At 42.6% G+C, this 251,482-nt stretch overlaps 1 protein-coding gene across 6 annotated transcripts; it reads left to right on the top strand.

The window, feature by feature from the left end:
- Positions 1-13,338: 13,338 nt before the first annotated feature.
- EVA1A (eva-1 homolog A, regulator of programmed cell death) lies at positions 13,339-217,241 on the top strand. 6 transcript variants are annotated; one of them, XM_061372313.1, is made up of 8 exons: positions 13,339-13,631; positions 66,741-66,955; positions 79,721-79,844; positions 95,136-95,288; positions 114,607-114,750; positions 204,380-204,544; positions 208,469-208,642; positions 215,787-217,241. In XM_061372313.1, exons 1-8 carry the CDS (start codon positions 13,532-13,534, stop codon positions 216,155-216,157), a joined length of 1,446 nt encoding a protein of 481 aa, XP_061228297.1. In that variant the 5' UTR covers positions 13,339-13,531; the 3' UTR covers positions 216,158-217,241. The 6 variants fall into 6 exon arrangements, with proteins under 6 accessions (XP_061228297.1, XP_061228299.1, XP_061228300.1 ...); XM_061372315.1 differs by having other exon boundaries at positions 13,340-13,631; positions 208,472-208,642; XM_061372319.1 differs by lacking the exons at positions 13,339-13,631; positions 66,741-66,955; positions 79,721-79,844; positions 95,136-95,288; positions 114,607-114,750 and adding exons at positions 153,387-153,433; positions 176,948-177,086 and having other exon boundaries at positions 208,472-208,642.
- The last annotated feature ends 34,241 nt before the right edge of the window (positions 217,242-251,482 follow it).

Below are 251,482 nucleotides of genomic sequence, written 5' to 3'. Positions count from 1 at the left end.
GCCATGAGAGGTGAGAGGAGATCATGAGGGAACAGGAGCGGCAGCCATGAGGGATGAGGGGAGATTGTGAGGGAAGAGCAGGTGTGGCCATGAGGCAAGATCATGAAGGGAGAGGTGTCGCAGTCATGAGGGTAAGGGGAGATGGTGAGAGGACAGGAGAGGCAGCTGGGAAGGATGAGGAGAGATTGTGAGGGGACAGGAGGGACAGCCATGAAGGGTGAGGGGAAAGCATGAGGGGAGGGCAGGGGCAGCCATGGGAGAAGATAATGAGGGGAGAGGTGGGGCAGTCGTGAGGGGTGAGGGGAGATCATGAGGGATGAAGGGAGATTGTGAGGAGAGAGCAGGGGCAGCCATGAGGGAAGATCATGAGGGGAGAGGTGGGGCAGTCATGAGGGGGGATTGTGAGGGGAAGGGGGACGGGATGGGACAGGGGCAGCCATAAGAGGGGATGGGGGGGGAAGGGGGGTGGCAGCCATAAAAGGAAATTATGAGGGAACTTGAGGGTTGGCTGTGGGAGGAGAGGGGAGATTGTGGGGTAAGAGCAGGGGCAGCCATGGACAGTGAGATAACAGGGTATCATTTGGGCTTGATGATCTTAAAGGTCTTTTCCAACCTAGTTGATTCTATGATTCTATATGTGTTTCTGCCAGATTTCCTTAGATATCAGTAGCAGTCTGGATTCAGTTAGCGGCTACACAGGCAGGAGAAAAGTGAAGCTTAAATACGGAGTGTGGAGCTATAAATAACACCTCACTGTTTAAACTTTGCAGCGATTCACTTCAAAATGTGCCTGACCTCATCAACTAATCAGATCAATCATGTTGACTGTGATGTTCACCGAGCCCCTTGCATTGGTGGCAGCTGATTCTGTAGCCTGCCTGAGTCCCTGCATTAACAGGAGTTATTTTGCAGTTTGTGATCAGCTCTTTGGTTATTTAACCGTGCTTTAGAAGACGGGGTGCACAGAAGACAAACCGCAGGATTTCTTGGTAATAACCAGGGCATGAATAGGACACAAGAGGGCACTCTGACCCTTAAAATAACAAAAAATCGCCAACGCTGGGCGCACCCCTTGAAGCGCAGGCTCCTTCTCAAGGTTGTTTTTTTTTTGTTTTTTTTTTTTTTTTAAATTCTTGTCACTACCTAAACACTATTAAAAAGGCAGAAGAATGTATCCTACAGGGATGAGAAATAGAGCATATGGGCTAATTCCAATAGCTTCATGGTGATCAAGAAGGTCCCAAAACTGCTGTAAGGAAATGTTTCGGTTACAACTTGGAAAACTGTGAGTTTCTGGCTCACAACTGTCTTTAAAGAAGAGAGATAGGCACTTCAGTGTAAGGGAGCCATTTACAGCTCCTTGGCTGACCACTGTTGATTTCAGCTTAGCAAGATCATACTGACAGGCTGAAACTGCGCTGAGCTCAGGGCTTCCCAAGTTACCAGTAGGAAACCTCACTTCTCTTGAGGTGCCCTGCAGGGCTCAGAATCTTGCCCCTGCACTGTGTGTCTAGTTCCTGTTGAAACACCTTGGTATCAAGGCACTGCAAATTTGCTTGGGACTGGTCAGGTATGCCCCAGCTTTACATTTTTGAGAAGCACAAGTGGAGGTTGTTGAGGTAGACTAACAAACAGCAATGCACTGAGAGATTGGGCTCACTCAATTAGCCAGCTGGATGTGCTCCCGTCTCCAACGTATTTGAAAACCAAATCTCTTTTAGTATGGGCAACATGTTCTCTCTCAGGTCGTCAGTATAACTGGTGCCTCTTGGACGTAGTAGAGACACAATTCCTAAGTAAAGATTTCATTGAATGATGGTTCTCCTCATTAAAGGAAAAAAAGCTGATGTTTAGGGACTAAGTGGGATGAAGGACATCTGCCCTGTGTTTTGCTCCACCCTTTCTTTGTGACTCTGAGTCACTGGTTTTTGTTTTCTATGCTTAATCTCAACTTCATTGTAAGCAAAGCATGAAGAACAGACCTTCTCAGACCATATGCTGCTTTTGGCCAGATGGAGAAATGGTATGTATTTCTCATGTGGAGATACCCAACAGGCTGTTGGCTCAGAATAGGTTAAAAGACAGCTGCTTCAGGTCTAGGACACACCTGGGTTCACAGGACACTGGATGTGAAGTAAGAAATACCAAAAATTGTTACCAGTATTTGGGCAGGACTCTCGCTCTGAGTTGTGTGAAAGTTGGCAGGCTGCTTCCTGGCTTGAGCTGACTTGCCTATCTGCATCTAATACATGGGATTCTTGTGTCCCCATGAAGCCATGCAGTGCTTCAGTCCAAGCATAGATGTGTGCATCAGCCTCTGCAGCACCAGGATAAGGGCTGAAACAGTCTGTACTGCAGTCTGAAATCCCACAGATTTTTTCCTAAATACCTAAGGCCACTTTGCAGCAACCCCAACACAGCTGTCTGTGGTGTGGCAGAAGGTGTGAGGAAGGGAGTGAATTTTTATGCTGCTCAAGGAAACTTGGATGTCTTTTTAGAGGAAACACAGCAGAAGATGGTAACACATGCTCTTATTGTTATTATATCTCTAAACAGAAAGAGAGTCTGAGTTGCTCTGGAGATGTAGTCTGTTGTGCATTCAGGGTTAAGAAGAGGCAGTTGGATTTCTCCAGATTCCAAAAGAAATGGGGCTGGCTCATGGAGGGCCTTCCCCACCTCATCCTCTCTGAGTGTGCAGAAAACCCTTGTGGTCATCTCCTTCAGGAATGGGAAGAAGCATTGGCTCGATACAGACCTCAGATCTTGCCATAGTTTGGTCTCAGTTGGATTTGGAAATGGAAACACTGCTTTTGATAATTCTTTTTTTTTTTTTTTTAAATCTTGCTTTGGCATTTGTTACCTCAGGAGTGAAGCTCCTGACATTTATGCAACAGTGTGGCACAAATGCATCTCTCATACTCTTGCTTCTGTTTTTGTGGTTTGTACAGTTGTAACACCAGGTACAACTCACACCTCTGCTCACAGAGGCATCACTCAAATCTCAGAGGAAGAAGGTCTATGGGGTGAATTCCCTCAGGCATTCAATATACCCTAATTGCTAGGAGATGCTGGGCTTCTGAGGGTCTCCTGAGATGCTTTTCCAGCGGAGGAATGGAGGCCTAAGTAAGCTAACTGGAAGGACAAGGACAAGCTCTGGTGTGGAGTAGCTCCACTGCTCCCTGGCTTGCATGGTGACATCTTCCTGAGGAAAGCATCCCAGAATATGCCTTTGTCCTAGCCAAGTTGTGCCCTTTACAGAACAACCATCGAGTCATTCATAGTTGCTGTAGCCTTACCAGTGGCTGATGGAACAGACATAGCTCCCCTTGGACTGAGTGGCCATGTATATCACACAGTCCAGGAGTATCTGAATCCTTCTGGGTCTCTTGCAAAACCAGGTCAGCACAGGCACAAGGCAGTGCCTGGATTCCTCTGAGCCCTACTTATCTTATATACTTATCTATAAACTATGCTGTAAAGTTTTGATTATAGTGGATTTTATTAGAATATTTAAACAATCTGGTGGTGGCTCTAGTCTTTCTGGAAGCTTCTGTTTAATGAGACATGAGTTGTTAGTTTAATGTGTGTTTACCTTGCTGAAACTTAGTAATTGGAGATATCCCAAACTGTTGCTTAAAATAACCAAAGGCGTCCGACCCTTCTGGCTTCAACAGCTGTTCATTAAGGTGGCCACCAAGCATCCACAATTACAGTTTCTCCCTTACTGTAGAGCAAGCAAAGAGGAGAAGGAGATCTGTTCTTCAGACACATTGTCCTAGCACTGTACTTGGAAAACTGATGGACTGGAAAATCTTCAGCTCACTCTGTCAAAACACCCCCAGGCCTCCACTGTTTTGGAGCATACATCCTGTTGGAGCCACGTGCATGTAGTTAACTCTGCCAGACCAACTGCATGTTCTCTCATTTGAGTGCAATTGCTGGAGGAGTGATCCACATCTACTCCCCTGAGCCTGAGGCTCCTGGAGGGCCTCTGGCAATGGCCATAGCTTCCATGCACATCACCAGTGTGTTCACGCATACCTATTTTCTTCTGTTTCCTTCTCCTTTTGTTGCATTCCAGGATTGAAGCATAAATTGTTATTGTATAACCTTTATGGGAGAAGAAAAAAAAAAGGTGTCAATGATTTCTCTCAGGGTGCAGGAGATATATGAAATATGAACTGGTCTGTTGGCAGCTTTGCCAGTGCCTTGGTAGATACTGGCCCTACATTCAAAGTCGGAAGTGTCTTTAAATTCCTCTTGGAATCTGTGTGGTTTTCAGATCATGGAGAATTTAAGATGTGACTATCTTTGCAGCTTCTCTTGGGTTTTTGCCCTGTAGGGTGCCTGGCACCCTTAGAGACTACAGAAGGGACAGCAACACTGTCTTACTTTGGCATTCATGAAACACTCCATTCTCCTAATTTTCTGATTGACTCAGACATTAAAAGGAATTGACTCTAATGTGGAAGCCAGTGTTGAAATGAATCTGAAGTCCGTGTGGAAGACAGGTATGATGTTGCTTCAGAGGTTAAATGAGTCAGACATCATGAGTTTGGAGGGAGATGAAGTTTGTGACAAGGTAAGATTAAGTTCAGTAAAGGATGTCAGAGGAACCTTTTTATTATTTATTTATTTATTTAAGAGCCATTCTTACTATTTTTCCTTTATGCAGTGAATTCTTGGGTCCTCTTGAGTCCAGTGTGGGTTCAGATGTCAACAGGTGTCTTTGTCCCTGAGTCTCTATAGTTTAAGTGATGGAGGGTGACTTTCTGGAGCCATCTTACAGAAAGGTCCACCAGAAACATCATCAAACACAGAACTCATTGACCAGTCCAGGCAGCATCTTCAGTACTTAGATCAAACTGAACGACAACTCTTAGGTTGGGAGCATTTACCTTATTCCAGAAATTGGAGGTACTGTCCTTCAGAAACAGTTTGGAACATCTTGAAAACCTAAAGAGACCACTGAGTTGAATGTCCCCATCTTTTTCCTGAGATGCTAAATAAATAAATAAATGAGGGGAAAAAAAAAAAAAGATTATGAAAGAAATCCCATTGATCTTGAAAGGCAAATGTAATCTAAAGACTGATGGGTGAACTCCCAGGTACCTTTACATTTCAGAGTCAATATTTGTTCTTTTTCCTTTTATAACCCCATTATTCTCTCTAGGTGAGCAGGAGATTTCAGAAGGGGACCATTTGTTCTTGATTAATGCATTAATGCTAGTAGTTTATCATAGTAAATTATACCTATTATCACAACCTCCTCATGCAGGAGAAAAGGCAAGACAAAAAATTATGATCAAATTGCTCAAAGTCACAGATTCTCGTTGTTTTAAATGAGTCAATCCAACTTCTATTCTTCATTACTATATGAACAGTGACTAAACTGTGGAGAAAATGAGATCCAATATACTTTGCTTTGGAAAAATGTTTTAGAAATCATAACCTTGTTTTCCACTACACTGCTTCAACTGCATGCAGTATTATCACATGAAGATAGGTGGGAAATTGCTGCTTTGTTTTTACCTGATATATCTAATCCAGCTTCCCCTGGATTCACAGCAAAGCTTTCACCTGAGAACTGGGCTTTGAGTCTTTGCCTCCCTCAACAGAAGCAGCAGCATCTATGGACACTGGCTTTCTAAGCCAGCTGAAGAAGCCCTCAGCTCTTCTAGGTATTCATAACAGCATTTGTGGCAGTCTTCTTTTGGTGAAAACCAAACTGTCTCATATCAGCAGTTAGGACTGGGACTCCTTTCAATGAGCTCAGCTGATCTTCCTTTAATGTCAGAAGGTACATTTTGCAGAGTGAGGCTCATGTGGAGGCTAACTAGTGTGCTCTGTCGGGGTAGATTCAGTGAGCTGAAAAGAAATTATTTTACCTGTCACTGCAGGGAAGAAGGTGGTTTGGCTAGTTACGTACATACAAGATGGGGCTTGCAAGAGAAGCAAGAAATTACCAGCAATGTTGTAATAAATAGAAAATATTCTCCATGGGCAACAGCATCTCGAGTTCAGAGTGATTAAGGAAGGGCTGTGCATGTAATAGCACCCAGGGGATAACTGATGGAGAGAGCAAAGAACAAGCACCAGGGTATTGGACAGGGGAAGGCTGGGGAAGCTGTAGCTGTCTTATCAATCTATTGCAAATTACCCATCCAGCAAAAATGGAAAAGGTGTTGGAAGCTGAGTGGGCTTTAGTCCCTTTTTATCTCAGCTGAGGTGTTTCTGAGGCTAGTTATTTGTGTATAGAAATGCCACATTTCATATCAGTCTTATGCCGTTCCCTGTTGATTGCAGCCACTAAGCTTATGATTAACATACACAGCTCTGCATGTAATGCTGCTGCCAGTCCAGACAGTGTCTAGCAGTGTGAACTCAGACATCTGCAAATCTCTTGTAAGCCACTGTGCAGTCTCTTTCCTTCCCCTGCATTCCTTGTAACTAGTCCAGTAAGGAATGTTACTGCATTAGGTGCCAGGGATGCATCTCCAAGCCAGGTGCCCAGAGACAGTAAATGCAGTAGAGTATAAGCTTTCTGCAGTGGGAAGTGTCTCTTGCCCTAGAAGCAAGTTAGCTGGATTTCCTAATACTAGTGTTGTGGCTATAGGTGCAAAGGTTTGAATGGCTTGAACTTCAATGCCATTGTAAGTTCCTTAAGCTGCTTTAAATTACATAGTCCAGCATGGTCTGCAATGCCCAGCACACCTGGACTTCGTCACTGGACAGTCTCTTGAGACTGTTGTAAAACAAATAACAGGTGATATTATTGTCCTGAATACTTAAATGCATGTGGAAGCATACAGTTACTCTTGAAACAGTCCTGTCAAATAGAAAAAATTTAAAAAAAGGAAAAGGAATTGTATTTTTAAGCACATGTGAAAGAAGAATGTAAACCTGTTCTTTCTATAAATGGCAGACCTAGTCTACTGTTGAATTTGCACTGCTGCAAATTTTACCCATTCAGCAGAAAGGCATTTCCTCCGATTCCCTTTGATTTCTTACCAGTTTGTGATCTGTGAGCCAGAGGTTTTTGTGTGATTTGCTGTCTGTACAAAGCTGAGGAAACACCCTGTTTCCCTAGGCAATGATATGCCTGAGGTGAAAGCTGATCTGTCCAAATTATGCTGGAAAGAGATTTGCTGACTGTATGTTCCTCACGGTCTTCAGCTTTGCCATCCATTAGACCAGTCCTTTGATAAAGAGAATATTAAAAAGGGTTAAGCTTTGGTGAAATCACTTTCCTGCAATCTAGAATTGTTCAAATGCATCCCAGAGGCGAGGGTGGGAGGGATTTAGGGAAATGCATTGTTGGTTCACTCTCACGGGAGAAGGCAGCTCTGGCCCTGAGCTATGGAAGCCAGTAAGATTTTTTCATTGACTTCACCAGCTTGAACTTAAGTGCATTCTGTGCTAAACACCCCTGTAGGAACTGTCTGTTCTGCTAACCTCTGTAGCATGGCAGGTTGAAGCCTGGGCTGTATGTAGCTGTCCTGAAGTCTGCAGGTGGTCTGCAGGATGCACTGTCATTCATGGGCAGCTGTAATCAGGCTTGCCTGGGGAGCAAGATGGAGAAGACAGTAACAGTCTGACCTTGGTCCTGGGTTATTTATTCAGTTCTTAGCCCATGCCACTGTGTCTTCACCATGGCTATTAAGAACTTCTGAAACACTGGTGGGTCTTTCAGCACACATCATCTGGCTGTGTTCATGCTGTCAAACTCCAAAGCCGGATTCCTTCCTGCCTGTTGGGAACAGTCAAAGTTCCTGCTGGCTCCCAAGCCATGCTCAGGAACTGTCTGGATGGACAGTTGGTAGGGAAACATGAAATTAAAAGGGAAAAATATAGTGGAGATCAAGATTAAAAGGGGTCTATAACCTGAAGTGACTCTCGCCTGTGTAGCAGCAGGATGGAGACAATTCCCCCTTGGTTACCATAGGTGAGATAATAGAAAACACATACTACTTCTCACACTGAACCAGCTGGGATGTCTGCTCTTCAAAGCAGAGACCATCTAGGTCAGGTGTAAAATTCATCCTCTTATAACAAGCATTTCCAGAGAGTTATAGAATATAAAAAAGGAAATATATCAGTGGCAAAAAAAAATAATGCCAGTACATACCATCATCCAATTGACAGAGAAATCTTTCCAGGAAGACTGTTAGGAGAGAACAAATGAGTCATGTCAAGTGGGAGAATAGTTTCACATTACAAATATAAAAAGACAGTAAGCCTGCATAGCAAAAAAAGTCTCAGGGAGCAACGTCCAAACAAGCAGGACAGATAAAGCACATGGGAAAGGAAGGATCTAATTCACAGCTGAGGAACTCCGATCCTTGAAATCCTTGTCTCTTGAAATTCTTATGTTATTCACAGTGGAGTATAAAGATGAAGTATAAAGGTGAATCCAAATCCCTGTAGTTTTAGTACTGTAATTAACCCAAGAGCATTGTGTGCACAAGGCACCAACTAAATCCAATCAGATATACTGGTTCAAGATAAAGCACCAGACTGTAAAGTATCCTCTAACACAGAGCATGCCATCACTATACTAAGGAGAATGCCAGCTGAGAGAGGTTTCAACACCAATTACTTAGTGCAGACATGAGGAGAAATTTTTCAGCTTTGTTATGGATCACTCTGTAATTTCCAAATATTTTAGTTTTGGGTTTTTTGCTCATTGGAGGATTTTACATCACTCTGTACAACATCTCCCAGTCTTCTAGTGAGACAAGTGCATCACTTGGGGCCTTCGCTCTACACAGAATTATGTTAAAGCAACACCCCCACTTCAAACCTGTCCCAGTATGAAGCAGAGTCCCCCTGGTTTTATGTTTGTTGTGTAAACTGGGGTGATTGAGTGACACAAAATGTGAACACTTCAAAGGCATATCAGTCTGAATATTCTGCACAGCTGTTGTGTAACATTGAATATGGAGACGGGGGAAGATCTTACTTGTGAGATACTTGGTGTTGTATTGCAAAAATGCATTATGAGAAGTTCTGTGCCTTCAAATTGATGAAAGCAAACAGGGTTTATTTCCATGGGTAAACCCATCTGTTTCCATAAGGCACTCCAAGGGGAAAGATTAAAAAAACCAAAACAGAACAAAAAGCTGTACTATGCTGGGAAGCTTTGCTATTTTATGTTTGCAGGTCTGTCCACCCAGTTTAGATGGATTTATATAGGTCTAAATGCATCTATACTTTGTCATTAATTTACATTCATTTACAAGGAAGCAATGTGGCCAAATGAAAGAGCTCTAACTGAACTTAAAAATTAAAAGTATTTAATCTTTTTACATCTCTGACAGTTTCCCCTGGCTGATCTTGAAAAAGTAGTGACCTCAGACATACGACTGAGCTTTGTCCATATGTGAAATGGCAGAATGCAATGGAGGTCTTTTGGAGAATGCTTTGAGATCTTACAGAAAACACAATAAGAAGTAAGTAATGTTACTAAGATTTAGAAAACAAGACTAGTTCTAGCACACTCATACAAATAAACCTGCTTGTGACTGTATAAACAAGCATGGCTTCAAACCTACATAAAGTTCTCTAGCTGAAACCTAATCCTGGTATGGCTCTTCTGCTGACCAGCTCTTCGTCAAGCTGTTGATGGTTTAGTCAGCAAAGTAGACACTAGTGATGCAGGGTCAGAGACAAGTAAGAAAGCATTACCGCAAATCAGCTCTAAAAGGAAGCAAGATAAGCACATATGGCATTAAACTGGGGGTCATCCTAACTGGGTCCATTCGTGATTACCATTTATAAACTAGGTGATGTTGGGGTGACAAAATTGAATGACAGATTGCTTCACTGCTCATTCAGTGCCTCAGCTTCCCCAGCTGCAGTTGTACTTAACTGCTTTTAAAGCACTTTAGTAATTTGCATGCATGTTTCAGATATTACAGGTTTATGTGTAGCAGGAGAAGGAAAGGAGAAGTAAAAGAGAGGAGTATGAAGGAGAAAGAGCATGCAATTAAGTATCATAGTGAAAAAGGAGGACTGAGGTACAGTTTTTAAGCATCCTGGACTAAAGCTACACTGTGATACAGGTGCCTAACTCATAGGTTAGCTTTGGCTGGAGAAGTACCCCAGGAGGTGGGACTGATTTGTGTGCCTGTTACTAGTTACTGCAGGGGAAGCTGAGAGGTGCTGATCTCAAGCCTAGGCTCTGTGTACATGACTAGATGCTGTGGATATATTTGCTGCTTAAGGTGGACATGTAGACCCCATGTGCTTTTTGCCATGACCAGGAAGGTATTAAGACCCAGCTCAGACACAAGGCTCCGGGTGTTCCAGAGGGAAGAAGTGTTTTTAAGTACACACAAATGCTGTGTCTAAAAAAAAAAAAAAAAAATAAAAATAAATAAAAGAATCAGTCATTGTGTATAGTTACTCTGTGGAGAGAAAGAGACAAAATAATCATTCCTCCAAGCTAAGATGTAGGGCTGAACATCATCCGTACTTGCTTATAGCTCCTTGTGGGTGGCTTTGGGGACAAGGGATCCAAGAAATTGTATATAGTCATATGCATTATTACCTATCCCCCAGGAGATATATTTGAAGGCATGGCTGGTTTTCAAGGGCTGTTACTCCTGAAAATAAAGATCCATATCCGTGTCCCCTTGATTCATATTTACCCCATGAGACTGCCCATGGCAGAAAAACCATCCTTTGTCTGTTGTGCAGTTGGGACAGGTGGCCTCTTTCTGTTTGAAAAACACAGCTGATGTTCCCACAGGCTGTAAGGAATAAGGGCATTATGGAGATGGGCTTTAACTGATTTGTCTGCTTCTCAAAGGCAGATGCATATGTATTTATTTATTTATCAAGAGCTGCTTTCTGCTTTTTTTTTTGGAAGGCATCTTTACAAATTTGCTTAAAAACAAAGCCCTCACGTGACACTGATGTAAACTTCCTCCCCACTGGTTTGACTTTGTTAACAATAACCTAAAGGACTGCTCGAGCACACTTCCCATGTTTAGCCTTAAACTCTTTGCCACCAGAGTTTTTTTTCTTCCTGGTATACTGAAACAGCCAAACCTAATTACTCAGTAAAATCAACACCTGCTAACAGGGTGGGCTCTTTTCAGCAAATAGTGCTTCCCTTTTCCAGAGGACTGATAAACTTCTGAGACCCTATTGTTTCTTTTTCCTGCTGATAAGCAGTTTTGGCTGATAATCTGGTAATGGGTATGATTATCTCATGCCTATAAGGCAAGAGTGGTGAATCTTCCCTTTGGCAAGGGCAGCAGAACTAAGTGAGACAAGAATTGTATGTAGATGCTAGAAAGCAATTGTCTTGTTCTTTTCTCTAAAACTTTGGTCAACTCTGGAAAGCATGGGTCAAAGAAGTCTGTCATGTGGGATTAAAGTCTCAGGTGAAATAAAGAGTAAGGCAGTCCGTAAAAGTTCCTGGTCTTTGGTCTTGCTTAAGCAGCCTCTGTGAAAAGGTAAAGTGGCAGGATTGTCTGCAGATAGGAGGGACTGGGTCTATACAGGACCTTGGGGTATGTCTGTGTTGTCAGGTCACCCCAGAGCCAACACTGTCCTTGAGAGGTGACTTAATTGCACCTGCGCTGTGAATCCTAAGTGTGTGAAGAGCTGTTTGTGAGAAGGAGGGTTGCTTAGATGCAATTCAGGCCAGATCAGCCTCTGCTTCATGTGGTCTGGGCAGAGAGATCATAGAAGGGATTCAAGCCCAAACTCAAGATTTCCCACACTACACTTACCCTCACTGTGGCTAACTGGAGCTTGAGCAAGTGGCAATATGGCCAGAAAGCAAATGGGGCTGTAAGACTTACATGTCCCTTTGAGGGGGAGCACACAGATCACCCCAGGACAGATTTCTGGTGGAAACAGTGGCTGTACTATTCATGGCAGCACTCTTGAAAATGTCTTTCATGTGTAACCTGACATCCAGCCTGGTTTTTTGCCTGAGAAAAGCTGAAACGTTATTAGAAATTTCAGCACAAGAAACTCTTTACAAGTGCACTCTGGTCTGAAAAAGAAACAACCCAACCCTTTGGGTTAAGGCCTTTTACACTTGTTTTCAGCAGTAAGGTGAATGTTCTTTGCAAGTACACTTAATTCTGTGTGAATGAACAGGATAGAGGAGTAAAAACCAGTTGTGGCATTCGTGGGATGTTCCCACTTGGATTATTTTTGCTGGATAGAAGATGCAGCTGTGTTCAGCAGCTGTGCATGTGCCTGGTTCCATCTCCACTTCTCTGACAGCCCCGCACAGTGTTGCTCCATAGGTTTGTGTATCTGTATACACAGGCTGCTAAGTGGCTGGTGTTGGCTTTGATGGAAACTTAGATGAAAGCTATCTCCCGCTCTCTGCACTGGCACTCAACCTTTATTGTAGCCTAGATATGTTAGTTATGTACATTATTTATATCCAAACCTATGCCTGGGCTGTGGTTCATGCTGATGACCAAAGCTCAGGATCTCCTTCCTGGGACAACGTATCCAGGGAGAACGGGATCCACTAGTCCAGTCCACCTGTGTGTTCCCAGAGCTCAGCTCAGTCCTTCCAAGTTAGCATGGCTGACGCTGCCGGGATATGGATGAAGATCAGGCAGCATCAAGTAACAGGTAAGCTGGAGCTTTCCTTTAACTCTGCAGAGTGAGCAGTGCTTGTGTTAACAGCTAAAACCATGCTAGTTGCAGGTTAAAGTAAATGCTACGGAAGGAGACCAAGATCTGAACACCACAGATTAAGATCTGCATGAAAATCCTCATGCAGTCTGATGGAGGGGAGAGGGGTGCAGTGGGATAGAGGGAGGCTGGCATGGCTAGCTGCTGCCAAAAGGAAGGAGGATTTTGGATATGTGGGCTGACACCAGTCCCATCCTGCAATAAGGAGGGTTTGATCATTGGCCTGTGCAAAGTCTCCTCCACTGTAGGATCACTTTCAACAGTGGGCACAGCTGAAGAGTTGTCCTGTCACCAGCCTATCAGGACACCACTGCTCACACTAATTTCAGCAGCAGCCACAAATACCCATCACTCCAAAAATCCTTGTGAATCCAGGCACTTTGTTTTGGGCTGCCTCCTTTGAAAATACTGCCCATCCCTCTGTCTGTCTGTCTGTCTGTCTGCACCAGGCAGACAAGATCCCTAGGTATCTAAACCCACAGCAGCCTGGCTCCTCCAAACAATCTCCCCCCCCCCCCCCCCCCCCATTCTTCCCCCTAACAGCTTGCAGTGCTGCTGCAGCGAGTCTGCAGCAAATTTGGGTGAAGCGATGGCTTTTAGGACCCTGGGACCTCCGCCAAGCCTCAGGTAGGTCTGTCTCATTCGTCAGCCTCCCTCAGCCGGGATTCATTCACTCCCAGGGATGTGTGTGTGTGAACGTGTGTGCGAATGTGTGTGCGTGCTGAGTGCCTTTCCTTCCCCGCTGCTTCCAAGCGATGGGACTAACGCTGTTCTCCGGGCAATGAGGAGTACTGGAGTGGGACAGAAAGCACTTTCTTTTTCTCCGGAAGAAAACAAGCCTTGAGGATACTTAAGGATGTGCTGCTCAGATGTGTCTCCCACCTCCACCTTCCTCATAGGACTCATGTGCTTGACAGCTTTCAGCAACTTTGCAAAGACTTCTGCAGACTTCTCAGGTAGGGGAGAAGCGCTGATCCTTTCGTACACTGGACGGCTGCTTATGGGTGAGAGCTCTTATTACAGTGTTCAGGAGCAGCTCAGGGGAAGTAAATGTGGGCAGATCTGGGGTAGTTAAGTGGGGAGTCATTTCAGTCTTTTAAAAATTAGCTGATGAAAAGCATCTTCTGTAAGAGGATGTTGAGTTTGTTAAAAGCCTTTCTCAATAACCCTTCACAAAACTGTTTCAGCAGAGTTAGTCCGAGCAACTTTGGGAACAAGGAAGTGTTACCTTGTGTAAGTTTGTTGCAGGTTTTGTGCAGTTTCTTTGTGGAGTGAAAAGAGCTAGGCAGGAGACTGCAGAACTCTAGAATATAAATTATAGCTAATGTAGCAAGACCCAATTATTTTATAGGGGGTCCCTCTTCTTAACATAGGCTCCTGATTGTTGCAAAAGCCTCCTGAGCTAAAGATGTTACATGCACAGAATTACTTAAGCCAGGAGAAGTGTCTCATTTCTAAATAATTTCTGAATCTCCAAATGTTTACAGCAGTTGTTTTGAGTTGTGTGAAGCAAGTAAATACACAGCACTTTGAAAGGATGAAGTCCCATAGAAGTTTTGTAAGTACATACAGCTGTGTCGCTTTAAAATTAGGTTTCTTTTTTCTTTTTTCTCCCTCCCCCCCCCCCCCCCCCCCCCCCCGGCGCATATGCATGTGAATCAGAGAATGTAACATCTCATTTTACTGTTAATCAGGGTTGATTAGTTTGCTGGGAAATGCCTAGTGAGGGTCACTTTGCTTTTGGGATATCAGTTCTAATTTGGGGTCTAAGATTAGTGTGAAGAAAGAGCCTGGCATGTTTTTTTAGGGGTGTGTTTCAAAACTCTTGTAGTGGATAAGAGCTTCCAATTATAGTTTGCTGATGAAAAAGTGCCATTTGCAAGAGCTGAATCTCACCCGTCTTGGGATTCAACACATTACAGCCCTGCTGCTCTGTGCCTGGGAGTGCCTGCGTTCCTCACAAGAGATTCGTGTTAGAAAGGAGGAGCTTGTGGTGAAGGTGTGGGAGAGTATACACAGTAGCCTAAAGTCTTAATGTAAATTGAAGGGGTCTGGCTTGCTTGTGATTCAGTCTCCTTTGGAGGCAGATCAGTCCCAGGTACTGCCATTCAAGGCAGATATGCCTCTGGATGGAAAGAACTGAGGAATCTCCCTGTTTGTTTCTAGTGAGTTTTTTTAATCTCTTTTTGGCAATGAGCTTTCTCTGTTCTCCTCCTTACAAACAAGTCAATACAGAAGGGGTGAATGGAGTGGATATGACAGGAGCTAAAGCTTCAATAGGGAAACTACTGGTCCTTCTGAAATATAGATAAAATTTATCTATAATGTGGCTATCAGCCAGACCAGATTGCTACGCATTAAAATGTGCAAGTGTCCCAGAGTAAGGGTACTTTGTATTGTGTGTATACAACATAGCCAGAGAAGTGGAAACAAATTGATAAACTTTGTGATGCTGGAGTTGGGGTGGGCAGATGCTGTCCTATTAAAAAATTGGTGAGAAGGTTGCTGATAACACAATCATGTTTTCTGCAACATCTGACTATACTGTCACACTCTGGGAGAAGGGGGGTGGCTTAAAACCCTTGTGTATGTGCATGGCGAGGCTGAAATCTGAAGCAGGGTCTGTAATCCCAACAGCACAATCTCCCTTGAGTTTTCACAACTGTTGAAATCTTCTGCCAGATCCAAGCTATGTTTCCTGAAAGCAGGCTTGAAAAATGTCTCTGGTCTGGTTGAACTGACTGTACCTTGCAAGACAGGAAACATGGTTTGTTACAGGAAAAAGCTGCACCCAGTGTGTAGCCAGTTGTGTAGCAACTCAAATATGGTTTTGTTAAATTCAGGAGCTGGGTAGCCACAAGATGAAGCTGGCAGGAAAAGGTACAGCATCTCCCAGATCACACACTATGCTTCCCCAATACATTTTGCAAAGATTCCGTTTGTCTCCCCCAATCCTCAAGGGCATGTACCACGTGCCTCTGAAAGAGCAGTGGTCCAGATAACACTTCCTACCTGAAGGAGCACCTTGTTTGTTACTGCTATGAATGTCAGCTGGCATGATGAATAGAAGGAGAGTAAGCTTTTTATTTGTTGTACAGCCTTTGACTGTAATATTTTCTGGCCACATATACTTTTTCTGCACTTCAGGGTGTTCTGGGTTCTTCTCTGGTGTGACTGGAACTGAGCAGGTGAACATCTCTGGGGAAGCCTTATAGCTTTACCATATACCATCCCACCTAGAGGTGATTCATCCAACACAAAAATTGTCTGCATTCCAGTGAGATGAAAGGATTTGTATTGGTTATTGCTGCTGAGGAATGCAAGGCTTGCTGTGATCCCCTAGAGGTTTCTGTAGCAGTTTCACTGCTGCCTACATGCTGTGCGGAGATGAGACAGCTCATTGGGATGTAAGGGCTTTTCCAGCTGCAAATAGCAGTACTGTCTAGAAGGAACAGCTGATACTTTTTGGAGAAGAATGTTTGGGTTTTTTTAAACTCAATCCTGTAGACCTTTGTTTAGCAACAAAGCTTCTCTGGCTTCTGAGCTTGCTTCATCTTGGCCCTACCAGGGTAGTGCCTGACTACCAGGGTAGTGCCTTGACTACTGCTGTCAGTAACAGGTCATGGCCTTTTCATGATAGGCCAGGCAGAGTGCATTGATCCAGCCCTGGAAAGAGACAGCTTAGGAATGGTCGGTGAGCTCTAATCAGATCACAAAAAGCACTGATCTGACTCCCACACTGCAGCTATGCAGTAGGACTGGCTGAGAGACTTATCCAGAATTGCACACCTAGCCAGGTCCCACTGCTCCCAGTACTTTCCCACTGGCTGGCTTTCCAGAGTATGTGTCTCCTGGCTGCAGGAAGATTGCTTTTTCACATAGGCCATAACAAGGCACCCTGAGAAGGTTCCCAGAAGTGTGGTGAACTGAGTTGGTCATGGGGAAACCCAGGTAGAGCTAGTTCTTACTGTTGTCTCTCCCTGTTGTCTCTGCTCCCAGGCTTCTGAGCACATGGTCTCACACAGTCTCCATCCCTCCTGTCTGAACAGCTCAAATGCCACAACGTTACCATGATGAGTGCGTGTCCTGCTAGGGACTGGTGCAATCTGAGATGTAAGAATTAAAATTCCTTTTAAGTGAAGTATTTGAACTATGTGAAGAGTTTTGAAGTTGTTTTCTTTAATAGTTCTTTAAACACTGATGTTTGCAGGAGGATGAGAGAGTAGGAAGGGGGTCCTTGGGGAGAGAGAGTGGAGTTATCAGGCACTTTGCAGCCACTTCTTAAGAAGGCCTGGACTCTTTCTCTGTGGCTGCTTATAGTATGGGCTCTTGATCTAATCTCATTCTGTGATCAGTTCTTATGCTCAGGACTGTTTGAAGGCTTAGGGCCTAGTGTCTTGATGTGTCACATACCTCTTACGTTCAAGGTGACGCTTGAAGACTCTGATGAGGTGTGGGGAAAGAAGTTGGTCTTTTGAATCTTTGTGATTTAAGTATAGACCCTTAATCCTAATCTGAGTCCCAGCAATGATCTCTCCAAAATTCTTGCTGGTTGATAAAAAACCACCTTTGTTTTAGCTCTTGTCTATTTGTGGTGGGAACCCAAGACAAAGCAATGTCCTTGCCCTGCCAGAGAAGCTATGCCATAGCTCCTCTGTGTAGGGTTTGAGAGGCAGTGTTCCATGGCAGTGTGCAGAGCTTGCTCTAGAAGGACTAGGTTAATGAAAATGGGGCCAAAATTAGTCTTTGGTACTATTTAAAATGCCTAGTCAAAAGCTTAGTCACCAGCTATTGCTCATATTCTGTGTGCTGTCTCTAGCTCAAGCCATGGGGTTCCTGCCCCTGAAGCTAAATCATGAAAACACGTTGAATTCTGCTCTGCCAGCCAAGGTGACCATTTAATTTCCAGCTGCATAGCTGCAGGTAATTAGGCTTATGTGATTATGATGCCATGCTCCAGTTCTCTTCAATAATTTTCTCATTCTTTAGCTGATTTCAAACATGTTGGACAGAAAGGTAGTGGCATCAGACTTACGTGATTGCTGTGAGTTTCATGTTAATGGAGACACACCCCTTCACTACTGCTATGGGGCAGGAAAGTTTGTGCTAAGAACTCAAATGTTTGTAAACATCAGAGAATCCACTGCAGGGACCTAAGCCAAAAACTTAGGGTTTTAGGCATGGAAAGAGCTTTGATGGGATCTCCCACCTTTTCTGACACAGAAGAACCCAGCTGCAGGACGTAAAGCTGTATGAATAGCAGCTCCAGTTGTGCTCATCCCTCTGGGCCTGCTTTAATATTTATGGTCTTTGCACTGTATTTGGCACAAGGTGGATGTGAGCAGCACTTTGCTTAAGGGAGCTGATCTGGCATGGAGCCAGATGAATACTGATAATTCCCATTCACACCCTGCAGGTGAGCTCTGGGTAGCTTTTGGGACCTCTCCCTGGAGGCTCTACCTGGCATGAAAGCACAAGTAGTTTTTTGTTTTGTTTTCCTGCTTTTTTCTATCTTTTCTCAAAAAATGGCAGGTTTCAAGTGAAAGCTGTTTTTGCCACCTCCTTGCTAATTGGCTCAGTGTGTTTGTTTGAGTTGATGAGGACTGGAATTGGGAGGGGAAAGGCACTTCTCCCTGATTGCATTTAATCAGTCCATAATAAAGGCAATTTGTTTGACAAGTCCATTCACCAAATTATCACCAAAATCTACATGCTAACAGCTTCTGAATGGTTAACAGCCCTGAATGGGTGGATGGTGTCAAGGGGGTTTGGGGATTTCCCTGTATTGAAAGCTTCAGCCTCTGAAAGGGGGATTTTCAAGAGAAAGGCAGATACAATTTCTTTTCCAGTGACATGGTGTAACTCAGTAATGAGGTTTGAGCTTTTGACCCCAGGAGCACAAAGACATTCTGTAGACTTCCTTTAAAGACTTCACCAAACCCAGGCTACCTCCATACCTTCTCTTTGTGGAGGAGCCTGAGTGATGAGGTTGGATGGGGCTCAGGTTGCTGCTTGAAGAGGTCCTTGCCCCAGGCAATGTTTTACTCCTCAGGTGGAGGTCATATCTGCCAACCCATCCATCACAGCTGTGTGGTCAGCTGAAATCTGGCTTACTGAGGGAGGTCTGTGCTGGGATGGAGTTTTGCTTTGCAGAGGTGACAAAATCCAAAGCCAGTTAAAAAGCACTGTTGGTCCCTTCTGGTAATGTTGTGGAGATGTGGCTGCCTGGTGAGCTGTAGAGGATGGGTCTGGGGAGCTGAAGGGGATGGCTGAATCTAGCCACCATGTCCAAGTGGGTCTAACAAAGGGGAGGTGCATCAGCTTTGAGTCAGGTATGTCTGTCTGTCTGCTTGCCTCCCCGTGGGAAGCAGGCTAAAGACCTGAGAGAGCTGAGAGGTGTTGGAGGAGGAAATAAATAGGCGGGTTGTGTATGTGTCTATCAAGTAACCATTCTGCTGTTCGGAGAGGAGGAGAGGAAGTAGTAGTGCAGAAGCTGGGACTATTTTGGTGTTGATTTGCCAGCAGGGATGAAGCTTTGTGAGCATCAATATATCATATTAAGTAAAAGTATAATCATAGAATCACAGAATCCTAGGTTGGAAGGGACCTCTGAGGATCATCTGTTTGTTGTCCTGGGCTGTGACCAAGGTGCTGCAGGCCTGTAGAGACATTGTCAGGGATAGATGGATGGGGCTGATCTGTATGCTAGGATGTCTTCTGAGAGGTCTGTGTGAAACCTCATGTAGGCAACTTCAGCCTCAAGAGCCATATGTCTGTATCTGGCTCGAACCATGGGGAAAGCTACTGTTGTAGCCATCAGAGCTGTCAGCAAGAGCAGAGACCTCAGGGATCCCAGCATCTGTGTGATGATTGGTGATGTTGATATAGTATCTACCAATTGCCATGGCCCAGAAACTGATCCACTGATGCATAGATTTAACTTTCTACTTTCTATTCCAAGACAGCAATCCCAGTCCCTGTGGGGGACCATTTGCAGCAACCACACAGTGGTTTTTTCTTTGGTTGGTTTTTGTTGTTGGGATTTTCTTTTTGTGTTCTTGTCATTCCTTTTTATCCAGATACCCAAGACCTTCCTAGATTCAGTCTGTTTCTGTCTCTTGAAAGGTATGTGGCTGCCTGCATAAATCAACCCAATGTGCTGCTCAAAGCAGTTCAAGACGGGTTTTGCTCAGGTTGGTTTGGTGCAATACTGTAAGATTCCTGTGTCCTTATCAGTGCTATGCCTCACTGATCCAGTATTGCTGTTGTCTGGGATTTTTTTGTGCTCTTTCCAAGAGAGAGGCAAGGGCCAGATTCCGCTCAGTTGCGAGGTAACTTTGCTGGCTTGCCAAGAGCTTTGCAGGATGCGCAGCAGCACATAAATTAATCCTAACTCATATTCTTGCTGATTAAATCTAATATTAAAGTAATAATTGTGAACATGTTTGAGAGAACTACTTGGATTACCTATTATTATTGTTTATTTACTTAGCTGCTCCTTTTGCCTGAGGGAAGATGGTGAGTTGTGTTTCAGTCTGGGTTTGGACTGATCCAAATATGCCTGGCTTAGCTCATTAACTAAGGATATGAGCACATTTGTAGTAAACAAAGTATGTATATTTTCTCTTTTGGGGATGCTTAATGCTTGGCTGCCTGGAACCCACTGTGTGTCCTGTTGTGTCAGAGAAATGATGGTTTGGCAGTTCTGAGTTGCACAGTAAAATATGTCTTGGCTGAGACTCTTTGAATACACTGTGTGCTCTTGAAACGTGTTAGCAGATGCTGTGGTATCAGTGTTGATGAGTATCCTTCTGGTGCTAAAGCTTGCTGTACAATAATCATTGTTGAATCCATCTGGATCCTTGCATGAAGGTGGAGCAGTGTGCGGGAACTGCAGTTTGATCAGACCCTCTGAGTGGTCAGGTTTCAGATGTGTATTTGAATTAACAGATGGATGTAGCATTTTGCTGAAGAATTTGCAGTAGATGTTGTCCAAGCACTTTAGTTGTGATGGGCAGGGGAGGCCACATCCACCTGCTGGCAAAGTATTCCACATCCTTAACAACAGACAAAGAAAGAAGTAAAAAAGATATTTCCATTTCCTTTTTTAAATGTTACATTAAGAGAAGAAGGCCTACAGCCCTAGAGTATGATAAGTTTCATTAGCCATTTACAAAGAACTTCACTATGTGCTTCTGTGCCCCATCTTTTGACGTAGTATAAGCACACTAGTTGCCAGCAGGGTTGTTTTCACTCCTCCAGCAGCCCGTAACAGCATCAGAATTGTCAGAGTGTGAGAGAGGGCTGCTTTCAGGTAAGTTATCCTAAATCCTCATTAGACTAGGTACCTGATGGTGCTGCTTGTCAAAAAAGGGGCCATTCAGACCACCTACTCTGAGACCCCCTCTGTGATTGTATTATTTTATTTTCATCTGCTGTCAGATGCCTGTGGTTCTGGTGCTATGATATTATCAATGTGTTGTATTAGCTTTGAGGGTTTAAAAGGGGCTTTCACTCCAACAAGTAAATATAAAAACAAACATAGCAGTGGGGGGATTTTCTGCTATGTTTTTCCTTTGTGATTTTTGTATCACACTGTGGCCTAGGGTGACTTGCATCCTGTGTCTAGGACCTGTGGGCTCTGCTGTGATCTTTTCTTGCTTGCTTGTCTGCATGGTTATGAAGGTTTCTTTATGGCTGGTGCTATCCCTGGCATTCATTTCCCATGTTTGCTGTATTTTGCAAAAGCTTTTGGGTCACACATTTTCCCTTGAACCTGTGTTAGGCCAAGAGTGTAAACACTTAATGCAATTAGACTAGTAGGTGGTAGATTTGAGCTGCTGTAGCTGAATTATGTTCAGTTTTGGGCCTCAGTCATTGGGGAATCCCTTACCTCTGTTATTTGTGTGGAGCCTCTAAGCGCAGTGCTGCTGTGACCATGGCAATGCCCATAAGATGCAATGGGACGAAATCATGCGCTTTAAAGAACATCATTAAGGTTGCAAACTGAACATTTGGAAGTTAAGAAATGTTAAAATTAAGGTAGTTTTAACTTATTGAATGCAGCAATTTGGGGTTTCACATTGTGAGTTACTTTTTAATGAGAACATTCTATTTTCCACCTCCTTAGGACTCCTGTGTTGTCCAGTGCACAGGAAAGTTGCCTCAGAGTGTTTTTTGTTTTAATTCTTCTAGTTCGTTATGGCACTACATGCTTATTTACCCTGTGTTATTTAAACTCAATTCTGATTGTTGTGAGTGTCCTACAATCAGACTTAAACTTCCGGAAGGAGAGTCTGGAGTGTTACCTGCATTGCATAGGTGAGATTCAAGGCAGGGAGGTTAGCATCAGGAGCTCTAACTGCCCGGTATTTCAGAGATTGTTCAGTATCTACCTTGTTGTCCAGAAGCAGCCCCTTACTCATTCTCTCAAGATGTGATGGGCAAGAAGAAATGTGTCGTACTTAATACACAGTTCCTTCTCCAGTGCTGAACTGCATTTGAATTAACAGATGGATGTCACATTCTGCACACGAACTGCACAGATTAAAATGAACATTGCATTTGCAAAGTCACATGCATTTAAATAAGTGTGGTGGGTTAACCCTTGCAGGCAGTTAAGCACCACACAGCCTTCCCGTGCTTGCCTTCCCTTCCCTACCCTGAGTAGGAATAAAAGCAACAACAACAACAAAAAAAAAAAAAACAGCAAAAAACCAAACTCTATCACAGCCAGACCCAATAGGCTAGGAAACAGCAACTTTGCACCTCTTTTTTTATATGTAATACGAGCTAGGGATGGATGTGATAGTAAGCTCAGGTATGATCTAAGCCCGTAAAGTGCAGTTGGGAGCAGGGTCTGATTTTGCATATTTTTTTGTCTCAGAGCATCATGCTTTGAGGGTTACTTTACTTGGGATACCAGTACTTAAAATTAGGTTACATATTTGGGGCCAGTCCTTGGAATGTATTCCAAGAGAGCTTTAAAAATGATTTTTGAAGGTATTCCCTCTCCAAATTTTTGTTTGTTTCTTTCCCCTCATAGGAGAAAAAAAGTAAGAAGAAAAATAAGTATGTTTATTCAGAGGCACGAATAAAGATTCTCTGATGCAAGCGATATCACTAAAAATAGAACCCCTGGGATCTGTCCAGTTTAGATTCTCTGTAGAATTTTATTGTGTGGTAACCCCTCGGAAACTGAGGGTGTAGATCTGGCAGTTTCCAAAGCACGTCCTTCTCTTCATGTATTTTTTTGTACAGAGGCTGCTTCTGTTGTGTTAACAATGTTTGCTTCCTGGTTTATGTGCTCTGAATTCCAGCTCAAAGAGGTTAAAGCTTTATAAAAGTGAGTGGAGCAGGGAAGTGGCTCCACAGTTGATGATGAAGCCCCCACATCTGTGACCCACGCTGTGCTCACATGTTAGTTTATTGTTAGCCTCACAATAAAGGATAGCACTGCTTTTTGTTCAGCTAAACAACTTTGATGGAATGAATTGTATAGAAAAAAGAATAGATGAAGCCTGGCTGTTATTTGCCAAAATGTTCTTTGTTTTAGCTGCATTGTGTGGGATGCAAAACTCCCAGAAGAGTTCTGTATAGCAGCCAAGGGGAGCTGATGGATTGGATAGGGAGGGAAGAGACAGAGTTTCAGCAAGAAGGGGTGAAAAATGTTTCCGATTCTTCCTACCTTTTAGGTTTGCTTGTCTTTAGGTGATAGCCCAGGCTTTCAGTTTGGCTATACTATAAGAGTAGAGGCTCTGCTATGCCAGTAAGTTGCACTGTGAATGCAGTTGGTGCCATTTGGTTCAGAGTTAGCATGCACAAACAGTAATTAGAGCAATTTGGGAATGGTATAGCCAGAGGCTGGTGTGTAAAGATCTATCAGCAGCTGCAGGAAGCTGACTACTTGGTGTTAGACAATCCATTTTTCTTGCTGGGTAGATGAAGATTACTTTTCTTTATCTCTCTTTTCTTTAATATTGTCCATATAATTGGAGGGCAGGGTTCAAGTTCAAACTGATAAGATTATTTTCCTTCCCTAAGCTACATGACAATGGTCCCCTTGGCAAATTAAGTCATGGATCTCCTTTTGCTGTAATGGGAACCAGTCTCATTAGAAACAGAGCTGGATTAGTGAAGAGTCCAAGCTACCATATAGATATGCATTCTGACCCCAGCAGGGTGAAGCGCCTTTTGTTCACTTCAGCCTTCTCTGCATTTTCCCATTGCTTAGACATCTGTGTAGTGGTGATTATTTCTGCTTAAGAAAAGCCTGCTGGGGGATGAAAAGGAAGTTGGTTGGCCAGTGTGATATCACAATGTGAATGCAAAAGTGTTATTTAAAGGTTTCCCTTAATTTAAGTCGTTGAAGTATAAGATTGATCAAGATGCCATTTGTAGGGTATTAAGGGTGAATCTTCACTGGTTTGACCTGTGAGACAGAAGACAATCCTTTTCTGCCTCTCAGTATTACTCCCTCCTACAAGATCTGAAAATTTGGACCTATTCATGCCAATCTCTCCAACATCTGGACACAGGAAGCTCCTCTTTGGGGCTTTTCAGCTGAAAAAGTTCTTCACTATGAAGGTGGTGAGACACTGGCACAGGTTGCTGAGAGGAACTGTGGCTGCCGCATTTCTGGCCATGTTCAAGGCCAGGTTGGACGGGGCTTGGAGTAACCTGGTCTAGTGGAAGGTGTCCCTGGCCATGGCAGAGGGTTTGGAACTAGATAATCTTTAAAAGTCCCTTCCAACCCAAACCATTCTATGATTCTATGAGCCGTGTTTGTTCTGTCTGTCCTTGGTGATGGGAGATTTGGATCTGGGAGATTAAAGGTACAGCCCTGATTCCAGGTGCTGCCATGAAACAGAGCCACACTAAGGATACTAAGAGTGGTAAATCCCACCACTTCCTGCATTAAGAGCCATTTTCTGATCTTTAAGGAACTCCTTGTGCCCTTGCATCTCCCCTGTGTCTGATTGTCTTTTCTGACTGATCTTGGAGGTGTTGCCTGGAGCTTGACTTCTAACTGGAAGTTAGTGCTTGAAGCAATCTGGCAGGGAAGGCAGACTGTGGACAGTGTTTGAGACTGGCACCAATGAAAGAATGAGTCTGGCCAGTTATTGTAGTAATTTGTTGCTATCGATTAAGCTAGAGGCTATTGTTTAAGCTATGAGGAGTCCTGACTTGTGAGTAACTCAGCAAGCAGTGGGGCTATTCATATGAGGAAGAGTTGGCTTCTGTATCCTCACCCCAATGTGTATGAAATGTTTTGGTTTCTTAATAAATGGTATTAGCAAGAAGAAGGGTTAACCAGGGTAGTTGACACTGCTAAGCTATAGTCTCTCTGTCACCAGCCAGGGTACAAATAGCCAAAGAAACAGATCTGTTTTCTGTTCTTGTTACATTTTTGGATATATTTTAAGGTTTCTCAGAAAGACCAGAACAATGAAACACCCTTTGACAATAGCAATCTCTTTTCTTCATGGCACAGCCTGAGCAAACATTCAGACCCTTTCCTTCTGGGATTGCTCATTTCCCTTTTTTCTTTTTTTTTTTTTTTCTCCTGAAAGAAAAACAATACTCTCCCAAAAGCACAACCACTCCAGTGCCAACCTCTGTTGCTCTATCAGGCAGGCATCGGATGGGATATTGTCTTCTGTTTTCACCCTCTCAGCTGCAACTCAGGGAAAACAAATAATAGCAACAAAGAAACTATTTTCATATGTTTCTCTAGTGGTGTCAAAAATAGGAACTATTGCCCACCCTGAATTTCCCTGTGCTTTTTCAAACGCTTCCATCCTTTATGTGCATGGAGGAGAACAATGCACATGGGCAATAAATAGCATTTGATGAAATGGAATACTGTCAGGTGAATTGGAGCCATAATCCTTGGGTCTCCTGAAGTCTGAAGCTGTAGCCCCAGGCCTTGTTCAAGTGTGAGGGGAGACTGTCACAGACCTCCTGTGTTTCCCTGTCTACATAGCCTGAACCCATTGCAAGAATCTGGGCTCTGTGGGATTCAATCTCTGTTTCCCTGCCTGTACCTTTTGATTACATGTTTCCTGATTATGGCTGTGTGTATTTTACTGATTCCTTGTTGGTTTATTCGTGGAGTCCAGGTCCCATAGTTACTTGGATTGTGGTGATTTCTAAAGAGTTTTGGCACTGGGAAGTTGAAGGGTATGTGAACTGCCCCATTAATAGTGCCAACTCTCTGAAGACTTTCTGATACAGAAAGGTCTCCCAAAGCAGATAAATAATTCTGAGCAGATAGTTAGGTAGATAGTCCCATCTATCTGCTGCTTTCAAATATATGTTTTTACTTGAGCCTCTCTGTGACTAGTTAGACGTTACTTCTGGAAACAATACCTTATTTGCACTTCTGCAGTCTACATCTGCATTTTGAGTAGGCTCAAACGTAGGAAGCAGAGGATTTATCAGTATCTGTAAGACCTACGATGTCTGCCTGCCTATACAACACAGCAGACCTCAAGTAAAGAAAGGATACAGCTCTGGCTGGTGGGTGCATTTCCTATACCAGCTCAGACTGACAACAGCAGGCTTTGTTACCACCTTCCCCATGCCCCATCCCTAGAAGTCTTCAAGGCCAGGTTGGATGGGGCTTGGAGCAACCTGGTCTAGTGGAAGGTGTTTAAAAGTCCCTTCCAGTCCATAGAATCTTATTTCCATGATAAGAATTTCAGAATTTAAACTTAGACCTGTCCCTTTGTGCAAAAATCTTCTGCTGGTTGAAAACTACTTTTTCTGCTGTGGGGTTAGTGAGGGCTGCAGGATGCTGTTAGTACCCCGAGTGAGATATTACCCTAGTATCCATGCTTGCTGCATGTGGAATTGCCTTTAAAGACCCATTCAGCCTCATCAGTGCTGGTGGATCAGTACAAAGCTGCATTTCATTTTCTGGTATCCAAAGCAGCCCAAGCCAGAAAATGCTGGGTGGGGATGGAGGCTGGCTAGATACTTGATCCCTTGTTTCAGGGCCTTTCTAGTCCATTTTGTAGCATAGCTGTCTGGAGGAGATCAGAGCTGCCTCCATCCCAGCTGTATGTCATTGGCTTAGCGGGCGCACTAATGGATGTGGAGGGAGATCAGGCATTTCCCTGAACACTTATCCTGGTGGTGGTAGGGCAGAAATGAGGTCAACACCCTTTTCTGCTCTCAGAGGCTATCAAGGGGCAATAACTTTTCATTTAGGGTTTTTTCCACTGGTGACAATGACCCTGATTTGCATTGTAGAGGAGCTGTCATCTAAATGATGTCTGGCTCAGGTACTAATAGAGCTCAGCTGTGCTCCAGCCCTTGTGAGATGTGCAAGGAGGGGTAAGAAATTTTCTTAGGCATTAGGCATGTGGAAGGCACACTTATCATAGAAATATGGTGAAGTAAGGAAATGTCCATCTGATGGTGTACCTAAACAGAAATCGAGCATGCAGGAAATTGGTGAACAAAGGTGGAAATTACACTCCCAAGGTGTTCTCTGCCTTAATCTTGCCATGCTGTGTGAAGGGAGCATCCAGTCCTCCTGATGGCCAGGCACAAACAAAGCTTGTTGTAGAGTGCTCTGATGAAGGGCTGTTTTATTCCCAGTCTGATGCTTGTTCATGCTAGTTCTTCAGTGATAAGTCATTATTGGTGTTTCTAATGAAGCTTTTAGGACTGCTCTGGAAACTTTAAAACCTGTAGTAGTAAGGTAAGGCTGCAGGTTGAAAACCTTGGAGGCTTTGTGTGTGCCTGCAAGGCAAGACAACCTAGGTGCTTCTTGTTCATGATTTAACTCTACATTTTCCAAATTTACTTGAAAGTTGTAACGTTTCCTCCCTCCTCTTCCTCTAGTCCTGAATTTCCAGCAGATCTCCAACTAACATATTCAAGCATAGTCAATAAATCTATCAAGGGTAATTTGCAGTTATATAGCATTCATTCGTAGCTGTAGAAGCATTTTGCTGTAGAGGGTAAGAGTATCTTGAAGATGATGAAACTATAATCATAGATTGTACATTCAGCAGTGGGATTCAGTTTTCATTATGTGTTCCATAGACACTTTCCTCTGACCTAAGCTGTTTCTTTGAACTTGTAGGGGATGCATCATCTAACTTGTATTACAACTACATCTAGAGATCACGGGCATCCCATGATTGCTGGTTCCTCTCCATTGACCCAAAGAAGGTCCAGACAGCTAGCTTAGACTAGATGAATCCTGCTCAAAACCACTGAAGTGGAGAGCTATAAAGCTGACAATCTGATTTCTAGTCCGTCTCCTGTGCCTTTTTCAGTTCTTGGCACTTTGCTGATATGCAATGGATATAAGGTGATTCTGTAACTCCTGTATGACTTTTCAGGACATTTTTGCAGGAAACTCCCTATTAGGGTGATGAGATATGAAATGGGAATGTCACCCTCTGTTAGTGTCTTTACAAGTAATGTCTATGTAATGGGTTGCTAGCCTTGAGGTTGCTCCCTTACCATGAGGGAGCTCCATGTAGTATTACCATGAGGTAATGCTCCTTGTAGTGCTCTGATAGAGGTAAAGAAGCCTAAGGAGTGTGGAGACTGGCCTCAGTGGTTTGACCACTGATGCCAGTGTGTTTGTTTTTATTTTCTATTTATCATTTTCCACCCTGAGAATATTCATTAATTGTTTTGTTGTATGCACCATCTCCTAACCTTAGAAATACTGTGCCTGTTCTAAGAGCAGAATGGCATTCATTCAATCTGAAACAACTTGGGGATTTGTTTTCTTAGGCTTGTAAAACAGACTAGGTATAAGTGTTGCAATTAAGAGGTGATGGGCTCATCTCATTAGTCAATGAGAGGAAACACGGGTCAGTGGGTTGGATAATGGAATCTGAAGATGAATTTTGATGTGCCAGATGGCCTTGTATAGTGGTTCTACTAATTTGGATGGAAAGAGAACCAATAGTAACTTTGAAGAACAAAAGCCGTAGCAAAAGGCAGCATGTGATTTCTCTGACCTAAGAACCTGGTTTTGTGATGTCTCAGTTGAGTGCAGGCCTGTGGGATTCATTCAGGTCAGGATGTTTTTGCCTTTTGGCCTGTTTTGGGCAGTAAGAGACAGGCCTCTAGCAAAAGTTAATAAGGCACTGGCAGTATATTGCTGTGCTTGTATCATCAGTGGCTCAGCAAGAAGAAATAATCCTGATATCTCATTCTTTTGGAAGGGGCTGGTAATTTAAGTATCTGAGTTCTGTAGGGAAGGTTGTTTTTATGGTGTCCCCTTATCCACAAATATGTAAGGTTTAAGGTTCAGAAATTCTGATATTTGTTTTTGGGAAGAGATTGGAGGCTTTTTCAGCATAATGCTTTGTTTGTGTTCAATACTTCATTTTCTGTGATCAGTGCTTTCATCCCTCTGAAGTAGGCTAGAAATAGACGTTTAGGGGCTGAAAAATAGAGGAGAAAAAAAATCCGGTTTTCAAGAGTGAACCCTGAGATCAGTTCACTCTGTTTTGGCTTGGCCCAGCCTGAGATAAATGTCATCAGATTTTGTTTCCACAGAGAACCCACTGTCTCATTCCATTCAGTTTTAGTGTGCTCAGCATCGGCATACACTGCATCAGCACACACTGAGGTGCTTCTCATCCTGCAGGGTTGTGGCCTAAGAAACACCCCAAAGGTAAGTGAGGAGAAGTTGGATATGGTCCTTCTTTCCCACTTTGCTCCATGCTCAACACAAATACTAATTCCTTATCTCTCTCACCTACTCACATCAACATTTTCCCAGGAAAAAAATAAACAGGGTTTGCCAAGCTTTGCTGCATTGCCTAAAACAAGAACTGAGTAAATCAAATTGCACACTGGCCACCTTACTTTTCAGCACCCTGATGCTATTTTCTTTTAGAGAGTAGGCAAAAACTTGTCCTGGGCTCTGGGCCATTGCAACAGCTCTTCTGATGAAAGCCCAAGCTTGGAGCAGTCTGATAAAAGCTCTTAGTCTTCAAAGCAGTGTCCAGAAGAGTAGCCAGGCTTCATCTGGCTGTGAAATAATGAAAAGTGTATTTATGATAAGAAGTCTTATTGAAAAATGTACTTGCTGACTGGCTGTATCCCAGTTACATGTGGATCTCCTGACAGAAGGGAAAGGAGGAACTTTTTCAGAGTAGTTTAGTGTGTTTGGTATTATGAAAACTTAATAGGATGGATCTCCAGTGAGCATACAGTAACACAGGTCTGACATCAGTGATGCTGGAGTGATAGTGATCTGTATACAACCTGAGAGTAGCTCAGATTAAGCATAGCTGGACCAGTCTCCTAGGATCCTTTACCATCCCCACAAAGTAATACAGGCTCTAGTTTCTTAGCCCCCATCTTAAGTCAAATTTACATTACCATGGGTTAAACCCAACACTTTTTAACCATAAACCCAACACTTTTTAACCATGAACCCAACACTTCTAACTCATAAATGCCTTGCACACTGCAGCACTTAAAACAATAAAAACCAGTATGGCTGAGCCACTTCCAACCTTCTGTCTTCGAGCACACCATGTACTGAAAGCAGATTTTAGTGTGGAAAATGTTAATCTGGCAATTGACCACCTCCTGCTCCTGCAAAAGGTCATGGTTCTGCTGCTGTAAGGGGACCCAACTGCCAGGCAGTCTGGTGAGTGCAGATGCTTTGCAGTGGCAGGGAAAGTCCCAGAGGACATGCAGCTGCAGGGGGGGGCTGTTATAAATCACAGTGGCCTCAATTGTCAGGCAGGGCAGAGCGGAGATTGATGGGGTGGGAGGGGAAGCTAAGAGAAGGAGAGTTCAAGCATCACCCAGACCAACAAGAAGGGAAAATAGCCCCAACCATCAAGAAGGTTTGATTGAAGCCTGCTGTTTCCCCAAAGGGGAAAGGTCAGGCTCTGCTTTGTCAGGCACTCTCAAATGAAAAAACCCATGTTTACACAGGACCCACCCCTGTACCTTATGAGGTGGAGGGTAAATGGGCTTGGAGACATTCACTGCCCCTCTCCCTGGTAGCATTTGTGTCATTGAACAGTGGAAATTCAAACTGGGCTGGTAGTAAAAGCCTGTAAGCAAGTGGGCAAGTTAAAGCCTCACATAAACATTAACTACAGTTGGCCTCCATAAGCGGTCCAGTGGTGGTCCAGGGATGATGCTGTTTAGCACCTTTATTCCCTTGCAGAAGGCACAGATTATGTTGAAGGGTGTTGGTTGTTGCCAGACTGTCTGAAGCACTGCACTGCTGTATGTATGTATCCCTGGTCATTGGCAGCCTCAGCAGGGTGCTGTCAGCACCTGCCCAGAGGAGGGTTTCTATACTTAATTACCAGATCTGTGCCACAGGTACCCCAATGACCTGGCCATAAGGTTGTACCAGCCCTGATGGTTTAGCTGGAAGTGATATATATCTGTATCGTGTGTCTGAGGACCTGAAGTCAGGAGGACAGTCACTTAGAGGTGTCTTGAATTGCCAGTGGTGGAGGTCTCTGCCAGAAAAATTGGCCTTCTCTGCTTCCAGGCATCCCCTTTCCTGAGTCTTCCCAACATGTAGACAAGGAATTTCTTCTGGCCACTTGAACTATTATTGTCACCTGCTCCGTGTCTCAGTTTTTCAGAGGGAATCTTGGTCCCCTGTAATGTGACGTGTAGTTGTCCAAGTGTCATATGATACAAACACAAACCCCTCTGTCATTCGTATATACATGCCAGAAACATGGATATTGGGAATAAGATATGACTTCCACATCCTGTCCTGCACCTGGTTTGTGCTCATATTGTAAATGAAGCTGTTGAAATGAGGGTCCTTTTTGACGTGCCCCAGGCAAAGGCACCTCTTCAACTAACGGAAGTAAGAACTGGCAGTTCAGGAGTTAATTTGTGTGTGGATTGCATATTTCCATCAAAGGAAAGGAGGCATGGAAACAGGTTCAACCATCTGATTTTAATGTACTACCATACGTCTGTTGGTGTTCTCCCAGCTGCTTTCCAACCTCTCCCCTCCCTTTCTGCCCTTACACAGAGGAGAAGCTGAACCAAGTACAGCTCAGCCATGCATGGGCAATCTGGCATCTCTGCTCTGGTCCTGCATGGCTTTTATCTGTTTGAAAGTTACTGGTATAGAATACATTGATTAATGGCCCAGTAAATTAATTGGCAACCTCTGTAGATTGTTGTGTAGTGGATGGCTGCAGAGAGCTGTTGGAGTGGAAAAGCATAACAAAGTGCCAACTTACAGGGCTGTGACGGTGCCCGCTGTATGGCGGGCATTTTCCAAACAGGAAGGGAAACAAAGGCATTTCACTGAGGAATGTTGCAGGCAGAGAGTGACTCACAGGCAGGGTGAGGGAAAGGAATTTAAAAAGCCCCAAACCAGGGGGGAAAAAACCCAAATGCATAGTTAAAACATAAAGTTGGTGCTCTTCAGGTAATGGAGTCATTGTCACAGGACTGTAGCACAAAAGTGACTTTGATTTGATTTTACAGAGTTTACCTGTATGGTGTTTTGTGTGTTGAAGATTAAATTCTGCCCAAATCTGAGGCTGTGAAGTTCTCCTTCACAACCAAGGCAGCCAAGGCAGCATAGACTTAAGAGGGAAGTACAACTATCTCTCTGTCAGGTGCTGCTCTCCAGTGCTCTCTCACTTTCTCATCAGTAAGCAGAGCAGCAACTGGGAAATATGACCCTAAATTACCCCTTCTGTGTGCCAACCAAACTGCTGATACTAAATATCAAAAGCAAAGTTTCTGTTGACCTGTAGCAAATTGAGTTTCTGATCTGCGTGGGGAGAAAGAAAACTGAGACAAGTTGATACATACGAAATAAGAGCTATTACAACATTTTAAAATGTCATTAAGAGCATACTCTCATCTGCTTGATGGATTCATTTAGCTCTTTTGTGCGAGTCCCAGTATTTTGTTTCTTAATTTTGGTAAAAGAAGCTATCAAGGCTTTTTTGTGTTGTCTAGATATTATAGGAAGTAAAGCAAAATGCCTTCTTGTGCCCTGGTTCCTTGTGTGAAAAGCCTACTTTGCGATGATCTGTCCTAATCTCGAGTACTGGAATTTAAGTCCTTCCACATTCAGTATGGTTCCCTTAATGGACAACTAGGAGGGAGATGCAGCTGCAGAATTCAGTTCCTTCAAATGGTCTTTGACACACTTGACTTAAGAAGGGCCTTAACAGAGTAAGATCTTAGCTCCTGCTCGTAGTACTGGCTTCTTGGTTGATTTTTGGTGGGAAGTAAGGATTTCAAGCAGAACTCGAGCTAAATATTGTATTTAATCTAGGTCAAAGCCCATGTTGCTTAAAGTCAATGGATGGTTTGCCTTTGGAATAACTAATGGTGCAAAACTTTGCTGCAGGAGTCTAATCTCACAAAAAAGGAGATCTGGCTTTAGGGCTTCTGCAATAAAAAATGCTGCAGCATCACAGTATAAGAACTTCCTCTGCTGGTTAAACACAGAAAGCTGAATTTGATGGGTTTAATTTTATATTCATTCAGAACAGCAGAAAATGTGTACAGGATTTGTCGAAGGGACAGTAGTAGAGAGCAGATTTCTACCTGTTGCCAGGCACTGTGGCTTTTTCCCCACTACTTGGCTTGCTGTCTCTCTACCTTCCATGGGAGAAGGCCTATATGTGGGGATGTAAGAATAATCTGACCAAAATAAAATAGAGCAGTTGGTTTGGAGGTGAGAGCTAGAGATAGTGGGGTCTGCTGGCTTGATGGGTGCTACAGATTCACCAAAGAGTAATGAAAGACCAGGAATATTTCACCTGAAAAAAACTCACTGTGCAGTCCAGAGGGACCTTGACAGGCTGGAGATGTGGGCCTTTGTGATCCTCATGGAGTTCAACAAAGCCAGGTGGAAGGTCCTGTATCTGGGCTGAGACAATACCAAGCACAAATACAGACTGGGTGGAGACTAGGTTGACAGTAGCCCTGAGGAGAAGGACTTGGGGGTGTTGGTTGACAGAAAGCAAAACATGAGTAGGTAATGGATGCTCACAGCACAGAAAGCCAACTGTATGCTGGGTTGCATCAAAAGCAGCGTGACCAGCAACTCGAGGGAGGTGATTCTCTCCCTCTACTTAGCTCTCATGAGACCCCCCCCCTCTGAAATACTGCATCTAGCTCTGGGGCTCCCAGCACAGGAGGACCATGGAGCTGTCAGAGTGAGTCCAGAGGAGGCCACAAAGATGCTGTGAGGGCTGGAGCACGTCTGCTATGGAGACAGGCTGTGGGGGGCTGGGCTTGCTCAGCCTGAAGAAGAGAAGGCTCCAGGGAGACTTTAGAACAGCTTCCATTGCCTAAAGGGGCTGACAAAAAATCTGGAGAGGGACTTTTTTACAAGGGTATGGAGGGATAAGACAAGGCACAGCTGGTTTAAACTGAAAGAGGGTAGATTTAGACTAGACATGAGGAAGTACTTTCCTATGAAGGTGGTAAGACACTGGCACAGGTTGCTGAGAGAAATTGTGGCTGCCCCATTTCTGGCAGTGTTCAAGGCCATGTTTGATGAGGCTTGGAGCAACCTGGTCTAGCAGGTGTCCCTGCCTGTTGCAGGGGGTTGGAACTAGATGAGCTTTAAGGTCCCTTCCAAATCTTCCTTCTGTATACATCATACACCCAAGGTGGTTGATCAATGGGATTCATTATAGAAAAATAATGTTAACATTGCTATTTTGTTCTGTCTTGTTCATTAGAGGCCACTGACCAGCTGCCAGAATATTTGTTTGTCCATCTGACCCAAAGTGGCTTTTACTGGAAGAGTGGGATTGTATCTGCTCAAAGATGATGTGCATTGTCAGTACTGGTTGTGTGCTCAGTATTGGCAGGTCTGATAAAACCTACCTTCTCTACCTGTAGGGAAGAAGAGGAGCGCCTTAGTGCCTATCCCAGCCAATCTTTACTTACAGAGTCATGCCTCACATCAGTTTATATGAAGACAGACTTGCAACCCTTATGTTTTGCCTTGTCTCTGTATAAGACACCAAAGTATTGCTTCCCTTGGCCAAACAACAGAAATTGGCTGTGATGAATTGCACTTTTGCCTGTTTCTGATCAGTTTAAGGTGCCTATTTCAAGAGACCAGGAAGAAAGATGAGTGTTTACATTGTCTTTAAATGGCTGGTGCAGGCTCTTTGCCCCTAAGTAGTCCAGATTAGCGCATAGCCAAGAGTTCTGGCATAGGGCCACAAGGACAGGTTATTCACTGTGTTTTCAAAGGGTGTTGGGTTTCTAGATCTGACCTTTTGGGTGGATAAATGGGAGGATTAGCTGCTAAGGAAGCAATTATCCACTCTATAATTAATATCTCCTTCTTATTTTCTGGTGTTACTTCACCTGGAACCACAACCTGTTGGTGTTGCCAGTTTTGTGTAATTACCACCTTTTACAATGAGAGCTAGAGTCCCAGACCTTTCAAAGTCAGCACAGTGGAAGTGGGAAGTAAGAACACACTGGCTCAGTTATTGAATCAAGCTCCAGTGTCCAAAACAATGAAGACTGGGATGATTAAAGACTGTAGTTTTGTCCCAGAGGTAACTCTTTACCCTTTAATGCCACTGTGTCTTTTGACACGAAGATTAAATATACTTGCTATTCTTCTTAAACAAAGCCTGCCCTGTCAATAAAGCAAACAGGTGCCTAATGCTTCTGCACATGCCTTCTTAAAGGTTGCCTTTTCCATCAATTCTGCTGTGTTTTCAGCTGTCGCAGTTTAAAATGCCATGTTGATCACGTGCAGCTAGAGACTGACATTCTACACCATCATTTCCCATTTACAAGCCCATGCAGATGTAGCCAGATGTTGATAGCATCTGACAGTTTTAGGTGGAGGATATATTCTTCTTGCTGTAATTTTAAGAGTCATCCTGTATTTCTTATTTATCTCTCTGTCTATTTTAAGGTATGTATAGTATCCACTGCTGTTGTAAAGGAGACTGAGATGCAAAAAATATTTAATGATTCCCTGAAATATCCAATTTTGGTGTATCTGGATTTTTTTTTTTATTTTTTATTTTTTTAGGGACTATAATTTTAAGAAGAATAGAGCAGTAGCTCAGGCAAATCAAATTGGATTCCCCTTTTTGAAAGCATTCCTTGTTAAACTTTCACACGCAAATATCACTTTTGGAGCAAAAAGCCAAAGACGCATAAACTTTTAAGATATGTAGATAAAAAGTTAAATATTAACTTCTTTTCAAACTTCTAACAGGATTAAGTGGAGCTTTTAAAATGTACTTTTAAGTTAGAGATTTATTGCAGACTCTCATTAAATGCCATTGTTGAAATAGCACCATAGGTGGAAGTTAGTTATTTTTCCCCTGTGCTGTATTTTGAGATAAAGGGAAACCAGAGTTAATAAATTAAGGACAATTAAACCTTTTCTAGGATACATACCTTAGAATATGCTATCTGAATACTAAGGGTGTTCAAGAGGATTGCCAGCCTAGTGAAGAGTCACTGGGCAAATGCTGCTGGGTTTCAGGGAATGATGAGATCTGAGCCGGTAAAGTGGGATTTTGTACAGCATATAGGTAAATGGGGGACTCACATAACTATGTAGTGAGATTATGCACCACAACCCAGCTGTGGGATTATCTTCCTGCCTACCGCACACTGAAAGCAAAAACAAACAAAAAGGTTTAAGCATTTATAATGCTGAACAGCAGCGCTTTACTAAAAGGAGACCTCCTAAGTTGTCTCCTGGGGACCACATCTAAGGCAGAGCTAATCTATCAAGTGGTCTTCTGCTGAGTGCTAACTCCAGTAAAAGAGCACCAAATAATCTGTTTACCAGGCACTGAGTGAACAGAATTTTTCACCAAATAGTCAAAGCAGAAATTTGGTATTTGTGAACTAAGATCTTTCTCCAGCTGAGCATGAGAGGCTGAATTCCTGGAGAATATACCTTCCATGTTTACTGCAGATACTACAAAATGTTGTTTTCGTGATAGCAGAGGGTCTAAACTGCTATTAATACTGTGGAGTCATTCTCAGAGTAGTGGGCTTCCCCTGCCTCAGGAAGGATACATGGGCTTGTTTGTCTGAGCTCAGTGGGAGACTGATGGAATTAGCCTGACTTAACCCTGTGCAGTGCAAGAACCTGGGGACTGTTATATTACCCTTAAGGCAAATTGAACTTGGAGATAAACATTGACAGTGCAGATTCAGAAGAAGAAAAACATGTGGGGAATGTGAAAGCTGAACATCCTGTATGCTCTTGCAGATTAGTGTGGTCCTGCCTCTTATTAAATCAAGGAGGTCACTCTATGCTATTGTAAAAGTTGTTTGTCTTGGTTTTCAGAATACACAAGGACCAGCCTGCAGGGAAGCTTCAATTAATTCCCTGTTCTCTTCAGTTAAACATACTAGTTCAATTCAAATAATAAACTCAAATAATAGAATAACACAAGTCACCTTCAGTTAATGGATCACCACCAAGTGATAGTAGCACTAATTTAAAGTAGTCATCATTTCTCAGTTGCTGTGTAGAACTTGCATGTCCTGGGCCAACGCTCTTTTTTTTTTTGTATCAGGACAACTGCAGGAGCTGCATCTACCTTGACATGTTCAGATTGAGAGCATGATGATTTTTCTGTCTCAGCTGACTTTGTGTATAAGTATCTTTGTAGGTCTTCTTGGCCAGAGAACTTTTCCTTTGGGAAAGGAAACTTTGGACATTTTGGTGATAAGAGTTGATACTTATCTCTCAAAGTTACTCTCAAAGTTACCAGTAAAGCAAACTGAGCTCCCTTGGTACCTGCATCATTTCTGCTGGTGGTGTCTGCTCAAACCTCAAGACTCTTGTGCTCATCTTTTTTCCTCTCAGCCCCAGAAGAAGGACATTTTGGTTTCTTTTGATGTTCTCAGCCTTTACTTGTCTCAGAGATAACTCTGCAGTCTGTCTCCCTCTGAACATTAAACACATGGAAATCATGACATCTGCCCTAACGTTAATCGTTATTTGTCATGAGAAATAAGTAAAGTTAGAGTTAATTCAGTCTGTCTTTAGTTGTACCCATACATATGTAAGGGAACTCAAGTCATTTCTAGATTTTTCCACAATGTCTAAAATGTACTTTTATAGTAAGTAAAGTAGTGATTCTTCCATAATCGCCTGTCTCCAGGAGATGGAGCTCCAAGAAAAACACTAATTACTGTTGGGTTTGTAATTTAAATTATGAAGTTTAGCAGCACTAATTCTGTGTCCCTGGCTGGGAAGGCTTGTCAGCGGCTCAATTACGATTAGTGAATCTCATTTGGTATTCCAGAAGTGTAGTGAAAGGAACAGAGAAGAGAAAAATACAGTCATTTACCTCAACTAGAAAGAGCCTGGGCCTGCATCCAGTTGTGAGTGTTGCTTGCTGGAAATAAGACATGACCATTTAACAAGGAGAGTAATTAACTGTTAGTGTAGCTTATGAAGATATGCCACAGATTTTTGCTTGCTCAGAGCTTTTCAATCCAAAATGCAGGGGTTTACTCAGTGAATACTTCTCTTTGAAGCTTTTAAGCTTTAGTGAAAGCTCTGCCGTGTGAACACCTAAGACCTGTGTTATGGTGGAGGTCTGGTTAAACAGGCTTAATACAGCTGCGTGGCTTTGAAATCTCAGTAATTGGGTTGCACATGGGGATATGGGGCTAGGATTTGGTCTCTACTGATTAAGAAAACTTACACCAAAGAAACCCCATGCATTTGAAACTTGAATAGACCACTTTCTTTTGGCTATAACAGCTTTCTAAAAGTTCTGAAAGAGGTGAAACCCCCAATCCATCAGCAGCAGAACCCTTGTGCCCTGCTGTTTCCCCTGCCCTGGCTGACACTCCTCCCTTCCTGGTTGGCCTGGATGTGCTTTCCTGTGGTCTTTGGGAAAGCAGAGGTTTCCCTGGAAAGTAATCACTTTCCTGAGGGAGAGCTGGCTGTGCATGTATGCCAATCCTGGGCTGAGATCTGATGCGGAGAAATTCAGCCTGTTCAGTATTGGACTTCTTTGCAAATGGATTAATGAAAACTTCTGCTCCATGGCAGGGACCATGACTTCACCTCAGCCTGAATAGGCTACCAAATAGTTCACATCTATTTAGCAAATGGTTAGTCAAAAGTGTCTATTACTATTGTGGTGGTGGAAAACACCTCATTTTAAAACACCACCAAGTAATAGTCACAGTTTTTATTAAAAATGAAAGCAACTTCTACAAGTTCTTTTTTCCTGTGAGGGTTTTTCCCACTTTTTGAACCTGAAAATTCCAAATAAGATGAGAATTTTTATACTTATACTGTAACTGTGTCCCTGGATTTTGTTATTTGCCATAGATATTTGGGAATGATATGCTCTGCATGAAGTAATGACTGAAGAATTTGCCTGAGAGGTTGCTGTTGTGCTAGCATTTTAGTATGGGTTATATCCTCTCCATGGCTTCTTTTTCCTTGTGATTTATAGGGAAAATCATGGATCATGACCATAGTGCCAGGTTGTTTCATAGTTTGTTGTACTGTCAGACCAGTTTCCTAGCACTTTCTTACCCAGGTTGTGGCCGTTTCTGGGGTTATGGATGGGCATGTAGGGTCCAGCAGTACTAATCTGGAGGCTAAAAGATATTAACCATATAGCCAAAGCCAGGGGAACAAATGTTCCCTGAGAGTGTCACTTATTTATTGTTTAGGAAATAATTGCCACACAAAAGCATGGAGCAGGTATCTCCAGAGAATCAGAAGTCCTAATGATTGCTATCCCTGGTCCCATGGTGCAACTACTTGTGAGTACCAGCTTTAACTTCTGCTGTTTCAATGGTTGGCAAGAGGATGCTTTACTTTCTGATTTAGGGTGGTTGGCTCCTTGTGAACTTCTGGCCCACATTGTTTATTATTGGGGAGAAATACCAAAGGCTTGGGGGTCTGGAAAAAGCAGTTGAAGGGTATTGCCTTTCTCCCTAATTTACCATGGTAAATTCTAGATGAGCATGCAGGTCCTTCTCTGCTTGTCAGTGTGAAGATCTGGGCTTTCTATGCAGCTAGTGTTTCTTGGCAGCCCCTGTAGGTGGGCTGACTATGTTTGCAAGAAATTGGTGTTTCTGCATGAAGATTTACCCTGGGTTTTCAGGGGTGGTTCAATGAATCCTGCAGGGTTTCATTCCTTTCTCCACTGGGCTTTCTCCCCTACTTCTCCCACCAAACCATCAGAGCTGCTGCTAATTGGCCTGACAAGTGGAACAGCTCCTTTCTGAGGGAATCCCATAGTCTGTTGCAGAGAGGAATTTGCTTTGAAGTTGTCTTCCTGCCTGGTATTGTCTACACACCTTGCTTTGTGTGAGTATGATAAATGGAAATCAAACAGTCCCATACCAAAGAAATGACTGCTAAGTCTTGCCTGTCATTCCAAAACTTTTGTCATGTTTATAATGAAGCTGTCAGGGTTGCACTGAGCAGCCACATTCAAAGCAGCCAAAATGCTGAGTAGCCAAAGTAGCCAAATGCCTCTCCCCTTGATTCTTTTTTTCCTGGGTAAGAATGCACCAAAGCTGACAGAAGTGGGTTGAAATGAGCTTGTTATTACTAATGTCCATGTGTAACACAGTGTCAGAAACACTGCACAGTGATTCTGTTGCTGTAAGAAGCTTAAGACAAAGTTTGTAATAGAGATACTCAAATGGATTATTCCCCCAGTGATGTTATTGCTTAGAGCCCTCAAACATTTTTCAGCCATGTAATGAGGATGATTTCATGGTGTAATAGATGAGTAGGGCAGTATCATTAGGGCTGGGCTTCTGTTCCCTGGTACTTTCACTGAATTGCAATGTGACTTGGTAAGGAGTTTCATGTCTGTGTCTCTTTTCTTCCTCTCTTCATTTACCTTTATTGTCTGCTTTGAGCCAGATGGTAAGACTGAATTAGACTCTGTACTTACAGGGGTGATGAATTCCTCAATTTTGCTCATTTAATGCATCTGTATGGAGGGAATTTCCTTAAGAAAATAAAAAGGTAAAGGTGCAAGTTTTCAGTTGCTACTGAAAACAGCTAAAGTGACTCTGTGGCTTGAGAGGGAACCTGGAGCAGAAGGGGAAAGACACCATTTTTTTCAGAGAAACAGGCCAGTTCTAAGTTCCTCAGATTCTGGGGCTGAAGTGCCCATTGATAGCTGCATGGTGGGATCAGTGAGTGAGCAGGCTAAGGGACCTTTTCTTCTTGGGTGCTCTCAGGTGGGAGTTAGGGGGAGGAGGGAGGGAGAAAAGCATGGGTTCAGATGGATTCAGCAATGCTCTGGTTTTCTAGCTTCATGTACAAACTGCTTGCAAAAGAAGGACATGTGCTTAGAATAGCAAAGATCTAGAAGGGACAGAAGTTTATTAGTCTTTTAAAAGTTGCTTAGAGCAGCTCAAATCCCTTGTTGACCAACTAGCACAAAGGGTTTGATTACCACATCACTTCCTAAAGTAATGTGATGTGTGGTGAGATGAAACTCCAGAATTACAGTGAAGCCCTTGGATGATGATGTATCAGAGACGATGTATTCAGCAGGCCCCTGCTCCCTATGGAAGCACCCTAGGCCTGACTGTGATGCAAGGCTACTCTGCACTTCCACATTGTGCCTGGCTGCTGTGAGATTCAGTGGGACAGCAGGGATGTACCAATGGAGAAGGGTTATATTGGCTTGGCAGAATTTTAGCTTCTTGCCTAGGAGATTTCTCTTTCCCACCACAGACGGAAAAGTTGTAAACTGGGCAGGGAGGGAAAGCATGTAGCTGTTCAGCCTGTCCCACCACTCTGGAAGTGGCACTGGCTGGAGCATCTCTCCCTGTCAAAGAGCTGAGCTGTGTGTGGAGGGGTGCAGTAGCTTTGAATGCCACCAGGAATAGCTGTGTAATCCAAACTTTCTTGTTTCCTGAATAACCCAGCCTCTGGGCACAACTGGGCTTTAGTGATGTGGGGGGAATCTTATTAGGAGATTGCAATGAGGGAAGAAGACTGGCTTTTGTAAGTGGTAAATGAAGTAGCTATTAAAAAAGGATGACACTACAAAAAGCCTCATTCATGTTACAGGTTCAGGGATGGGACAGAAGAGAAATCCACAAAAATCTCTCTTTCAGCTTTTTCTGTTGCCTGTGTTTGAATGGGAAATTGGATATCCCCAGGATCCTGGGAGACAGCACACATGAAAACAGCACCAAATTCCTCCAGAGGTATGCAAGGAGGAAGTGTCATTTGTTTTGCATCCAAACATTACTTGAAATCTAGTTAAAACTGTTGTTGTGACAAGGGAGTGAAAAAACACAGGGAAAATCCTCCTTCCCTTTTGGGAATCAGTGCAGTCAGGCAGGGAAATACTAATGAGGTCTCTGATCTTTCCTCCACTTACAAATCAATGCCATCCCCATTTCGAACAAGTCACTTAGTCACCTATGGCTGAGTCTTCAGTAAATGTGAAACAACTTAGTAATAGACAGGGTCATTCACACTGGGCCATCTTGTATGAGAAAAAGAACAGTATTAATCTAAGGTATTCACTGTTCTTTAGTTAATCATTTTGACTTAATTTGATGGTTGGAGAACAGTGGCTTATGTAAGTTAAGGCTGGTATTTCAAAGGAAACATGGGGGATTTAGCGTATTGAAAACTCTTGGTTAGGGATGGATAGAATATGTATGTCATTAAAAGTTTTGGGATTTTGGGCTTTGAAGATCCCTAGACATTTTTCATAATCAGAGACACGAACTCTTTCCCCTTACTCCTTTTTCTGGAATACACTTTCTTTTTGTACATGCACCAGGAAGCTGGGATAGCCACATTTTAGTGCCTAAAGGCCCAATCTATATAGTCCATTCTCTTTGAATCACCCCAGCTGAAGCTTCTGTGTCTGGTGGCATATTCCTTTGGTGAATGAGGTGTTAGCTGATCTTTACCATGAGAGTGCAGTAGTTATGGCAGCATGAGATAAGAGAATTCACAGACAAGAACCTGTTCCATATAGGACAGCCCAGAAACCTCTGTATCAGCTTATTTGTCTATTGTAAGGTTGTAACTGCTCTAGCATTTTGCTCTGGGAGTCAGGAAACATCCCCATCAAAATGAAATCAGAACGGAAACAAGTTTGGAAGTGTGGAAATACTGCATTTGCTTTTGGATCCTTACACACAGAAATAGCTTTGTTCTTTTAAAACGTGTTCTAGGTCTTTCAGCCCATACCTAGGCAGGTAGGCAGGCCTACCGTGTAAAATATCCCCACATTTTGTATATGCCCTGTGCTGTGGTTGCTGTTGAGCTTACGTAGAAGCTCAAGTTTTGTGCCAGCAAGTTCAGCACACATCGTTCACCCTGCTTGCAGGGAACTCGAGCTGCTGCTGTCTGAACAGAGATGCTTCTAAGCACTCATGTAAACAAGGCTGAAAGCTGAATTGTTTCTTTTTGTTAGGTAGAAGGATCAAGCAGGCAAGTTTGGGCTGAAGTTTGCTCTGCCTTAGGAGACCACCCAGCTGATCTCACCTGCTCTCTGCTAGACAAAACACAGAGCCTGGAGGTGGGAATAAATGCTGGAGGAGGCCAGTATGGGGAGGGACTGTTGGGATTCAGCTGGGGAGATTTTACCTGTGTAGTATGATAAGCAAGACAGCTATGCTGGCTTTCCTCATCTTCATACATCGAAATGAATAATCAGAGTATTAGCTGTCTGGCATTTATCCTATTTCATATCCCACTGTTGAATACACTTCTAATTAGAGAAGTCCATAAGCCTAATTGCAGGAGCAGGTGCACATTCTCCATTGGTCTGTGCCTAGGACAGTTTGTGTGTTTGTCTGATAAAATCATACTGTCTTTTTCCCTTCTTGGTCCAGTTCTGCAGCCTCCCCATGTAGCCTTGAACTCCTCACTGTGGAAAGCAGAGAGGGAAGATGGAACACCAGAAGTATCCTGGTATATGTGGGACTGTGAGTACCACCAGTCAGTTGATAGTGTGAAACATGCATGGAAGAAGATGCTGCAGTGCAGTTATATTTGGCTATGGAAAACTTTGGCAGTCTTGTAATAAAACTGTGGTATGTTTTGCCAAAGAGCAGGTTTTGGACCTGAGCTCCTAAACTTTTTTGTGATAAAATTATGTGTAGTGTTAATACTAAAGAGGTGGTTAAAAGGCTAGACCTTTGTGTGGTGGTTAGTTTCACTCTTTGGTGAATGCTGGTATCATGCATGGCCATTCTGTCATTGACACAGGTAGCAGATGCATTTTGCATGGACACCTTTCTGGGTAGTAGAAGCAGCAGAGTTCACCTTGCTTAGCATGGCAGAGATGGTAAATTAATGCCCCAGATCTGCATAGAAAAGGCCCTAGTCTACTGAGACTACTGAGTGAATACATGCTCAGTTTTAGTAAGTAGGTTAATATTTCCATGCGTCTTGTTTGAGTTTCAGGTTAAATGCATAAAATGTTGGCCTGGATTGAGACCTGAACGACATTATAGCATCAGGTCCTGACTGAGCTAATGTCTAATATCAGGAATGACAGCAGGTCTTGAACTTAACATTTGATCAGTCTTTGAATGTCCCTTTAGTCCAGCAATTCGTATTTATAAGGCTCTGGAACTGAATAGATCTTTTAAGTTTTAGATCCTCAAACTGCTCTGCTGTTGTTTTGTTCTCCCAGGTTAACTCAGGGGCACGATGTATGCCAGTGGCTGTTGTTGCAAAGAGCTGGATTATAAAAGTCTCTTGGTTCTTCCCTTGTTAGAAGCTTGCGGTTTATGAAGTTAGAAGCCTTTCTGAGTTAACCTTTCACTTTGTGATGATAAGCTGTTTTACAAGAGTGCAATGAATCTCTCTGAGGTTATTTTTGACTAAATAGGCCCTTTTCACTATACTACAGCAAAGGAGAGATCATCTTTGTGGTTTTTAAAGAAAGTCTTGCAAGTGAGCAACTTAGAGACAAACAGTGGGTAGCTATATCAACACATAAAAGGAGAAAGAGCTTATTGAAACTAAGAGACTTTTTTTGTTGGACTTGGGAATTCAACTAGGAATTTATTTTTTCCCTGGCCATAAGGGCTTTACTAAGAAAACAGTGCCTGGCACAGCTTTCCTGCAAAGAGTTGGGGGGATAGGGAAAGACTGGATGTCTCTGGGTGACACCCCTGGCTCATGTATTCTTCAAAACCTGCTTAACAGTTTTTAGTATCTAAGTGTTGGTCTTTGTGTCATTGTGTATTCTTTGTTGTACAGACTGTAAATGCAACTGCAGCAGAGTGGATTACAAAATCATTAATATTGATGTTGAGGTATTGGTACTCCCATACTGTGGGCAAAATAGGAACTGTAGGAGAACATACTGACTGATTTTAAGGGACAAATGGTGCAAAGGGAGAGGGAAGTAATGTGTAAAACAGGAAATGAAGAAAGCTTCCAGGACACCGAAATGTAGTTCAGTGACATGGCTGGAGCCTTAGAAACCCAGTCTAGTGCTTTATCCATTAGAAAGTGGCCCATTCTTGGCACATTAATGTTTGAATTTTTTTCTTTATTTTTTTTTAAGGTTGCAGTCATCACATTTCACTTCACACCATCTCATGCATACAGCTTTTATGTTGTGCGAGCTTGTTTCTCAGGCGAAACTGGGATGATCTCTCTCGTGCTCTGGTGATCTCTTTGGTGACTGTGCTCTAGGGATCCTGTGCAGACCTCTGAACACAAGTGGTGTGGGTCAGTTTACATTTCTCCCTCATCCTCAAAATGTTCTTGCCTGGGAATGACCCAGGACTATTTCCTACCCCTTGGATTCCTGCCTAGATGGCTGCATGGGGACATGCCTGGATGTTCGGGTATTTTTTCCCCGCTTATGTTGCACTCATTCAGGCAGTGTGTGGCCCTGTTGGCTGCAGGAAGTCTGTCTTCTTACTTCTGTCTCTGTAGCATGCTCTGGAGTTTGTTAGCAAGAGATATGAGCAAAAAAAAGCCAAATAATTAGCTATCCCAGCCCTAATTCCCTGAGCAGAAGTTCACTTTTCAGTAACTGAAACTGGCTTAATCCTAATCCCCTGCAAATCCCCTTTCCTAAAAGTCTTTGTGAGGCTCCCTTATTGGTGAGAACTTCCAAAAAGATCAGTGCTGCTGTTAGGGTGAATTTTCCTGAAGCCTGTGGATGTTGTATCTGCAATGTGATGTAATGCAAGGAGCGTGAATCTCTGAAGCCACAAAACCCCTTAACGTGTAGGTGGGGTATTAATGTGCAAAATGAACTGGCAGAAGAGCTCTAGTGTTGCAGGCACAAGTCTTCTCCCCTCTGTTATTGATATAAGCCTCATTTTGTGCCTCTCACATAATCTGTTTGTTTTCTGCTACAAGCCTTTCTCTAAAACAGCTCCCATTGCCTTTCTGCTTTGTTGACTGACAGTGGTGGGGATGAAGGGGTGCACTGGGATCACCTGTCGTTACTGCCTCATTTAGCCAGTGGACCAGCAACTTGCGCTCCCCCCGCAGCCTGCCCAAGCACCAACCGATACCTCCTCCAGCCCTGCAGTCCTAGCCCTTCCAGGTAACTCCCAGTTACGTCCTGGGCATGATGTGCTGTGGTATGGAATACCTCTTTGGTCAGTTTGGGTCAGGTGTCCTGTCTCTGCTTCCTCCCGGCTTCCCTTCCTCCCTGGCAGAGCATGAGGTTCACAAAGTCCTTGGTCAGACCAAAACATCAGTGTTAGCAGCTCTGTTCCCAGGCTGAAAGTCAAAACACAACGCTGCACCAGCTACCAAGAAGGAGAAAAATGACTGCCACTGCTAAACCCAGGACAAGCACTTACCACTTCTCTGGGCAACCTGTATTGGTGCCTCACCACCCTCACAGTAAAGAACTTCTTCCATATATCTAATCTAAATCTCCCTTCTTTCAATTTGAACACATTACCTATTGTCCTATCACTACAAGTCCTCTGCTGTACTTGTAGTTCCGCCTTCAGTTACGGGAAGGATGCTTCTCTGTCATCACTTCCATCTGACGATCTGAGTGATGGGCTGCTCTTTTCTGTGTTGTCTGTGAAAGGAACCATAGCTTTACTGCAGAGAGCAGCGCCTTGTGCCCTTAACTATAAGATGACCTACTAGTTAGGGCACTGAATTAGTCTATCTGAATTGTCATTCATGGGCTGCATGTCTCAAGCATATATAAGAATTAAAAAAGGTATAAATCTCAGTCATGAATCTTCCTTCGTCTTCACAGGGAGAGATATTAGAGAAAAAATGAGATGTTCCTATCCTTTGCTTACAGTGGATAGTCAGTCTGTTCATTGCTGATGAAGCTTACAGCTTTTTGTTTGTTTGGTTGATTTTTATTTTTTTTCCAGACAAATAGGTCAGTTTCCCCTGTCTTCTTGCATCCTTCCTTTATCTCTTAGATCTGATCTCTTTGCTGTTCCAGTTTTCATCATGAGAAAGACCTGGGTGAAAGACTCTGCGCTGAGTAGTACAGGTATTGCCTACTCTTCCTCTGTTGTTGCCTTGTCTTCTCAGCCGCTGGGATCAGGTGGGGCACAGATAGCCCATGGCAAAAAGGATAATTATTTATCATGACAACTTGGGAGGTGAGCACCTTTCTTTCTTGAAATAGGTATGCTAACTCAAGGCACTAATGGACTAATTACTTTGTTCCCACTGTAACCAAGAACTCCTGGGAACTTGGAGGTCTCAACAATAAAAAGAAGAGAGGATGGTTTGGGGACATTTATGGTCTAATGCTAAGTGAAGTTGCCCTTTTTACCCCTATGGATTTAAAGAATAGTCTCTTTTACTTGCTTCCTTCATAAACCTTTGGATTGATTAGCTTGGATTACTTACCTTCTGAAAAAGGAATAAAGACAGAGTTAGCAGATAAATGAACCTTGAATGTATATTTTGACAGTGTTGCTGTTATTCTTTTCTTCTTTTTTAATATTGCAAACTGGATCCATCTCCTTTTCACTATGCTTTGATAATGAAGTGTCAAGGGTCTGAGATCATCTTGCTGAATCTTCACAGAATCATAGAATAGTTAGGGTTGGAAAGGACCTTAAGGTTATCTAGTTCCAATCCCCCTGCCACGGGCACGGACACCTCTCACCAAAACACGTCACCTGAGACTGTCCAACATGGCCTTGAGCTCTGCCAGGGATGAAGCATTCATGACATCCTTGGGCAACCTATTCCAATGCCTCACCACCCTCACAGTAAAGAACTTCTTCTTTGTATCTAATCTAAACTTCCCCTGTTTTATTTTGAACCTGTTACCTATCATTTCATCCTTGCTTTGGGATTCCCCATTCCTTGTGACCATGGTGTTTGGTAATTGCTTTTTCTCCTTCATAAGCTACCCCTCACTCCAACACATACAACTCAAAGGAGCAGGGACATAGTGACTTGTCTGGAGTTAGGTCCTAGATCAGTGGTAGCATTTTAGGAATACTTTGGTGAGATTTAAAACAATCACAGCTCAGATCTGTAAAGCTGTTTTTTGAACACTAAGAAGATGTTATTTCGTATCTTTAGAGGGATTTACATCTGTCAAAGGTTTAAACAGCACTAAGGGAAGTAATCTGCTGTATTCCTATAAGTAAAAGAGATGTCTGTGTTAGGCATATATGTGGCCTGGGCCCACGCTGTGATCTGTGGAGGGAGCCAGGTACCTCAAGGCCAATTTGTATCTCAGGCTGTCTGAATTGCCCTGCTGGAGAACCCCTCTGTCTCCATTGGTGGCAGGAGGATCATGGGGTATTGGTAGTCCTACGTAGCACAGTAAATTGGTGACATTAGGTAGGTGACCTTGAATGCTTTTGCTATAGCCTAGCAAGGACTGCAGTGCTGTTTTTGGAGATGCTACATAATTCCCTTGAAAGTGCCTCTCCTTAATCTGAAGTGAGCATTAAATCCCAGACTGCAAACTGTCCGGGGCACTGCCTGGTGCATTCCCCTGTCTTGCTTGCGCAAGAGAAGGCAGTAGTCTCTAGGCGTGGCATTGCTACTTCCTCCCTTTGTTGCCGAGCTGCTTCACACAGGGGGACCAAATGTGGGCATCAGGATGTGTTCAGAGCCTGAACTAATCCAAATAACTCAGCTGAGTGAAAAGGGAGGGACCCAGGTAATACTGGCTTTGGTATCCTTGAGGACTTTCTAGATTACCGGTTTTTGATACTCCAGCCTTTACTCTTCTGCAAAGTGTGCTTTGGTAAGGGTCAGACTGCCCTAAAGTGAGGGAGTTCTGATGTTAGCTTTAATGAGGGAATTTACTTCAGTGTACTGATGTGGAAACAAAGGCTTCTTGAGAGGACCCGTGTTTCTGAATATAATCCTCTGTGCTTCACTGCTCCAGAGACCCGCTTGTCTCAGGGACTGGGAGGACTGCAAAAAGTCATGCTTAATTTTAGGAGCTGTCTAAGAAATGCCCTTCGCTAGCCTCCAGGCTGAATGGAACTTACACCAGCCTCTCCTTGTGTCTGTGGGCCATTTACATTTTATGGTTAAGGGACAGCATAGGTCAGTTCACAGTGCTTTTCAGAGAAAGGTGATAATTCCACTATCAGCTGAGATTTAATACTTCCACAGCAGGCAAAGCCTGTCATATCAATTTGTTGGTCTGGCCCATTCCCAGGCAACATGCCATTCCCCAGTACAAAAGCACCTATTGTTGCCACTGAGCCAGTTCCAATGTAACATGCTATATGCCTCCTCCATCAAAGAAGTGCAAGGTGCAATATGAAATACAATTTTAAGGATTACAGGTTAAAACTAATTCTTACCAGTTCAAGAGAGCAGACTATGATAACTATGAAAGTCTTATGAGTTGGCTGAAGATGAGAAGTAGATAGATATTACAAGTTTAATCCTCCAAATTATTGAAAATACATTTAATGAAACATTCTGTCTTTTGGCAAAAGAAACTTTGATTAAAATTATTTGAGGGAAGAGAAGGAAAAGGAACAGGTCCCTGATTCACGAAATCATACCTGTCCTGTAGATAACAGCTGTACTATGTGTCTATGCACTAGAAAATGAAACACTTTCAAGGGACACCAAGGGGCTGGAATTCAGTCACAGAATCATAAATGGATTTAGGGTAGAAGGGACTATTGGAGGTCTTCCAGTTCAAACCCCTGCTTAAATAAGGTGGACCTCAGTTGTGTTAGGATGCTTTTGATGTGCCCAATTGAGTCTGATAATATCCTGAGTATAGGGCTTCTACACGCTCTCTGGGCAACCTGTTCTAGAATTTAACCTCTCTGGTGGTGAAAATGGTGTCAAAATACACATTCAAGGTTCATTTATCTCATAACTCTTTCTCTTTGTTCCTTTTTCAGGAGATAAGTTTTATCCAAGCTAATTTGGCTTTGGTTGTCGGAATAGACACTCCTCAGGGAGCCAGCTCTCTTTTGGTGTCATTTTAATCATGTGGGTAACTATTATTACTTGTTCAACATCTGTTGTCTTCAAGTAAATTTTTTGCTGTCTTTGTAAGATTGTGTGTGGTAGTTATTGTGAGGAAGACCACTATTATATCATGTTGATGCTTTTGTCCCTCTGAAGCAGGTGCTTGAATGAGCTATCCCCCCATCAGAAGCTCAGGGATCTGAAATATCAATACAGTTAAGACCACTCTGTGTTAAGAGGGGGCTTTTGTTAATGCCATTCATCTCTCTTTCCCTTGATTTCCATTGCTTCTGGTGGAAAAAGGGCTCACTATTACTCTTTCCAATGATGGGTGTATTAGTTAAGCACTTCAAGACTTTGGAAGGCTTGCTGTGTATCACCTACCTCCAGCATTCTTTGAGAAGAATGTGCTCTTTGATCTTTCCTTGTGTTTTTGGTTGAGAACAAGGTGAGGGGATGAGAGACTGAGGGATTGGCATGACCATGAGAACCTCATGACAGCCACGTGTCCTGCCTGCACATGAGCTATGCTGAGACTGCCGAGAACTACTTGTACCTAAATATTAGTGATCCTGTCCTCTTCCATCTCATTTGAAAAACATCTTGATACCCAGGCTAGGTCAAGCATGAACAAAGTATAATTCTAAGGCAATGTTGTTAGGTCTGGTGTCTTGACACGAAGAAACAGATACAAAAATCTTTCTAACCAGCCCTTCTGCCTGGGTTGGGACAGGATGTGGAAAAACTTTTCAAATTACTGTTGATTTTGGAAATCCTGGATCAATGAGCTCAGTGTATATGAGGGTGTGAGTAGCAGATCAGACTCTTTTAGCCATTGGTCCCAAATGGATCTACTGAGCCTCCCATTTTTACCTTTTCTTGTGGGGAACAAGAAGTGCTAGGAGGAATTATTTTAGTATTATGAGATCTTACAGTCACTAAGCTCTGGAAGCTGCTCTTTGGGATTGTTAGTTTGTTTTTTTGCAGTTATTCTTTGCTGCCCTACTCTTTCCAGTCCTGAGGAAGGTTTCCATTGCACTTAAATGCTCTATTTTTCTTTGGAGAATGATTCTACTTGACCCCTATAACTTTAAAAACAATATGTAGGAGGGTTTTGGTGCTATTTCGCACTCCTTAGCCAAGATGTAACAATTCTGTTGTTTCTCAGTGCAGGGAAAATAATGTCTACGCTGAAACCATATCCAAGAAGTTTCTCTCCTTGGTAGGTTGCAGGCTGAGGAAACCCAAGCTTTGTGCCCTTGGTTTGTCCTGTGGGAGGGACAGTTCTGCTCCACAGAACCCGAGGCATTCTGCCAACTCCCCACTGTTGCTTTTATCCCCTGACCTTTCTCCTGGCTTACTCCTCTCCCACCCGAAGGATGAGAGACAGTGAAGGGAAGATGGAGTTACAACTTACTAGACATTTGGCTGCTTCGTCTTTTGTACATCACTTTGGCTGACAGGACTTCTTTTTGTTTTGTTTTTTTGAGAACATACCTTACATACTAATCTCTGTGCATTAGCTGGTCACAGCATAAATGCTTGTCCATTAATCCAATGCCTTCCTGTGTGTCTTTCATCTCCATGCTCTCTAACATTCTCCTGTTTCACTTTTCTCCCTCCTTTGTCTTTAACTCTGCTTAATACAATCCCTCTCAGTACACTGCTCCAGGCTATGGAAACAGGGATAGATACTGTAAGCAGATTGATAGACGCTATTAATAAACATGCCACCCAATGTTGAAGGGTATGCTCTTCTGCAAAGGGCAATCTCCATGTAACTTTGACAGACATGTTCCCTTGCACTATATCTGCTAAGAGTATGCTACTGACTTTTCTGTTGTGCCAACATGTTACCCAATACAGTACAGCTTATTTCCAGAGAATTCAACTATTATTTGTGCTTTTTTAGCTTCTGATAGATAGGGTAGGCTTGAGAGCAAAACTCAGTACAAAGTAGGACTGGAATTATTCTATCCTAACTTCTTCTGAATCTACCATGCAGACTTCTATATTTGAGACACTCCTCCTTCATTCTCTCTATAGGCACTGCAGAGATATAGGCACTTTAAACATCATCCAGGAGCAGCTAAACTAGCTTGAACCAAAAGGCCACCCATAACCACTCGGGTCAACCTGTTCTAGTGTTTGATCACTCTCACTGCTCACTAACTTCTTAAATCAAGATTTGTGTGTCAGCACTTGATGGGGTTTTCTTCCATTCATTGATGCTATGGTGTTTTTAATCTATGTAAACATTTGAGACCTGCAGAAGGGCAGTGGCAGTAAGTGCCACAACTCGGTTTCACAGAAGATAAGGAAATGCCTCCTTTTGTTTTCCTCATTTGATGCCCCTACACCAACATTTTTATTTTTATTTTTTTAATTGAAAGAAACAACACTTTCCATGAGTGTTGAATTCCTTTTCCTCCCTCTCAGTTTCTGTGTGGTCTGCTCCACGTCTCATATGTGCTCTTACAGGTAGAGGAGGACCAGTTACAACTTACCTTTCTCTTAGCTGTCTCTAAGTCCGTTGCATGTGTGGAGGAAGATGGGAGGAGGACTCAGGAATGCAGACAGTGTTCTGGATGAGTCTTTGAATAGTTATACAGTGATAGCATAGTGATTTCTGAATTGCTTTCTATTCCTTCTGAACAAGTCCTGTTTTTTTTTTTTTCTTTTTTTTTCCTGGTTATTAGTAAATATTTTTTTTTAAATATATTTTCACAGAACTGTTACTACTCCAGAACCTCTGTCATGTGTTACTTTACATTTATTTACATTGACTTTTGTCTGTGACTTATCACCAACTCTCAGTATCAGGTAATCTTTCTGTTCACTCTGCAGTACTTCCAGTGTGTGACACTTCAGTCCTGGGTTGGACATATGCTTTAGAATGGGACATGACAGAAATGCCTGCTTCTGTTCACTAACTCTAAGGGGAGGCTGAACATGTCATTCACATATGAAGCCCTTTTGCTTGAGAGCATGTGAAGATAGACTGGAAGGTTGGAGACTCCACAACCTCTCTGGTCAACCCATTTGAGTGTTTGACCACCCTCGCAGTTAAAAGTATATGTTTAAATGGAATTTCCTGTATTTGTGCTCATTGCCTTTTGTTCATCCACTGGATACCACTGAGAAGAGTCTGGCTCTGCCTTCTTTACCCTCAACTGCTCCCCCCCAGTTATTTTTACACATTGAAAAGATCCCCCTCAGCCTTCTCCAGTCTGAACAGACCTTTCAGCCTCTCCTTATGTGACAGATACTCCAGTCCTTTGATCTTTGTAGCCCTTCGCTGGACTTGCACCAGTATATCCATCTCTTGTACTGGGGAATCCAGAACTTGACATAACACTCCGGATAGTCTCACCAGTGCTGAGATGCAGGCTTACCTCTCCTCACCTGCTGGTGGTACTCCTACCTGCCTTTATTGTGAGGGTACATAACTGGCTTTTGGTCAACTTAGTGTCCACCAGGACACCCTAGTCCTTTTCTACAAAGCTGCTTTACAGCCTGTTGGTCCACAGCATGGTGCATGGGGATACTCCTCTCTGTGAGCAGGACTTGGCATTTTCACTTAGTTAAGATTAATGAGATTCCTGTTTGACCATTTCCACAGATTACCAAGGTCCCTTTGAATGATGGACCTATCTTGTCTACCAACTGCTCCTTCTATTTCTGTATCACCTGCAAAATATACAGATGGCATACACATGCTCAGAAGTGTTCCTTAGTGTAACAGAAAAGCATAACATTAAACACAACAACAGGATAACTTGAGTGCAGTTCCATGTCCTGTTCCAAACTAGGGTAACGTAGGACATGGTATTAATCAATCTAAGTTGTCTGAAGATTTAAAAAATTAATAATAAAAATAGAATCACCTTTTCTGTGGAGGAATGATGTTGTCTGGTTCCAATATGGCATTGAGATACAGCTGGGATATGCACTCAGATCCAGTGCTTCCAGGTCTTGCAGTTTAATCACAGCCTTTAGTGGTAATGCTCTCCATATATAAGCACAATTCTCACCGAGTTTGGCAGCAGCCAACCTTGAAACTGTTTTGACCTGTGATGTGTTTTGGTACATAATACAATAGGTAGGAGGAAAGCATGTCCTGTGGATGTAGTTGGTGTTACAGCTGTGAGGCAAAGAGCCTTGCAAAGTGTTACTCTGCAAAAGAAATCCCCTTCTCTAGCCTATTATTCAAAGCAACTGCTCGGTGCCAAAGCAGCACAGCTTTTAGCCAAAAACCTTTTCTAACTGCTGATATGCTGGGGCCATTCTGCTCTGCCTGATTGCTGTTCCTATACAAGCAGTTAGTGTAGTATGCGGCTTAATAAATTCCACTGTCAGATTTCTATTGTCCCTTTGTTCTTTGTTGCCAAGGAAGCCAAATATTATTTCTGTCCTTGAAAGAAGCTGCAAATATGAGGAATGGCCTCAGCAAGAGGTGGGGGGAGAAAAGCAACCCTGTGTAAAAATACCTTTTGTGTTTTCTCTTATTACCTTTATAGAGATGATTGGGGTGATGTGATAGAATGGGGCTGTCCTGCCTTTCCTCTGTTAGTCAGATGTCTTTATTGTTATTATTATTAACTTATATTCCAGGCTAAGCACTTCACTCTCTTTGTGTATCCTTTCATCCTCTGTCATGTCCTGAAGTGCTACTAGGGTAAACTAATTTAGCCACTAATTTTTAAAGTCCCAACAAGAATATTACACATTCTGTGATTGTATGATGTGATTCTTTGGGAAAAATAAAAGTATGTTAAATTGGTGAGATATTTTGAGACAGGCAAGGCTTTTCACTTCAGAACCAGGAAGGTATAGCTTATTAAATAAGCATAAAGGAAGCTCTTGCATTAATGCTCTATCTTCAGCTGAAGGTCCAGAGACTATCTTGGTTTTACTCCCAAACTCTAATTTCCTGTCCATACCTGCAACATCTTTTGCAGGAGTAGCATGTGGGAATTCGAGGTTACTTAACTTTAGGCTAGTTTGGCAGCCTGACAGCTGAAACTGATGATGCCCAGGATGCCTGTCTTATGTTAGGATTGCTTATATCAAACAATAAAAACACAATTTACCTCCAAAATCATTATTCCTGCTACCCTTACATTTATCATTGCTTTACGTGGTTACTAGCGAGTTACTGGTGAGTAATAAATTCCCTCTTGGCTGAAGTCAATGGCTTAAACAGAAGATGCTGATCTGTCAGTTTTGCCTGGTTCTTGCATACCCAACACACTGCATGTTCTGTTAAGGTGATATTTGAAATTTTTAGCCAAGTAGACAGAGATAAGGCATATCAGAAATAGGGGAGACTCAGGCAAACCTACTTTTTCATCTTTTATTTTTTCCTCTTTTTACATCCAGTCAGAGCTCACTTTTCTCCTGCATAATTTTTATCTTTAACAGTACTTTTTGCAAGCAGGTATGATTTTGAGCTCAACCAAGTGGGAACATAAAGAGAGATCATTTACAAATAGATATTCTTGCTCAAAATCTTTCTTCTTTTTAGTATTTCAAGTCTGCTTTCTGTTTCTCCAGTTTCAAGTGACCCAGCCTCCATGATGCTTCTAGTTGATTCTTGCAGGCAGGATGAGCTCCTGGGACCACACTTCTAATTGACAAACAAGAAAGAAATTTATAAATATATATATATATATATATATGAAAATATAGATATATGAAAATATATATAAGACTATATAAAAATATATATAAAAGTATATTTTATATTTATATATAAAATATATACAGACATATATATTTTAATGTCTCTACCTGTTGTCTCCTTTTGTTTTCTCTTTTTAATTTCTTCCTTTTTCCTCTATTTCTTCCTTTCACTGTTTAGCTTTATCTGTCTTGTCTCAGTTTCTCCACATTTCCTTTCCTCTCTTGGGTTTCATAAAGCTGCCAAGGTCTGGCCAAAGCAGAGAAATATGCATTTCACAGGTGAAGGTCATGCAGAGGGCAGCATCATAGTTCTTGTTGCAGGTCTTGGGGAAAAGGATTCAGGTTCGTTCTGGAGCTGTTGCTTTCACTGAATTTGTCAAATCTACCGTAAATAAGTAAATAAAAAATGGAATTGAAAGCAGAAGGAAGAAATATGTGTTAAAATTCCCTTGTTGGAAACAAGGCCTAATTTTTTAATTTTCTTGGGAAGTGAGTTGTGACAGAATTGTGTACAAGGTCTCTAGGTTGGAGTGGAATGACAAGTGTGGATTGTCCACAGTGCCTCAGCAGAGCTCACACTGTATGTCTGTGAGCAGTATGCACCCCTCCCACCACAGACAACAATTTGTCATTGTCCTAAAAAGTTTCCTGCTTCTTCAGTGGAAAAAATTCTAAGATGCAAAGCCAATCCGGAGTGATTTGACCTACTTGAGCAGGAAAATTGCCCATCCCCTGCCCTTATGACACAATGTCAAATGAGGAGGCCTTGAATTTCACAGTTTGCAATAAAAAAAATATTTCTAATAGAAACGACCATTGCAGAGTTGAAATCAGTGAGATGACTACAGCCTGATTGGAAGTTTTTCCGGTAGGAGAACTCTTCACTGTCAAGATAGTATTTATAAATTTAAGTCACACTGTATCATTTCATGCAAGGTAACAGGATTTTGGATTTGCTCTCTGGAGTAACAGGAATTGTTCAACAATGTGACCTGCCAGTTGAAATCTACTTTTTTCAGACATGTAGGTCACCCTAAGAGCCCCAGAGCTGGCTCCTGGCACTGTGTGCAAAGCACTCGCATCTACTTGTGATGGCTTTAGCAGCAGCTCCCGTAGGGTTATGCACTTTTGCCTTCACTCCTGCCATTTGCCCTGGTCTAAACAAAGCTGCCATCTCTCTGTACTCATAGTCTTGTCAGAAGAAGTTATCCCAAATGGGCAGAAACCTGTTTATTTAGTGTTGGTGTTTTTTAGTCCTTGTCAGATTGTCATGGCTTAGTTCTTGATTTACTTAAAGAATTGGTCAGTGTGGATGAAGTCTTGTCTGTCACTTGTGTGGTCATTTTCTTTGTTCCATGTCATAGCATGATATGCTGTACAAAAGCTTTCTTTTAGTTTGGGTGGTAATAGGATACTTGCCTGTTGCTCCTAGTAAAGCTGTATGCAAAGGCCAGGTTGCCTTTAGGCACTTCTGCTATAGCTCTGTAAACATACAGTTATAGCAAGACTGATATATATTTCCCTTGCTCCCTTTTTCTAATACAGAAACAAATCCTTCCCCCTGTGTTTGCAATGATGAAAGTCTGTGTTTTGCTCAAATTGGACAGTACCCAACCTTCTGTGTTAGTTGATGCTCTGTTTCTTACTGTCACACTGCACGGGGACATAAAGGAGCTGTCACAGACCTTACCAGAGACCTGAAGCACAGCAGCTGCTTTCATGACAGATGCTGAGTATCTCCTAATTTTAAACAAGATTTGGGACTGAATCTTCTTAGGTATGTGGTGAGGTTGTAAACCCTGTACTTTCACAATGCTAGAGATGAAAACAAAAGGTACATTGTCTGGGAATGAGGGTACACCGGAAGACTGCTGTCAGGCACTGTGCTTGCCAGCATTGACTTCTCTGGGGGTGATATGGCTAAGGAGGGCCCAAGAAGAGATTTGATGGAGATAAAGGGGTGCCTTGCAGAGACTTATAGGCTGCTGCTTCTCTGGGTGTGGATAGAGTGGGACAGTGATTGCAGATTGACTGCACAAGTCATGGAGGTGCAAATTCTATGCTGTGTTGTGCTGTGTTGTGCTATTCTGTTCTATATTTTGGAATAGGTGGTCTAAGATGTTGATCACTGTAAAATGTTCTTGGCCTCTTGAATAAGTAGTAAGGCATTCAGTGAGCTCAGAGCTTGTGCTGAGGGAAGTGGACGGATCCAGCTCCTGACTCCTTTTGCTGTTACAGAAGAATATTATGTTGTTAAATCACTTTAGCAACACATGAGTAAGTTGGTCCCTGGCCCTTAAGAAATGGCACAGATTTGATTTCAGCAATTTTAGTGACTGGCGCGGAAAAGCTGTCAGTCTCTTGCCACAAGACCCACTAATGCTTGTAGGAAAGGTTGAGCATCAACATCCCATGGGAGCAAGCCGTGGGGACAGATCCTGCCTGAGCTTCTGAACTTCTCTGCAGGCAGAACTGACTAGGGCTGCACGAAGGCACCAAGCTTTGGGATTGTTTTTTTCTTAGCTAGGATGTTTCCATTTGCATATAGATTTGTAATGATGTTGATTTCCAAGGGAAAATTTGTTTTCCATAAGAATTGTTACAGAAAAGGGTGGGATCAAAAGGACTTTATTGTGGAACTGAATGTCGGAATAAACACCAGTGATGTTTGTCTCTATGAGGAAGTTTACCAGCAAAGGTGGATTGGTAGTTCTGCAAGTGTGTCCCCATGTGACTATGTTTACTATGGAAAACTATATGGGTATCATTATGGCAGCCTAATTATAATCACTGCAGTTTTTCTGTAAAAATCTCTTGTACATAAGCCACCTAGAGAAAACTGTCTTTTCAGTATAATAAGCCTGTTATAACTTAATTTAGAAGAGCTACATGACCCCTGGTGGTGTGAGCTCTTTATCACTACCTAGAATGCAATAGCAAGGCCACAGTGATTTGTGTGATGACTGTGTTTGGAAAGTATTTGGTTGACAGCCAAGGAAGGAAAACCAATTGAAGCTGCTCAGGAAGTATCACCCATGTAGTTCCTTCAGCTATAAAGTGATGACCTTAACCCTTACTGCAGCTGTATCACTAGAATAAAATACTGCCTATCTTGTCTATAGTGCATGGAATTCATCTTTTTGGGCTGTAAGTAGTACACACTAAATCACTCCTAACATTATACCTCTCATTTTCTGAGTACTGAACCCCATAAAGCTTCTCAAGGTGACCTGGTAATTATCTTTAGGTTATGCTAGACGATATACATTATAAATATGATTGTGCTGTGTGCAATGTGCTTTTATATAATTGACACATAATGCGTACTAATGCATGCAAAGTTATACTTTTTGCAATTAGACTTTAATATTTATAATGCTGTAACACCAACATATTAATTATATGATGTATTAATATTTATAATGCTATAATACTATTTTAACAGTGTTCTAAAAATTTTAGTGCTGCAAAAAATTAACTCTACAGTTACAGTGGGGTTCAGGCTTCTCCTGTAGCTTAAACTAGGAAAAATATTCTGCAAAGTTAGGTGCTTGTTGTTTCTGTTTTTTTAACACGTGTGCATGTTTGTCTGCATATAATATATTCAGACATGTACACACATAATTGGAATTTTTAGTGGGAAGTGTTAGGAATTGCTAGATCTGGTAGCCTGATAAAGGCAAGGCAGTGACCACTCTGTGTTCCCAGGTGTAGACAACAGTGATGCTCAGCAGCTATTACCAGTAGAGATTTGTGTGTCACAGGCCACTCAGATCAACACAGGCAGAAACAGCATTCATGCAAACACAACAGCACCAGCAACCTCATCCTAGTCCTCTTTCTGATTGATCAGGATGAAAACATGCTAGGAGAAAATATGCATCCATAGATATGATGTGGATCCCTCCCAGTAACTGGCCTTAGACGGTCCGTGTAATAGCTGGCTCATGGGTCCGGTCCACTCCAGTCACCTCACACAGACGTGTGCATGTGGGCATGTCTCTCAGTCAACTCCCTGAACCCTGGTCTGCCCGTAACTGGCCTGGGCCTTCTGGTCTCTCCTCTAGCCAACTTGCAGGTTGTCTGGTCTCTCCAGTATTTGACCTAGACCTGTGGCCACTTTCACACCTGGCAACCACAGCTCTTATTCTACATGCCAGCTAGTCCAGCTTGACAGTCACTAGTGATCAGAGACAAATGCACAATATGTATGTCTCACCTCACTTGCTCTGGTTGCTAGCCAGACACGTGCATGGACCTGTGGTCTGACTCTGGTTGCTGTCACTAAGACCCCATACATCCTGATACAAACAGATCCCTGGAAGAGGCTTTGATCTGAAATAAAGGAGCAGGAATAAGCAGCTGGAGTGAGGGTTGCAAATTGGTGAAATCCTGGGGCAGCTCCTTCCAGCCAAATTCTCTGTACTGTCAGATTTCTTTAGGCATCGTGGCTGCCTACAACCATACAGCTAGTAAAGCAAGAGCTTTTTTAAAAAAATCCTTAAATCCAGAGGAACTGGGTGATCAGCCCCTAGAATTGCAGATCATGATACTGGAACAAGATTATAGGAGAAACTCTGACAATCTGGAGGGAGTCCAGTGGAGGGCTAGTAGGATAGTCTGACGGCTAGAGCACATGCCATAGGAGGGGAAGCTGGAGAAGAGGAGATTAAGGGGTATCCAGATGCTTCCTAAAAATGGTCATACATAAACCAAAGCAAGTTTCCTCTCAGGTGCAAAATAAAAAGTCAAGAGACAACAGGCATGAGTTATGAGTTGTAACAGGGGAAATTCTGAGCACTTACTTGGAAAAAAAGTGCTTTAATCAGAAGGGTAGTGAAGCACTGGCATGGGTGCTTCAGAGAATTCCTGTCCTTGCAGAACTTGCTCAAAGCTGAGCAAGGTGCTCAGCAGATTGATCTCACTTTTATATTGGCCTTACTCTGAGCAGCAGTTTGTGCTAGATCACCTGAAGGAGGCTCTTCCAGGCTAAATTTACTCTCATCTAGAAAGACAATTTTTTAAAAACTCTGTTCATTTGCCTTTTCAAATTGTAAAAGATCAGAAAAAAACCTGAACAATCTTCATAGCCATAAAGGTTTTAAAAACTTGTTTTAGAAAAAAGTAAGTTCTCAAGAAATTATAGACTTATGAGTCATTCAAAGAACATAATCTAAGATGATGTTGAAATAGCAAACAATATTTGTTGTATTGGATTAGAATTGGATTTTTAGAGTGATTCTTTAAAGTTCTAGGGCCAAAATGCTTGCAGTTGGACTTGCCTATTAAATTCTCCAGAGTTATAGCAGCAGTCTGTGGAAGGCCTGTAGTGGTTTATTAAATTCTATAGGAGTTTACAGTTAGTAAATTTAAGGGAATGATTAACAATAGTTCTCACTAGTATCTGACCTACATTCAAGTCTGCAGAGTTTAAAACCATCACATTTTTATCCCTGTCAACTCTAGCCTTCACCAATTTAATTTCCACTCCCTTCTCATCCTTACACTAGCCCATTATGAAATACTACCGTTCAGGTTTTACAAAATGTTACCTTGCTTAGCCTTGAAATGCTGGCATTCAGCTGCAGTTCTAAATTCACTCTTGTTTTAAAGCTATTTTGCTAAGGTAACACTGGATACTGTTTGGAGCTGCAACTGCAGTACAGAAGATCAGACAGTGGGCAAGGAACTGTTGAATTAAAATAAAAATATTTTCTTAAGTATGCTTACAAGATGTTCAAGTTTATTCAGTGTTGTATGGTATCTGAAAGGTGAAAGGGCTGGGGAGTAGCTGAAGTGAAAGCAAATCTCTCTGTGGAAGGTTTGTAACAGCAAGTTTAACCTCCGGTATTAGTAACAATGCAAAACAAACCCTAATTGTCCGTACTAGGCTGCTCTGTGATTTGAGAGAGCTGCTTTTACTACTGCAGCCACAGGATTATCACTAATTCCTGGTATGAAATGCATTCATTGAGTTACTTGCTCTGGCTTCAAGCCTTGCCTGGGATCACATTTCAGCCCTGTTGGCCTGTCCTCGTGGCCTGTTATTCTATTCCACTGGCTTAGCACTGTTTCTGTGAGATGTTATGAGTATCAGTGTTCTGCATATAAAGAATAAGCTGAAATTCTCCACTCCACAACCTATCTGAAAACCAGTGTGCTATAGGGGTAGTCTGAGCTCCAGAAAAAGTATCTGATTAAGGTGTCTCCTGGAGGAAAGTTCTGTTTCACGTTTAGAGTCTCAAAACATCTGTAAGGAAGATGAGGAAACTAGGAGAATAGAGCAGTAAATACTGGCACCAACAAGAAAAAAAACAACCCAGGATTAAAAATAAAAGAATCTGTGTCAGCCAGGAAAAAGACAATGTTTTATTCACTAACACAGTTAATTGCACTGACTGCATGTGTTTCAGATAATGGAAATCACTTGTTTTATAAGTATAATGTTAATTATTCAATAGGTTGGTTGTTTTTTTTTCTATATGTATATACTACTATATGTGTAACTGCAAAAGCTCAGAATTGGATATTTTAAGAAGACAGTACTATAGCTTAGATATAGCTTGATGCAGATATCAGTAAAGCTCTGGCTTGAATTATGTGTAGTAGTTTATTAACTGTTAAAATCATTTGAATTTCCTTGTAATTTATTAGAAGTTTCAGATCATACCAGACTGTACAAAGAGTTAGTTTTGTTGTGATTGTCTGTTCCTTCAGCACACATCCACAGAGATGTTTCCTGGTGAAAGATGAAATTAAAATTCCTCTGATAACTGATGAGTTGGTGTGTTGCTATGGCCCTTGTGAATCAAAACTAGAACTATATTTAGTGGAAGCAGAAGAGGACTTAGTGCTTTTAGATAACCATGGTTTAAAAGGATGTATGAAGGAGTGTTTGCATACTCTACTACCCTACATTTGGATGTGATGGAAGCTCTTATGTCATCTGTGCTTTTGTGAAGCAACTGTCTTAGTTGCTTTGATTTGAAAAAGGCAGGGCTGTTGCTCTATGACAGTAAGTAAAAAATTATGATTAGATTTACAGTACCTGTAAAATGATGATATTCTGTATAAAACTCTTATTTTTCTTTAATCTGCATATGTGTTAAGGGTTAGAGCTGGCTGTTGGATGAAAATTGAGCAATAGTTTCCCGGAGAGGCAATGGTGAAAATGATTCTTGGGAACTGACACTGCTGGGTGGGATGGAGTTACAGTCATCGTTAAGTGTTTTTTATGGCAAATAGTGAAGTTAATTGCTGATGACTGACAGGAGTCGAAATCTGGACTTTGGAAAAATAAATTGCAAGTGGTGTGTGAAAGGCAAATTTCCCTCTTGTTAGAGGGAAACTGACCTGTTGTTTTTGTGATCTACTTCTTTTGGTTATTCTGTCTTCGGAGTGTAAATCCCTGCTTTGGTAGTGACATTGGTCTCTTGAATCAGGGAATTGTTTAGCACTTGACTCCTATACATTGATTTAACTTAGGAGTGTGGATGTCCACGAGCAAAGATTCCATGTCCTCAACACAATCCTTGAAAAAAGAGAAGTGCTAAACTCAAAAGATTTTGAGATTATTTTTGTTATCCCAGATTTTCAGAATGTATAGCATTTGGAAAAGTTGGGGTGGTTTAATGCTTTAAATTTATTTTATGCTTTTACCAGACTTTCAAACGAAATATACATTTTTGAAGAAATGCTCAAATTACTACCTGCTCTAGCATTTTCTTTGCTACACAGGCTAATAAATGAACACTAAAAAATTTCCTGATAAAATCATGAGAATTTATGTCACTTCCACTCTAGATGAACCATGACAAAATAGGGTAAATTTGACTGCAGCAGTACAGCTGGAATGTTTTCCTCAAATAATTGGTTCCTTTCAGGTCCTGGATATGACAATGGTATCACATCCCAGAATTTGAGGGTGAAAAAAAGGAGAGGCAAATGTCTTCGGCCGTCTTTAAAACCAACCTGCCTTATGTTTGTTTTGAGTGGGTACTTGTAAGACTGTAGCTTATATCCCATAATGCAGAGACATACACTTGATGGGGAATGGTAACATATTTGATAATATGTTTATTGTCTCAGTTTCTTGACTTATATTCTGTGGTTTATGAATAGCTGATTGGTGATCTGCTGTATCATTTTCCTAAACTAAAATAGTTTCTTGCAGCTGTCCAAAAAATTGTGCTTGCCAGGAAGAAGTCTAAGAGTTCTGTAGTCCTTGTGTCCTTATGGAGGGCTTCTTACCTTGGTATACAAGTGCCATTGAAGTCCTCAAACACCTGGTGTTTGCAACATGTTTATGCATTTAATTCAGTAAAGAGCATCCCAGTAATATCCTCCCTGGTACCACATGTAGTGGTACAAAATGTCACTGGAGACTTGTTATCAAAAATTCAGCAAGGATGCTGAAAACAGTTCAGGTTTTGAGTTAAGAACCATGAATCAATGGGTAACAAAATGCCAATGCTTGCAAAAGAACTAGCAATGAATGTAATGCAAATTCGGAACACTTAAAGAGGAAAAAAGTTCAGTAATTCTCTACTCTTTGAAGATCATCATGTCATCCCTGATTATGTCCATGCCTAATCCAGTATCTTCTCTCTGACAGTGGTCAGTGCCAGATGTTTCAGATACTGTGCTTAGTTTATTTTTAGCCAGAAACCATCAGTGTTCAATCCCTTCAATATCTTGAGCTTGAATGAACTTAAGTTATTTTAAGATTGCTGATGGAAGATGAGAGGAAGGAGTTGTTTCAACAAGTGATCTGCACTAATTGCAAGGGTTGAAGTCTTCCCTGATCCTGAATTGGTAATATGAAAGGCATGTCCCAGGATTGCGGTTCTGACAGAATAATTGAATATCCAGAGAATCAAGTAGAGTCTTGACTTCATCTTGGTTGTATTTCTCTGGCTCCTTAATAGGTCAGCCTTGGGGAAAAGTCCTAATGCACTGGGGTAACAGCATGGAAATTAGGGTTTAATGTTTTGTATTATATTTTGGTTTTGCTTGCAGTTTGCTTGTCCTGGTACGCATCTTGTATGATTACCCTACTTTTCATGGAAAAGAGCTGATCTGACTACAGGACTAGGTGGACAGCATCACACAGAGCATGTATTTTACCAACTGGGAAAGGAGATGCACTCCAGTAGTTCGTTTTATTCCCACAGTGCTTTCTTGAACAAGTGACATGAAGGAACTAAATTAAATAGTGCTATTCCATGATCTGATGCAGCCCTGTCACTTACTCTAATTACTGGGGCTGTGTCTCAGCCTTTTTCTTATGAGCAAATGCAGCCCTGGGGACTTGGAAATTACTATGTTGATTTGAGTAAATATCTATTTGGCACACACCTTGAGGCACTGCGGCATATAAGAACTGCTAAATAAGAACTAAAATTTAGAGAAATCAGAGGATCCAGCCCTCATAGTGTAGCTTGATTCCGAAGCTAAATTAGTGTGTGTTGGTTATCTCTGAGAACAACAATTATAGGTGTTTTGGGCATCTTGACATTTGTTCTTTCACACAACTCTAGAGCTACGTTTCAGTGTTGATACGGAAGCAGAGCTATTCCCATTCAAAGTTCTGCATGTAAGCCATTCTATTTTGGAGAGTAAAAGGAAGTTGCTGGATATGGCCTTAGAGACAAAGAAAAGGCCAGGGAGTGTTTAACTTAGTGAAGTAAGCATACCCTACACATATGTCTACAAGGATAGCTAGAGATGATTCTGAGAAAGCCATGTGAATTCTTTCAAACCACATGAATTGTGCTTCCCTGTGTCCGTTATCATGTCTTGGAAGATAGGATGATGAATGTGAAGAAGCAGTGCACCTTGCAGTAATGAAGGGTAATTGTATACCAAGCTGGCACCTCAATATAGCAAAGATGTTGAGATCCAGAAAGAATCCCTTTGGCTGCCAAGAAGGCAAGAGTACTGGAACGTACAATAAATAAGAGTCTGAGGGAGCTGCTCTGTTCATATAGGAGAAGTAAAGAATAAGGAGGGTGGGATCTAATTACTGTTTTACATTACCTAAAGGTATGGAGGAAATGGAACCAGCCTTTTATCTGAAATGTACAATGGAAGAACCAGGGGGAACAAAAAAAAGTCATAACGTGGTAAATTCCAATTGCATGTGATGAAAAAATTTTAATTGTGAAAATTGTTAAGCATTGGCACAGGTTACTCAGACAGGTTGTGGAGACCCTGTCCTTGGAGATATTCAGAACTGGGCAAGGCCTTGGGACACCTGGTCTAAGTAGGCCCAGCTTTGAGCAGAAGGTCAGGCCAGGTTGCTCAAAGCTTTACCTGGTGAGGTCTTGAAAACCTTTTCATCAATCAAGAAGGTTGCACAACTTCTCTGGGCAACCTGCTCCATTGCTTGACTACACTCACAATGAAAAAGTTGCTCCATATATCTGATCTCAAACTCTCTTGTTTCATCTTGTGCCTGTTATCTCTCTTTCTCCCACCATGCACCACTGTGAAGAGTGTGGCTCCATCTCCCTACAGATCCTGGCAGGCTGCTATTAGTTTCCCAAAAGCTGTCTCTTCCACAGGCTGAACAAGCCATTTCTTATAGGGCAAGTGCTCCAGCTCCCAACCATCTCGGTGGCCCTCTGTTGAATTAACTCCAGATTATGGAAGTCTATCTTGTACTGGGGGTCCAAAAAATTGCATGCAGTATCTAAATGTGGTCTAAATGATGAGTCTGGCTCAGCTGCATTTCCTGTAAAGTTGATAGATATGCTGATGGAAATAAATGGTATGATTGGACTAAATGTTCGGAGCATCTAACTGTTGCCTCCACCAAGTATGGCTGAAGATCAAACCACCAAGCCTCCACCCCTGCCTTGTCTTTCTCCTTTCTGCTTGTGTGAGATGAATAATAAAATCTGTGTCCGTTACTGCTTGTAAGTTGTGTGTTTCTTAGACTGCAGTGGTGTAAATCATGTAAGTATTAACTTCCTTTCACTAATGATGGTTTTTGTTGTAATTTTTGCAGGTTACATATCACAAGTACTAAAGAATTACACTGACCATGCCTGCGATGGAGAATATGTCTCTCTGAGATGTCCTCACAGAACTACCATCAGCATCCAGTCTTCTTTTTATGGCCGAATTGTACCAAGTCATCAGATGTGTCCTTCTCGCTATCCCCACTCCTATGCAACTTTAATTAAAGAAGATGTTGCCTGTTCAGTTGGCACTTCCCTTCAGGTACTGCATTAAACTGAATTTGTTCATTTGCTACTTCAACTTTTGTTGGCCTGGCAGTGGCTGTCCGTGCTGATGCTGCATAGAGCTCTATTAAGGAGCACTACCCAGCATGGCAGCACTGACACCTCACACAGCTTAGTGAATAATTCATCTTGGTAGTTTAGGCAGGTCTGAATTAGATTTTGCTGCTGAGCCTCTCAACTTTGCTGTTACTCTGGTCAGTAACAGTTCAGGAATGTGGTTGAAATAGAATTACTCTGCAAGACCACAGTGTGTTTGATTGGATTTGAAGGTAGTTTTTAGTTTTCCTTCCCAATGGTTAGCTTTTTCAACACATTCAGAAGTTGCTGTCATGTTTTTTTTACTTCAGAACTGATCCTATTTCAAGAGACTTTTGGTAACTTGAAACCTAGAGAGAATCCTGGGCTTTACTTCTGACTCATTTGGCTCTTAGGCCACTGTAAGTCATCATACATCACTAAAGCTTGTAATGTCCCAAGCATTGGTAGTTAATCAGCTCTGTCCATTTATGTAGGGGATGTTGACTACATGTACCCTCCCAAAAGAATATGTGATGTCAGCAAATCAAAGGATTATTTGTAAGGTGCCAGTGTTACTCAACTGCCAGCAGGAAAACTAGAATCAGAAACATGTTGTTCAGATGAATGGGTTCTGCTCCTGGATGTTGAAGTAAGCCCAAGACTTTCCAAGTGCAGGATTTGGGACTGAAAACTTTTGGGCAAAGATCTCACGCATCTAGTCTGTTTATGGCTATGAATCAATAATAACTCATAATAAAAATTTATAACAGAACTAGATTAATGCACCTACAGGGTGCATCATAATTTATTTCATAATTTGGCTAAAGGCCAGAGTTTCCTACATCACTTCTCACTCTTGCATCAAAGGTTTTTAAGAGGCATTTACAACATATTTTAAAGTTGATATGAGTGCATTGCCTTCCTAATGTCAGTGGTAAGTTCTCAAGAAATTGCACAGGGTTGGTGTTTGCTGTAGTGTAACCCTTAAGATGACAGGTTTGCAGTTGCCCTCATAACACTTCACTGCACAGCAAATGACTGTGTTGTAGTGTGGGAAGATGTGGTCCTTAACAGTGGAAGGTTTTCCCAGATATGATAATGAAAGTTCATAATACAGCAGACAGGAGACAGCGGTTTTGTTTAAGGTGGGGGAACATGGACTGAAAACTTTGGCAGAGGCTAACCTTCCCTACTTTCTTCTGTTGATTTACTGCAAAATTTACTTGAAGTACTTTGTTTCCCAGCATGATTGATAGCTATGTGTATACCTTTAACCCTTGTGGGTGAGTGGCCCACTTAAGACATCTGGAAGAACTTGAGAGCAGGGGGGATGTAACCTTTGGCTTTCCATGCCATGGTTTTATGTGCAGGAGAGATTTCAAAGAAATCCTTATTTGCTTGGCTTAACTCCTTGTGTTGTCAGAGCTGTTCCCATTAGCTTTGCCTCCAACACTTACAGTACTTGTAACTACAGTTCCCCTATCTATCAGAGTAAGAACTGTGTACTCTGTAGGTAGTCTTGTATGTTTGTTACATGACTAAGACTGTAATACTCCTATTCACCCATTTTGGGGATGCACATGTGCTAAGGAAGTAGCTGACATTTTCTGTTCTGCCACAGATTTCTTGGGGGACCTTGGGCAAGTTCCCGAGTCTCTTTGGAGGAGATTCACAGTCCCTCTTTGGTCCTCCCAAATGTGGCTTTGATACCTCAATGTGCTGTCCTTGTCCAGGGTGGGGTGAGTCCAAATGCCAGAGATGAATCTTGTCTTCTTTCTCAATCCTGGAGGGGGTGAGGCCTCTCTGAAGGGTAATCCAGAAACTCCACAAGCTGAAAGGCAAGCTGCCTGCAGCTTGCTGACAGGAAATACATGTATGTAGGAAAATTGAAAAGTTATACACAATGTGTAGTTTTGTGGTTTTTAAACTCTACTATATGGCTGCTATAGGCAGGACCAATTGTGTGTATATTCTGACTGCAATTTAAGAGTCAGCCAAACCAAACCCTTCAAAATTAAATTTATAAAATTGCTGTGTCTAATCAAACCCATGACTGTATAAATTTGCTCGCTTCTCTGGAGAGTGGCCTGGAGGGAGTGTAAGGGGCAGTTTATTAATACTATTCCCTGCAAACTCTACCTGTGAGTAAAAGTTCATTCCCATTTAGAAGCTCTGTCCCCTGCAAATTGACAGTTTAGACATTGTTTCTATGTTAAAAATGGAAAAGAAAGGGTTGATTACACTGAGACAACTACTATAAACCACCCTTGTGTGGTTGGCTGCCAGCATCCCTTGCTTTAGTCACTTGTTTTTGTTTGAAATGAAATGCAGACCACTTGTGAGAGCATGTCTAAGACATTAAGGCAGTGACCCCAGACTACACATTTCTGTTAGTCTAACACTGCAGTGTCAGATTCAGTGGGAGATTTCCAAATATACAAAGAATTTGGACATTCATACAGGGATTTTAGTTTCAATGTGGCTGGTCTCTTGTTAACTTTTTGATCAAGTCACATGAATGTGACCCGGAGAATTACAGACCAGTCAGTCTCACCTCTGTGCCTGGCAAAATCTTGGAGCAGATTCCCCTGGAAGGCATGCTAAGGCACATGAAAAACAACAAGGTGCTTGGTGACAGCCAGCATGGCTTCACTAAGGGGAAATCCTGTCTGACAAATTGGTGGCCTTCTATGATGGGGCTACAGAACTGATGGACAGCGGTAGAGCAGTTGATGTCATCTACTTGGACTTGTGCAAAGTGTTCAACACTGTCCCACACAACATCCTTGTCTCTAAATTGGAGAGACATCAATTTGATGAATGGACCACTCAGTGGATAAAGAACTGGCTGGATGGCCGCACACAAAAACTTGTGGTCAATGGCTCAATGTCCAGCTGGAGACCAGTAACAAGTGGTGTCCCTCGGGTTTCGGTGTTGGGACCGGTCTTGTTTAACACCTTTGTCGCTGACATGGACAGTGGGATTGAGTGCGCCCTCAGCAAGTTTGCCGATGACACCAAGCTGTGTGGTTCGGTTGATACGCTGGAGGGAAGGAATGCCATCCAGAGGGACCTTGACATGCTTGTGAGGTGGGCTGATGCCAACCTTATGAATTTTAACCATGCCAAGTGCAAGGTCCTAGAGCTGGGTCGGAGCAATCCCAGGCACAACTACAGGTTCAGAGCAGCCCTGCAGAGAAGGACTTGGGGGTGCTGGTTGATGAGAAATGAACATGAGCCGGCTTCAGTGTGAGCTCGCAGCCCAGAAAGCCAACTGTATCCTGGGCTGCATCAAAAGGAGTGTGACCAGCAGGTCAAAGGAGGTGATCCTGCCCCTCTACTCTGCTCTTGCGAGACCTCACTTGGAATATTGTGTGCAGTTCTGGTGTTCTCAACATAAAAAGTGCATGGAACTGAAGGGGCACGAGGATGATGAGGAGACTGGAGCACCTCCTGTATGAAGACAGGCTGAGAAAGTTGGGGCTGTTCAGGCTGGAGAAGAGAAGGCTGTGTGGAGACCTCGTAGCAGCCTTCCAGTATCTGAAGGGGGCCTATAGGGATGCTGGGGAGGGACTCTTCATTAGGGACTGTAGTGATAGGAGAAGGGGTAACGGGTTAAAACTTAAACAGGAGAAGTTTAGGTTGGATATAAGGAGGAAACTCTTTCCTGTTAGGGTGGTGAGGCACTGGAATGGGTTGCCCAGGTAGGTTGTGAATGCTCCATCCCTGGCAGTGTTCAAGACCAGGTTGGATGAAGCCTTGGGTGAGATGGTTTAATGTGAGGTGTCCCTGCCCATGGCAGGGGGGTTGGAACTAGGTGATCTAAAGGTCCTTTCCAACCCTAACTATTCTATGATTCTATGAATATGGAGAGATGAGAACAACAAAATAAAGTTGTCTTGAAAGCCAGACATTATTTTCTTTTTAAACAGGTCCCCTTGCTCCCCTCACTCCACTCAGTTTAACAAAGGAGCCCAGAGTTAGCCCAAGTCATATAAGATAAATGTCAGGAAGGAATGAGAATTGAAGCATCTTTGAGATATTTTGAAAATGGAAGCGTAGAAAATTCCTACTCATCCTTTTATAGCAGAAGCTAATTTGGGGCACTAGTGTTGTTAATTAGTGCTCTGGTCTAGTATTGGCTCGTTTTTACTTTCTTTGTGGAGTTCTGTAGAGATTATTTCTGGCTGTGAAGTAATGGAGAGCAATGTCCTTGTCCCAGCCAGGAGGTATGGCTGGGGAGAGAGAAGAGGAACATCTGGAGCTTTGGTTGCTGTGGTAAAAGGGACCCATAGAGTGCACTGTCCTGCTTGGCAGAAGTCTGTGAGGAGGAGCCTCATGGTGGAACTATCTCTTATCTTGTTTTCAGGTCAGGAAGAGCAAATGCCAGGACCAAAATCTATTAATTTTTTACCCCAAAAAGTAAATCCTTGAGTATTAAGGGTCATTTAGGTGTATTGAAGTCATGCCACTGAAAATGGTTGGCAGTACGTAAGAGGGTGTTTATCCACACTGAATAATTTCTACAGAGAAATGAGTTGTATTCCCACTAGAAAGTCTCTGTCTGCTCTTGGTACTGAAGAGCAGAACCATATCAGCATGGTCCTGTGTGTGTTGGTGTCTTTGTGATGACCTGTAACTCCCACATACCTTTGTCTCTTTGGAGAAATAGTGCAGGTGCAGTTGGTCTGAGCTTGAAACATAACAGTTTCAAGAACTTGGAGATTTTTGTTAGGTGTGTGCATTTTGTTTTGCAGTGGAACTTTGCTCTATCTCACGTGTCACCCAAATAGGGTTGGTCAAGCTTGGTCAAGTCTATTTTTAATCCACCCAATGTCTGATTTTTACTGTAAGAGTGTGGAGAATAAGCTAACTTACATTGCTGCGCAGCAGAGGGTAACACAGGAACACCTGAAGACACCTTTTACTTCAAGGGTATCTGCTGGGGACCATTGTCATCTGCTTTACTCTTTCCTTTGTGCCATGGTTCTCTCACCTGCCACACTACTGAATACTTTTGCACTTCCATGAAAAATATAAGGAAAGAGGGAATAAGGAAGCATCTGGGGAAATAAGGAAACTGATAAACTGATACATCAGCAGTGTATGTTTATTCAGATGAACACATAAATGCCGGCACAGAGGACAAAAGAGAACAAGGAGTGTCAAGAATACTGCATTGCCTAATGATAAGTGCCTCCTGATAAGTGAATCCGTTTATTAAGAAACCTAGCCACTTCTAGCTGAGCTTAGAATGCCCAGCCTGTGCGTGTGAAAATACATGGAGGCATGTTTATCTGAGGGAAGCTGATCAGCTGAAGAGGACTTTGGGAGTAGCTTTCTTACAAAACTTTCCACAGCTGTTCATTCCTGGATCAGTATTCCTGATGTCACCTGTTTTCAGCAACAAACTACTCAAGGTCTATGTGGAATAAAGTTTAATGGTCGGTCTAAAATTATAGCTTATTACAAGAAAACTAGATTACAGTGGAATACCTGCAATATTCTCATTTTGGTAAATCGACAGAAAAGTAAAATCACAGCTTGTTTGGAAGAAAAACAGAAAGTTCTGGAGCAAAGCTTAGTTAGAAAGAGAATAAAAAGCCCTGGAAAGGCAGTTATCCATTGGTTTCTGCTCCCAGATATTTATCAAAAACATTGTCGGATAATTTCTGTCTTCATGTGTACATGCACAAAAATGAGCAGGAAGCTGCACTTCAGGGTGCAATGTTTTACTATGTGACTTGTGTCCCCAAAAGGAGTGGTGCTTAGGAAGGTGCTGTGGAGCTAGTCATGCCTGTCCTTAAAAAGGTTAGTTTGGAGAGGGAGCATAGGCATTGCCTGTGGCCTGGGTTTCTTTCAACACTCTCCAGGACAACCAGTCCTTGGTGACAAGAATCACTAGCACTGATGATGTAGTATTTCCTTTTGTTCTTTAAGTGAGATACAGGACACCTTTGCTGCCACCATCTCCCACTGTCACTCTAGCAGCGTGTAAGGCATCAGTACAAAAGGGAGCAGATTCCTTGCATGCTAACCACAGGATTCTCTGAGCCCCTCTTCTCCCATTTTTGTTTGCACCTACCAGGAAGGTTTCTGAGACAGAAAGCAAAGCAAAGGAGAGCTGACCTCTTTGGTGATGGAAGTATGAGGTAAACTGTCCATTAGCTGTGTGACTCTCAAAGCATGGGCCAGTTGTTTATCACAAAATGAGGGAGCTGCAAGGTGTGTGTGTGTTTGTTACCATTTCTGAAAAGGGTTTTGTTTTCCCCAGGGATTCTGGATTAGCAGTATGGCAGAATAAAATAAAAAGTAGAAGAAAATAATCCAACTGCTCTAGCTTTCTTTGTGGGGCAAGGACAGTGGCTTCTGCCATGCCTAGTCAGAGGATGTTTCACGGTCCCACTGACAGAACAACCCTAAGTGACCTCAACAGGAATTAGAAAGGGTCCTTTCTTTTGCCTCTGAATGTCTATAAGATGGTAATGGTCAAGAGGAAAGAGGGAGGAAGTTGGTAGAAAGGAAGAGTAATTGTCATCAGTACCACTGGGAGAACACAGTCATATTTCATATTAGATCTCCACAGCTTAGAGACACTTTGAACAAGTAGTTTCAGTCTCAGAAACGTCAGTGAATTAAAGAGAATTTTGGACAACTCTTTGTCAGATTATATTAATTACTTTGCAGAGGATGGCGCACTGTGAGCTTGAGGTCCAGAAGAGAAGTTACTGCGGTGCTGAAGTTGCTCTTAAAAATCACAGAACCCGTGCAGCTTCATTCATGAATTTTGCCGAGGCTGAAATATTACTCTCTGTCAAGCGGCTCCCTCAGCTAATTATTGCAAGTAGAAGAACTGCTTGATGCAGAGGTCATGATAATCTCTAAATTGCCATGTCTGAAGTCTTTGGCTTGACTGAAATAGATCATCAGAGCAGTGTGATCGTGTACTGCAGAAGAGACACTGGAGGCAGAGGTGGCCTGTCTCCCTGATTAGACAGGACTGCTCCCTGGAGTGTAAGCCTCCTAATGCTTTGTTTACTCTAAATTTAAACTTTGCATGTCATGGGGCTTCCATCATTGCCACTAAGACCATGCTTGACAGTATAATGATTTGCTCTCAATGATTTTTTTCCACTTTGTCTTTAAGCTTTCCCTTTCCTTAATCTGATGACTTTTGGTTATGCATCCTTTTGTATTTCTTCAGTTTAGACTTCCTCTTCCTTTGAAGCCTACCCTGCATACAGATTAAATTTCCCACTGTTAGCAAATGTAGGTAATGTTAATTATTGATATTTGTAATGCAGCTTTTATCGGGTCCTTCTACTTGCTAAGCATGTTCCTGCTCTTTGTGAATCACTGTCTATGAGCTCTTTCAAGGCTCTGCCAGAGGAGCTCTGGTGAATCTTGCTGTTGTGTTTTAACATTCCATGCTACTGCTGCCTGCCCTACTGTTCTGCTGGTGTTTACTATTCCCATAGCAGAACTGGTGAAAGGGAACCTGTGCCCAGTTTTCAGCTCTTTATTTCACAGTGTAGTGTGTTAATGTGAGTCACCAAATGTGTGAGCATAGTTCCCTCCTGCTAAGTCTGCTATGCGTGTTGCAAGGTCCATGGGAGTGTGATAAGAGATAGCGAGTAGAGTGCTAAAACCTGCCATAGATCAGCTGTCAGGATTCGGATCCTTTGATCACTTCTTGCAATGCACAGATTGAATGTGGTAATTTGGACAAAGATGGATTACCTTCTAGTGAAGCAGGCTGGGAAGGTTACTTGATGAAGCCATAGGTGGGCAACCTGTATCTCATCAACATGGATGTTACTTCCTCATGTAGTCTGTTCTTCCATGTTGCTGATTCGTGGGAGATCTTGCTCCATGGACTTCTGTAATTTGTGTGAATGAATAGAGAGGAACATGCAACTTTCAGATAATCAGAAAAAACAGCTGTAAATAAATTTCCAACTTGAAATTACTAAGTTTGCTGTATGTTTTAAAGTAATACCAACATTTGGGGTATGTAAAAGAATATCAAAACTCATATGAAATGCAACATGAGGGGAGATGAAACTAGGTGATCTTAAGGTCCTTTCCAACCCAAACCATTCTACAATTCTATGAAGCCATTAGGAATGGTCTGTGCTGCATGGCTTTGTAGGGAGAATTCATGCTGCCTTGTTTTATTGTAATTACTTCTTCCCATTGCAAAACTCATGGAATTGCACAAAATATAAGTGTTGATGTAGCTCCACCATAATGGCTATACCTGAACTGAATTTGACTTAAAAACGCTTAATCATATTTTAAAAAATTACTGGTATCTTCTTGTGTCAAATTCTTGGTACAAATCTCTGCCCATCTTAATTCTCTGAGTTATTCTCCTCAGCAACATACAATTTCGGCAATTATTTAGTGGGGTTCCTTTGTGTAATTTCATGCCTGACTGACATGCCCTGCAGTTATCTTTATATTCCTTTGATGATGGAGGCTGTACAGAGAGCAGCCCTGTGGCGAAATCCCAGTTCCCATTGAGTTCCCCTTTGCTTCTCTAGGTCCAAAGTTTCACCCTAAGTGTGTTGAACCTATAAAGTACTACAAGGGACTAAGAACTGAGATAAATTTAATCGCCTTGGGCGTTAAGCTTAGTTGTGGTTTATTTTAAGAGTGCAGTGGAAGTGCTTCTCAAAGAGTGATTTGAAGAGATGGAATAAAAATGAGTGCACCCTTGGGAATGGCTGAGGACAACCTTCTTGCAAAGATCACATCCAGTTCCAGATTTAAAAGGTTGTTATCTAATGAGCACAAGCAATTGCTTAGCTAATGATCACAACAAAATAAGCACGAAAAATGTGTTTCATCTGCAATGACCACTAGAAAGACATGGTTTTGAGCTTGAGGTTGCCCTTGCTTTAAGAGCTGGGTTACCGCAGTGAGATTAATCCAGGGCATAAATCACAGGGTTAGATTAGTGTTTGTTTTACTTGAATTCACATTTCTTCTCTTATCTCCGCTAAATCTTGCAGCTTCTTGGCTCAGTCATGAACCAGAGAACGGAATGGGTTTGAACAGTCACAGCTTCCCTCCTGAGCACTGGCAGTCAGCCCTGAGGCTTGATTTACCACTGGAACACAATTATAAAACATTGCAATGCAATTAATGCGTTTTCCCTCTCTGTTCATGCCAGACAGGAATTCTTCCTCCACCTTCTTCAGTTGGAGTGATTGTTGTAATACAATCTAATCCAATGCAACTCTATTTTGCTTTAGTCAGGAGTCTACCAGGTGGCAATGACATAAACAGCTAACTATATAGCCCAGTGAGGGATGATTCTGTGTGTCTACTATTATTTCTGTGCAAGTTCAGATTGCCTGTGGGCCTCTTTTTGTTTGGTTTTGTGGTTGTGTTTTCCCACCTTTACAGCTGACAGTGACAGCCAGAAAAACAAGGCAAATGCAGAAAAAATTGCCTAATTTTTTCCAGCTACTAAGCAAAAGCTGCATGAGCTCAGGACATTCCCTCACTACCGAGTAAACTCACAGCCTTCCTTGTGTCATTCCAGCTGATCATCTGCAAATACTTCAGAAATGACATGTAACAACTGCCAGAGCTCTAATACTGTCTAGAAGTATGTTTTTTGAGAATAAGACCAGAAAGCAAAGATCTTGGTTTGTAAGGGCCCCTGTAACACCAGATGCACTGGACCTGCAGAAGAAGTGTATCTGTAGTGGGTCATTTTGTCATGCCTGTGCTGTAGAGTTGCTGTGTTGCACAGTATTTAAGAAGATGCTGGTACGTAGCACATACTGATGAAATCAGTGCAGAGGAAGATCTCTGTGTATGTAAGGATAGGTAAAAATTGTATGTGCAAGTTTTTAAGTTATTAAAGGTAGTATAACATCTTTATTTTTTATTTTTAAACAAGAAAATGGCACAATCAATCATTGTTAATTTTCTTTGCATTTTTTTTCCTGGTGTATTTCACCAATGAGCATTGAACTTTTTTATTTTTCATTTATTTTATTTTATTCTTTGTGGATCTATTTCATTATGTCTAAGACTTTGCTCAACAGTCTGCAGGATATCTCAGACCTTAATGATTTCCCCTTTCAGGGGGAGACACGTTAGAATTATGGGAATAAAAAGGAAATACTGATTTCTTTCTGTCGTGAAGTGACTTCTTAGAGTTAGGCTGTTATCAAATTAAGTTGAAACCGCAGCTAAACACTAAAACCAATTGGTAAATGGCATATTCAGTCTCAAGAATGCTTACCTTTTTCTATGGTCTAACAGTGGCATAGAGGACTTTTGCTCCTTAATTTAAGTACAAGCTTTTCCCTAGGGTTCTGTGTTACTTTTCATATGCAGGAAGTAAACTCAGGAGGTTTTACTTATGTGAATACATGAAGTGAGCAAGAGCTGCCAAAAGTTAGAGGAGAAATAGCAAGATGAAATAGCAATATGTGGAGGCTGTCCATGATTATTATTCTCTGAGGCTGGAAAATAATTGCCTTTGCTCCTGGTGCTGAGCCTAAAGACAGATGAACAAGTGCTGTTTCAGGGATCGAAGCTGAGGTTTTCAAAGAGGTTTCTTGTTGGCCTAATCAGTCTCTGCTGAAACCCAGGGTGGTTTTCCCACTGATTTTAATAGCACCTATTACACAATGGTGAAGGCTTTTGAAAATCCCTATCTGCTATGAACAGATTTCTTGACCAGAAACCTGAGTCTTCTGCCTTTGAGGGCAAAAAGCTTCCTTTGCAGGAAAGAAAACATTCGGGGTGCTGTTTCTTTCCCTTTGCTCCATATTCTTAGCACTGCTTGTGTGTAAACACAACCATGGCTTTCCAGTACCTGCAAATCCTTTCAGTTCTGCAGTGATTTGGAGAGGATTTCTCTCCATATGTGGAGCACTCAAGACTTGTTCTAGTTGCCCTTTGCCTTTTGAGATCAAAAGAGGTATCTGCGTAGAGGCCTCACATTCCTTTTCAACTCATTGGATTTTGCGTTAAATTAAATTTCACATGCTGAGTGAGCAGTCAACCCTTATGAGCCTAAAGGAAAGAATATGTTGTTTCTATGCATTTTAAAGTGACGGTCAAGTTGCGGCTAACACTCCCATGCACCTCCTTCAGTGTTCACCTTTCAGCCTTTCCACCCTGAGCCCTGTATTTTGAAATGAGATGCCTGCATTTTATTACCTTTGTAAGTGGAAAAGGACAGCATATGTTCTCTACTTGCTAGAAAAGGCCTGAATTGTCTTGGTTTGAACTTTAAAATAAAGGTCAGAGTTGAGGCAGGCACAAAAGGTGAAAGCTTTAGGAAGTTATGTGCAACCACAAATGAGGCAGTTTCAAATTGCACTTGAAACTGGAACAGCTGTTGTTCCTGTTTGGGGAGTGACAGTCAGAGTTATAATGCTAAAGATTACATGCATTATATTCAGGGAGAACTCAAAAAGAGAGAATAGTCACTGAGGCAGAGCAAAAATTAGTCTGGTGGTGCGTGGCAGAGAAGGAACAGCATTTATGTTAATGGCACAGGGATAAGATTGTGGGAAAGCCCAGATATCTAGGTGGGTGTAGGAAAGGAGAAGACAAAAGAGATCAGGGGAGTCTAGGGGAATTTCTGAGAAAGGATTTTCCAGTGCCTCCTTGGATGTGAAAATTAATTGTTTTGGGACTGGAATTCGCAGCTCTGTATTGCAGGGATTTAACGAGGCTGGTGGATTACCTCGCTCTGTGGTCTCAAAGTGCTCTGACAGGTTCATGTGTGTCAGGCAAACATTATTGTAATTTTAGGGCTTTAGGGGCTCTACAGGAGTATGTAAATACTGCCTAAGCCATCCAGCTGAATTTAGAACTTAATTACTGCCCCACTTAATAATATTTTCTCCCCCCACTACTGCTTTAGAGGATTATGGGGTTAAAAGAAATCATTAATCTTCCTTACTGAAGCTATTTTCTAGCATGAGACAGAATGCCTTGCCCCTGTGGATTCTGAGATGGAGTTTTTATGAGTATTGTGAATGGAGAAATGGAGACCGAACGCTAGAGGAAAAGCAGTACAGAAAAGGTAATAGGACCTAAAACAGTGGTGGTGGGAGAACCCTCCAACTCAGAGGCCCCTGCTGAGTTTAGCTAAAAGGAGCATGATAGTCATGAGGGAAGAGGAGTGAGCCCTATTAAAAACTGAGTTGGCTGTATAACAGTGTTCTCACCAGAACTACTAATTATTGGAATACCAGCAATTGCCAAAGATTTTATGCAACTGAGGCAAGACATCTCTTGAAAGCTGTGCTTGAAATTGTGCATCTTCAGAGAAATCTAAATCAGAACTGTGGTGGTGGAATTCAGGTCTTTGCTTTTAACTGTCAGTGCTGATCCATGTCCTTAAAGCTGCTTTTCCTGGGACTGTACTGGCTTGTACTGCAATTAAATTGCATGCAAACGTTTCAAGATCCCTGAGACCCTCCCAGTGCAAATCCCTCCTTTTGTTTGCATGAAAGGGAAAGAAATCCTGCTACTTTAAACAGTTCAAAGTTTAGTCCTTTGCTAGTCCACAGCTCCTGTGGTACCCACTGCACTGAGCACCATCACCTGCCTTGTGCTGGGGCCAGTTGGAAAGCAAGGATGATCTTGCTGTTCTCCTGCTTCTCTCTGTTTGATGATCCCTTTGGTGGAGATACTGAAATGCTGTTGTTTCTCTGTTTCTTGTGTGCATCCCTGGCTGCAGAAGATGCTGGATGAGTGTCAGGACAGGCGGAGCTGCCAGTTTCTCGTCAATAGCCGGCTGTTTGGTGCAGACCCATGCCCTGGAACTGGCAAGTACCTCATCGTGTGGTACAAGTGCAGGCCAAGTAAGTATCTTGCTATCAAATCTGTTTGCTCTGGTGAGACCAAAACATTTTTGTACTTTTGTCAGAGAGGCCTCCTAGGACCTTTTGTTCCCTCCCTCCTTTATTTTAGGTGCAACGTAATCCCCTGGGTGCGCAGTGTTTCCCCTCTCCCCCTTGCTTGCAGCCTTGCTGGGATGCTGCTGCTCCAGCTCCTTCCTCCTTGCCAGCCACCCAAGTTGCAGATTGTTTTTGCAGGTGCCAGCAAAAGCTTTTGCCAGCACTGAGCTCAGACTACTGGCAGTGGGTGGGCTGCTCCCACTCCCATCTGCAGCCACTCTCCTGTCCTAGCAGGCTAGTGGGAGCTGTCTGCTCTCCACCTGCCCCTCCAGAGGGACAGGGAGCTCAGACCTTGGTGCCTAAGGCAGGCACTGAAGATGGTGATGCAACGGAAGCTCACCTGCCCATGCCATGCCATAATCCACCTTTTAATTGCTCCCAAATCAGGCTGGGAAACATTAACTGGTGTTTTGTGTGATCTCATTAGCTGTGTTTAAATTAAATGGAGCTGGTGCCTGGATACTGGAAATGTAATCATGCAGAGAAGTGAGCCTGGTGTGGCTTTGACCCTGGAGGCCCAACACCCTCTTAGCCAATTCCTGGCCCCACAGGGGAGTTAGCACAGCCTGGGCATCATTCTCCACCAGTGTTCTGGAAGCAGACCCATTAGTTTTCATGATGGACAAACTGTGCTGACTGATTTCAGACACAGAGCAGGACCCAACTCTGAATTAAGTAGTCTGAACACAGCATTTCAGATTGGCCTAATCTCAAGCCTTGTAGACAGCATAAGGAACAAGGTTCCAGCACCACATCAGCAAACTTTTTGGGGAAGAAGTAAAAAAAAAGTTTGCACGGGGAAGAAAAACATATCTGATTTCAGAAAAGGCTTGAAACAAAGGCAGAAATATTCAGACTGTCAACAGCACAGAAGAAGACTTTTTGCCCCAGCACGCAGAGGCCTGTGCTAATGAAGTGAAGGGATCTGGCAAGATCTGTGAGGAATTCAAATGAAAAGTAGGTAATGAAGCACCTGCATTTGTTGTGGGGTTTTTGTGAGCGATTGTAACATCCCCTGTTGGGTGAGAAATGCATCTCTCAGAGAGGGGTGATTAGCAGGGTGTTCTGACAAGTCCTCCTGAACCTCCAGGTATTGTATCAAAGCTTGCTCAAAAAATCTGGCTGTTGAGGCCTCTGCTGAACCTCTGAAGGTACAGAGATCCCATCTGTGCATAAATATTTATGGTTTGGCATTCTTTGCTAATTACAGATATGCTAGAAAAGGATTTAGTGTGTGTGCTGGGTAGGTGATTTTCCTGCAAGAGAGCAGGGGAAGCTGTTTGAAAGCATTTCCCCAAGACAGTTTTTCAGGCAGCCCCAATTTTGGAGAGTGAAACAGGGTAACCAGACACAAATTACTGTTTCTTAGTTGCAGGGCAAACTTCTAATCAGAACCCACTGGATTAATAACAAGCTTTGAAATATACAAGGATTAGCTTTGCACAGAGTTACCAGGACATGCTCAACCTTTCCTTGATTTAAAATGTGAATTTTAAGTCTCACAAACAGAATCTAGTACTTGTGTGAGTTCGGTAAGCCTTTCAATCTTTGTTTTAATGAAGGGACTGAAGAAGGATGGATCCATAGAATGCAAAATACAGGACCATGAGAACTTTTTGTGGGCTTTTGTGGTTATTGAGTATTTGAGTATTGTTTGTGACCTGTAAACGACTGTAAGTTTAAGAGCTCATCCCAAACGATGTGGTCCTATGAAGTGGTGACCTGCTCCAGGAAGTCTGAGCATGCGCAATTGTAACTTGAAGAGCACCAGAGAGTCCTTTCAAGAGCTCACTGCCTGATAGATGGTTCAATCCATACCTTAATGAAAAGACAAATGCAGTTTTTTGGGTTCTGTTCTGGAATTTGTCCTTCTTAACAGTAGTCATAAGTACTTTAATAAGAAGCTATTTAAGATCTGAATTATGCTCTACACACATCTGTTTATTTCCTTTGCTTATTGAGGAAGCCTGAGGTGCCCATGTTACTGAGTTAGATACCTTTGGTTAGGTACCTACCTAGGTATGAATATGAGTTTCCCAGTATACAAGTATGGGAGGCATTTTGGGAACTGGCCTCCAGAGTTTGGACAAGACATCTTTAACATAAAATAAAGCCCAAGTCCTCCCACTCCACTTTGAGTTGTGCTGGAGCCTCAGACGTCCCCTGAATAGAGGTAGATATGTAAAAAGGAAGACTTACTTGAAAGAAAGCAAAACTAAAGTTAGTGGCATTTACTTGTACCTTTGCTGAAGAATAACTAGATGGTGCAGTCATCCCCTCCAGCCACTGTCACTGCAGTTATGCCTCTCTAACATTACGTTGTGTTTGAAATCTAGTGGTTCCGATGCTTGCTGCCTGTATTGGGTTCACTCAAAAGGCAAGGTGCTATTTTGGTTTCTCATGGGCAGAATTTTAAGGAGATGGAGAACAGCAAATCATGCTGAAACTGAAAGCTCTAGATTTTTCAAATGGTGGGTGTGCAGGGAGCAGAGCAATTGGAGGGATCTCTACTGCACTAATTGCGCTGAGAGTGCTTTTGCTGGAAGCAGGGAATACTTGTGCAGAGGTGTGGCTCACCTCATCTAGAAATTCAGAGACATAGTCAGAGGAGTACATGCTTAACTAGAAGCAGTGAGAAATTCAATAGCCTGTGTGCTTTTTTTGGGAAGTCTTGTGCTAATCATGGTCCTGTCTGATCTGATGGATGGATCTGGGGTCTAATGGACACTCATCTTGCATGTACAGGATTCAGATATGTCCATGGGACTGCTTTTAAGTGTCAGGTATTTGGCAGTCCTGAGTATTCTCTGTGTCTGTAAAAAAATAAATACATTATATGTGTGTGTGTGCTTTAAATTTTATGGTATAGGATGTTTAAAGAGATCAGAAATAATCAATAAAATGCTCTATTCTGTCTCAGTTTGGGGCAAGTGAGATTTATTGCTGCTATGTGATTTGAGGGCTAAGACTCATCAAAGTATATAGAGGCTTAGATTTTATTTGATTTTCCCATAGCATGTGGGCCTTATTTTCTATTATGTACCAACCTTTCGGAAGATGTTAAAAAGCGCAGTTCATGTCTCAGTAAAGCACAACCATGACATGTGGTTCTAAACTTGGAGGTGCCCCTCCCAGTCATCCTGCTATCAATAGCCTTAATGGAGAGCCCCCAGAATGTCACAGTGTGTCAAGGTTGGAATGTGTTGCTGTAGTGGTGAAACCTGAAGTTCTCTGGTAGTGTAGATGTAGCCTGGCATTTGGAACTGGTCTAGGTGGTTGCCAGTGAGAAGTCTGGATACAGCCACCTCGTTCAGAGGCTAAAACAGTTAATGAGAATGGCTGTGCGCTGTCCTACGCCAGCCAGTGCCAGCACCAGAGAATTAGCATATTTAACTTATGTGGGCCAGTGTAGCTGGAGATCCACACCCAAAGCACACTGAAGCCTAGGACCAAACCCTGAACACCCAGAGGACTTCAATCTCCAGGGTACCTTTCAGGATCATTAAAAAATTGCACACAGATTCAGTTATTTCTCAGGTAACATGCTGATTTGATTTAGACCCATTAAGTATAATTACTGGGTAGGCTGCAGGAACAAATAATTAGAGGAAATTGACATAGTATTTAAATGGCCTAATATGAATTCCCTTTAACTGAAACCTGGATTCACCAATATTTTTCAAACAATTCAGTGTTTGTTCATCCCCCTCTCTTCAGAGACGGAGAACTATGTATGATTGTGTGTTACTGTAAAGTAGGAAATATTTGCTTTGTGTGCCAGACTTTCTGGAGGGGCTGTATAGTCTAATCCTAGCTGGGGCTGCCCAAATCATGCTGAAGAAATAACTTAACCTCTTTGGAGCCCTGCAATATGATTGCAGCTGATTTTACTTAGGCTGGCCACTGCTCCAGGCTATTGAAAAAGCAGTGATTGATCTGCCTCTGCACAACAGCTGTTTGCCCATGGTGGCTTTTTGGTCATTTGGTTATTTTTTTGGCTTTACTATTTCAAAAGTGCTAGCACTCCTGAACAAAATAGAGACATAGGTGCTTTTCTTTCTTTGCAAACAAATTACTTAGGATGAGGTGTGTTGTCTGAGTGGCCATTTGCTGGCACTTGCTTTTGTAGTTTCCCCCAGCAGTCCCCCGCATAATGCCTTTCTCTTGTCTCCTCCTCTGCCATCGCCACTCTGTCCTGGATGCACTGTCCCCTTCGCAGCTCTGAACAGCCTAAGCTGCAGCCTCCTGTAATGCTACAGTGATATTCTTCCCTCTTTCCTACTGGGCAGTTGCTACTTTAGCTTATGATTAGCAGGACTCTGGGAGAGATAATCTCCATCCAGTGTTTTTTATTAATGATTATTAATTTTATTTCATTTTAAAATGATGTGTGGGGCAACTGGATGTGATAATTGGAGGCTGGTGGGTAAGAAGCCTCCCTGTATTAATCATCCCAGTGATGTAGCAAAGTGTAAATCCAAACTTTGCTGCTCTCCCTTCTATTCACAAATGTAAGCCTAAAGCCTTTGAAGTTTCAGAAAGCCTGGATTGTGACCTAGGCTCCAGTTGCAGCTCAAATTCCCCTGTAACAATACAAAAACATTTTTGTGAAAGGCACATCAAGGCTCTGTGAAATGCATCTGGGAAGGAAACTTGCGTTTGTTGGCAAAGGGTGAAGTGCCAAAAGTTTGTGTGTGGGTAGCAGGAGGAAAGGGGGTGGGGGAGGTCACTTTGTTCTAGTTCAGAGACTACAGCTTTGATTCATGGGAAAACTTTTGTGCTAAGAATTGACCTGGACACATGTTCTGAAGAGAGCAAGCAGTCATTCTCTTTGCCATAGATTTAATTCTAATCTAAGAGGCCCAGTTAATTTTTGTGAAATGTCAATGATTTTTTTTTTTTTTTTTTCCAAACATGGGGAATGCCCATTCTGATGTCCTTGACAAAATCTTACTCTGGTAACTTCATTTTCCTTAACAGCCCTAGGCAATTTTAATTAGAAAGAAACTGAATTTTAAAGTCAAGTAGGAATTAATGCCGATTAGATCATCTGATAAAAATGTCATCTTCAAATTTGCACTATCAGATAGTGATGGAGCTGCCATGCTGTGTCTTGAGAGTGTCTGCCTTTTGGTGAGGACAAGATTTCTTTTTCTAGTGATACTGCAAAACCTGTACAAAGAGCAGAATACCATTACTGATGGCAGAGGTTTTCCAACTATCAAAAACCTGCAGAGTCATCCTTCGTGTTGGCAGTTCCTAGTTGCTGGTGAATATAAAGCTGTCTTATGTATTTTGGGGAATTGGTGAGGTCTGCTCATCACATTTCAGTTGGGCTGGCTGAAAAGTATAGAAAGGACATTTGGAAGGACCACCTAGACTTGCAGTGAATGCATCTTGTTCAACTTCTGATTTCCCTATAATCCATTCCTTCAACCTGGAGTCTAGAGCAGGGTTTGCCATTGACTTTGCTTGGCTGAGGGTTACACATTTTCTGTTAAATTTGGTAACCATGGCTTGAGAAGCCCATTCTCATCACACATCCTCAAGGCTGTCACTCCCTAGGCAGAATTTGCAAAACGCTATGAGGAAGAGCAGAGGGCTATTGAAAGAACAGAGGTTTTGTGGAAATTTCAGCTGAGGCAAAGAGGTACCTAAATGTATTTTCGGTCCCTTTAACACTGGTGATTGATTTTAGTGCTGGGATAGACTGGTAATTCAGTAGTTATCAACCTTTTCAGAAAAGCATTAATCTCCTTTGTAAGACAGGTTTATTGGTGGCAGGAGAAGTTCACTGTATTGTTCGCTGCATTGCTTTTTGGTGAGCCAGGCTTTCCAAAGCTGCACGATGGAGTGAGGGGTGTTTAATGGGCACATCCTTCTGGCCTAGCCACCGAGGCAACAGAATAAGCCTTTTGCCTCCTGCATTAATCAGCTTGCTCTTACTTATCTGTATTATTTCAAAACTGTTAAGATGGTGCAGGGAGTGGAAATTTATAAGGGCAATAAAACCTCAGGCAGCAAACACTGTGGTGATGAAAAGGTGTAAATAAAAGAATGTTATAAATAACAGAGGACAGATCCATCAGCCTACAATTGGGGTCAGAGAAACTTTAACGCTAACGATTAATATTCTTTTAAGGCATTGATGCACAAAGATTTTCAGGTGCTGTCAAATAGCCCTGTCTTTGTAGTACACTAATCACTTGACTGTCAGGCATGGGACTAAGAGGAATGTGTAATTTCATTGTCAGTAAATGCAGAGATTATTGTCAGTCCCTGCTCCCATGAAGAAGGAAACTGCTGCTGACCCAGGACAGTTAAAAAGAAAAAATCAATAACACACACACACACACAGAGTTTTATTTCAAACCTCATCAATCAGCCCTGATTGACATAATAAAGAGCTAGTGAAGACCAGGGTGCTTCTCACTGTCGGAGACGGGAAGATTCCTTTTCCAGTGGGGTCAGGTCTCCAGTATCCAAATGTGAGCCACTAAAAAGACAAATTCTGAAATCTGCCTCAATTGCATGAATAATAAGCTGTGACTTTTATAGACCCCCTTTGTCCGATGGTATTTAAGTCTTCTGAGGAAAAATCCAAGGGTTAAAAACCTCCTTTTAAACCACGAATTTTTAGTGAAGGACAAGGGAGAGATACACCACAGCTATTCTGTGCTGGGACAGGTGAGTCAATAGCATTAACAGAAGTAACTATGAGCTTTTGCCCTCACAAACTCCAGGAGCTCCAGCCCATCCTTAGGCATTGTGGCTGCCCGTGATACCTTTCTGTGTTGATGATGGAGCCTGTGTTGTGGATGATGCTTCAGGTGTCATGGGTGGCTTTGGCTGCTGCCAGAAACACAGTGATCTGAAACCCTTCTCCCCAGAAGAACAAGGGGGTGTCCTTGGGGCAATTGGCTGGAATAAACACAGGGAAACCAAGTTTTTAAATATGAAACCCATAAATCTAAATCTCAACACAGTCCTATTGTGGTAGAAGTTTGCGAGCTCTGAACGATAGGTTTCAAGATTTTCTGACATACTGATGAAGAACTAAGAAAATCATGTCCAAGAAACAATATGCTTATAAACCAAACTGAGATGCTGCAAAGGCTTACTTCTGTGGAACTTTGGATCTACAGTTTAAACAATGCGTATAGGCCTCACAGAACAGGGAAGTAAATTTATACCATGCTTATGCAAGAGGTCCTGTATATGGACTTATGCAAGACAGAAAACATAGATCAATTGCTCTCCTCAAATAAAAAAGGAATAATAGATATTCTTTGAAGCAGATGCATGGTAATAAATTCTTCCCAATACTGTGGATTTCTGCAATATTTTTTCAGTATCAGTCCTGTATTTGGTTTTCAAATTAATTATACATTTTTAACATATCTGCTGATATTTTCAGCTTTTTATCATACTAATGGTCTATCAAGCTCTTCTCAGTCACACACTTATTTTTCTGACTACTTAGAGAGCGCTGGAGGTTGTCACCTAATCATGTCTCTGGGAACTGGGACTTCAAAAGCATCTGTGATGAATTTAGGAGATTTGCTAACTATTTCTCCCAGATACATTTTTAATTCTCAGGCATAGCCACTGAGAGAATGCTGTGCATTTATTTAGGACAGTAGTGAACTAGCTTTTAATCTAGTAGACCTAATTTTCCCATATTTTATGCTCTAGGCAGTCACATGGATTCTATGTAAAAATATTAATCAGGTATCCTTTTAATGTTCCTGTGTCAGAGTTATTATTGCCATTATTTTAACATTTGAAGAAGACTGTTTTAATGATATAAGACTAAATCCTTCCTTTCAGCTATTATTAAAATAGCTGGAAGAGAAGAATAAAAGTGCCATGAACAGTGGTACTAATGAAGTCTTTTTCCTTACATCTCCAAGAATTTTTTTTCTTAGTGCATCCCTCCCACTTTTTCACTGCAGTAACAAAAGTTTACACCATGGTTCTTATGTGCCACCTGTGGTGTAGCTAGTCCAGATTTGTATTCATGCTAATTAGCCAGGCATTAATTACATCCACACAGGTTGACTGGTGGGACAGTGCAACAATTCTAACCAGCTGTGGCACTGATTTGGCTGTCTTCTGTAATTACGTATCAGTTCTTAAAAAATATATTGGGACTTAACTGTGTTTGTCATCTCAACGTTTCTGACAAACTTCACTGAAGTCTAGCCAGCAGGTTCTCAGGTCCTTGGAAGGAGGACTAATAAATAGTGAAGCAGAGGCTCAGGCAGCAGAACACCAGCAAGTCACAGATGCTTCAGAAAATCAGCCAAAATTCATTAATGGAAGAAGATGAGAAATTTGTACCAGGCTCCCAAGTGTTTTGCTTAACTTTTGTCTCACAGTTTAGCGTATATATTTTGATATCATTCCCTTTTTCCTCCTTAGATAACCATATACCTCTGTTTCCCCAACAAGAAAGTACAGCTAGGTGCTTCTGAACTCTATTTTGGAAATTAAACGTAGCAGCTAATTTGCAGCACTGCCAGCCTTTGCACAGCAGAATATAAAAAGACAACTACTTCAGACTAATGAAAGTGACAGTGAGGAAAGGCGCCTTTTAAACATTGCAAATTGGATGGGTGCATGATGAATGTAATTTTAAAGGAATCTGACAAGGTCGTTTGCAAAGAACAGTCTTTTTTGCTTGTTGAAATTGTTTCAGACCTTTAAAATTTGGCACACTTGAGTTTTCAGGGTACTCCTGAACTTGGCAAACTGCTTATTGGATATAACTATGGACTGTCACCCAAGGTGTATCTTTCAGAGTTTCAGATTAGCTTCTGCAGAAGTAAGCCATGCAGTCCATGCCATCGGGGGTAGAAAAATTCTATTTTGAAAAGTTAAATTATGGCATCTTCACAGAAAGTTTCCCAAGGAAAAACTGAACAGAAATAATGTTAAAAAATATTTCTGTAAAGGCGTATGAATCTGTGACATTCTGACTTTTGTATGGTCCAAATAAAAGGGAATGATGATTCTTTTTAGATCCTGGCTGTTGAAATGAGGGAATGATCAGGTAGCCCATAGTTTAAGTGTCTGTGGGGGAATCAGAGGAAAGGCTGTAATTGAGGACTCTGGAGACCTTTGCTATCCTGAAAAGGTTTCCTCCACTCAGTCCTGCCTAAGGGACTGGTGACTTGGTTGATATGGATTTATTCAAATCCTGAGATTAATGGTAGGTGAATAGCATTCATATTAGTAGCAGGTTTGTGAGGATGAGGAGGAAGCTCTGGAATTCAGGATATGAGGTACATGTTGTAAGTGAAAGGAAATTGGAAGAAAACAAAAAGCAAAGAGTCGGAGCAATGTGCACTGATCTAAAGAGTGGGCATTTCCACTGTGAGGAATTTCTAATCTATGTTGATCTATTTGCATTCAGGGACTTGGAGGCCAGAATTTGCTTATATCTTCTAAAGTGTAAAAGAGGATGCAAAACTCGATTTAACAAATGCTTGCTTGACCTGACAAGTAAATATACAAACACAAAAATACAAGTGTGGGAAAAGGTTTGAAGGGGAGCACAGACTGGAGAGTATCCTTTTAGTACAATTACCTTCTCCACAGAAGAGTGTAAGAGTGAAGGAATCAGTGAAAGCTGTCCAAGGCAATTTTGCTCCAAGATATGTTGTTCATGGGCAGTCCTGTTGCACAAGCACTCTTGTAAAAGGATGCTACTTAAAGGTGTCTGTCCTAGCGTTTTATAGGTTTCCTGTCTTGGAGACTCATCTTCTTAGTTACCCCGGAAGGGATAGTAGCAGGTACTCCCCATATTCATTTCTCATATGATTAACAGGATCACTGGAACAGGCTGCCCAAGCAAGTTGTGGAGTTTTGGTCCCTGGGAGTGTTAAAAACTTAAATGGACATGATTCTCAGCATCCTGCTGCTCTACTTGACTCAGGTGTGAACATGGGAGTTGGCCTAGACAATCTCCAGAGGTGTCTTCTGTCCTCTGGGACTCTGAATCATGGTCTGGAGTGACTACATCCATGGCAAAGAGTCCATGTTTCCATGAGTAACCCTTATTTTGGCTTTTCTCTTTAGGATGACTCAAAAAATTTCCATGCGGTGACTTTTACAATGTAAGTATTCTGCCCAGCCATATGATGAAATGAGTAACACCTCACCATATCTGAGATCGTCATCTTTATTATTTATTGATGACTTCCAGTGTCTGTAAAAGTTTGTGGAATTTTAGTTTGTGACTAAAAAGGTTGTGTATTCCACTTGCACCATCTGGCCCACTGTGCATCTCAGCTGTTCAACATTGCAGCTAGTCTGTATGTAATAGGTGCAGTAAGAAGTATAGTTAGGAAGAGTGACATGGAGCATTGGAGATGTATTTGCCATTAACACAGTTCATCTGGAGAGAGTGGCCGAGTGAGAAAGGGAATTGTCCCTATGCCCTTTTTCACAGGCCGACACTAACCACTACCCATTAGTTAAACACATTCATTTATCAGTTAAAGGAAAACAGGTGTTGGTGGAGTGGATGGATAGAACAAATTTCAAGGCAAGAAATGCTCTTGGTTTTGGTCGTATGCAGTGGAACAGCTAACAAAGTTGGGATGAATGTGAGCAAGGCAAAAGTTGGGCTAAACAGAAGTTACTGGCCAACATGGAGTACGGTTTGGTTTTGAAGTGGCATCTTGGGTGCAATCTCATTAATTTAATTATGAACTAGGTAAGATAGTCTTCTATGGGGAAAAAAACCCTGACCTGATAAGGAATTGGGAAAAGCCATCTCTGTTTCCTACAAAATCTCTTTCTTTGATTAGATTCCCAATTCTAGGATTTAAATCCTTTAGGATTTTTTGAGGAAGACAGATTTCTCTTTGCATGCATTTCCAGCCCTTTGATCTGAGAAATAGGGTCAACTATTATGCACTATGTGAAGCATGAATATTTTAATTAGCAAAATTTAATGCATTTTTCCTCAGGTTCTGTTGAAAAATACAATTTTAGGCAAGGTAGACCTTTGGCTTTAATGCATTCTGTCACTGTATTAGACACAAAATCTTTTTAGGAGCTTTTATATCTAAGTTGTTACAGAGATTGAGCCAATTGGCATTTAGTGTTGAGCTTCCCAGTCATGATCATTCAGAAATTTATCATGGACCATAGGTGAAAATATTCTTAAGACATTGGGTAAATTTATTTACTACAGGTCAATACTTGAACATTACTGTACGCATCCTGTAAGTACAAAGGGTCTTCTTGTTCACTTTACTATTTGAAAGCCAGTTCTTCCATTAGAAACATTTATAATTGTTTTCCCTTAATTATTCTGGCTATGTTATATCCATGTCATATAATGACCTTTAAAAATGTGTATAGAAAAGCCTACAGCTGTTCCCTCCTTTGTTTCTGTCTACTGAGTTATATTTAAGCTGGTGTCTCTGAAAACAGGCAGCAATAAAAGGCATATTATCCTTAGCAAATATCTTAATCATGGTAAATCTCTGTTGCCCTACAAATGACTGCACGGGGGATTAGAGTTGAGTAAGCCATTTGCTGAATATCACTGCCACCTTTCCTAGGCCATTTAAGCATGTTTAATTTTTCAGGGTGAAACATGAAACCCACTAATACAAATGTTTGCATTTGGACTGAATTATATCCAGACTGTAACAGTTATAGCAGGCTTAGGACCAGATTGTGATTGATCTGTAGGAGGCCAGTTCTTCCTGGGAGGGTGAGAGAGAAAAATGCAAGTTTGTTCCCAGTCCCAGCTCTCTTATGTCACTTACACTGCCTTGGTTCTTTTCAATATTTATATAAGGCTATTATGGGTTGAAGTACCAGTAAATACATGGATGATGCTTAGCTCTGTATTATTATTTATTTTTTTTTTACATCAGTCACAGTCCTTACCATTGCCCAATGCCTGGGAGACATCAGTGTCTGGCTTTGATTCATCCTGGCTAAAATGGAAGTGGCAAAGTTATGAAGCAGACAATACTTTCAGGGCCCTATGTTCTCTGTAGCGTCACTTTCTGTCTGTTTATCCAGATCTCTATCAGGTTGTCCAGAAACACTGAGAGTATCTGCTCTCCAGTGATCAAGCTTTAGGGCACCTACTGGGACTCTGAAATACTTCTGGGTATTTGGCCTTTCTTTTTTCTTCCTTTTAAGAAAGCAGTGTCTTTTACCTGTACTAGCCCAGGGAGCTGCAGCTCTAACCAGTTTGGACTCAGTCAGGGCCTTGGGAACTGTCAGCTCTGACAGGTGTTTCCTAGGGCAGAATTTAGTGATCAAGGGGCAGCATCTGTCTCGGATGGCACAGTCCTCTTACTCCACACTGCAATGTGCCAGCAGCACGTCACCCCATAAAGTGCACTGATTCCCAAGGAGTGTGCATTCAGATTCACCTCCCAGGTCTAGTATCTTGAGCCATTCATCAGGCAGCTTCCCCCATGAGCCCTGAACACAACCTCCCAGAGTGGCTTCAAGGGTGAGAACTGCAAATGTGAGAGGCAGAGTTTTGTTGCTGTCTCAAGACTGCTGGACTGACTTGCAATAGAAATGTGAATATCTGTGCATCCCAGTGTTAAACACTCTGTGTTTAAAACCCAGTCAAGTTTCCAGATAACAAACCCTGACTTTGAATGGTCAAAAGAATTTACTAAATACTCTAAGGATCTTAAATGGGTCCAGAGGACATATGGTTAAGCAATCAGTTACACTTGTTAATTGGAAGATGTAGCTAATAATAAACAAATCAGCAGAGGAAATTAAGTTAGTGCCTTGTAAGAAATAAGACCTTCACAGAGGACCATGGCATTTGCTCATTAGAGACTTCAAAATTGATCTTTTCCTAAAGTTAATAAACTATTTCATATTTCAAACAGTTCAGCCAGTCACAGGTACTCTCCCTTTCTATGATATTAGTTTAACATAAGATATGTGTAACTTGTTCTATTTCAGAGTTTTGTCCTTTTTGTGTTTTGGCTTTGGATTTGTTGGTTGTGTGGTGGGTTGTGTTTGGTTGGTTGGTTTTTTTTTTAACCCATGAACTAAAATAATCTATTAAGTCTATAAGGTTTTAATGTACTCTGTTAAGTTTTACACTGTGTAGTCAGATTAAAGCTTTGATCCTATTTCCCTCACAGAAGAAACAGAAAACCTATGGGAGACAATTATAGGTGAAGATGATAACTTTCAGTATGTTCGGTGTATTATTCAGATGTTTTCATGGTGATTGTGGATGGAATACCTAGATACATAGATTGATGATTGATTCTTCACAGCTGTGTGAGGTTCATCTCGCCCTCTCTTTCAACATGAACTCTGAAGTTGAAAAGAGCTTCTATTCCTGATTACTGTTACTATTTTACAAGCTCAGCTGGTCATGGGTTTACCCTGTAGGTATTACTGAAGGATGTGTGTTCTTCATACAGATTCTCCCATGACTGAGTTAGGTTTCATCCACAGGGATAGATGAAAGAGTATTTTCCCATTCAATAAATATTTTAAAGGTTTGAAAGTTTCCCTGCACTGGCATAAAAACAAGGATATTCCAGAGATTTTTGTAAAAAGGCAGCAGAGTGAGAAGGAGGGTTATGAGCTGGAATAGTGTCTAGGGTTAAGATTCTCACCTGGACTGTGAGAATTAGTCCTGCATTGAGCATGGGTTAAACCAGAAGACCTCCTGAGGAGTCTTCCAACCTAAATTATTCTATGATTAAACTTTGGTGGAAAATTCCTCAACATCTTCAATAAGGTAAAACGATTCTTGAGCCTATAGTTATAATGAGTCAAAAATGTCACGTTAAGTGATAGCTGCCATGGTGTAAAGAGTTAAGTATTAAACTGTAAAGTAATAATTAGTTAGTATTCTCAGTTGCTGAGTAGCTGAATGCATGTGGACTTACACATAAGTTCTCATATATATGTGTGTGTGTGATATTAAGCGTAGAGAACCAGTGACAGGGAGAGACAAAAATTGTGTATCCCAGCAAATGGTACAGGGCCAGGGGCAGCCCAGGCTTTGGCTGATTATTACCTACATTGTTTGGTTGTTAGTGTACTCTGTGGCACAATTTTGACCTGCTACAGCTGGAAGCATTTCAGATGAAACATTTCAGGTCATGCTTAGGAGGTTACCATGGGTCAGGGGCCCTTTCCATTAAGCAATTTGGATGCCATTGTGGCTATGTTTCTAACGGCAAGTAACACAGTCAAGTGGAAGGTCATTCTACATAGGCTGAGGAGGCTGAAGTTGTGCTCCTGACTGTGCCCTGGGTTGGCTGGGGTGACCATGGACATGCCACTTCAGTTTTCTCAGTCTTTTTCTTTCGTAGTTATAGAGGTTCAACTGACAAGACTCGGCTCTTCAGAACAGTGTTTGTCTCCTGTGGTGTGTTGGTGGACATAGATGGAGAGGGCCTGTTCTAGGTTGGGACCTCTAGAGGTTCCCATAATACAAATAATAGTAAAAGAAGGGAATGACATGTGATTTCTTAAGAAATAATTGCCCAGTCTCCTTGACAGTTCTGAGTTACTGTTCAGTGTGCACCAACCTTACAAAAGCAGGAGAGTATTTTGCATTCTTGGTCTGACCATCTCAAGAAGGATTTGGGGAGCAGCTTTGCATATCTGTATTTGCAACAGACAAAAGCAGCTTCCAGCATTAACATATTTAGTATATCTCCTATTGAATCTGCCAAGGGAGAGCTGCTGTGAAAAAAAGCTATCAAGCATAATTATGAGCTGCTGTGATGTAGAATAAATGCTTGGCACATAAAAGGCTGATCTGTGGATGAGAAAGGTGTCTAAGTATGGGCTTTCACCTTCCCCTGCCACAGGCTTCTAATATCACAGTGTGGAAATCACTCAATTGCTATGCCTCACTTATTTATCTGCAAAATTAATTTATTGGCTATTTCCTGGAGCTCACACATGCTAAGTTAAAATACGTTCATTAAATATGATGATAATGCCAGAGAGAGAATGCATAATGCAAAGGATCAGTGCTACTCCAGCAAATGCAGTTGTAAGGCTGGGATTGTGCTGGCAGTAGATGTGCACCCCTGGGGCTTATGCCCAAAATCACTGCTGCCTCTGGCAAGCTCACACCGTGGGGGGTGAGAGGGCTCTGTTCATGCTGAGTGCCCACCTCAGATCTGCTGTGTGTAATTGTTTGTTTCATTCCAGATGAATACAAGAGTAAAGTAGCCTGTGAAGATGACAAGCTGAGGCTAAGCTGTAAGAAGAGCATGGTGATTGCCATTTACTCTGCTATCTTTGGAAGAACACAAGGAGGCAGCCTGGAGTGCCCATACCAAAACCTAGGGATGCCTATGATTGGTAAGCAGTGGAATGGCTTGACAGATCACACTGATCTGCGCAGTGTGATTTCATTTACTATCTTCATGGTAGAGCGGGCACAACTCCTGATAAGGAAAAGAAGGACTGGGGCATGCAGCCTGCTACGGTGGTGCTCCTGATGTGTTTTACTCTGTTAACCAGTGGCGAGTTTCATCAGACACCAAACTGAGGTTCAGCTAGACACCCTAGCCAAGCTACCAAGCCACAGGCTTTTAGCAGATTCATTGGATTTTATGTTTGGAGGTACTACTTCTGCTTCTTTCATTTTCTGTCATCCTGCTGGTTCATAGGCTGTGTCCCTATCTATAATATGGAGGAGCACATTATTGGCGGGTGTCATGGAATGTCTATGGCAAAGTCAAGCGTTGACATTGCATTTAAACTTTGAAGCAAGGGGTGAAAATTCAAAGATCAAATTGTTCAGATTCATCATGTTATGGTTAACTTACAGTACCTTCAAGTTTCTTCTCTACTCTCAGACTATCATAGTTTCCTATATTCCTGTGTGTTAAGGATCAATAAATTTAAAAACATTCACTAAAACTGTCTGTTCTTGAGCCAGTGTAAAATGACTTTGAATATTTTAGGCTGTGGCAGAGAGAGAAGCTGTCTGCAGTGCAAAATCCTGTGGTCAGCATTCCTCATAATCCTCCTCTGCAGAGGTGAGAGGGAATCCACTGATTTCCCAAAGGAATTGCTTCCAGACAAGGCTATACAAGGAAGCTTGGCTTGCTGCTTTTGCCTGTGCTGATATCTGTTCAGTTGTATCTGTGGATCTTTGGATTCACAGCTGCTGATCCAGTGCCCTTAGGAGTTAAATGCTATTCAAATGGAAGCATGTGAAGTAACTGCTCAGAAATATGATACTCAGACGATGGGTGTCAGTAGGAAACCAGAGGTGGAATCAGGCCAGTCAGGTTATTTGTGCAGCATGATGAGTGCCTTAGCTGTGCAGCTGAAAAAGCCAGAGCACTTGCAGCGCAGCTCAGCAGCATAGGGTTCCTATGCAGTCCCACGGTTCAAATGCATGGGGGAGGAGAGTCATTGTTTTTTAACAAGTTACCTCCAGTCTCCTGAGGTGACAAATGCCCCTGGAGGTGCTCCTGTTGCTACGCATTTGCCAGGGTGCAGAAGCTGAAAGATACGTGTAACATGTTAGCCTAGACCTCCTTCATGTGGTGTTTGGGATGGGCTAAGAGTGTGTGCACAGGTTGTTGGGGTGGGGCTGGTTTGGCTGCTGGGTGATAACTTGCCGAGTCAGCGAAACTTGATGGGTTTCTAGCATATAGCATATACCTGAGCACACCTTTGTCCTTGCTGAGAGGGCAGAAACAGGCATGTACTGGTGACAATGTACTAGTACTGGGAAGTGGTCTTGAATGTCAGTGTGAAGCAAACTCTGTGTGAAGCCACAAAAGGTAAAGTTTTACTCTTCTTTGCCCAGAAGCAAAGTCCTGAAATTTGTACTGGCTGAGAACAGGGAATGTGGCACTAGAAAGCAGCATGGGAGGAGTGGAGCTGGGAGAGCAAAGCTGTAGCTAAGAGAACAAGCAGTGAGGTGTGATGGCAAGGCTGCACATGCCATACCATCTATAGTGCTTGTATGCCCTGTTGTTCTTAAATTGGCCTTGTGATCTCTACAAATTGGGATGTTTGCCCAAGATATCTGATCCTAGAGTGTAGCATGCCCATGTGCTGGGATGAAGCAGGGCCTCCCTCCAGCGTCAGCTCTTCAGTGAAACTGGTTACAAGAGCAGGCTCAATACAAAGTAATGCCAAGCTAGCGATGGGGATGCTGAGGTAGCTTTACAATAAAATCTGGTGAAAGGTTTTAAGCTGTAAAATGATACTTAAAAAGACTGAATTATTGAACAGAAGTGAATATCAGCATGCTTGGTGCTACTGGGGTCTGGAGTATCTGTTAAGATAGCCTGGATTTCGGAGAGTAAGTATGTCCTGCCTGCATAACACCAAAGGGAAGATAGGAGGTGTGTCTGGGGCAGTGGCTAGCTGCATGACCTGCAGGGCTGGGGATGAGAGGTGAGTCACCCACCACAGATCAATGCCTCCCACAGGTTTTCCCAGAGCTTTGGGCACTGTGTGTGCAGGGTGAAAGACAGTATAGCTATTTATGCTCATGTTCTCTGCATGCTGAAATCCTGAGTGGAGGGGGTGCGTGTGTGAGTTTAACTTAAAAAAAAACACCCCAAAAGTGAGTGAGCAGGTGGTCTTTCATCCATCTCTCACTTACCAGCCTTATGTGACTGTTCATCAAGGTCTGCTGGTATGTTCAGCAATACTTCACTGTCTCAATATGATGCTGCCAGTACTACAGGCAGTCTCTGCTTATTGTGACCTTCCTTTCATGGGTAATGGGTTCAAACTTAGCAGAGATTTAGTTTAGATACAATGAAGAAGTTCTTCAGTGTAAGGGTGGTGAGGCATTGGGTCCAAAGAAGCTGTGGCTACCCCATCCCTGGCAGTGTTCAAGGCCAGGCTGAATGGGGCTTTGAGCACCTGGTCTAGTAGAACCTTGACTAGTGTGTCCCTGCTTGCGGCATGAGTGTGGGAACTAGATGATCTTAAGTTTCTTTCCAGCCTGAACCATTCTATGATTCTATTTGTGTGAGCTGACTAAATGGGACAGAGCTCTAGGGATGCAGGAAAGAAAGGTGAGTTGTGGCTCTGGTTATCGCAGTCTCTTGGCCTCACAGGAGAAACTGTGTAGGATCCATCTGCAACCCAAATCAGCAAAAAGCATATTCACACCATGCTTCCTCACACCACGCTGCGAGAAATAATAGTCCTTCCTACATCTCCAACCCTGAGGTGAAGGGGTTGTGCTAGCAGCTGCCACTAGCAGTTGTGGGAACGGCACGTGATGTCCCTCAACCTGCTCCAGAAGTTGTACTCCTGCCATGGGCCTGCCTAGCCCAGCAGGCAATGCTGTTCCTTCAGGAGCAGGTGAAAACATCACAGCTTATAAATCAGAGCTCTCTCTAGATAGAGAACATTTCCCTGCATGCCTCCACAGCCCTGTGATACAGGGAGGGCTGCTCTATGACAGCCTTTGATCCCAGGCATTCGCAACAAGCTGATCTTACAAATACGATTGTAGGACTCAGACTCTGTGGCAGCATCCAGTTCCCGTAAGGCAGAACCCAGCTATGTTCTGCATATGGAAAATTTATTCTGTTTGAATTTCAGTGGACTTGATGATTTGTGTCAAGTCTGAGCCTTGGCAAAGGGCCTCTTCCCGGGAAGTAGGTCCTGGACAAGTTTGCAGTGACTATTTTTATCCAGGCAGCCTGAGTTACTTGATGAGTGAAGAACCCGTACTTACCCACCAAAGGTGGGGAAGGGTATCTTTTATTCCCCTCCTAATGAAAAACAGTTCAGATAATTTTAATTTACTTTTATTCTGTGAACAAAATGCACATTTGGGATGAATTTAGATATCTACAGCTTAAACAGATGCAGCTTTTAAATAACTGAGGTCTAAGATGGGGAGGAAGGGTGGCCTAACAGAGCGTTGCATATATTTCTGTCTCAGCCATAAGGTAGGGGAAGAAATAATTTAATTTGTGTTGTTTCTGCCTTGAAAAAAAAGACCTTGTACTGCTGTAGGAGTGTTGAGGAGATAAAGTTCACCTGAGTTGGACATGAGTTTCTTGAATTCTGCAGACATGAGGTATGGTAGGTGCTCTGGTAGAGGGATCTAAGGTATTATGATGGTGTAGCCCTTTAACACCTGCATATCCAAGCCTCTGTTGTTCTGCTTTTGGGTTATATAAGATCCCCAAGTCAGACTTCACACACCACACAACTCCACATGCATGTTTTCTCTCTGTCTATTGTATGTACAAATGTGCTTAGCATCTGTGAAGGGGAAGTATTGTGAAGAACTCTATCCTATCCCTGTCATGTTAAAGAGAAAATCTGCCAGGATCCTCTTTTAACTGGAAACATGCCGTAACTTGTGTCTCTGACCATAATGAGAAATCCCTGCAAACAGCTGGACCCCTCCTTGAATGCCTTGGGAACTCTGAAAAGCTCCTAAAGGAATTTGACCTTATTTGTAGCTCTCTTTATAAAACTTCCACTTTGCTGCCAGCATGTACAGAGCGAATACACAGAGCATAGGGAAGTCTATGGGGAAAGGGCTATTTGCAAGCAACAAACCATTAACATCCCTCAGCCCAGTGAACCCTTTGCCCCTTTATCGAGCTGTTTACAGCTGTCTCTTGCCTGTGTCTCCGAGTGGCTTGTTTATACCAAGGGAAGCCAATTTAAAAAAATGGCCTTTTTCCTACTTGTATCTGAATGTGAGGTAATGGCCTATTAGGAGACTGAAAGAGGAAGAACTTAGACGTAAAACCATTACCCGTTTTCCATTTACTGGAGTGATATCATGGTCATATTCAGAGCACCTGACAGGTTCACATAGACATTTATACTGTAGCTACGTCCCTGAACGACAGAGACTGAGCTAGACATGTTCAGATGACCTCTAACATCAGGATCTAGGTCTCCTTCTCAAGGACCCTGTCTCTCTCTGTCATGTATACAAAGACCCCACAGCAATATAACTCCTCATCCTAGGTAGAAGGAATCTGGGCTTGGTTTTGGAGTCAGCACAAGATCGTGGGAACTGTGACTCCAAACCCTAGCTTGGGTTGTGGTGGATGTATTAAGCTGAGTAGCCTGCTGAGAAGTGAAACGTCCTGTCACTTAACATACAAGTTCTTTCCTGTGCTTCTGTACGGGGAAAATGGATGGTCAGTGGTGCTCTCTAACTCACTGGATCTGATAACAAAAGAGCAGAGGAATGAGTTCAGCAAAGGAGCCTGTGCTTTAGATGCTCATTCCCTTGCATTTTTCATTTTAGTGCAGTGACAGAAGGTGATCTAACCCAACTTGTTTTGATTTCCTCCTCTTGATGCAGATGTATATATGACTCGAACCAGAGCCTTCACAGTCCCTCATATAAATATTTATTACACCATAAAAATAATGGTTTCTTCTAGTTTATCTGTGATCAGATCTAACATGTGAATAAGTATGAAATACCTGCAGTAAAAAAATCTATTTTATTCCATGATGGATGTTACTGCTCCTGCCAACCCAAGAGCTGGTTTAAGAGACTGCTTGCTGCCCCTCCAGTTGTGCATTTCTGGCTCTCTTCCACTTCACTACCCATGACCATCATGTGTTTCCATCAGTACAAATTTGGGGTTCTGCTCTAATCTTAGTCTGAGGTGAAACACTTAAAGTCCTCCAAACTGTGGAGCTGAAGCAATGAGGGCAGTAACCTTTGGCACTGATGGGGGAAACAGAGGGGAACCATGGTGGCAGGAGGAGATGGGGTATCCACTGAAATCTGTGCTGATCAGGTAATGCCATGTAGCACAGCTGTCACTCAGCAGATCTGAGTGCTTGTGGTTGAAATGCTCCTGTGCTATGTCCCCATTTCACCATATGGGAAATGATAGCCTTTAAAACAGCTGTAAGGCTGGGTTTGTGGGATGAGCAGCAGATGTGGGAGGCAGTCAGGCCACATCTTTCCTCTGTAATGTGCACACCAGGCTTTCAGAGTGCCCCTGCCCATAGGAGTGACTGTATGCACATTTCAGTTGCATTCAGTGCAGAAACTACTTTGTTATGTGTATAGCTCATGATTAAGAACATGTTCTTGGAGGCAAATCTGTTTGTATATAATAAAACCCACAAGTATGCAAGTGTGAAAACTAAATAAATATCAGTTGCTGTTTAATTCACATATCACATCTTATTAAATTGAAATTGAAATGAAATTGCCATATAGAACGCTAAGTTAAAGTGGGACAAAGCCTGCTTTCAGAAAGCTGTTTCTCAAATTTAGATACTTTGTGTTTCACTTTTTGTCTCCAAACACCAGGAGGTAATTAAAATCATTTTACAGCTGTTTCTAGAAAACTAAAAACTATTGTTGAATTCCACAGAGTCATTAAAAAATATTTATATGAAGTTGCTCTTATATGCACACAATTGCTATTTTTTTTTTTAATTAAAAATACATTCAAATTTGTTTCTGGGCAAGATCTGTCTCAAAAGCAAAGTTCAACTTGGTTTTAAAAACCTGGTTACAGTGAAGTATGACCCCATGCAGTGGTTGTAAATAAAAATTCTGAAAGTAGTAATTTGAATAGCACTAACAGGCTCTGTGATGGTATTGGTATGTTATTTGAAGAAGTTAAGTGGGTATTTGCATCACTAATATCAACTTATTTTATCAGAATAATTAAAGTGCAGAATTTAAGAGATTTAAATCTCCACTTATTTCTATGGCGTTACTCTGAATAAAAACCAGTGTAACTTGTTCAGAGCTTATACAGTTCCTTGCAAACTAATTCAGATGTCACTCAAGTATATTACAAAATTAACACAATGGTGAATGCTGTGCCTGAGAAACAAAGGTAATGTGAAACTTGTCAGTTTGCAAGCATGCCACGCTTTGTTTTAGGAACCAAAGGCAAGAAGTGACTGGAGGATTGTGTCAGGTGGGTAGTATCTTAAAAAATGTGGGCCAGTCACACAGCTTCTGGAGTTCAGACCTTGCTTCGGCCTAGGTCTGGGCACTTGGTGAACTGTACCCATGTTCAGGAAAATACTTTTGTGGGGCTGTGATGAATAAGAAAGACAAATGAAGACAGGGATTTCTCAGAGCCGTAGATGCACTGAATGCACCATTCCTATCTTCTACTTGAGTGAAGCAAAAGCTGTTAGCTTCTTTGCTTTTTATCTTCAGTGCCTCACAGCCCACAGTCAGCTTTTCACTGCTGCAGATTAAATAATGAAATTTTACTGTCACTGCTAGATCAAAACTGCTTTGTTCTCTGAGACTTCTTGGAGCCGAGTTTGAAGCTGCCCTCAGATTCACACTTTAGCCCCCAAGCTTGCAAAATGTTATTAATTTGCTCAACTTTATATACTCTTGAGTCAGCCTTTACAAAACTGGACCCTTGTGTTTTGTGTGAGTTCTGGTTCCAGATACAAAGGTGATAAACTGATTTGAATTCACATTAATAAACCAAAGTGAAGAGGCAGCCTGGTAGGAATAAAGGGACATTGCCCAAGAATCTAAGCATCAAGTCAGGAAAGCTAAGGCCCAGTCAGAATTTATTCTGACCAGAGACGTTAAGGATAACAGGAAGGGCTTCTCTAGGTATGCTGCAAACAGAAGACCAGGAATAATGTGGGCTCTCTGTGGAATGAAACAGGAGACCTGGCAACCCTGGTTTTGGAGAAGGCTGAAGTTCTCAAGTGCTCTAGCCAAGCTGCTCAAGTCTTTCAATACAAATGCAGAGACTGTAATGAAGACTTTAGGCCCACTGTAGGAGAGGAACTGGTACAAGACCATCTTAAGAACCTGAACATGCACAAGTTCAAGAAACCTGATGAAATCCATTTGCGGGTCCTGAAGCAACTGGTGAATGAAGTTGCTAAGCCACTGTTCATCATATTTGAAAAATCATGGCAGTCAGGTGAAGTTCCCAACAACTGGAAAAAGGGAAATATAACCCCCATTTTCAAGAAGGGGAAAATGGATGACCCAGGGAATTACAGACCTGTCAGTCTCATCTCTGTGCCTGGCAAAATCTTGGAGCAGATTCCCCTGGAAGGCATGCTAAGGCACATGAAATCAACAAGGTGCTTGGTGAAAGCCAGCATGGCTTCACTAAGGGGAAGTCCTGCCTGACCAGTCTGGTGGCATTCTATGATGGGGCTACAGAATTGATGGACAGGGGTAGAAAAGAGATTCAGAGCAGCCCTGGGGAGGACTTGGGTGTGCTGGTCGATGAGAAAATGAACATGAGCTGGCTTCAGTGCGCGCTCGCAGCCCAGAAAGCCAACTGTATCCTGGGCTGCATCAAAAGGAGCATGACCAGCAGGTCGAGGGAGGTGATCCTGCCCCTCTACTCTGCTCTCGTGAGACCTCACTTGGAGTATTGTGTGCAGTTCTGGTGTCCTCAGCATAAAAAGGACATGGAACTGTTGGAACAAGTCCAGAGGAGGACCAGGAGGTTGGTACAGGGGCTGGAGCATCTCCTGTATGAAGACAGGCTGAGAAAGCTGGGGCTGCTCAGCCTGGGGAAGAGAAGGCTGCGTGGAGACCTCATAGAAGCCTTCCAGTATCTGAAGGGGGCCTATAACGATGCTGAAGAGGAACTACTTCATCAGGGACTGCAGCACTTGGACAAGGGGAAAGGGATTTAAACTTAAACAGGGGAATTTCAAATTAGATATAGGGAAGAACTTGTTACCTGTGAGAGTGGTGAGGAACTGGAGCAGGTTGCCCAAAAACACAGTAAATGCTCCATCCCTGGCAGTGTTCATGCCCAGGCTGGACAGAGCCTTGGGCAACATGGTCTGGTGTGAGGTGTCCCTGCCCATGGCAGGGATCTGGAACTACATGATCTTAAGGTCCTTTCCAATCCTAACTATTCTATGATTCTATGAAGTGTTTCTAAAGGTGGCTATTGCATTTGTAATTGATCCTTCTGTTGCAGTCTCTAGATGTGATTAGTTTCTTTTAAGATTTTTTTTTTTCTTTTCTGGCCTACTGCTGAAGTTTCCAAAGTTTTATGAAGTGTGTGGTGAATAATTTTTCTTGCTCTTTCATTAAAATGTACTTTTAAATGTAAAGCTGGTCTTCTCTCCACATCCTTCTGACATGTGGATGTGGATTTCTTTTATAGCCAGCTGTTTTCAGTCACATTGTGTAAAACATAGATGTTATATCCAGCTGCACCAATGCAAAGTTCCTTGCTGCTATTTTTAATAATGGTGATAGCAATTTATATCAGAAATGCAGCTCAACAGGACACTGAAGTACCTGGCACTGCCAAAGCAAAAAACAAATAGAAAATTCCTCAAACATAGAAGCTCACAGAAAAAGAAACAGCTTGCTGGGACTGATGCTGATGTGGAGGAGGTAGACTTTTCTTGGCTTCCATGTTGACCAGGAGATGTTGGAGGTTCTCTCTGACTCTGTTCTGCACAGCATGAGGTAGCTGCTTATACCACAGCTGGGGAACAGGGACCTGGGAAACTAGAGCTAACTGTGTGGACTAAAGCCCCAGTGGTACTTCCCCACCAGTCCCGAGTGCAAACCCTTTTCCACAGCCTAGTGGCTTACAGTGCAGAAGTATTTTTAACAATCTCTTTTAACAAATTAATTTATTTTAGTTCCGTACTTGAAGAGTGTTTTCTTGTGCTTGGAACAGATTCTCTGTGCAGGGTTTCTGAAGCCTGTTCTGACTTCCAAACCAACAGCCTTTCTATTGTCCTGAGCTTTCCTCTTTATACATCTGCTTCTTCAAAATGTCCTATTTAAGGGTAGTCTTTTGTTTTCATTGGGTGGTCTTCACATTGGCTGGTGCTAAGTGATAAGTATCTGTAGTTTGGTTTTCTGCCTCTTGTCTTCCATGTTCCCTGTGGTTCTAAACGCAGCTCACTTCTTGTGGCCTTTATAGAGCCTTGTGTGCCATGGCAACAAAGAGGAATCCAGCATGTTTTTGCTGCCTCCATCTGAAACCATGTGGCAGCACTATGCTGATAAAGAAATTGCCTTGCCAGCCTGCTTACTGGTAAATTGGACAAAGTGCATCTTTATTGTCTGTTTTCTGCACAGGCTTTTAAAGAGAACATCAAACTTAATGGGCATGGGCTAAGCTGGAATTTGGTATACTGCACGTGGTGCAGACAGGCTCATCAATGCTTTATAATAATGTCCTTCACAGGCTTCTAGAATGGCTAATTTTGGCTAATTTGCAGCTGAAGCAGAGGCTTAGACTCCTACAGCAGCCGTCGCTTTATGAGGGAACTGAACTTTGTATCAATCACAGCTTTTGAAACATCTTTAAAATAACTGAGGAAGTGTCCAAGAGCAGAGCAACTTCTATCCCTCGTGTTTATGAAAGAGATTGTCTTGCAGAGTGTGGCAGTTTTGAGACACTCTTAGGTAAAATGTGAAAGAATTTAGGCAGCTGCTTCACCTGCAAGGTTGGAATTACTTTCTTCCTGCTTGCATTCTTTCTGCTATTCAATCAAAGTTTGCTTTCTCTTTTGGCAAGTAAGTAGACACAGTCCTGATTCAGGCATCTTTCTTTACAGGAGCTCCTGACTTAGTTGACTCCTCCATCTTCCCTCTTTCATTTTGTTCTCTCTGCTTCACAACTCTCAGCAAGTAACTTTTCTTGTTCTATTATTTAGCAAGAAATCATGCTGCATGTTTGGGGGAAAAATCCTGTCCTCTGCTTGGGAGAGTTTCCTCCTAGAGCTGTCAATTGTTTGTAAATGACTTCCCTCAAGGAAATATTTATCCCAGCTTGTTCCTTTCACCTGCTCCTGAAAAGATAGCCAAGGAAAGCTAGGATTCTGCTGACTATTTTAATTAGAGATGTAGCTCTTCTGATGCTTTTACACTGGACCAAATTACACCACAGAATTCATCTCTTGATCAGGTACCACCAGTCCTGTTCCAGTTCCTAATCACTTACCTCATGTGCACTGCTGGAAACAGTATTTTAGGCAGTGAGTTTCCTTCTGAAGCCTTTAGTTGCAGCCAATCATTTGGACCTGTTGATACTTCAAGGTCTTCTGTGTTGGCTGAAAAAGTAAACTGAACGCCCCACTGATTTTTCTAAATGTATGGACTCAGTGCATCCTCTGATGAGTGTGTGGAGTTTTCTTCTCTGGCTGTATTTTAGTTTTTCCCAAGCGCACACATGTTGATATTGGGGTGTGCTCCATGACCTACTGCCTTTCCAGATCCATGGACAGCCTGTAGAAAACCACCACCTGGCAGCCTTACAGCACACTAATATATTCACACATTCAGGTGTGCACGGTCCAGCTTGCTCTAGACAGCTTGCCTCATCTGTGCAGAAATCCTCCTTTGCAGGCTCCACCGGGATGTGGCAGGAGAGTCTGATGATGAGGTTAACAGATGCGCAGATGTTCTTGATCATCTGGCACATGTCCAACTTCACTGTGGGAGTAGTCACCCATCTCAAAACTAGGTGTCTAAATCTGTTTGTGGATGCATCTGTGCTGACTGCTGCCTTGGAAGAGGCTCCGATCTCCACCAGAGCTTCTAAGAATTATAGTAATGCAAAAATTAAAGTCTCTGGAAACATTCTTTCAAACCCAGCTAAGTTTTGCAATAAAAAGCAGCAATGTATGGCTTGGATTTCAGATTTGGATGTGTCACCCTTCTTAGAGAAAAACAAGTAATAGTGAGTAACCAAAGTAACGGATGTGATTAACAGTCATTGGCTCCAAATTTTTTTTATTTTTTTTTTTTTTTCACCAGGAAGAGGTAATAAAGAAATAATCATGCTGGGAAGCAGCCTTAAACTGACTAAAATCTATTCATAGTGGTGAGGTTGATGATATGGACATTACATCACTCGAGACTCATTCCAGTTTTAAGGCCAATGCTGTCTGCAAGCTGCAGCTGGTAAAATCTTCCAGTGTGGCTTTGTTGCCATCTGATTTGTGTTTTGACCCTGTCAGAGGTTGGGCTGGTAAAGACAGAAGACCAGGAAGTATTCTTATACTAAATGCAACTGGTAAGATCAATTACCTACTGAGGGCTTAGACTAAGTTGTGAAGTGAAACTGGCTAGCAGTCTGCATTTGTGGAGTGATCCTGCGAAACAGATTTCACCTTGTACCAGGAGCAAGGCTGGAGAGACATGCAACTTCTAGAAAGTGGGGCCAGGAATAAAGAGGATAAAGCAAGCTGATCCCACTCTCCCCTAAAACCAAACTTTATTTTAAAATACCATATTCCAAAAGCACAGCTGATATCTTTAAACACATTCACATATGGAAGTTTCACTGTAGCCAGATTTGTATTTGCTTTTTGGCAGTGTACTGAAGCAATCCAAGACTAATAAAAGCCAAGGGTAACTCTGGCCCAACCTGTGTAAGTGGGCTCTCTGTCATGTATGAGGTCTTAAAGTGGTTTTTATTGCTCTGCTGTGAGATTTGAGCTATTTGGGCTTTAAAAGGTTCTTAGCAGGGGGCTGGCTCTGCTTAGCAATACTTACCTCAGACTTGATGAAAAGGTGTTGGCATTTGTGAGTGTCCTTCCCATATCTCTGACACGGGATCATTTGTTTGTTACTGATGTCAGGTTGGTATTTTATATAACATCTGCAGTTTGAACTTAGTAAGCAAACAAGCAGCAAAAAAAAAGGGGACTTTGCCCTGAATGAGCATGTCATCTGGTGCAATAGGAGTGCCGCAGATAGTCTCCCACTTCTGAAGATCGGTAAAATGTGAATTTTGCCAGCTGAAAGGGACCAGAGCCCAACCCTGCTTTACCACATTGCTGGGTTTGGCTTCCCTGCATGTTTTTGAGAGTCAAACTGCATGACTGACGGAAAAGAAAGGCTCTGTTTTCTTGCCTGTCTGAGCTCTGGGAAGGGGGACCTGGATGTGAAGATTTCTGACCTAGAATCACCTCCTGAAGAGGTACTAATATACTTGGAGATCTCAATTCAACCCAGCTTCCTAGGGACTTGTTTGTATTTGGAAGTTAAATTACCTCCATGTACTTCATAACAGCCAACAGGAGTGGTGTTGAGTGTTTTTATATTCCTGAGACATGGGAGTAAAACAAAATACCACATTGTCACTTCTAGAGCTCTGAATGACATTGTGGTGACTGTGATTTATGAGGGTGTTGTAGTCTCATCTATCACTCAGCTATCTCTCAGATGTGTTATTGACATCTGCAGTGCTAGTTAGTGAGGGAATAAAGATGCTTGGACATGACGTTTTGGCATCCAGCTAAATGACCTCCTTATCACAAATCATTGGAAATGTATAAGGGAGATGGTCCCATTTGAAGGTTTTGATTGCACAAAACTGCACATAATACAGTTCAATGTGTTAGGTGGAGAATGAACACTTTGACAGATCAAAAATAACCAAGAAGGGAGACAAAGATAATTTCAGTATCGGTGCAGTTCTCCCTCAAAGTATGGCTGGCTGCTTGCTCTGGGGGTTATGGGAATGCACAAGGCGTTTGTGCTCAGAAATTGGGGGTGGGTGGGGAGAAAAAGAGAAAACTCCCTGTTGTAATGAAAGGGAAGTCTTTGAAGTGAACACTTTGTCAAATTTTGTCCATACAGTCCATTTTTTTTCTTTTTTTTTCTTTTTTTATTAGGGCTGGAAGGATATGACTGATGCAAAGAGACTGGCTCAGGCCTTACCATGGGGAAAATGAGAAGAGTACTTGGATTTACAATGTGGGATTCTAATGTAGTCAGTAGAGTTTAGCTGGATCTTGTAACGTGGATACCTTAGATAACTTTCTGACACTTATGGATTCACCAGGTTTTGATGTTTGTTATGGTTTAGAGGTCAGTGGCAGCAGCAGAGACTTGCCTAATTCATGGCTTTTTGCTACAGGAGCCAAGGAAATGGACTACTATGAGAAACCTTCACAATGCTCTGTTGAAGGCAAATTGGCAGGCATTTAAAAGCAGTCTGAGATCAATATTGCTTAACATCTTCAATGATGACCTGAATAATGGGACAGAGTTTGTACGAAATTGGAAAGGAGAGTTGTTACAGCAGGGGTTGGGACCCCAACGAGCCTCAGTGAGCTGGCAAAACCTTATGAAATGTTGTGAAGTTCAACAACGGCAAGTGCAAAGTTCTTCATCTGAATAACCTTCTGCAACAGCATAGGCTCTAGGGACCAGCTGGCTAGAAAGCAGCTCTGCAGAAGAAGGACCAATGTGTTTTAGGGGACAAGAAGTTGAACATGAGTCAGGGGTGTGGTCTTATAGCAATGGTGGCTAAGTGGGTACTGGGCTTTACTAGTAAGAATATTGTAAGCACATCAAGGAGAGGTTTTATTAACTCTATCTGACATTCTGGTACTCCGCTTAACTGGAATGTCCAGTTTGAGGCTTCCTTGATCAAGAGATATGTTGAAAAACTGGAGCAAGTCCAGTGAAGAGCCACCAAGCTGGTCAAGGTGCTGGAGCACACAGCGTATGGGGAGATACTGAGAGACCCAGGTTGGTTCAGTCATAAGAAGAGAAAGCTCTTTCTGTTTTCTACTATTGAATATGTGGCTCTATGGAAAAATGTTCTTGGAAACACACAGGAAAACCAATCAAACACTAAAAGCAATAAACACAAGTTGCAGCAGTGGAAATCTGATTAGATACAAGGAAAAAATTATTCACCTGGAGAGTGGTTTAGCCCTGGAACAGGTGCCCAAGGAGTTGGGGAATATTTATCTGTGGAGTAAAACTTGCCTGAGCAAATTCCTGCATAACCTGACATAACATCAAAGCTGGATGTGCTTTGAGGAGGAGGTTGGACTGGGTAGAACCCAGATATTGCTTCCAACTAAATTATTGTATGCTTTATGTCTTGCAGTCCCAGCAGGTGATTTTTTTCCTGGTTATATTTTCAATGTTAAGTTTTACAAAATGTCCACATAAAAGAGGCTTTTAAAATCTTGGTGCCTTAATATTTATGCTAGGGTATTTCATCCCCATCTGTAATTGAACTATAGAAAGTCTTTTCTGCTTTTCTGCTCATTTTGGCTAGTGCAGGTTGAGCTGGAGAATTGAGGATTTCACTGCTGATATTTGTGAACATGGAGGCCTGGTCTATGCCTGAAAAATCTGGGTGTCTAGGGCTGCATTTATGCTGGTAAGCTAGCAGTACCATGGCCTGGGCACAGATACTGGAAACGGATCTTTTGTACTGTTAAACTGCGGCGTGGTCCATGGCATGGTTCGTTGCCTTGGTCCAGCTAACACTCTCCTAGGCAGTCCAGAAGACAGTTTGAGGTTAGTTAGAAGAGAGGGACTGGGTGACACCACTCTGTTTTGGAGGGTAATAGTGTTTAAATAGCATGGCTGTGGATTGTTCCAGCACAGCTGGCCTCAGGACCAGGGTAAATTTTCATTTACCAGCGTACACGTAGCCAAACAGTGTTGACTAGACATGGGCACTGTTAAAATTCAAGTAGGGATTCTAGTGTTAGGACCTTCTGTGGCAGAGCTACAGAAGAAGCTATAGAGCTACACAGAAGATGCTAGGTATCAAGGACTACGTGGAAGAAGCTTTTATATCTCAAGTTACATCTGTATTGGTAGTGGGGCCGGTGAATGGGCTAGAGCAGGGTCTCACAGCTGCCTGCAGGCAGTATGGCATGATTTTTCAATCAGTATCATGGGCAAGGCTATCCTCTGCTAGAGAAAATAACTACCTGATAAAGGTAGCATCAGGATTGTGCTCACCTATTACAAACACATCATCTACTCTGTACTGAATACAGTGAGAAAGAGCCTACTGCCTGGCCCTGTGGCTGGCTGACCTCATGTCCATGCATCTAAACCTTCTACCGTGTACCCCTGCTCCTATACTTTCTACCCAAAACATCTGGCAGGAAGTGGGACTTCTACATACTAATGATTGGGTCTAGCTCTGCTATGTCTCAGACTGTATTACCTATTTGGGATAATCACGTAATCCTGCTAAGGAATAGGGTAGCACTTAAACAAGGGGGATAATGGTGTATCTGGATAAGAGCCCTGTTTGTTTTCCTAGTGCAGATGATGAAGACTGCAGCCTGCTCAGATCTGCATGGAAGGAGGGATGTCATCAATACCAAAACATGACTAATGATGGTTAACAAAGCTGGTGATGTTAGTGTGAGAGTATAGGACAGATAAAACCCCTAGACACATTTTAAATGTGCTGAATCTACAGATCTGGCACCTGAAGAGTGAGTCCGGTACCACCAGTTAAAGTGGAGGGCAGGCAGAGTCTGTAGTTTGTTACCACTCATTCCTACATAGGGAAGGCTGACTATCTCTGGTAATGACATATGCAGAAGACTTGCTGTGCCTGTCACACGACCAGTAATGGGCAATTCCCCACTCTCAGACAGAGGCAGTGTGCTCCTGTGCTGGGGGGCAAGGAAATTTGTTATTGTGGCATGCAAACAATAGCAAACAAAAGAACAGGTGCCCTCTATGAAATCTTGTGCAGTGCTTAGAATTGATGAGTTTCTTTAACTGGACATTTGACAAAAAGACAATAAATCAGGATTGCTGTGTGCCAGATGTTTCCACTGGAACCTCTGACACTTGGATCAAAAATACCCTAAGGAAGTTTTGGTGGTTCACTGTGAAAATGCTCACATGGGGCCCTGTTTTGTCATTTGCAGCATATGAAATAAAATGCTGCCTTTGATTTGAGAAAAAAACCCTCTAGGCTTAATTTTCTGTGGCTTTCCTGTGTCTCTCATGGCTTTTGCTGTTCTGCTGGTTCTACCATGCAATACTATTCGGGGTTCATTTTCTCTTTCCCTGCCTTCTGATCAGTGACCAAAAGGGGTTTATATTTCCTTATCTATATCTTTCTCATTCCTTTTAGTAACAGCTTAATACTGAAGGAATGTTTTGTCATTCTAGCTTTCCCTTCTGCTTGGCCCTGGCTAGACAGTGAAAGCAAGCTATCAGTTTAGCACCTAAAAGCTTGAGAGCTTGTCTGTACAAATCATTTTCACATTAGTTGAGAAAACAGGCACAAGCCATCTGATAGAAAACAGTACTTGGCAAAACATTTACTTTTAGAGCTTTCCATATTCTAAAGTCCTGATGTGAGAAACATTCCTATTTTCATGAAATAAACACACTTCACAGAATATTTCTACTTAGATGGTAGACAGTAACATAGTTATTCAACCTCATAGTAATCCTCATTGTCCTTCTTAGACAGGTACGTAGCAAATAAACAGACTAGGGAGAACGTAGGCCCCTCAGGAAGCTCTCAGGAGAACTAGCTACACAGGATTTGGAGAAGGCTGAGGTTCTGAATGACTTCTTTGCCTTGGTCTTCACTGGCAAAGGCTCTGACCGCATCACCCAAGTCTTGGAAGGCGGACGCAGGGACTGTGAGAATGAAGACCTTGGGCCCACTGTAGGAGAGGATTTGGTTCGAGACCATCTTAAAAATCTGAACGTGCACAAGTCCATGGGTCCTGATGAAATCCATCCGTGGGTCCTGAAGGAGCTGGTGAATGAAGTTGCTAAGCCACTGTTCATCATATTTGAAAAAATCATGGCAGTCAGGTGAAGTCCCCAACAACTGGAAAAAGGGAAATATAAACCCCATTTTCAAGAACGGAAATTGGATGACCCAGGGAATTACAGACCAGTCAGTCTCACCTCTGTGCCTGGCAAAACCTTGGAGCAGATTCTCCTGGAAGGCATGCTAAGGCACATGAAAACAACAAGGTGCTTGGTGACAGCCAGCATGGCTTCACTAGGGGGAAGTCCTGTCTGATCAAATTGGTGGCCTTCTATGATGGGGCTACAGAATTGGTGGACAGGGGTAGAGCAGTTGATGTCATCTACCTGGATTTGTGTAAAGCGTTCAACACTGTCCCACATAACATCCTTGTCTCTAAATTGGAGAGACATCAATTTGATAGGTGGACCACTCGGTGGATAAAGAACTGGCTGGATGGCCGCACACAAAGAGTTGTGGTCAATGGCTCAATGTCCGGCTGGAGACCAGTAACGAGTGGTGTCCCTCAGGTTTCGGGGTTGGGACCAGTCTTGTTCAACATCTTCGTCGCTGACATGGACAGTGGGATTGAGTGTGCCCTCAGCAAGTTTGCTGATGACACCAAGCTGTGTGGTTCGGTTGATATGCTGGACGGAAGGAATGCCATCCAGAGGGACCTTGACACGCTTGTGAGGTGGGCTGATGCCAACCTCATGAAGTTTAACCATGACAAGTGCAAGATCCTACAGCTGGGGCAGAGCAATCCCAGGCAGAGCTACAGGCTGGGCAGAGAAGAGATTCAGAGCAGCCCTGTGGAGAAGGACTTGGGGGTGCTGGTCGATGAGAAAATGAACATGAGCCGGCTTCAGTGTGTGCTCACAGCCCAGAAAGCCAACCGTATCCTGGGCTGCATCAAAAGGAGTGTGACCAGCAGGTGGAAGGAGGTGATCCTGCCCCTTTATTCTGCTCTCGTGAGACCTCACTTGGAGTACTGTGTGCAGTTCTGGTGTTCTCAACATAAAAAGGACATGGAACTGTTGGAATAAGTCCAGAGAAGAGCCACGAGGATGATCGGGGGACTGCAGCACCTCCCATATGAAAATAGGCTGAGAAGGTTGGGGCTGTTCAGCCTGGAGAAGGCTGTGTGGAGACCTCATAGCAGCCTTTCAGTATCTGAAGGGGGCCTATAGGGATGCTGGGGAGGGACTCTTCGTTAGGGACTGTAGTGATAGGACAAGGGGTAATGGGTTAAAACTTAAACAGGGGAAGTTTAGATTGGATATAAGAAAGAAGTTCTTTCCTGTTAGGGTGGTGAGGCACTGGAATGGGTTGCCCAGGAAGGTTGTGAACGCTCCATCCCTGGCAGTGTTCAAGACCAGGCTGGACGGAGCCTTGGGTGATATGATTTAGTGTGAGGTGTCCCTGCCCATGGCAGGGGGGTTGGAACTAGATGATCTAAAGTTCCTTTCCAACCCTAACTAACTCTATGATTCTGTGATTCTATGAGCAGACTGTAACACGGTCATGTCTGTCTGCAGATGGGGGCAAGAGATGATGATTTCAGACAATTCTCTCGCCTGTAACAAAGACTAAACAAGCCTATTCAAACTCTCCCTCTCTCTTCCCCTTAAAATGAAACAAGCTGCATTGGGTTTGTGTGGCAAGGCTTTGGTAGTGGGAGGGCTATATGGGTGGTTTCTGTGAGAAGCTGCTGGAAGCTTTCCCCATGTCTGAGTCTTTTCTTTTTTGATCCTTTGAAGTGATCTGCTGTTGTTAGTCTTCTTACTTCTCTATGACTTTTTTTTTCCATCTGTTAAAATGAAGATCCTGATAGCTGTCTTAGAGTCCTTTCAGATTTTTATAGACTAAATGCTAGGTGAGAAGGAAATAGTTTTATTACAAGTAGCCCTTTCCCTTTGAAAACAAGGTATCTTTTATTTACTGCCTTCTTTATGCCGTTGTATGGGGGGTTGTGATTCTTCGCTGTGCTTTTTGCTAATTTTCTTTCATCAATTTACAGTTTATTAGAGGAGTTTCAGAATCAGATATACCTTCCCATGTACACACAAAGATTTTTAAATACCCGTGGAAAGCTCGTATGTTTGTGCTCTCACAGTCTGAGTCTGGTAAATGTTTTTAGGCAATTTCTGATGTGAGTGGAAAAATATTCACAGATAGGTATCCCTTTTCCCTTTTAGAGTGTCAGTCGGCTACTGCTCTCCAGCTCATGATCAAGCGCTGTCATGGGAAAAGAAGATGCAGCATATATGCCAGCACCTATGAATTTGGAGATCCTTGTTACCCAGGCATCCAAAAGCATCTTAATGTCATCTACACCTGTGGTGAGCCATGAAATTCTCTTACTTTAACTCTCACTGGAGTATGTGTTTTATGAACAGTGGTGTGTGAAGAACAACAGGACTTGTAATCATACATAAATAACTGAACTTCCGGTTGGCTCCTGGTGATTCTTTGGTCAACAAGGGAAAACTCTGTGGATCACCTGAGTGGTTTAAATCTATCTCTTTTTCTACTTATTGGCTTGATAGAAGAAGCAGAAAACATAGAAATGATATTTTGTTAACCCATTCAACACTGCCTCTGCAAGGCAGGAAAACGTGGTGGTGAAATCAATCCATGCAGTGGATGCTTATATCCTGAATGTTAGCATCCTGCTGTTTCATTGGACTGCAGTGAAGTCATGGTTATCAATAGGATCCTTATTATTTTATTCTGTATTTCATTTTGAATGGTAGAATACGACAATCGCCAATCCATACTTATCCACGGCAGTAGTAGAAAATCACTCTGAAAATCTTCAGGTGAACGTTGCAACATTTTCCTAACAAAATACTATTATTTGGAAAAAATGAACAGTTGGAACTCTCAGTCAGGAGCTTTAGTCACAGTGTTGACCGGACTCCTACCTGACTAATCATCTTATTTTGCAACAGAGAAAAAATTGTTCCTGTGTGAGCTCTGTGGCATGAAAACAACATCAGGTCTGTTTTTTCTTCCAATGATGACATTTTGGTCATTTGCAGCTGATACATTTGAAAATGTTTGCTTCAGGGTTTTGCTTATATAGTGGTTGCTAGGATCAGCTCAGTCTCTCTGTCCCTTTCTACATCACTCTGGAAATGGAAATTCTGGTGCTATTTTGAATCTGCTGATCAGATGGAGGGGCATGTAGTAGAGGAGGTGCTGGCTGTGTCCTCAGACAGCAACAGGTCTGTGGGTCAGTGACTGTGTGTAACTGCAGGATGCTGAATCTGGTAGACAGTATTTGAGATGGAGTTACTGTAGCATTTTGTATAGTTGCTATAGCATGGCAAATACACAGCACCTTGAGGAGCAGAGGATTGATGCAGGAGCATCAGGCTCCGAGCTTCTGTCTAGCTGTTGTTTCATTTGGCAGGAGTGGCAGGAAGGTTGATGTTTGGTTATTATTTTTTCTTGGTTTCTTTGGCTTTTGGTTGAAATGCTGTAGCAAAAAGTAGCAAGGCTACCCATGCAAAGCCCTGTGAATTTTCTAGCCAGGGAGGTGATACCTTTATATAAAAAAATAGAAGAAAATCTCATAAAGAGACTGGAGAGAAGCTGATCTTCATTTGACAGAAATGAAGGCAACGCAGCAAAACAGGAGCTCCATAACTCAGAAACCCAGGGACAAAACAGAGCCCCAGGATGTGTTTCCAACAGAATATCTCCTTCAAAGGCCTCTGCAGCTTTATTCTGGCATCGTGGTCCAGTCTCAAAGTCCACTACAAAAGGCAGTAGTGATCTCTTAATCTAACCCTGACTTTCCTAGTCACAGCTTAACTGCATCAGGAAATGAATCATGGTTGAAAGCACAAAATGGCATGATTTGCTTTTTACTGGGTGAAATCTGCCTCATCCCTTGAAAGTAGCCGTGGGCCCTTTTCAAAACCATGATCTCAGGCATGCCTCTGAGCTGGATTCTGTGATCACTAGACATCTATTTCTCCTCTTAAAGAGCAAAATCCTTCAAAATGTGAAAACCAAATAAACAAGAAACCAAATTCCAGTCCTGTGTGCTTGTGCTGGACAGAAGTAAATCCTGTCGTTCTTTAAAAACAAATGGCAATTTGATATTCTTATGGTTTAGAGAACAATTGCAGTGTAGAAAGCCTCCTGTTGGATGTCTCTGTTTTGGGTTTCCACAAAGCTGCATGCATTATTACTCCTGGTATGGTATTCTCCTACTTTCACAAAACATATCGGACCGAAAGGGAACAGGCTTTGACTGACAAACATGACCACACTTTCCTGTGACCTGTACCTAGATACATATCCCTGTTCTCCACATCTTCCAATTGGAAATACTTGATTACTGGAGCGTAGGATGCAGCTTTGCTGCTATTCATTGGAGAGCAGTAAAAGACAAAGGGTGATCCTTGCATAAGCTTGGGAAATGTGTACAGAATAGGTTTCTCTGAGCATCACTTCAAGCATTTCTTGTTGCTGCTTGACATAGGTAACTTTATCACTCTCTGAGATCAAGCAATGCAGTTATTCTGCTCTTCTCTGTCACTCCCGCTGCCAGGCTGTGGCAGAAGTGTCCTGCCATGGTTCAGCAGTTTGGACCATTGTCACTGGTCTGACCTGGGAGAAAAATTGCAATATGTTCTTGGCCAGTGTTACCAACACACTGTGCTGCTTCAGAAGAGGTGGTGAGAGCAAGCATATTAATGGATTTGGAAGCATAGGTAGGAGGATTTTCAGGCAGACCTTTCCCATGTGACAAACTTCAGTAATTATGGGGATTGTGGGGACTCTGCTCTTGATGCTAAAGCATGGGGAGGGCTGGAAAGAGAAAAATATGTCATCTTCTGTTAGCAATTCATGAAAGACTCTGTTGAGGGAGTAATTTATGAGGTGACAAAAGGTAGTACTAATTGAAAACTCATGTGTTGTTAGCAGAAATTATGGCCCTTTTGTTGACATGGCCTTTGTGACAGGCATTAATGCTGGTGCTAGCTGTGTAGACCAATGACTAGTGAAGAACTAGTGAGGCAACTTATCTCCCAGTCCTGGCACGTGAACATCTGCAAGTGTTTCTCAGGTCAGCACATACAGTCTGTTCTTCTCTGGCTTGACAACAGGAGCTAAGCTGTATTCTGGATCTCCAAGAGGTAAATGGATGAAGCAACAGCTTTTCTTTAAGCCATGTCCAAATTTTTTGGAGGTTCATTCCTCCAGCCTCCATGTTTTATTGGACATAAGAATTCCTGCCAGACATACCCAATGTTTTTGGTGAATCTGGTTTTAACTAAAGGTGTCATCTAACCTTTTGCCCAGCTGTATTTTTTGTAATAATTTGTCGTAATTATTCCAGCCAGTGGGAGTGTCTCAAGTCAGCAGTTCTCCCTATCATGTTATATTCCCCTGCATCTTACTTTAAATGCCTGTTGGCATCAGTTAGCTGAGAGGGAAATGCTACAAGTTAGCAAGTATGTACAAGATGATTGAATCAAGCAAGTAACCAGCAGCCCGATGTGATAGCAATCTCTTGTGTGCATTAGGGTCCCATTAGCCCAGCCAAAGAAACAGATGAAAAATCCTCCAATGTGAAAACATTCCAAACCTGAATGTTGGCAGGAGCAGAAATACTAAATTTTGGCCCAGAGCCAGGTGTAGCTAATGGGATGGTGTGGAAGGAGGGGTTTTCCAGTATGTGGGTCCCATTACTGCATTAATAGATACTTTTTTTTTAAGGAAAAGGCAAATTAAGTCTGGGAAAGCACATAACACATGAGTTTGCTTTCTGAGTGTGGCAGCTGTAACTAGAGGGGGATTAGAAAAACAAAATAGCTCTACCTTTTCTTCAAAATACCCTGAAACTCTTAGAGGGTAACAGCAAATAGAAGAGTGTTAAGGCAACTGAGAACAGTAGTGCAATAAAGACTTAATAGAAGTCTTTCTTTCTGTCTCTCTGTCTTTCTTTGTTATAAAGCATTGTATTTGTAGTATCTGTGGGTACCTTGCTAGTGGTTTTGTACTTGCTGGCAAAAGTTACTGTGGAGTCAACCTTTTCTTTTTGCTTAATTGTCCACTTAATTACCTTCAAAGACTCTCCTTAATTCTCTAGATCTCTTTCCTCTCTAGTACACTAGGCTTGTTTTTTTGGCCTCTGCTGAAGTCCTAACCCAGCAATATATTAAAGCCTGATGAATTTTTTCACGTGCACAAATGCCACTTGGATTCAAGGAAGTCTTTAAGTGTGTGCTTTATTTTAAGACCCATGCATAAATACCATGAAAGTCAAATATTTTCTCAAATGCTTCCTTAAGTGGGGATGAGGGGCTTGTCTGTGTGTAAAGAGAAACCTTATTCTTAGCACCAAAAGTTGAGGGAGCAATTCAGAGTGCTTACTGTCCTGAACACTAGACCTGCCTCCCTTGTGCAGTCAGTGGTGGCTGTAAATGTAAACCCTCTGCTAAGTACTTGCTATTCTTTAAATACAGCATCACTTGAAAATGGCCTGATGAGAAAAGAAAGAAAGAAAGAAAAAAAAAATGGAGATTGTGAATTTCTTTGTGTCTAGGTGTGTTTCAGAGGGTTGGCTAGGTCCTGTTAACTGGCGGCTTTGTAATGCCTTTGTTAGACATATGTTGGACAAAATGGAGGAAATGTGGCCTTGGATGTATTTTTGATGGGAATATCCATTGTGCTTTTAGATTTGTGTGGGCCTCTTGCTTGATTCATGCTCAGTAGAAAGGGGTCATTGGGCTGAGAGCTAATGAACTGCCATGGCAACTCATAAATTTCTTGGCAAAATTCTGCAGTTTTGCCACATTAATAATCCTGCCATCCTGCTTTATGAGGTGATAAGCTGGGTCCCAGAGGCCAAGTGCTTCACATCCTGATGAGAGAACTGGGCAGGTAAAGGGTAAAGTATGAGTGCAGGGACAGTAACCACTGTTGTTTTGTAGTATCTGGTGCTGCTGCTGGGAGACCAAACTGGGTCAGTGAAAGATGGTAGAGATGCTCTGGAGTGATGTGGGTGTACTGACCTTTGAGTGCTTGAGAAAGCAGTCTAGCTTTTGCTAAAATGTCGTGTTTAAATACATATTCTATCAAGTTGGACTTGTTTGTGCTAGACAAGAGAGCTCTGAGGTTGGTTACCCTCATAATGGTGATGAGGAAGGAGGATAAAGAGCTGCACAATTTCTCTCCCATCATTTCAAAGGGACTGTGCTCTAGTCCATTAGCTCCTGTGCAGTAAATCTATCAATGCCTCAGGCTGGAAGAATGTAATGGTCCCTTTTGCTTTTAAAATTTATGATTTCATGAATATAGAAAATGTATTTTTATCACTGAAAACAAATGCTTTTTGTTGCTATAAAAAGCAATGTCCAGGATCTGCAAAAAAATAGAAAAGGAGAAATCCCATATCTCCAAGGAAAATACAAAAGCCTTTTGAATCAGGGCAATGCAGGCAGGGTCTTGCTGGAGAAAGATAGAACATATAATGCAGATCTCCTTTCTCCAAAAGTTGAAGTAAAATTGATGTTTATACACAAATAAACATTTTAGGCAGCCTGGCTCTAGGGATACTAAATATATATTGTTTGATAATATCTATTTAACTGGGATTCTTGTGTTGTACTGTAAAGTAGAACTCAGAGATATGTAGATTTTAAAATCACAGCCATGTAGTTTGACCTACCAAATAAATGAAGAGTAAGGATACAATAGAATTCCATTATGTGACCACGTTTAATGTCAAGACACTGAGTTCAGAGATGGTTTAGGACATGTGTTCAAATTCTCTGTTATTTCCCAAGATAACAGAAGTTTTGTCCAGTAATTTTTGTATCAAGCCTATGCTTTTTCTCAAGCTATAGTGTATGTTTTAAAAAGCTATCCAGTCCTCACATAATGACTGCAAATAATGGAACATTCATGAAGTGAGATTCATCTGACCAAGTTTAGACAAAAGCCATAGAGATTTATAGTGTCGACATTCCCATCTGAGAAAAAAATCCTCTTACAGGTAATGGAGAAAAACAGCTGCTTTAGAGGCACAAATCATCTCATCCTAAAGTAGGTGCCTGAAAGAGATGAACAGTGTGATAATACCATTGTTTTCTCCATACATCTATTGGTTTCCACTCCTACTATTTGACTGGATTTCCACTTATCATAGCTTTACCTAGGTAAGAGCTGAACATGATGCTTATTTAAGTTCTTAGGGGGATTTTCAGCCTTATAAATTCCCTTGATGTTTCTAGGAGCTAGTACGGGGTTGATAGCTTTGCTGTCTTCTTCGACTGGCTTTCAGGTTTCTATTCCTTTGGCCTGTTGTTCTCAAAGTCAGATTCATTGTAGACTGTCAGGGACTGGCTGGTGGTATGGTAGAGGGGGCAGAGCAGATTTTCATTGGTGATGTAAGATCTGTTTCCTGTTCCTGCAAGCAAATGGACTTGTTGAACCACCTTTTACACATTTCCATCCAGAAGGAATAGAAAGGAGCTTGTTTCTCCTTTTAGAAGAGAGGAGACCTCACTTTCAAAAATACTCATGCATCACAGAAGTTGTTTATAAAAGCACATGGCAGTGTAACTGAAGACTGCACCACGATTGGTGAGCACAAAGCTCAAGGCTTACATTTTCCAGCTTCTGAGGCTGTGACTTTGTCATCTTTGGTGAGGTTGTCTTAACAATTTTTGTGGATGAAGTTTCCTGGATCTTAGAAAGAAGCGAAGAAGAAAACCCCTCAGTCAGCAAGGCTCAGATAATTTGGATTCATGGAACAGATCTGTTGGAGATCATGGATTATCTGAGGACAAAGGCAAGATGCCATCTCTTTTGCTGAGCAGTACTAAAGTGAGTGGGGCACACACTTTATGAATGAGCTTGGGAGTACCTGCTAGTAACAGAGACAATAGTAACTCTGTCATCCCACATTAATGAGTAATATGCTATACAGGCAAAGAACTGTTCAGGTTTAACATTAGTTATTGTACAAGAATGTGAAACGTGACTGACACAGCACAAATGGCCCTATTAGGCTTAAGATGAAGCTTGGTGAATTATGTAATTGGAAGCTGTCATTGTGCTGCTCCTGTTTGTCTTTGCTTACCGCACAACTGTAGCTTGATTTGAATCACACATCCAGAAGAGTCCAAACATGTCTGGCCTGCCTGGCCCAGGCACAGCAGCTCTTCAATACCAGGGCAGAATGAGCCTGTGTCTGACATTGATTAGGGTAAATAAATATTGTGAGGAAGCAGAGCTCTGCCTCTCAGGTGGAGGAGGAGCAGCTAATGCTGTCACCTCAAGGGAAAGGCTTGAAAACCCTTTGATTCTTGCGGAGAAGAAGTGGAGACCTGGAGATAAAAATCATTGCCTTGGGGATGGAGAGAAAGGAAGATGGGGCTGGAGGAAGCAGAGAGGCAGTTCAAAGGACAGCTTTTATGATGATCCTAAGCAGAATGTGCTGTAAGACAAGCACCGCCTTACAATTAGACGTTTTGCAAGCCTGCTGCTGTGGTCCTCCATCGCTGCCATTCCTGGGTTACATATAGAGCTTCTGCTATGGAAAAAGAGTCCCACAGAGAGTTAGCAAAAGTACTTTACAACACCTGACCCCCACTGTTCACAAGGTGTGTTCACCTGAGACCTTTATTCCTTTTATTTGTACTTTTTTTGTTTGTTTCGCTTTAGTGGATAGGGACCATGATCTAAAAATCTCAGGAAAGAGCATGAGGGGCTAGCTGCATGGTTCCTGTGGAGTGTAAGGGGATGCTGCAGGTCATTTTGCTCAGTATCCATGCTACTTCAGTCTACGGGATGCTGGAGTATTGGTTGGCCTCAGGGAAGGGAGGTTAGACTGTTGTGTGGAGTGGGTGATGTCAAGGATTGGAAGGAGACAGGTGAGACTTTTTTAAACCCTGGTATTATCCATATATTTCAGAAATCTAGAATTTTAAGAAGTGTTTTAGAATGGACTTGAAGTTACTATGGTAATAACTGTAATGCTAAACTGCAACATAACCCAGATTTTAAGATGTCTGGACATATCTTTGAGGTTTCTAAACAGATTTGCTCATTGAATGATTTCCTCTAGCATAAATTTGCGCATGTCCTTGGGGCTGAATATAAATCTTCCAGCTAGAGAACTGGGGTGGGTCTGCAGGGGTCTGTCTGGCTGTCTGGCGACCTCTGTGCTTGAATAGGGAGGGTACAGCCTTGAAAGCATTTGTGATCTATCCATGATTTCACACCAGAAAAGCAGAGCTACCTGAGAATGATTGTGCAAGATGAATGTAATATATCTAAAAGAAATCTTTTGGAAAATCTGGAGAGAGATAAGTGAAGCAAAATTAAAATGAAATAGATTATCTATGTGGTGATTTTTTTTCTGCATTCACAACCCTACTCTACAGACTTTCTGTTCTTTGACATACTGATTCATAGAATCATAGAATAGTTAGGGTTGGAAAGGACCTTAAGATCATCTAGTTCCAACCCCCCTGCCATGGGCAGGGACACCTCACTCTAAACCATATCACCCAAGGCTCCGTCCAACCTGGTCTTGAACACTGCCAGGGATGGAGCATTCACAACCTCCCAGAGCAACCCATTCCAGTGCCTCACCACCCTAACAGGAAAGAATTTCCTCCTTATATCCAATCTAAACTTCCCCTGTTTAAGTTTTAACCCATTACCCCTTGTCCTATCACTACAGTCCCTAATGAAGAGTCCCTCCCCAGCATCCCTACAGGCCCCCTTCAGATACTGGAAGGCTGCTATGAGGTCTCCATGCAGCCTTCTCTTCTCCAGGCTGAACAGCCCCAACTTTCTCAGCCTATCTTCATATGGGAGGTGCTGCAGTCCCCTGATCATCCTCGTGGCCCTTCTCTGGACTTGTTCAAGAGTTCCATGTCCTTTTTATGTTGAGAACATATGCTGATTCCCTTAGCAGTGTTCTTTTAGAAATTCTGGCATGAATAAGTGGTAGATATTTATAATTTTATTACTTTTTTACCTGGGAACCTCATGGAATAGCCTCATTAAGTAGGGTTACTGATGATTCTCCATGCCTGTCAAGACCTGCACAGGTTTCAAATATAGTAATTAACAGTAATGTTTCCAAGTATGAATCTTCTTTACTGAAAAGGCGGTAGGCAGCCAGTTTGCCAGCCCTTTTCATGCAGGACACTGCAGGCTATAGCCAGAGGAATGTCTGAGCAATGAATGGCTGACCCTTCATTCAGCGATCACCCTAACTCCTCCTAATTGAGGTTAATGCCAAAAGCATTGACACCTTGATGCTAATTCATTAGTGCCTTGAGGCTACTGGAGATTGCTGACAGCTCAGTGAAAAACTCACTAGATTAAATTTAAAGGGGGCATTTGACACCATGGGCAGTTAAGATCTGTTTGCATGGACCACATATATATTTGCCTTCACTTTTTGAAAATGTATCAAGATAATGCCATTTCCTTGCACCATTTATAGAAGAATTCACAGCTGGTGTCTTTCTGCGAGCACGTGCACATTTCTCTGCTGTGCACGTACCACTGCCCTGCTGTTTTCTAGCTGCCCTCTCTTCTCTTTCTCCACTTTAATGTGAAGCAAACAGGAAATTCTATGCGATTTGGAAAGTCCTTGTTCCTGACCATGAAAAGAGAACTGGAAGAGCAGGATGGAGAGGAGAAATAAATAGCAATTTTGTGAAAGCCACTAAAGTTACAAATGTGTGTGACCTCTGTGATGGGGTCCTGTGGTACAATTGGGGTTTGTGAGATGCTGCTGAAATAGAATAACAGTAAGAACCACTCAGGGGTGTCTGTAGCCCATTAATGAAAGGTACATGGGCATCAAATGTGTATTTAATTGCTGGGAAGTGCACTAATGGTTTACATGATGTTACCATGCCTGCAGGTCTCGGTAAGGACTGGCCTGTTGTGCAATGCACTCGCTTACTACAAAACAGTCCCTACCATGAGTAATTTAGTGGTTGCAAAAGCAGGGCCAGACAGATTTTGGGAGAAAGTATTAATCTCACCTTATGCATGGAGACAACATTCACACAAAAGTTTGTGTCAGGGGTTTGTGCTGAACCTAAAATCTATCAACATAATGCCTTACCTGTACATGCTTCCTCCCTATCTAGTAGCTTATTGCTGTATATTCTGTAGTGAGTTTGTTTGATCCGTAGATCCATGCTTTATTCTCCACGTGGACTTTTCACCACGCAGTATTGCCTGCCTAATCCTTTCTTATATGAGATGAAAAGAAAGCAGCAGGATGTGGCAATATAATTTCTCTTTTTTTCCCGTTTTGAACCTGAGCTATGGCTCCCTATGGTCAGACCAACTAGGGAGGGAGTTCCATAGCAGGCAGCTGTTAACAACTCTGCCCTTCCTGGACTAGGCAGGGAGGAGGATGTTAGCGACTTATATGACTATGTAATGTATAACATCAAATGATGGCCAACCTGGGCCCCTGTAACCTTTTGTAGCTATAGAGCATTATTCATTTTCCACTTCAAGTTCTTGGCTGGGAGAGGCAAAGTGATGGCTGACATTTCTGTGTCTTCCCACCACCTTGGGACATGCTCAGGTCCATTTTATCATTGAATGGTATAAAAGAACTCCAGAGAACCACTCTTTTGAGCCTCATTTGGGCATTTTCTTGCATTCTACCTTGACTTTGGAGGCCTAAGGCACAGGTATTTTATCTTCTGGTTGTATGGAGGTCTTGGAATAGCCTTTAGAGTCTTTGCATCTGGCCATTGCTGCAGTAGTGATTAGAGGCATTTAGGAGCATTTTGATTAGTAGAGATCTCCCTTAAGTTCCTTAGGTAACGTCTGCTCAACACAGATGACCTCTTGGGGGTGGCTCTCACCTTAAAGTGGGGAGGAGATTGACATGGGAGTTACACCCCAGCACTCTTGTTCTTCATGAAACTTTCACAAACATTCACCTGGCATTTACTTTTCCTACCTCCATTTCATGAACTCCTTTTATTCAAAGTGTATGAACCCAAATGGTTAATGCCCCTTCAGACAGACACTTCAAATACTGTTGACAGTGGCTACTTTTCATGTCCTGTTTCAGTCATTGTTTAGTTAAGCCATTCATGTTCAGCTCCTTTAATCTTGCCTCATAAATCAACCTGTCCAATCACCCAGTCGTCTTTTTGTTGCTCTTTTCCACAATTACCTATATCTTTTAACAATCACTGAGCAGGCTTATGGTTATTTTTCCCCTGGGGGCCAGCAGAGACTTACAGTTTCTTTGCTGTATGTTAACAATGGCAGTTGTTTCAGCATCATGCAGTACCAGCACCACTACCTGGGGAGAAAAGCTGACTCTCTCTGCAACTTCAGTCCCAAGTATCCTGCCGCTCAGTATTTCACTTTTTTTCCTCATTTAGGTGAACTGAGCCAAAGAAAGTAGCAATTTCTGAATGTCAGAGTAGGGAAGCTTTTCTGCATGTGGAAAACAGGATCATGGGGGACATCATCAGCATCCCTTGCTGGCTGGTTGTGTTCCCAACCTTTCTGATACAAAGGCTTGGGGCCCTAAAGATGACTGATACTACATCATATAAACAATGAAGCAAATCCTACTGAATCCCTTTAGAAGATATTTAACTAAATTCCAAACCCATGAGGGTACCCTGGGCCATCTCTTATCTTTGAAAGCCATCTCACAGCTGTCTGCAGAGACTCTGGAGGCTGGTTAATCCAAAGCAGATGGACCCTTGGTGTCGGTGCCTTCAGGGGAAGGAGGGAAGGAGGGAAGGCAGAGACTTGGAGGTCTCTTTTTTGAATGGGTGTCACTCCATTTGGGTCCAAGACAAAGCCTCAGGGAGAGGAAGATACCTGGCAATGCAGCTCCATCTGCAGACCAACAGACCTGTCCTCTAGCTGGTAAAAAAGTGCCTTAGCCTGGATGCTCATAGCTCACACTGATTCAAAGAGTGTGTATCAAGGACCAGTCTGTAGATGGGACTTGCACTATCTAGTCCATAGATCATGTTTATTTGCTTCAAGCTTTGAAGAAATTGTAATATTTTCTTCAGAAGAAAAAACACCTCTGGGAACAGATAAAAAATTACTTTTTTTTCCAAGTGTACCTGAAAATTAAAAAGAAAATAGATCATCTCATAAAAGGGCAAAACCCTACCATGTTTCTTCTCCCTCTTTCTTACCGACAAGTGTTGTGTTACAATAGGAACTGTAGTGATAGGACAAAGGGTAATGGGTTTAAACTTAAGACAGGGAACTTCAGGTTGGATATAAGGAAGAAGTTCTTTACTGTGAGGGTGCTGAGGCACTGGAACAAGTTGCCCAAAGAAATGGTAAATTCTCCATCCCTGGCAGTGTTCAAGGCCAGGTTGGACAGAGCCTTGGGTGACATGTTCTATTGTGAGGTGTCCCTGCCCATGGCAGGGGGATTGGAACTTGATGATCTTAAGATCCTTTCCAACCCTAACTATTCTATGATTCTGTGATACTAAGTGTTACCTCTTTTGGACAAGCATGGTAGTCAGCATGGCTCAGTGGATAGGCACTGGCCTAAGACCAAAAGGCTTTCTTCTTGACCTTGATTTATCACCATCTCTTTGATACTGGGCAGTCACTTGGCTTCCTCATGCCTTGTGTGGCTAGGCTGCATATCCTAAGGCTGTTTGCTCAGCATCTGTTATGAGAGAACACCAGCTTCACCACCTCCGTTGAGGTTTCATTTTATGTATTTAGTGCAAACATGACCACACAGATGTGATGAATCTCTGTTTTCAGAGCTTACAGCCACTGTTGAACTTTATTGACATGGAGCTTTGGAAAGACTATGTGTTAAGCTCCTGCCTGACATATCCATTGTTGTCACGATAATGCACTCAGTCAAGAATTCAATGACTGTCTCCCATTTCTCTTTCATTTATTTGTTCCCTCTGGAGTATTTTTATAATTCTTATTACTATGAAGAATAACTAATGTTACATTCTCTTATCTCCTATGGTTTTTCACTGAAAAAATCAAACCATCCAGATCTACCCCATGATCACATACTAACACACATTTTTTAATGTTCTGTATTTTGATCAAAGGGTCTAAATTCTGCTATGTGAAAGCTGTACCTGATTCCCACAAGTGAGAAAGGCAGATTTTCTCCTCTGTGCTGTCAGAGATTACAAAAAACTTCTGCAGATGCCTTGGGTTCTGGTGAAGAATGGAGTATGGAATGTCAGTGCTGTGTTTTGAGAAGACCAAGCTATGTAGTAAATTGGTGTAATGTAAATTTTCTGTCAGATATTTCTTAGCCTATTACAGTATTAACAAACAAATGGATTTTCTTTCCTTCCTCACCTCATTATTCTTTGTCCTCTAGGTTGTGCTTAATTAAATATGAGGGTGCCCTGACAGTAGAGAAAACTTAAATGGGGGAGGCACAGACACTGGTTTGTATTTTCTGTTTTTCTTTCCTTCCTGTTCTCGTTCAGCATTGTCAGGGTAGTGATTTTCTCTTAAGCAATGCTTAAGCATATGTGTATGTTTGCATTTAATTTCCAGATGGGGAGGCATAACTTCTAATAACAGTGCAAGTTGCACTGTTATAGATCTGGATGGATGACTGACTTACCTTCCTTTTGTAGCTGGCCAAGAAACTGCACCCCATTCCCTGGGATGCTGACACACTCATGGCTGAGCCAGGCTTTTTGACTTTCAAGCTAGACTGGTGCAAAAAGTTATTTACCTGTCCCAGGCAGCAAAAAAAGTTCACCAGCTCTTTATATATGCGAGGCTTTTGAATTCAGCTGCATGGGAACTACTTCACTTTTTTGGCATGATAGCTCTTGGTAAATGGGTTTCCTGAAGTCTTGAGCAGATTTTGTGTAAGGAAATGTATTTAATCATTAGCACTGAGATTTTGGTTAGGGAAAAAATATTTTCCTAAGTGAAGTCACTTGTAATGATTCCCGTTTCTCTGTAAGCACTCTTCTGCAGACTTCTTGGAGGGAATGTCGCATCTCTAACTGCATCTCAGGTGTTTTGGCCTGGCTTGGTGAGCCTTGTGTTTTCCTGAGGGGCCTTACCGAGCGAGTTGTAGATCTCAGTGTAGCTGGATCCAATCTACAGATGCTTTTGGAGTTTAAGACTAAAGGTTTGGACTAGCAATGGATGCAATCTGGAGTGTAAATAGAGGGATGGAGTACTGAGTGTGTAGACATATTGATCTCAATAGGAATGCAGTTGCAGATAGGTATGTTATTAAACATGCTCTAATGCTGACCAGATGTAGCCATCTACAATCTAATCAGCTACATATGGACTAGATACGCTAGCCTCCCTTTGTAGTCAGTATATGAAAAGAAATAGTCTTTCCTAGGTTGCAGTTAATTTCATTTTAAAGTCAATATCTCAGGTACCTTGTGAGTGCTTATTTCTCTGTTTTTCTTTTAGAGGAACCTATGGTGACCAGACCAAGTGTGAGTATCTGCATTGTTGACATCTAAAGTTAGGTTAGATAATTCTTCCCTTGGATATGTTTTCTACAAAATTTCATATTTTAATTACTATTTGCCATTACTTTCCTGAGTCTACAGACCTTCTGATGTTTAATTGAAGTTCTCTAGCACCTCATTGATTGTAAGTTTACTAAATAACTTCAAATATTTTTTAAACTTGCTAGTCTTTGAAAGTTTTATGTCTTATGATTAGAAAAGACAAAAAAATATGTATATAGTTCAATAATACTTGCTTTTGGCAAATAATGTCTCTTCTAAAGAGGTCTAGAGTTCAGTGGCTTTGAATCCAGTTTTACAGGATGGCATTCAGGTTTTGATTCTGATACCGAATGTAGCAGTCTAAAGGTATCAAAGATATTGCTGTAGCCAAGGAAACTTGGTTTTGTACTGATTAAATATCTAAAGGTCAGTAGCCCATATATATGCATATACTATTATTTTAGACAATTTGTTTTATTTATAGGTCCTGCTTAATATTTGCACACTTTCTTTGATGTTTCAGCATAGGGCCTTTCAAATGCCCTGGACAATCATGTTTAACTGGATCCGGGGTATTTGACCAGCTGAATTATTCTCAGATGGCAAAGACCAGATCAGTGCTGACAACAATGGAAACTCACATACCCAATACCCATGTTGACACATATATTGCAGACACCTATATTTCAGACACCTAAACGTGAGTGTCTGAATCCAGTACTGACTCCTCCACATTGCACTGTGCAAAAATGAAGCCCTGGGAAAGGTTAATCTTTTCTCAAGGGATGCAGTGGTCCTGATATAGTTTCATTGCTCTGGCAGCAGTCCCTGTGGAGGACAGCAAGAATGCAAGAGAGAGAAGGCTGGTGTTGCTATTTAGTTCTTGTTTTTACCCATCTTTGAAAACAACAGATCCCAAAAATGGACTGGCAATGTTATCCTTCTTATGGCACAGAAGAGCAAAGAGCCTCTTCTCTGTTTTGAGACATTAAAAGAAACCAGTTGCTTCCAGAGGGCATTTCCTTTTCCCAGTTAGTGATAAAAGAAAAAAATTTCCCATTCTTTTTATTTCAGTGGAAACTTACCCAGCTCAGAAGCAATGGTTTGGGGTTAGGGCTAAAGCCTATAACACTGAAAAAAACTATAATTTCCAACAAGAGATACTTTGAACCAAGCCAAGAATAACAGCTTGTTCCACAGTCATAACTCCTTAGTGATATCTGTACTCTGTAGTGATGCAGGATGCTCTGGCAGGTCTGGTTTCACACACCAGCTCTGTGGAGTGTTTCTCCATATGGAAGTAGCTGCGGTGACACCAGCAGAACCTTGAGCACCCCCATGATGCTCCTGCTTTCTGGCTGCCTGGCACTCCTGTGTGCACCCTGTGTTGCCAGGGTGCAGCTGACCACAGCATAGCCTCACATGCCTGGACGTGTGTCACCCCAACAGCCTGTTTCAAGCATGGGGGGCTCTTGCCTGATTTGGAGGATGTGCTCCAGCCAAGAAGCTGCTTGCTTGGACAACCTGTGTCACCTGGACCCTGCCAATGGAGGGAACACCCCCAGCAACACAAGGGAAACTTTCTTCTCTCTGGTGAAGCAAAGCACTTAGCACTTGCAGATTTCATCTAGACCCCACAGCCTGGGAGGCGTTCCAGGGTCTACCCAGCCCTTATCTTGGCAAAAGCCAACACAGCCTAGTTAGAACCCTTTCCAGCTGGCTCTGAGCCCCTTGGCACCATCTGCCAGACCTGTTGCAGTGTGCCATGGCTTGCCCACTCCACTCTCCCTGCCTCATAGTGATGTCTTGATTGGTGGTGTTTGTTCAGTGCCCACTGATGGGAAATTCCCATGCCAGAGGGAATCCCCCCAGCTTGCAGCATCTTCTGCTCCCTTTATGTCTCCCAGGCAGCAGAGACAGCAGAGAACAAGTCTGAGTACATCAAGGAGGCAGCTATGACCTGTGAGGCATCCCTTATGCACCACAGCAGACACAGCTCTGCGCCACTTTGGACATTTAACTGTGTGTTTAGGAGAGAGTTCCTGTAGGCTACACTTATGCAGTAGAAATGTTCTCTGGCCCAAAGGGCAAATTGCAAGGTATGGCTCACACGTGAAAAGAGAAACTCTCTATACCCAAACTATCTGCAGTGAAAAGTCCCTCAGCTGTGTTGTCCCCTGGGCCTTGCCAGGGTGTTGTTTGGTTGTTGTTTTGGGTGTTGTGTGCACAGGCCAAAATGTCTCTGGAAATTTTATTAGTTAGAATGTGTATTATTGCAAGTCAGTGCTTGAGCCCTTTATTTTATTAATATAGGTATGCCTTGGATTTGACCTCCAGATCAAGGAGGTTTAGAAATCATTATTCTTCCAGTCTCTTTTTTGTTTATCCTTCAGTCTTGCTGGAATAACAGGCTACTGCATTCAGGAACACTGCATACTTAGAAACATCCCTGCTCCAGATCAGAACAGCCTTCCCACCAGAAACGGCTATGGGGCTGCAAAACAACTTCTTACCAGGGAAGTGCTGAGATAGTCTAGCCCTTGTGTGATGGAAAGTGGGTTTTGCTTCAGTCAGGGAATGGCCAGCGAGCCCTGATCTTGTTTCCTGTAGTGATGGTGGGAGAGCAAGAGAGGGACAGAGGAGAGGGCTGTGCCCTGCTGCTGCAGGGGAAGCAGCCCCATTTTTGTGCTCTTAGGCTGCTCTCAAATATTTTTTTGTCCAGTTCTTTCTCTTGTTTTTGTTGCCATAAGGTTGGCAAAGCAAAAGCAGATAATGCTAGTTGTTCCTTCTGCATGTGTGACATGGCCACTCAGCTGCCCAACAAGTCTCCTCTTCCCCTTTTCCTGTGCTTCCCTTCTCAGAGAGCAGCAGTCGTACCACCATCTGGTACGTTCAGGGCTGGAGGATGTCTCCTCTCTGATACTCATGACTTTCCCTGTGATTTCTTAACCTCTTGAAAAAGAAGTGGTTGGACAACGTTCACCATTACTTAGACTGGTGGTGGAAATGAAGCTGGGCTAATTTGATAACTGAGAATACATACTCCTAAGACCAGTGTTTCTTTTGGACATGTATGTTCAAGTAGCAGTTATTTCTTTAATACCCCCCCCTCAAACTCTTTGTTAAATTTTCATGGTTCAGTCTGAGCTCCGATTTGCTTTGAAGGCACTCAGGATCATATCCTGTAGCCAGGAGAAGCTGGAGCATTTCTAGTCATTAAGCAAGAATGAGTCTGAAAGGGGCTTCGGGGTTCAGAAATGTAGAGGTGCTGGAGTAACCTTTCTGGTTAAAATTTGAATCCCTTCTTAGACAACATCTATTGCAGGGAGAAAATCCAAACTCCTCAAACATGCTGGGCAAAGTAGGTCACTAAGAAATGGTGTCTTGTCTGAGCGGGTCCTAGGACTTGCTGCAAAATCAACAGGTTTTGAGTCAGGTCTCAGATGATTCTGTTCTGCAATAAACATAGAGGAACATTAGTTGTAGCCCATGGTGTTAATTTTGGTCACTATAATGTTATTATAACTGATTCCCAGCCACAAGCACACCCCTTTTCCTTTGCTAGTCCAGCAGCTCTTATGAACCAAACATGCTGTTGAAAGGGAGTTGCAGGTAATGTGGTTTCCCTGAGCCTTTCAAGCATGTTTTAAAACCAAGGGAGCCAAAGTAGTCATCATGATTATTAAGGAGGCTTGGAGCCTGAGTCTGAATTCACTGTTAGCATAAACAACCTGCGTTTATGTGCATCCTCCCTGCCCTTGGTGAGCAGTGTTTCATTGTGAGATTAGGGGTTGAAGGCTCTGAGATAGTAATTTCAGCTGTGTGCCTCTTAGTGCTATAAAGCCCATAGAATATCAGAAAATTTATTGCTGTGACTGAGTTGCAAACTCCCTGAAGTGAACAAAGGTTGCAGACCTCATGATAAACAGCACATGCTAATATTTAGCAAATGATAATGTAGACCGCAGAAAAGTACGGAGAGAGGAAAATATATTCCCAAGGGCTGATAACTAATGTAAAAAACCAAGAAATAGTTTAGAGTGGGAGGGAATTTCCCCAGCTTCCCTCCTCCATGCATAAGTCACTACCTTACTGATGCGCTGCACAGGGCCCAGCATTGATCCCCCCAGCACCAAAGTTACTCCTGGCAATAGTTCAGAATATACAAATTCGCAAAGCCCCACAGGCAGAGCAGACCTGATGTTTTCCAGCCCTAGCTGGAAGATAGTAGAGCCTATATCTGAAGTAGATGAAATGGCTTGTTGCTAAAGCTCAACTGGTTGTTTCCAGGGCTTCTCTGATGCCCCTGTGCCATCTGCTCCATTCACAGGACAGGTATTTTACAAGACTATTTCCCTGTCACCTCTTCCCAGCTAACCCCTTCCCATACAGCTAAAAAATCCTCCATCTTCTTGCATCCAACCAGTGGGGGCATATCCCCACTAGAAATGTCCCTGTGCCTGGGATATGTGCTCCTGGAAGAGTCATGTCCCTTGAAGTTTACACAGAAATGTGCCATTGGAGGGGATGAAGGATGTACAACATGATGTCAGCGTTGGGTGAGCCCTACTTGAATCAGCGTCACTTGGTGTGTACAGACAGCACTGTTCTGGTGAGTGCTGTGCCAAATTATGTCATTCTCTGAGGCAGGAGGGTTTGTATGGCTGGTTGCAGTAAGCCAGGGGCTGAGGTGACCCACAACCTCTTTTTTGTGGCCTTAAACAGAGGCAGCTGGAAGGTGGATGATGCTGTCCAGCTGTGTCTGCCACTTGCAGTCTAGGATGGAGAAGAGGCCAGGCGTGGTGAATTCCTGGTGAATGAGTAAAGGGGATGAGAGGGAGGAATGAGAGGGGCAAATCACAGCCTTGACACAAGGTGAGTCCTAAGTGAATGGGGCTGCTTCCCTTTGATGCCTGCAGGAAATCCGTACCTACTTGAGTGTATTCTGACCTGTGTTAGAGATTACTCTTTGCACCTAAAATATTATATGCAGTGAATACATTTATTCATTCCCCACCCTCGCCCAGTGCAATACAAACTTGCAATGTGTGGTAGGTCATCAGAGGGCGATGCATGCCTTTGGAGAGCTCTCTGTGCTACAGTGATGGAAAATGCTCACCTCATGCACCACTAGTGTGCTTAATCCATAGCTGAAAAGAAGAGAGCTCAGAGGCAGAGGGCAGCAGCTGCCTAATGACTTTGGATGTTACTTTGGGGTAGGTGGTGAAAACTGATGTGGGTAAACAACTGACCGTGAAGAGTGACGCTTTGCTTGGAACTTGACTCAGTAATGTTTCCTTAAGTTGTGAGAAATACAGCCTGTTGGTGATCAGAGATATAGTCATGACACTTCTGAAACACAAGGGTTAGAACTGCAGACTGTGTCCACTGTTATGTGTCTGTGCTTGGCCTCATAAGGTGAGAATTAAAGCTTCCTGTGTGATTATGTGGAAACTGCAGTAAAACATACATAAAACCAAATTGTGGGTCATGTGTTTCAGATGCTGGAAAGGGAGAAAAGATAGATAGCCTGTGGCAAAACCCGATGTATGTATGTGTGACTGCAAAAGATCAGAAGGCGGCATAAGCATCTGATTTAGAATGCTTGTACTGCAGAGGCATATTCCTAGCATATGTTGAGAGCTTATAGGGAACAGACCATGCAGCATGTGATACCACACGCAGAGAGAGCTAGCACACTGGAAACTTCATTCTCCTGAGAAAAAGATCACAAAGCAACGTTTATTTTTAAGAGGCACCCTCATGTTTTATATTTGTGCTTTCTGTCATGATATTTGATAGCATTGCATTTCATCACTTGGAGACACACTGCTTGGGAAGGCAGACTGGGAGAGTACCTGAGCTCTGTTCAAACCCATTTCCCTGTGGTTGCATACCATACTTGCCCCGTTATTTGACCACTGTGCATCCCAAGAGCAAATCCTGGGTAGTTATGTTTAGCTAATGAAGCATATCTTGAGAGAGATTCGCTGAAGTAGGATGTCAGATTAATAGCACCAAGGAGCAGGTCAATGATATGCTCACAGGTAGTGAATTCAGTACTTCCTTCTGAGTTTAAAAATAAACATAAAAACTGTACACTTTCAAACCCCTGTGTACTCAAATCAGAGCAGCAATGCCATAAATAAACCTGTTCTTTTTCCTCGTTCCTTCCACATAACACAAGGAAGCTGGCTGTCCTGCCTTTGCCCTCTCTCTGCTCTACATGACAGCCCTTTTTATGAGCAGACTGAAGTGCTATGCGTTCAGCCTCTTGCTGTGGATAATCAGGAGCCTCAGGTGTCCTCTTGCCAGAGTGGAGGTGACTAGTGGAGGCACATCCCTACCAGCCAAGAACCTCTCATGTGTGGTGACACATGGACCCTTCTGTCAACATCTCTTTCATGCTGCATAAAATATCATTTGGGGGAGGCCAGGGGGAGCAACTTTTCTCCTTCAGATCCCTTTTCCAGTGACTAGGGGCTGCTTCCAGGATATTGAACAGGCAGCCAAGGACTCTTACTTACAAGGACATGGTCACTCAGCATCCTACTCCAGCCCAGCTAGGGTGAGCAGGGAGACTGCTGGCCTCTTTCCCGTCACCAACAGCTCCATGTTCCACTCCTGAGAAGCAGCTCTGGTCTTAGGGAGATGGGGTGATGCAATGAAATTTAGGGAAAAACCTGAGGCAAAGCTGCAGAACTGGGAGGAAAGGATTGTTGCTGGGAGAGGGACAGTGGAAAAGACAATAGGAAGGGAAATGACAATAACAGAGAAATGATTGGCAATTGGGGGAAGATGGGGCTGATGGAGAGGGAATGGAAGAGGAAACTGAGAGGAGTGGTTTGATAACTCTGTAGATAATACAGCGTACTTGAGACAGGGGTTCTTTTTATATATATATTTTAATTCCAGCTCTGATCTGTGAGTTGCTGCAGAAGAATTGTTTTATTGTTGTGTGCTTGACTTTCCTCGTTTATGAAACAGGGATAATGGCCATTAGCAACCCAACAGCAGGTGAGGGCATCTTAAGATCCTAACCTGGAAGTGTTGACACTTGAGCACTACTGATAGACATGTGGAGACAGGCTGTATCTGTGAATACTTCTGCAAAAATCTGCTGGAGTGCCTTTAAATTTGGCAGCCCCTAGAGATCATGCACCAAACCTCAAGCACCTTCACAAGGTCTGATGCTGGTACTTATGTTTGTAACTGTCCTGTCTCCTTGTGACAGCTTTTGCAATAGCTGGTGACGCAGATGTTGTCACAAGGGTAGGGAGCAGTAGTGCTCAGAGCACATCCTTAAGGACAAACCAGCCATAAGATTTATCTCCAAGTCCAAAAGAGCAAGTGATGGAGGTCTCTGTGTGCACCAGTGCTGGAGACCCAGGAAGACCTGGGTGACCTTAGAGAAGTTATTTATTCCCTCTCTGCTTCAGCTCTGTCTTAAAAATAAATTAAATGAGAATAATTCCCAGGAGAGTGATGAAGGTAAAGAGTAGGATATGATGAGGTGTATTGAGAGTCCTTGGAAGTGCACAGATATAAGTTAATCAGAAAAGTGTATGTTTGTCATCTGCCATTCATCATGCCATTCACCTTGCTGCTCTCCACCCTCAGTCAGTGATCATTAACATCACTCAGAGACTTGAAGTGATTTTAACAAATTGCCAGAGATGTGCTGTTTCTCATTTTAATAGGTCTTAGTCAAGACAAAGAGGCAAATAATTCAGTGTCACAATGCTGACAGCAAAAGAGTCACAGATGCTGATATCAAGAGACTTATCTAGTCCATTTTGATCTTTTTTATCTTGCTTTCCTCATCTCATCAACCACTGCTGGACTCAACAACTGGGTTTCTTTGAGATCCTCTCGGGATTCACAGCCTGAAGTCCATAAAGATTGGTCAGTTTTAAAGATCGTCATACCTTCAGGTGTGTTCAGTTCTCTTCTCAGTACCCTAGTAAGTGATGAGGTTTTTAGACGTACGTATTTCAGATACAGTTATGACCAGTAGGCTGCTACTCATCTGCCATCATCTCTGTGCTTGTGCTTCACCTGCATCTGTGTACAGTAGTTACACTCACTGTGTGAGACAGTAGGGAGTCAGAGATGTTCAACAGCTTGGTGTCCAGTTACTTGAATGTTTCACATCTTCTGAACCAAGGCAGTATCTGCCTTTTATTTTCTCCCCACTTTTCTGTCCCAGAACTGTCCTGGCCAGTTATTACATTTATGCCAGTCTGAGTCACAGGGCAGCTGGAACAAGCTGTTCTCTTCATCACTTTTTGGAGAAGTCAGTCTACTTTCACGGCAAGGGTAGGGCCCCTTTTAGAGGACACTTAAGTTTCTTCAGTTGACGTAATTTTCCTGCTCATATGTTTGGCTTTTTCTGTGTGTGTGTGTGTGCCTCTAAACTTCAGGAACTCTGTTGAAACAGCTATTTCATTTCTGCTGATGGAAATTCATATTTATTGTTTATCAGAATGATACAAAGAAATAAAGAGCTTTTTCTTTGTGACCCCGATCCCCCCTTTAATCAGAAAAAGTTCAGACCTCAAACTGACCCAGAATCCTGTTCTTATTACTGGGGTGACCCCATTATATGCGATTGAAAAAAAGAGTTCTGATCTCTGCAAAGAGTGGCTCTAGGCCCTAACTTTTTCATGTGCAATATACCTTACTGCTGTTCCTGGGGGTTAGCTGACTTTCACCAAGTTGGGAAACATCCATAAGCAGAGCTATGAGTGGAAGTGACATATTTACCTCGCCTTGTCTCCTTTCATTCCATTTTAGACCTCAAACTGTCTAACAGCATTAGGAAGCCCCACAGAATGAGAACTTGAAGTCAGTACTGCTGGATTTACTGAATCTCTGTGCTATGTCCTGACACTAACATTAACTGAAGCCATTGGGAACAGGGCAGAATACGACCTCTGTGAGATGAGTTTCAGGGATACGAGAAACATCTTAGAAATAAACTTGGGAAACCACATCTGCCTGCTATGTTTTTCTACAATTAGTCAAGAAGCTGGTGCACATACAGTTATCTCTGAAAAACAGAAGAAACAAACAAGAACCAGAGGACAGAGGAAGATATCTTGTATTGATCTTGATGAATAAATGGCAGTCATTAAAATAGCTAGTCACTATGCAATATACTTTGGCTTCCATCTGTGGTACAACAGTCTAAATAAGGAAACAAGAATTTGCTGTGCCATGCATTCACATGGAGCCATGTGTATGTTAGCTAACCCTCAAGATAATTACCAAAACAGAGTGTATATGACGGAAAAAGAAGGGTGAATTTTGTCCTAACAGAATAATGGAGAAAATACCAAACAAATTAAATCTGCAAGCAGTTAAAGCAAACCTCAGCCCTCGTAAAGAAGAGTTACTGAGTTTTCTGTGTGACTCAGAGCACAATTTAATTATTAATTCAGTTCCTTTAGTGGCATGTAGGAAATATGCAGACCCTCTACATGAGTTAACTTTGCCATTGTAAAGGAATATGAATGGCACATGCACAGATTTGTAAGACGGAAATCCAGATGTAACTTAATCACTTAGTTTGATCCAAAGTGCAAACCAACTAGATGAAAAGAATGTGGTCATTTAATCTCTGTAAATATGATGTCTATTCATATACTGAGGCAATTAATGTATTGTTCCATGAAGACTGAGCTGAAAAATTAATTTAGACTGACTGGAGATGAAGATTACAAAACAGACTGAAAACAGACTGGAGGGACCAGAAACACATAGTGATGAATAAATGCCAACACTTGGTGGGGGATACCTCAGGGGAGCAGCAGGGAACAATGTTAAACTGTTTTTGCTTAAAATTCTTATTAATGGTTTGGAGGGAGGCTTGGCTATGATGTAAGCTCAGTGCTGGAATGGTGCTCATCTTGGGAGAGATCATGCTTTCCAAACCACTAACACTAACAAATTTTGGATAAATCAGTATTACAAAAAATGGTGCCAAAATGTTCAGTCTGGAGGCCTACCTAAAGTCGTAGTGGATGCACCTGTCTGTAGATGCTTCACTTTGAAATCTAGGTCCATGAGGTCCACCCTTTAGAACAAACGTAAATTCTCTTGGTTTCCAGTATGATTCAGCGTCTCCCTCTTATTTATCTAATGTTTGTACAACTTTGTTCACACTGGAGTCTCCGTACAAGAGCCTTCTGGCTGACCCCTTAAACACTCTGTTTCATTGTACTGGTATTTGAACATGTACTGTGATTCTAGCAAATGTCTTGATCCAGTGCAGTATTTCAGACAGAGCAGGTAAAGCAATAGGGAGTTGTAGGTTCTTTGTTTCTTTACTAAGTCTACTGTTCCCCAGCACATTTCCAGAGGCCTGGGATTTATTCAGTGAGAGCTGCACTTCAAGACTGTCCTTTAGGTACTATCATCATTGCTTTGAGTATGGAGGTTCAGTTCCCATAGTCATCTGTCACCTCTTGACTTTGATAGTGGGTTTTCAGTAGTCCTGCTAAGGGGAGAACGGGATGGTGCTAGCTGGGAGAAGGGACGTAGCTTCGCTTGCTGCACACATCCAGGCAACAGGAGCTGGACAGATAACCTCATTCCATATTTGGAAAGAGGGGCAGGGAGAGAGTTACAGGAAATGCAGAGCAACTTTTCTATTGCTTTGCAATGCATTCACTGGCCCTGTCCATCAGTAGTTGTAAGGCCCAGGAGAAGTTACTCATCCGTTAGGCATTGCTGTGCTGCCCCAGGAGTGCTACATCACTGTGCGCATCTCCTGCAAGTCTTGGGAAGAAACATGATGGGATTGTTTGTGCTGGATTCAGTTTGCAGGCCACCAGTTCGACAAGGCTGGTTTATATTCTGTTGTGAACTCCCTGGGGCAGGAAATGTTTTAAAGGGTTTCGTTTACACAATGGGGTTGTTTCTTTGTGGTTTTAAGGAAACATGCACAGGGTTTAGACACTGAATAGCAGGATTGAGATTAGGAGACAAATTAAAGCATGAGTGACAAAAGGGACTAGCCATATTCAAAAATCAGGTGAGGATGGATCAACAGAGTGTTAAGCACAGGAACACTTTTGTTTCAGCCCCTGCAAGAATCTCAGTTCTCTCTTTGGAGTCTTGTTTAAGTAGAGATACCATAAAATACAGCACTCTGAGGGTCACAAGTACCAAATTTCTTTTTTCTCTTGTGCTTGGCTGAAGGAAACATTCATCACATATTCTTGTGTTTAAAGTGAATATTGGTTTGAGACTTGAGTAGGAGGAATGACTAAGAACTAAGAATGAATTGCTTGATTCATTATCTGATCATTTTTTGCGAGTATTAGGAAAGGTGTTATTACCTATCACTTCTGAAAGATTGTTTTTTTAATTATACTTTGATGAGAATAGGAAACAAGGGAATCGGTTATTTAGTGTGGTCCAGTAGTAACGTGTTAAAGTAAAAAGCAGAATCCCATTAAGCTGTTCCCCAAAATGACATTTATTAGGTTGCAAAACAGCCTTCCACAGAAGCAGTTGCAGCCCTGTCACTTAGCTGTCAGGTTACGGAGACCAAGAGGCTATAAGACCTCCTTCACTCCAATTGCCATTTGGACTGGAATGAAACTTCATGAAGGTTGGTTTGAAGACTCCTAGTGACTCATAAGTATCCCACAACCCATGCAAAATTGCCAAGGAATTGGATTTATTTATGTTCTGAATGCTTACATTTAGCATCTAGCTATTGGCTATTTCTAGATCTTTTACTCTTACAGCTGAAGAAACCTTGTTACCTACTTCTTATCGTTGCTTTGAATACTTATAGTCTGTGATTAAGAAACCTGTCAGCCTTTTCTTTGTAAAAGTAAAGAGGTTAATCTTCTCATGTCTTTCTCCAGAATTAAGTTTCCTGATTCTTCATTTGTTCTTGTGTCTTTTCCTAGAATTCTTCCCCATTCCTCAGAATCTGCTGCCTCTGAAATAGGCTCTGAATACCAGCACTGACGATCTCCACTGTTTAATCTTATGTTCAGGACTTTCCATATGTCTGTACTGAAATTTGTACTGTTGGCTTACGTGTGATTTACTGGATTGCCCTCTAGATTGTTTTGCTTTATTGTCCTCTTTACTCCATATCACTTCTCCAAATTTCTCAAACTTACTAAGTAATATTGCTGTGTCAGCAAGAAAAATATTAAATAGCAACCGCTAAGCCAGGATCTGTATGGGACCAGAAATTTACTTGCTGAGCAAACATTTGCTATTTACTATTTAATTTGGAAAGCTATCAGTTAGCTGGTCTCCGATTGATCTATACTGTACTATGTTGATTTTAAACCAGTCAAGTTTATTACTCAATAATTCAAGTCTGGAGCTTTTCAGAGTCCATTACATCAACCCTATTACTTTTATCAACCTCATTTGTAGGCCTATCAAAATGTGAGACTGGATTAATTTCACAAAATTCCTTTCCCATTACACATTGTTGATGGAAAATAATTATTTACTTGTTGTGTCCCATCACAGCTGTGTTTTTGCCTGGGACTGATGTGCAGCAGACAAACCTATGCTGATAGGCCTATTTATACCTTTTTAATTTATGTGGTGTATAGAGAGCACCAACTTTTTAATCACATTCTAAACTCTTCCAGAATTTACAGCAAAGCATTGTGTTGCAATGAGGTGTGGGCATACACACGAGCAGCTACTTGATTTCACTAAGGGCTTTTAATTTTTAATATTATTCTGAATGTGTCTTTATGTTTTTATTATGTTATTGTACTCCCTTCTGAGCAGCAATTTGCATACAGAATCTCTTGTGTATGTGCTTCTTCAGAAAATAGACAGGCGGAATCACAGAATCATAGAATAGTTAGGGTTGGAAAGGACCTTAAGATCATCCAGTTCCAACCCCTCTGCCATGGGCAGGGACACCTCATACTAAACCATCTCACCCAAGGCTTCATCCAACCTGGCCTTGAACACTGCCAGGGATGGAGCATTCACAACCTCCCTGGGCAACCCATTCCAGTGCCTCACCACCCTAACAGGAAATAATTTCCTCCTTATATGCAATCTAAACTTCCCCTGTTTAAGTCTGAACCCGTTGCCCCTTGTCCTGTCACCATAGTCCCTAATGAAGAGTCCCTCCCCAGCATCCCTATAGGCCCCCTTCAGATACTGGAAGGCTGCTATGAGGTCTCGATGCAGCCTTATCTTTGCCAGGCTGAACAGCCCCAACTTTCTCAGCCTATCTTTTGGAAGATCACCTGACCTGGCCTGAACTGAACTATTTTATTTTCTATTCTATTCCTGCATCCATCAGATGAGCATTTGAACATCTTCCAGTAGTACATTAAGCAAAATTATTATGCCTCTTCAGCTATTGTTTTCACAACCTCCCCTCTGGGGAGGAGTGTTGAAATGCAGTGAATTATTTTGATAGAATTTTAAGGCAGCTTGATTTTTATGAAACGTGTATCCTCTTACATATTTTAGAATCATAGGATCATTTAGGTTGGGAAAGACCTTTAAGATCATCAAGTTCAACCATTAACCCCGCACTGTCAAGCCCACCACTAAATCATGTCTCTAAGTGCCACATCTACTTGCCTTTCAAATAATTCCAGGGGTGATGACTCTACCACTTCCTTGGCAACCTATTCGGTGCTTGACAACGCTTTCAGTGAAGAGTACACCTCTCCAAGCCGTGACAGTTTTTTCCAGGAGAATACTGTGGGAAATGGTGTCAAAAGCTTTACTAAAGTCTAGGTATACAACACCCACGATCTTTCTGTCAGCCACTAAGTGGGTCTCCTTATCATAGAAGGAGATCAGGTTAGTCAAACAGGACCTGCCTTTCATAAACCTCTGCATGGGTCAGATCACTTGGTTGTCCTGTATGTTGGCACTCAGTATGATCTGCTCCATAACCTCTCCTGGGACTGAGGTTAGGCTGGCAGGCCTGCAGTTCCCTGAATCCTCCTTCTGGCCCTTTTTGTGGATGGGCATCCCATTTCCTAACCTCCAGTCAACTGGGACCTCCCTGGTTAGCCAGGACTGCTGATAAATGATGGGAAGTGGCTCTGAGCAGCTCCACCAGCTCCCTCAGTACCTTTCATGGGATCCCATCTGGTCCCATAGCCCTGTGTGTGTCTAAGTGGTGTAGCAGGTTGCTGACAATTTTTCTTTGAATTATGGGGCTTTCATTCTGCCTTCTGTCCTGTCCTCTAGCTCAGGGGGCTGGGTATCCTGAGAACAACTGGTCTTATTATTAAAGGCTGAGGTAAAGAAGGCAGTAAGTACCTCAGCCTTTTTCTCATCCTTTGTCACTATATTTCTCCCCACATTCAGTAAAGGATGGAGATTCTCCTTAGCCCTTCTTTTGTTGTGCATGTATTTATAGAAACATTGTCTATTGTCCTTTATGACAGTAGCCACACTTCTATTTCACATAGATGCTAAAGAATTGCACTATGTACTTTTAGTGAAAGGGGATGAGAATTGAAACAGTCTGAACTTCCTAAAGGAATTTGTTCTATTTTGATGAGACCTTTTTTTCTCTTTCCATTGAGCCAGAGGATTATAGTTGCTTACCATTGTCTTCTGGACATTTAGTATGTCTTGGAGATGTCCTGGTTCCAGACAACAAAGATGAGCATCAGGGCACAGAAATGATTTCAGAGCTCTTCAGGAAGCTGGACTAGACAGTGGAGAAGACATTTGACAGACAGTGATGTTCTCAGCTGGCTGAGTTTCTTGTATCACCTTCCAAAGGGTAAAAATGCAACTCTAAGATACTGAATATAATTAACCCCTAATAAGACATGTCAAGAAGCATCTTACTAAAACCCTTAAGAACAGCAGTTTCCTATTTGTGAAGCCCTTTTTGGTGTCACGGTGCAGTTTTCCTGTGCACTTCCAGGGTAGTGAGCTTTTCCAGTTCTGGGCTTGGGATGCAGCTCATTTTGGGAATCCCTGCTCCTGCCCTGTGGGCTCCTGACAGAGGAAATGCCCTCCTTGCTGAGCCACTTGAATCACAAAGTCTGAGGACTCTCATTTCTTTCTCCTCTGTAATCTCTGTTAGAAATCAAAAAGCATCAGCAGTGCTATGCAAGTGGGGTGAAGGCTTTCATTGCTTCTCAGGGTGCTACATTTCATGTTTTCTTCTCTAGCACATGGGACATGCTCACAGATGAATAGTGCTGAGTGGACTTGGTTTTGGGAACATATCTTTGGCCTCAAGAACATGGAGGTTTCTGCAGAAGATCTCTCAGTGATCTGTGTGCCTTAATTTAGATAACTGTTCATTGAAAATTCATGTCACTTTTACCAACTTAGTGCAGAAAAGATGATGTCAGTGGTGCAAACCGACTGCAAAGCCATCCTGCTATTCATAAATGGTGTCTTCAACCACACAGGTGTTATACTGTGTTTTAAAAATTGCCTGCATTTGACTGTACTATGGAAAAATAATGCCTACTGGAGTGTTTCTGCCTCTGATCATCTTCTCATCGTGACCTGACATGAACTCTTTTATGTAATGCTTCCTAGCAGCAGTGCTGCTGCTGGAGGTGTGGCTGTTCTGTGAGCAGCCTTCACCTCCAATTTTAAAGGTCTTTCTAGCTGTTCAGTTCAATGAATGCCATGGCAAGAGGGAGGGGGTTTCTTCACAACCATCATAACACTGGCATTGGAAGCCAGCAGCGCTTTATCCATACCTGCCGTGCCACGTGAGCTTTCTGAGAAGGGCTGTGTTTGTTCTTTTGTAGTGTGTTGCCAAAGACTTTTCCTTTTCTTGTGTTGCAATCCTTCCTGCAGGTAAGGAATACTGATTGAGTGTTGCAGTGAGGTGACTCCTGGCTGGTATGTGTAACTGTGCCTAATGCAGGCCATCCATATGGTTTGCAAAGATTTTGATGTCTTAGCTCAGGGGTGGATTTTCAAACAGTCGACTTTGCAGGAACATTGCTATGGCCAAGGCTCTGCAGCTGACACTTTACAGGTTTGGTATCAGCAGCTTTTAAGGGGTCAGTCCCAATGTAACATAATAAACAATAATCTTTAGTTTCAGGCCAGGAATTTTCTTAATCTTCTGTAATATTTGTGGAAGTCATGAATTCTTTACTGTAGCAGAAATCTAATGTATGCAAGGATAGACACTTCCAGATGTACTTCCAGGCTTGAATCCAGAGATAGAAATCTATACCATACTTCATTCAAGAGCAACGGAAAGAGGGCCTGGATACCCTTTTTTTTCTTTGAGCTGCCTCCATATTTCAAGAGCTTTTTAACATGAAGGTGTAATTTAAGTTTATTCATATGCTGATTGCAAGCACTCAATTATTTGCATTTTAAGACTTAAGTGCTCTTGCAGTGGAATTGGTGTGTCTCAGCTGAAGACTATCTTTGGATAGACTGCTAGTGATCAGTTATCTATAGCCAGACATCTGGCAAGAATCATATGGCAAGAATCAAATCTGTAGGTTTTACATATACCCCTGAGATGAGTTAGACTGCTCCAGTGGAGTGTGTTCCCTGACACAGTAATTCTGACTCATTTCCATGCCACAGATTCATGTATTCATTCACAGCAGACCTCAGATTGCAACACCGGACAGCAGGTATTCTGCTTTCTTATTCTCAGATGCTAGAGCTCATTTATAGAATCACAGAATAGGTAGAGTTTAGGATTGGAAAGAATCTTAAGATCGTCTAGTTCCAACCCCCCTGCCATGGGCAGGGACACCTCACATTTATAGGGCTTTCTTTCTTTTTCATCACCCCTCTCCCCCCTTTTTTTTTCTTGTCTTTTGTTCTTAGTATTTCTTCTTCTCCACTCTTTCACTTTCTATATGGGCAAAATCACACTCACATCTTAGAATTTATGTTAACGTGTACTTGTCTCCTGTTCTTGCTCATGATGGCTTAGAAAGCCTGGAGGAAAAATTCTGTAATTTAATGTCCATTCATGTGTGTTTTCAGTGCTTCCCTTTAAACATAGCTAAATACAGAAACCTTGGGAAGAACAGAGATAAGAGAAATGCCAAACCCAATATTCCACAGAGTACAAAGCTGTCATTACAGGGATAAATTGTCCTTACTTTCTACAGGAATATCTCATCACTTCAAAGACTGTCCCTTTGACTGCCCAGCTGATCTATCTCCCTCTTAGCTGATGCAATCTAGAATTAGAAATGTTTGAGTAGATGGTGCCAGAGACACCTCAGCTACAGTCCCAGCAAGGGAAGCTCTGAGGACTATAGTGAAGCTCACCTATAATCCCCAATTTGTATCACTGGAGAATACTGTACCATATGGAGATGTTTGGCCTGGCTCCACATGGAGTAAGACAATACCCACAGAACATCCAAGCTAATGTGCTCTGCTGCAATGTCCCTTGCATAGTTCACTGCATCTGGAGCATGCTGATGCATTTACCTACCGAGCATGAGGTAGCATTGACAGATTGGTAGGGCATCAGCTTAGATACCTCTGTGTTCTGGCAAATCTGATTAAAGCCTACATGGGAAGCACCTAAATTTGTATTTCAGTTGAAAACATCCTCAAAGGCATTCAAGACACTTTTTTCTCTCCTAGGTGTCTGGTATACCTCTGGCTTTCATTGCTTAAGGCAAATTTTTGCCTTATTGGCAAACTGCCTCATTTTAATAACATTCCATTTTGAATTTGTAGCACTTAAGCATGAATTTGGCTTGCTTCAGGTGACCAGGGTGTATTCTGCAGCCTAAAAAACACTACTAGAAGGCAGAAAATGGAACTGATTTGTCATTAATAGTATCTCAAATGCATTTATTTACTTCTGAAGTGCTCTGGGAAATGCTTTTCTTGAAAACCACGAACTGTGATACTTGTAGATCGATAGATGGGTGGTTTTGCTGAATATAGAAACCAAGAACTCTGTATATGGACTAATTGGAGGTGTAGAGACCTTGCTGACACCTCTGTGACACAGGATCACTCAGGCAGGATAATGTTGTACTCAGTCTCAAAGCAGAATCTGACAAACCTTGGAAGGTCAAAAATATCTGTGTTTTACCTGGATTCTTCATTTCTGCCACTGGAACCCACTTCCTCCAAAAGAAGTTGAAAGAAGAAAGGTACTTTTAAGTTCCTCTTTGTAAATTAAATCATAATTGATGGAAAAATAAAGCAGCTGATGCAATGTAAAACTCCTGGAGTAGTAACTGGAGAAGGTGCTACAGAGGCTTCCCAGCAGTTATACATTGAGAAACATTCTTAATCTCCAAGATAAGGTAGAAAAGGAATGACATTTATTATCTACAAGTCCTCACAAGCTGAGGATGCAGTTTATAAAACTGTATTTGTCTCCCCCTCCTTTTTCTCCTTTATTGTAACCCTTTACCATGGATCATTTTACATCCAAACTCACCTTCATCTGTTATCATACTTCAGTGATTTATTGACATCACAAACTTCTGATTAATAAGGCTAGAAGAACATCCATCAGAAGAGCTGAGAATGTGTGATCGTTTGCTCTCAGGCTCTCATTAGCTGTAGCTGTCCTTCTGGGAGCTTTATCTTTATCTTTCTATTTCCAGACTAAAGCCTATGATGTTAAAAAATAATTTCCTACAATTAACTTTCTGTTTCTCTGGGGTTTTAAAAGTTTGGTCAAGATGGAGTATGATCACTGTATGGTTAACCCAAGTAAGTAGAAAACAACCCAAAGTGTCCATGTAGACTCCTAACGAATGAACAAGTCAGGATAATAGTTGGCTTGATTCAGCTTCCTTCATTCAAGATGGACAATACAAGCTCTACAAATAATCCTATATAAAATATTTTTGGGATAAATAGGAATTACACTCATGATGAAATTCTAAAAGAATTTCCTTTCTATTTTTTTTTTTTCTCATTACTTTGATTTTAAATCACATGAGTTTTGGTGAAATACACTTCTGGTATTTTCAGATTGCTACACCAAGTAAAGTGGGAAAGGTTTTGTTTTAGAGCTTCCATAGTAAGTTCTCCTTTTAATCAGACACTCCTAGGTTAAAAATACCTTTCAAAAGTGACTTCCCATGTCTTTTCTGCATTAGTGACAGATTAGAGAAGAAAATGTGGAGTATGCCTGAAAGTGATAAGTTGAGGTTAGAGGTCTAGCCAAAGTCAAGTGTTAGGGAGTTTCAGCTGTAGAAAGCTGATGCTTTGAATTATAATCAAGTGATTAATGTTTCTAACATAAGTGGGTTTGGGAGTTACAAGGACTTGCAGCAACAGCTTGGATAAGTATGGGGAAACCTGCTTTTAGAGGTATTTTATTTATAGCACATTCATTAGGTTGGACAGAATGGACAACATGTGCTTATGTGGTTAATGATAAATCCATCTGAGGACTAAACTAGTCTGCTGAGTTATGAGAAAGCCATTTGTAGGTCAGTTGGAGAGGGATGGACCTGAGAGAAACAATTCTTATTTGTATGGGGGGAGCAGGGAGAGGGAAGAAGCTGGAAACAGGTTTTTTCCTGCTGTAAAATATGTAGGATGGAAATGTTACAGATCTTCATTCATTTTTAAAGGTCATTTGCCTGTGAAGTCTGTGTTGCTGGCTTCATAAATACCAAAAATAATATAGGAAGGAGTAGGCATGCCTGGAAAGGTAGAGGAATATTTTTTGTAAAATAGCAGGTAATCAAATGTTAATGTATGAAAACTGCAGTGATCTCTATGAAACTGCAAAAGTCAGGAAAGGCCTAATCTCTGTGGCATTATAATTTTGCTTGTGGGATTCAGGCATTCTAGCATGAAATAAAAGGTACTGAGCAAAAAAAATTGTGGAAGACTGTTCCTTCTGTTTGAATTCAGCAGACTTTAATCCTGCTGCTGTAAGTGGTTCAAGACAGCCTTTCAAATAGAAGTTGTTTCCCCTGAATGATAAACCAAGATGAAAGTATAGCTAATAAAAACTATGTTTTGGCACACAGTTAATGTTGTGCTTTTAGTTATAGATATACCAATAGGATAAAAAAGATTGGTTCCCCTCTTTTAGGCCTATCCAGGGTACTGTAGGTCATTCATCCACAAATTCCACTGGTTTCCACTGTGGATCATGATGCCATTGGATTTCAAGTTGACCTCTGGACAGTTCTTATATAGAAAATTTCAAATAAATAAATAAATAAATGAATAAAGAAAAAGGAAAAAAAGTGTATTATTCCTTTCTAGAATCAAATCAATCACTCCTCTAGATAGGAAAGCTAAACCTTGTAAACACCTCACGGGTGAATGGCTATCAGATGACGTTGCTTGTTGCACATCCTCACAAATCAACAGGCAAACCCTGTCCTTTCAAGACATGCCTTTTTCCTGCTGCTACTTCTGCTTTTAGGTAAAAATGGAAATGTGATGTTCATTGTCAAGCTAGCTATTTGCAAAGTGACTACTTTCAAATGCGTTAACCGTATCTTTTCAGGGTAGCACTGCAGGTGCTATTTATGAGTGAGCTGAGTTTATCAGAACAAACTTTCAAAAAAGCTGATTGAATATATTGAGTTAGTACTTTTAGAGGGAGAAAATGGCACCTAGCAAAGAGATATTATATACACAGATGCACGACAAAGCCAAATTCAGGAAGCTATCTCATATTAATTCACATTTAAAACTAATTTATTACTCTCAGGATAATGAGCTAATGAAGGACACGGTGGCTCTTGACACCTTGGAATCTAGAGTGGATGCCCTGCTGAGAAGATACACTTAAGTGCCACAGAACTTATTGGGCTCCAGCAGTAACTGCATGAAACCTAATGGCCTGATCAGAGTCTACCTCATTCAGAGGATACACACGATTACTTGCTTCTTACATCAAAAGGCATGATGACACTATTATCATATTTATAGATATTTTATAGATATGAAGTAATCTGTATTGCCTTATTCCAGTCAAGTGCACATATCTTGCTTTTGGCCCATGTTAGACACTGAAAAATTAGGTGCAGAGATTGAAAGAATTAGCTAGGCTCTCTGTAGTCCCTGGAGCAGGAGGGTAGTTCTGAAGGTTATTCATCATTCATCTCACCTGTTTTAAACCATGTTTGGATAAGACAAATTATCTGCCACAAGTGCCAGTCTCTCTTTATTAACCACAGGAAGACAGCACAGCTGTTTAATTCAGATCTACCTTTGAGATGGCTAAACTGAATGGAGATACATCTCACCCCATGGATTTAAGGAACTGCACTTATGCTTTGAACTGTAAGGACAAAACTCTAGCAGTAGATGTGCTCCTTGCCCTGGGCAGTTCACAGATAAAATTCAATGTCTGAAGTGCAAGAAATAAGGATGTTAAAGCTGTGTGGAAAAGTCTGAGATTCATAGGGGCAAGCATGCATTTATCCAAGGCTTCAGGATAAAGACAGTCTTGCAGAGCTTTCGGGTAACTTGTCATTCTGACACTAGCTATATGTTAGTTAACTGCTTAAGTTAATTAAATAGCACCAGGGCCGTGCCACTGTAAAACGTATATCCATAGTGTTAAATTTTACCATGCTTGGTGGCATGCTCTCTGGCATGGCTTGAACTTTAGCACAGGTCAGAGCTTGTTGCCAACAAGCAGTCTGGATAGAGCTGTCCTCTGTTGGAGGTTAAGGGCATTTAGCCTCCAACATGCATGTGGCTGGACTGTGCCTGCTGGCACCAGGGCCAAAGACCAACCCCTCACCCTGTTTAGTTCATTATAAGGTGCACCAACTCTTTCTTAGTCTCTTCATCTTCTGTTTTTATTACTTTACCTTGCAGGATCAGTACCATGGGCAATTAGGGTATTGATGGGTTTGATACAGGGCTGTCCTTACTTTGAAATAGTATGGTGCTATCTAATTCCCTTCTGCCATTCTCTCTAATCTATAAAGAGCTTGTAAATCCGATTTTGGCCTGGATACCCTAATCTGCATCCCGGGCTGCCCTGTCCACTGACTTCAATGGGCCACACTGGAGTATGTCAGAGTTTGGAGCTGATAATAGTTTTTTGAGCTGGTTGAACAAACAGATCTGCAAGACCTCTTCTTGACAGTATACTAGCTCTGATCTGAAAAGAGACACAGCCTCAGATATCTGTTTTAAGGGCATAACTATTCTGAGCCTACTTGAACTCAGACAAGAATCTGTTTATATTTCTTTGATTAATTGAAAATAACCTCTTGTTAAGGGAGTGACAACCCATACCTTAAGATCGTGCTGAAGTGATTCACGAGAGTGAAAAAAAATACACCAAAGGTTAGACAGGTCAAAGCCCTTGTTTGGATCAAAGCATATGTTGAACACTGTAGAAATGCCAAATCTTGACGTGTTTTGTATTTAAGGTTGAAGTTTGGAGTAAAAAGATACTATGACAATAAATCCCTAATTCAGCTTGTTAACACACTACCACATTCACAAAGGCACAGCAAAGCGAGTGATGCTTCTGATGGAGCAACTGGATACCAGTCTAGTGTGTTAAAAATTTACAGCACAGCTGAGATCATTACTGTAATACCACATCCAGTTCTGATAGGCACATTTCAGAAAGGACTTTAATGCAATGGAAATGGATCTTGAAAGAGTGACAGGCACGATTTGTGGTCCATAAAGTCTGCCTTACTGTGAGACACTAAAAAAGCTCCGCTGATTTTATTTACTGAGGACAAGGTTATGAGATAACTTGTCTGTGGTTTTGTAAGGTTGAGCCTATATGGTGAGGGAACAGCAGGCTCCAATTTCCACTTGGAGCTGCATGGTGTGGGTGCTGTCAACCAGAATGCTGGAGAAATGCCAGCTATGCCTGGGCTTGAAATACTCCTTCTGTGCTGAGGGTAAATCAAGGTGGGGCTGTATTTTAGTGGGGTGCTTCCCTTCTCTGTCCATGCCTGATCTGCAGCTTCTCAGAGTGGATTAAGGGTTGAGGATTAAGATGGCCAGGGTTGAGGGTCGTGTGGTCAGACAAATGCAAAGTAAAAAGGCAGCCTTTCTTCTTGACAGGTGATGGCCACTGAAATAAGTTATATGGGGTAGACTGTCCTTCACTGAAAGTCTCTGATTCAGGGTGAGATGTCTCCTTGAAAGATGTGCCACAATTCGTAGCGGTTCTAGTGTTGGTTTGGGACACCACTCTGTGGCTTCAGCTATGGAGGCTATCAGACCAGGGGATTGAAATGATCAAACAAGTGAACTCACCTGGCCTTGAGATGTCCCTATTAAATAGTAATATTTTTAAAGTCTTAATAATAAAGCCTTTAATAATAATATTACAATCCTATTAAACTGACTGGGGAATGGAGAGGTCTCAGTGAGGACCTCTTTAGCCTGTGAAAGCTCAATTTTAAGAAGAAATATCTCCCACCACTTTCACATTTGTGGCCAGAATGACTATATTTATATTTTCTTCCCAGGATCTGAGCTTAGAGCTGGGTTGCAACACTCCCTAGAGTTTACTCTATCTGGTAGGACATCTTTGAGCAGGATGAGGGGTGTTTTGCTTACTTCCAAATTAAGTTTCCGTTTGACCTGCTCGGTCTATAATGACCTGTTGTGTAGACATCTTATCCAACTGGATGATCTTTAAAGTCTCTTCCAATGCAGACTGTTCTATGATTCTATGAGTTGTCTTGCTGGAAGAGATCCATCCAGCTTTGTTCAATTTAGGCAGTATCTTGCCTTTGTCAAGGCAAAGGCTTGACTACACACCCAATGGCATTTTATACTTCTATGGGCCATACCATCATCATGCCTTGCTGGTGCTTGGGTGCTGCTTGCCCTCTCCCTGAGGCGTGTGGAGCCCTGTGCTTCTCACCAGGCTGGGCACAGGACCCCGGCAGCACTGGCCCATCTCCTTGCCGGCCCCACACACCACAAGCTGTGCTCAGCGCTGCTTTCCAGAGCGACTGCTGCAACCCCAGGCAGAGTTAGTTAGGGTTTAAAGGGACGTTGCTTCCTCCCTCCTGCCCTCAGGCACAAGCTGGGGCGTTCAAGGAGTTTAGAAAAGCAAGAAAGCTGCTGAAAACAACATTTTACTCTCAGTGTCTAACATCATCACACCACTCCTGCTCAAATAAATAAACTCTGACGGGAATCCCCCCTCTCCCCTCCCTTCATTCCTTGCTTTAATAAAACTTGTCATAGAGCTGTTTTTTTTCTTTTTTTTTTCTTTCCTTTTTTTTTTTTTTCTTTCTTTCCAGTCAGCAGATTTTTAGGCTGGTTAATGACGGGGAAAAATTTCTCTTCTCCCCCCAATTGCCTCCCCTTTCTTTCATGTCGGGGGCCAAGTTTGGATTGGAGCCTGGTGAAGTTTCTGTGTCATTTCCTGTTGCTGCCCTCCTCGACACTCGCTCCCGCGCTCTGCTCCGCTCCCCTCTCCTCTCCTCCCGCAGACGCACAGGGCGCCCGCCCTCCCGGCTGGCGGCTTTTGGGGAGGATGTGAGCGGGCAGGGGCATACCTCACGCTCTCGCCTGTCACACCGCATTCCTACTCTTGCACTCCCCACGGGCTCAGCTCCCAGCCTGCTGCTGACAACGCCGGAGAAACCGAATGGTAAAACAACTTTCTTCTCTCCAAGCAGCTTGGCTGTACTTCCCAGGCTGCTGTGAACCCACAGTGGTGAGAGCGAAAACGTCCTTCTCTCTTGCAAACTTCGCCACCGATGGCTGTGGTCCCGTCCACGCAGGTGGTGGGGAGCGAGGCGGCTGCAAGGTGCTGGTGCTGTGGGTTTGGGTGGTGGATGGTTGAGGGGCTGCGGTGCGGTCCAGCGGTGTGAAGGGACCGTGGCTGGGCAGTGCCGGTTGTGCGGTCTCACTCCGTAGGAGAGGTCAGCATCAGCGAGGGCTGGCACAGATGCTGTGTTGCAGACGCTGTTGGCTTGTTGTGACTGATGGTAAAAAAGAGCTGTTTAAGGGAGGGAGAAGCCTCTGTACAGAAGCCACGAAGACAGTGAACAGAGAGGTAAGGGAAAGAGCAAGGAGGGTGCTCAGCATTTTCACTTACGTGTTTGTCTTTCAGCTTCAGTCTAGTGTTTACAGGTTTCTCCTAGGACTCGCTTGCAGTGGCTTTAAGGGATTTGTGTGTGTGTAAGGTCCTGGCGATTGCTTTTCTGACCAGAGAGGACTGATACTTGTGAGAAACTGTATTACACTTGCTTGGAGGAGCGGGCATAAGTCAGCTGGCATCTGTGAAAACCTGCCTGTGATGCCTTTCTTTCCTCTGCCATTTCCTTATTTGCGCGCTAAACGCACATATATTTATTTATTTGGTAGGAAAATGACACAAATGCTTGTGCTTTAAAGTGGAGTGACTGTGACTTCATGTACTATTTCTGTCATTCCTGACTCGTTCAGTCTTGACTGTTTCTTGGACAAACAAGGCGTAACAAACTGACGGGTAAATCCTGAAGCATGTGCTGGAGCCGGTTCCCGGAGGTTTCAGAGTTAAAAGGCTGTCTTGAACTCATTGTCACACAGCAGTAAATTTCAGCGTGTCAGTAAGCGAGGGGAAAAAAGCGCTTGCAGAGCATTATACACCGTCAGATGGAGTCAGCGCTGCACAACCCCTGGGTCTTCACAGGCAGGATTAGTTCCCAACACCTCCAGCTATGCAAGCAGCATTTAGAAAGGTCAATTATATGTAGAGCCTTTAACAGCTAATTATAAGGGGGCAGGGGGAAAACCTTGGAGTAGTCCCTGGGAAAAATGAGCCTAAGGCTTTGTGTACAGTGTGTTTACTTCCAAGTCATTGCTTGATTCATGTTGCTCCATCAACTCCCCTTACTTTTATATTAGTTTTGCAGTACAGTCCCATCTGCCCCCCCTCCCCAGTGGGAATGCAGTGGAAAAAGGTGCAAGATGGGGAATGCAGAAAGGGGGCTTTGGGCACACCCTGAGCACAGCAAACCTTTGCCCTGGCCTCCAGACAAGTCACATAACCTCCCATGGCTGGGGAAAGTTCAGGCTCCCTGTCCAGCCTTGGTATCCCTTGTCTTGCTGCCATGAGCACTGGGGGACCCAGGAGACCTTGCTGACAGCTTTGCCTGGAGTCATTTTCTATGTAAAAGCTCAAGGTTTGTTTCACAGTGCCTATTTGAAAGTCATATATTTTTAAAAACCATGTTGAATAGGAAATACTTCTGGGTTTTCCCATGTCTGAGGCTCTGAGTACTGTGCCACTCCTTACTGATTTATTAGGAAGTTTTGTTCACCTTCAGCATTCCCCACAGCTGGCTTGTACCTGTACAGGTGAGCTGGTCTTGATGGTCTGTACTACACACTGGTGATACACATGGGCTGGTCTGAGACAACTTCTGTACGTTGGTGGGAGTTAGGATGGGCCAGGGCACTCTAGAAAGGCAGTTTGGATGCGGCCACCTTGTTTCAGAGTGTAAGAAAGTTTAATAATACGTATGCGTCAGGCCGTGCCAGTTGGCTTCAGGGCTGAAGAATGGGCTCTGGCACGGTTTAGTTTACTAGCAGAGACAGAGCCAAGAGCTAATGAGCTCATGTAACAGAGGGAGGAGAGAAGCTGGAGCAGGAGTCCCTCCCAGCACCTCTAAGGAGCTGAAGAAACAGTATTTACCTGGAACTGTGCTCTGTATTTCTTGAGATGAAAGGAAATGAAGTGTCAGAATGACCATTTTGCAGGGGTCCAACAGGCAACTCCGCTCTGATGTGAATTGAGTCATTGCCCATTCAAGGTGATGGGGTGGGCTAACTGTGCTTCGCTTGCCGCTTTTGGGTGCTTGAATGGTGCATAGGACCTGACTTCCTTTAGAAACCCATCCATACATGTATGTATTGAGAGTTGAGCCTGAGAGATGAGTCATTTTCTAAATTATCCTAAAACTTTACCTATAGGTGCTATAGTGGGAGATGAATATAATTTAATCCTTAATTATTTTGGATCTAAATGTGAATCCACTTTATGTTAAGCTGACCTCACTCTATTGATTTCAGTGGAGTTATTCCTGATTTACAGCAGTTGAGCGCAGATAAGAACCATGTGCTATTTTCTGTGACTTGCAAAGGAGAAAGCAAGACAAGAGAAACCCACTCAGGGTGAGATCACAATGGGAAATGAAGGGTCTAGAGTACCACCAAGAACTTTCTGGCTTTTTTGGCTTTCTTGCTTGCCCAAAATCTCAGCTTTTTGTTCTGTTAATGGAACCCTGTTCTATGCAAAAGCAAATGCTAGGTCCCTGCTTTTACATAGAACTGCTGTAAAAGCAAAGATTAGGGTCCCTCTTCTGTCTCTCCTTGTGTGAGTGTGTTCTCCGCACCACACTTTCAGTGCTCATGTGGCCTTGACAGATGAGTCAGGGGACGGAGATTCCAGTTCAGCTGCTTACCTTGGGAAAGTGCTCTGGAGCCCAACAGACTTTACTGTCTGGAAATATTTCCTGTTGCACAACATAAATTGTCTGTTTCAGTTTAATCCTGTTGTCTTGAATTACCTCACCAAAGTACTACCTTGAGTAAAGCCCTCTCTCTCCTTGTGGCCACTTCACTGCAGTTGGGAACCAGCATTGTGAGAGGCTTCAGGTTGTGAAAACTTTCTGCCAGAAGGTGGAGTGAGCATGTGATTTACCTTCGCCCCTTCTCAGTTTTGCACAGGGGCAGGGCAAACAAGTCTTGCTTTGTAACAGTGGATCTGTGCTACTTCTAGTGTCTGAGCCAGACCCTCTGCTGCTCCACAAGCCCATGGTGGCCACTGAGATCTCCAGGAGGGATCTCTCATCACTGGTGGCTTGCCATGGCTCTAGTGATCCTTTTCTCTGAGCTGCTTTTCCCTGTGTCAGTGCTCAAGCTTGGTGTGATGCTCGCTGTCCTGCCTGAGGTTGCTCCAAGGATGCTCTACTGCTCCCTAGTATCATGTTGCCTGATATCTGCACCAGTTTCTGGTGGGGTTCACCCAGGGAATAGCAGCAGTGTTTGGGGTAGCCTTTGGCCTGCTAATTCTTGAGGGTGCTTTCTGGCTGTGTCCTAGCTGTGCTCAGGCTGAGTCAGACACGCTGTGTTCATCTGCTTTGCTCTTGTGTAGCTCCAGCTCTAGTTCTTGTGGTATTTCAGTGCTGATGCATGTATTAAGGTAACATTTACATGCTCTGGTGAGTCTTCAGCTCCCCTGCACAAATCTCTTGTTTTTCTCCTAATGCAGTGCCACTACCTGAGGACAGTCCTTGTCTCCTTGCTGTCGGGAGCTGTTGATCCCTTCTCTGTTTACGGAACATTGCCATAGCAATGAGAATATGGAAAGATGTTTGCTGAACAAACATAGCCAAAAAGGTGCATGTCCTCTTTCCTCTCCAAATGTATCCTGTTTGTTTTGACTATTTTAAAAGCATATTTGGTGCTGGAGACTGAAGCTTCCTATCAGTTTGAGCCTTGCCACCATGACTCACAGCTGTTTAAAAGGGATTAATGCCAAGGCTGGAAGGACAGTTCTTGTTCTTCTGTCCACTGGCTTGGGGCTGCCTGATGTGCTGTTGCCTGTGGCAGTCACTTGCTTCTCAGCAAATCGGTTAATGGCACAGAACACCTCAAAGCCAGAGGCTTTTCCTGCTTTCTCCTGACAACTTCTGGAGCTGAACTGGTGAGAAGGAGGTGAGAGGCCTCTGCATCGCATCAGGAATTCCCTCAGTCATCCTCTCCCTCCCTGGAAGTGTTATTTTTGGTTAATTCATGCAAGTCTGGGCCTCCTTGGTCTATCCTGTGGGAGGAAGCTCAAGACTGGAATTTTGTAATAAAAGCCAGATTTTTCTCTGGAGGCAGAGTGGAGGAGGCCATTCCTGTTGCTTCTGCAGTTCTTGTTAGTTCTTAATCAGCCTAATCTGTTAACTATGAAAGGTTTTCTTTCCCTGCTGAGAATAAGCTTGCCTCTGAGGAAGGTCAGCTTTGGACCGATCACCCTGAGATACCTGATTTCCGCAGAGCCACTAGTGGGAATCCCACCTCAAGCTGCTTGGACGTCATCTTCCTGATGCAAGTTCCCAGCAGTTTGCTGGGGATGACTGTTTCTGAATGCACCTTAGACCATGTGCACTGTTGCAGAACCACAGCGTTACTAAAACCAAGGATTTTCCCTCCAGGGTCCTTTGCCAGAGTCAGTTTGCTCTTACCATGAGGAGCAGAGAGAGTCACCTTCCACAGCATCAGCAGCTGGTTTTCACTGAAGCAGACATGTATTTGTACCTGCAATTTGGAGTGTTCTCAGAGGCTTTCTGTGGTTAGGACAAAAACACAGATCTGGCCCTCTGATTTCATCTGTGACCATGATATTTCAGTGTTCTCCTCCTCCACTGACCATTGACAATGGAAAGACCATCACTCCCTGCTGTATTGTTTTGGACTGTCTTTGAAGGGGGGGGGGGGTGTTTCTACAGGGGCCGGTGCAGTGGGAAGCTGAGAACATCTGAAGTTGCCATAATTTAAATATGCAGGTGCTACCTTTACTTAAATACATACAGAAAGCTTGCTAATTAAATCTGAGTGTGCTTCTTGATCACCAGTCAATGTACTAAGGATAGTGGTAACAACACCTGAAGCTGATATTTCATCCTCACTGGCACCTGACAGCACTACCTGTAGGATACTCTTCAGAGTTTCCCAGCTGGGCTTAATTTCACTAGCTTAATAATATCTTAATAACTAACTTAATACCTCTTGTGCTGCTTTTAAATTTAGTGGTCACTGTGATTCCCCTCTGACAGAGCTTAAATTATGCTTGGAGTATTTTCTTTGTCTTTATTAATGCATATGTGGTCTGTGTAGTGTTCAGAGATTTCTTTTTCTTGAATGAAATCAGCCTTCTTTTCCTGGCTAGTGTATAGTGAATGACTGTCACATTCAAATATATACTTTCAAGTTCAGAGCTTTCCCTCAAACGTATTTCTTTACACCACATTTGGCTGTGTTTAGCTGCAGTGCTGATTTACTCCATCAGTGACCATGGAAGACTCAGATTCCTCTGACTCCTGTTTTGCTGTTTCTCTCTATTTACTATCAACAATGCTCCAGTTTTTAGAATAGTTGGCAGATTGTAAGCTTAAATTTCTTACTTCTTTTCTTCCACTTGATACAATGGTTACAATCAGGTTTTAATATATTTAGCAGGTTTGGAGCTGATTACAAACCAAGTACAAAAGGCTCTCCTGAGGGCAATGGTGCCATGAATGTCACAGCAGCTTGTGGCACCAGGTACCAGATGTGCACAGGAATGAAGGGATAAAGTTCTGTCCAAAGTGCAGGAAAGATCCCTCATTTCTCTTCCACCAGCAGAGGCTGAAAGCACGGAATGATAACTGCTGGTGACAGTCCTTGTTGCTTCCTTGTTTTCCTTGAAGAAGTCTGTAAGTGTTCTCCATTGTAATTCAAAAGTGAGAAGGGTGCTTTTCAGCAAGCTGAGGAGGCTTTAACTGCACCAAGCCTGCAAGGAGGGCTCCTGACTCCTCCTGAATTTTGTGTCTGAAAAATTGTCATCTCTCTGTCCAAAACCTGCAACTATTGGCCTGCATGGAAGCTCTGGGTGTGAGATTTGGTCAGCCAGAATAGAATATTGAGTCTTTAAAAAGCAAATGAAAGCAAAATTGGGAATTCCCTCCATTTTTGGTTTGTTTTTATTTTCCCCCTTCCCTGCTTGTAGAATCCCAGGCTAGGCAAACCTGCCAGGCATGCTAACTCTTCCTGACAAACTGCTGTAAAACAGGGGTTGCACGTAGTGACAGCAACAGTGGCAGCAGAAACCCTTCCCAGAGACGAAAGAGTACACCATGGGCACCACAGTTAAGTCAGCCTCCATCTTCTGCTTGTGCCTTCCTGCAGGGTCTGCATCCCCTCTCCTTCAGGTGAGTGCTGTGTCAGGTGGTGAACATCTGATGCACTGCTAGTGAGAACCTCCAGCTGATATTTAGGAAAGGCTTCTCTGCCATGTCAACTAGCTTCTGAGAGGACCAAGCCAGTAGGTAGGTGTCTATTCAGATATAAGTCTGGGCTTGGTATTTCCAGCTGACTGGCACTCAGCATCTTCTCACTCAGCACGGAGGAACACCTAATTGCCCTGCACAGACACCCTGTCTCCCTGGACTTGTACCTGTACACTTAGAGGTTCTGAGTCACTCCTCAGAAATTCAGTGCTCTCCTTTTGACTGTGTTGAATGCCTGAACACTTAAGATAGGTGCTCCAGGTCACGCTGCTGGGCGGGATGTCTACAGGTTCATTATTGTGACACCAAGGTAAGACTTTTGTTAAATATGGCCTGAAGTCAACTTTCCATAGCTCAGCTTTTGCAGGTGCAAAGGACAGGCTACAATCCAGAGAAGGGTTTTTTGCCCTAATCAGTATTTGCCAAGCAGTATGCTAGGCATTGCCTGTTGTTGTTACTAAGAGAAATTGTGCATGTTAGGAAAGGGATCACGTGGCTATCACACCATGCAATCTGACTTTATTTTCCAGCAACTCTAAGCACTCGCTGATTCTGTCCAGACCTTGCCTGTTTGGTGATTTTCTATAGTTGTCTTTGAAGCAGGAGCTTGCTTACAAAAGAAAAAAAAAGCATCCAGGACATTAGTTTGCTCTCTGCACAGCTTTAACTGTGCAGCTGGCCGCCAAGCATCACACAGCAGAGTAGAAAGCAAGGCAGAGAAGTGCTTGTGAATCACCATGGAACAACATCAGGCGAGCCAAGCAGGCCCATGTGATTTTAGGCAGGGCTCAAGAATTTTGTTCCTTTAGCTTCAACCCAGGGGGCAAATTTGTTCATTTCACTGGCATTGTAACAATGATAAAGCCTTTGCACCCATTTACCCTGAATGGGTGGTGTTCAAGCTCTGAAACACTTGCTTTTCCTATTATGTCTGATAAAAGGAAAGGTGTAGATTCGGTGGGACCAATTCTTATGTACATTTAGCTGCTTTTATCCCCTTGTGAGTATATAAAATATCCTTAAAACAAATATAAGTGGTGTTATCAAAGTAGAAGTAGATCCCAGAAGCAAAGAGGTTCCCTACTGTGCAGTATGTTTTGCAAACATATATGAGGAGATGGATACCAAACTATGAGTTGTCACCTATCCCTCTGAGACAGATGCTGCGGATGAAGTGCTGATATTTGACATCCACAATGGATGTTGGAGGGAAATTTTAGGAAGGTTGAGTCACCTGTGTCTGTGGTCACCGAATGCTCCAGTGGTTCATCTTTCCCATGCAGGTTCCTGACCCTTATCTGGGTGGGAGCCAGTTGGCTTGGACTAAAACCATGTGACATAGCTGCGTAATAGCATAGATGGTCAAGTTCCAGCACCCACACCTGAGCCACTGTTCATTAGAAATTCACTACTTTAAACTCACTGTTACAGAAACAGCGTAAGAGCTTTCTTCACCTTTGATTTTTTCCTGTCCTGGCAGAGGATCAGCTCAGAGATAAAGTGAAAACATACAGCAAATAGCAAAAGACAACCTGAACTGGGGAGTCAAAAATAAAGGTATTTTCTGGGAAATACAGGAATGCAGGCAAGAATATGAGGCAAACCACCTGCTCAAGAGAGGGAACCTTGAGAGGTGGACATAAAATCTCCTAACTTTTTTTTCCATGTTTCCTGGACAGCCTACAGTTATTTCACAAAAACACATCTTGAAGCAGGCATGCTAAATTATAACCCTATTGCAGTGGCTCTTTGGGACCTAATGTACCTCGTAGAACCACTGTGGATCTGAGGGGAAGTCTAAGTGCAGCTGGAAGAGCTAAGAAACCTGAGTCCTCCACCAGTCCAACATTCATGGCAGTAGGAGGGTTATCTTATCTAACTGCGAAACAGGAGTGCTACCTGGAAGCCATCTGTCAGAGGTTTCATTCCTTTTTGCTTGCAACATGCTGGAAAAATGAAAAGCTCTGTGTGACCACTTTGTGTTATTAATGAGCGAAGGTTGGAAAAAATCCCCATGACTTTCTGTTGTACTTGAGAAAAGACATGCTATCTGTGGTGAGACCTCACAGCATGCTAATTCCCAAAGCATATATGCAAACATTTGAAACTGGAAGGTTTGTTGACCCTGGAAGAAAAAGCAGATTCCAAACAAGCACTCAGACAAAGATTTCCCGTTTCCTCAATATATGCCCTTACTTTATTGATGAGTGGATGCAGTTTGCCTGTGTTGTGGTTCAGTCCTGTTTATTTTCTGAATTTGCATACATTTTATTTCTGGACAGTTATAGTTTCAAGAGCTGGCTGTAAGGTAGGCAGCTGAAGAGCCACATCGCCTCTTCCATCCTCTCTCGTGCTGAATTTACAAACTTGGGGGTCTTGCTTTTGACCATAAATTTTGTGATGAGGACTGTAGGGACTAGGTTAGAGGTAAAATGTGAACTTCCATCAGGGTTTGAACTTGGGTCTACAGAAAACAACCTGCTATTTCAATCTACAGTATCACTTTGGCCCATAAGGACCTATAGATTAAAAACTCATAGTAAAGGAAAGCTAACGTAAAATCTCCATGGCTTTTAAGGAAATTCTACCTTCTTGTTCTCATTGAAGCATATGACTTAGAGAAGTAAGCCTCCTCAGAAGTCCTCAGGAGGGACATGGACTGCTTGAGGATATCTGTGAGTTTTCCCCCTTGTCCATGGCTGGGTAGTTGATTCAGGTGGTGCACCGCTGTGGTACAATATACAGTGACAAATCTTTCCTGTAAGGTTTAAAGGACAAAGAAGAAGTCAATGCTAAGGCAGGCTGCAGTTTTTGTGGGGGAACATCTGTCATCCCTCATTCCTTCTTCTAAGTATTTAATCTGTTATGTCACTATGCAGAGTCTGGTACTGTAGGATGATACCAAATTGTTCTGTTTGGCTTCACCTTTATTTTCCCTTTCAGTCTGAACGTAGGGTCATTACTGCTGCTGTTTACCAGGAGGCACTGTAAAAATATTCTAGCATGCATTTATGTTTATTTATATTTAAATAACATCTGATACATGCTGGAGGATAGACAGCATGGAGTAGCTGTAGTGCTGTTTCCAAAGAGTTTAAATGGTATCCTTGGCAAGAAAACAGAGAGGAAGGAAAGATCTGTTACATGTGCCTGCCTATTGCCTCTAGAATAGGATCAAAGTTAGGAAAGGAAACTGTGTTTTTGTTTCTCTACAGTTGTTAGAGTTCACAAACTTCCCAAGACCCACATTTCAAGGCTTTCATCAACCAGATTTTGTACATTTACATTTGTTCAAAATAGTTTCCAGGCAGTGGGTGATTAGTGGTTAGAAATGGCTTGCAGTTTGGTGATAATTCGATTAAGTGAAATCCTTAGTTAAATGAGCATTCCAGATCTTTCATGTTTCTCTCCTTCACCTGTGGATCATGACTGCTTCCCCACCCAATCTCACAGGAGGCATCTCCTCTATCTCCTGCATTTCAGAAAGGAAGAGATGAATGCTAGTCAGCAAAGACAGGAGGATGCCTCTAGCCAAAATGAGCAGCAGGAAAAGACATTAACCCCGAAAAATGCCACTTTTGTATTTTTCCAGGACAGCTTAAAATGCAGCAATTGTATTGGCCTCCCCAAGAACTCCACGTACTCTGGTTCTTTTGAATTAATTTAGCATTAAGGGCTATGCTGTGCTATTGCACACTATGGAGTTACAGTGTCTCCAGAGGTGGAGGAAGCCCAAGATTCATGGTAATTTGAGAAGACTCTCATGTCCTCAACATGTTAAGGAGAGCACCTCCAGTAACATCATTGTGAGCAGCACTCCTCCCTCTCTAAGTCTGAAGCAGTCTGCAAAGAAATGAAGATACCTATACCTGTACATTTCAGTGCTGGCCAGTGAGCCAGCAAAGAAAATGGGGAAAATATAAAAAAGTGGTAAATATTCAAAGTTTGGCCTTTTTAAATTATGTATAAATGGGAATAATTTTCAAATGTTGTGCAAGCTGGGCCATGAGGTTTATCTTTTTTTTTAAAATTGAAGTTGCATAAAAGTATAGCTTGACCTGTCAGTACTCCCTAAGAACATCTCGTGCCCTCCTCCCTCACTCATAAGTGGGGAGAGTGGGAGAGTCAGTACTTAAATACTCAAGTAGTTAGTTTTACAAAATTATTTCCTTCAGGAAATTTTGGTTAAAAATATTGTTTTAAAAGGGATGATGTCTTGCTGCCTTCCTGTAAAAACTGTGGATATATGCCTGTGATAATCACCGACTCACGTATTTCCAGTTGGTTGGAATGGATTTACAAATGTTTGGATTTCTGCACACATGGCTTTACAAACAGCTGCTTGAAGTGATTTTGCAGATCTCCCTGTGATAATGACATATCATTCGTGTCTCCAAATCACAGGCTTAATACCAACACAGTGCTATCTGGGGTGGCAGAGGGAGAGAAACAGTCCTTCCTTCCTTGTGTCCTGGAGACTTTCCCAGTACTTGGCAATCCAGCATGGCCCTGGGTGGAGCAGCCGTCACTAGGCACCATCTCACATCCTCCTGGCCCCCATCTCACAAAGTAGGCCAACCCAGCTGTTTTCATAAGTACCTAAATAAAAAAACTAATAAAGGACCAGTGAAACCATTCAGTCCATCTTCCTGGATAATGGCAGCCATAGATTTCCCTTGAGTTAACTCCCACTGCAATCACAGCAGGCAATCGACCTTTGTTTTTCAAGTGGTACCTTTCTCAGCAGTGATAATTCCACCATTGCAAGCAGCTGACATGGGTACAGCTATTACTGTCTTTCTTCTTGGCCCTGTATCCCTTTGAAGCTGCATATGTGACATTTGTGGTCCATGTATCCTTGCTTGAAACACCCTGAGAAACTACCCCTGTAGTAGAGGGAGTGCATCCAACTTAATTGACAGGACCCGTGTATGAAGAACACATGAGATCCCTTAGGAAGGTTTTCAGTCTAAACCTATTTAAAACTTTATGTGGAAAAAGAAAGCTCTGAAAGTTCCCACTCAGCAGCATAGTATGCATGAGACTCAGTTAATTCACCTTGATAGAGGCCTTTAAGAGAACTTGCAAATGCATGCTGCATTAGGGATAGGACATGCGTGAATGCACATGAGCAGCACCAGATAAACAGAAAACATTGCAGCAATCTAGCTTAGGAGGTCATGGGATCTGTGTAGCTGGCAGCATTGCTGAGCAGATCGGTTTGCACTGTGGCTGGTTTTTTCTCACAGATGGGATAAAAATAAGATAGATTAAGTATATCCAAGAAAAAATAGTTTTGCAAAGGCTTGAGCAAGCTGCCAATATCAGCAAAGGGAGCCAGTAATGTAAGCAAACTTCAGAGAAGGAAAGCTGCAGAGCGCCCTGCCGGAGCGAGCAAAGGGGACCAGCTCTGTACGCTGGCTGGATGTGGGGTGAGGGGTTGGATGGGTGATTAGGTTGATTTGTGTCTTCTGTGTTTACCAAGGCAGATCCCAATGGAGAGGAAAGTTTTTCTTTTAGCTGATAAATATTCCTGCCTCCAATTTAAAATGTTTTTTCCCCCTTCTGTGGCCCTGTGAGTTAACCTCTGCCATGCCAGGTCATGCAGGCTGATAGCTAGGTGCTGCGGAAATTTGGTACTCCTGTCACGGCTGTTAATGTCCGTTCTGTTTCTTCAGGGTTAGATATACATTTGGCTTTGATCTTGCACCCAGCTTTCCAGCAGATCCTTAGGAATGTCCAATTCAGGCAAGAGGAGGAACTGCTCCCTTAAACTGGACCTTGTATCAACAGAGTGAGTAGCAATGTCTTGCCTGTCTGGGCCGTAGGATGCTCCCCGGTGAGCATGAAACTGCAGTTAGATTGTATGATGGAGCAAAAGCAGATGGTGTATCAGGGCTTTGCGGGGCTCAGATGAACAATAGGTACTGCTTCTTGGTGGCTCTGTAGTAACTGGCTGTGAGCTTGGTCTCAGGCAGTGGGAGATCATCTGCCTTCATTTAGTCAGCTGTGAGAGCAGCTTCCTGGTGATTTCTGCTCTTCTTTTCCTTTCTTTTTGGGAGTCACTACTGCTGGGTCCAGACTAATGGTCTACTGGCGCTCCATACATTAAGTCTTCAGGGGTGCTGATGCATAGAAAAACCTCTTACACAGCAATAAGGGGAACAGCAAGTCTGAAACTCTGATTTGGCAGTACTTTGCTTTGGGGAAGTGTAAATGGCAAGGTGTATGGCCACAAGGAACAAAGGCTAGAGGATATCATTCTCCACTAAGTAACAGTTATTTGCTGGTCTCTGGAGTAGTTACTTCAGACTGGTTTTTAAATGCACTTAATTCAGACAGAAGTAATCTTGGTGAAAGGGGGGTTGGGCTCATGTAGGGAACATTCTGGGGATAAACATCTGCCTCTTTTTGGTTGACAACCGTATTTGTTACATTAAACAAATACCGCTATCTGACCCAGAGAGCTTGTGGAAGGAGGCCAGAAAATAAACTGCTTTGCTACTGACAAGATAATGGATCAGGAAAAAAAGAGAAAAAAAAAAAGATTGCAGTGCTAAAAAAATAAAATAATACAAAACTCAGTCAAAAAGCTGCTTCTCATTTCTTTTTTACATTGCCCTGAAAATTAAGTGTAGTTTTCCAGCTCAGCCTCACTTTGTAAAGTTGGGGGGTTTTACACTTGGCAAAAGAGAACGATAACATTTTCCCACATTGCTTGAGAACCTCATTAGAAGTGTGTCTGAGTGGAAAAGTTTACTCCCCTCCATGTGTTAGGGCCAGGGGGTTGATGTGCTTTGTATGAGATAATAACCAGATACAAAATTGTGTCAAGACTCTCAGACAGCCAAGGGGGAGCTGGATCTAGGCATTCACCTTGGCCCTCTACAGCTAGTGTCTGTCTGTCTGCATCTGTGGAAGCAATGCCATTAATGCCAACGCACCAATGCCTCTGTCTGGCCAGGCCACATTGGTTTCCCATATGGGTATGATGCAGTTTCCTTTGTTACTTTATTGGGAGATTAAAGGAGTTGCCTCCTCTCCCTTTTCATTGTAGATAATTTATTGGTTCTGGATTTAATAACTTTTTGTATTTGAAGGTTTCCTGTAAATAGGTTAGGAGCAAATGTGAACATTGCAATGACAGCACTTTAAAGACAATTATCTACAGTATAGGCTACCTGTTTCCTGATCCCCCTATTGTATAGATCAAAATTCATGTACATAGCCTAGATGTCATTTCAAAAGCAGTTTTGGTGAACAGGTGTTGCGTCTTATAGCAAATTTAAGAGAGAAATGATGGGTTGGTAAGGTCAGTGGTGACATTAAGAACTGCTTCAGAAAGTTCTGAATTCTCCTCTTGGTGTTTGGCTGATTGTATAATGCTTTTGCTCTCAGGACAGTGGGACACCACTCCTTATCATCAAGTTTTGCATCTGGAAGTCCATCCTATGTAGAAGCTTTCTTTGGCTCTCTTGTAAGCAGCAAATGGCATGTGCCGTAATGAGTCAGTAGTGTTATGTAGGGATTTACTTTAATAAGACATTGAGCTGGAGATTTGGCTGAAGTTGTTAACTCCAGTCCACCTGCTCTAGGGGACAGACAGATGTAATTCCATAAGGTCTCACAGGGCTATACTATCTTAGCACTTGCCATCTCATCCCCTGAGAGCTGACCCTGCAGCTGTGAGTTTAGCTGTGCTGAGCTGACAGCTTGGCTTTGCTAAAGCCGTTTTGTCACTGCAGCCCTGTGCTCCACAGATAAGCTCTGCTGTGGGACCACAAGGGACTGCTTGTTCTTCAGCCCAGGTGGTGAAGTTGAGCCTTTTGGGGCTCTCCAGAGTCCTGGGGGACACCTTGTGGGACTTGCCACATGACATGACATGGCTGTTCTTTCAGGGCACAGTTAACTAGAGCTACTTATTTATTTGTATTGTTAAGCACAGGAGTAGCATGAAGAAATACAGATGTCTGTCAGCTTTGCAGCAAGTTGCAGAGACCACTTTGTGGCAAATTTGGGTTGCTTCCATATTTTGAGTTGTCCCATTTTCTCAGATGTCAAAGACTCCCTTGAGTCTGAAACTCTGGCCTCAAGGTTTCCAAGGACTTGTTTCTTTCTGCAACAGTTCTGATGTTGTGGGGTTTGTTTGTTTTTCTAAGCAAAAGCCTGTATGGGAATGTTCTTTCCAATTGCACCTCGTTGCTGGTGTCAACCCTGTTGGTGATATATATCCAGGTCCCTGGGCTGCCACAGATTGACCATGTGGGTGACCATCTCAGATGGGGTTTTGTGAAATTAGACTTGGAGCAGTGCCCTGCTTCACCACCAGGTTGTGAAGAGCAGTGTTTTGGAAACTGGGAGCTGTTCGGGCACTGCAGTAGATGGCAGCTGCACTAAGTGCATCCTCCCAACTTGCATTAAATGGGATTTTGTGCTAGTTTCAGCAGAGACTCTAAAGAGAAAATTCTTGCAAGTCTGTGAGAAGTCTCTCTTGCCTGGAGCCGAGACATGGAGGAGAAGCAGCTGACACAGCCACCATTGCTCTGCTTATCGTCTGTGTTACTGTGGAGGGCTGAGCTCTGGCCAAGAGTGACTTCTGTCTCCATGCAGACTCTCTGCCATGAGTCTGTCTGGGCATGCATTCTGCTTGGAGGAGCCAGGTGATAGCTCTGCAACATGGCCAAGGATGACACCTGCCTGAGGAGCTCTTCTCCTACCATATGATGCTGGGAGCATGTGCTTGGATTGGCTAAACTGTGATGCTGGAGGAAAGGAGACTTTCTCCTCAGCTTCTGAGAAGAAGCATGCAGGTCTAGTCATGTTGCAGGTGGCTTCAAACTAAGATTTGTCCTGACCGGCGCATTGGAAAAGGTCTAGGAGGATGCTCCTCTAAGGTTTAGGTGTTTGCCAACATGTGTGGGAACTAGGTTAGGGATTGAACCCCTGCTTGTGTCCTCAGCCTAAAGTGCTTTGTATGCTTGTGGTACTCCTGTTTTGCAACTGAGCTGAAGATGGCCAGTCAGAATGCATGAGAGGCGTGTTTGCATGTCTGTTAAAGGTATGTAAAGCAATCTGGTTGATTTGCTTAATAAAGACAGTGTTGCAGAGGGATGTTATCATCCATAGTAGGGGACAGTCTTTCTGCATCCATCCATCCTTTTCCAGTGCTCTGTGGGTCAGTACCTTCCAACTCCATGTTCTATCTGCTATAACTAAGTAATTCTCCCTATGAGAACCCCCAAAACTGTCTGTTTTACTGTCCAACTGATGAACAGTAACAACCAATGAGCAATGAGTGGCTGCTAATGCTGCAGAAACAGCCTTCAGCAGAGGCAGCTCAGCAGCTGATAATTATCTCCTTCAGGGAGAAGCTTTGCAGGGGGAGTTCCCACCTCACTGGATCCTTGCTTCACTTGGAATTATTTTGGTTGTGTATCTTGATTCATCATGCCTCCAGTCCTTTTAGTTGGTATGAAGAGTCACAGCTGGAGTCTCACTATGTGGAGGCCCTTAAGGGCTTGCAAAGCTCTTTGAACACACTGACACTTCCCCCTGTAGTAGGGCAGTGAGTGATACGTTGGGTTTAGCAGTCATAATAAGCCCCATGGTGGGTTGAGTAGGCACTTGAACCATGTTGCGCAGAGGATTTTTGGGCTTTACTCTGGTAGAAAGATGGATCCATCTCTAGTGATTGTGCATAGCCTTGCCATGAACATGGTCTATATCCTTTATAATAATACCTTTTTTCTTCCTTGTCAAATAAAGGGTTGCTCTACTTACCTGGATTTACAACTCCACCAGCCAAACTCTGTGAATAAATTTCCCAGTAAAGTCATAGCTAATCCCTGCCAAAAAGCTTTTTTTCTTTTTTTTTTTTTCTTTTTTTCTTTTTTAATTCATGTAGTTTACTGCTTGGAAGGAGAAACTACGCAGCAAATAGAGTTCCTGGCCCCAGCATGAGGTACTCTGTTTGCGTAGCCATTACAGGTGTGCGTTTTTTCACACGTCTCATTGACAAAGTGTTAACTGGCAAATGTTTACGTACAAAATGTGCCAATGTCATTTATCTCCTCCATCTGCTGGAGAAGGTCCAGTCCTACTCACCCACCTTTTTCAAAAGCTTAATGGGGAGACCTGCAGAACTGGTGGCATGGTGATAGATACAGTAGGGAACAGAAAGTTTGCATTGTCTTTTTCAGGCTGCAGAGCTTTTCATTGTCTTAACAGAGGAAACTGGAAACACAAACGGAATAAATGGGTCTGATGATGCTGGGCTGTGAGCAGATTTTGAACCCGCAATCTCCCCAGCACACCAGCATTTAGCCTTTAGTCTCCTGAGTTATTCAACAGCCCTCTTAAATAGGCCAATTATTTGTCTATGCAAGAGCAACTCGGAGAGATTTTCCTATCTGTTGACTATGAAATATATATTTAATTTTCTTCAAGAAAGCCCATTTTTATTTGCAATGTGAGTGAAATCAATATTCCAAAATGGCATTTCAATAAAATCAAGATTGTAAAGTAAACAGGGTAATGAGAAGACAAGTATTGTAAACAGATTTTCAAATGACAGAAAGTTGATATAGTCGATATATATATTCAAATATATAACTTGATTGCAGTGATAAATATGGGGGACTGATAGCAGATGGACAAGAATTACAGAAGGAGGGGAACAATGTGAAACTGCCTGTGTTTTTCTCCTTAGCTAGTGGCAGCCTACGAGTGTGGCTGGGACTCCCCTGCATTGAAAAGGGAGGACAGGTATTATTTTTATGTATGCTCTTGGCTGGGAAAAGCTAACTTTACACTATACTTAGGGCCTCTAGTGTTGCAGCAAGCCAACTCCTGGATTTTTTTGTCTCAACAGTGGGATGCATAGGGGTTAAAGGTGGAAGAGAGCATTAGGGAAGGGCTTCAATGGGGGTCATCGCATGAGTCAGGATTGCCTTGATGCCCAGGCTGATGGTGCTGGAACCACTATCTCTTCTATGTGCAAATCCCCCAGCTTTGCCTACCTTTTCACGTGCTACACAAATGACTCCCTCTTGTTTTTTCCCAGGAACGTGTGGTGTCTTTCTGCTCTGCTAAGCAGTGGCAGTGTTCCAGGCAGCAGCGGCTGCATTTTTATGCTCTTGTATTGGAGCAGAACTCACATAGTTTGAATCATCACTTGCAGTCACCCACAACAGAAATGCTTGTGATTAAAAACTTGTGAGATCATCCCTGTATCTTGCAAAAACAGGTTTCGCATCTTTCTGAGGAGAAAAGCAGCTGTAAGACTGAAGGAATTATATACCCCCAGCTGTGAAAGTTGACACAAAGGAGACAAGTGTAGAAGTGCCACATTACCCTAAAACAACTTTGAGGTGGTGGATAAAGCAAACAATGTTGTATATTTTTTGTATTTTCTTAATAGTAGTATCGCTCCCTAAAATGTCATCCTGATTTACAGAAAGACTTTAAAGTCAAAGCTGTTTGACCAGAGAGGTGTAAATGGACCTAACTCACCTATGAATCAAGCTTTCTAAATTAATTACTATTATTTTGATTGGAAAGGGAGTTTGGGAACACTTCAACATGAAATGAAAGAAGCTTGCAAGAAAGTAATTGAAGTAATAATCTGTTTGAGAGGAGAATTGAGGTATGATTTCAATTGGTTAAAAAAAAAGAAGACATGAATGCTGAGAACACTGTTACTGAGTACAACCCGCATCTCCTACCTGTGCACAGCTGGTGAGCAGGTTTGTGACATTTAGTGGATGAAGAGGGCACTGCTTTGGGTTTGGAGTTCTCCACCCTGATTCATTTTTCAGGCTTGTCATCACATCCGCATGCATTTTTGAGAGCGGGAAGTTTCCCATCTGTCAATGAGTGATTCAGGGGTTGATGCATCTGTGTGATGTCCATGGTGTCCAGCAATGAACTGAGCTCTGCTGAGCTGCCATTTGCCATCTCGCTGATTTTAGCCAGGTGCTCTGGATTTCCAAACAATGGTGAATTTTTCAATTTGGGATGCTGCTGTTGACATCACCTTGAAAGTGGGCTTGGGCATTTTCTTTGATGGGACAAGCAGATGTGGTGCTGCTACACTTTGCTGCCAGGAGTCTAAGGTAAGACTCAGACCTCCCAAACTTTCCTGGGTTTTGCCATAATCCAGGGGATTGTGCTAGCATCTTTCTTATTCCGGCTGGTTAGAGAGACTTGGAGCTTTCATTAGATGTCAGATTTTGATCGTAGCTAATAAAAAGCAAAGAAAATTCCTGCATGCAGGGTCTGGCAGGGGGATTGAATATTTGTGCAATATGAAAGGTCCTCTCAGGTGTGGCTTGTGCTGTATGGTTTTTGTAGTGTTCAGCAGAGCCTTGTCAGTGCTGGGGTTTCCTGTTGCTCATAGCATTCCTTTACTATTACTTTTATTTTTTGTCTTGCTTTGTAGAATTTGATCTCTGCTTTAAATTACATCTCTGGTAACGTGTGCACTCTGATTATTGCAGTGTGCCTCGCTGAATAGGGATCATTCCCTTCCTCAGCCTCAATTCACTTCACCTTGGCTTATAACTTTACTTTCTGGGGAAGGGAAGGGTTTGTTTTCCTTTGGGATTGCTGTAGATGCTGGTCTTTGATTTCTATGTCCATGGCCTGAAATCATTCTCGGATCCAGCTTGTCATATTGAAATGATTACTTCTTTCATTGTTTGAATCTCCCCATTATTTCTTGCCAATTCTGTGTGCGAGAACATTCATTCCTGCATTTACCAGGGCTTTCTGCATCTGGCTGGACTGGCAGGTTCACATCTGTCTTTCATAAGGAGGATTTTGCAGACAAGAATTCCCTGGAAAGGGATTAAGCCTTTTTGTTGTTGTTGGTCCTGTGTTTGCTGCCACTGAGAGGATGATACATGCTGTGCACGAGACACACTGCAACAAATGCACATCCCTTTGAGGGGATGGATGTAATTGTCTTTTTGCCCTTAGTCACCTGTCTTACAATTCACATTAGTGAAAAGCCAGCAAGTGCTTGCAGTGTAACAACCCATGCAGTGCAGACCAGCTCTGAGGTTGTGGCAGAACGTTGTTTGGTAATCCTGTGGCAGTGTCCAAAACAGATAAAGCAGGACTCTGAGTGGCTGCATATGTATTTTCCCATCTTCTTAGGCTTGTTTATATACTAATTCCCTATGGATTGGAGAATTCTGTACATTTGCTAACGGTGAATAACATGAGAAAAGTTCTGTCCCTGCACTGAACTAGCTTTTCTTATGTTTCTGAGGGTCTGCTAGACTTTTTTAGATAAATAGGTAAAGTGTTAGGTAAATAGATTTTCTTTAATATCTACATTCCCCTGTGTGACATGGTTGAAGTGCCTAAGCTCTGACCTCCAAGTAGTTACCATCAGTATTTAGGTGGTGTCTGCAGGTAAAATTGTGTCTGAACACCTTGAGTAGGCTTGTTGAAAGTTCTATGAAGCAGAGAAGCTTTTTCCGCCAGCATAGAGGTCCTTCAGGCCTGGGATCACATAGGCAGTTGTGGGGCAGAGAAGTAAGCAGCTTGATTTAGTTTACTCAGACACTGATTTGCCTTCGTGACCTTGGGCAAATCAATTAACTTTGTGGTTTAGCTTTGTCAGTTGTGAAAGGTAAATATGCTATGCTGGTTTTACAGCATAGAAGATGTTTTTGAGAGTTAATTAGTTGGTGTTTGAGGCACAAGAGTTTTATGTAGGGGTTATTCATTAAGTCCTTGGTCCCTTTGCTCCCAAGGGTGTTAATTGCTCTCTGCTTATTGGATGGCTCTGATGAGATGAGAGTAAAGGCATATGGAAGTAAGTGTGTGATTAACGAAGCAAGCCTGGGGTAGAACAGATTTCCCCAGGCAAGAAATTGAGTTGTTATTGGCCAATTGGCTTTCCTTTTGGCATGTGTTCTTGAAAAGGCCCCAGTTCAGGGAGCACCCCAGGATGACCCCACACTCATCTTGGAGCTTTCTGGACTGCTCACTCACTTTCAGAGGTGCTCAGCTGCATAAGGGCAGGAAGGATCTAAAATCCTCTTCCCTTCCTATCTGTGTGGCCAGGTGAGGAAGTCAGGAACGTAATTTCATGGACCATAAATACTAATAATTCCAGGTACTTATGATTCGAGCGTGCACATTAATGTGGTGTGAGCTCTCTCCCCTGGCTGGAGTCAGCGTAATCACACTTAGGACCTGTTTGTCTTGGCAGAATTGCCCTTATGAATGAGGTAACTGAGGAAAAGACATTCCTTCACTCATGGCAAATAGCTAAAAATATCTGAACTTCTACGGGCCTGGGGAGGAGAGCAGGAGTTGGGGTAAAACTCAGATCAGGGACCTCTCGAAAGGCAATTGTGAGCTCCCTTACAGAGCTGAGCAGGGGCTGCAGGACCCTTTCACCCTGCTCACATCACCTTTGTTGGACCAGACTTTACCATGGAGCATGTCTTGGAACTCAAAATGTTTTGCTCATGATTCAGAGCATACAAGTTACAGCAAACGACTTCTGTTCTTGCTGAAAACCCTGTTTTACTTCTGAGCGGCTTACATAGTGATTTTACAAGAGTGACGCAAGAGCCTCTGCTCTGCAAATAGCTGTGAGAGCATTTTGGACAATGACTGGTGCTTTGGGACAAGAATACACAGCTTTGTTTTAATGACAGTTTTGTTAAACTAACGTGGGTTGAAGATTAATAGCTTTTCTTCTGCCCTTTAAAATGAAAATTTAGTAGCCTTTCTCTGATGATGGGAAGAGATGCTTAGAAAGACTTAGGGCTGTTAAACTATATGGACATGCAGGGATGACCTAGTTTAAACTGTCCAAAGGCTAATAGTTGCATTTTATGCACGTGCCTGTATTTAAGGGAATGATTTCAAAATGACACAAAAAAGCGCATCATTTCACAACTTGAAAGAAGCCAATGAGGTGATGCAGTTATGCCTCCCTCCCCAGAGATCTGGCTCCAAGCCTTCACAGACAAAGAAAAGGGCTTGCTCAGGTAGTGTTTATTATGCAGTGAGAGTTCCTGTTGCTGCTTTTCTCATGCAGCTGGAACGACAGGCCTGTGTGGTTTTATGTGTGCATGCATGTACTTACTTAGAGTCACGTCATAAATCACATTTGAAAAGTGCTTTTTTTTTGGTGTGTGTTTTGGAATTTGGCAATAAACAAGTCAATTAAGGGAAAAATCAAACCTGGGTTTGGTTCAGTCACCAGCTCCGGTGGGAGGGATGCTCCCAAGATCAACATCTTTGTAAGTGCACAGTAGCTGGAATGTGTGTATCAGCTTCTTTTTTGGCAAGGCTGAATTTGCTTGATTATTAAGAATGATTCTTTATTATTTATGTCACCCATCTGAGGCTGCTGTATCTCTGCAGATGTGCCCTAAAGCAGGGAAGCAAAGCAGAGGCAGTGCAGCCAGACTGCTTATGTTTTATTGGAAAGCACTGCTTTCATTGTGAGAACAGCTTTTTACGGCCAGCCAGCTCCATCTGTCCTTGTTTTCCTTCCAGGAATGCAAGGGGCTGGGGAGAACGAGAAGTGGGGAAATGCAACTTTGACTGAAACTCGAGGGGACCATGAAAGAAAGTAGAAAAGAAAGCAGTAAAAACATTAAAACACTGTAGTGGGGGACCAAAAAAGAATGGCACAGTCCTGGGAGTGTGACAGGGCAGCAGGAGCTGTGGCTTCCCTTTTCTTAGGATGCTTTTTTGACTCTTGTTGTGGAGTCCTCCAGCTTGTAGTCTTCACTAAAGAGGCTGGATTGAGATTTGCTTCTTTTTGAAGTCCAAGGGAATGTGGCTATGTTTTTCTTTCATTTCCTCTTGTAGTGCCTGCAATGACAATGGTTGTACCTGTCTATGAGAGTGACTTACAGGTCCCACTCACTGTCAAATGCTTCACATTAGCCTGCAGGGTGCTGGGAAGATGCTGTATGGAGAACTGAGGCCAGGAGGGATGTAAAGCTTGATCTGCATGAGCACTTAGGTGCTTGTGTGCATCAGCAAAGAATCCAGGCCAGACACCAGTTCTCCCAGTTCCAGCTTGAAGGCTGTGGAAACTGAATGCCATACTGCCAGCAATTTTTCTGCCTCTATGAGCAGGGCCCACTTGAGGCACCCAGTAGGTGTTTGCCTTGTGTGGCTGATGACTGAAGCAAGGAAACATTTGCGGTCTTCTTTACGTGGATGGCTGGGCTGGCAGGCTTTTCTTATGTTGCTCCTGAGAGAAAAGCAGCAGTATGGACCATCATGGCCTCTGTAAGGGAAGCACCCCTTCCTCATCTGGGTTGCAAAGCTAGTATTTGCCCATGTGGTTGTAAAACTTCACACCAAGGCTCTGCCCCATGGCTTTTGGGCTTAGGGCTGTGCTGCTAAGCTTCCCAGGAGGAGAAGGTAACTTGCTCAGCAGGGATCTCTCTGTTCCCTTCAGGATGTGGGAATGATTAAGTCCTCCTGAGTCTGAGCTGGGGTTTGGAAGTGCATCTCTCTTTTCCTGAGCTCCACTGACAAGGCTGCAGAAGGTGGCTGTTGTGTGCACTTTTGTGATGGAGAGTGACTGTGACTGCTGGGCTTTGTGCCAAAGAAGGTGCTGTCAGCGTGACAAAAGCCCGCTGGAGGAGATATGTCCTTCAGGGATACTCAGCTGAGCTGGTGATGTTCTGGGCATGCGCAGCAGATGCCAACCCTAGATGTCAAAGTAAGGCTAGGTGTGAAGAAATTTAGTGAGGTGCCTGGGCAGGAAACCAGTATTTTTTTTTGGTGACTCATTTTGTTAGTGTTAAGCACTTATCTTCTCCCTGAAGTGAAATTCATGTGCCTGATCGCTGTGTAATGAATCCTGCCTTAAGTGGTAATGCCCAGGGTGAGAAATAAAATGAGTGCAAAGAAAAAGTAGGCAGAACTCAAGTTGCTGCTCCAAGGTTTTTATTCTCCTGTGCAGCTGGGACCAACCTTATGTTTTTTTCTTTGCTATGGCTAATGTGGTAACAGCAGCAAAATACTTCATACCAGTTGTCACAGCTCTGTCGCTCTCTTCTGCTGTACTATCTGTCACTATCTGTTATAGTGACTGCAGAGAGAGGCTAACTCGTCTGCATCTTTTCTTTTTCTCTTTGCTTTGCCAGAATGATGCATTTATTTGGGTTAGGTGTCAAGCAGCATCCATGGCTGGAACAACACCACACTGACTGCCAGAATCAGGTCACTGATGGTCACTCACTGAATTCTTGGCTATTTCAGGCTTTGGCACTCTGCAACAATTAGGTGATGATATAAATGTTATGTTGTGGAAGCTCATATCCAAGTCATGCTCTGCTCTATAAAATGCATTGGATGGGCTTTGAGCAGTGGTGAGAAAAGGCAGGATACATATAGTAAACAGTATATGAGCTTCTCTGAAACAAAAAGCAAGAAGAAAGAAAAGGAAATATGGGATGAGGAGCACCAAAGAGAGTGAAATGTGGAGGGGGGTGGGGGTGGGGTCATTTAAATCTGTTATGAAGAAATGGCAGTATATTGTTCCAAGGCAGAAGTGCAAAAGGTAAATAGAAATTCATCCGTCAAGGATGAAGTGTGTCAGCCTGCTAACTGGTGGCTTTTGTACTGCTTGAAAGTAGTAATCAAATAACTGTCTCAAAAGTAAGAGATGCTCATGGGAAGTTTTCTTTTTCAAATCACAGTCCTAGATAATTTATGGAAGATAGGGGATGGAAATTGTAATAAACCAGAGTGACTTTGGGTACTTTGCCTTCCTCATGTTCAGGTGGTGGGAGGCTTCCTCCTGCTGAGGTGTGTTTTGGGACGTGAGAAGGCGTTTCCTATAATCCTCTGCACATGTACACCTCCAAAGTCCCCAGTAATACTTGGAGAGTGCTGGTCTTTCTTGTTTGGTTTGTTTTCTGTCATGCTATAGGTTTGAAACATCTTCTCTTTGCTGTCAGTGGTTGGGCTGCATGGGAAAGTGTGAAGGAAATCCATTTGGACTAAACATCTAGTACACAGTTTGTCATGTCTGTAAGGACTTGAAAACCTAAATTGCTTCTTCCAGTCCTTGGCTTTGGATCTTTGGCTTCTGTAACCAACTTGTATTGGTGAGCTAAAGGTTCACCTTTTATTTAGATCCCACTGGCCAGTTTCGAGTTTTCTATCCGTTTCCCTAACTTATATGCTTTTCTGCCCCATTATAAGGTTAGAAAGTGTTAAAAAGAGCTCCTGATTAACTGGCAACATGATGCCTCAGTGACTTACTATAGACTTTAGCACTGCCACCTTGGAGAACAGTGATGATCAAAGCTTAGTTATCATATCCAGGTAAGGGGATTTGATGAATAAGCAAAAAGCTGGGACTGAATTAGTCTGGATTAAGTCTGGAAGGCTCTGGTGATTTAGGAAAAGTGGGAAACCAAGAATGATTTTAATATTACTGTTTCTGTGGCTAGCAAGCATTTTAAAGTGTCTATGGCTTGCAGGCAATTTAAAGTTGCTAACACAGGCTGGCTTTGTCAAGATGATCTTGTACATATGGAGAGGTAACTGCTTCACTCTTGAGTCATGAAACTGTAAGCTCCTTTCAAGAGCTTATTAGTCACCAAGCAGGGTGGACACTGACCACTCCTGACAGATATTCAGCCTGGAGAGACTATTCTGGCAATGAACTTTCATGCTTTCCATTAGAAGTGTTTTCCTAGTGACTAACCAAAATTTTCCTGATGCAGTTTCTCTTAGCCCATTGCTTCTCATGTGTCCAAATGAGCACAGAAAACAGATCATTTTTTTTTCTGCTGTGTAGCAACCTTTTTATTTTTGAAGCCTGTTTTCACATCTCCTAGGTTCCATCTCAGTCTCTGTTTATGGTGAGAGTATCTGTATTGCCTAAATTAGTGCTGGTTCTTTTTCTTTCCTCTGGACTCTCTCCTGGAAGACCATGTTTCACTTGCACCCAAGAGCCCCAAACCAGGCACAGTACTCTAGCTGAGATCTTACTACTGTTGAACAAAAGGAAAGGGTTTAGATCTTCTGAGGTCAGAAGGTGTATCAGCCATTTGACATCACTGGTTGATGCTCAACCCTTGTGAGCTGGACTGCTATGGAGATAGGTGATTTTCATTCTGTGTTTGCCTAATGGATTGTTCCTTGCTGCCGTTGGTATCTTCGACTTGTCTGTATGTCCAGCCTCTCAAGATCATCTTAAATTCATTCCCTCTCCTTTTACTGCAGTCCTTCCTAGCTTGGTATCATCTGCAAATGTAATAAACATTATCTATGTTCCAGCATCTTGGTCATCATCCAGTTACTCTGTGTCCAGGAAAATGGAAATATTTTCATTAGAACCGGATCTAGGGCAGAAATCTGCAAAACCCCACTTGATGTATCCTTTCACTGTGAAAAATTAATCATTGAGAACTATGCTGTAAACACTTTTGCAGTTTCTAGGTGAGCTAGTTTAGTTCCTGCCCTAATAGCACACCACGTTTCTGTCGTTTGCTTATGAGAAGGTTCCAAGTGACACTGTTCTTCCTAAGACATTGCTAATGTAGAGCCTGTGATCTAGGGAGGATTCAGATTAACAGCAAATTAATCCTCTGGTGAAGGCAAACTATAAATGAAATACCGGAGCACACAGTGGTCATGCTGAAGGCTACTGCTCATTTTTCTTCACTCATTTTCTGAGAAGGAGCACAGTTCTCTTTCTCAAGACCACATGGCATTTGACTGTAATGCTGCAAGGCAAACAGTGCATCTTTCATTATATTTCATTTTGACTTTCATGCTAGAGGCACATGAAGCCTTCCCTTTCCAAAACACCTTTCCCAAGACAGGGGAATACTGTGTAGAATGAATGTTGGTGTTCTCACACCTTTCTGAATAGCTGCACAGTAGGAAGCCAGCCTTGCCTGGAAAATAGATTTTATTTGCAGAATTGGTAAGTCCTGGTTTCTGGTGACATTTTGTAGGTTAAAACAGGGGTCACATTACTTATCAACAATAATGAGTGTGATCCAGCCAGGAAGAATGTATGATACTGCATATAAATAGGTGCTAAGTAGGAATATGCTGTTAGGATAGTTTTACAGTGCAGCTGCATTAGCTTGGAGGAAGGCAAAAATTAATTTTCTCTTTACAGTATTTGCATCACAGATTCTGACTTTAGCTCACCTCTGATCATACTCTACTTGTATTAAATATACAGAATATGGCTCTTTGTCTGCGTCTCTAACTACTCTCACTGGCTCCATCCATACTAGGACAGTGCACATGTCCAAGGTATGGGCTCAAGCACTGCTCTGCATCACCCGAACTGTTTAATTGCTCCTGTGCTCTTTGCCCTGGCTTTGTTCCCTGCAAACCAGCCCTCATCCAGGCATGGTTTGGGAGCTAGCATGGGCCAGTGGCTCTTCCCAGTAAGCAGTATGAATGAAGCCAGGCTGTGTGGGAGAGTGTGAGGGAGAAAGTTTAGCCATATGGACACAAGCTGTGCTGTTCATATTGCCCTGAGGGTCAGAGAATGAGCCCTGACCTATCTTATTTATAAGCATAGATGGAGAGACTGCAGCACCCTTAAGAACCTTAAGAAAAGGTACAAAATACTTAGATATAGATTTTCAATTATTTGAAAGGTCTCCTTCCCCTTGTGCATCCAGCAGGGCTGTTTTTAAGTCCAGATGTTAATACTTGCACATAGGTGAGTTTTATTACCATTCACATGTGTCTGACTTTCTTTGGACAAAGGTTCTTTTGTGCTTGAGGCTTAGCATTTCATGAGCCATGGGTTTGTCTTCAAAATAGGGTGGGGTTTTTTCGTATTATTAATACCTAATTTATAGTCTGGAGGAGGAGAAAGGAAAGTTTGTTATTTAGATTTTTGACTCACTACACTTATTCCATGAGCAGATGAGTAACTCTGTACTAGGATTTTTGCACATATGGTTCATGACATGACTTGAGCAGGGCACCAAAGCAGGGCAAACCAGGCTGCTTACTCCTGACAATCGTTTGATAAATTGGTTAATTCGATTCACAGAATTGGCAGAAAAATAGAGACAAAAAAGTGACTGTTTGGATTTAAGTGATTTGTAAGATTTAGATTAACTATAAGGAAGAAGTTCTTTACTGCAAGGGTGGTGAGGCTGCCCAGAGAAGCTGTGGCTGCCCCATCCCTGGCAGTGTTCAAGGCCAGGTTGGACTGGGCTTTGAGCAACTTGGTCTAGTGGAAGGTATCCCTGCCCATGGCAGGGGTTGGAACTGGATAAGCTTTAACGTGCCTTCCAACCCAGACTGTTCTGTGATTCTGTGATTTGGATATCTGTTAACATGTCTTGAAACCGGTTTTCAGTTTATTTTATATTTCACATATTTGCAGTTCTCTTGTGCAGATTTAAGGCTTGTTCTTCAGTGTCCCTATTAGGTCAGGAAGAAAATCTGGGAAAGTATGCAAAGCCAAAAGGTGTAATAAAGAATATCCCACCCTGAGCTTTAAAGGATTCCTCAGAGGGAAACTTTTCATCATAACAGTGATTTCTGTTTGGAGTTCAGGTATGTTAATGGTAACCTTATCCAGCGGCCTGCTGTTCCCAGCTGTCAGCGTTGTCTGTCAGTTCTTGCCTTGAGAGGCCATTTCAGGTCTTAGAACTAGTGGCACTATTGCTTTTCTTCTGACATCATGTACATAACAGTCCTGAAATGGCCCTATGCACCAGGCCCTGCTATGTCACACCAGCATCTTTAAGTAGGGATGTAAGCTCCCATGGTTATTACATAATTAAATAAAGTAGAAGTGTCCTGGAACGTTTGGTTTGGTTTTTTTCTCACAGAGTACTTAACGTTCGCACACAGGTCTCAAGTCACCACTTTGATCATTGCCTATAGACAGACTTTCCGAAAAGCCCTTAGTAGCTCCAACAGGGATTGGTCACCCTCAGTTTTACCAGTTCCATGATATTTATTAAGGTTTGATTTTTTTTGCACCTCTGATTGATTGGCAATTATGGGGTCTGTGTGTTACAGGTTTCCAGTAATTATTTTTCTCTGTTGACGGTGTTACCAGCCAAGCACTGAGCCCTTGGCGGTTTTCTGAATTGCTCATCATCATCATCATATTGAATTTAGATTTCATGATAATTAGGATGCCTCAGTTGGACAGTGAGAGTGAGCAATCTGATCTATCCTTCCATCACATAAGTTACTTTCAAGCTATCTGCATGCTGTGAAAGCAGACTGGCAAATTCCTCAAATTGTTAAAGGTGAAGAGGATAAAAATGAGTTTTCTTTAACATGCTACTTCTGAGTGGTTTGCAAACCACATCTTGAATCTCAGCGGGACATAGGGTGTGTGTGGTAACATAACACTGTAAACATGAATTTAACAGACTGTGTTTCATAGATACATGCTGCTGAAAGTTGCTCCCCACTTGCTTTTATGGCAAGACTCAAGCTCTTGTTTGCTTCTTGTCTCGTTTTAGGTTCTCAGTGTTTTCAGATGCTGTGGGAGAAAAGGAACCTCAGTCCAAAATGGGGCACTAGTCACAACCAGATGGGCTGCCTCATGTGCTGGGAAGCTGAGGGTGTCAAATCACAGACAGGCATGTGTTGGGGTGTGACACCCTATGCACATGTGGTTGCCATTAACGATTTGCTTTGCAAGTGCAAAGGAGAGTGAATGAAAATAACAAGGCAGTAAACAAAGAGGGGCTTGACATCTGTGGGGCTGTGCACTGGTTTTCAAAGGCGGTGGGCTAAGACGTAACAGACTTACATGTTTGTCTCCATGGGACTAATGCAGGGGCAGAAAGGTTGTAACTAGGCATCAGGAGCCAGGGCTAAGAGAAAAGAGTGTTAAAATGAAATAAGCACATGCAAAATGCCTTTATTTAGTTTGAAGTTTCTTATTAGCTAGTCTTAGAGAGAGGATTATGTGTGAAAGACTCCATTGCCTGCTTAATATACTATCTATGGTGAGGTGGACCTGCCTGCCTTTTTCTCATTTACTTTGTTATTTTTGTTTCTGGAATGCATGATCTGCAGTACTGAGAGTAGTAACATACCCAGAGCCAAAAGAAGTAAAATAAACCATGATTCTTACAAGGGACTCCAGGCAGAACTTCATCATAGACAGGCAATGAAATGGGATCATAGGACATAGGGTAATTCAGGTTGCGAAGGAGCTCTGAAGGGCTCTAGTATTACCTCCTGCTCAAAGCTGGGTGAGCCATGAGGACAGACCAGGTTGGTCAGGGCTTTACAGTAAGTAGCATATAGGATGGTAGAAAATGGGACAATTGCTGAGATGGTGTATGTCACTTGCAAAGTGTAAAGGAAAGGAAATTAACTTTTCACTATGAATTATCCATCACACAGGGACAGTTTTGGCTCAGTCTTAAAGGGAATGCAGTGAAAGTGTACATGGAGAGATGTCATCAGTCAGTGAGAGCAAAGACAGGCCATGCTTGGGGGCTGCGTGGTTAATCTGTGTGCTGATGCAAGATTGGTCTGCAGTATGCTTACAAGCATTTGCAAGATACCTATAGGAATTAGACACAGATGTTTCTCTGTGCATGCTGAGAATCTCAGGCTTTAGCTTTGGCCCAATATAGTTTTAAATTAGGCATTTCTGTTTGAACCACAATTAAAGAGTTTTGAGCTAAGTCCCCTCACCATGCAGTCATCCTCAGCTACTGTTGTACACATAGACATGGGTAAAGCACGTTAGTACAAAGTGCCGTAAATTACCTGTCTTGGCAATGCAGGACCTGGGATGGGAAGAGAGAGGATTATAAACTGTGGAAGGGGTACGTGTCTGTGTACTGCAAGAAAGCTGACTCCTGGAAGACTGGCCCAAAACCAGACAGAGAATTTAAGAAGTGATATCTAATTTGGGGGATTCCTTGGACACATCAGGGTGGGGCAGCAAGGGGAACAATGGTTAGGGAAAACAGGAGAAGGAAGAGTGTTTGGCTGCATGAGTACGTGGGGAAGAGCTGGGAGAGGACCAGACAATTTTGGCAGAAAAGAAAGCAGTCTGGTGCTGAGATCACAGGAAATACTACCTTCATGTGCAAATAAATAGTAATAGTAATGCAGGAGCTGATAGTATCTGGGGTATAAGCCATGTTTGGAAAAACATGTTAAGTGTTCTTAGAAACAAAGTTGAAGATGCATACTTCAGCATAATGGGAAACTCATTATGCATGCATTCAAATATCTTCTCCAGTGCAGCCGTTTTATAAAGGTCATAGGTTTATTCATAGAGTTTAAAAGCCAGAAGGGACCATGGAGTTATCCAACATGATCTAATATATGTTTATTACATCTTACCCAGTTGCTTTTGTACTAAGTTCAGTGCAATAAACATATCCCATCTTGGGGCTCAGGTCTTAATTTGGAGAGCAGATAAGAAGGACAAGTTACTTGTGGCAGTGATAGTAAAGATCAGTGATCCTGACTGTTCAAGTCTTGCAACGTGTCTCTAATCTGGCATGTGTTCAGCTAGTGTGTCTTGTTAAGTCATCTTTCACAGTCGCCATGTTGATTCACCAAACATCAAGGTTTTTTCAATTTTTCCAGCATAAAGCATTTTTTCAGGTCTTAAATCACACAACAGCCTCATCTCTGCTGCTTCTTTCATCTTTTCTTCAAGTGAAAACAAATGGACTGCCTGAATTATACGTGATCTTCCAGTTTCAGTCTCACCAATGCCACGTAGGAGAGGTAATAACATGACCTAAAATGCTCCTCCCTTTTATGTCTTTAAGTAGTGTGCCATGGTCACAGTGTTGGACTGTATATTCTTTATCCACTGTGACCTCTGTGTATTTTTCCAGTGCTGCTGTTCCCAACCTATGGCAGCTTCTCCATCCTTTAGGTACAGTTTGACTTGACTCCTGCTCTGCTGCTGTGCTGAGTGGTGGTGCGCTGCCATAGTTATGTGGGTATGAACAGACTGAGGTGATCAACCCAAGCATGCTCTGTGGCTAACTGCCTCCAAAAGATTTTCCAGTTGGAGGGTGTGTTTTATATCTGAACAATTAAAGATTTATTTTCTTCCCCTGAGGCTCTTTTCAGAACAGATTTTTTTCATCAAATGGTTTGTCTAACTCCATCCTCACATGCAACTTCCTACCCCAACACAAAATCAAACTCTGCAGTGTTTGCATTTATTTAGAGACGTTCTGTTCCCTGGTTTTTTGTTTGTTTTTTTTTTTAAGTTCATTAGCATTAACTTTGTATTTATTACAATCTACTCCTGGTCCACTAGTTTTCTAATACTGTAGTCCTGCAGACTGTCATAACCTCTCTGATGCTCTATGGATACTGCTGGAATTATGCTTGCCTCTGCCGTATGAGTTATTTTAAACATGAGGCTATCACAGTGCAAGGCATGCAAAGTGTTGCTAAAGCATAAAATTACAAGAAGCAGGGAATTTATGTGTGTGCTAATGTCAAAAGGAGTGAATTAAAATGGTGAGTGATTGCTCAGTGAAGCATATGGATTGTATAGAATGTGCATACAAACTCAGAAGGCATTTTTAGAAAATCCCAAATTTGACCATTCAGGCAATTAATAATGGTTCTGTCTGAAGGAAATTTGCATGTACAGTAAATGTGATGTGCAGAATCCTTTACACTTGCATTCACTGTTATGGTTTTCCCTGGAAGGTAGGGTGCATGTAAGTGTTTCTAAGCAAGTAATGATCATTTTGTCTTAAGCTCCTGCAGAAAAAATATGATCTTTGGAGAGCTTTGAAAAATATCATTAATCATCACTGCTTCCCTTACAAGGAGGAATGGTTTTGAGATTAGGGCTTTGGAGGGAGACTTGGAAGATCTGGTTTGTGTTTCCCAGCTCTGCCACAAACATTCATACATCTTCAGGTTGTATTTCAAAATAGTTTATCTCACAGCTCAGTAGAAGCAGAAATAACCACATTTTCAAATGCAATAATTTTGTTAGGTACTAAGCCCTCTGTAAACTCCTCTGCAGCTATGGGAGTTCTTGAAAAGATTAAACATGTGTTTATCTATGCCAAGTTCCGACCTTTAAAATAGAAATGATCTCTTTCTTTGACCATTTTACTTTCATTTTCTCCTTTGTTTCTGTATCAATTATAAGCATTTTTTGAGCAGGGGTGCTCTTAAACTACATTTCTGTGGTCCCAGGGAGAACCTCAGCCTTGGTTTTGTCTTTGGGTACAATTGTAATGTGAATACTAATTTGAAGTCATATAGTCTACAACGAAAAGTCTGGGAAGCGACTAGGCTAGTAGTTTTCAGATACATAAAACTCTGCCCGTAGGGAGGACTGCTTATCCCTTGGAGAGGATGAAGAACATAAATTGTAAGAAAGGAAATTTGAGTTTTATATTAAAAAATATATTTTAGTGATGAAAAAAGGGAAGTTATGGAAGAGTTGGAATGGTAATTGTAGGATCTGCATCATTGGGGATATTCAAAAACAAGCTAGATTGAATCCTATGGGACTAGAAGGGTAGACTAGATGACCCTGCAAAGTCATTTTCAGCCGTATTACTCTGTGACACACAAGTTTATTTTGCCGTTGTCTCAGTTTGGTCTAGTGAGTTGCCTAAAACCATGTCATATGTTGTTCATAGGGCCAGGATTTGCTGTGCTTCCCTTCTTACTGTTTGCTAGTAGATCTTTCATTGGACTCCTCTTCAGCAGAGCCAAAGTTAACGCTGCTCTTTTACTTTGGACTACTTTTTCCTGAAGCACAGAACTCTACCTTGAAATATGAGTTTTCCAACTGTGAAGGCGGTCATTTGTTTTCACACAGAACTTGTGGCAGGACAGGAGAAGGTGTTTGGTTCTTGGTGATGCTACCCACATGTGATTTTTGGCTGTGTACGCAGAGCGTGGAGTGGAAAGCTTTACTTTCCAGCTGGCTTCATTCTACGGCATGGGACTCCCAGCCAAATTTCTCAGGACAATTTAAATCAGCTCAGTCTCTGGCTTGCTGTCTCTTGCGCAAATGGGAAGGTATGAGCATGCGCACTGGGGGTCCTAGTCATTACCAAAACTTCTTGAGTTAGGTGTTCATGAATGGTGATGAAAGAGCACAGGGTCTGCACCTGTGCTGTGAAATAAAACATGCCAAAGCCTCTCTGGTCTTGCGGGTGAGTGCCACAGCAGACTTGCATCTAGCTAGATGTTCTGTCTTTGAAACAGGGCAGTCACACACATCCAGACTGCCTAAGGGCAATGATCCAGGCTATGGCTAGCCATGACTGAGGGGAGCAATAGTTGACATGAGCCAAGTTTCTGTTGAGGACTATGCGAACATTTAAAGAGTACAAATTATCATTTACTATTGCTTGGACCAATGCCCTGGGCTGCCTTAGTTTGCAGGAAAGAACATAGCTCATGGGCTTACACAGCAGTGCCAACACACCAAGGAGCTCTGTGCTGGGAGGTGCACGCGGCTGAGCATTGTAGGATGCTCTGGAATTCCATCCTGGGAGAATGCCATGTCAGGTGAAGCCCATACTGATGCAGCGAGTAGCAACTACCACTAGAAATCTGGTGTTCAAACCTCCTCCTAAACTCATGACAAAAGCTCTCTGCAGTGCTCCTGTGGCTTTGACCAGATACCCAGCCACTGGGTTTGGATCACCCAGACAGACTGGGTGTCAGTTCTAACTCTGTCTCCCCTTGTATTGTGTTTACTCTGAGCTGACAGTGCTTGTGGTGTGAGCCCAGTGCACTCCTAAGGCCTGATGGCTGGGCTGAACAAGCCCATGTGCTTAATGTACTATGCTGCTTGGGAAACATTTGCTTGGGTTCATTTCTGAGCAGAAACAGATGGTAATTGTCAGCTATGGACCAAGTCTGTTTGAAAGCTTTAAAAGGAAATGTTTTCTCCTTGACAAAGGATTGCTTTCATTCAATCAGGTTTGATGGTAATGCTTGCATGGCACTGGAATATTTGAATCTAATATGCAAATCAAATTTGTTTCGTGTTTTATGGTTATTGGGTTAAATCCTCAACTATTCAGTTCTGCTGCAGGCAGACACATAGCACAGGTCTCTAAACAGCTTACTGCTTTTGAAATCTGGCTTACAAGTGGGGACTGATAAGAGTTGTGAAGCTGACAACCCTGTAGCCTGGGCTGGATGTGCTCTGGTTATCTACAGAAATGATGCCGGCTCAGCCAGGTAAGCTTCCTGCATGTGTTACCTGCCTGTCGTGACCTTGTTTTTGAAGGCCCATCTCTGGATATGCGAGTCATGCCATTCCAGACGTAGAGGTATCATTCATTATGCCTTTGGCATGTGTACTGTGACAACCAGCAAGTCTTCCTATTAGTGTTTTTTTGTAACTATGACTTTGCCTACTGGCTGGTCGAGCAAGGGTAGCACATTCACTTCAAATAATTAATTACTCAGAGATTATCTTTTGCCTTTTCTGCATAACTTTTGACTAACATCTGTGCAGTGCTTGAATCCCAGTCTGATAATGCCTGCTATATGGCCAGCTAACTGATTGTGTCCACCCAGGCAAAAGAGCAATTCCTGTGGCCAAACTTTCCTCTCAGGATGCCAGGGCTTTGTGTGGCTTACACTGGCCTGGCAGTCAGAAACCCCAGCTAACTCTTTTCATATTCCACAATGGTTATTTCAGCATAATGAATGCAGAAGAACACAACTGTTTTGAGTTTTCTCTATATTTACACAAAGAAAATGATTCTTAATCAGGTAATTGAGTGCTTTGTTTGATTAAGCCCTACGTTTATAGGCATCATTTTTTTCAGCTCTTTGCTGCAATTAGCTTTAAAGCTGGAGCACGGAACAAAAGAGGCAGAAGAAGGTTTGGGGTTCAGGACTACTTGCACAGCCAGCTTTTAATCCATCTCCTGGCAGTCCATTTTCATTGTGGCTTATGTCCATCTGTGTGTATGTGCCAGCACAAGCAGAAGCCAGTAGAAGACCTCTTGTTGAGCTCTATATCAAGGTGTCTCAGGCCAGGAATTTGATTAATAATTATTTCTAGGAGTTTGTGTTTTCCAGAGTTGGAGCCAGACCTGGGAGCACAGCTGGGGTAAGCTTGTCTGTCACCCAGGGGAAAGACATACCTGTACGTAGGTTGGGTGGAAGGTTTCTGTCTCGAGAGAGCTGGAGTACTTGTAAATCTCTGGCTGTTGTGGAAGTGGGAAGATGCAGTTATTTATCGTCTGTAGGTGATTGTCATGCCAGAGCTGTGTCTCTGGCTCCACATGCTCAACACAGATGAGGACTTATTTCTCTAGGACCTTTTCTTCTGTTGTTTTTGTCTAATAGTGCAATCAGAGTCTTCCTTGCTGGAAAAACCCTGATAAATGCCAATAGAAGAACAAGAAAATTAAGGAGGAAGAGCTGGAAGTATTGGTCTGAGGGAGCTCTGCCAGAAGATGGAATTCTGTTTTTATTCAGTCAAATTGAGAAGAAAAGGAAGTTTTCATATCAGACTTTGCCATCACATTTTTGCAGAAATGATTAATTGTGTACAAGTTTGGCTCTAAAGCTTTGCCTAGATGGGAATGGATGGGGGATGAGAGTTTCCACATAGGAAGTTATCTTTTATCTCTGCAGTTGGTTCAAGCACAGCCATGGCTGCAGAAAAGCGCTGATGGGAAACAGTCTTTGGATAGCTCATTAAATCAAATGATTGATGCAAGCATTTGATCACTGTAATAGTAGAATAAGTTCCACTGTAGTTTTCAGAGTGGTTGTAATGGCATTTAAGAAAGAACTCTTAGGACCAAAGGACATGTGGGGGTGTTAGCTGTGCATCTATCATCTATTTTAGCTCTCTGTCATTTGGATCATTTAATTGAAATATGGAAAGATTAAAAGTCAAAGACTTCCCTTTGACATAAAAAGAAACAACATTTATGGCTTGAATTTGGCTCAGGAGACTATTTTATCCCACCATCTCTTCCTTAAACCTTGTTGGTCTCTTTGATGGATGAGGTGCCCCATATAATATCCTTTTTCAATCACATGAGTCTGCTGGACTCTCACAATCTTTTTGGTCTTTGTCTTTAAAGAGAAAGGAGAAACATTAGGGAAAGATATGGTAACATGGATCCTTCCTATTTCTGGGCAGTAGCAGCTCTGTGCTGTGTTAATAAAGTAGTTTGATAAGAGTGTTCCGTTTAGGCTGGCTGAGTTCAGTCTCTTCATTCTCAGTGGAGTCTGAGCACTGCTCTCTGTGTGGCTGCAAAAAGTCAAAGGGACGTGTACTGCTTCATGAGGGCAGATTGTGCAGTACAGAAGGTCCCTCAGAGGCAGGTACCTCTGTATAAATCAGTATTTTTTTACAGGCATGGCTGGAACACGTGTGCAGGGACAGTTCAGGAGAGGCCAAGTGAATTTTTTCAGCTGTCTTCTTTCCCTTGTGGAGCATTTCAGCATTCAGTGTTTCTAAAGGGCTGTCCATTCGTATAACACATAGCTGATATCCCTGAGCTGCAGATGTGTCACAGCTCTGTGTTTGCATACTGTCCCACTGGGCTACCCCAGCTTCCTTTGCTGTGGACAGGTGACAGACCCAGCTTTTTTGCTGGCCTGCTACATCTCCAGCTCATCAGCGCCTATGTCTGTTGTGCTGCTACATGACTGTGATTTCATGTCACAGATGCTTTGTGCCCTGAGAAGCAGTGCTAACCTCCCAAGCTAGGACAGCTGCTTAGTCTTCTGTGTTTGCTCCCTGAACTTAACTGAGTGTGTCTGTACTGAGGAGCAAAATAGGGCCAAAGCCCAGGAGCTCCTGACATGAGAACTCAGTGGTGCTGAGTTCTCCTGTGGTGCTCAGTGGTGCTGAGAACTCCTGTGCTAAGTTGCAGAAACTATATTTGGTGTTGCATGGTCCTGATACGGCCTAAACGTTAGCATGAGCCACACACTATTCCCAGCAGGCATTTTGGATGGAGCCACTCTGTTTTGAATGCTAAGGGAGTTTAATAGCATGAATGTTGTTAGACTTTACTAGGTGAATGGTGTGTTTAATTTCTTTGCATGACAGCAACCACAGTTTACTTCTTCCAGGACATGTCAGAGTGGGTACTAATGCTCCTTGTGTCTTTGTAATGGTTTCAAAGATCAGATGAACTTTATCTATCACAAAATCTTCACAGGTCTAAACAGAATACTGGAAAGACCACACACATTTCCCTTCCCAGGTTTCCTCATCACTTTAGGCACACTCTGCATGAAAGCCAGGGTCTGCTGATGAGGCTAGGGTCATTCCTCCTACGTATGGGTTTCTTTCCAGATCACAACCTCCTTCTTCCTCTGCATCCAGGTTCTTGCTGACTGCAGATAGCTGTGGATATTGTATATTTAGTCTCCGACCTCTCAGAAGAAGGTAAACAAAACAAAATATCCTCATATGACATCAGGTCCTCACTGAGGAATAAAAGAATCCTTTCTGCCTCTGGAGATGATCAGCAGGAGTACAGAATCTGAGAACAGACAGTTGTCTTTGCGCACAGCAAGAAGCACCAACCACTTCATTGCCTGCTTTGCCTAGAAGGAAGCAGGCAGGCTGGGTCACCACCTCCAAGGTCAGGAGAGCCAGTCTGACCTTTCATCTCACCTCTGTCCTTCCAGTCCTGTGACAGTAGCTTTACAGGGTGGCACAAGCTGTGTGAGGACTGGTGCAAGACCCTGCTTTGCAAACTGCTGTGGTTCACCTTGAAAGAGTCTGGGAAGTTGTTCAGAATCATAGAACAGTTAGGGTTGGAAAGGACCTTAAGATCATCAAGTTCCAACCCCCCTGCCATGGGCAGGGACACCTCGCTCTAAACCATCTCACCCAAGGCCTTGTCCAGCCTGGCCTTGAACACTGCCAGGGATGGAGCATTCACAACCTCCCTGGACAACCTATTCCAGTGCCTCACCACCCTAACAGGAAAGAATTTCCTCCTTATATCCAAACTTCCCCTGTTTAAGTTTTAACCCATTACCCCTTGTCCTACCACTACAGTCCCTAATGAAGAGTCCAGTTTATGGATGATATATCAGAATTACTGCTCATACATTTCATTAGATGCCTGAGTTTGAATAATGTTGCAGCCATTTCACCCCTTTTATGAGCCAGCTATATGGAGATTAGACTGATGGTAGGTTTTGATTTCCAGCTCTGTGAAACTTGGCTGCAAATCTTAGATGCCTCCAGAGCTTGTACTGCTCTTGGGAAATTGGGCAGGCAGTTCTTTGCACCAAGTGCTGTAGAAGCAAAAAGATGACATTTTTTTCTACGTACTGCATTTTTAATTAGTATGCCTCTTTCACAATGTGCCTTACTTTGAACTCTATTTGTCTTAGACTTTCCATTAACTGGGCACAATTGGAGGTGAATTATTTGCTCAAGGGTGAAGAAAATAACTTTCATATGAGGTGGGGTTTTTTTAATACTGATTTCTCAGGTTCTTTATTTTTCATAGAGAAAACACTGAGGCAACTTGAAGATGGAAAGCTCTGACTAAGCAGAGTAGTGGGCCAGTTCTCACCTTCCTTGCAATAATAGCTATAACGGGATGGCAGAGGTGTAAACAAGGTGGTGATGTAACAGTTTTCTACACTGGACTTGCTGAAGTTCCTGCTGAACTGAGAGAAAGTTAGGAAGAAGGTTTACCTGAGAGTAAATTAATCTTCTGCTTTATTCCACTGAAACAGCTAGTGCTTTGATCTTTGTTCAGTTACCTGTTTGTACTCCCACTGTGCCTAGGAGTCATGGGCATGAATCACAGCCCTCTCCTGCCAGGCTGAGGTCAGTTTTAATGCTTTAATATCTGATATATCTCCTATCAGCAGTCTGCATCTGGCAGTCAACAAGTTAACAGCTATTTTTCTCCTCTGTTATGATCCCGTGCAGTTATTAGAGCTAAGGTAATTAAGGTAGATTACTTCAGACTTTAAATAACGTGGATGGTTATTGGAACTGCAATTAATAACATCTTGTCACTACAACCCTGGCAAGCTGTGAGGTAGATTTTATTCTGTTCAGTTGCATTGATAAGGATCAATTTTCCTTTTGAGGACCAGCCACTCTTATTTGTGAAACAAGCAAATTCTGCAGCATGTGTCTCCAGAGATGAGCAGTCTCTCCATTGGTATAAACAGGGGTCTTCCTAGCATGGGACAGAAAGACTTTAAGAGACTGTTTTTATGACTTTATTTGCTGTTTCCAGGGTCTTGTAAAGCATCCCTGTCTATACCATCTCCTGGAAATCTGTTTGTTAAAGGTTTCCTTGTTCAAAAGATGTTCACAGCATCTTTGTGTTGGATTATTCCTTTCATCTGATGATAAGATACCAGGGCTGGTGGGCTCAAGATATCCAGTAGCAGGAACAAATACTGCAATACAGAACATTATATTCCACTCGAATGAAGTGGCAACTTGAGTACATGCCAGATAAAGGATCTGCACGGGATTCAAGTTACTAGCAGCAAAGGTATGTGTTAGGTCTTTTTTCTTTTTTTCTAAGAGTTCCAGAAAGGAAGCCTAAAAATAACAGTCCTACAGCATGAAGTAAGCTCCTTGGCTATGAGTTAGCAACCTGCATTTCATAGGGAATATGAAATAATAACACTTTTACACACATGGCAGGTTACGATGTGTGTCCTTTTACACTTTTGAACTGATTGATTCAGTCATTTTGAAAGGTGGTGTACGAGAGTTGGCAGCTGATGGGCTTTTCTACCTGAACAGGCAGGACCTGGACCATGCTTGGCAAAGGCCACTAGTAAGGGAGCATTGATGACCTTCCCAGAATGACTGCCCTAAGGCTTGGCTGGGGTGGCAACCTGGTCAATCAAGTATGGTTAGCTGGGATGTGCCAGAGACCTGCTAGTCTGCTAGAGAGGTCTCAAGGGAGGCCCAAGTAGTCCTGGAATGATTTCTGCACTAATTTGGTGGGTAGGATTTGATTTGGGATGGTTTGGATAGTTTTAGAATAAATTAGATTAGTCCTTTGCAAGCAACTTCCTACACCAGTATATAGCTATAACTTGAATACTTGCTGCTCAGCTTTGCAAACCCTTACTTGCACTAATGCAGGTATTTAACTGAAGTGGTTAAACTAAGAGATTAGTCAGCCTATCTCTAGAATCAATTGAGAGATAAATTAGCTGCCTCCCAGTAAAGTGCCTTCAATTAGGTGGCATGAATCCATATATTATTTGAGATAGGGATATTCATATAAATGAATCTTAATTACATGTGTGAAGAGTGGAAAAGGCAGACTAGCGTGCATGAAACATTGTACTTGCTAAACGTTTCATGAAGCATAATAGAAACAAATATTTAGCTTTAAAAAACTTTGCGTTCTCTTAAAAAAATAATAAAAAATAATCAGTCCTGGAAAACTGCCACAAGCATCCAGCACTGCGTGTTCCCACATTTTTTCTCGTGCTCCCAGACTGTGCTGGTGGAAGTAGCTGCAGGGCAAGTTGCATAAGAGTATAGGGTAGGTGCTCAGTAACATCCTTGCTGGGCTAAAACAAAACCCTGGCATTGTTTTCCACAGTGTATATCTGCTTTTATGTGGCGTCAGGAGAGTGACTATAATTTGGTGTTCCACAAAACTGGCAGTTACTTGCAGTAGCAATTGTAGTACCACTTGAGCTCTGAGTCCCTACTGCTCCCTCAGGATACGCATGGAAGCAAGATGATGCACATTAGAGAGGTTCTGCCAGTTAAATGTAACTTCTTTAAAAGATGGGAGGTTTAATAGTCTTATAATTCAAAAACATCTATAGAGTTTTCCCCCAGACTTTCCACTGTGCTCAGGAAGTCTCAGCCCCAAAGGGAGATGTCTCACAGGTTATGACCACATGAAAATAAGGATTTATATTGAAAACAGTTTTGCTACTTTGTTCATGGTTCCTTGGATTTCAAGTTTGTTAGCATAGCCTGGCTTCTCGTGTAAGCCAAGTCCTGAACAACAGGAGCCAGTGATCCCAGTGTCAAGTTCTGTATCTCAAACCAATTTTTGTTCAGTAAATATTCATCTGCATTCATCCATATATAACTGATGAGCATTTAGCACTATAGCTACTTTATATGGTTTTGTTCACTCCTAGTCTTTATTCCAGTACTGTTGATAACCTTTCCCCATGCAGAGTTTCCAGTTTGGGCATCTCATGGAATCCGGAGAACTGCCACACTAAATCAACCATGTGACCAGACAAAGGCACTGTCTTTAATGACCGAGGTTACTGGCTGCTTTCTGATGGCGTTCCTCAGCTTGCATAATCACGGCATTGCTGTAATTTTGGAAAAGAGTTCTAGCCCCTTGTCTAGTTCTCTGCTGTTTGATTACCAAAAGGAAGAGCTGATGACCCGATAAAGAGCTAGCACCTGCTGTTGGATAAGTAGCACTTAGGTAAAAACAAAATATTTCTTTTACAGAGTGTAGTTTTACTGCTGTAATTACAAAGGTTTTTAATTAGACAAGGAGAGCAGATGGGAAGTATTTCCTGGCTGTGCCTGCCAGCAGACACTGAGATCAAACCATGGTGGAATATCCAGGGATATGCTGGTTTGGATTTTTCTTTGAATTAGTTGTTTTCTGGATCACTTTTCTGGTGCCTTAGAGGTCACTAGTGGTCTGTGGACTACAGAATGGGTGACATTGCTTCAGAGATGAGCACAGGAAATCCCCTAAATGTCTGTCTTGGTCAATAGCCTCAAAGGAGAAGTCATATTTCTAAGTCTTGGAATATAATGGCTGAATTATACCAGGCTAGTTGTTAGCTCAGACGCTGAAGCATGGGCTTCTTACTCTTTATTCAGGGAAGTGCAGTGTAGTTGCAGTTGATCTTACTTTCCCTTGTACCTTTCTTTCCTGCCTAGCCTCACACTTCTTTGCCGTTCCTCTCCTGGGTGTTGGCATGGCTTCCCATCAGCTCCAGAATGTACCAGGGACTCTGGCCCTTTACTCCATCCCTTTCTCCTTACCTATGTTGGATATCTTTGCCATTTAAGTGACACGTAGTGCTCACCCAGCCCCTGCCTTTGGGTATGTAATAGTGAAGACCTCCAAGGGCCTCTCTCACTGATAGTGCTTGTATACTTTTCACTGAAATTTAAGGGATTATCTTTTGCCCCAAGTTTTACAGAAGCAGTTGCTGCGACTAAGCTGATTCATAGTTAACTTGCAGAGCTGCAACCACTCGGGTATGTGTTGGCACCCTGAGCACAGAGACTCTCCTCCCTTGCTGGCGAGCAGTTCTTTGCATGAGCAATGCTCTGGCTCTGGATCAGCCACACTTGAACACACAATGCTTACTGCTCTGTCAGCATCCTCCTGGGAGCCACGTATCGTGTCACATATTTTCCTGAAAAATAGATAAGCTGCACAAGAGACTTTCTGCCAAGCTCTGTAGCCTAAATCAGTCAAGAGCAACACTTCTGTAGTATAAAAGTAATTTAAAATAGTAGAATGTTGCAGCGTTAAATCTTTGATGAAAATGACTGAACACGATGAGAAAAAAAATAGGAATTGTGTCAAAATCTGAAATTTAGTGTTTCTTTGCTTTGGTCTGGAGTAGAATGGAGATTCTTAGAGCATTGCATAAAATCAAAGTATGTACTAAAAGTCTTCCCTGAAGACACCAACATAATGCCTAAGAAAGCCAGACATCAGTAGGCTGGTTTGCAAAATAGCAATGGAGGTATGTGATCAATGCAGTCCAAATACGGGAATAGGAAAGATGGGAAGAACGGGTCTGATGTCCTTATTAAACTTGCTCTCCTTTTTGTGCCACCCTCTGTAGTGTGTCTTCCTCTCAACCCATAAAGGGCCCAGGCCCCCAGTTCAGACACCCTTCTGTGCTGCAAAGAAGGAAACCCAAAACTGACTCATGGGCTCCCCTGCTGGACTCCTTCCTAGTCTGTGAGGCTGGAAGTTTCTCCCAGCTGCATCCTCATAATTATTAGCACCCTTGTAATTACAAGAGTGTTTTCTTCCCTGCCTGCTGCCACTTCTGAGATTGAGGCTACATAACTGAAAGGTCAGATTCTGTCCATGCTCAGCATGCAAATAAAGGAAAAGTTGCTTAAGTCAGCAGAGTGGAACGCACTCCACACTTGAGTGCCAAAGTCAGGTTTCTGTTCCTGCAGTGACCTTGCTGATGGTAGTTACCGATGCTTCAGTAGCACCTGGAGGTGACATTAATGGTTTGATTTGAATTGAGATCCATCTCAAAAATACACCACTGATGCTCAGGTGTGCAGAGTTACTGTCATAGTCTCAGGGCCTGGTGAAGATAAAATGCAATCCAACTGCTAGAGAGGTCCTACAACTACAGCTGGCAGAAGGTCCCACGGGAGCTGTAGCTGAGCATGCTTGAATTTGGGCAAGCCTCAGCTTGAGTCTTATCCTCCTAAACATGCATTATTTTATGAAAATTCAGAATTCTCTTGACCTTGGGAGCAGGCAGAAATCTACCAGATGAAAGTAAGTCTGTATCTGCAGGTATCTCTTACAAGGCTTTCTTCCTTTTGATCCATTTTTCTTTCCAAATAGGACATGTAGGGAGCAGACTGGTGCATGTGATGCTTTCCACTGTGCCCTTTGGAGACCAAAAGCCACATCAAGCAGGAGATTTATTAGTTGCTGGCAATAGATGCTTCGTGTTCTGTTCTATTACATTTAAGATGATGAAAGGAGAAGAACCGACTTTCATGGCTATGAAAGCAGAAGGAAAACTGCCTGTGGATAGAACAAGCACATGCATCATTGGATAGAAATTAAGGTGTTTGTAGCTTCAAATCCTGATCTGAAAAGTTCAAGATCGAATTAAAATTTCTGAGTAAAAGATGTGAAGCAGTTCATAAGATTTTAACTCAGATACACTCAGGAGAATAAATCCAAAGGCAACATGATGATTCATTAACTATCTCTTATTAGGCTCCTAAATTCAAGTAGACAGAATCTCCCCTGGAGGCTTTTAAAGGCACCCACCTTTCACTATGGACGATACAGGAACTTAAGAGCATAACTTATTTAAGGAGGACTCCTTCATTAGGTACCTACAGAGCATGCATGGACTGAGTTCCCAGATGAGGTGAACTGGATCTTTTAATAAAGTTACTGCATTTCTGGACATGCAGAAATAGAACAAAGCAGGGCAAGGTGTTCTGCAGCCTTGTGCAAGGAGGGGGGAAGGCTGGGAGGGGGCAGTGCTTGTGTCCCACTGCCCTGGGGAGCCTCATTTGGAGATGCACCATTTCCTATGTTTCCTTTGTCTCTTAAAGCCTCTCACATCACAGGGCCATATACCTGCAGGAGATTTCACCAGGAGGAATGGTGAGACCAAGATAATTTGTGTTGCATTGGCTTTGTTTCTGGACTGGAATTGTTTCTGCTTCTTAAGTCACTTCTCTAATTGCAGCTGCATGAGAAAAGGATGATCATCTCCTTTTCCATGGATGGCAAACAAGATAAAAGCTTGTCTGTGTTATGTTTATATTCTCATTGCACAACCTTTGCGTAGTTGGCTGCTGTCAGAAGATGCAGTAAAAGGCAAAACATCTAGGCTGCCTCAGGAGTAGTCTTGGCAGAGTGTATAAGTTGTGTCAGGCATCCCAGCTTGTGCGGCTTCCCACCAGCCCAAAAATTGCTAGCAGCAGAGATGGATTTCTGCTTTGGACAGCATCTGAAGGGAGTGGTAGGGGAGGATGGCCCTGATGCAGGCTGTGGGGTTGGGGAGGTGCTTTGGTTATGACAGGGCTATTTTCCCAGACAGTCTCGATTCCTGCATGATGCTTGGAAGTAGACTTACTGTAACTGGCATGAGTCACTTCCTTGTTACCGGTGGTTTGGAACCACTGTGCACAGAAAACATGCCTGCAGCAGGCTGAGTAACTCATTCTGTTTCGGGATGTAGGATCTGATGGTTTCCTATTAAGGGATTACATGTATATCTGACCAAAAAACTTCCCTGTCACATGAAGGGGGAATGCCTGATGGCAGGGCAGGAACTGAAGGCAGGCTTTGGATGTTTGACATGACACATGTGCTCACAAGAAGAGGTAAAACCTCTCTCTGTGTGATGCAAATGGAGTTTAATTCACTTGAAAGGGGCACATCCAGCACAGAGCTAGATGGGGCACAAGCAGCTGGAAGAGGTTTCAGCTTGCTCCTTAGCCATGTGTGAGACCCTTGGGAAGAAGCCAAGGGTGTAGGCTGTTCTTCAGTTTACTTTTGTTAATCAAATTAGCATCTTCCACCCCCGTGTTTCTAGCTATACAGTGGTGCTACTGTTGTCACCAGGTGCAGAGTCTTCTTACATGTGGGATTTTTCCTTCTTGCTCTGTGATTGTATTATGATACTTTGTCGTCTGAACAGCCAAAATCCATCATTTTAATATGTATTGTTGACTGACTGCTTGGTGAATTTAGGTTTTACAGCACACACCAATTTTGCAATTTGAGAGCCACATACCTTACGTATGTGTTAAGGAATTGCTTTCTTGTAATAGTTCAGAAGCATGAATGATCCCATTTCTGATTGGATGCTGTGCATTTTCAAATCTCAAACACAAATCCTTCAGAGCTGCTACCCCTAAAGCCTGCAGCAGTTTATATTGGGTGTTTACTCACAGGAGGGCTTTTTATTATTATTTTAAAAATACGTTGAGCATCAACAGTTCCTGGCCTCAACCTGCCCAGATAAAAGGCCTGGTTGTAATTTTCACTGGTGAGGCAGTCATGTTTTGCTCAAACAGTACTCTGCTTCAAGCTCTCACGGGAGGATTTGCTGAAGGTCCTGCAGATCTGCTTTAATCATACGGAGCTTTCAGAATAAACTTTATGGGCTGAAAATGCACAAACAAATACATAACAGAGGACTGGAGAATTACAACCCCCCTGTCTGTATGTTTTTAAGACTGAGCTTTCATTGATTTCCCCTCCAATTGACTGATCTGTATATACAGTGAAGTTGGAGGTCAGAGGATAATTGCTTCCTGGGAGTGGAAGTCTTTAAGCATGTTTAGGACTGAGCAAGTATCAGGAAACACCAAATGATCAAATTAGCAGAGAAGGGATGGTTTGAGTGCAAGGCTGAAATACAGAGATCCTGAGTTTGTTTCCTTTCTTTGGCATAGACTCCGTCTGTGAGATTGGACAAATCATTCTGATACTTAAAAACTTTCAAAACTCTGAGCCAAATCCCTGTCTGTAAAATATAGGGGCTATGGCAGTCAAATGTTTTGATTAGGGCAGTGATATACATGCTTAAATTGAAACACTCAGCAGCATATTGGAAAAGAATTTCTCAGACAGACAATGTTCCTCTGCAAAACAATCCTTTATGGCAATTGGCTGAACCCCCAGGACTGGAGTGTCTAAAACTAGGTAGATTGAAACAGTAGAAAACACAGCAAGTTGTCTTGAAGAAGAGGTGAGGTATTGGCTCGTCTTTTCCAGCTCTTGGCACTGTAATTCAGCATTTTGCTGCTTGTAGGCACAGTAGCCTTTTCATCAGCCCTCAGATTTCTGGCCACACAAGAGAGTGCTTGTGTGAAAACCCCAGCAGAAGGAGTCTCCACCAAGTACAAAAAAGGACACTGTCAGCAGCATCAGCATGTGCCTTTTCACGTTCTCCTGCCAGTTGCTTGTAGCTGAATCTGATGGGTCTGCTCTGCCAGTGAGAGCACACTTCAGCTTTGGTTTTCCATTGACCCTGCTCCTGCAGGGGGGAAAGCTGGTAGGCAGTGGTGGTGAGGTCTCGTTGTGAGATGGATACCATTAATTCATTGCAGATGGGTATTGTGGGTCTTGGGAACTGGTATGAATTGTTGCTAGCATGGTGTGGATTCAGACAGAGGAGCAGTGGGTGCTGGTAACTGGGACTGCTTGTAAAACAGGCGTGGAGAGACTATATGAAGACTTGAAAGCCTGTAATGGCAGAGGAATGAACCTGCTGATCCAAAAGCTCCCTTTCAGTTTTATAACCTAGAACCACCTTCTGCAGGTATCTTTGCAGAGTGACACAGCAATGGTCACTTTTCTCTCCAGATCAAGTCCTGGCTCACATGGTGATGTTGCCCGTGTTGAACCCAAGGGTGGATGGCAGACCATGGCTTGCTGTTAAGAAAGTTACTCCTCTGCATGTGCTGCTTGGCTGCCCAGCCCAATTTACTGGAGAATTTTATCATCTGGATAAATACCTACGTCTCAGTGCTGACTTCTACCTCCTGAGAGACCACAGGTCCCCAGATGTTACTGGAACAACTCATCTCCTCTCTTCCAGATGATCCCAGCTCATTCCTCGTGTGCATTGTAAGGTGCAGGGCTCCTGACTATCAGGCATCTTAACACTTTGATTGAAGGCTCTTTTTCTTCCCCTCATGTCCACATATATCACTTGTTCTACTGACTGAGTTGCTTTAACTTCCCAGCCTGATTGAATGGAGCAGGCCAAGTGCCAACCTTTCTCTGTCAGGATTTCTGTGCTTAATACTGAGATAAGATTAAAATCCCAGGTACAGTTTTTTCTGGTGGTTTTAATCATAAATAACTTCTCTTGACACCTTGCTTCGGTTCATGCCATGCTTTGTGTCAGATGCACTCCCCTCTGGAGAATTTAAGGAGGGTGTTTCAAAGGAACCAGATGTTTAATCTTTCTTTCGGAGCTGGCTGCCACACAGAAGCTAGCTGGAAATTGTGAGATGTCTTGCACTTGCGAAAGCCTTTCCATTTCACATTCTTTCTAAATCAAGCCATCTAAGCTGTGTATTGGTTTAGCATCATATAAACTAGAAAAAGAACAGACTTGCAGCGTGCTCTTACTCTATTTACTCTTTGCCAAACGTGCTGGCAAAACATGCTCAAGATGTTTATGCAGTCCACAGAGAAAAATGGTCCCTTGAAATGGAAAAGTTCTACATTCATGTGCTGTGGACATCCTGTGTTGCACTAAGATGCTTCCAGGCTTTTAAAGGGATTTAGTTGCTGAAGTGAAGACAGTCACCTCAGGATTTTTGAAAGTACCAAAGCGTGTGCTAATCATTGTCATTAAGCACATGCTGTCTTGGTAGCCACCAGTGTTTTTAGGCACCAAATGCTTGCTTGGTAGTCATACTTCCTCAGCCATCCCAAAGGGATAACATCAGAACCCTACCCCATTAAGGTGCTGTGACAAAAAATAGCCTCAATGAATGTAGTGGTGGTGTCACCTTTTCAAAGAAAGGTGTAGGTCTCTCCAGCCTGTGTTTTGCCTCAGAGATACACATGCATATTGGGAGGTGAAAGGAGATGTACATGAAGAAGAGTCAGCCTGAAACATGAAAGACTAATCACAATTTGCTAAAAAGATTGTGTTTCTTTTGCTTCCTTCACTGGATGAATATCAGCATGTTACCAGGATGCAGTTGGGTGAAAAGTAAGTGAAAACTGACTTGTGTGTTTTAAATGCCTTCCAGGTCATCAGCCTGAGGTACAGCAAAAAGGATTGTTACTTTTTGAGGGTGCTGAGCCCTATGCCTTCTGGTCCCTTTGGGTGCCTCAGATTAGGCACCTAGCACTGCAATTCTCTGTGACCCTGTGGTTAGCAGGGTAATCTCTGTTCTACCCACTTCCTTCCCAGACTTCTGATATTTCTCTGGCACAGGTACCTCCCTTGCTTCTGTCTAGTTCCTAACAGGGCATGTGTTTCTTTTGCTGCCTTCCTATCGGAGGACAGTTGCCAGTTCAGGTTTCACTAGAAACTGCTGTGCCAGCTCTTTGATATTCAGAAGCTGTGGGGCTTTATGTCTGTTTCCTGACCTAGCATGACTCTACTAATAATGCAAGAACTTCAGTGCTGATCTCTTGGCAGCCTTATATAGGAGGTCAGTCAGTAAATATAGTTACAATTTTATTTGCCTCAGCAAAGACAGTAAGTCGAACACAATGTAAACAAGGTGGTTGGATCACTTCACCCACCAGTAATATTTGTAGTTATGCAGGCAAATTTAATGGGTGTGATTAAATCTCATTCTGCAGCTTGGCAGCTGATGAGGTGCAGGGGGGCAGGCAGGAATTTCCTTTCTGTTCCAGGGCTGCACTCTTTCCAAGTCTTTCCTTCTTGCCTGTGCCAAGGATCTCAAAGTGCTTTGCATTTTTAATTATACTTCTTCATGCCCTTATGAAGAGTGGAGATGAAAGATACTACGATTGGCAAGGGAGCAGTGGGGAAACTGAGGCGCTAGGAGGTGGTGGCCTGCTGGGATCAGAGAGGCAGTTGCCGTTAGACTTGGAGCAAGGAGACCTGAGCATCTCAGAAATCTTTTCTTGGGTTTTCTGTGGGTCTAGGAAACTTGTGTGTAGTTCTCAATAGTCTGTGTCTTTAATACACTAAAGTCTTGGTTGTCTGCAGGGACAAAATGGTGTTTTTATGTATATATTACTATACAGTCACTGACAGGGAAATATATCTTTCTCCTCTGGAAATCATCATTTCTTTATTTTTGTCTTTCATCATTCTGTTCCACTAATTTCTGAGCAGAATGGCCTGTATATGTCTTTCTTCTCTTTGTACGGAAAAGCACTTTGCTCTGAAATAGCCTCAGGTGTTGGCTGTGGCTAAGGCAGAGAACTGGTTTAGCTCTGTAAATGACATGCTGCTTTGTCCCTAGAGGGCAATTTAGTGAATTTACTGTGTGTATTTACCTTCAGTGGGTGTACAGTGTGATGGCTACAGTGACTTTGATTTCTTTACCTGGCTGTACAGCTGAAGAGCTGGCCTTGTAACATCAAGGAGGAAAAAATACTCTTCTTCTTAAGGCATGCTTTAGTCCAAAGAAGAGCCTATAGATGGTCAAACTGTCACATATTAACCTATCTCACCTGTGTATTGCTAATTCTGTGGCTGACAAAACATGGAGAGCAGTAGGGATTGACTGAGCCTTCACCCTTCTCAGGATGGACTTTTATCAGCTCACTTGAAGCCTAAAGCACAATGGGGAACAGTGTATTTTGGATCCCACAGGGTGGGAAGTGTTTCTTACTTCCGTGGTGGATGATTTAAACTTTATGATTTCACATGAGCACCATCCTCCAGAGGCCAGTTTTGTGACTCTGGAGTGGACAGAAACTTATGATGTGTCGTCTTAAGCCAGAAACTTGATGGCCAGAGAGAGTCAGCGATTCAGGCATACCAGGTAGTCCCCACTCTTATGGGGCATCCTGCACAACCTGGTATTGTGGTAGGAACAGAGGCTGTCTAGCTGAGAGCTGTGAAGTTTAGGGCTGAGGCCAAAGCCTGGCTTTTCAGTTTCTATGATTCTTGTCTGACTAAGATGTCCAAATCTGATCCTTAGTCTTGTCTCAAAGCTTAATTGTAAATAAAGAGTATCTTAATCACTTCATAGGTTCCAGCATTCTCTCACTGAATGTCTCTGTGCTGGCATTTGGAGAGCATTCATAGTAGTAGTAAATGAGTGTCTGTTTGGTCTGCACGTGGTATGATTAACCATCAGCTGAGCCCATAGCATAATGTGGTGATTCTCATTCTGACCAGCTGAAATAATTCACTCTAACAACTGTGCTCTTCTCACTCCTCTCTTTCAGTTCCCAAGAAGCTTCTGCATGAAACCCAGCCAAGACCAACCAATTACCAAGGATTTCAGAAGCCACATTTTCCACTGCGGCCAAGAGTGTTTGATCCCAATGTTATAAGGGACGGTGTGTTCTTTTCTGATGTCTCTCCTTCCAACATAGGGCGAGCCCTCCCAGGTAGCTATGACTATTGCAATGTTGGCCCAAACTTAACTGTGTTGTGGTAACTCTTCCCTTCTGTCTCCCCTTATCTGGGTTTCCATATTGTTCCCAATCCCCATCCATGTCACAGGCAGAAAGAGAAGCTTCGAGGCATGACCAGTGATGGACTAAAGCGAACTGTTGGTGAAGCTCATGTTGGATTTCTTGAAATAGCAGTCATGGCCATGTGTGTCAAAGTTCATCACAGAAATACTTTGAAGACCTGTCTAATAGAGCAGCAAAGAAAAAAACAAAAAAGGCAGACACAGTAGATCTGCCTCATAGGGGACAGGGAAGTTTTCACCTTTGAAATATGATGCTATTTTAATAAAATGCAATGTCAAAAGATGCATGAAGTCAAATCTTAGCTATCTAGAGGGATGAGTGAGTAGGAGGAAGAGGTGGTGTACGAAGAAAGGAAAAGTACAGGTGAGCACGTATTCAGTTAATGAGTAGTTTTGCTTTGTGTTTCCCAACACAGCATGGATAGTATACAACATTACTTCTGAAATTCCCAGCCTGTGCTCCCAGAGATTCAGCTCTAGGGTGGGTCTGGGCAGAGCTACCTCTCCTCCCTGTCTGCACTCCTGGCTAAATTAATCCACAGCTTGGGTAGTCAATACACAGAGAATTAAGAGTTGGCAATAACAGATTTGTCAGTTTGGAGGCCTTACTGAAAAAATGTCAAAGAAAGAATTTTGAGTTAGCCCCAAATGAATTTTGTCATCCTGGGGATTCTTTCAAGCAAGAAAAAAAAATACCCTGAACTCACTATCACTCATCTAAACATTTCACTTCTACAAATGACACTTTTTGTTTAGTTTTCACATGGTTTATTCATTAATTTTTAAAATATGCACCACTTTTCAAACAAAGTTGTCATTTTGAAATTAAAAGCTGAAAGAATGTTTTGAAAGTAGCAAAAAGAAATATTTGGACATTTCTGTAATCTCCCTCCACATTTGCTTTCTTTTATTAAAACTAACGTCAGCTTGGTATCACGAATAACCTTTTCTATGCTTATAGCGTGGTGCAGGGGCAGATTTACTGCTGGTTGAAATAGTTTTGATCAGCTTGGTATATAGTCACTGGGAAACAGTTTGAGTGACTAGGTGTTTGCTGGCTGAGAAAGGGTGGTGAAAAGAAAACCAGTAGTAGGTGAGTTGATTGGGCATAGACAAGGTCTTCAGAGGTAGCAAGGAGGAAAGGGGATGTATTTTAATATGATCCTGGAATGAATAGCAGACCAGGGAACTGCATAGCGTAGCAAGACATGGCCTTTGTGAAATTATGTTTGTTTGTTTTTTCCATCCTGCATAACTCCAGTTGTTTTCTGTCTTCCCTGTCTGTGCTTGTACAGTCCTGCAGATGACAAAACCAGTTATGTGGTTTTGTGGTGCTCTTTGCTGGAGTATAGTGTATGCAGACATCTATTCATTTAAAAACTTGTTTGATTACATCTGTTCTTTGGATAAGTCAGAAGTAAAAAAAAAAAAAAGAAAGGAAGATATTTTTACATTTCTCATGAGAGGAGTTGTGCCTTAGATTTCCTAAATGCACCATTATTGCATGGCATGGTTTACAAGGGATGCCCCATACCTAACAGAAGTGGTGTCTGTCTCTGCCTCTCCTGGCTGATCAAGCACATGCGCATGGAAGCCCACACTGCAAATTTAGTTCAAACCTTAGTCCTAGTGAGTTCCCAAGAACGTGTTGACAGTGAGGGGCAGGTGGGTTGCCAGCAGTGCAGAAGTGGGCATGTGAGAGAGCATGGCACAGGGGCCCCATGTTCATATCCTAGCAGCTCTGGACTTCAATGTAGAACTGTAGAAAACTCTCAAAGGCCTAGCAGGAGCCTGGAGCCACCTAACGCAGCAGACCTCTGTACGATGAGATATATGGTTATGAAATACATATGAGATTATATCCTGGTGGTGCCCTTCATTTTCATTAACTGTAAAGGGATTTTAGATTAACCAGTTGAGAGTCAGATCTCAGTATGTGGACAACTCAGGCAGTATTTGGTTGCCCCCATATAAATGTGGCATTTGAGATGACCTGAGGTGTTCACCTGGTTTCTAGATGCTGCCCTAGAAGAGCGAGAGTTTCCCCTACATCCCTTCTCGTACCTGCCATCTCTGCAGGGATGTCCTTCTGACCCTGGTGTATCTTAGATGTCTGTGTATGAGCAAATACATCAAGATTTAAGTGTCTGCTATAAAGAGAGCTGAATGACTCTCTAGGATCTGTCAGCTAATAGCAGGATTCAATTTAGGTGCATAGTGCTACTTGAGATACTGTGAAGTATCCAGGTTTTAGGTTCATATTTTAGAAATTAAAAATTTACTCTGTTTCTATAGATTTCTTTTCAGGAAGAGTAGTAGAAAAAAATCCAACCATTTGTACAGGCATAAATTTACCAGGTAGGGAGAATAAAGGAAAGATTAGAGGGCATGTTGGTGCCTACATCTGAATTAAAAGATTATCCAAAACTTTGCTATTGTTTTCCTGCTGAATGTGCCCTTGATCGTCCGTGCACCAGTGCCTCCATTCATATAACTGATCTCTGTTCTCCTGAGGCAAGAGGTTCTTGGGATATTTTTCCCTTTTGGATCTGCCACCTAGAGACCCAAGTTTAAAAACTTTGCTTCAGGGGCAGTCATTAACACCTCCGTAGCTTGTAATGTGTGTCTTTCCCAAGGCAATGCAGCTACACAGTGGCAAAGATACAATCGTGCCCATAATCCCTTGAGGTTGATCCCTTACAGTGACACCTGGACATCCATCAGTATTACCTGTTTGACACTCCTTAGTTTCTGTTGCTGCTTTCCTGGACTGAACCGCTTCCTAGCATGCATAGTAGGAAGTTGAATGTGGTCTTACGCTGCTAGGTTTGCAGGGAAAGGAGATGTGTGAGGGAGCTAGTGAACACAGACCATCTTGTGTTGTGGCTGCTGTCAGAGTGCCTTCACTTGCATGGCGCTGATGGCATCATCAGAAATGGATCTGACAGTTCCCTGAATTTAATCCCTGCAGATAAGTGGAAGCCAGGTGTCAGTCTGTGATTTTACAGTGCAATGCTTGCTTTTGGTCAGAACCAGACACCCAGGGAAGGGAGCCTCTAAAACTGTAATAGCTACAGTTAAACAATCGCATGGGTGATGGAGCTGGATCCTGTGCACTGGCTTTTTCATGTGTTTAAAACAATTAGTGTTTTGTGACTAGGGGGGGTGTCTGCCTGCAGATCAAGGTGCAGGGAGCACTCAGCAGTGAGTTGATAAGATCTGAAAGGGTCTCTTTGAGCCTCCTGGAATTAGCTGCCTCCTTAGCTCCAGTCTTCAACAAATAAAATCAAATCATTAACCCATGTTCGCTCACCTCTCAAAAGAGGAAGTGGTGTCTGAGTGAAACACAATACGAGCAGGCTTCTGAAGGAAGTCATAAACTCAGGTCTGCCCTTCCCTGCAAAGGCTGGAGAGAAAGCACGTCTGTTTGCCAAGTGTGGATGGATCACTACAGTGCGACACTGGCAGAGGGTAGCAGGCTCTGCCTCTGTTTTCTAGTCCTGATTACAAGCCTAGCTGAACCCACTGGTGATAAAGGATCCTTTGATTTACATAAGAGAAGAGAAACCTGATTATATATTTGCTGTAGCGTAGGTGGGTGTGTCTAAGTGGTGACATGAAAGAGCAGGAGACAGGGAAGAGAAGATGCTGCCTGGATGCAGACTGAGTATGTGCTCAGCTGAAGCTACCTGAGGTTTAGTCACCCCCAAAAAGGGGCAAATTTGGGAGGCATGCTGTTGAGTGGCTCCAGACTTCTGAATGCAGATGGTGACCTGGTGGGAATAGAGCAGGATAGGACTGGTGCCTTGTTCTTCATTCCCTTTCTGTTTCAAAGCAGAGAAGAAGAAAGGGAGATCGGCCACCTTCTACCCTCTAGACAACAGCCCCTTCCTGCTTCCTGTGGATGAGACACAACTGCCAGCACTCAACAGCAGCATGGAGCCTGTGGGTGTCAGCACAGAGATGGCACTGCTCAGCAACATCCTAGCAGCGTATGCCTTTATCACAGGTAGGTCTTGTGGCTGCCATCTCTCTGGGCTCTCTCAAGCTTTTTGTAGACCCTCAATTGAGCCTTCATTTCACAGTCACCTAGGGCTAAATCTGTTTCTTTCAACTGTTTGTATTTTTCATTTGTCTCTCAGCAAATTCCCCTTGAAAGACCTGACCAGAGCAGCTCTAGCAGACAGTATATAACAGGGTTTATTGTGTTCTGCTTTCCACTGGATTTGCTCTCATCTGGAGTTAAATACAATGTAATATTACGTGTTTTGTTATTCTGAATGCTTCATTTTCCTGGAGATCAAAGCCTGGCTCATTAGGGAGGCAAGCTTGTTGTCCTGTAATTTGGAAAATAAGCAGCACTCAGAGTACCCTGCTTAAGAGAAGTTGGCTTATCTTCAGTGGAAGTGTGAAGATTAAGTAACTTGAGAGTCTACTTAATTGTATATGCAAATCTAGTTTGGAGTAAGATTTCTTTGGATCACAGTTTATCTTTCACCCACATGTATCTTTCAAATAACAGAGGAGCAGTCTTCTAAAAAGATTTACTTAAAAAGCTGAAGTAAAGATTCATGCCCTGCTGAGTGTTTGGGGTCGATACCATTGATGCCAAAAGGTACAGTAGAAGCAGGTGATAATAGTGCAGATATGTCCCATCCCACAACTGCATGAGGTATTTTGACAACAGTAGGGATTTCCTCCAGAGTTGGAGGACGTAACCCAAAAAAATGAAGATTGCTGGCTGAATATCATTGGATGCACTAACTCAGCATATTTTAGGCCAATCTCTGCTGCTTTCCCCAGAAAGAAGGTCCTGGTTTCTGTGTAACTAGCCTCCCAAGGCAGAAAATACAGTTTGTGGTAATTTTTTCTTATGGGTGTTCTCCATTTGTTTAATGAAAGCTTTGTATCCTTCTTACTTTGCAGTACTTATTAATGAATGTTACTTGCTAGCAATATTAATATGTTGCTCTATTACTACATGCAGTTAAGAATTTTGTGTACCACTGTAATGCTCTTATGCTATTCTGGTGTATTGAGGTCTGTATAGCTAAACCTCAAATATTTATGAGCTAGTTTTTCATGTCTGTGTGCCATTCAGTCTTGGTAATTCATTAAATACTAATGCATTCTTGGTGCTATGTTCTTGTTCTTGCTGAGATACCACCGAATTTGGATTTACAGTCAAATATTTGGATTTGAAATAACTAACTTGGATTTTGCATTTTGGAATCACTGAGTAGATTAGTAATAGTGTTTCTACACATTTAGTGGAGGGTCCTTCTAAAAGGACCATGAATGGTGAATCCAGAGTCCTGCCCTTCTACATGTCCAATGGTGGCATCAGAATCCATCTTTTTGTGACACCTTTAAAAAGCAGGCAGTTAAAGTGTAATTAATAGTGCTCTTCACAAGAGTTAGCTGAGTAGGATTTTTGTTTTTCTTGCATGGGCTTCTCTAAGAAAAGATTAGAAAAAGAAAACTTTAAAGGAATCTTCTGTTTATCACACTTCTCCCTTCCTCTTACCTACAGTTGTCATTTTTTGACATTAAAATACCTGCATTCACAACCTTACTGTAAAATAAAATGCTGTTAATCTTGTTTTCCCCATCTGAACAGTAATGGGCAGCAGAAGGTTGTAGGATTTATGGTCAGGGACAGTGGGAGTTTGCTTCCATTGGCCACAGCAGAACTCTTAGACCCTGCATTCATTTTGTAGGGCACAAGGCTTTGATTCATCCCCTTCACAAGGTGTCAGTCTTGGCAGAAACCTCAAGATTTTACTGTAGCACAAATAATAAAGAAGAATGACTTAACTGTCTTGGTGCTGTGGGGTTTGCTTGCCCTCTCATGATGTGGTCTCATTGTGGCATGTTCACATCCTCTGGATGTCAAATATGTAAAACTCAGACCTCACAACTTTGATTTCCAGTAAAGAGTTCAGGAGCTTGTTACTCATGTTTTCCAGTGTACTTAACCGTGGCTGTTGGATAGGGTTTAGTCTCAATCTATATGTTCAGTTTGTTATTTATTACAAAAATAATTGATGGCTGCCCCATGGATTCAGGCAGCAGATGCCCTAAATCATCTTCATGTGCTGCATGTAATTTATCCCTCTGCTTTTAGTGGAAAGGATGAATTTGGCATGATTATTTGATATATGTAAATATGGAGAGGTTTTAGATTATGAGTTCAATGACAAGATGTGTCACAAGACACAAATATCATTTGCATAAAACTAAAGCACAGCAAATCCATCCCTCTTCATGTTGCAGCTTTTGAGCAGCAGAACTATTGCAAATTTTTGTGCTCACTTGAGTTTGGGTCATGAAGGTGGCTTAAGCCACAGCAGCTGTTGATCTCCTCCATTATAGTGGCTCAGGAGAGGCCAGGAACTGAGTGGCTGGGGGAGGCTGGTTCTGGTTCACACATCTTCCCACTGCTCCTGACTACAGCCTTGGTGCCAAAGAGAAACATTAGTGCAAGAAGTTCAAGGGCTTCCCTCTGCTGATGAGTTGGCTCAAAATAGGATTTTACAAGAGAAAACTGTAAACAGGTAGGGACGACATATAAAGGTATTTTTTTTCTGTTGGGGCAGGGGGTGGTGCATAACCTCAGACTCCAGGAAAAAGAAGCTAAGGGGATTTGCTATTTCGTGGGGCAAGTGTGTGCTTGAAAGGATGATCCACTACTATTTTCCTGCCTCCTGGCAGTGGAGTGTCTCTTAGCTTGGGGAGAGTGGGATCCCCTCTCTTCTCACAGAATGGCAGGTTTGGGTGGGCAGATGCAGATGAAGAATCTTCAGGCTTGGTCACTTGGACATGTACAGTCTTGCAGTGCACAGAGAGGAGAAGTGCAAATGTTAGCGAAAGACTGCTAACGTCCACTATCTTTTTGACTGATGTTCCCATATAACAGGAACGTTCCTATTGACAATTAAGGACTGAAAAATCGCAACACAGAACGGAGCAAAGCCTCTTTGCGGGAGTCTGTTTTTCACTGTCAAATCTGTTTGCGGATATCATCGTGGTTAAGAGTCAAAGCCAGTTAGGTGTTAGTCTTATCCCAGCTTCCAGAACCTTGAAAACAGTGTTTCTTCAGAAACAGGGAGAGTGAACAATGTCAAGGAGTGAATTTATCGGTTGATGAAACAAATAAGTATCATGTTTAGTTCAGTCTAGCGAAAGACTCAGAGATGCCCCTAATTTGAAAGCTGATTTTCTTTATAGAATTAGGTTTTTCATTAGATACAGTCTCTGCCTACAAACCTCATACCTCTTATTTGCTATGGAGCTGTTCCAAAACCTGTCTTGAGTGTTTGGAACGACTTCACCAGTTTCAGTGACAGCTGGAACTGTCTTAGCAGTCACAGCCTACCAGCAAAACCAAAACCGTCCCTCATGGTTATATAAATATTAAACATTCAAACTCTATCAGAGCACTTCCAGTGCCTTCTTTTGGACAAGGGACTTACTCACGTTTTGTTGTTGTATTCAGGCTGAAGTAGTTGGAATGAAACCTCGACAAAATCCCTGGTTTATTCTTCTTCCACAAGCAGAGCTTTGTGCCAAGTTATTAACAAGGGGCTTCCAAAAAAGCAACCCGGGGGAGGTCATTCCAACTTTTAGACTGCTTGGCCTGAGCCTTATTAATAAAGGGCTCCTGGAGAGCTTCCTCTGTTCTACCAGGGGATTTCGGCAGCCTGTGGGGCTAACTGTAAATCCCCTGGAAGATATTGCTCCTACTGTTTGTCTGGCCATGCTTAATGCTGAACCTTTTACAGGGGCCCTCTGAAATTTTCCTCCCCACTGAGGTTTCTGAATGCATGAAGCTATCACAGGAAGCCAGCAGCATTAATGCCTAGATTGTTTTTTATTTATTGAAACAATTTATTATAATAGCAATAACAACCTTGGCCTGGGGCATTTCCTGGGGAATTAATGGCAGTCTGGGCTGATGCTCCCAGCAGATTGTTAGCCCTCAGGAAACAGGCTCTGTAATTGCTGCTGGTTTGGTTGGAGAAACAAAATAAAATGTGTTTCTAATTTTTGGCCAGTTTAAGCACCTAGACAATGGTGGCTTTTGTATAGAGAGTTATAAAGAGCATATATCTTTTGTCTGCATGGATTAAATTCAGGCTTGAATAAGTGACATTTTCATCAATGCTCTCAGTCCAGAAAGAGAAATACCAGGAAGGGGAAAGGTAACCCCAGCAAAAGAGATTGACAGCAACTGAGTCCTGCTAGAAATTTAGGAGAAAAGCTCAACAGCTCTGAGCTGTCATCCACAGCAGTGGAAGAAAAAGTTGCGCTGGCCAAAATCCATGTCTTAATGGGTGTACACACACACATGAATAGATATTAAAATCATGTTAACTCCTGCTACTGATGTCCATACTTTAGTAGCTTTAGTGTTGGTATGATGAATTTGAGCCACCTTCAAGTTTTTGCTGAAGAAGATGCCCCTTTTTGGTTTTCGCAAGTAGAACATGCAATGGGTCAAGCTCTCAAAATCACTGTCAACCCCCCAAATCAAGGCTATTGCTGACTTGGCTACTTCAACTGAGAAAAGGCAGAGCCCATGGTTTTTAGCTTAAGTTGCTTTTTCTGCTGCAAGTAAAAGAGATGCTGCTGTGCAAGTGGATTGTGTGTATGATAAATGCCAAGACTGCAGTTGAACGTAGGGTTACAGCTCAGTGAGGAAGTCCAGACAGTGTCTCAGATGTTGACAGAGTAGCTGTAGGAGCTCATAAATGCCACTGCAGCCCAAAGATTCAATTACAGCCATTGCACTGCATGAAGGGCTATACATACAAGCACAAGCAGGGGATGAAAAATGGTTGCTTAAGTATCAATTGAGATATGTCTTGCTCATGAACTGGATATGGTAGCATGGAAAAAAGAGTGTGCTGGAGAAAGGAAAGGCAGGACATGGACAAAAACAGGGGAAGGGAAACCGCATGTGTCTGTGTCTCAACTCCAATCTATTTTTTTTTTTATATGAATTGCTTTAAAAGTGAGCAGTGGAACTAATGCAACCAAATCAAGCCCATGTGTGTGCAGGAATGTGGTGCTCAGGACACTGCCTGGCATCCTGTCAGCCAGGCAGAGCAGAGGCAGACTGGACCGAGCGCCTTTCAGTACAAACAGATCAGTCCTGCTCATTTGTTCTTCTCACTCTCCCACACTTTGGGTGTCCTCAGAGCCCTCCTTAAACCTATTTGCAAAGGCAATCTTGCAGTTGCTGTCTTGAGTTATATTGCACATGTAGGTAAAAATGCTACTGGGTAGTGATCCTGTGTTTCCCCAGGTTTTCAAGTCTCTGAAATTAAGGCCATTTCTCTACAGGTCGCAGATGGGCAGCAGCTTTGCTACTGCACAGGCAGGGTTGCAGTTCTGAGTTCTGCCCCTTGAATTCAGAGTTGCCATTAACTTCACTGGAGCCAGTTTTTCACTCATCCAGGCTGCTACAAGAGCCATTGGCACATCCTTCATGCCTGCTCTGGTATCCTGTCTTTCACCTTTGTATTTTTGCTGTTTCACTATTGTCAAAGTATCTTAGCTTAAAGCCTCTGGCTTTAGTCTCCCTTGACTTTTTGACTACGGCTGCATTCATCTCCTCTTTTTTTTTTTTGACTTCTTGAATGCATCTGCTGCAGTTTTCTGCTCTTTTTTTTGTAATCTCTCTTCAGCCAATTTTTTTCTCCATGCCATCCACACCAACTACTCTAGCAACAGTTTCATGTTTTATTACCCAGTTTTTAGACTAACATCTTCCTTCACCTTGGCTCGTAAATCACCTTTGAGGTTCATTGGGAGGGAAGTGAAGAGCACAAATCTCTGTAACTGTTCCATGAGCATCTCCAGGCATTGAACTAGGCATTGCATTGAACAGTGCACAAGTCAGTGTTTGGGCTCTGACCACAGAATCAAAGAATAATCAGGGCTGGAGGAGGCCTCCACAGGTCCCCTGGTCCAACCCCTTACTCAGAACATGGCTAACTTCAAACTCAGAGCCACCATTGAAATTAGAGCAGGGTCTTGTCCTGTTGAGTTTTTCATATCTCCAAATGGTTTCCAGTTCATCTTCTGCAACCTTTACTGTGAGGAAATCAGCTGGAGAAGGCAGTTTCTAAAAGCACAGTAGGGGAAGAAATGGTAGAGCATAGCCTTTTAGTTACAAAGATCTTTTGAGGGCAAATGTTAGGCTCTCAGCTGGTGGGAACTGTTCCAGATCCACCACTGAGTTCAACAGAATGAGACTCATCTGAGGAACTGACTCCATCCTTGAACTCAGGCATCCCAGCAGACACAGTAGAGCAGAGCTGGCCTTGACACTTTTTTTTGGTTCACCTTCACCCGTTCAGCATACCTACAAGCCAAGATGATTCAGCCCAGGGTAATTGCAGTGATGATGTTTATCATAATTGCACTTCTAAGTAATTCCATAAACAAAAACAACAACAAGAAAAAGATAGTATATAAACAAGATGGCTTACTATAAAAGGCATTGTGGATCCTTTGGAGTCTTGTTTTATCAGCTCTGAAAGGTGGCTATGCAGGATTCACCCTGTTGGTGCACTGACTCTTGCTATGCTTGTGTAGCACAGATACACATTTTGGTGGTCTGGGCAGAAAGCCAGCACACTTGCCTTAGATAAGCAAATGAAACCTATGAATAAATAATATGCATTTTTTCATGCTGCAAGGCATCCCATTTCAACTGGGCCATGGCACAGAGCATATAAAGCTTTGTAGTCATCTTTATTCCTGGTATATGATAATGGACGTGACAGCGAGATGCACTTAGGTGCTGCTGGGTGTGCAGCACCCTGGTGTCAACCCCACTCGCTCAGCCACTGGAATTAGCATTTAATTCTGCGGCTGCTCCTTCCCTTTCCAGACAACTCCAAGATGTGACTGCAGTGAACCCACATTCTGCATGTGGGCAATTGCCTTGGCAGCACATCCACCATTTAAATTCCCCTTCCTGATTTCCCTAGGGGAAAGAGTCAAAGGAGGGTATGGAAGTAAAAGCAGCCATTAGAAACTCTGCCCCTTCAGAGACCATGGCTGGTATGTGCACAGAGGACCTGTGTATGCTTTGTTCTTTTAAGGGATGTTCTTGACAATCATTTCCTTTCTCCTTTCAGAAAACCCTGAGCGGGCTGCTCTGTATTTTGTCTCTGGAGTGTGCATTGGACTTGTCTTGACCCTGCTGGCCCTGGTGCTAAGGGTATCCTGCCGAACTGACTGCAAACGCTCTTCCACGAAGAAGCCTCCTCGGGAGCGGGAGAGTGACAGCGACAGCAGTGACAGCGATGATGATTCGGACACCACTTCAGACCTGTCTGCCCGCAGGCACCGCAGGTTCGAGAGGACTTTGAACATGAACGTCTTCACTTCGGCAGAGGAGTTGGAGCGAGCCCAGCGGCTGGAGGAGCGGGAGCGCATCATCCGGGAGATCTGGATGAACGGCCAGCCAGACATCCCAGGCACCAGGAGCCTCAACCGTTACTACTAAGCGATGGGGAGTTCAAGCATCCTACCCAGCACCCTGGGGCTCCTCCACACAAGATAAAGAAGAGGGAGGGAAGGAATATTACATGGGTGTCTCCTCTTTTCCTTTTGGGTGTGCTACTTGAGCAGTGTGGATGGACAGCAATAAAGCTTTCCCCATCTCCTTCTCCCTGACACATTGCAATCATCCCTCTTCACAGACACTTTCTGGTTTCAACAGAGGTGGTTGCCAGCTTCATGTGTTAATAGCAGGCAGGAAGGTGACAATTACAGTCCTCTTATGTGGGACATGGAGTTTGGCATGCTGCGGTACGAGTACTCCTTTCTTGGCTGGGGAGAGAAGTCATCCAGGATTTGGTGTTCATTTAGGACTTTTTTTGTTTCCCTTTCCTGAGGACTGTGGGAGAATTGTGAACAAAACGACAAATCGGGAAAGGTGATTTGGGAAGGGAATGGGAGGTTCATCCCGACCGATTGTCTTGTGACTTCAGAAGCCATGAGATTAACCTGATTAAAACCCAACGGCAAATATGACTTGTTAAGAACTAGGGAACTGGGGGGAGGGGGATTCTTCCATCATGAAATCATCTCGGTGCTTGGATGTTTGCCATAGTGTATTCAGTTATTTATGGCTGTCTTTTCATCTTCCTTTTCAAGGGGAACACTTAGGTTTTTTTACTGACACCTCAGGGATAAAATCCTAGTATTTTTTTGAATCTGTTCTCCCTGCTGGCCCCTGTCAAACACCACCCAACCCACCTCCAATAGTGAAATTATGGTAATACAGGAGATGTGTCAGTGACTGGTGAGAAGTTAACAACCTCAAAGAGGTTGAAAAGGGTTTTCTTTTTGTTTTAAATATATATATATATATATTTGAAGATGCTGCACAGGAATGTGCCTTATTCTTTTTTCTTGTTGTTAAACTACGTTTTCCTATGGATAGCAATGCACAATGTTTTATATATTTTATTAAAAAAATAATAATAAAAAAGTTCTATGTTTACCAGAGGAAAATGGAGACAGAAGAAGCCACATTTGACAACAGAATGGGTAATAAATGCTAAATAAACTCTGGTTTGCTTGAATACATTTGAATTAGCATTTTCACTTTTGGCACAGGTGTTGCTTAAGGGAGATGCTTTGGAAGAGCAACACACCTCTGCAAAGCAAACAGGGCCAATGTCTTCTGCATACAGGAAACTGGAGGCACCTTTTTCTTTGTCTGCAGCCCATCAATCTGCTTCTGCCATATTCATAGGCAGGAGCAACTGAGCAATGTGTTGGTTCTCAAGGAGCCATTCCAAAGCCTACCTGCACCAAGGAAAAGAGTCCCAGTGATTTCATGCTTTGAGTCTTTCCCCAAATCATACCTGAGCAAGAAGCAAATGTTAAATGAACAAAAAAACCACATGGAATAAAGGTAAAATATATTTTAGTGCTCCTTCATTTTTCCCATGGAGTATTCAATGGGATATCACCACCTACTCACTTCCAGCATCAGTTCACATCAGTCATAAAACTTGGTGTTTTCCAAGTCTGCATGATGTTGCTGTAGCCTGCAAGGATTTGGGATGTGCTCCTCTGTTACTTAGGCAAACTTAGGTCTTAAGAGGTCACTAAATGAATGCTAGCAAAGCAAATAATGACCAAGAGCTGTGAATGCCCAGAGCTTCTCAGCTTCAAGGAGAGGTGAAGATGGGTGGACCTGCCCACAAGATGACTGAAGGTGTTAGAGTGGGGTTGCGAGGGCTCGTGCTGTGCCAAACAACTGCATGGTGGAACAGATCTCTGACACCAAAGGCCTTCTTGGCACTCTTTGGGGTCACTGTGGGGCTCTTTCTCTGGCTGAGGAAAGCTACATTTGAAGTGTTCACAACTACTTCTTCCAGCTATGGCAGAGTGAGAGCAAAGTTAAGTTTCTGCAACTGGTGTTACTGGTAATGTCAGAGATAAAGTGAGAGGTCGGTAAGAGGTGGTTTCGCTTGGGAAAAAAATACTAGTACTGCAGAGTGAGTGCTGGTCCCACGAAGGTGCAAATGGAAACTCTCAGCATTAACCTGGGATGTAATTTTGCAGCTGATATTTAGAATCATAGCAGGAGGCAGATCCCAAAAGCTGGATGCATCGACAGGTGCTGTGCTTTAGCTGGAATGTCAGATGTGCTCTCCATGGGTGTCAGGGAGCAAAATGACAGGATGAGGTCAGCAGGGTCTTTTGTTGGGTGTGTGTTTTTGCTATAACAAGTTACAGTCCCTCAACCTTGGTGATTAAGGGACAGCAAGTTTTCAGATTTAAAGTGCTGTGTCCTAGGAGATAGCTTGCAAAACTGATTTTAAACGTGCTACAAACAGATTTATGTATGTGATTTTCCCAAACGAACTCTTTTGCCCAGAGGAAAGAATAACTGTGGCAAGTCTGAGAATAGCTGATATACAACCAAAGGATTAAAATACCTGCTTGAAGAGTAAATCACAGCTGAACCTGAGTTACAAATGGATAAACAATCCTCCCTTAGCATTGCTAATGCTGCTGTAAATCTTCCAGCTGAAACTTGCAATATAAAGGAGCAGGTTGTGAGCACTGCTTTTCAGAGTCGAGCAGACAAGCCCAGCTCAGCCTTGCCCTAGGTAACAAGATGCAACAAAAGTAGACTCACTGTCTTCACAGCACATGCAATACATTTATGTTCCTTCTAGTGCCTTTTGTCGTAGGGCAATGCATTTCTAAAAAGGCTTTGACTAAAGAAAAAATACAATCCTTTGAGCTACTGTAAGTAAAAGACTTTCAGTCATTCTGCAGCTATGTCTGGATTTGTCCCAGAAGTGCTCAATAATTTATCTGGGGAAAAACAATTGAGATTCGTGGGGCAGGAGTTGTTAACTCTATAAAAAAAAAAAAAAAAAAGAGCAAACCCAATAGCAGAGCTGGATCCACTATGGGAGGGATTCAAATCCATAATTTTCACCCCACAAAAGAGAATCTTAAGCATACAGAGAGATCTGCCTGGTTTTACTCTTTAGTGTTGTACTCACTGTGTCATATGAAGCAATTAAACACTCATGGAGCCAGGGAGCAGAGAATAAATTCTTTTCTACGAGCCCGATGTGAATCCCTCTTGTAAGAGATTACACATAGATCTGCTCTCTTACTTCCATGCTTATTTAATTTTTTATATTGAAGTGAAATACTGTTTCCAGAAAAACACTGTTCAGATTCCCCAAAACAGATAAAGGCTTGAAATCAACTTTTCTGTTTCATGAATGAATTTCCTAATCAGAAACCTTTTGGATAAAAAGATGCTGAGGTTATTTCCCATGTGAATCTATTCTTTATGCCTTGGTTTCCTTTTATAATTATATAACAGAAGATAACAGCAATCCTGGACTCTGAGCTGCTTGACCAGTTGGTAATAAGGGGAAACACACGATACTGTATTTAAGGACTATCATTGCAGTTGCCATATACTATGCTGGGCTGCACGCTTGTGGCAGGTGAGCCTTGGGAAGTGAAGTGCCTGTGCTACATACCTGGACACTTTCATGCCTCTACAAATTACAAGATACTTGGGTTAGCATCCACAGTCCTTAAATTACAGTTTGATGACTCGTACCATCTTTGGTACGAAGATTTGTAAATGAATGTGATGGGTTGGAAAATTAAGGGCCATACTCATGGGACTTTTGAAGAGTCAACCACACATTTGTTACCCTCCTGTCTGGTGGGACAGATGCGGCTGATTACAGAGATCACTGTTGTGTATAGGGACACTGCAGAGAAGTAGGTAGTTCCCGTTAGATACCTGATACGGTCTCCTACTTAGTCCCATTGCCCTTGACTTCTCCAGGCTGTTTTCACCTCCTGCTATCATCCGGTCCATCAGCACTGACCTCTTTTGCGGACCTGTGTTCAATGTACCCTGAAAATCTCAGTAATATGGTGTTTGCTGCCTTTCCCATGCCCACCCTGGTGTTCATACCCTTGACGAATTCCAGCCAGCTAATGAGGCATGCCTTTCCCTTCCAGAAACCACAGTGCCACTACTTAACCCCTTGCCTGCCATCTTTCCCAGCACCCCAGGGGCTACACAAATAAAGCAAGCTCGCTTAGCTGTTGTGCTGCCAGGATGTAAAGCATATGCTCATGGTGCTGTGGGGAATCTGAATTTCCTTTTGTGCTGCATGGACTCTCTTGAGTTTCTGGAGGCTTCATAAACAATTAATCATCCTAGACTGGCCCAGAAATCCTTCTGTTCACAATCATTACTGAGGTCTCCATCATAATGAAGTTTTAATAATCCAATCTGTTTCTAGTGTCCTTAGATAACCCCAAAATAATTCTCAGTATTGCTTGCCTTTCTTTGTCTGCTTATTAGGATTGGTGCAGATTGCCCCTTTCATGTAATTTCCTCCCTTTCCTGTTTGTCTATTAATCTATTTCTGTCATTGTTTCAAGGGCTGTCAGTGAAGCATAGTTCACCAGAAATGCAGTAATAGTTTTGGTTCATTGCATTGTAGCTCACTATTATGTTGCAGTATGTGTGCATCTGCTACATCCCTGGTCTGAAGGTGTTTGCTTACTCTGAGTGGATGTGGTGGTTTAGTAATACTTAAGCAAATCAGTTTGGGTGTTTTCAACTAACCAACCACTATTCCAGCCACAGTGATGCAGTTGTCACCATGTGGAGTACTGCATCTGGGAGCCCTGGGGCACTGTTGAAATGTCACTGGAAGTTATGTTTTGGCTGAAGCATGACCACCTGAAAGCTATTCCGAGGTGTATGTGCTCTGGGATGCTTTAAGTTCTCTTAAAATACTTAAGATACTCTTAAGATAATGCTCTCTTTTATGGAGTGAAAAATACTGATTTGAATCCCTCCCATACTGAATTCCTGGATGCTCTGGGAAGTGCATTCAGGTGGACACTTGCTCTTATCATGCAGACCTAGCAGTTTCCATCTGGGCCTCTCAAGGATGGAAGAGTGGCCCATGGTTTCCCTTGGGAGGTGTCTGCTTGCTGAGGGGAGGTATAAGGTACATTCCTTGGTCAAATGGCTGGAAATATGGCCAGAATAACTCATAGAATCATAGAATAGTTAGGGTTGGAAAGGACCTTAAGATCATCCAGTTCCAACCCCCTGCCATGGGCAGGGACATCTCCCACTAAAGCAAGTCACACAAGGCTCTGTCCAACCTGGCCTTGAAAACTGCCAGGGATGGAGCATTGACCAGTTCCCTGAGCAACCCATTCCAGTGCCTCACCACCCTCACAATAAAGAACTTATTCCTTATTATACAGTCTAAACTACCCCTGTTTAAGTTTTAACCCATTACCCCTTGTCCTATCACTACAGTCCCTAATGAAGAATCCCTCCCCCGCATCCTTGTAGGCCCCCTTCAGACGCTGATAACTCCAGAGGGAGGTTTGATGGGTGTCAACACTGATTCTCTTTTACCTCTGTCTGATAACCAGATAACCAGTGGGAAGCTCAGGAAGGTCCCCAGAAGGACAGGAGGTGTTGGACCAGCATGCTCCACACTGAACCTCTGATGAGAGCCCTCGGCAGGTTGTGAATGTGGGACAGGGATTCCTGCTGCCAGGCCTGTAATTAACAAACAACATTTCCTAGTGTTGAAGCTTCAACAAGAACCAAGGGAATGGAGCCACACTCCACTGGAAAAAGGCTGTTGACATAGTACTGGGGCGTTGTGATCAAGACCATGAGCATGGCTAGGCATCCATGATCTCCATTGCTTTCACTACAACCTGTCAAAAATGGCAAGATTTTCTGGCCTGCTCTTCTGGGACCAGTTCCCGAAGGACCTGAGAGACAGTCTGATTATTCAGTGCTAGAGAAGTCACTGATTTGGGGTGTGAGAGTAAACTGATGGTAAGTTACCCATCTACATGAGTCAGTGATAGCTTTGAAGTACACTTGTGCGCTTGCACGCTTGCAAACACGTGGTCATTTCCCAAACCACTCAATATTGTCAGAATCCTCAACAAAAAACAAACCTTAAAATGTGGCTACATTTTTAATTCAAGAAAATCAGCACAAGATTTGATGTTTTGTTTCACCCGCTGTCTCTTTTCCCCTTCCATCGCAATGACAAAATGAATCAGTAAAACTAAAGCCTCAGCACCCCCTCCCAAGACCTGAGCAAACCAAAGGCTGTTTTATTGTTTTCAGTCTACAGTAACACAGTGTAAACACAATGTTTTGCAAAAATATTCAGTTGGGGATTATATTTTAAACTAATTTTCAGAGTGAGTTCTTCCAAGAGTGGGTCGTGTTTTCTTATCAGCTATCCTTCTGGAGGAACTTCTAATGGAGAGGGGTCTGACATTGTGCTGATGCCAAATCCATTGTTATTCCAAGGAATTTTTCTTTAAGATGTCCCATTCCCCCCTGCGTTACTCCTTCGCTGAGTAACTTTGAGTCCTTTTTCCATTTCACCCCTAGCTTGTCCAGCTATGGCTAGGACTGTAAGTGGTGGCAGACCTCATTCCTGTGGCTGATCTCTCCTCCTCTTTCCCCTAGCTGGCTGGGGAACTGTGCTATCTGCAGGTGAAAGAGAAAAGTCAAAATCTGGGTTTGGATTTGTTTCCTATTGAAGGACATTGTTCTGTGCAAAGCTGGGTGACTGTGAAGGAAAGCAAGTCCTCATGCTGAGGCTGAGCTTGAGCAGAGCAAATGCAGCCTTGAGGAGGACCTATTTTTCTCAAGACTTTGTGTTCTTTGGCAATTCAAATGTTGCCACTTTGGCACCTCCTGATAACTTAGGTAATTTCTCCTGCATAATAAGCTTATGTTTTTCGGAGCAAACACTTTCTGAGGAAAAATAGTGACAGCAGATGGGAACAAAGTCTAATTTCTTTCTTTGAGCTATGAGAAAACCTTTCCCTTTCCATTATTACTTCATGAAGACATACAAGCTACAATGATATGATGGAAAGTGGCATTTAAAAACCCTGAAATGGGACATCTAGTTGAAAAGGTATCCTTCTTTACAATTTCTGGCAGAGAACTGACTTGGCTTGTTTATTTTCTGGTTGTGTTAGGAGTCTGATGTTAGTCTGTACCGTGAGTGAAATATAAACTCCCCACAGCACTTTTCTGGGGATACAGTGCCATGCTGGAAAAACATCCTTTGGCTTTTAAAAGGCAGCAATTTGTACATTCCATTTCTTACAAACGTCTTTAAAATCCCCTTTTATGTGGAATGGTCCTTGCCCCATTCTTGGTGTAAAAGGGACTTTCATTTAAATGAATGTATTGTTTAGAAGGGACAGAAGTAATTCTCTTTTCTTCAGCTCCTGCATTTTTGGGAGTCTCTAGACCACCCAGGAACAGCAGAGCTCAGAGACATCCCATGCTTTTTCTAAACTGTTCATTGTATGAATTGCTTTCCTTTTTGGAAATAGCACTGTACTGCTCCAAAGTAACAGACCCGGTCGTATCAGCAAGTGGTCTTGTTTCAGCCCATAGCTGTTTGTGCCCAAGTTCCTAGTGTGATTTCAGTACCAGGAAAACTGTGTATTTCTGGCATCTTTTGAAAGGACAACATAAGAGAAAAAGTTCACAAAGGATCAAGCAAACCAATGTGAGTCAGAAGTGGTTTTTGCATCCATAATAAACACTGGATTTTTCTCCCAGAACTTGATGTGATCTGGCAATGGCAGGTTTGCTTCTGAGCCTGACTGAAAAACCCAGAAAAAGGGATTGTTAGTGTTACTGCCTCAAGACTACAGACCTCACCACACAGCACTTCCAGAGGATGCTTTTCTTGGGAGGAAAGCTTAAGCAATGTCTGACAAGACCTTGGAAGCTGCCACCAGATTCTTGGTGTACTTTTGAGACTCCCCTGATTTTTCCTCTACTATAGTGGCATATCAGCAGGCATTCCTATCTAGGCCTGTGTCAGGGTTTACAGTCCAGTGATGCTGGATCCCTTAGCAGGTTGCCTTGTGGACCAGGGGAGGACAAACATCACCAGCACAAAAAGAGAGCAGACTGGTGAAGCTGAGCTTCTTCCAAGACCATTTGCTGAGGGCTGGGGTACATCAGGGAACAGGTTACTGCTCCTTGTAGATGTGGTCACCCTCTGGGGTTCCTGATGAAAAGGAGAGGAGAAGGTGTAAGGAGCAAGAGATTTGGGAATCAGAGGGTCCCTTGACTCTAAGTACCCCACTTCCCAGGTGCCTCTCCCAAACACCAAGGCTTTCCAAAATCGGTCCCAGCTGTAGTACTTCTGCAGCCTGGTTTGCCTGGATGACATAGTTCATGACACAGTTCCCAGTAGGTTACGTGGTCCTTTTCAATGAAAAGCCAAGCATTAAAAACTTTATTTGCAGAACACGGCCACCTTTCAGCAGTGAAAACTTTTTCTGCTGCAGAATAAGTCCTCTGTATCTTCCACAAATGTCTCATTTCTTCTTGTAAACAACTTGGTGGGCCTGGGCCTGTGTGTCCAAATCAGTTCACTGGTGGGATGTGATTTAGCACAGTCATATTTATGCATGCTATAAAATACACACAGTTTTTTAGGATGGAAAAGTGCCATTTGAATGTGAACTAATTGTATTTACTTCCGTATTGCAAACTGCCATTCAAAAGCAAAAGCAGCAGGGACAGCGCTCAATGTTTATGTCTCAGACACCCACACAGAACTCTTCCAATGACAGGATGAAGGAGTAAATAGTTTCTGAATGCTTCATTTTGATTTGGGCCATTTCTAGTTCGCAGCAAGTTAATAAGGTGCCAGAAAAAAATCACTTTCTGACTGGTAATCTGGAATGTTTCAATTAAAAATTGCATAACAGGGATGAGTTTGGAAACCCTGTCCCAGCTCACCCTTTTCAACAAATCTGTCTTTTTTTTTATAAACAAATAAATGTTTTGTTGAAAACTTCTTGGCCAGTTCTACTAACCATGAGCCAATGAAGTTGAAGCTAAAGTCAGGCTGCAGATAAAGTAGACTTTAAATAGCAGCAATAATTTGGGATTGAAAGAAATTAGCATGTTATGGTTTCTATGTGATGGGAAACATTTAATCGGTCTATGGTGTTTGTGAATGACTTCCTTCTGGATCAGATGGAAATTCAGAGAAGGCCTTGATGTATGTGGTGCAGAAGTGGTATTAGGTGGTCTGAACAGCTCCTGCCAACGTATAATGTATGACATACATGTGACTTTCCCACTTGCAATACACTGCCTTCAGCTAAATGCAGGGGTGTGCTATGACCCACATACTCATAGTAGAGTAACCCAGCAATTGCACAGAGCTATTCAATACCCTCTTCTAGCTGTTGGTCCTTCCCATGGGGTGAGACTTGTGTTCCTGGCCCAATTAAGGGAAACTTGTTATAGAAGTAGTCACTGGAGATTTTCCTTTTGCTTCAGTGGTTGAGGAGCTTGAGTTGAGGTGGCTGAGGAGTGGTCTTGGGTTCACTCTGTTGGCATCATGTTGATGTACTCACTGGGGAACCCCTGTTGGGCCCTGAGTCCCATCAGTCTGGGAAGTGCTTGCCAGGGTTTGCAGCCAATTTTCATACAGCTCAGAGAGGAAAAATGAGATTTTATATTCAAAATGTATCTTGGGACTGAGAGGAAGGAAGGAGAGGGAGAAGTTGAGGGGTTGTCGTGGTTTAATCCGAGTTGGCAACTCAGCCACGCAGTAGCTCCTTCACTCCTCTCCCTTTCCTCTCCCCCAGCTCCTGGAGGGATGGAAAGAAGAATCAAAAAGAATGTAACTCCCACGGGTTGAGATAAGAACAGTCCAGTAACTAAGGTATAACACAAATCAGTACTGCTGCCACCAGTAATAATGATAAGGGAAATAACAAGGGAAGAGAATACAACTGCCCACGACCTGCCAACCGATACACAGCATGACCCGAGCAGTGATGTAGCCCTTTAGGGTAACTGCTCCCAGTTCACATCCTGGGCATGATGTGCTGTGGTATGGAATACCTCTTTGGCTAATTTGGGTCAGGTGTCCTCTTTTGCTTCCTCCTGGCTTCCCCTCCTTCCTGCAGAGCATGAGACTCAGAAAGTCCTTGGTCAGAGTATACATTTGAGTGGTAACTAAAAACATCATTGTTATCAGTGCTGTTCCCAGGCTGAAAGTAAAAAACACAGCACTGCACCAGCTACTAAGAAGGAGAAAAATGGCTGCTACTGCTGAACTCAGGACAGGGGTGTGTGTGGTGCTTTATCTGCCACCACGCAGAAGTTAAGGCCTCTCCAATCATTCTTCTTCTGTGAAGATTCCTGGTGTGGCAGAGCTAGGTTTAGTAAGGATGTGTCCACTCTTCCAACATCTGGAAAAACTGCCAGGCTGCTGGGATCAGGGACTCAGAAACAGAAGCAGGAATGAAGGTTGATAAGCACCTTCAAGTCCCTCAGTGAACAATATTATTAATAACATGGTTGCACACTCTGGTTTCATGACTGCAGTGGGTAATAGTGAGATATTTTCTTTTGCTTCATTTCCTGGAGCTGTGTGCCAACTGTCTATAAAACTCTGTCATGGCTTGCAAGACTCCCTCTCCCTCTTTGCAGGATCATGAGAGTGTTGGGCTGCTTTGCAAAGAGCACATTCTCAACGTGCCTGTGAGGGCAAAAGTGCGTTCTTTTTGGTGAGTGGGCTCATCCTGGACCTGGAAGTAAAACACAAGGCACAAGCAAGGTAAAAAAGAGGTTGGCCATCTTTGGATATCTGCCTAGTTCAGCAGATAAGAAAACATAAAAACATATGCAAAGGGAATTCATGTGTGCAGGGAGATAGCGAACATCAGTCAGCTTTAGGGTGTAGATGGGAGGTAGGTCAGTAGGACTTGAATTTCCTATTTATGCATTCTGAATATTCCTTGAGAGGTGCTTACAACTCTCTTGAATATATGACTATGGCCAAAATAAGAAATTTAAGATTAGACACTATGAATTGCTCTGCATCTAAATGCCCCAAGATCTGCTGTACTAAGTGCATAGCTGATACAATGAAGACACTGTGCTCATTCAAAATAATACAGGAGTTGGGGCACTTACCTGGAAGGTAAATATGGGTTGTTTTAGCCCTGCTCTTAGTCTAGTCAATGACTGATAGCAGTGAAGGACCAAATTCAGATCCCTCTGGTGTCACAACACTCCCTTTAGATGTTCAAGCTACAAGAGCATCTAAATGCAAGAGGGTAGTGAGATACTTAAAGTCAGCAGAGTGGAGCAACCATGAGGCTTAAGATAGGTCCATTTATCCAAACATTGCCTTTATAGGTTTCATCAAAGAGATGTTTTTCCTAATTTTGTTTGCGTAGAAATGTATTATCTACTGGTCAGATAGATAGGAAGAAATCTGGAGAGATTTCAGGAAGACTTTAACCAAATTCCCCTTGTGATGAGTGTGAGCTATTTCCTGAACGTATTGATAATGTAAAAGAATGGCATTTTTGATTTCTAAGCAGAGATCTGAAAGATTTGCTGACCCTATGGGAAAAACAGAAGCACAGGCATACTCTAGTGTAAAATAAAACTACTTATGGCAAAACAGCTTAAAAAGCTGGTAGAACTTCCAGTTGTATGTATGAAATATTGATGAACACAAAGTCTGGGGAAGAGACCTGCATTGATTAGCTCAGTTCAGGACACTAAATATTGCCTAAGAGTAATTTGACTTAGACAACAAGAAAAGAACCAAGTATCTCTTCTGAGAAACCTTTGCAGTATGATTTATAACTGCATATGTATGAAGGCAAGATTGCCTTAGTTGTGAAATTTTTCACCTTTTAACCACAGTTCCATGCCATGTGGTTCTAGCATCATAGTTTGTCTTTGGTTTAATCCATAACATGGCTTAGGCAATAACAATTTCCTTGCTGATCTTCTATCAGTGTATTCATTCTGTTTCAAAGGGCACATTGTCCTTCGTTGCCTTATAACTGCAGAGACAAAATAACATAATGGTAGTGTCTGCACTGAGCAATCCTGTGGCAAAGATGCTTTATAAACATGACACAGCACACAGCGGAAGTATACACCATGCCTTGACACTAATGAGTGTCTATGATTTTGCAGCCTACAAAATATTTTGTGACTTACGTTATAAAGTTATGTTTTACTGACTCATGTTAGAAAGAAATTCTAATTTCTTAATGAGAATTAAGAAAGCTTTTGCTGCCTTTTGTCTTCAAAGTCCTCACCTTGATTGCCTCTAGGGAAGTTACTCCTTCTGTCTTTTTTGCATATGAATCTTTCTAGCACTGAAGAGTTCAACAGCTCAAATGCAGGCCAGCTTCTGTTAGTGTAAACAGCCTGCTGGTTGTTCTTCCTCTTCTGTGTGAGAGATGGGGTGATCGATTAATACTGAAATTGTGGGGGCCTGAAGAGAACAACCCACCTCTTGCTGTAACTGCTTGAGCCTTTCACTCACAGATCTAAGAAACATTTTCAAGTCACTCCTGATTTCTGGCCAAGAGAGTACTTGGAGAAAGAAAAACTTCAGCTGGAAAACTGGAAGCACCTTAGAATTAATGTATGTGTATATATATATATATATATATATATACACACACACATGTACACAGAACCGCACACAAATGAACACACTCAGACCTATATCCTGATGATTAGGTACTCCTTTGGAAAATGGGCACTGTGTATTCAACAGCAATTTTACTTTATGGGGATCTGCCTCAAAGCTTGTAAGCCTTGCAAGCTTGTTTTAAATTTCTGTATAAATTGTGCTGAAGTATTTTGTATTCAGCACTGGAAAGCTGCAAAATTTAGTACAAAAGAGTGTAGCACACTTGAGAGCCACAGTTATTTTAGGAGGCAGTTCTACTGGAGCAGGACTGTTGTGCTTCAGCATCCTTTGGGACAGTAGCAAACAATTCTCTCAAAGAAAGACTGTTGAGGTTTGTAAAAAGCAGGTTTTGGCCACATAAAGTTGCAGCTTTTGAGAATGTGACCCTGTATTTACAGGAAAAAAAAAAGTATAACCAAATCAGGACTTGACTACTGGTCTCTGCAAGACATCTGCCCTCATGTTTGACATTGCAGTATTCCCAATGACTCTTTTGTCACTGTTCATTCAACTGTTATTGTCATTTGCTCATGAATTTCAGGCTTAACCCTCCCTATATGCAGGCTGATGTATGCAAATTTTTCTTCATTCAGGTAAAGCAGATGTCTATGCTGTCGGTCTTTCTTGTGAATAAAGAACAGCTCAGGGAACAAATGGCGAATGGTCTGATTTTCACTTCATACTTTTTTACATCACATTATTTTCAGTGGTTGATATTTCATGTCTTTTGAGACTAAGAGGTGAACAAGGTCCTTGCAATTGATTCACTAGTTGCAAAACGAACTGCAGAGAAGCTTCTACACTGGTCTATTACAAGGTGCAATAGCACTGGCTTCAGAAGAGTTAATGCTGACTCAGTTTGTATAAGAGTGAAGACAGCCAATAAATGCATCAATGAAAACAGTGAAAACTCCATTGCAGTCACTCAATCTGTGGGATTGAAAAGTATAATGTTCTGGTCTTGTGAAAGAGAAACCCACCTCTATATCTGAAGCAGACCTAGTTTTCTCAGTTACCTCATGTACAGAATAACAATATGGGTCTATTAGACTCACTTGTGGCTTTGCAAACAGAAGGATGGAAGCAGGGCCGTGACTAGGACCCACCAATGTGTACAAATCGGAGGATGGTGGTCTCTGCTTATTGCAACACTTGCGTAGCTGGAGACAAGTTTTCAGAGTGCTTGATAGGTAAATACATGCTTCCCATACCTTTTGTTGGGGTTTATGCTATATTGAGTTAATTTCTTCTGTGCTGTCCTTCAGCTAAAAAGTCATTCAGAGACATCAATTTGATGTTTTTGTGATACAGTTCTGCATTATGGGATGGAGCTGGCTAATTCAGAACATGGGGTGATAAAGTATGTGTCTGCCTGTAAAAGTCTTAGACCTGCTCATAATAACCCTGTATTTTGATATCTATGTCCTTCACTATCTCAAAGATGCCATCTTCAGATTCAGATCGAGCTTCTCTTTGGTCATCTGTAGCTCCAGGGAGTGGAACTGAGATTCTCTTTTCCTTCTTTTTTTAAGGTCCTGTCAGGCTTTTCCATTAACCCCTTTGATTAACAGCTTCCTACCTTCTCCTTCTCTTTTCTTATTCATCTACATTGCCCTTTTCCGTCTTCTGACACAAACCAGATAATGGTAGGAGGAAGGCATGAGCTGTGGGCAGTTGGGTGATAGCCCCTGCCAGTTGGAAGCTACTCAAACAGGGAACTGCAATGTGGTGAAGGGGTGTCTTCCCATACTACACAAGGGAAGACTGCTGCGAAGGTGGATGCTACTGTGGAGATACTGGATACCGAGAGGGAAGTGTTTGCCGTCAAGACAAAGAAACTAATAAAGTGCCAGTAAACAGTTTTGTGTGAAGACAAACCTATATCTCCCATAGAAAATGAGATACATATCTGAAAGTAACCTTTTCCTGTGCTTTGGTGTCTGAAATGGAGCAGCTGGGTGTTAGGGAATATTTTAAAAGAGAAAACCATGTAGTTCAGGAATACAAAAGCAATAGATAATCTACCTTCCATTGACATTGATATTACATATCGATGATATGTAACTGTAGACCAAGGAAGAAGACAAATTAAATAAGAAACAATCCTTTCTTACACTTACTTCTCACTAGTAAATTCTTCTGTGGAAAACTTAACAGTTTAGTGTTACATACAGTAACATACAGTATGGTGTAATATTTCAGGGTTGGTATCCAGTCCTTGAAATAACAGTTGTGCTGCATACTGTCTTTCCTGGTGTCTCACCGGAGTTGCAAGGCAAAGACAGATAATTTCCAGGAACCAGCAGTTCTGATTTAGTGACCGATTTGTTTGGGAACTGATTGCTTAGAAGTAGATAAGTAGGTAAGCTCTGGCTGAAATACATCCTTCGAGTCTTACTCATTGAGCAGCAAGCTGATCTCCAGATGTCATCGGTACATTCCTGCAGCTCTGTACCACATCTGGGCTCTGTCTGCCCATGACTGCTGTCATCTCAGTATCACTGGCTTCTCACAATGAACCTTGAAAAGAGGCAGGCTGCATTGAAGTAATGGGCTGCTGAAATTTTAATCCACTCTGACAAATTAACAAAAAGAAGCTTTGGATCCTTCCCAGATCTGTGCTGGAAACACCATTTGAACTAAGCAATGTCAGCTCTCCAGTGTTAATCATAACCAGAAAACCAAGGCATGGCCGTCATTAAGTAGGCTGGTTTCCTGAGAGCTTTCTCATAAACTCTGTTCCAGTTTTTCCAAAGGCAAAACCATGTACACAACTCAGTGCATATTTCCTTGTGTGCAGCAAGCAATTCATAATGCTCATCTTGACTTCTGGGCAAAACCCCCCATCTTTTCAAGGCAGAAGCATAAAAACAGAGCTAAGGAATCATGAGCACTAGTAAAGACATTAGAGCTTTAGTTTAGGCTGAAAGAACTGAAGGGCTCTGAATAATAACCTTGAAATTGAGCTGGTGCAGGGAAAATAATTTACCACAGTTACTCCCACTCTATAGCTATGCAGTCAGAGTTCATCAGGATTAAGTTTTGTCTTGGAGCAGTGTGTTGGAAAGTTTTCATTGTTTTTGCCACTCCCCTCTTGTTGAAGGGCTAGAATGCCAACAATGTGTTTTTAGGCATTGCTATGGCTAACTCTTCTATATCTTAATATAGCTACCAAGGTGGGGCCTGTCTGCACCAAGTTAGGCCAAGAATAAGACGTTTAAGAGTGAGTTAGTCTTTGCTGGCTTCACCAACGTGCAGAAGCCAGAACCTCTAGAAGATGAAAACTTCTAGAAGGTGAAATAGAAGTATTCATCTTCTATGTAGGAGCACTGTTTCCAGTTCTCAGCTTTCTTGCAAGTCTATCCACACAGGAGGGACATCCTAGATACTGTAGGGTGCTATAACGCAACTCTTTAGGTCTTCTCCCTGTAAGATCTTCTGCTTATATACCCATGCTCATTCTCTTATAGCTTTGATAATCAGACACCCCTCCAATCTTACATTCCAGGTTCATATCCTAAGCTAGTGTTTTTTATTATTCTTCTTATGTATCTGTGTTCATAAACTAAGCATTCAGCATAGCAGAAACAGTAGGACAGCATAGCTGATGCAAGGACATGGATAGTACCATGTCAAGGGACACTCATGCCTTACCGCATCATTCTTATCTGGTACTTTGTGCCCTCTGGTCTTTGGGGTCTGGAGCAGTGTTTTTCCTATGTGCTTCATGATAGCACCAAGTAGGGGAATGTCTCTTTTTGATTTATGGACTTCAGAGACTTCAAGGTATGTTTTGCCTGTGATCCAGGTACTGGAAGGTGATGTAAAGTCACAGTGGTTTTGTTTAGGGCTGGTGAGAGGAATCTGGGGCTCTGGAGAATGCTGGATTGAGATGGTTCAGAGACAGCCCTAGAATATTCTGAGGACTGTAGCAGAGCTAAATGTTCAGGGTAGAAACCTAGTTATCTGCAGCTCTAGACCCCCTTTATGTCACATTTTGTAGCATGTTACCCCACTGGACAGGGAATCCAATGCCTTTGACAAAAGTTGCATTTACATTAATATTTTAGCAAATGAAAGAGACAGTCTTCATAGTTGCTGCACTGAATCACCAGGCTCGTGCAGCAGCATAGATTTTCTACGCAAGTGGTATGATTCATTTTGAATATATGAAACTACATTTCTAATTAGGTTGGGTTTTCTCCATACTTCATCTTGTCTGAGCTTTTGGAGCATGTGGCTTTTGCCATTTAATGCTAAGTGTAGCTTAATTCTGCCCAAGAGGATCAAGCTGTACTCTCTTTAGAAGACTTTGTTTCGGTTCATCTTTTATGTATCTTATTTTAAAAAGTGATTTTTATTTTTATTTTTTTAATATAAAGGAAATGAAGAGAATCTGAAAAAAAAGGCAAAAAAAAAAAAAAAGGCAAAAAGAAAAAAAAAAAAGCAATAAAGCCAAAAAAGAATTAAAGCAGAAGTGTCTGGATGAGAAAGCACGGCTTTTGTGTCTGTGCTGAGGAGCAGTTTAAGGTTAGACATCTGCCTTGTAGTAGGTTGTGTCTGGACACAAAATGCCAGTTTTCACCAGTAAGCCTCAAGAAATGCAAAGAGCCAAAGCATAAATCTTTTAAGGTTTTATATAAGTCATGCTTTCTAATTCCAGGAGCTTTTAGTCCTGAAAACAGATCTTCCCCCTCCTTTGGGAGAGAAACAAAACAAGACAAAACAAAACCCCAGAACATTCCTGTGGAGATTAAAAAATTCAGTCTTTTATTAAAAAAAAAAAAGTTACGGTGAAACTTGACTATTTCTGATGAGCTCTGGCCCTAGAATTTCATCAGTCATTTTGTCTGATGGACAGAAAATATTTCACCTTTGGAGGACTTCTTGGCTCTCAGTGGTTGTTTCTTCTGAGCTACCTGTGAGCAAGTAGCCTTGTTCCTCATCCTAAAACAACAGGCATGCGTTGCAACCTACGTCATAAGATGAGCTTTTTGCAGGCAGATCTTTTATTTGTGGTGAACAAAGAGGTGAATCATCTTGCCCTGGCTTTCAACAGTGCTGACTGCCCCTTGCAACACCACTGTCCCCTCCTCAGCATTTCTGTTGCCTTCAGAAATTCCTGAACTGGCCTGCTGTATGCATAGTTTACTGTTAGCAGCCCCATGTATACTAGCAAATAAAATGGGTGAGGAGCTGCCTTTGGCTCTGAGGCCAATTTGTGCAATTTATGATTACGTTAATCCCTCTAATCCGCAAGCCAGGATGGCTCCATCCAAATTGTCTACTGGGCCCTGTGCAAACCTGTGTCATGCCTTTGCACTGCAGCTTGGCTTAGGTCTCACCAGTGCCAAAGGGGATGTGAATAATGCAACTGTGGATGGATGCATGACACTTTTTGGGCCCATGTCCTAATTTCCTTTAGTTTACTGCTGTAGGCACAGACAATGAGTCCTGACAGGTCCAGAGGCAAGGATGCTCTGGGCTATTATATATAATTCCAGGACTAATTCTTATTACTGGGTTGTATCTAAGAAGAGAAGTGGACTGAGGCCCCCCCTCCTCTGAATGACTTGCATGTCAATCTAAGGCAGCAGCTGCATGGTTGACTCTTCATTGTTGGGCTTCTTCAGTTACCTGGCAAATTGAGCATGACTCAGATCATCTTTTTTACCACCATATAATGGGGGAAGGAAATTGTAACCAGATGGGAAAGGATGGGGAGAAATTTTCACTTCTTGATCTCTCCAGCCCCTTACAGTGAAAGAAAGGAATGAGGTGATATGATGAGGAGCCAATTGCAGAACGAGCAGACATGGAGGAGAAGAGCAGGAGAACCCTCACATTAGGTTAGCTTAATCCCCAAAGGGTAAAGCTCCTACAGCTCAGAGCACTGGGAATACATTTAGCTGTGAAAGTGTTTAAATGAGTTAATCGTGGCTAAGCTGCTTGTTTAGGATTTCAAATCTTTTCACTAAAAAGCAGATCAAGTTAATCCAAATCAATTTCTCAAATCCATTTTTATTCAGATTATCAAACTTTAGGGCACATTAACCATTCTCTGGTACATATGTGAGGGCTACATGGCAGCCCTCCTCTTGTTAAATCTTTTAAGCATCTGGATTGAGGGATAAATCAGTGTTTGGATTAAGTAGACATTCATCTCTCCCTCCTTCCGTATTCCCTCTTATTTGGGGTTAATTTTGAGTCCAGTAATGAGGATGGCCTGGATCCAGATGTTTTGGAGATGTTTTTGGCAGAAGGGGGACAAATCACCTCCACTTAAAAGAGCTGTGAATCACGTAGATTCATAACCTACTTCATTTTCACAGTTAGAACAAATCCTGCAAGACACATAATCCTGTTGATCTGAGAATGGGCAGCCAAACCCGGACTATTTTAGATCTGATTCTAGATGACCACCTTCTGGAACAGATAACATTTGCAAGAGCTCAACATCGTGACAAAATGTCTTGCATAACTGGAAGTGCTGCTTGATTTACTGGGTTTTGAGGTAAATTTCCTATTGGTTAGAAGTACTGGTCTGGCTTCTCTTGACAATCAAGTCCTGTAGACTAGGGGAGAAGGACTAAAAATTAGCTAATATGCTTTAACTAATTTATTAAAAGCTAATGTTCAGACATGTTAAAAAATGCAATGTGCTTGTCCAAAGCTCCTCTTTCTAGGACCTGTGTGAATGAGTAATACATATCAAAATAAGATGGATAAGAACTTCTGAGTTTGTTTTAAACTGAATTAAGTGGTAGCTAATACAGTAACAAATATGGTTGTCAGTGCTGGTTTGGGAACTGAATTGTTCCTAGTCACCAAAGTGAATCGCAAACATGCATGTCCTGAAATTAACATCTGCAAAATGTCTGCATTAGCATTATCGTTACAGATTTAACCTGAAGAGATTTTCCAGACAGAAGGGACCACGAGATCGTTTGCTTGACTATCTCCATAACACAGGACGTAGAATTACGCTGAGTGATTCCTGTCTTGAGCCTTCAGGCCCTGCCTGAGCCAAGGCAAGGGGAGGAGAAAAAGAAAAGAAGATTTGCAATGCCTTGGATGAGACTAGAGAGAGGAAAACCTGAACAGTGGAGAGAGATGAAAAGCGAGGCTCCAGATCAGCATCCGAAGGTCAGTCACCATATGGTTATTTAAGGTCTAAGGTGAAGCAGCTGACCTTCAAAACAGTGAGGAAAACATTTCTGTCTGTGGCCATCAGTCACGATGCTCAGGCAACTGCCTCTTCACATCTTTGACTTACTGTTATGGACCCAATTCCTTTCCCTTGAGCTATCAAATGGGAACACTACATCTGAATTTTTTTCTGGGACCAATCGACAACCACATGCCAGGAGAGGGAAATCCTCTTAAGTTCCCTTTCACTAAAATTACATAGTCTGGATGGCTAGAAGTTAAAATTTAGGGATGGGGTCTACACCAGAAATTTCACAGTAGGGTCTGAGTTTCTTCAGAAAATGGAAGTGTTTGGAGGCTGACTGAGCCAGATGTGTGAGATGTGAACATATCAAGAAAACTATTCTGGATGCCTGCTTTGGAAAGATGTTCCCTGGCACTGCAAACTGCCAGACTAGACAAATCCCACTGGTTTCCCAGGATTTGCCTGCAAACATATCTCAGAAATGCCCTGTCAGCTTTTCCTTTTCCTTGGGAGTTGCTCGCGTGCTCACACACAGCTGGGAGGGGATGGGAACTTTTGTGTTGAAGGTACCAGTCTGAGACCCCAAGGTCAAACCATTAAGCTAAATCATCAAGCACTAGACCTCTCCTCATCATCACTCATTTTAACTATGCTTGATGTTGAAAACCAAATGAAAATGAAAAATTAAGATTAATAAAAAAGGAAGCACAGAATAGACATTTTTGCAGAGGCAGAAATTAGGGAGATCTGATAAGGTTCTTCTGACTGTGTTTTGGAAAATAACTGGAGCCAGTTTCCCTATCCTCACAATGTGTATGTGGTCCAAATGAGATCCAGCTGCTATTGGTTCCACACTGGTATCCTGATTAGTTTTGTCCCTGTCTGGGCAAAGAAAGGATCTGGCAGCTTTGTGGTGTCTGGTACAATACTGCTGGGTACTCAGTTTATCCTGCTTCTGCGTGGTCTCAATAGGACCCTGTAGTAGGAGACAATTTCTGCTCAGTGACACCAGCAACCTAGGTAGCCAAGGCAGGCAGGAGAACTGGGGGACTATTATTCTGGTCCTATACGTAGAGAAGGGACAGCCACAAGATGAATACAAGGGATCCAAATGACAGAGGACTTATAAAGCTGGAGACCCCCATTCCCACTTGCAAACCAACACCTGATTCCCCACTGCCATGTGTGGAAATTCAATGCCTTGTTATAGAAAATAATGTGCTGAAACACACTCTCGCCTGAGCCAGCCTACAGAGTCCTGGCCCAGTGCCCTGATTACAGGGTCACTGTCACTGTTTGCTATTCAGTTAAAACCCACTTGTCTGTGTACACTTGATGCCACAGATGCTCAGACACAGGCATACTCATACACAGGTGCATATCAGCTTAAATCTTTAGTCCCTACCTGGCTCCAGACTCTTATAATATTAAAGTTCCTCAAAGTCCTTGCTTACAAGCAGGTCCTTTTTTTCTGGTGAGAAACTTCTGTTCAGTGTTTCATCCTCTGGAGCTGATGACCTGCTGCACTGATTCTGTTTCCTTTCAAAAGCCAACTAAGAAAAATCTCCCTGGTGTCCTGTTTATGCCTACAGCAGTTTATTAAGTTATGCTTCAAACATCTCACATCACAGTTGGGCTGCAAGGCATTACACAAAATAGGAGCTTTTTGCTCATTGAGTGCACAAGATGTTTCCTTGCTTTCAGGATTCTTTGTGGTGTTTGGTGTGTCTCTCATTTGGTTTATACTGATGGGCAAATATCCTGGTTCTTTATTTTGATGTATATTGTTTCCTGGACCAACCCCATATTTTAACTCTGTAATAAGAGGGTGGGTGGAAGCAGAGAAACTGATAAAATCTCCATTTGCTGCTGTTGCATTTCTGAAATGTTTTCTTTGGCTTAAGTATTTATTTTTTATGTTGTGGTTAGGAATCCAGGTTTAATGCCACACCATCTGATGCTGATGGCTGGAGCCTGGTTTGGTTAGAGACAGGAGGATGCCTGAGTGGAGGTTTCACTGAAGTTCATGGTTATGTCCAGCGTGCTGGGACTGTACATTTATATGGACACACTGAAATGGAAGGGAACTCATAAATAGATGTAAAAATTATCTGTCTTCAGGTTTGCGTTGAGATTAGGAGAATCCTTCCCTAACAGCAGGACAGCTTGCACTGGGATGGCTGCAGAGGATTTGTCCCTGTGTTGGACCTCCTTTGCTATGCATTTTGCTATGCATTCAACAGAGCCTGAACATCACTGGCATCACAAAATCCTGGATTTTAGGTAAAGCAGCAGCAAATTCATCTTGCTTTGAGCGCAGGGCTGTGATGGGACAGAGGCAGCTTGGCTGTTGCAGACGGGGCAGACAGCATGGGGTGGCAGACTTCCTTGCTGGCCTCATCGCTTGGCCTCAGGCACACTGCTTTGGCCTGTGTTGCTCCAAGCCAACTGCAGGGTGGAAGACAAAGTACACAGTTTCTTGAGGTCTCCCTCAAATGTAGATGCACCACCATGCTTGCAAACATTGAGACAGGGGAGTTTTCTCCGAATCAACATCTACCTTAGATGCAGGCAACGTGCATCCTCCAGCTCCTGCATTGCCCACCCAAACTCAGAGGGACATATCCAAATGTCCTTGTCATGTGGAAGGAGGAAGGACAGTTCATGAAAGCTGTCTCCAGACCTGATGGCCTCTCCATAGGCTGCCTTTTCAGAGCTGGTGAGTTTCACAGAGCTTTCCTGGGGGAAGTAGAGGGGAGGGGGAAGCAAGCAAGGCTACCATATGGGGATGTGTAATCCTAAACATGTGCACTCATTATTTGCTGGAGCACAGAAATGTCGTGCTCCTTGTGAGCTGGGACTGGAGGGGCCCCACATCTGAACTGGAAGCAGAGCCAGGGACCATAATGGAGTCCAGAAGACGAACTTCCGTGAATCAAAGGCACGCATGTTTATTTACAGTACAGTCAGCAGCAGGGAAGCCACCCCTACAAGCTCATAAACATATTTACAGGGATTTCACAGCAAGGTTTGTAAGAAACAATAAAGCAATCACTCAGCACCTCTGCTTAGGAGATCTTTATAGCATGGAGTCTTACCCAGAATTGCGAAACGCTGGCTGAGTCACTCTTTAAAAGGCCTCCGACCCAGCCTGCTTCACTGAGGTTTATTGCTTTTCTCTCTAGAAGTTTTCCTAATTCTCCCTGCTCCTGTAAGGAGCTGATCTTTTCTTTAACCCAACCAGGACCAGGCTAACTTGGCTGCCCTTCCTGCTCCAAGGGTGGCAAGTAGCCATCCTCAACACGGACCATCTTTGATGCCCTACATTTTCCCAGAGGTGTGGGCACCATGTTCCATCTGGGTGCCAGTGCTCCTGTAACCAGCTGCATTCCAAACACCAGCACCTACTGAAAGAGCCTGGGAAAACCTCAGATGTTCCCTCAAAGCCTATAAAGTCAAGGCCTTTGGTGTTTGCACCGGTGCTTTACCAGATATGTTAAACCCACAGCACATTACCCCCATTTCTGGGCCCAGCAAGACAGCCAGCTCTAACTATTCTAGCCAGGTTTTCCAGTTCAGGGAATGCTTTCTCTCTCCATTAATTATTTTCCTGTCTCTAGGAACAGCTCTTGAGGGGGAGGCCATGTCAGATGCAAAGCTGCATCTGCTGTGGTGGGAAGCCCTGGCGAGAGGTCAGAGGGGGGTGACACAGCCCCACCAGCATGACACTGAGTCTGTGCCAGGTACATGGTACTCCTTCCTCCTTCCCCCCGCTAGCACAGGCTGGTGCTGAGGCACCATCCAGAGAAGCTCAGTAATTTCTTATGGCTAAGTCATGTGGCTCCATGTCTAACCTGTACACAGTCTGAGGCCTCTTTCAAACTCCCACCCTTCCCAGACCCTGTAATAGAAACCTCATCACGTACAGTAGATCTTCCTGAAGAGATCCTCAGGCCTGAGGAGAAAGGTGATTGAATGAGAAGAGATGGCAGCCCTGCCCCTTCACAGCTGTGGCTCTGCTTGAAAATTTTCACAGATTCACAGATTTGTAAATTTGCAAGGAAACTGCAGAGCTGCCCCTGTTGCAGGAACTGTGGTTGTCACCTCATATCCTCCTGGTGCTCTTCAAAAAGGGGATCTAGTCATGTCCTTTGAAACACTGGGAAAAACCTAAGGATTGGCATCAAGCTTACAGATAAGGCCAGGAGGAGTGGATTAAAACAACACAGTAGTAGGAAGGAATGGCAGAAGAAAAACCAATGCAGAGAACTGCCTTTCTCCTTCATCCATTCCTGAGCTGTTGGCTATCAAAACATACACTCGTGGCCCAGCCGGTACCTCTGCTCCAGCATGGAGGTTGGTGCATGATGCTTCTCTCTCTGGCAGGGCACATGAGTTGAAAGGGAGTGTAGTATTTTTAGCAAAGAACACAAATGTGTATGGGAAGGGTCATGACATGAGCTGGCCTGTGAAACAGCAGCTGTTTCTCATGACTTTATGAAGGAGGGCTGCTGGTCTGGAGGAGGAATGCTGCCATGCTCTGGCATGGATGAAACCCCTGGGGAAGGGCTGGTCTCTCCACTGTTTTTGAGGACAAGTGTCCAGGATAAAAACAAACTGAAGGGTTTTAGTGATCCCAGGCAAAAGGCAAGCTGGGCTTATTGCACTTGGTGTATACTCCTTTACTGAAACGATTCGACTAGTCCCTCATTTTATGTCTTTTACTTTCTAAAGTGTCCAGCTAGTAGCATGATCTTTCTAGACCTTTAAACATGGTGTGTGTGTGAAGGGAAAGAAAGTACTTTGGCCAAACTTTTTATTCTGACTGCAAGTTGGGGAATCTTCGGGGGGGTTATTGGATGAGTACCGGTTTCCCATGGTGGATGCTGCTTCTCATTTGTTTTTGGAGAGGAACATAGCGGTGGCATGCATGTAAGGCTGAGAGCAAGGCAGAAAATGAGAGGTTAAGAGCAGCATGGAGGCTCCAGATAGTCTCTTAGACATGACCAGTCCTGGCTTTCAAAGTCATGGCCTGTTGGGGGTTGGGTTCAAGCTCTGGGTAGTCTTCTCCTGCATTCATATTTTCTGCAGAGTCAGCATATGCCATACTTGAGTATAAACATGAGCCATCCCATAAGCAGTGAGGCCAATGGACAAGCTAGGGACTGAGGATAGGCTGGAGCCTTTCACGTAGGGGGAGCTCAACATGTCAAAGGCCAACACAATGTATCTGCCATCTTGTTATCCTTGGTGACGTTGTGCTTCTAGTTACCTTGATATCACTTAGATCCCTCAGGCTGCTAACAACCCACAGCCTCTGCAGTTTTAAAGCAACTCAGTAGCAGGCTGTGGATGGACAGTGTATGGGGTCTTCTGACTCTTTAGCTGTGCAGCTGTAGATGTTCAGGGCTCTGCAGGCCTGACGCTATGTGCAAAACTAATAAGCATTGTCCAAAATGAACAGTAACATTTACAGTCTTATACGACACATTTTATAGAAGATCACTGGACCACTTGCTGGGATGGCCAGAGTAGCAGCAAGCTTTGGTTTCCAAACGCAACTGCTGGTTTTTGTGCTTTGTGTGATTTAGTGATGTGTAAAATCCTGAGAGCTTTCTCATGATGTGTTTTGTGGCTATTATTCTAGTTTCTAGTTAATGGTTCTTAGCTGACGACTGGCACGCAGCTATGGCATTTTGGGGAATGTAAAAAAAATGGACTATCTTGAAGGTTGTTTTCTACCTTGGCTTCAGGGTTTGAGGGCATCTGTGGGTGTTGGTGTCTTTGGATGTGGTTTCCAGTTTCTAAGTATCTAAGCAATCTGAGCAAACTCATAGTATATTATTAGTAAAGTACTACTGAAGTCACATAGAATCATATAATAGTTTGGGTTGGAAGAGACCTTCAGATCTCTTGTACATATTCATTGCAGGGAGGTGGGACTAGACGACCTTTAAAGGTCCCTTCTAACCCAAACTATTCTATGATTCTATGAATTCAGATGCCCTTAAATAGGCTAAATGTGCAAGGAGTTCTAAGATGGATATTGACTGTAAGTAACTTTCTTATATGTCATATGAATGCATGCTCTTCAGGAAGGCAGTTTCCTATTAAAGACTCCTGAAGCTGTCTGAAAGATTACTAGTATTAAGAAACGGTACAATTGTGTTTGGAAAAATGTTCTGAAATCCAGCTAGTTTTTAAAAAATGTTACCTTTATTTTTAATTACTATTGATGTGTTTGATTTGGGGGTTTTGCTTCCAGTTTCCTACTAGTGTTTCCCATGTTTTCTTGCATGATTTGTCACTGGTTGGGTGCCACCAAAGTGAGGAGTAAAGAAAACAAGACCTAGTATGAAATACTTCTGTGTAACCAATGTGAAGTGTATCAGAGAGTGTTAGCTTCAGAGCTGTTCAAAGAAAAACAACTTGGGTAATTTTTATTCCACTATGAAATGTAGAGCATCAATTTTTAGCCTACAAGAGACTGAATAAAAAAGTAAAAGGAAAATGTGAGAGATTTTGCTAGAGAAAAATTTCTTATCAGCTGCTTCATGCTCTGATGAGGATTCAATTCAGTTCTGAAAGAGGAAGCATCTTCTATTGAAGGGTTCATCCCCAGTGAAGGGTTTCTTTGGAGGCTGCCCATGTCTCCTTTAGCATTTGTGAGCTGCTAAGAAGACAGGTCTGTAGATATCTTTGAACTGGAAGTTCACATCTTGCAATCATTTTATACAAGTCCCTTGTTTCACTCTGAGAACACTTGCAAATATTTTAGGAGCAAGAAGACATTTGGCCAGGCAGCCAACACACATGGCTGCGTGGAGGCCGTGACCCCTCAGGTATCAGCTCATTCACTCCTGGCTTGTATGAACTGTGATTTAAATGAAAAAAAGTAACGACTTTCTTCCCGAGGTCTGCTGAGGCACTGATATGTCCTCTCTCATCCCTTGGAATGAGAGTGAGAGCCAGACAAAGGTGAGAAAGTACAGTCCCTCCCTGTGTGGCTCTTCTGCAGAGGAAAAGAATAATTGTTGCCTAAATTCATTTTAATCTGCACTCTGTCCCTCAGTCCCAGGCTTTGCCCTGTATCAACGAACTGTAAACCCCTAAAGAGCAAGGAAATAAGTTATTTTTGGCTTTTGAGTTGCATAATTTTCGAGGTGAGGTGTTTAGCAGATGATCATGCAATAAGGGAAAGCTGTGGATCTGGCTGTGTAACTCACTGCGCTATGCAGCTGAACGTGCTGAGGTCTGGAGAGGAGTGGTGTTAATGGGCTGTAGCACATAGGAAGTGAGCAGGGTGAGTGATAAGGTCTGGATCTGGGGTTTGACAATTCCCTCTGGTGCCTGAAAGATCCAGCGTTTCTGCTGTTAAAGGGTCTACTGCAGAAGATGGACTGCATGATGAATAAAACCATCTGTTTTTTGCTCTCGTCACAGCAAATTCAATATTAAGGACCCACAGGGGTTCCAGTTGGGTCCAAAAATCCCTATTTGCTAATGTGTACCACATGCAGTAGCCATATCTAACTGGCTTCCTGTAGCAGCCCATTTGTGGCTTTGGGGGTGTACCAAACAAGGAAGACACTAATGTACTGTGCAGTATATGATGGGCTAGGACCAGTGTGCTGTACAAGCCCTGGAGAAGTTATGTGATCCTGCCCAAATTCAGTGAATTATTTGGTTAACGTAATTCATGGCTGGAGCTCCTCTTGCTTATTTCCATCACAAGAGGGAGCCCATAGTATGTTGCTTTCTTTTGGCCAAGGAAACAAGGTATGAGCTGGGAAATGCATTTCCATGTTTGACTACCAGGGCTAGAAAGATGGGAAAGGGCCACTGTTTCCTAGTCTGCTACTTCAGGCTAATCACAAATGACAGTGTTTTGCCTCCTTTATTAGAAAAAAAAATAGAAAAAGAAAGAGGAAATTGGCCGAGGATATCTGACGTTTTGGCTGCAGGAGGCAGCACATGTTAGTGTGGTTTGAGCATACACCAGCATGTTCCTTCCACTTGCTGCTGACCTCGGCTGGTTCCCACTGGTGGCACCACCAAAGCCCGTGCAATCCACGAGACCTTTTCCACATTTTGTATTTGCGTGCCTGTTGCATCAGCACTTGCTGCCTATGTTGCTGTCTGCCATCCTCCTGCAGCAGTTCCCTGGCAGGCATATCCCAGTAGCAAATCCTCCAGCGCTGCCACACATGGAAATACACTGTGCCCTGTGTAATAGATGGCTCCTGACCAGCTTGCAGAATAGCAGCCACTTGAGAGAAAAGCCTGCTCTCAGATGCATAAATGTGGATTATCCACAGTCCAGGGGGAATAAAAAACTGTTGCTCTGTGCTGTGCGTCACAACGACAGCCCCCAGAAAGCCACCCTGAACACCCAGAAATCCAAGCATGGAAACCACTGCTGCAGTGAAACGATGCCAAGCAGATTAGAAAAGATATCAGAAAATATCAAAATCCAGTGCTTAAAGGCAGGCACTGAAACCCATATGCAGGCATCTAAATGAATGTGATTTCACAGTCTAAGGTACTGAGCACCCAAAGTGGCCATGAAAGATGAGGATATAAAACTGATGTGCAGATTCAAACAGACCCATACACCTACTTGATTGTACTCTTATCTGCTAATTCACAGCTTCTATTGAAAAAGAATTATTGTCCCTCTACTTAATGCATGTTAATCACCACTGAAATTTTCTCAGCTCCCCTTGGTCTTATTAAGAGCTAACAGCAATTTGCAGCAAATTGCCAGATTGTGAAGGCTGCAACTTTGACAGAACATGTGAGAAACCATTTCCTAGCTTATATGGCATAACATCCATAATTTTAATTGTTAAATATTGTTAAATTTTATCTGCTGCATTAGTTTATGTAGTCCAGTGATTTAACAATAAACCAATACCCCTGTTTGGTAATCCAGGATGGGCTCTGAAATTGGGGTAAGAATAAAAATGTGTGAATAATTAAATATGAGCATCTTCCAGCACATCCTGGGCTTTTTACTAACTTATTTAGTTAAAAAAGCCATTGACTCATGGTGAGTTTTAGATTCAGCAGGAATTACTAGCCACACTTCTAAAGCAAGGCATTAAAACAAGTATCTTTAGGGACAGCTAATGACTCTGTGAGCTCTTATTTTCATGGAAAACAGGATTTTCCCACTCCACCTTTTTTCTGCCCAGCTGCTTTGAATTAAAGCCAACTATTCCAGGGCCCATTTTTCTCTCACGTGTACCCGCGTAAATCAAAAGTTAACTGTGTTAATGTCACTAGTTTAAAATTGGAGGAAATGAGAGAAGAATTAGCCTGGGTAAAATCTAATTTGCTTTTTTGCTCTGTATCTTTCCAAGTTGCAGTCTAGATTAAATATACTCACCAATGTATACAAATGGGAAACCAACATATCATACGATCTGTCTGGGAGGAGAAAATTTATGTTTTTTTCCTGACCATCCAGTCTTATTATAAAGGAAACAAAAATGGACAAGGCACTTCACCAGTTTCATGCTAAGAAAACACAAGAAAGCCACCTACTGATTACAATTTAATTCATCTGGTTTAAACCAGACTTCAGAGTTCAGCTGCAACCCTGGACATGCAGGGTTAATGTCTGTTTATACAAGCACCACAAGCTGTCATTTCAGTTCTCTTCCATCGGTATTTGCCATCACCCACACATACAATAGAGCTCTTTTCAGAGATGACATAAGGTACTGTTTTGCGAAAAAATGGGGTGAAAGTGTTCTTTTCATCCTGCCAATGGGAAATTTGTCTTATGTGCTTCAGCAAATTACTGCCTCGAGGCAGAAAAAGCTCTTTGTAACACTTTGGTGCTAAAACAGGTACCTAGTCATCTCTCCAGCAGGGTCTAACATAGCTGTATCCTCTGGAGAGAGGTGGATGCCTTTGAACTCTCTTTCCCGTCAGTGCTGCTGCACTGAGGTATGATTTCAGATGCCATTCGTCTCTAAGGAGGTCTGCTACAGCTGCAATACACATTTTATGGGTTCTGCAAAAAGAAATGGTCCCTCAGAAAACACAGTAGCTACATTCAGGTGCATATTTTGCTAGCCTGTCTATTCTTCTGACAACCACTGACAAACATGAATGCTCTGGTTATAACACGGCACGCTTAGTGCATCTTTCTCCTTATGGAAAATATGGGAGAGCTTGGCTGCAATAAGTCACATTTTCAGACAGAGTTTTGGCCAAACTGGAGACGGTAGGGTGATCAGCATAAAGAGCTTAATAACTTCTATGTGCTTAAATGCAGGTGGTGCTCAATGTGGGATAGGTATATCTAATACGACATCTCTGTGGGACAAAGCAGTGCACTTGAGCTAGTCATCTAGTCACTAAAAATGCACTGAGCAAAAGGAGCTTGGTCCCAGGTACTTCCAAACCTTGAGTTATCCATGCTGTTTAGGATGCGTCTGCTTCACAAAAAGGTGAATGGCTTGTGAAGCAGTTATTCAGGCATCTTCTTTGGGCATAGCAGCTGGACTGGGGTGATCTTGCCTTTGCTCTCCAGCCTAAACTGCATTCTGCAAATGGTGGATACAACCAGAGGGAGTGGGATAGCATTTGCCAGAGCAAAGTTAAGAAAACATATTGAGGGGTTCATATCCCAGTGGAGAAAAAAAAATGTTATTTCTGAGGGATTTGTGTAAATAAATACCTAATTTGGAAAAAAAGAGACTAGATGAAGTAAAAATGTCCTTTGCAATCTCCAAGGTTAGAGTCCTTTTAGCTTTCATGATCTAAGTACATGGCTGGGACAGAGTTTGTGGCTAGAGATCTTAACTCTCCCCACAAGCATTGTTTCACTCAAAAATCACAGCACTTAACATTCCTGACAGCAAACCAGCACTGCTCCCTCATTACTGGGTCACAATGTGGGAAGGAAAATCCTTTCATCTGGCTATGGGTCAACTTGATTTTCTGATTTTCCAGTGGATTACTGAGGCAACCAATTGTGCAGGTTTAATGATTCCAACCAGCCTTCCCTCTACACAGTGCTGGTTCAATGAGAATTGACTTGCCACTGAGGGTAGTTACTGGATAACTTGAGTTTCTCTTTGTCCAACTGTGTCCTACAGCAGAATGTATTTCTCAGGGATGGAGATCTGGTTTCCTTTGAAGCTACACTTTCTTAAGCCAGCCTAGGTTTAGGAGTACAGGTTGTTTAAGCTTTAGTTTTCACATACTGGTTCTTATTACATCATTCTTAAGAGCTCCAAAAGGTTGCCAGTGTTTTCTGCTATTTTCTCATAAATGTGTTTGTGTTCTCAAGCACTCTCTCCAGTGCTTTACACAGAATACATTCTTAAAGGCTTTGTAAGGTGTTTTTCCCAGTTGTTGAATCTGTGGCTCTTTCCTGTGCTTACTGTGATTGCTTTTTCAACATGGTTTTAAAACCAAGCTGTGTCAGGCCTGTATGCAGTGCTCTATAGCAGTTTCTGGGTATCTCAGCTTTAATACTTGCCCATCAGAGGAAGATATCTTCATTCCACTGTTTAGAGCTCTCTTGAGTTTTACAAGACCATCTAATTAAATATCACAAGACTTCTATGAAACCAATTAATAGGAAGAGCCTTGTTTTCATGTGGGTAAAATAAAATATGGGTGAGTAAATGACCTGCTCAAGGCAGAGACCAGACTGGTGCTTAGTGGTCCCCTCCTCTATGGAGCAGAAAGAAGGGTTGCCAAAATGCTCTTTTGCTCTGAACTCCAGCCAAATGACTTATGTTCAGTTCAGGAATTATCAATTTTATTGCTTTACCATGTAAATAAAAGCTGCATATTGCCACTGGTAACAAGCAATTTCCTTCCACTCCCCCGCTTATAACAGAGAAGAAGCGTTACAGATGATACTGCTTTGGAATGGTAAACGCCAATTCACGTATTTCCCAGGGTGGTAAAAAACCCCCAAAATACTAGGGGAGGCTGTTCCTCCCTGTCAAAACTGCAGCTGCAGACTGCCAGCGCGATGTTACACACCCCTTCTTGTGAGGTACATTTATTTTTATTGCCCCATGTCACCTATAGAAGGTGGACAGAGGAAAAATGTGGTGGCAAAGTGCACCCCTTAGTGGGGATTGCTCGCAGTCGCCATCCCAGACACACCCTGGGAGCTGGGGACACTCTTCTCATGCTCTCTGCCCACAGCCGGGCTGCCTTCTGCTCACTTTCATGCCAAAAGCTGCAAACCTCAGGCCTGATTCTCTGTCATCTTCTACCCGCGGTTGGGTGAATCCCACTCCGCCAAAGCCCCGACTTTAGGAGGTGCTAATTAATCCAAGGAGAGCCCATGGCACCATCTAGAGGGAGGAAGAAAATACGGTAGCTCCTGAGTTGTGTTTCCTCTCCTGTGAGGAATGCTGTCACCTAAAGGGTCAAATAGACATGGAGACAGGCTGGAGGGAAATCAGGAGAAGGTTTTTTGAGATAGAAGAGGGGGAGAGGAAATTCCAAGAGGAATAAAATAGATCCAATTACTTTCTCTGTGGCTGTCTGGTAATCAATAATGCGGTGGTTCGAGGATTAGATTTGAAGCAATCTGTCTGGAGATGATGGAATGTCTCAGGCAAAAAAGTATTTGTGAAAGTCATCCTTTAAAAATGTGTAAACTTGTTGAAAAGCCTGGTCAGTCTTTTTTTTTTTTTTTTTTTTTTTCCATCTCTTCACCTCCAAAAACTTACTGAAAGACCTATGATTTCCTCCAGCAATTCCTCTTTGGTGACACCCGTATCCCCTTGTGGCCCTTTCTCTACCTTGTATGCTCTCCAAGGTATGAAACACATTTTCACCTAAGAAGCTCTGCAGAAGGGTCATAATTGAATACCATGGACAAAAGACAAAATTAGATGTTGGGAATGCTATAATAGTAAAGTCAATAGCATTAACAAGATCAGATGGTATCTTGTGTGATCTTATGTCTAGTTTCCAAATGAGTAATAGTGATTTCAGCTTGGCTGCTTCTCGGAGTTTGTGCATCTCAGGGTAAAGGTTGTTACTGAGCTATCCATCTGATAATATGCTGTGACGTTGGTCATCCTTACAGCCCTGCTTTGCTTGGCTATTGCACTTAAAATTGCTATGGTGTTTTGTGTAGCCCTGTGTAGGTTCTGTCTGCAGCCCTTTCCTCATGGCAATGCCCCTGGTCTGCTGTGCCCTTCTGGGAAGGACCCACTTAGACAGGAGAGACACTGATCAGGTAGGGTGGAGCCATGCATGGGTAAGCTCAGGATGCTTTGGCCCTTATCCACAGCCAAAGTGAACCTTCACTCGGCACGATTCACTTTGTCAAGAGCTTCTCAGCAGAACTGTATTGATGAAGCTGCCATCTCTCATCTCCATTGATGCCCAAAGGCTGGTGCAGAGGGCAGGTTTGTGGCATGGAGAAACCACCCTTCTCATCGGAGGCTGAGGAGTCTGATAAAGCTCAGAGAGTGTGGTAGCAGTTTTAGGGGTTTTCCCTGCATCACAGGGGACCATGTCATGTCTTGATTATGGCACCCCATCTTTCAGCCTCTGTGTGCTTTTTGCTGGTGGTGGCGTCCAAAAGCTCTGGCTGAATGAAGCAATACTACAGATATACAAAGAAACTTGAGACATCTTCCAGTGAATTAGAGGGAGCAGGGAAATTGGTGGGATCTGGAGGATCCTCCTTCAGTGGACGAATGATTATCTTCAGATACATCTATATGGTGCTGAAAAATTACACTTCTGTGGTGAGGCTGTATCACCACACGATGGCACGCTCTCTCTTCAGCAGATGCTGGTGGTGTATGTTGCAGCACAGGCACTGGACGTGCTCTTCCCTGGCCCAGCAGCCTAAAGCATTTGTCTCTTGAAAAGCAAGGTTGAACTTTTGAAAGGCAAAGGGGGCTGCTATTCCAGTGGGAACTGCACCCCATTTACACAGGACTTCAGAAGATTACAGAGACTTCAGGTCTGGCTGGAAGAAAATACTGAAGACCACAGAAAAACTGCTGAGCTGACATGAAATGTTCTGCTGTATATGTACAGTCAGATCTTTGTAGCACCTGCTAGTCAATGACATGTTAAACATTAGAAGAACTGCAAATACACTCATTACAACCCTGCATTTGCTTTTGTTTCATTCTTCCATAGTTCTGCTGATGCAGGCAAAACAATGTCTTTTGAATGTGTATTATACAGTGCTTTGCACAAAGGATTTTTGGCTACTTTGGTCCCATTGCATTGTATGTGTTAAAAGAAAAGACAGAGACACTGAAGCATAAGCTGCTAAAGGATGTTGTAAAAGTTTTAATGCTGGAAATAGTGCTGATCTTTGACATCTGGCTACTGGGTGGGAAGATGATTTAGAGATAACTGTACCTACCATTTTATTTTGAGATGCTGCAAAGACTTAACTCCATGTGCTCAGGACTAAACCTGAGAAAATGCAGTTTCATCAACACAAAAACTTTCCATAGGAACATGTTGATTGAATTATGTACTCAGAAATAGCATACCAGAGCCAGTGTTCTGAATTCCAGCTATTATTGGCAATGTTCTTGGAATGGAACCCTGCGATTTTTTCTCCTCCCAAATGGTTGGTTTCTAAATAGCTTTCATTTAATCGTTAAGTTATAAATTTTAACAATACCCTCTATTTGCCTTTCTAGGTAGGTTGGAATGAAAAAGAAATGTGATTTTTTAAGAGTCTGATTCAGAAGTAAAAAGGGGGGGCTGTAGATTTTTTTCTTTTGCAGGAGAGGAAAATCTATGGTTTTGAAGGCAGTTTTCATCCTTAAGCTGAAACTGTAATTAAATGTTTTTGGTGAAGATTGGATGTGCGTTACAGGGCCTGAGAGAGCAAATCACTCTGCTATCCTGAACTCAACAGCAGCAGAATGAAACAGCAGGTTTCAAGACTGTGATTACTCACCACTTCTTACTGCAAGCAAAGGCAGCCTCAGTAGATCTGAAAAGTTGGAAGGTCCTTGTTTTTCCAACTATGTAACCACAATGGTTTAACCAGAGTTGTTCTTAGTTTTGGTAGGAAGTATCTGATTCTTTTCTACTTTCACTTTGCATTAGCTGTGATCCTGAATCCAAGTCCAACCAGTTATCATCACCTTCCTCCTTGCACTCTTTCAAAGCTTCATCACATGAAAAGGAATTGTAAAAGTTCATGCATTTACTGACTCTCCAGAGAGGATGACTTTGAAGAAATTCTCTACAGGTGAATGCACTGAAAGAAGCAATTAAAAGGCAGTTCAGCACCACTGCAGAATTTCTTCCAAATGTAATTCTTTCTACATAAAAAGCCTATGATGAATGGATCGCAGAAATGTCATCATATTGTACCATAGTGTAATAATGACAGGTTCAATGTTCATCTGTGGTGTGGTTTAGGTGATGCTGATCTTGCCTTTGAAACAGTATAAAGTAGGTACATATAACAGTTTACTTCATCCCTATCTTTCATGATTCTGTGAATTTGCAGAAGTTTAAAATATACAAGTATCATTCTGGTCTAAGCTAAATACCTGTCAGCCATAGCTATAGCTAGTAAGTTAAGTGGGGA

This window comes from Neopsephotus bourkii, unplaced genomic scaffold (genome assembly GCF_033783945.1).
Source record: "Neopsephotus bourkii isolate Nb327-2 ecotype Australia unplaced genomic scaffold, CSIRO-AGI_Nbou_v1 NB_1600, whole genome shotgun sequence".
In the NCBI taxonomy this organism is placed as follows: domain Eukaryota; kingdom Metazoa; phylum Chordata; class Aves; order Psittaciformes; family Psittacidae; genus Neopsephotus; species Neopsephotus bourkii.
This window is presented reverse-complemented; position numbering and strand designations above follow the sequence as displayed.

Coding starts and splice junctions, on each gene's coding strand:
- EVA1A (XM_061372313.1), top strand. CDS start 13,532: ATGTGCTGCTCAGATGTGTCTCCCACCTCCACCTTCCTCATAGGACTC. Junction 79,845..95,135: donor GTGGTACAAGTGCAGGCCAA/GTAAGTATCTTG, acceptor GTTTCATTCCAG/ATGAATACAAGAGTAAAGTA. Junction 114,751..204,379: donor TAATGTCATCTACACCTGTG/GTGAGCCATGAA, acceptor CCTCTCTTTCAG/TTCCCAAGAAGCTTCTGCAT.